The sequence below is a fragment of the Periplaneta americana genome, chromosome 7 (genome assembly GCF_040183065.1).
Source record: "Periplaneta americana isolate PAMFEO1 chromosome 7, P.americana_PAMFEO1_priV1, whole genome shotgun sequence".
NCBI classification, from domain to species: domain Eukaryota; kingdom Metazoa; phylum Arthropoda; class Insecta; order Blattodea; family Blattidae; genus Periplaneta; species Periplaneta americana.
The window spans coordinates 80,316,746-80,579,033 of record NC_091123.1 but is presented as its reverse complement, the minus strand read 5'-3'; the positions used below and the strand labels follow the sequence as shown (position 1 = coordinate 80,579,033).

The 262,288-nt window shown below is 34.9% G+C and overlaps 3 protein-coding genes across 6 annotated transcripts; 2 read left to right on the top strand and 1 right to left on the bottom strand.

Annotated features, from left to right (window-relative positions):
* The first annotated feature begins 29,792 nt into the window (after positions 1–29,792).
* On the top strand, positions 29,793–90,657 carry LOC138703224 (lymphocyte-specific helicase-like). The gene is made up of 15 exons (XM_069830936.1): positions 29,793–29,948; positions 30,077–30,216; positions 37,493–37,626; positions 39,829–40,039; positions 45,459–45,644; positions 48,624–48,806; positions 49,693–49,910; positions 56,568–56,796; positions 61,745–61,909; positions 66,061–66,185; positions 71,914–72,148; positions 72,444–72,680; positions 73,017–73,176; positions 76,198–76,308; positions 90,366–90,657. Exons 1-15 carry the CDS (start codon positions 29,912–29,914, stop codon positions 90,509–90,511), a joined length of 2,517 nt encoding a protein of 838 aa, XP_069687037.1. The 5' UTR covers positions 29,793–29,911; the 3' UTR covers positions 90,512–90,657.
* A 6,659-nt stretch (positions 90,658–97,316) lies between these two features.
* Positions 97,317–132,171, bottom strand: LOC138703223 (post-GPI attachment to proteins factor 2-like). Its single transcript, XM_069830935.1, has 4 exons — positions 131,707–132,171; positions 131,371–131,617; positions 122,473–122,688; positions 97,317–120,574 (listed from the first exon to the last, which is right to left on the bottom strand). Exons 1-4 carry the CDS (start codon positions 131,893–131,895, stop codon positions 120,447–120,449), a joined length of 780 nt encoding a protein of 259 aa, XP_069687036.1. The 5' UTR covers positions 131,896–132,171; the 3' UTR covers positions 97,317–120,446.
* Positions 132,172–132,249: 78 nt separating this feature from the next.
* Positions 132,250–261,840, top strand: LOC138703222 (WW domain-binding protein 4). Of its 4 annotated transcripts, none has more exons than XM_069830930.1 (7): positions 132,255–132,407; positions 216,491–216,672; positions 243,888–243,960; positions 251,323–251,457; positions 253,236–253,479; positions 259,880–260,156; positions 261,574–261,840. In XM_069830930.1, exons 2-7 carry the CDS (start codon positions 216,560–216,562, stop codon positions 261,782–261,784), a joined length of 1,053 nt encoding a protein of 350 aa, XP_069687031.1. In that variant the 5' UTR covers positions 132,255–132,407; positions 216,491–216,559; the 3' UTR covers positions 261,785–261,840. The 4 variants fall into 4 exon arrangements, with proteins under 4 accessions (XP_069687035.1, XP_069687031.1, XP_069687033.1 ...); XM_069830932.1 differs by lacking the exon at positions 216,491–216,672 and adding an exon at positions 222,876–222,907 and having other exon boundaries at positions 132,258–132,407; XM_069830934.1 differs by lacking the exon at positions 216,491–216,672 and having other exon boundaries at positions 132,250–132,407.
* Positions 261,841–262,288: the final 448 nt, after the last annotated feature.

The following is a 262,288-nucleotide window of genomic DNA, read 5'->3' as shown; positions in this document are numbered from 1 at the left end:
TTAAACCGTCCAAATATTCAACCCGGTCATCCAACCCGCATTACTTTCATTCCCCTACCTGCGCTACCAGGGAAGTATGTACCTCCTACTCCTCATTGCGTATATTATATCAGATTGGCCATTCCCATGTTATGAAATGGCAACATAAAAAAGAGAATAACTATTAGAATCTCCACTGTTGAAAATGAATTTTTGGTAACGACCGCTAGATAAAGTAACTCACCCTGCAAGCTATTTAATTATTTCATGCAATTCCATCTGGGTTATAACCAGTGCTGTCATGGAGGCCATACGGGGCCATACATCGTATGGGAACCTACAATTTTTTTTATTAATCGTATGGGGAAAAGAAAATTTTGTCTGTACGGAGCCATACGGCATATGGGTGCATAAGTTTTGTATACGGAGATCTGTACAGATCTTAGATCATCTCTTGTTGTATAACTAAAATGTAAAGCAAAACAATTTCTTTACTTCTTTATTATTAAAAAATAATTCTCTCTATTCCTCTGCACAGAACATCCTTCTACTCATCTTTCAACGACTCTGGAATTCTCTCCCTGACCATGTTAGAGACTGTCGGACAGTATCAAAATTCAAATTAAAATTAAAAAATCACATTCATGGAATTGCCTGTTGAACACCTGCCAGGTTGCGCAACTTCGTCTTAACCCATGACATTGGAACTATGCTGTTGTAAAATTGACAATTTATATGTAATGTATTTATTATTATTATTATTATTATTATCGTTATCATCATTATCATCATCAGTTATCATCATTGCTCTCTGTTTTACTTTCTTTTTTTTTTTCTTGTGTTAGCTCGAAGAGAGCTCTGTAGTATTCTTTTGACCCTGTTGACCCTCTATAGGGCTTTAATTTAATTTGTATTTTTATCAGTGTTTATATTTCTTTTTGTATTTATATGTGCTATCTGGTAAATGGGAGTATAAGGGTACAGTGCATCAGTTATTCATAGATTTCAAAAAGGCATATGACTCGTTAAGAGAGAAGTTTTATATGATATCCTTATTGAATCTGGTATTCCCAAGGAACTAGTTCGATTAATTAAAATGTGTCTCAGTGAAACGTACAGCAGAGTCCGTATAGGTCAGTTTCTGTCAGATGCGTTTCCAATTCACTGTGGGCTAAAGCAAGGAGATGCACCATCACCATTACTTTTTAACTTTGCTCTAGAGTATGCCATTAGGAAAGTCCAGGATAACAGAGAGGGTTTGGAATTGAACGGATTACATCAGCTGCTTGTCTATGCAGATACGTGAATATGTTAGGAGAAAATCCACAAACGATTAGGGAAAATACGGGAATTTTACTTGAAGCAAGTAAAGAAATAGGTTTGGAAGTAAATCCCGAAAAGACAAAGTATATGATTATGTCTCGTAACGAGAATATTGTACGAAATGGAAATATAAAAATTGGAAATTTATCCTTTGAAGAGGTGCAATAATTCGAATACCTTGGAGCAACAGTAGCAAATATAAATGATACTCGGGAGGAAATTAAACACAGAATAAATATGGGAAATGCGTGTTATTATTCGGTTGAGAAGCTTTTATCATCCAGTCTGCCGTCAAAAACTCTGAAAGTTAGAATTTATAAAATAGTTATATTACCGGTTGTTCTTTATGGTTGTGAAACTTGGGCTCTCACTTTGAGAGAGGAACATAGGTTAAGGATGTTTGAGAATAAGGTGCTTAGAAAAATATTTGGGGCTAAGAGGGATGAAGTTACAGGAGAATGGAGAAAGTTACATAACACAGAACTGCACGCATTATATCCTTCACCTGACATAATTAGGAACATTAAATCCAGGATAGGGACCGATGGCGGGCTTATGTGAGGGCAGCAATGAACCTCCGGGTTCCTTAAAAGCCAGTAAGTAAGTAAACCCAGACGTTTGAGAGGACAGGGTATGTAGCACGTATGGGCGAATCTAGAAATGCAGATAGAGTGTTAGTTGGGAGGCCTGAGGGAAAAAGACCTTTGGGGAGGCCGAGACGTAGATGGGAAGATAATATTAAAATGGATTTGAGGGAGGTGGGAAATGATGATAGAGACTGGATTAATCTTGCTCAGGATAGGGACCAATGGCGGGCTTATGTGAGGGCGGTAATGAACGTCCGGGTTCCTTAAAAGCCAGTAAATAAGTAATGTGCTATCTGGTAGGATGGAAGAGAAGGCCTTATGGCCTTAATCCTGTCAGATTAAATAAATAAATAAATGATAGTCGGAGAGATACAGAGAGCAGAGTAAAATAAGTTATATTTCAAGGGAGAAAGCAAGGGGTGTGGTGTATGGCCAAGACTGGTTATAACGTTAGGCCTACTTCTTTTGCAGTCGCTAGATGGCAGCATAGTGAAATATCACAGGAACTGTAAAATTATGTTCTAATTAAATGACTTAATTTAAGGGTACTTAGTTTAGCGTCGTTTTGATCTTTATCACTAGACCACGGAACTTTATGTACTAAAAAAACCTGGAAATACGCATACAGCTATACCAGTGGTCGTCAGCACTCGCTGAAATGGATGGAGTGCATGGAGGGTAAGGAAATATGCTCCGTCGTGCACAAGGGATAGAGAGAAAGCACACCCGCCAGAAGCCACGAATACACGCTAGGGCAGTGTCTTGTCCGCGGGTAAGAGACGTTACCCCGAGAGTGCAGTATTCTGATGACCGCTGAACTATACAGTAGAAACTGTTGAAATAGCGTTAAAATTTTAAATATATGCTGTAAAAAATACAGTTTAGAAGTTTATTTGGTTTAATAATCTGATGTGAATGATAATAATTTAAAGTAATAATTGCCATCATTTTCATTATATATATTTATATAAATATGTTATTCAATTTACATACATATTTGTATTGATACATTTCTAGCTTTCTAATTTTCTTTGCTTTTCGTGTAATTATTATGACAGTAAACAACCAATGATTTCTTCAGGTTCTCTGGAAGAATGCTCAAAAAAATTAAATGAAGAAGAATACTTCTGAAATAATAAATAGGATTATACCTCATCGTAAACCTTTTGTGGAACTTCTCTTATGTGTCAGAATTAGTTTAAGTGCCGAAAACTGTCTCTCGGCATAACGTGATATGACTGTGCACATTTTTAAGCAGAAATGTTCCGAATTTCAGTGACAGTTTTACATTTCCCGCTGAGAATTCAACAATTTGAAGAATTTATTTACAACCAGGTTATTCTCTAACACACTCTTAAATTTTGCAGGCACTGCTTCTCCTTTCATCGAGAACTGCTTCAAGTGAGTCTTTTACCTTTCGCAGCAGTTTTATGACATCAACAATAGTAACTTTATTGTTGCACTTATCTAAATACGAAATCAGAGTTAAAGTCTAAATTACATCTAAACGGCGCGTATTTTCGCCCTGGCTTCTGAAAAATTACACTTACACGATTATAGTAGTCATGTGTAGCCTACACATAGCTACCGTATGTTCAAGTGGCAAACGACCCACCTTATAAACTAAGGACAAGTATCCACTGTCGTCGCAGCAATGTCCTCAACAGTAATTAACTTATTATTGGTTTTATTTATCATATAATTTTTATATTTATCTTGAATTTTTCTTATTTTTAATAAAGAGAAATTTCTAAATTAGATATTAAATCGGAGAAAACAAAGAAAGATGTGTATATATGCTTTTAAATATACAAAATAAAAATAAATAAAAGGGAAAACCCTCGAAATACATTAGAGCGTCTCGTTTAGGCATAGTGAAAACGTAAACAAAGTGCAGGTAATGTGTGGGGGGGAGAACGAGCAGTACGATAAACACCAGGGATGCACAAGGATTGAGTTATAACATTTATGGCGGAGCATTAATTGAAATTATATTTTCCAAGAACACAAAACAAAAGAACACAAATTGCATAACGTTATCATAATACACATTTTAACAGACAAGCAATTGTAACGTTGAAATAATTCAATATAACAAATCACATTTTGCTACTTATATGATTGTTGCTTTCAAGCAGCATTTTTACGGTCATGAATTTCATTCTCTGTATGACTAACATAATATCACCGTCTTCTTTGGCCGAATTAACAAAACTACAGTATGTTGGTCTGAAGTGACAACACTGTTTCCTAAACATAAAGTTCAATTTTTAGGTACTCGTACTTTAACTTTACGGAGGAGAATGCCGGAGAAGTGTTGTGGCGCCGTGAATTCGCGGAAGGAAATGCCGACGTTTGCGAGGGTGTCGCGCCGTTAGCTGCAGGCTTGAGAGCCAATAGTTTAAAAGATTCTCACTGCATTAAGGATAATGAAATTAACTATTATTATAACTACTAATTACACATTTACGATTTAAATAATTAATATGAAGGTGATATATACTTACTTATACGTTTTAAGGAGGAATATCCAGCTTAATTAGTAGACAAATATGTAAATATACATTTTAATTTTTTCAAGTCCCCATTACTGAATTATACTCGTATTGAAAATTTACTAAGTTATTGTTCACAGCTTCATTTATAAAAACCGCTACTTGGATTTAAAAAAAGAATGTTTTGTCATATTTTAAATTTTCAAATGTTAGCAACTTTTTTTTTTTTTGTGCAATCAGTAACCATTTCCTTCCTAGCTCCCACAATTTAAAAGATTTTTTAAATCTCTTTTCTCTAACCTATTCCAGAAGCTTGTGGTAACAGCGTGAATCAATATCATTAAATTATTTACAGTGGAAGTCGTAATTACGATTGCTTTTTTATTTTTATGAAAATATTCATTCAAAATATGTGCATGCTTGTTTCTACTAATTAGCCAAAGATATCAATCAATTCACATTGTAGATCAAGACATACACAATAACAATGTAAAATTTAATGCAATTATATTTAATATGTATTTAGTTATTAGAGAAAAATGGCTTGAAAATTTTAAGTTTCGGAGAACGAGCGACAAATTTACCAACAGGCGGTGCTGTTTAGAAACTCTCCTGGTGCATATTTTTGGTCATAAATCGCAAACTAATATAGATATTTAGAAAATTCTTTGACAGACAAAAAGAGAAATTCTATACTCCAGATTTCGGACAAAATATAAAAAATCGATTTTAGGTCAGTTAAGCTGGATTTTCCATCGTAAGCTTTTCGGAACAATTCAGATTCTTTATTCATGCTACAAATACATTAGCTACTTTTACGGTTAAGTTTTTTAACTACAGTAGAGCGTTTCGTTTAGGCACAGTGAAAACGTAAACAAAGTGCAGGTAAAGTGTGGGGGAGAGGGAGGACGAGCCGTACGATAAACACGAGGGATGCACAAGGTTTTAGCACAGTCTACTATATACAGTCACGAAGCTTGAGTTTTGAGGGTGCTAGAAACAATAGACTGTGACGGTACTATTTTGCATTGCCTGTAATGAGGCAATATTAGCGATCCTAGTGGTGAGCAACTATCTAATGTTTTCGTATTTACTACGTATTGAGCTTCGCGACTATATATACTAGACTGTGGTTTTAGTTACAATATTTATGACGGAGCATTAATTGAAATTATATTGTATTTTCAGAAAACACACAAAACAAAAGAACACAAATTGCATAACGTTATCATATACACATTTTAACAAACAAGCAATTGTAACGTTGAAATAATTTAATATAACACATCAAATTTCGCTACTTATATGATGTTGCTTTCAAGCAGTATTTTTTACGGTCATGAATTTCATTGTCTGTATGACTAACATAATATCACCGTCTTCGGTGGCCGAATTAATAAAACTACAGTATATTGGACTGAAGTGACAACACTATTTCCTAAACATAATTATCCTTGCTCAAAGTTCAATTTATTCAGGTACACTACCTATACCTGTTATGTTGGTCATACAGAGAATGAAATTCATGACCGTAAAAAATGCTGCTTGAAAACATCATCATATTAGTAGCAAAATTTGATTTGTTGTATTGAATTATTTCAACGTTACAATTATTGTTTGTTTGTTAAAATGTGTATATGATAACGTTATGCAATTTGTGTTCATTTATTTTGTGTGTTTTTGGAAAATATAGGCTAATTTCAAGTAATGTTCCGTCATAAATATTGTAACTAAAACCTTGTGCATCCCTCGTGTTTATCGTACGGCTCGTCCTCCCCCACGTTACCTACATTTTGTTTACGTTTTCACTGTGCCTAAACGAGACGCTCTACTGTAATGCAAAATTTAACAATTCGACGCGTCAAGCCAAAGGCGGAGAGAGAACCGTTTTTCCTTTGGGGGGGGGGGAGCGAAATCATAGAATCCCCATATAACGGGGTTATGGAGGACATCATTTACCTCCTCCCCCCGTTATAGCTTTACCGTGGTACAGTATATCGGAATATGATCACTTAATAAAGGTATTTTCGGAGGCATGTTTCTTATTGTGTTACATCCATATTCGCGATGTTACGGACCGAGTTGTAGCCTATAGGGCTTGAAGTGTAGGTCAACCACAAATTATAATAGGGCATAACTTAAAACCATCTCCCTCTTTTTCTCTTTCATACAGAAACACATGCATACATCAATAAAGCTGTGTAACAGTGCCAACAGAATTTTTTTTATATGAAGCTTACCTTCCAGAAGATATCGTATGAAATATAAACTCTAATTTATTTTATTTAATCTCGTCTTTAAGTTTACACATTATACCAGGATCTCTTTTCTTTTTTCTGCATTGTTGTGCAGTATGTTATTCATACATCTCCAAGTGGCGGCCTGAATAGCTGCAGATGTCTAACACATGGGTACAGGCTGTTACAAAAGAAACATTACAGTGCTTCTTATAGCTTACATTCAGAAATTTAAAATAAATATTATTATAGTCCGGACACATGATCTGAAGACATTAATTCATCAATTGTAGCACAGAAACTTAATGATAAACAAAAACAAAATAGATGTTTTGAACTTGATATTTTCTAAGTTAATAGAAAAAAAAGAGTTCAGACAAATTTTGGGGGGGGGCAGTGCCCCCCCCCATAACTCCACCTGTGCGTCAAGCCCAGTGTTGGCACTAAACAAAAATAAAATGTACAGATCTCACAGAAAATTGTACCAAACTGTACTTTTTTTTTGTTAATGTACCAAATTTTCCAATCTCTTGCATCCGTCCCAATTACAAATTCTGGGAAAAGACGATAATATATGGCAGGAAACTAACATTTGTTTTCCCTTTACTATATTTACAGCAATACAAGTTGTATTTTTTATATACCCAATGTTGTTCCATGATGACGTCAGTTAATTATATCATTGCATCAATAATAGAAACCTAGCGGGCTCGGGTTCAGATTCAGGTTGGGACAAGTTAACTGGTTGGAGTTTTTCCGGGGTTTCCCTGAACCATTAATGGGTAACGTTCGGCGTTTGACCTCGGACTCATTTCGAAAATCATTAATTCACATATCATCATCCATATCATGGCCCTGGTTAATTCATGGTGCGACGTGCTATACTTGTATTAGAGCGCTGCCGTTCGGGATTATGAATTTGTGTATTAATAATTATAGCAAGAGAGTCCATTTTTCGTTATAAAACAAATTATTAATATAAAAGTCATTTACTAATAAAGGAATATATAACAAACCAAGAAAATTATAAATATAAAATATACCAACTAATAAAGGCAGGGATTCCAACAAAGTATAAAGTATACTGTAAATATCATTCACAGAACAGGAGTGGTAAGCACAATAAGCCTCAGGCTGCAGTGTAGCCTTCGGGTCCCTTCTCCGTACAAGAGAAAAAAAACAATTCCAGGATATCAGTAAAGGAGAGCATTAAAGGGAAGGAAAATTTTAATTTTAAAATCAATTAATTTATATTCCCAATTAGAGTGGTGTATCCACGGGGTAGGAGCTGAGGAGGCTCAAGTCCCCAAGTTAAAAATAGCGGGAAAGGAAAGGAGAAAGGAAAAAGCTTTTTAATGCCTTATTGTTGAAAATAATGTGATCTTTAAAACATTTATTTTTAAACAGGCCTGTACGAGAATTCGGTTTTTACAACATACTCTTTTTTTTTTTAAACAAGACCGAACTTTTGATACAGGTAGTGTTCGAAGTTCTGTAACTTTTATTCGCAGCTTGTCTGGTGTGATCATTGCTGTAGCAACAAATAATTTAACATTGGTGTCTCATAAAACGTTAGTGAAATTCTCAGTTTTCATATTGTAAAATAAAAAGGTACAAATGGTACCAAATTATATCAAACTGTACCAAAAAGTTAACTGTACCAGCGTACAGACCATTTAAAATTGTACTAAATCCATACAATTGTACCAAAAGTGGCAACACTGGTCAAGCCCGACATTTCTGTAGAGCATAGATGTCCAATTGTAACTCGTAAGAGGTAACCCCTCGCGTGAGCAACCAGGAGCGCATATTCTTTAAGTTCGTTTTTCCTATTTTGTATGGAAAGTTATTGATCTTAGCAGAGCATGCTTGACGTGCAATATCTCCTGATTCTATAGGCGTTTGGACACCCATGCCGTAGAGCATAAAATTAATTTTATTTTCACACAATTACAAAACTAAAGTGTTACATAAATATCCAGTTGAATAGTAGGCCTAACAGGCAATTAAAAAGTGAAATATTAAAATAAAAGCTTCCTTACTGGAGTCTCTTTTGTGTATCGCCTATATGGAAAATACAGCAAGATAATTGCTCTGTTTTATCAAGAGGCGACTCACTCAAAACTTATCTCAGATGCTACGGACCACTGAAACAAGATGCAATATTTTTAAGGTACTCAAATGGAACTACGTCCGATGTACTATACGTGTTCTAATTATTATTATTGCGATTATTTTCTCTAATTAGATTCTATTCTATAATTTGTCATTCCAATAATTAAAATTTGGAAGAAAATTAACATGAGTGTTTCTTTAACCATTGCACCATTGTCAGGAAAGCTGACCTCGTAAAATTTATCAACTGCATATTATAGGGATGCACCGGATTCTTGCACGAACAATCTTCGGTTCCTCTGAGCACAAAAAGCCCTAGTAACAGCCAAAATGAGTAGGAAGTAGATTATATTTATTCAGAGAAGAAAATGTGTCATTATTGTACGTGGCTAAGTATAAAATTAAGGAATACAACTTGTGACGAAAATGGTTAAAAAAAAAACAAACTCTGAACTGACCCATTAGACCTATTCCCATTATGTTTGATTATTAAAATTCATAGAGAATATAAATTTTAAATTACTGGCAATAAAAAGGCATTTGACACTGTTAAGCTCTCAAAGCTCTGGGATATTTTATTATCAAGAGGAATCCCACAACATTAATGGGAGTTACAAAGAGCTTATATATGTGAACACAAAAATCAGAATAAAAAATATAATGGAATAAATATAACGCCGAAAGTATCAAGCGCAGTACAACAGGAGTGTTTTCTATTGCATATACTATTTTATGTGTATTGACTACTGACGATTGTGCTACAGCATGAAAATGACAACAGACTTTAAATGTTATTATTTGCGATATACTGTACCTTTCAATGCTTTACTATACGCTTATGACCGTATTATTTTAACCACAACATAAGATAACTTATAAAAGCTCTTTTTAATTAAACTCAAAATAAACTAACGATAAACTATGAACGTAAAAGACAAATATCATGAGTTTTTGGAGACTTTTCTTTAAGAACAAATATGATCATAAATAATATAATCACTAGAACAAGTGTCCCAATTTAATTACCTTCGATAGAAAATCTCATACCTACAAGCGTATCGACGATGTAGCCTAGATATTAATATTTATTATCCGTATATTGAAACCCTATTTTACCCTCAGGCATATTTGAATACAAATTATTACAAATGAGTACACATTTAAAAACAGTAAAGCAATAGAAAAAGATAGCACTTACAAGAATTGGCTTACAATTGTGGAACTATATTACAGCACAGTTATCTGAGAGGTTGTAGATAGAAACATAATTTAATTTAATATCTCACAGTTCTGAAAATATCTTCTTTAAGGATAGACTCATTCATTCACAGCTTTCTGTCCGAGGCTGCGCCTTTCACTACAAACCCAGAATTCTCCTTTCTTTCCTATTTTCTGCCCTCCTCTTGGTCTCCGAATGAAATGATAAATGACAAACCCTCTAAATTCTAAATTCCAAAAACTAATAAGGAAGGTTAAGGGGAGTCTGTACTGCCATCCCATCAATGTAAAGCAGAGTAATAAAAGATAAAGACCGTAATTTTAGCCTGTTACATACAATAATACTTGAAGAATAACCCCTAAAAATTTCAAGTATGTATCTTATGTAGCCTAAGTCCTGAGAAAAGTGCACCTAAATTAGATGAAATTTACATTGCTGGGATAGACAATACAGACTCCCCTTAAAAGGACACTAATTAAAATAAAAACAGTTGGCACAATTTTAAAATATATAAAGTGGTTCCTGTACCAACAATAATCTATGGACCACAAACATGTAACAGCAAAACAAGAAAAGAGAGAGAGAGAGAGAGAGAGAGAGAAGGGCTCCCAAAATAGATCTTTTGAGCTTTTGAGATCTATAGCGAGCAACGAACGTCTTGAAACTCCAAATATCACTGAAGCAACAGATTAATACAGGTTGTTCGTTAAGACTTGAGGCCTGACTTCTGGTTGCACGTGGTACTCATAACACTGCGAAGGAAGGGGACAAATCTGTCAGTAGCATCTCAGTTAAGATCATATTATATTCGCAATTCAAAACACCTATCAAATGTAATCAAATTTTCACCTCTTCCGCGCAAAGTTCAAATTTAACGGAACAACCTGTACATAATTTCGAGGGAAAAATTGTTCCGGGGTCGGGTATCGAACTCGGGACCTTTGGTTAAACGTACCAACGCTCTACCAACTGAGCTACCCAGAAACTACCAGACATCGATCCAATTTTTCCCTCTATATCCACCAGTGGCGTAGCGTCAATGTAAGCTAAAAAGCTTAACTTCCCCAGTTAATAATAATTTCATAATAAACCTGCAGTTTATGAAGAAAATTATTTATTAATTTTAATAGAATTTATATTTACGCATTAAATATTGTGATGCGGCAGCTCAGGATGATTTGTGATGCAGCAGTAAACAAGAAGCCTGCACACACCAGCTTCCAAGCAGACCGGTTTCTTCTGTGTAATCCACCCCGCAGATTTTCCATCCCTTCCTAAGCTACCCTAGTCGCAAGGCTCGCAAAGAAGCTAGCTTTAACATTTAAAATAAGTAGTTTCCGCGTTTTCCCTTTTCGTCAGTTTTGTTCAGTTGAAGTGTTAGTGTGCATTGTGGCTGATATAATAAATAATTAGCGAAATAACAGTTCCTGACACTAATTTACTTGAATTTTTTTAGGACAATTGTATTATCAAAACTGGCTTACGAACAAAAGTGTGATTTAAAAAACAAATGACCGACTCCCTTGCTGTGAATGAAGGACACAACCAAAAGACAGACGCATACTTACGTAATGATACTAATATTGTGATTTCTCTAAGTATGACAGGGAGTGAGCTAATGTTATACGTATACGTGTCTATTTGTTAAGAGATATGTGTAAACCGTGAAATCATATTTTACTACGTATCATTTGAGGTCATGCCTTATTGGTGTTACTTACGAGGTTCCAACCAATCTTCGACTGCTGACTTGAAATTGACTACTATTTATTTTAAGACTGTATTTTTGTAATACGTTTTCTCATATTGCATGAAAGACAACTTGAGTTAGCTTCCCCTACTCAAAATTTCATGCTACGCCACTGATATCCACAGACCTCAATGTGGGTTGACAACCGTCAAGCAACCACAATTTAGGTCACTCAATGTTGGTTGCTTGACGGTTGTCAGCCCACTTTGAGGTCTGTGGATTTAGAGGAAAAAATTGGAGCGATGTCTGGTAGAGTTCCTGGGTAGCTCAGTTGGTAGAGCGTTGGTACGTTTAACCAAAGGTCCCGGGTTCGATACCCGGCCCCGGAACAATTTTTCCCTCGAAATTATTCAAATCAACTTTACAGAGAGTTATACCTGAAAGCTCGATTTACAACCTGTACATAAATAGACGACGTAACCATGGGCTTGAAATGGAATGGAATGGAATGGAATGGAATGGAATGGAATGGAATGGAATGGAATGGAATTTACGGGAGGGGGGCACCACAGTCTAGTACAGTAAAACCTCTATTATCCGTGGTAATGACGGAGATGGACTGAACGGTTAATCGAAAAAATCGGATAATACATGCCTTAAAAGATTTTCATAAATTAAGTGCATAATACTTTGGCCTACAATTTCGTAATTGGTCGTGGTCTTGTGTTTAACGTGTTATGTAGTCCATCAGGAGTTCACTAAATGTTCGGCTGCCAACGACAGATTCTTGAGGGCAAAGGATTGACGGTTAATGATTGTCTGCGGAAAGATAGGAATAGTAGAAGTCTCATGTTACAGATTTACATATTTTATGCAATTTGTCCTTGTTTTTTTTATTAAATCGTGTACAGTTTCTCCTGTCTCAAACCTCTCAATTATTTGCAATTTTTTTTCGGTAATTAACACAATACGTTTTCTTTTGGCAACTGTGGAAGACATTTTGCATAGAAGTTACACAATACGGCCACTCGAATAGTAAGTATAAGGAAAGAATGGTACACGGGTTTGTGGAAGTTCTTGAGGTAATTTCTGTGAAAGCAGTTAGGGCCGTATTCATAGACATTCTTAGCGCGGGCTTCCGATGGATGATCAGCGAACTAACGTTTTTTGTATTCATAAACCAGTGTTAGCAATATGAAATGATATGATATGAATCCTGTACAAGTAACCAGTCGATAGCCCTAGCTAGTTAGCACGCTCGTAGCGCGGGCTAGCGAAATTTCTATGAATAGCACCCATAGTGACTATTTTACAAGCAGACTAACTATTTCTGTTGCCGACAGCAAAACAACCCTTACTGTGATACTTCTAAGATTAAAGGCTTGTAATAACCCTCTGTAGAAAAACTACGCAGAAACATAACCTATAGTACTTAATTTTTTCTGCACAAAAACAAAGAAAAAAGAAAAGGACCTAGAAAAAAGTCGGATAAACCGACAATCGGTTAATAGGATGACAGATAATCGGGGTTCTACTGTATATACAGTCACGAAGCTCAATACGTAGTAAATATGCATCCATAGATAGTTGCTGACCAGTAGGATCGCTACTATCGTCTCATTACAGACAATGCGAAATAGTATCGGCACAGTCTACTGTTTCTAGCACCCTCACAACTCAAGCTTCGTGACTGTATATACTAGACTGTGGGGGCACTATGCCCCAGCATTGCGACCTGTTACGATCTATTGCACTCTCAAGCTAAACGCATTCCCAACCCACACCGGCTGACTACACTAAGATTCGCTGCGTCCAGATTCCGAGCAAGCAGCCTCCCCCCTCGCACCTAGGCCAGCTCCTCCGTGCGTCACCAGCCGGTGTTTGGGGAATGCCGTGGAATTATGACGAAATGGATAAATGTTGACGGAATGATGTAGATGCCTAATATGGGGGAAAACGGGAGAACCCTGAAAAAAAACCCAACTGCGAACATGTCCGCCACGAGTGTCACTAACTTATGTATTTTATATGAAAAATCCCAGACCTGACCGGGACTCGAACCCGGGCCGCCTGAGTAACAAGCTGAAGGTCTGACAGCCATAGGCTTAGTATGGATTCGACTTCACACATCATTCTGTCAACATTTCTTCATTTCATCATAATCCCATAGCATTCCCGAACACCGGCTGGCGATAGACGGAGGAGGTTTGCTTAGGAACGAGTGGAGTTTACTGTTCGAATCTGTGTACGCAGCGAACCTTAGTATAGTCAGCATCTAACTTTAGGGTTAGTGCAATATATCTTGAAAGATCGCAATGCTGGGTCGTAGTGCTCCCTCTCGAAATTCCGTTCCTTGCAACCGACTCGTTTACCATTCAAAGTAAGTAAATATAGTATTATATATATAAATATAAAAGTAAATATAATACGACATGTTGAATGTTTTAGGAGAAGATAGAGAGATGAATTTTGCAGTGCTTGGGAAAAGTGACACAAGTCAGTTTCCACAAACCTTTTTTGATAATTTATTGACAACTTACGGAACATCTGCTCGCTTGGAAAAAAAAATACATAAACTAAGTATTCCTCCCATTACAATAATTCATACAGAAAAAAATCAAATCGACATAAACCAGTGTAAGTTGTCAATAAATTATCAAAAAAGGTTTGTGGAAACTGACTTATGTCACTTTTCCCAAGCACTGCAGAATTTTAAATACATGAATTATGGAGACAGTATAGATTTGATAGGCATAACTCAAGATAAAGGTACGTTCGTATACAAAATAGTTACGCTTCCTCTGCCCTCTTCCTATAGATGTAGAAAGTAAAAACCGGGACGCAGTCATAGTGAGTAGTCTTATCGATCACTGCTCTTATTAGTCGTATTATCTTTGTCGCTGATTGAAGGCTCATTGCAGAGGTAAAGTGCCTTAGGTACGACGCACAAGCGTGTAATATTGCAGGGCAGAGTTGAGGATATTTGAACTACTATTTTCACTGTTTTTAGTAGGTTATTTTACGACGCTTTATCAACATCTTAGGTTATTTAGCGTCTGAATGAGATGAAGGTGATAATGCCGGTGAAATGAATCCGGGGTCCAGCACCTAAAGTTACCCAGCATTTGCTCATATTTGAGTTGAGGGAAAACTCCGGAAAAACATCAACAAGGTAACTTGCCTCGACCGGGAATCGAACCCGGGCCACCTGGTTTCGTGGCCAGACGCGCTAACCGTTACTCCACAGGTGTGGACATTATTTCACTGTCAATATAGACAACATTATACATAAATTGTGTAAGATGAACGTAAAAGTGACAAAAACAGTGCACTGAAAAGCACTGAATTCCAAAAGACGCAGAAAGTGTGTTGAACATAATCCAAAAGAACCAGTACCATCAAAATCTGAAAATTATGAAGATTTTAACTCGGTGTTTAGCTGGATTTCTGAAGCATACCATGATGTTCAGTGCCAAGATCCCAATTAATAAATTTAGGCCCAATAATCTACATTTTAGGGAATTTCTAGAAAAGTACATAGAAAATTAGTGGGTTACCAGTGATGAGCGACATATGCAATGTACTAATGAAACACGAAAAAATATCAGACATTATAAATATCTTGTACATCATGCAATAATAATATCGTGTGCTACTGAAAGAATTTCTTGCAATATAAAATCGTTTCGAGCGAAATCCACATATGTTCAAGTTCCGTAACTTACGAACGCACGTTATTATTCACTGCAAAGATCACGACGAAACTGAACATCACGGCTCAAGTATCTGTTTACTAGTATAGATTCAGAATGTCGGCGGGAGTTGACTGTACTCCACGAACACGCAGCGACGACCTGTTTGTTTATATCCTTATCCGTTGCATTCGGCGTACTATATACCCAATGTGTCTTTAACTTCAGTCTTTAGCTAGCTGGGATACAGAGCCTAATTAGTATTATTATTATTGATACATGAATCGATGATTGATTGATTGATTGATTGATTGATTGATTGATTGATTGATTGATTGATTGATTGATTGATTGATTGATTGATTGATTGATTGATTGATTGATTGATTGATTGATTGATTGATTGATTGATTGATTGATTGATTGATTGATTGATTGTACTGAGAGAGGAAGAATTATCAATTAAATGGTAGGCCTACACGATGATAAACGCGTCCTTGCAAGGGCTCTTGGAACTCCTGCATGGCTCAATGTGGTCTGCCTTTGCCATCCACCACAAAGAATGAGAAACAACTCGAATATTCGATAAACCGAACCTGAGACACTCTGCGAGATGGGAGAGCTTTGCGCCAAACGCTCAATAGCAATATATAATTTCTATTTTTCGTAACCGGTTGTGCATGACTCCATACACCCTGGAAGAATTAAAAAATATAGCATCTGAAAAAACATCGCTACCTTAAACAGTTCCAAAAAAAAAAAAAAAAAAGTTTGCAACAGGATGGAGATGGTTTCAGCATCCCCTTATTTAATTTTGGTGAGAAAATTAAGTTTCCATTGCTTATAAAATAAAAATCCGTGGCGCGATAACCCATGAAGGACGAAGACCGACTAGCCAAATGCTGACCTCAGTCCACATGCCTCAGCAGAAATGAACGATCATCCAGCCAGAACAGGAATAGCGTGTGGTCAGCGCGATGATTTCCCAGCTGTTATAGCTGGTTTTCGAAACAGAATTTTGCTACGTAGGCTACTTATCGTAGCTCCTAAAATTCATCACGGAGCTAAGTGGACACCGGTCCTATACGCTGTCAGTTTCATGAGAAAATTATTTCCCTATGAGGATTCTAACCACAGCTCATTACCTAACGTGAGTCCATATAATATGATGCCTTAGACCACGACACCACGGCGCGGTGCTTAATTGCTTATAATAATTTAGTATTATTCTACTTTAAAAGTTTGTGGTATGTCGGACTGTCGATATTCTACTCTAGCACACACTATGCGTAACCGGAGCCAACGACGACTCCACCGAGAGTCAGGTTGTCGCGTTGCAGTTTGTCTACAATCTACTATTCACCCAGCACTTTCAAAATACCTCTTTTCTTTAAAATACAAACATCGTTTATAACAATTATTTATTTCAAATTCTATCACGTAAATAATGTTCAGGTGGTTACTTGAACAGTGTTTAATTAATGTATCGTTCATAACAAAATATGGTTGATTTACCAGTTTTAACGTACCGTAAAATTATAAATCCCACTCAGGGCAACAAACTCACGAATGCAAAATTTCAGTTCATAATGTCTACATGTCTAATAGTTGTTGTTACATCAAACAGGTGTCAATAATTGACTTTCCCATTATTATTCACATGACTGTCAATGAACGCATTTGTACAAAGAGTACTGCAACAGGAGGAAATTCTACCTATGTACTGAGATCATACATTTGTTTGGATAACGCTATCTGTTTTTGTTAAACAAATGCGAGGACGAATGTTTAATCGCGTGTTTACCTTCTAGTCTGCTAAGCAGAATGTATACATACGAACTGCAACTGCTAAAATAACTCTTTGTACAGTCTACCAGTGTCTCGAAGCTTTTAGTATTACGAAAAAAAAAAAAAAAACGTTTATTGCCACTGTTACGTCAAGGACAATTCAAGCAAGAAAACTTGTCCCCTTTACAAAGGATATTTGTACATAATTTCCAGTGTCTAGAATTTATATAGGCCTACTCTGTTACTCATTCGGAAATAGTTTTTATAATCTCCTGCATTAATAATCACGGTCTCTGCAGCTCATCTTTGGGAACTCTCTATCACAACATGTCAGAGACTGTCGGACATTGTCTAGTTTCAAAAATAAATTAAAATTGCACTTTTTCAATTCAGATTCCTTTCAGTTATAAGCCCTTTTCTCTGCGATAGTTTTGTAAAATTATAGGCTATATATTTCTTTCCTTCCTTTCCCCTTTTTGTTCTCTTTATCAGCCGATGAATTTATTATCATAGTTATACTAAATGAAATGATTTTACTATATTCCAATGTATTTTACTTTCTTTTTTCTATTATTGTATTATTTTCATGTTGTTTAGTGTCGATTTTGTTATGCTATTATTATTTTTTTGTAATATGTTAGTATTCTGTTCTTTAACTTTTTGTTAAATTTTAACTGCTTGTATACTTTGTGACCTGGTAGAGTGTAAGAGAAGGCCCTATGGCCTTAACTCTGCCAGTACAAGTAAAGAATTATTATTTTTTATTATTATTATTATTATTATTATTATTATTATTATTATTAAGCTACTGTAAATTTCTCGCAACATATTCATGTAAGAATGCATCTTTCGTTTTTGTAGCCAATCTTCAACTATCGCTTCCATTTATCTCTGCGTTTTGTGGCTACTGATAACATGCCTTCCTTTTATTAGGATCTATTATACTTGCGTGTCCGTATTGATCAAGAAACGCATTAATACTTATTAGGAATAGTGGCAGTAAAATTGATCGTGTTATTGACGCATTATTACTGACCATGTAAGTGCTGCATAAAATTACTTATTTTTTTGTATTTTTAAATACCTTTTTTATTATTTTAAGTCACAAATAGGTCAGACATTGTTTAATTTTTTTTTTTGGTGAAGTTTATCACAATTTGTAGTACATTTTCAGTTTCCACACGTAGGCCCAGTTTTAACTTCTTATCTTAATTATATGTCACCTAATTTATATGCACTTGTTGATATGGTGTACGTGCGAACAAATAAACACACACTTTTATTGATAATTAAATTTTAATTTCAATTAATTAACAAAAAAAAGTATTTGTATATTTTACAATAGGTAACAAGCGCTAGTGTAGCAAAGGATAACGTCTTGGTTTCAGTTAAGCATAGTCATTAATCAGCTTCTCTTTTATTTCTTAAACGTTTATAGAAGTGAAATATAATATGAAAAATACAGTTCTACATTGTTATTATTTTTTTATCTTAAACTCACGGCGGAAGGCAATTGTTCTCTCATCCTCCACCAAATGGGACAAAGCCAAGATTGTGAGGGTTTTCTCTGGTTCTCTCATTTTCTCCCCTCATTCCAAAAACACTCTTCACAATTTCCCTTCCATTATCATCTCTGCCTAGAAAAAAAAAGGTACCACTTGTGTTTGCATGACGCCGAATCGATCGTCCGCCAAGGTGTGTGTTCCTCGCTGTTTGTTCAAAGATTATTAAATGGAAGTGATCGGATGGTGGAGCTGGTTTAGCCCGGTAACACAATAGACGTGCAACTCAATTCATCACATATGCAAAAAAAATCGTATTTTGGCTTGAATACTTAGGGATGCTCTATATCCCCCCCCCCGATACACAAAGACACCTCCACATCTACCTTCTGCAACATAAAATCCCGTACCTAGATATTTTGTATAACTTGACACCCATTTTCATCAATTGTTGATAATAAAATTGTGTACCAAGATTTAAAATATATCTAAAAGTGCAATATTATACCTATAGGCTAGTATAATGGAAAGTGTAATGCTGTATCACAAAATGAATCAAATAGTTCGTGCAATATGAAATAAGCATTTTCCTATTCTGTGTACCATATGCCTAATTGGCACACAGTTTAACACTTGGATTTAACCTTCTGAGTCCTGAAACATTTATTTCATTTTTAAAGTTCAGTATAATTCTACACTTCAAAAAAAGTCACTGACATGAGGGAAAATACTGAAAAAAATTCTGCAGGTTATAGTTAGGATACAAATGCAGGTATATTATACTATACTTCGGGTCTCTGCACATACATCTTATATTATAATCATGTATGAATTATAGTATAGTATACTACACTCTCGAGGCTCAGGAGAATAATGCAGCTTATGTTTTACAGTATGATATTTCATAAATATCATAGCCAATGATCATCGCAAAAAACTGAGCTGTTTATCTCGTTCCGTCTCCAATCTTAAGAGAATTTTCAACCAAACTCAGATATTTATATACAGCGAGATTTCCCGGTTAACACGTTGCAAGACTACGGCTTAAAAAAGATAACCACACATTACTGCCGGAGAGAGTCGGGTCGCATAGCATCGCAAAAAGTATAGGAGGTGCTGGCCGCAGCGTATCGCATCCCAACACATGATTTCATTTAAATGTTCGACCAACACCGCCTGCGACCGAAGAGAGTAGTTAATAAAAGACTAATTTGGCCGTATATTCAGTGTTGCCAACTAATAAGTTACTGGATATCACCGAAAAGGGTGCAAAATTACAATGTTATGTACTGTAATAATAATAATAATAATAATAATAGTAATAATAATAATATTAATAATGTTTTGCTTATTTACTTATTTACCACATCTCATACTTATGTTGTGAAGTGTTTCCTAAATGGTGCAATAATTTGTGAAATATTATATTTTCCTCTTAGACGTCTCGCATTAGTATGATCTAATACGTGGTGTGTCTAAAAAGTTCGGTGAATGGTGTCATATGTGAACGGCAACTTGGCGCATGTGCTTGAACATGCGCATGGTTCTTCAGAGACTTGGGGAGAATCGATACGCAGCATGCAATGCATGTGACTGGCAGTGTAAACAGACTGCGACCAGTTGATCGTAGTCAGTGTGAGAGGAAGTGTCACAGCGCAATGGAGCAACGTGTAAACATCAAGTTCTGCTACAAATAGGGGAAGACTGCAACGGAGACACATGGTATGTTGGTGCAGGTGTACGGGAGGAAGGAAACAATTGAGGATGAGCCACGTTCAGGTTGGCCATCGACAAGCAAAACCCCAGAAATGATCAAGAAAGTGCGACAAATGCTGGCACAAGATCGGCGACTGACTCTAAGATTGATTGCGGAGGAATTGGACATTAGCAGCAAGGACACGGTGCACACCATCGTCCGCGATGATTTGGGTAAGCGGAAGATCTGCTCCCGATTTGTGCCGCACAAGCTCACAGACGAGCAGAAAGCAAAACGGATGGAAACTTCTGGTGATTTCATTTCCATGTGTGACCAGGATCCATTGCTTCTGAAAACCATCGTCACGGGAGATGAGACCTGGTGCTCCCAGTTCGATCCGAAATCAAAACGGCAATCGATGTCATGGTGTTCACCGACTTCTCAGCGACCAAAAAAAAGCTGTCTGCAAAAATCCAAGGTGAAAACACTGTTGATCGCCTTCTTCGATAACAACGGCATCATCCACAAGGAATTTGTTCCTGCAGGTCAAACCATTAATGCTGCATTTTACCAGTCCGTTTTGAACCGATTGCTACAGCGTATCCAGCGGGTTCGGCCAGAGTTGCACAGGACTGGAAAATGGATGCTGCTCCATGAAGATGCCCCTGCACACTGTGCGACCCGTGTGCGCCAATTCCTGGCTCAGAAGATGGTAACTGTTCTTGAACACCCTCCGTACTCCCCTGATTTAGACTAAAAAGTTTAGTGAATGCTATCAGAAAACAAACAAAACAAAGATACAAACAAATTTTCTTTATTGCCCTTCAAAATAGTCGCCACCCGCTACAACACACTTTTGACAACGTTCGTACAGCTTCTGGAAACTATCAGCAAAGGCCTCCTGTGGAATCGATCGCAGAACGGCTGTCACACAATCTTTGATGGCATTCACGTCCGCAAAACGTTCACCTTTCATGGCCGCTTTCAAGCGGGGAACCAGGAAGAAGTCCGCAGGAGCCAGATCAGGGGAGTACGGAGGGTGTTCAAGAACAGTTACCATCTTCTGAGCCAGGAATTGACGCACACGGATCGCACAGTGTGCAGGGGCATTGTCGTGGAGCAACATCCATTTTCCAGTCCTGTGCAACTCTGGCCGAACCCGCCGGATACGCTGTAGCAATCGGTTCAAAACGGACTGGTAAAATGCAGCATTAATGGTTTGACCTGCAGGAACAAATTCCTTGTGGATGATGCCGTTGTTGTCGAAGAAGGCGATGAACAGTGTTTTCACCTTGGATTTTTGCAGACAGCTTTTTTTGGTCGCTGAGAAGTCGGTGAACACCATGACATCGATTGCCGTTTTGATTCCGGATCGAACTGGTAGCATCAGGTCTCATCTCCCGTGACGATGGTTTTCAGAAGCAATGGATCCTGGTCACACATGGAAATGAAATAACCAGAAGTTTCCATCCGTTTTGCTTTCTGCTCGTCTGTGAGCTTGTGCGGCACAAATCGGGAGCAGATCTTCCGCTTACCCAAATCATCGCGGACGATAGTGTGCACCGTGTCCTTGCTGCTAATATCCAATTCCTCCGCAATCAATCTTAGAGTCAGTCGCCGATCTTGTGCCAGCATTTGTAGCACTTTCTCGACCATTTCTGGGGTTTTGCTTGTCGATGGCCGACCTGAACGTGGCTCATCCTCAATTGTTTCCTTCCCTTCACGGAAGCGTTTAAACCATTCGTAAACACATTTTCTGCTCACGGCTTCCCTCCCGTACACCTGCACCAACATTCCATGTGTTCCATGTGTCTCCGTTGCAGTCTTCCCCAATTTGTAGCAGAACTTGATGTTTACACGTTGCTCCATTGCGCTGTGACACTTCCTCTCAAACTGACTACGTTCAACTGGTCGCAGTCTGTTTACACTGCCAGTCACATGCATTGCATGCTGCGTATCGATTCTCCCCAAGTCTCTGAAGAACCATGAACATGCGCAAGCACATGCGCCAAGTTGCTGTTCGATATGACACCATTCACCGAACTTTTTAGACACACCACGTATTAGAATATATTTTATCTGTCGATTTCAAATTCATTGCTTTGACTAAACAGTTTACGATTCATAAGATCTAATCTAAAAATGTATTTTGTTTGATCACGTGAAATGATTAGTATGAATTCCGAAAACAGAATAGGCCTGCCACTGTGAAATGTATAGCCTATTTAAAATACTTATTCCTAATGATGTTATTCTCGTTATAATTGCCGTCTCTGTGCGCATTATAGGCCTACAATATACAGAGTGTCTCCGAGGTGGTATTACAAACTTTCAGGGATGATGGGGAAGGGCACATGTATCAATTTGAGATAAGGAACCCTGGTCCGGAAATGACCGAGTCGAAAGTTACAAGCAAAAATAGTTGTGTGGAAATGAAATAATTTTATTCCTCTGTACACCTTATTTATGTGTATTTATCTGTACATCTTACACATACTGTATTTATCTTACGTTGTTTACTTTGTCTACTTACAGTATTCCATTCAGTGCGCTGTCTGAGGGGTGGGGACAGGAAACTACACTAAAGCAATGCAGATAGCGTAATGTGTAACGGACATGGTCGGTCCTGATATGCACGTCTGTAGACAGCAGTGTATGTGTACAAGTTGCACTGTCCAGTCGATCAGTCCTAGTGAAATGGAGGAGTACAAGAGAGCGGAATAAGCAGACCTGATTTTCGAATTCGGATGAGCCAATGGGAACAGTAGTCAAGCTCACAGATTGTATCGGGACAAGTATCCACGTAGGAGACATCCGGCCCATATCATTTTTCCACGACTGTTCCAAAGGTTAAGGGAAGGAGGGCACGTGTTGCCAAATTACAATTCCATTTCCACACAACTATTTTTGCTTATAACTTTCGACTGAGTCATTTCCGGACCATGATTCCTGATCTCAAATTGATACATGTGCTCTTCGCCATCATTCCTGAAAGTTTTTAACACTACCTCGGAAACATTCTGTATATTATAACCACGTGAAATGTAAGTAATTTCTTGGAGAAGTCGCTACCTTGCTATTTTCTCTTTGACATTTTAATAAAAATCTAAACACGAAAGAAATTAATTGTTGTTGTTAGTTAGTCAACTGTCCGAACACAGATTTGAACCTCAGGGTAAATAACACCATAAGACATCATTCATGAGGCAACTAGACCAGGAGATAATGGGGAGGGTGGCCAGATCCTTTCGACCTCCAACGCATACATCGTCGATTAGCTGCATATTCCACTATTACTAATTAATTATTAATTACGTTCAAATTTCGGAAGCTTAGTTACTTTCAAATCATCAGTTTCCTTCTACTGTAAACCGAAATGATTGGTGTCAGATGCATACAAACAATTGTTCTTCCTCTGATACAAGTCGTCAAGTGATATGTACTGCCTGATAATAGATGTACATATCAGCCAGAACCTCAATCAGAGATAAAGAAATTAATTAAAATATGAAATGTAAGTATTATTGCTGTCCATTAGCCACGTGCATGTTTCATACTTCGCACGTATATCTTATTTAATTACACTTACCTGACTGTAGTGTTGAATTAGAATCACAATGCAACATAACTGAACTGTATATTATATATTAATGCTGATATTACTAAATAATTATTAATTACGTTCAAATTTCGGAAGCTTAGTTACTTTCAAAGCATCAGTTTCCTTCTACTGCAAACCGAAATTGTTGGTGTCAACTGAAAATTGCCAGTTGTAAGTGCTGCAGTTGTATTTGTCAGTACCCAAAATTCTAAATAAAGTTAGTAAAAGAAATTCAAACTGACAACTAGAAAATCACTTAAATCCACCAGTATAATGTAGTAAAAGGGGGAAAATGGTTAGGTTTCACCCTTACGGTATCAAGTAGGCTGATCCGGACTATACACTAATCACACTTCAGATGTATACAAACAATAATCCTCTGAAACACACCGTCAAGTGAGATGTACTGACTGATAATAGATATTATGCATATTTATTTTTATTTACTTGGTTATTTAACGACGCTGTACGGGTATCAATTACGAGGTTATTTAGCGTCGATGGAATTGGTGACAGCAAGATGATATTTGGCGAGATGAAGCCGAGGATTCGCCATAGATTACCTGACATTTACCTTACGATTGGGGAAAACCTCGGAAAAAACCTAACCAGGTAATCAGCCCAAGCGGGAATCGAACCCGCAGACAACTACCTTAGCCCACAGAGCTATGCCGGTGGCTGATATGCATATCAGCTAGAACCTCAATCAGAGGGGAGTTTGGATGAAGGCCTTATTTATTTCAACTGCTATTTGGCGAGGAAATGAAACAAAAATTGTAAAAAACCAAAAAGATACGTATATCTGGTAAGGTTTATCTTGTCTCAGTAGCAATAAAACCAAGTCCCTTCAAATGAGGGTGGAGATTATAGGAGGGTTGTAAACTTTCAGGATTCCTTTCAAAACCTTGTTATTGTACAGGCTGCCGGAACTCAGTTTCTTGAAAGACAAGCTCAGTGACGGAACTACACAGTACGAAGAGAGATATTTTGTTATTTTATTTTACGCTACAAAATGTATCAACTAGTCCCTTCCACCAGTGCATGGATGGACGGCACCGCTCCACTCCCCCATCGCCATAATAACACAGATGAAGTAAGACATATCTCCTTTCTCTCTCTTTTCACAGTGAGACAAGATACATCACACAGGCTTTAGTATATCGTGGCATGATAACTGCTTGGAAAAGAAAAATAACACTGAACAACAAGAATTTTGCTCCGACTTAAAACAATGTGTCCCTTATGGTTTGATGTGCGCTGAATCCAAAAATGTATATCTTTCCTTCATATCACGTAAGGTTTTTAAGATATACTATGATTTCACTTTTCGATAAGCTCTCCCCCAGGAAACATCTGGCGCGGGTTGGGGGTAGCCTATAAACCAAAGCAAAACCTAATGTATTGTATGAGTTTATGACATATTTACGGTTTATTAGGGTTGTTGGCATGTGATTTTGAATTTCTAATAAATAAACAGATATTGGTCCCTTCTATTAAGTAAATTTCGCAACAGTTCAAAGTGAGGTCTATGCAATGAACAAACAAGGGTGTGGTTTTCAGTATTTAAAGGAAAAGTTTACCAGTTTGAGTGAAGGAAAATTAAAAGAGAGCATTTTCATCGGTCCAAAAATTCACAAAGTTATGGCTGACCCTTTGTTTGAGGAAAAATTTCCGTTACAGAAAGAATGGCATGGCGCGCTTTCAAAGACGTTTGCTCAAATTTCCTTGGAAATTCTAGGCAGAGAACTACATAGAACTTGTGGAAATCATGTTAAGTGCATACGACAAAATGGAGTGTAATGTCTCTCAAAATACACTTTTTACATTCTCATTTGGATTTCTTTCTTCCTAACTTTGGAGCGGTAAACGACGAGCATGAGGAAAGATTTCATCAAGAAATATCTAAAATGGAAAGGCGATATAAAGGAAGATCATCATCCAGCATGCTTGCAGACTATTGTTGGTTCCTTGTAAAATACAGTCCCGGGTCTAGTTATAAACAGAAGTCATCCAGAAAATTGTTTTAAATGTAAGTTCAAATTCCGAGATTTTTCTCACTATATGTAAGAAATATTGTTATTGTTGTGTTTTAAACTATGTTACATCATTTTTGCATCCAGTACACATTTTTCAAGTATTATGAGAAATTTTGAATGCCTAGTGTGTTGTAATTTTATCAGTAGCATCGAAAAATTAAAGCAAATAAGTTTTGTCATAAAAAAATTCAATTCATTTTCCCCGGAAAATGGTACGTGATGGGGAATTTGGGTTTTAAATTCAGATTTAGAGCACACATATTAGTAATATTCACCTATTTTTATTTGGGAGCAAGACAAAAAGTACAAATTTGTTGTTCAGTGTAATTGGAAAATTCCATAGATACTCTTTTCAAAATTTGCTTAAAGACGAGAAAAAGATTTTCTAACATTTTAGAATGTCATATGATAAAAATTCTTAATTATTCGAAATTCTGCGACATGATACGCAAAAACAAACCACATTTCGTTAACGGATTGGATCGGATGAACGTCCAGAAGCAGCCAGTTGCTTCAGTGACCGCGTTTCCGCCTGCCGTCGCACACTGTGTCGTGGAGGGACGGGCCGCAACGGATCAGGCGCAAAAATTCGCCTGCCATCCAGTGCGGCTATGCGCCCCCTCAGGTCCGTTCCGCCCCGTCAACAATGCACGATAGTTCATATAAAATATGCCAGCGATCCGTGTGCATTTTTTCGATGCGATGTAATATACTGCGTCCCGTTGTAATATGGTTTGCTTTAATAAAACACCACAATATAAAGAAGAAACTGTCACAACACACGATAAATATAATTCAAGGAACAAACATCCTGGAAGGAGTGAGATAAATAATCATTTTCCTGTCGGAAATTGAAGCTAGGCCATCTGGATTTGTAGCTGGAATTACTACCACTTGAGCCACAACGCAGATTGTTATTATTATTATTATTATTATTATTATTATTGTTATTATTATTATTATTATTATTATTATTATTATTATTATTATTATTATTATTATTATTATTATTATTATGGATTCTTAAGCAGACTTAAGTTTTGGATAATGTCCATCAGTGAGGAAAGTGGGGAAAAAACCAGAGGAGGTATGCTTCCTCAAGATTTTCCTCTGGCATACCTCGATTTAAAAAAGAACATACCTCTCCCTTACAACATAGACATAAATTATGTATACAATAAAGTGTTTCGTATAGTCAGTAACACGAATCTTAGAAGCTTACGCAACACATTAAATTTCTTAATAAAATAATTTCAAGTTACTTCAGTTATTTACTAGATAATTTTACAAATCCTTTGAGGCTTATCATTTAAAATAATATTAAAGCTTCAAAGTGCCTTATTTAATTATTAATAAAAAGTGCAACAAAAATGACACAGTCACTAAATTGGCAACAATGGTCACAACAAGCTACAGGCCACAGCCTTCTATACTTGAAATATTACCGTTGTAAACATTCCAGGGGCTGAGCTTATCAAATAAGCGTGTCTAATCACAGCCGACTTGATGCTCCCTTCGCTTCTTTGTGTACGGCCTTGACAATAGTAATCTTATTCTGAAATTGGTTAATTTCTCAATTCCACCACGAGGCGCTGTCTGCCAAGGTTTGGTGTCCACAGAAGAAATACTCAATATGAATTAAAATAAATGATTAAAGAGTAATAATAACATTTATAAATAATAAATAAGAAAATAATAAGTATTATTATGTTTAGTTCTGTTAATTATGGTAAAAGCATCAGTTTAAAAGCAGAGAAGGTAACACATAGTAACCGTTCAGTTTAAGTAACATGATGACAGAGGCGTAATTTTGTAAAGGAGAAGCAAAGCGAGCATCAAGTTGGCCGTGGTGTAACTAAATACACACTGAATACAGTTCCAGAAGGTTGTGGTTTAGATTTAGGGAGCAAACAGATAGTACTCTTTGCTGTGAAGAAATGTATAAACAAACTTTTACGAACACATTTTTTTTTTTTTTTTTCAGTGACGGTATGTCATTTTTCACTAATGGTATGTTTTCTGCCATAGAAACCAGTGGTGGTATTCCATACCGTCGCATGCCGTCTCACTTCCCTCACTGATATCCACTACTTACAAAAGTATTTAATAATAATGTGTAACAGTTCCATATATAATTTATTTCAAGAAATAGTCTGCCCAGGCATCCTGGGTTGCCAAAAACACAGAATAACACACATATAAGAATAGTAATGATTACAGTAAGATAGATGAGCCAAATTTAAATGTGAACTAGGAGCTTAAGTTTAAGAAATAATAAATTTGTACATATATTTGTAACAATCACACACTAACGAATAGAAAAGGGGGGGGGGGGTATTATGATATTCCGTATAAATGATTTTTCAGAATTGCCACAGACCCTTTAATGGTTGAAGTAATTATTTTTGGAATGATGTCATGGATTCCAAATGTTTTGATAGTGTTTACAGTTGATCGTGGGATGGTGCCCCTCGCTCCGATCATTAAACCATGTACTTCCCAGGTGCCTTCCATCTGATATTTTTCTCGAAAATACGGAATAGTAGGCTCATAAATTCGTTGTTTTTCTTTGTTGACCTCGGATGGTTGGGTCTGGCTCATCTCAAATCTAACAGTTGGGTCCAGTATAAAGCCTTTACTATTAGTCTTGTCTAGAGCCACGATGTCCGCTCTTCTAATTCCGCCGCCTTCAGACAATTTACTACAATATTTACGACGTTTCTTCCCTTGCATCACAATTCATCAACTTCCAGCTTAAGAGAAAGGAACAGAGAAGCTTCTCAGCAGGTCTGTTAAGGCAGTGTTTAAATAATCAACTCATCATGTATCAGTTTCCTGAAGTTTAAAACTTATGCAGGTGTATATTGGAGGAGGCAAGACCTGTTCCATGACCTTATCATGTGCGTGGCTATGACTCCGATATCGTACTACAAGTCTGCAACATCAAAGCCGACTCTTTTAGACATTGAATTGACCATTTTTCCATCATTTCTCGTTATGTCATTCACTATAAGGAAAGAACGAGAAAGAAAGCACTTTGGACTTACTGCCCGACTTGGTCAGCGCAGCGCAGAGGATAAAATCGCGATTTAATGGGTACCTATGATTATCATGGATTACTGTAATTGTACAGGTCAGATCTTTTAAATGTACAGGTCAAGTCTAAAAGAATTAAACAACTTTACGTATTTATTATGAATAAACTATTTAAGTGTTCTGCTCGTTCTGCTATGAATATTTAGTCTAGAACAGCGCTCCGAGCGGCGGAATTGGCATTACGAGGGAACCACTTCAGACTCGTATTTCAAGCGCTATGCGCCAGCTTGTATAATCTCGTAAGCAACGCTTATCACTCACCATTAGCCACTAGGCAATATAGCGCGCGCTAAGTACGAATAAAACTATGACAGTTGTGCAGTTTATTGATTTCTTGTACTTTCTCCTGTCTTTAATAATTTATTCATAATAAATACGTAAAATCGTTTTTTTTTTCTTTTAGATTTCCCTGAATTAAGCGGTAATATTAACATTTCGATTACAAAAGCAATTATGTGGTTGATGTGACTGCCATCTACTGCAATCTTTCACAACTTTTTCAATGGCGGATAGAGTGCAGCACTATAGTTACAACATTCAGTATACCAACATCTTTTATCAAAGATTGAATCTTGCGAGTAAATATGCAGTGATACTGAAATTAAATATTAGCCTAATATAACTTTTAATTGTGAGAAATCAATAAAGTAATGTAAAATCCAAGGTCATGTATGTAAAAATATTTTCAAACGTACAATGAATATTTCATGAAAATTTGTCGTTCATATGTTGGTCATAAATTTACGCGCGAACTGTGACAAACTGTGACAAACTGTCTGCTTTATGCAAGTCTGTTCAAGTACAAGGAACTCAAGGAAGTGTCCAAAATTGTGGAAGTGATATTGATGTTCCAGAATGTCAGAAAGTAGTGTAAAGACCCTTAATGGTTTAGGTAAGAAACTATTATTGTTATTTTTCCGTTATTATCTTATTTTAGTTCTAGTATTTAAACAACGTTATGTCTCTTTGTATATATTTTCACGATGCAAAAGAACTATAGGATTGAATTTTTATTTTAAGATGATCCTGTTATAAAAATCAAGGATGATTTTGATGACAGTACATCTTATCCTCTTATAACGAGAGAGATGGAAGAAGTGGAAGAAGAACTTCAAGCAAAAACTGCTGAGGAAGAAGAGAAGCGTAGGGAGGAATTGGAAGTAAGATAATGCTGTAATTTTGTTTTCTTTTGTTTAGTAGGCCTACATAAAACTCATCCGTACATTCCCATAGGTTACTACAATATTTTATTATTAAATAAACTATGATATTGAATTTTGTACGACATTCAATTGTTATTTAGGCCTATTTAATTGACTGAGGTGAGCATATTTTTTTTTTACTTATATGTCATCAATAAGAAACCCATTTAAAGGAACTATTAATAGCATATAGAATATGAACATAATTGATAAAATGGTGGGTTTGTATTTAGTTCTCTCGTATTTTTGGTCCAGGGGAATTACTCGTCTTTTACGAAAATAGGCCTACCACCGTGGCTGACCCGAATAGCACCATAAGTAATAAACTTAATCGTCACAAAAATAATCCCTTATAAATTAGGCCATTTTCACTTCCAGAATCGCCTTAACTTTTTGTGTGCTAATTTCGAGAACTTTACAAGTGCTTCCATATTTATTTTCGGGAGAGGGGAACCTTTGGAAAGTATAATGTGTTGTATTAAAAGTAGGCCTTATTTTTTTCAGGATCATTACACAACAATTTTAAAGCATAAAGTCCCCAATATGGTCGTGTGTAGACCACTTATTTCATGAGCAGGACGTAGTCATGTTCAGAGGGATGTCTAAATATTGCTGATTCTGACTGACGTTCTGGGATTTTGATGAAACTTGCTATGTCAAGTGACTTTACATAATTCAAATCGTAAGAAAAAAATTTGTTTCCTGCGTTCAAAAGTATTGAATATTAATTTTTACATTTGTCATCAAAAATTGCCGCGTCCTGAAGGAGTTAAATTATCGTTTTCCCCAAAACCAGATGAGCTACAGATCTCGACAATGCCTCATTTTTAAAGCTCCTTCAATAGGCATTAATTTTACTTGAAATTATATAGTTGAACCGTTAAAAGTGTTATAATTTAAATAGATTATGTACCTATGACAGACTGGTCCCTTTTCGACACCGGTGTGGTGTCATCTTCAGTGTCCCTTGAACTACTGCTGTTCCAGCTGATCTTGATTTCCGGCATTTGAGCTCGTCAGTTTAATTTTATGTATAATATGACAGGGGTTACAACATATAATTTTTTTCTTAAACACCAGTATTTTAAAGTTAAATCTTATCAGGAAATGGTATTTTTTTTTAAATTTTGTTCATTTATTCATTCATTCATTCATTCGGTGTTCTGCCCAAGGGCAGGTCTTTCACTGCAAACCTGGCTTTCCCCAATCTTTCTTATTTTCTGCCTTCATCTTTGTCTCCTCATATGTCAGAAATATTATGGACAGTAAAAAATTGATCATAAGGGAATAGGTGTTTAAGAGTTAATTCATTAAAAAAAGTGAATCTTGAAAAAAATTACTTTAACTTCATATATTATCACAGTCTAGTATATACAGTCACGAAGCTCAGTAAGTAGGGAATATGCGTCCATAGATAGTTGCTTCCCACTAGGATCCCTACTATCGCCTCATCATCGACAATGCGAAAGAGTAATGGCACAGTCTGTTGTTCCTAGTACCCTCAGGAACTCAAGTTTCGTGACTGTATATACTAGACTATGCTATTATCTTACATCTCCCAAAGTTTCATTTTGGGATCATAATGGATTAGGTAATACAAGGAGTATAAGTTTCACATGTAAGGAGAAATAGCCAGCATATCTGATCTAACCTTTGTCAAAAGTGTAGCGTTAGACAAATCTAGCTGGCTTATTAGCAATGATATTGTTCATGGGTGATTCTATGGTTAACGACATTTTAGAAATAATCGAATGATTGTATTTCAGCGAATATTTAAGCAGGTGAAATGAAAGAATGCCTGGTGCAATGAAGGTGAAGCTCCTAAGATATGTTGTATAGTTTTTCCAAATTAATTAAGACTGGAAAACAATTAAACCTTGTATTACTGTCAGGACTCAGAAAATGGCTATTTTAAAACACTGTGAGATATAATTGTGAATTTTGTTAAAATAATGGATGGAGACATTTTTCCTCCGAAAATCAAATGTTCAACCTATAGAGCAGTGGTTCTCAACGGGTGTGCCATGAGATTAGCTAGGTTTGTCGCGAAAATTCTGAAACTTTGTGATATTGTAGGTAAAAATAATCAGAATAATTTCATTCAACATTTATTTTAAAAAAGAACAGGAGAATAATATTCAAGTAGATACGGTACTTAAACTTATTTTACAGGAAATTTATTGGCTTACGCCTCACAACAAAAGTACTTGAGCTTGTTGCTTCTTACACAAAAGTTCAATTTGTGGTGGAATTGAAGACAAACAAACACGCATTTCTTGTTCAACTCAGGGAAGTCTCTTGCACTTCTTGTTTTTTTGTGTTTGTTAGTGTCTTAAACCCAACCCATTTTGTTCCAAGATGGTAGATTTGAAATTAGACTTATACACATCTGCTCCGATTGACGTTGGTAATTCAATACATGAAAAGAATTGCTTAATAATAATCGAATCCTCATCAAAAAATCTGATGTAACTCAGTAAATGACATTTCATAATTGTATCAGTTGATTTATCGAGCTGTACTGAAAATACTCGACCGTCGCTTAGCTTTTCATGTATATGGCACTGGATATATGAAGACATGTCATCAATCCTCCAGGAAATAGTATCGTTTGACAATGGAACCAAGGATATTTCCTTCTCTGCTCCATCACCTAACATTGATTTCACTATTTCCTTGCAGGCAGGTAAAATTACGTCCTCTGCGATAGTGTGGGGCTGTATTTTTTTTCACTATTATTTCTGAAACTCTATAATAACTGGGTACGTGTGCTTTTTCAGAAATAGTTTCTCTCCATACCATAGCTTTTCCTTGCTTTTCTTCCGATGACAACAATCGGCTAAGATGCATTCTTAGTTCTAATCGTTCCCAGACAAGTTTGGTATTCAAATGTCTTTTCAATTTCATTGTTTAGTTTTTCTCCACACACAACAGATTCTGGTGCAGGACGGTTTTAGGTCCACTGAACGTAAATACAAACTTTCAATAACTATCTTGGTAATTACGGATTGTTCTAGTAGGTCCTACATCCCCCTCTACTGCTTTCACGACACTTGTACTTGGAATTGTTTAGTTCCCATTTTTGTTACTATTAAATTATTGTCACTGACTCATCTTCAATTTTTCTTCTTTTAATAAAAATCTTAACCAGCTGAAGTTAGATTAGCAAAATAATGCAAATAACACACGTGAAACTAAAAATCAATCTCATAATAGGCCTGTATCAGAACACGGACAAAATGGCGTCGTGACTGCAAGCCTACAAACAACTGACTGTTGAAGGCAAGCTATGAGGGCACTATACTTGTTTTTTTGAAAGATGGGACATGACAGTTAAGCAGCCGAGCTTGGAACTACAGTACCATGTTGCCAACGTGGACTACCAGCTTCCAGCTGATGGAAGCTAGCAATTGTCGTTAAGATGGCTGATGTTGAAACATTCATTGACAATTGACGCGAAGGTAAGAAAACAATACAAAAATCGACAGAGAATCAAAGACGAAATGTACCAATGCTAACATTGTGTGCACAATAAATGTTTCCAAGAGAGCTATTAAACACTCGCCATGTGGGACCTGTAAATTTGGCAACTCAACTGTTGTTACCATAGCAACAGGCCTACCACGCTATGTGATATTCAGTTCTTTTTTCCGATCGCAACGCTCCTGTCATGTCCCATCTTTCAAAAAAACAAGTATAGTCTGAAACTCTTGCAATGTTGTCAACTCGCACGTTAGTGTGCCGTGGGAACTCACTATATAGATTAGTGTGTCGTGAACAAAAAAAAAAAAAAGTTTGAAAACCACTGCAATAGAGTCTTGGTCAGTAAAACTTTGTATCAGCTGTCTATGTTGGACAGTAAATTTTAAAATTTTGTTACTGTTGGGACAGGATATATTGTGGTTGGAACAGGTCTGTAGGAATTGGCATTTTAAGTAATGTTACTGATACTCATAATTGATAAAATACTGAAATAATAAGTTATTTAACATAATTACACATACCTTCACAGATAATTATGTAAAATACAAACCACAAAGTTCCCTGTAAACACTAATTATGCCTATATACTACAGACATGGAAAAATTATTAGACTAAAGTGATTACATGTGCAAAATCACTGTACAGTATTTATTGGCAGAAATAATGAACAAAAATGTATTTTACACAGAAATAATGAACAGGAAACTGGTTCTGGATGTTACTAATATTTTGTGAACATTCCCTTATTCTTTATTAACATATTGATTTTGTCAGGGATGCTGGAAACCAAAGTTTGACACTTTCTTTGAATATCAGCATCATTTAGCCAGATATAAGGTAGTGCTTCAATAAGTCCATGTTTTGTTGTAAGCTTTTTTTGTTCAGTTTCCTCTTCAATATAGACCACAGATATTCAATTTGGTTCATATCCGGTCTTTTTGCAGGCCATGGGAGAGCAGACTGTTTGACATCTTCTGCAGTATATAATTAAAACACAAATAGTACACAGACAGACAAAATATATGCAACCTTTGAAAAAATATATCAGAAGATGTGAAGAATCATATTTACAGCAATAGAGACCCTGTGAATTATACTGATAGTTGATATGACGAATTATATTATGTTTCCAAGAAAATCGTTTTAGTCTAATAATTTGTCCACGTCTGTACTTCACAATTAAATTAAATAAAAAAATAATGTTCTTTAATGAACAAGGAACAAAAATATATCAGATGAAAATGAAAATTAGTCTCTTATCAGAAACACACACAAACAAAACAACTTTTTTTTTTTAAGAACACACAAAATTTAGTACTAAGCACAATTACATTAAATTGAGATCATCAAGCCATTGTATTTCTATGCTGAAAGTGCCAGCATCACATTGAAAGGCAAAAAAAAAAAAACACTTGAGATAAAATCATTGAACAGAATTCTATTAAAGTAAAGTGACCTTCACTATTAACCATCACAGATGGTTGAACAAATCGCACTACAACAGACTTGGGCTCAAATGATTCGTCCACATTTTCTGGCCAAATCCACTTGTCTTTACCACTAGGATGCATAAATTTCAAGTATAAATTATTGTAAATTTCATTAATGACTTCCTCATAGTAATGTTTTTCTTTCCATCGCTTTTTAAAGAAACGAGTACAAAGTCTGCTATTTTTGTGTTTGATACTACTGACTCATCAGTGCAGTTTTAGGTGTAATAGATAGACTATTGATCAGATTTTTTGTATTCGACAGATATTGGAGGAAAAAATGGGAGTATAAGGGTACAGTACATCAGTTATTCATAGATTTCAAAAAGGCATATGCCTGTGTTAAGGGAGAAGTTTTATATAATATTCTTATTGAATTCGGTATTCCGAAGAAACTAGTTCGATTAATTAAAATGTGTCTCAGTGAAACTTACAGCACAGTCTGTATAGGTCAGTTTCTATCTGGTGCTTTTCCAATTCACTGCAGGCTAAAGCAAGGAGACGCACTCTCACCTTTACTTTTTAACTTCACTCTAGAGTATGCCATTAGGAAAGTTCAGGATAACACAGATGGTTTGGAATTGAATGGTTTACATCAGCTTTTGTCTATGCGAATGACGTGAATATGTTAGGAGAAAATCCACAAACTATTAGGGAAAACACGGAAATTTTACTTGAAGCAAGTAAAGCGATAGATTTGGAAGTAAATCCCGAAAAGACAAAGTATATGATTGTCTCGTGATCAGAATATTGTACGAAATGGAAATATAAAATTTGGAGATTTATCCTTCGAAGAGGTGGAAAAATTCAAATATCTTGGAGCAACAGTAACAGATATAAATGACACTTGGGAGGAAATTAAACGCAGAATAAATATGGAAAATCCCTGTTATTATTTGGTTGAGAAGCTTTTGTCATCTAGTCTGCTGTCAAAAAATCTGAAAGTTAGAATTTATAAAACAGTTATATTACCGGTTGTTCTGTATGATTGTGAAACTTGGACTCTCACTTTGAGAGAGGGACAGAGATTAAGGGTGTTTGAGAATAAGGTTTTTTAGGAAAATATTTGGGGCTAAGAGGGATGAAGTTACAGGAGAAAGTTACACAACGCAGAATTGCACGCATTGTATTCTTCACCTGACATAATTAGATACATTAAATCCAGACTTTGAGATGGGCAGGGCATGTAGCACATATGGGTGAATCCAGAAATGCATATAGTGTGTTAGTTGGGAGACCGGAGGGAAAAAGACCTTTGGAGAAGTCGAGACGTAGATAGGAGGATAATATTAAAATGGATTTGAGGGAGGTGGGATATGATGATAGAGACTGGATTAATCTTGCACAGGATAGGGATCGATGGCAGGCTTATGTGAGGGTGGCAAGGAACCTCTGGGTTCCTTAAAAGCCATTTGTAAGTAAGTAAGATGCTACTGACTGTGAAGTTACTGATCTTGCATATTCTGGTCTTTCTAATGAAGTCAACCCGATTTCCTTTTTGATGGTTAGAGTGCTGATTAGACCAGTGGTAGTAAACCTGCCCAGCCGGTTTATAATGTAAATTTGAATTCCGAAACTTATGCAGCTGACAACATAATTATATGGATATTTTTCACTGTTTCTTTAGCACATGTTACATAACTCTGGAGTGAATTACAAAACATTTTCACTCTTGACCGCAAGCAATACACTGTGTTTTAATTTTCCGCCCACACAATCGACAGCAGCTTTTCCATGGCTTGAAGTGAAAATATTCCATTCCACTGCCAAATCGAATTCCTCTTCAAAGAATAGAAGGTTAGATAAAGTGAACCTATTTTTATACTGTACAGCAGCACCATCAGAAAATATGTTCACAGATCTTGTCTGAGGACTTTGCTCTTTATTTTGAGCAGTATAGCATGCATGAAGATCCATGCAGCTAATTTCCCATGTTGCATCTATCGCTTACAACTGTAAAGTTTAAAGAGATTCTTGGGCGCGCTTCCAAACAGGGGCAGCGGCATTTCTTCAAGAGATTCTTGGGCGCGCTTCCAAACAGGGGCAGCGGCATTTCCTCTAAGGTTAGAGCCCAGTTTAGGTGTGTGTATATTAATCGAAAATTAGGGGCTAGAAAATATTGAGAATATGACTCATGTTTATATGACATTTTTTCCGACTGGGCTCCAACCTTAGGGGAAATGCCGCTGCCCCTGTTCGGAAGCACGCCCGGATTCTTTACCAGGCAGAGAGCTTATTATGCAATGTTTGCTTTTAACAGGAAAAGGAAGAGAATGAACTGAAAGAACAGCGCTATAAAAGATTGATGCATTTGTTAACTCGAAGTCAGTTTTATACTGATTTTATGATAAAGAAGTTGAATGCCCAGAAGGATGAACAACAAAAGAAGTCACGGTAAGAATACTGTACTCCTTAGATCTATTTGTATGCACACACAAAGGGTGTAATGTTCAATATTGTTTATGTTTGTGGTGCATGTTCCTTAGCTTATGTAGGATCTATACAAAGATGGTAGTTTTAAAGACATTATTATGCCAAAATAGTTTGAGCTTATTCATTTCCGAGTATTATACCTCCTGCCACTTATTTCATGAGTAAAGTTCGAGAATCTATAATAATCTGCACAAAGGGCATACTTCTGATATTTTACTTAGTTGTGGAGAGTTTGAAGTTGCTGAGAAGCATTGTGTATATCACAGCCACTTTTTTTTTACATTTAATGTAGAACATAGCATGGTTTTGAGCTCTAGAAACCTGGTGTACTTTTAAGCAGATTTCAGCGATTAAAAAACCCTAATAATTTCAAACCTCTTATGCACAGTAATGAAATCCATAACTTTGCAACATTGGAATTGGTTTGCTGGGTTACATCAACATAGAATAAGCCAAAGAACTCCTTGAAATACTAAAAATTAATGTTTTAAATATGTTATTCCCTGAAATTAAAAATATACCTTTAACTAACTAAAAGATTATTTACACAAATAAATCATGGTTTAATAATAAGTATTTTATCTATAGGTTTTTTTCTGTTTTCGTCTCTTTTATTTGTTAACTCATGCATTGTGTAAAGTATTATTGTTTGTTTGCTAACATTAAACCCAATGCTCCTAGTCTCTCTCTCTCTCTCTCTCTCTCTCTCTCTCTCTCTCCCTCTCCCCCTTTCTTCCCCTCTCTCTGTCTAACTAGCTACCTAACTGTCTGCTTCCCATTCTATCTGCCTATTTGTCTGTGCCTCTCTCTATCTACATTGAGGTAAAAATCACTCATAACAAGAAGCGAATTATCTCAGAAATGGAGTAATGCAAAAAAATATTAATATTGACACCTACTCCTTACACACAGTAAATGGAATATAACAAATATGAGTAATAATGCAAAAAAGTATTAATATTGACACCTACTCCTTACACACAGTAAATGAATAGAACAAATATGAGTAATACTGCAAAAAAGTATTAATATTGACACCTACTCCTTACACACAGTAAATGGAATATAACAAATATGAGTAATAATGCAAAAAAGTATTAATATTGACACCTACTCCTAACATACAGTAAATGAATATAACAAATATGAGTAATAATGCAAAAAAGTATTAATATTGACACCTACTCCTTACACACAGTAAATGAATATAACAAATATGAGTAATAATGCAAAAAAGTATTAATATTGACACCTACTCCTTACACACAGTAAATGAATATAACAAATATGAGTAATACCCTAATGCAAAAAAGTATTAATATTGACACCTACTCCTTACACACAGTAAATGGAATATAACAAATATGAGTAATAATGCAAAAAAGTATTAATATTGACACCTACTCCTTACACACAGTAAATGGAATATAACAAATATGAGTTATAATTTAAATATCACTAATGATAATATTAAACTTTTTAATAACTGCAAATCTAGTCTTTCAGTTGAGACGGTGTCGGGTGGAGTTCCCGGGTAGCTCAGTTGGTAGAGCGCTGGTACGTTCAACCAGAGGTCCCGGGATCGATACCCGGCCCCGGAACAATTTTTCCCTTGAAATTATTCAAATTTGCTTTACAGGGAGCTTCACCTGAAAGACTAGATTTGCATAATATATACGTCACTGTGTACGTTAACAGAAAACCACAATTCCAAGTCACACAGAGATTGTGTGCATTCGATGTGGGTCTCTGGCGTTTCGTCAGCCCACGCAAGTTGTGGGGATATAAAGGGAAAAGTTGAGACGGTGTCGGGTGGAGTTCCCGGGTAGCTCAGTTGGTAGAGCGCTGGTACGTTCAACCAGAGGTCCCGGGATCTATACCCGGCCCCGGAACAATTTTTCCCTTGAAATTATTTTTAATAACTTTTATAACTCTCTAACATTATTTAACATAGACATGTAATGATAAAGTTCTCATTCTCCTTTGGAAGTGCATGATCTTAAACTGATTTCCTTCCTTCATAAGTTGGGATTCGAACCACAGCTCTTGTGATATCGGTCTGTCTCATATTACGAACATCATAATTTTATATTACATTGCTTTGTGTATAATAATTTCCTATTGTGATTTTCTTCTAGTAATTTTTAATTTTCATCATTACAGCTCTCGTCATCCTAAAGGTCAAACATCAAAGGGGGAAAGCAGTGGTGGAGGAAAAAGTCTTCGTGAAAGAAACGAGAATCCTTCATCGCAATCATCAAGTGACAGCTCACCTATTAGAAAATATGCTCCCAAATCGAGAGGTGTGGAAAATACTGCACGAGCCAAAAGAAAGCGAAATACTTACAAAATATCAGAGATTATTGATAAAGAGGTACGGTATGATATTGTGTTATGAAAGTGGAGTGAAATGCGGAAGAACTATTTTAAAATAGTTACAAGGTAATGCTTTATGTTTCATTTTGACATATAATATGTAAGGATACTTGAATTCTAAATTATGTACTGTCTACACATTGAATTTCTGAAAATACTGGCCATTGTCATGCAGATTTATATCTTTTCTCAAGTCATTATGAAGGATCCTGTAACTACAAAAAACTTTTTAGTTTGAAGATGGACTTTTGAACTTAGGCTTCATAATTATATTTAACTAATTTATTTGGAATGAGAAACACAAATATTGTTCATTCTCACCCTTACAGAATGGTATTCACCAAACATTTTATGTTCTTATAATGTGACAGATACTGGTGCTTCTCATATACAGTACGATTATTTAGTCCTGACAGTCGCCGGCGATGTGCGCCTGGGTCAAGCAAGTCCATTAAGTTATGCCAAGGGATGTTCAGGTTAGTCTGTCACCTGCAGAGCAATAGGATGTCACGCATGTGGTGTAGAGTTACATTTCCAGTACAGTTAAACTGTACTGCATTCCTTTACCAACTGCTCGCCCTTATCTCTACTCCGGAACTCTCCCCACTACTCCTATTATTTCCCCTCTTTCGTGTCGCTGAGCTGTCAAGACTAAATAATCTGTCTGTACCTTGACAAATTGGGAAGAAGAAAAATTAAGTGTTCCAAAAATTCTGAAAAAATTATGATTCATTCGTTTAGTGTTCTGCCCAAGGGCAGATCCTTCACTGCAAACCCAGCTTCCTCCAATCTTCCCTATTTTCTGCCTTCCTCTTTGTCTTCTCATATGATCCCTATATCTTAATGTCGTCTATCAACTGATATCTTCTTCTGCTCCAAACTCTTCTCCCGTTCACCATCCTTTCCAGTGCATCCTTCAGTAGGCAGTTTTTTCTCAGCCAGTGACCCAACCAATTTCTGTTCTTCTTCCTGGTCAGTTTCAGCATCATTCTTTCTTCACTCACTCTTTCCAACATAGCTTCATTTCTTATTCTATTTGTCCACTTCACACATTGCATTCTTCTTCATATCCACATTTCAAATGCTTCTATTCGCTTCTCTTCACTTCGTCGTAAAGTCCATGTTTCTGCCCCATTCAATACCACACTCCATACAAAGCACTTCACTAGTCTCTTCCTTAGTTCTTTTTCCAGAGGTCCGAAGAAGATGCTCCTTTTTGTATTAAACGCTTCCTTGGCCATTGCTATCCTCCTTTTGACTTCCTGGCAGCAGCTCATAGTACATTCCAAGTATTTGAAGCTGTCCACTTGGTCTACTGCCTCATTTAGAATTCGCAAGTTTATCTTCTGTATTTTAAAAACTATCAATAGATTAGTATTTCATCCAATTGAACATATTGTATTGAGCAGAAAACTTTATTATTAAATATGGATGAAAATAAAAGATTAAAAATTGTAATGGAAATAAGAATTTCAGGACAGTAATTGATGGGCCAGGGCAATGATCTTACCTTTTATAATACATGACGAATAAAGTAATATATTTTTGTTTTTAATATAATTGGCTCTAACTCTGATACAACTAACTATATATGGTGTAACCTTGGGTGTGAGAGGTCAGCACCTTAACCTGTAAACCACGTGGTGGGATGACTTCTCTGTAGTAATTCACTGTATTCACTACTGTAGTCATAATGAGCTCTCATTGTTATTAGTTTACATTTAAACACATACCTATAGCAGATCAGTCATTGTCCTATTTGTTCATTGCCAAGGTAATGATACCCAGCTAAATGACAACTCAGTAGTTAAGTTGGCAGAATTTTAATATCCATGATAATGACAGTTTAAAAATATACTCACCATATCTTTTCAATTGATAAAGGAAATAGCATATTCAACAATCATTTCATTTTTTTTTTTTTTTTCCTCATTTATTATATTCCATAGATCTTACATTAGCAATGAAGCTTTAAGATTTGTAACAAGTCAAAATTTTACAAGATGACAATTACAATTTTTACAATTTTCTACAGTTTTTTACAATATTTTGGCGAGATGTAGTGAGATGAGGTGAGGCCCGAGGATTCGCCAAAAGATTACCTGGCATTTGCCTTATGGTTGGAGAACACTTCGGAAAAACTTAACCAAGTAATCAGATCAAAGGGGGTGAAATGAAGTGAGGCCGAGGACTCTCCATAGACCATCCAGCATCAATCCCACGGCTGAGAAAAACCTCGGAAGAAACCAATCAATCAGACCAAATGGGGGATCCAACCAAGCCCGAGCATAGCCCCAGATCAGCAGACCAGCGAGTCTGCCGACTGAGCTACATCGATGGCTCTACTAAAAATATACAATACGTAGCCAATCAGATTATTAAATTTACAAACGCAAACGATTATTGATCAGTTGAGCTATAAAATATAATACATAGCAAGTAAGTTAATTCAATTTAAAGGCATAAACAATTCAATCAGTTGAAATATACAGAAATTGGTAATACATATGATGCAAATTACTTCAAATTACAAACACAAACAATTCACCAATAGAGCTATACAGATTACTATTCAATTTAAAGCATATATAATTCATCAGCAAACTATACAAACATATACAATATAAAGTAAACAGATTAATTCAGTTTACAAGCATACTTTCGTTAAGCTATACAAATTTGTACAATTCATATCAAGTAGATTAATTCAATTTATAATCATAATCAATTCATCACAAATTATGTGTTCATAACAATGCTTTCACAACTTTTCATGCTGGTTTTTTTTTTTTTCTGATGAGGAAATTAACTAACCTCATCTACTATCTATGAGTCTTCTAAAGGACTAAATCAAGTATGCCAAGAAAGTGATACAATTTCCAAATAACAAACATAAATTATCCCTCAAATGAAATGTGGAAGAACTAAATTCGATTATTCATAACAAGTAAGTTTTTAAAACTCGCTTAGTATTTTAAACACAAATTCAAGCTGAATTCCTGTCCCATGTAACTGTAGGTTGTGGTACAGTTTTCGAGAACATGGTTTGGAACATGCCAAGACAATGATTTTCACAGACTTCAAAATAATTTATTTCAAACTTTTCACATGTATAGACAACTTCTGATGAAATATCAATGAGTAATCTTATACAAACATTTATAACATAGAAAAAAATACTAATGCTAAAAAATATTGAGCAGGGACTAAAAGTGTCATGTTTCTGAGATTTACCCATATCCAGGGGCGTATTTTGCGGGCTACCGGGGCTACCGGCGGTAGCCCAAGGAAATTACAAAAGAAAAAGTTTATAATATAACATAATGTAATAATTTTGTATTATTAGTTTTACCATAGTAATTAAAATTAAAGTAATTGTTAGATATATTTTGTGTAATAATAGGGTCAGCGGTAGCCCAAACCCTTTAACCAGTATATGCCCCTGCCCATATCAAGTAATGCTAATCTTTGCAGAATAAATTGAAATCACGTTTTAAATGCAAGAGATAGTGCCTAAAGATAGAATTCGGAAAGACACAGTGTGATGGATTATAATGTACTGTGTTGCCTTTCACATGTTTAATTTCTGTACCAACTTCGGCCTGGCCACTGGCATAGCTCATGCAGTAGCATATTTCCCTGCTGATCCAGAGCTGTGCTTGGGAGTGGGTTCGATTCCAGCTTGCCTGGTTGAATTTTTTCCGAGGATATCCCTAACTGTAAGGCAAATGTCAGGTAATTCATAGCGAGCCTATCTCACTATCACCAATTCCTTGGCTCTACATATTGTAAGTTGGTCATGGCTAACGGGAAAGACAGGCTTCGTCACGAATCGGAGTCACGTGGTTATAATTGTCTAATCATGACCATCTTGACAATAGTCTAATATAAATACCTGTTCAAAGTTGTAAAAAACAAAGGAATTGCCATGTTAAAGTTGTGCTAAATATGCATATATATATGTTCAATGTTGTCCATAAGAATATGACATCACACTGTAGCCTGTCTTTCTCGTTAGCCATGGTAGTTGGTATAGTGTTGTTAAATAACTGACTAAAAATACACATCAGTTTTTGCATATTTGCTGATTTTGTAGCTCTTACTGACTTAAATATGATAGCAGCATCGTCTGTTGTTGTTGTTGTTATTATTATTATTATTGTTGTTGTTGTTGTTGTTGTTGTTGTTATTTCTCCTTTTATTGTAACTATGTAGTAATTGCCTTCTCATTAGCCATTTAAGATGCATTCCATCTTGTCTTACCCTTTCAAAACCTAACACTGTTAAACATTTCTAAAATATTACACATATTATATTCACCTAAGTAAATACAGGGTGGACTGCTCGAATGTACCTAATTTCAATTGTATGTGACTGGTAAACTGTTGAAGATAGAAACCTACAGTAACGTTTATATGAAAGGAAAACTCAACAAGTTTCGATATGCACATACCATATCTCTGCATGAGCTCCAGCTGTCACTGTAACGATATCGAGGCGATGAACGATTTCTTGCCAAGCATGTTGAACATGTCTTCTGGAATGCTCTCAATAGCCTCTATGATGCGCTCCCGAAGATCACGAAGGTCTCTGACTGGGGTGGCATACACTTTATCTTTGACATAGCCCCAGAGAAAGAAATCGAATGGTGTTAAATCCGCAGATCTCGGGGGCCAAGCGATCTGTCCTCCCCTACCAATCCAACGGCCAGGGAACATGTCTAAAGTCGTATGAACGTCATTGAATCAGTGTGGAGGAGCGCCATCTTGCTGGAAAAGCATGTTAGGCTGCAGATGTTCAATTTGTGGAAAGAAGAACTGCTCCAGCATGTCAAGATATGTGGTACCACACACACAGTTTTTCCGCGAAGCTCTTCTTAATGACTTCCGCTGGCTTCGCTCATACGCGGCTGAACATTTGCAACCATTTCGTCGGATGTTCTACGACCACCACCATGCTTCTTCAATACCGATCCTGTAGCTAAAAATGTATCGTGCCACTTCTTAATGCTTTTAGCAGTTGGAGCATCATGGTTAAACACTCGCCGATACTCCCTTTGAACTCTAACAATTGATTTAAACTTCGCATACCACAACACAGTTTTTCGCTTTCATCTGCTGTGTCGCCATTTTGACAATTGATGCAGTCTACAAAAAGAAACTGTGTCTGTGCACCATCTACTGACAGAATTCGAAACTTGTTGAGTTTTCCTTTCATATAAACGTTACCGTAAATTTCTATCTTCAACTGTTCACCAGTCACATACAATTGAAATTAGATACATTCGAGCGGTCCACCCTGTATATTGACATACAATTCGTTCCTTTATCTTGTACATATATTTTAGAAGTCCTACATTCATTTAATCCAATCATGCCTTATTTATAACATAATAAAGTATACAATTGATTTCACAGACTATCACTCACATTGAAAAGAAAGGAAAATTTGATGCTGCCCCAGTGTCTTCAGAGAATGATTCACCCGACCAGGAACAGATGAGGGAAACAGCATATGGATTCATGGTTTCTGAACGCCAGCCCTTGTTGTTTGAAGGAGGAGTATTACGGCCATACCAACTTGATGGACTGGACTGGCTTAAGGTATTGCAAATGTAGATTAAAAATACATTTATGGTTCATTTTTCTCCCATATTATGATTAAACTAGGTAATGTGAGATTTAAATTGAAAATAGATTTCTTAAAAATATATGAAATATGCGAAATTATTATTATTATTATTATTATTATTATTATTATTATATAATACACACAAATACATGCATTCACTCTGCTACAAATAGAACTGGTATTTTTAACCATGCTGTTTAGTAACAAACTTATGCACATTGAACATTACTCAGAATATTTTCATTTTATTCACATTTCTGACATCCTAAAATAGTTTTTCGTCAGTAGTCCAAACTCTTCTTGAATTATGGTAATTTCCAGTAAAATGTTGCCCTTTAGGGTATATAAATTTGGCACCTATTGCCTTTAAAGTCTCTCTCTCAGCACTTCTGGCAAACAAATGAAAGAAGCTTGCATTACACAAGTGGAAGCATATACTGTAGTGATGGAAAGTGGAGGAGATCATGTATTACTCTATGTAGAAAAATGGTTGTTGCATAGTGTACCAAAGGAATGAAAGTATATAAAATTTCGCTTCTGATCAGCAGGTGTAAACTACTGTATTGTCTCCATATAGTGGACTTCTGTTTTATGTACATATTTTAAATCCTCTACTAAAATCCCATACATTATAATGCAAAGATATTTCATTTTTACACTATCATTACTTGTAATCATTTCATTATTAGTACGAAATTTTTTCAAATTGATAAATATATAACTGTCAAGCACCGAATTGAACTGACTATCAGTTCTTCAACATAAATCTATCTCTAGTAGAAGACGTAAAAAAGGGAGAAACATTGGATGCAGAACTGAAATAGATATCTATAAAAACAATAGGAACAAGATGTCACCCCCCAAATGAATGGCTCAGAATATACACCGATGTATCATATGGGTATAGAGATAAAGAAGAAAGAACAGGTGCAGGTATCCATTCCATTCCCTTTTCTTCTCCCACTACATATCAGTTGAAAAAAACAAAACAAATTTTTATGCCGAAGTTAAAGCAGTCAAAATAGCTCTACAACAACTAATATATAGACCCCCAGGCATTTAATAAAGCTGACATTCTAACCCATAACTGCTCAGGCACGGGTTAGATCCCACTTGGGCTTATTACCAGGTTGGGTTTTTCTGAGCTTTTTCCCAACCATAAGGCGAATGTCGAGTAATTTTTGTCGAATCCTCGGTCTCATCTCGCCAAATACTATCTCGCTATTTAGTGATGGGCGAAGTTGTTTCTTTCCCGGAACAGTTCCGACTGATCTAGTTCCAGAAAAATATTATGTTCCAAACAATTCGGAAATAACAGTTACAAGTTGTGATGTGTCAGAATCGTTCACTGATGCGAGCTAGCTCTTTGACTCTCGCTCCATTTGAGGAGTCGTTCAAAAGAGCGGTACAGTACCCTCCCTCTTCCCCAAGCAGCTCGCACATAGCGTTGGAGCACCCATCACTCAGACTCCTCCTAATATGTTATCGGCATGACATCATAGCACACATGCTTCTCAATAGATAATAGATGACATTCCAATGCACATTCGAATCAGTTTGGAAACTTGCTGTGTGCAGACTGAAGCTTCATGTTTATTAGATAAACAGCTGTTGAATACAAGATCAGAATGCAACACTAATTGGTATATAAAGTCATGAAGATACGGTAACCAACTCAAAAATTTAACATGTCATTTAAAACATGTAGCATGTAATTTTTGTTCTCCGTATTACATAGTAAAAAAAACTAAAATCATTAACTTTTATTTTTACTTTTCTTAATGCTTATTTATAATAATAATTACATTATAATTTCATACATAATAAAAATATATACCTACTGTATATATTTATATATTAGCACTAGTGAAACCTGAAACCCCCACACTTAGTAATATGTTAGAAATGCATCTGTACCAAAGTGTAATAATTTAAACTTCGCATCGCACCTCGCTCTGTGTCATTACTTATGATCACACTACAAGGATTTCAATATCCATGCTTCTTTATTCATCCACGTGAGAGTCCTAAGTTCCAACTTGTCCCAAGTACAACATAACGAACGAGAACAGTGTAGCTGAGCTGTCATGGTTCAACTGTCCGACTGTTCTCTGTTGTCTCGGAGTCGGAACATGCCTTGCGCAACGCAGTACTGCGGGCCCGCAACAGCTGGAAAGTGAGCAGCTCGGAGTCGGAACAGTGTTATTTTGGAACAGGAGGTTCCAACCTTCTGTTCATTTTTGCAACAGTCCCGAGACTGGAACAGTTCCAAAATAACTGTTGAGTTATTTTTTACCCATCTCTAAAACCCATTGAGCTAAATAACCTAGTAGTTCATATAGCATCGTTAAATAACCAACTAAAATATAAGGGGATTATTCGAATATATACAATAGTTATGACACTAGAAATATGTAATTTGGTATACAGTGAATCTCAGTATAATGTACATAAAAAAATACATTTATACATTAGTTTGAAAAGTATGTTATAACGGAAAGAAGAAGTTTTATCCAAAGTTGTTTTGATTCTACATTAGATAGTACAGTTATTCTACAACTTATCTTACCTACTACAGCTGTGTTGACAATCCAAGAGTTAACAAACTCAAACCCTCCTCGTGTATACAAAAGTATATAATTGCTCAGTTTTAAAATTATAACAAAGAGAAAGTATTTAGTTTAAGAGAAATGTTACTATCTACAGCAAATATAGAAGTGGTACACAGTACAACCAACAAAATTTGAAGTTCTTAACTTCAGTTTGATTTGTTTTCCTAATAATATATATTCTGCAAATTGATGAAGTTCTTTCAATGACTTGAAAATACTAGACACAAGTAGAATTTTTTTAAATATTGTAAGTCGTATTTCATTATGTAATACTAATATGTTTGTATAATTGCATGTAGCATGTGTTTCTTAAAAGGAATATTGTATTCATTGTTTCAGTTATTATATGAGAATGGTGTAAATGGCATCCTGGCAGACGAAATGGGTCTGGGAAAAACACTTCAAGTTATTGCTCTTCTTTGTCATTTGATAGAAATGCATATAACGGGACCATTTCTTGTTATCGCCCCTCTCTCAACGCTCCCAAATTGGGTGCTTGAATTCGAAAGATTTGCACCTAAGGTATGTGTTCGTTTTACATTAAGTTTAAGTTAAGTTCTAAACTTCTTTCTCGTTCTCCATCAGCCCTAAACGTCACTGTGTAGGATTGGGACAGAAACCCTTTTAATTGGTACTATCCCAGCATTTCCCTGGAGAGACTTGGAAAACCACGAAAAACTCAATTCAAGATAGCTGGCCCCTGGGATTTTCGTAAAGAATATATAGCAATGATTGCAATATAGGTATGCTATTTTAAATTAATTGTTGTAAAATTAATTGAAGACTGGACATAAAGAGGGTGTAAGTGCAAATATCGTTGAAAATAAGCTTTTCCAAAAAAATAGTCTGTCTCTGGCTCAATTCACTAAGAAACATGATAAGTCCAATTGTCATTTTATCTCCCTTAGATGTGCAAAAGTATGATATTACATTATTAGTTGCACAAGAAAGCTCTGTTTTCTACGGTTTGTCTGTTTGGCTCTTACAGTCTTTATTTCCAGTTTTTAATTACATGTATTGAGGGACATAATTGTTGAGTGGGTGAAAATGTTTCAAGATATGTAGTGTGGTTCATAAGGGGCTACAATTTTAATTCCATCTCAGCATAGATATGTAATACTTAAACTGAAAGCGAAGCAAATATCTCTTCAAAATGACAGAAAACTTTCAGCTCAGAGCATGCACAGTATGGCATTCTTTGATTTAGAAAAAACTCGAGTCGCTCGACTATTATGTCCATCATTGTACTTAAAGCAAGCAATTTATAAATAAAGTTGTACATATAGTACAGTATTTTGTGTGCAGTTCAGAAAACGAAAGTTTATATAATGTGGCTGCATAGTAAATAATTTCGACACTCGTGTTTATTCAAGTATACATGTGTAGTGTAGATGAATCTTAATTCCAGGTACCTGTCATTCTATTCCATGGGAATGAAAACAAACGTCATAGTTTGTATTCAAGTCTTTGTAAGAAGAATGAAGTTAATAATGTTTCTGTCTGTCCTGTGGTGCTGACATCATACGAAATTCCATTGAGGGATAAAATACTGCGCAAAATCAAATGGAGCTATATTATTGTGGATGAGGGACACAGACTCAAGAATTACAAGTGTATGCTGGCAAGGTATGCTTATTGAAATATAACTTACTATACAGTGTGAAAGGTCAAATATATCAACATGAATAAAAAGGACACCTTTAACTTGAATCTACTATGCTCTCCTCATAGATTGTACCTTAGATCCATTCCAATCTCTCATTTTTTTCTTGGTTGATTAGCCTTTCTTCTTTCTTTTGAATCCCAAATCTCTCGAATACAAGGCAGACATGTTAAGCACAAAACCACTATGCTCGTAACCAATATTTCATGCTTATTTTATCAGAACTTGGGACCTTACGATTATTTTTTAAGTTTTTAGTATTTTTTTAATTCTTCCATTATTATGGGATCCATATATTCATAATTTGCTGCTATAATAATTGTAGATTTCTTATTTTCATCTGTAATTCATAAATCCTGGTAGTAATTTAGCTAGTTTTCTGCAGAGATTGGATTCAATTGTAGATTATCTCTCTCATTTGTACTAAACTTCTTAAGAAGTTTGTAGGCTTTCTTCTGAGTACCATGGACATCATATTTTACATTTCTTCCAACTCTCTCTTTTCATTTTTTCATTTCTCTTTTCATTACTGCTGTTTCTTTATTACAGTACAAAATATAGTCTCCCTTCTGATTTAAAGTTCAAATGATGTAAATAGTTGTTTATTCTTTAGACTTATATTTTCAGTTCCTCGTTCCAGCAGTTTAAATATCTTTTAGTTCTTCTCTTATTCCTCTTTCCGTATCTCTGAAGCAATTGTTTTATAATAGTGGTTAGTTTTGCCATTCATTATTTATATTGTTATTTGAATATACAAGACGTTCTGAAAAAAAGATTCCAATATTTAGAGAGGAGATAGTATGCATCAAAACAAGAAATAACAGTGCACTACAAACAAGGACTCTAAAATTAGTATCTTTTGAGAAATGAACAAATGTTTACCATCAGTGTAAGAGCAGCACATCTATTGTAAGCACTTTGGCAAGAAACAAATGAGGAAGCAGACTGTAACCGTTTGTGACTATGTATTACACAGCATACCTTTGTTTGTATCAAGAGAATGATTAAGCAGACAGCAGTATGTTAAAGTTGTAATCGTACTACTGCAGTAGTATTATTGTACCAGTCAGGTAAGTTAGTTTCGTATCTTTTGAATAGGAGTGTCATCGTCACTGTAAGAGTAGCATATACTACATTGTATGAGCTCGTGGGCAAGAAATAAAACATGCTCCTATTCTTACCTGACTGATAACTTGATAAATATATGTTCATTTCTCAGATTAATTTTAGGACCCATGTTTGCAAGGCTTATTTCTTGTTGTGATGTACACTACCTCCTCTCTAAATATTGGTACCTTTTTTTCAGGAAACACTATATTTCAGTGACTGATTAATTATTCTTCCCTGGTATAAATATTATATAGATCTACTTATATCTTCCAATAAATTTACTTTAAATTACTTCTACATATAATGGGTTTATATCTCAATTTTTGTCATTTGTTACGAAAAATTATGTTTAATACTTGCAGAAAGTGATATGTGTTTACATAATATTCCATCTATACTCTTGTGTCTCGTACATGTGGTGAGACTTTCTTAACAGTGATTACATAGCCAGTTACAGATTTATATTCACATGCACAGCAAGTATATTTATGAATATTTCTATGTTTGAAAAATATGATTTCGAAATAATTAAAGATTGTGAGGGGGAAAGGAACTGGCCACAATACTGCATTATCTCTTGGCTTTATAAGTGATGCCATGTTGATATCACTTGTGAGGTTCAGACCTGTCTTCGGACAGTTGTCTGAACAACAACAGAGATTGCGAAATGTACTTTATTAATCGTTTTCCATTATGGTTTAAAGTTAATTCTCCATTTGAACCTACTGTGTTACTGACTTTTTTATTGCCAACTCCGGCATTTAAATCTCCAGCAACAATTAAGGTAACTTATTCACCTTTATCTACTTTGGAGTTCTTTGTAGAAATTTATCAGTTCTTAAGTCGACTGTTCTGTGGTGATTATGCCCCTAATATTGTTAGAAGCCCTTATCCTGTTTTATACAGTAACTGCAGTAGTCCATTTATATATGTGTACTGTTCAGGATAATGAACTAACAAGGGAAGTATCACATCCTGAATATCGAAACTTGCCTCGAAACTTTAGTGACATAACCGATGTGCTACGACAAGACCACGTGTAAAATATTAGCACCTGTTTTCACTGCAAGGCCCTGAAATCTAAGCCCCTGTCATTGAATGACTGATGTCAACAACTTTAATACAGTTTTTTGGGCTTAGATGATTGTTATGACAGACAGGAGAAGAGTCAGTTTCTGAGCAGCACAGGCCTATAATTTATAAGTACCATTTGAAAGGAGGGAAACATAAACTTGTGGAGGTTTTTTTCCCCTTTTTGATGCGATTATTTTATCTCAGCCGGATTTTTATGGATGTTGTATGAAATACAGAACTATTTTTCGAGATACTATGTAGCATATTAACAAAGTGACGTTACACTGCAGGACTCTTCTAAATAAGTTAGTAACAAACAAATTGACTGATGTTACCTGCCCACCTAGAATTCAATTTGTACTTCAGTGCTTTCAGAATCTTTTGGGTACTATAAATTAAAGTACAGTAAAACTTTGGATTACAAGTAACTTGGTTTGCGAGTGTTTTGCAAAAAGAGCAAACAGTGAGGAAACATCTCTATTTGATAAACGAGCGATGTCTTGCAATACGATCAGCACAATTTGTACATAACTTGCTTCGCTTTCCTTCAACAGCACAGCATAGTGGGTCCATGGAATATCGTCGCATTCTCCGTCTTGGTGTGTAAAAAGTGGGAAGCAATACAACATTTTGTTCAAATTCACCACTCTGATAAGGTTGTGGCAGTGCTTGCAATAAATCTGTTTAAAGACAATGCAATGTCACATTTCCGCAAAATCCTCAAAAAGAGGCTAAAGCAGGTGTCATTGAATAGGTTCTTAGTCTAAACAAAAGATTCCAGTCAGTCTAGCAGTCAGAAATGATTCTGTTAGTGATAGTGAAAATATTTTCTTTAAATGCTCAAAAAGTTTATTAAGCTGTAGAACAGGTGAAAAGCACTCAAAAACAAAATACAGTAAAGTAATTTGTGTTGCACTATAGTATTGGATTTTACCTAAATTGCTTATTTGAAATATGAAATGCGCACAAACTGTGCAGGAGTGTGTTAGTGGATTCCACTTTAGTTCTTGCTGTATTCGATTATTGGTTTGTCAAGCTTCTTGCACTGGGTGATGTGATATCGATCGCAAGTTAGGTCGCACAGTTTACTTATACACTCTGGATTGGGGTCGTGGTAAATGTTTGATTTGCAGAGCTTGTGGTGGTAGCCATGTATTGCCATGGAGGTTACAAAGTGACGAAGTTCTTGATCCGTGTCCGTCCATGATCGGTTTACTATTTCTTCTGTTGAGTAAAACTCTAGCCATATCTCATTTCGTTTCTCTTCCCTTTCTTCCAATAATTTTGTCCAACAGTTTGTGGCAGGCAGGAGAACTTTAGACGCAGGTCTTCTATCAGAAACGTCTCCTTTGCGAGCTCGTAGACTAGTCTGGAGCGTGTGTATTTAGACACGCCCAGTGCGGTTTTTAGGAAGCGTGCTTTCACCGCTTCTAAGGTACGAAGTTCGGTCCCATATTAACTCGATCCCGTAGGTGAGGTGGGGATTATTTTCGTTCTGAAGAGTGACATAGCAGATCTAAGGGAGAGTCTACTCAGTGACTTGATATCGTATATAGCTTTTGTAGCTGCTGCCGCTCTGGATTTGACGTGGATTCTGAAAGACGTCATTGTTGTCTGTAGGGTCATGCCGAGGTATTTAAATTAATTTGTCATGTGTATTGGTTTGTTCTTCAGCAGTATTCTGTCATTAGTTGATATTCGTCTGCCTTTTCGGAAAGTCATCTGCACGGTTTTCTCTAGGTTGATCTGTAGTTCGTTTTCCTCGGCCCATTTCTCCAGTGCCTTAATTGCTTTTTGCAGCTCGTTAGCGTCACGTGATCCGATGACCATATCGTCGGCATAGATGTATATTTTCACTTCCTCTGCTTCCTGTCGTATTCTGCTGACTGACTCATATGTGGCAATGTTGAACAACAGGGGACTGAGTGGATCTCCCTGTAACACTCTGTTGGTCTGGGTAATTTCTTCTGATATGCTAGTGTTGTCAGAGACTGGGACCGTGTTATTGCTTAGTGTATTCTGAATCAGTGTTGTTAGTTCTTTATTCTCTCCTGTCATTGACTCGAGTTTTGATGAGATGACGTTCCTATTGAGTGTGTCAAAGGCTTTGGTATAGTCAATAAAGACTGTGTGGAATTTGACACGGGGAAATCGTATAGCATCTTCTATGTCTCCGATCAGGTTTCGAACTGCTTGTAGTGTGTTTCGTCCTGCTCTGAAACCAAATTGTTCGTCAGGAATTTTGTGGTCTGTTTCTCTTATGAGACGTTTTGTTACTAGTTTGGTCAGGATTTTGAAGATGTTGTTTTCCAAGGCTATTCCTCTGTATTGGTTCGGGTCACCTGGATCGCCTTTACCTTTGTGTAGCACCTTCAAGGTCGACGATCTCCATCCAGTTGGTATGTTGCTCATTCTTAGGCAGAGGTTTAGAAGATCTGCGAGGGCTTGGAGAAGTAGATTGGCTGAGGTTTTGATGTGCTCATTGAAAATCCCGTCCGGGCCGGCCGCCTTGTTGTTCTTTAGGTTCCTTATGGTGTCCTGTACTTCGTCTGTTGTAAAAGGGTGTGTGTTAGTACGGTCTCTGTCTATAGTCTTCGGTGTGTATGCAGCTGTATTCTTCCCTTGATTAAGTATGTTAGCGAAGTGCTCCTCCCAGGTGGTCATGTCTATTTGTCCTATGGTTTGAGATTTTCTGGGCTTCAAAGCCACATAGGGGTCTCTCTTGGCTTCCTCCACCATTCTAACTGCTTCGGATTCGATAAAGTCATTCCGTTTCTGTTTCAGTAGGGTTTTGTATTTTCTTCTGGATCCACAGTAGGTTCTTAGGTCCACTTGGTTATCTGTAGTTTTTGCGATGTGCAACTTCTCTAAAACTTTTCTTCTCTCATGGTAGGATTCACCGTCAAACCATTTTTGGGCTCTTCTTTTTGATCTGGGCACGGTGGCATCTTTGATGAGCTCTTCTAGGGTTATTGCGGCAGCATCTAGGTTATGTTCTTATATCAGTTTATTAATTTCGTCCAGCTTATCCATGTTTCTATTAAGTGCATTCTCATCTAGTTTCCTTGAAGGGGGTGTCTCCGATATGGAATGGTTTGTGGGCTTTGTCTGACTGTGGAGAGAGAAGCTTGCTATTATTGGGCAGTGCTTTTTTAGTGGTGTTTCTGCTGTGTTGTAACACATCCTGTGTTCTGTAAGGTTGCTTATTTACAAATGGCTTTTAAGGAACCTGGAGGTTCATTGCTGCCCTCACATAAGCCTACCATTGGTCCCTATTCTGTGCAAGATTAATACAGTCTCTATCATCATATCCCACCTCCCTCAAATCCATTTTAATATTATCCTCTCATCTACGTCTCAGCCTTCCCAAAGGTCTTTTTCCCTCCGGCCTCCCAACTAACACTCTATAAGAATTTCTGGATTTGCCCATACGTGCTACATGCCCTGCCCATCTCAAACTTCTGAATTTAATGTTCCTAATTATGTCTGGTGAAGAGTACAAAGTGTACAGTTCTGCATTGTGTAACTTTCTCCATTCTCCTGTAACTTCATCCCTCTTAGCCCCAAATATTTTCCTAAGAACCTTATTCTCAAACACTCTTAATCTCTATTCCTCTCTCAAAGTGAGAGTCCAAGTTTCACAACCATACAGAACAACCAGTAATATAACTATTTTATAAATTCTAACTTTAAGATTTTTTGACAGCAGACTGGATGAGAAAAGCTTCTCAACTGAATAATAACAGGCATTTCCCATATTTATTCTGCATTTAAATTCCTCCCGAGTGTCATGTTACTGTTGCTCCAAGATATCTGAATTCCTCCATCTCTTCAAAGGATATTTATATTATATTTCGATTTCGTACAATATTCTGGTCACGAAATATAATCATATACTTTGTCTTTTCAGGATTTGACCCATCACTTAACTTGCTTAAAGTAAAATTTCTGTGTTTTCTCTAATCTGTGGATGTTCTCCTAACATATTCATGCCATTCGCATAGACAAGAAGCTGAATAATCCATTCAATTCCAAACCCTCTGTGTTATCCTGTACTTTCCTAATGGCATATTCTAGAGCTAAGTTAAAAAGTGAAGGTGATAGTGCATCTCCTTGCTTTAGCCTGCAGTGAATTGGAGAAGTATTTTATGTGAATAAAAGGTTGTAAAACGAATTAATCAGAGTTTGCACTGTTTTTTTATGGAGAAAGTCCCTTTAATATGAGTGTGTTTTGGAATAAGAGCACGTTTTCGAAACTAATTATGCTCGTACTGTAATTGAAATGGTTTTTAAGTTATATGTTCTGAGTCCTTCTCTTGAAGTAACTAATTTAGATTTGCCTTGCATATTTGAATTTAAATTATTAATTTCAAATTTCCTGGAAATCAATTGATTGTGTAAAAAAACTCTAACCTCTTTATTTGGTTTTTAAACAGAGAACTGAAGGAATATCGAACTGGTAACAGACTGCTATTGACAGGCACTCCTCTTCAGAATAACCTCTCGGAACTCTGGTCTTTGCTGAACTTTTTGTTACCAGAAATCTTTGATGATTTGGCAGTATTTGAGGCGTGGTTTGATGTATCAGAACTGCAGCATTCTGAGAGCAACGAAAAGATAATTGAGCAAGAGAAACAGAAAAGTGTATTGTCAGTGATGCATCAGGTAGGAATAATTTAATTTTTTTCTGTCCTTTTTTTGTTTCTAAATTATAATGAAATTGCTGTACTTACATTATATTTACACTTCATATATTATGTGCTAATCTGGCCATTGGGCACAGAAGGATGCCGGATTACTGAAAGTGCATAAAAATGTCGTTAAATATAATGTCGTAAGCTGTGTCAACTACTACACTGCACTTCTAAATCAGAACTAGAATGTTCCACAGATGTATGTAAAAGTAATAGAATATAACACGTGCCACCAGTGCAAATTTCCCACGAAACTATTACAGTGTAAGTGATAGGAAGTACACTAATCTCCGTCCATCGTAAGAAAAAAAAGCAACTTAAATAGAAGCACATGGTTAGAAGGGTATTATGATTGGTGCCTGACCGCATCACCAACAATGCTCTCGAAGAAAATAGTTCCCTTTTGTTTAGCATTTTTCGTTTCTGTTCTCATACAGATATATACATTTAAAACATATGTGACACGAATATAAATATCTTAAACAATGGTTGATTCACTGATATAATTGTAACCAATAATATTGTAACTTTAATACAAAACAAGAATGTAACTTTTATTCAAAACAACAATAATCACTTTCTATAATTGAATGTAAACACTCCCGTCAACAATGGGATTTCCACTCCACACAGTAACACAATATTCGTTATTGCACTCCACAGACAACAGTGACAATTCACTTGGATTATTGAGAACAACAATATACTGCTAATCTTAACTAATGTTCACAAAGTACTATTTACAAAACAGAACTGTCAGTTCTCAGTTCACAGTTCGTTTGCCTTGCCTAGTTCTTCTAGTTCAGTCACTCAAGTTCACAATATCTCGAACCCAAGACCTTCAGAGACAGTCCACTGAACTTCGAACTCAGGTCCCCCAACTGCGGTCCACTGCACTCGAACTCAAGTCTTCCAACTGTGTTGCTTCCACCTGGACCCTCGGACAGTTGCGGACACACACTCAAGTCGAACTCCAGTCTCGAAGCTGGCTTCACTGCTACACAAGACTGGCTGGCTTGCTGACCAAAAACTAGCAATGACTGCAACTGCAACTAACTTTCTTCGAAGACTGCTCGCTTTTATAAGTTAAGCCATACTTTCCAGAAACTACGATTCGCGATCATTCTCGTTACAATAATCAGTTCGCCTGGCTTCCAGCTCCCCCCTCTTCCTCGCACAGCACATGCCCTAGGAAGTAGATGCGTGCGCAACTTCATTTGCCGCGTCGCCGATCCTTCCACGCGTGCCCTGCCCTCTGTGGGACGCGTGATCGAGTCTTGACGGGGCTGTCACAATATGAATTCTGAGTATTTGCATCCTCAACACATTTGTAACGGATAGTCAGTTTGCACGACAGTTTGCAGTCGTACCGGTAGTGTACCACATGTTATATCGCTTGCTTGGAATACTGTGTGATTATGACTGATCCAGTGACAGTGGCAGGACCGAGTGATAATATCAAACATTCTGAAGGTAAACTGCTCAGAAGGTGGGAAAAGAGAGTAGTTGGACGTTCAAATTACGCGAGGTGCAGCAGCTTGACCACACTGCCTTATGAGAGGTCACGGCTGAGGTGTGGCAACATGATATCAGCCATGTGATTTCAGAAGAGGAGCGGGATAAAAAAGTGGACCATGTGGTGGACAGTTTAATTATTATTAACATCGGAAACTACTTCTTCCAGTGATTCCGATAGTGATTCTGATTTGGGAATAAGCCTTCTACATGAAAGTAGCAGCGACTATAACATCGGTAAGTTTTGAATTTGTGACAAGCTTTCATTATACAGTATATTGATATCAGCAGAAGATTTAAACAACAGGCAATGGCATGTGGATGCAGGAGTGCATGAGGCGAAGATATTGTTATAGGAATAAAACATTTCTTGTTACGTGTTAAATATCAAATTGAATTTCCTATAATTTAATGTACTGAAATATTTTTCAAATGGAAGCGGAATGCATAAGGTCCAATACAAAGTAATAATTAGACTTGCGTTGTAATGACTGTACCGCAAATAGTACCACTGCATCAGTCTACCAATCACAACAGACTATCTCGGAACGATACTTACTAGCTTTGTTTACGTTGCTTTTTTCCTTATGATGGATGGAGATTAGGAGGAGGTCGGATTAGCATGAGTCTAGTGTACTCCTTTTAGATTTAGATTTTATTTAATAATAACATATACATAAAAACGTTACATTAAGATGAAAGCTGTGTTATAAAAATTGTTTGAAATTCTTTTTCAGCGGCTTTTTTAAACATAATGTTAAAATACTCTTGTTTTATTTATTTAACCAATTGTTTTGATTTACCCCAAATCACATTTTTATCTATGAAAATAATGATTTACTTCCACCCAGTAAAAAAAAGGCATTTTGCCGAACATCCAAGCTGTAATAATGATAATACCGATGAAGTAAATTTTTCATGATCAAAGAAATAAACAGAAATAAATAACAGAAATTCACAGAAACATTACAATATTACGAATCTATGCTGTATATTAACCTACCTTAAAATACTATATTATGATTAAGGAATCAAAATAACACTGCTCTACAAAATTTGACTGACTTTTTGTTTATCTGACTTTTTCAATGTTATATTATCAATTTGATAGTGCTGATCACGAATATAATATTCATTTTCCTGAAATGTCGATATTTTGCAAGAAAAATAAAAATCATACATTTTAGCATTTCTGCAATATACTAGTATCAGTATTCATAAAACAGATATTAAACAAAAAATAATACAAAATAATAAGAAAATACATACCTATGCATGACACAGGATATATTTATCCTTAGTATTTCGCTAACAGTCATTCAAAAATGAACAGAACTTGTGCATTTCCGTTTATGAGGATCTGAAGTGCTGCGAATTAGGCCCCAAATGTAGTCTCCCATAATAGCAGCATCACATTGACCCTGGTATCTTTTTTCCATTGTTTCTATATCCTGATGGAAGTGTTCACCGTGTTCTTCGCTAACGTCTCACAAATTAGATCGAAAAAATTCTAGGTGGGAATGCAAGTAATGCAATTTTATTGACATTCTGCATCAACTAGTGTAATTTATCTTCTCTAGCAGGAACCTTACATTTTCATAGTCCTCCTTCAAATGAATGGAGTAACCAACAGGAATTGAAGGATACATATTTCCATTGTGAAGTAGGACAGCCTTAAGGCTTCTCGAACTATCTATGAACAGACGCCAATCTTCTGCAATATGGGGGACTCCAATAGCTTCAAACAACTCATTGATCTTTAAACAATAGCACATTTTTTCTACTGTATGGAAAAAGGATGAGAACTCCTTATTCCGAGTTCTGTATGATGTTATTTTACATGAAGGAAGGAGAAACCTCCATTCTTTGGAGAGTGAAGCAACTAGCTCAGCTTTACATTTTGGTAGCTCTAATTCTCTGATAAAATCATCAAGCTCTGATTGACTAAGAAAGTGGGGTCCTTTTTCTTCATCCTCACTAAGAAACGTTTCATCTGAATCACTTCTTATCGCACTTTCTTCATCGGTTGAGTACTGCTCAGGTGGTTTAGGAACTGGCAGGTCATTACTGTGTGGAACTGGGGCAATGGAAGAAGGTATACTAGGGTAATCTAAGTTTCTTCTGTTCTTGACACTTTTGTATTTCGATATGTCTACAATACAAAAGTAACAGTCATTGTGGTGGTTTGAAGGTTCTCTCCAGATCCGAGGTATGGCAAAAGGCATACTTTTTCTAGACCCACGCAGCCATCCTTCTAAGTTTGAACAACAACTACCACAGGAGACTTGGGGAGCCCATATTTTATCAAAATCTCCAACCGGCACTCCGAAGTAATGTTTGTACTCTGTGCAGAACTTTGTTCCAGGTAAAATGGCATGTTGTACTTGTTTAGGGCTTATATAGAAACCACAAACATAACAAAAAGAGTCTGTTGGAAGCCTACAGCTTCTTGTAGACGACATTTTTCTACAATAAGATGCAAAAGTTAGAAACTGCACACTACAGTTCACATATAATGAAGAAACAGACTTATTTGTCTTAAAATATTGATGACTGGGAGTAAATTCTATTCACTGATGTCTGCCAATCCTGAAAAAAAAGGAGAGGTCTGCAATTAGTTCGCACCTAGTGGCTCGTAATAAAACTAAATAGAGAATGTGTTTGGTTATGTTGTTTTTTTCGAAAACATAAATTACAAAATATTTTTCCAAAATATTATCATTTCAGAAAACCAATGCCATATTCGTGTTCAGCAGGCAAATTTCATTCAGGAACGATGAAAAAATTAATATAAACAATTTCTTGTCGAGTAGTGATAATCTAAGTTGAATGAAATATGAAGATAAACAACTGTTTCGTGTTATGATGTAGGATGTTTATTATCACTTGTAGCAATTCATTGGTAATGTACTACACACTTCAATTTTTTCATGAAACAGAAAGATACAACTCCATACTTTACAACTTTCATGAGTAATTTGTAATGTAGAGGACCATACCTTTGTGGAGTAGGGTTCAGATTCAGTGATGAACTATGAAACACGACAAAACTCTATTGAAATTCAAGACAAATACAAAGCTAGTGTTGTCGGAATAAAATACCTATATATATATATATATACACCAATATTTTAATTCAGTAATCTACAACAACGTTTGAAAACAAGATTAGAGATCATATTATACGGTAACTGGAAGCCCAATGGTTTTATTGTTCTAATAAGAAAGACAATAGGCCTAGTTGGATAAAGTAAAGTTTGTATCTTCTATCCACATTATTTGATAAATTCACTCTATATTGTACTATAGTTAGTATTTGTAAACAGAGAACATTTAGTGAACATATGCTCTAGCTTGATGCTTTTTTGTACATTTTTAACATTGTAATTACTTACTTTTTGCAGATTCTTACACCTTTTCTGTTGCGTCGTGTGAAAGCTGATGTTGCCCTCAACATTCCTCCAAAGAAAGAACTACTTGTGTATGCTCCTATGTCTCCAGTTCAGCTGGACCTGTATCGGGCCACAGTTGAACACAATTACAGTAAATTGTTCAGGAAATCTGAAGAGGTACGGTAACAATGAACACAGCTGTTTTCTGCTCTCGGTATTGTCTTACTACTATAATATTAAATGAGGGACATTCAGTAAATAATGGAACTTTTTTTTTTTCGAGGTTTGTTTTGTTACATATACACCATAGTGTTCTTTAATTCTTTGGCTACCAAAACCTTTTTTTTCCCTCCACTTAGTCCCCTCTCAAATCTATGGCCTAATACCACCTAGATGTGACCGTATGCCCTCATGGTATCACTCTCTGCTGGTTTGCCTCTTGGCCATTTTCTTACCATGGCTATAATCTCCTTGTCATTGTTATGTTGCTTCCTGTGGATTGCAGCTTTAAGAGGGCCAAAGAGACGAAAATTGTACAGTGAAAGATCTGGACCATAAGCTGAATAGAATAAGGAACGATAGTTCACTGAATTTTCTTAATTTCCTCTTGAGTTTGCATTCTTATATGAGTCATTCCATGTCAAATCGAACACCTACGAAACATGACAACTTAATATTTGCTCCAATTTTTTTTTATATATTCTATTGATGAAATTAAATAACCCATGTGTAATTTTTTCGGGCTGACACAATTATTTAGTCATTTATTAAATGTTACATTTTCCGTAAATTTTGATGCAACGTATTATGAAAATGGTTATACTGAAGATTCTATAAATCGTAGAAATTTCGTATTTATATCATTTTAAAGTGCAATAATTGCAGTATTATATACTAATTTTTAGCGTTCAATCAAAATATAAAATGGGCCCCTTTTAGGGGGTTATATTTTTTAAATATGTTTTCATATATCAGGGACTTACTTCTAAAAAGGGGAAAAAATATCATTATATTCTTTGAAATGTTTTACGTAGAACTGCGTTGGTTTTAGAACTCTATTTGAATCAGAAGTCGCTGTGCAAATAATTTACTGATGGTGTGTTCGGGTTGAATTGAGTGAGACCGCGCGTCGGAGCATACAGCTGCGACAGCAGCAGCGAGAGTGACTAATACATTATCAGTGGTGCGGTGTTACTTTACATAAATAAACAGATAACCTCTAGTTCTAAAAGTACGTAATGTCCCTTCAACACTTAGCAGTTTCCCTTTAATTTATCTAACAATAATTCTTAAGTCTTTCGAAGTAGGTATCGTGTTGTGTTGTGTGCATGTCAAATCAAACACCTGTATACGAAACGTGACCATTTAGTATTTGCTTAAATCTTCTAAAATATGTTGTGCAGATCAAAACAAGAGGTCTGTAATTTTTTCTGGGATCATACTTTAAAATTTTACTATTTATACTCTTTTAATTATATGACAAATTCATCCATGACGCAGTATGAAAATGCTCGTTGTTAAGATTCTATGCATCATAGACGTTGAGTGTTGGTGCCATCTGAAATGGGAAGAAATGAACTATTATATTAATTCTTTTAAGTATAAATTGAAATACAAATGGGGTTGTTTTAGAGGGTCACTTTTTAAACATAACTTAATATTTTTTTTAACAGCTTACTTTAAAAACGCAAAAAAATATACGTACAATCTATTATATTTTACATAGAACTACCTTGGTTTCAGATTGATTTCGAGTAAGAAATAACTTTAAAAATAAATGTCACCACGAAGATGAGTTTGGGATTTGTGCTGAGTGGCATTTTTTTTGCTACATCACATGGAAAAGGGCCTTGTGATGGCATTGGCGGTACCGTTAAGCGGCTTGCTATGAAAGCTAGTCTTCAACCTGGTGTAGATCCTATTGTAACACCAAGGAAACTGTATAACTGGGCTGAGAAAAACATTTCTAATATTGCTTTTAAATTTTTTACCATTAGTGAACACAAAAAACATGGCAATGTTTTCTACTCAAGGTACCAACAAGCAAAAGTGGTGCGGGTACCTTACAACTTCATTCTTTTGTTCCACTGACAAAATCTCAGGCCATGATAAAGAACTATTCCCTTCAAAGTGAGAGCAAAGTGGTGGACATTAAATAGAATTGATATTGGTTGTAATTGATTAGTTTTAAAAGTCCAGTGTTGTGTAAACTGTAGTTATTTTCACAAGTGTATATTTTACAAAAACAATATTTAAATACAGTACTGTGTTATGTAAATTACGTAAAAGAGTGATATTCTGACCGTGGAACAGTGTAAAGTGGTCACACGACTCTCATCCGGAGCTGCACATCATCTTGCAACAGTACTTATGCAGCCCGCAACCTCAAGACGCGCAGCTTGGTGAATCATTTAATTATTCTTCAACGGCTCGAAGTAGAGTTCTGATTTCTTTTAAGAGCGGTTAAAATAATTTCAAGGTATTTAAGGATTTTTTTCTGTAATTTTAAAGTAAGTCCTTCCATTAAAACATATTTTTATACATTTAAATGTTTTTTTAAAACAAAGTTAACAAACTTATATTTTTATATTATTATGCGAAGAATAAAGTGTGTACTGTCACCTTCAAATTGAGACAAAGAGCAAATCTCTGTGATGATTATTAGTGGAGATAATCACGTTTAACAATAATGATGCGCGAACTATTTCAGAATCTTTGATAACACATATCTACTACAATAATCGATATAGACAACAATAATAAAACCCGTATTTATTTTTTCAATCCATAGAATGTGTAGAATTTGTTTTATCTAAATCGGAGACATGAAAGTCAATTCCAGGCTAAATTTGTGCGATTTGACGTGGAATGACTCATATGTGATCTTGCTTTGCCACAGTGAAGAAGTCTGTTGACATCTTTGTGCAGATGAACGTGCCAGAATCGTCTCTTCATCTTCCTAAGAGTGTTTACATAGACCTCTGAGTAGATCATTTCACCATGAGTCAATTTATTGATCAGAATCATAATCCCACAGGACTTTGCCAACTGAGACTACTATCTTGAACTATTTCTTCCAAGTAGAATTTTTGTTGTGTCACTCCATGGATTTCCTTTTTGTCTCAGACTCTTAAGTAATCCATCCATATTTCATTCCCTTTGTCAGTGTTGGATAAGAAATCATCACAATCAGCTTCATAATGAACAATAGATAATTCTTCATTCTCTGTGGTCCTCTGTTAGACTTTGAAAAACCCATTTAGCACATATTTTGAAATACCCTTACTGATAAATATAGTACATCTTGATTACACAACTTTAACACTATATCACTTCGGAATATGTATTATATGTCTTTCTCGTGTTAAATTTTACCATACCTGGTTAATATGTTTCAGCCTGATATGGGCCATCTTCAGAACTGGTTGGTGCTGGTCTTGGTGCCTTTTGTTAGCATTTCCTATGGGGGTGTTTTTGTGTAGTGTAATGTAGAGTCAAAGAGTGTGTGTTCTGAAATTGAGTTGTGTGTTAGAATTTCATTTGGATGTTTTTATGTGTGTTTAGTTTCTGGCTTTTTGGTTGAATATGTAGAATTTGACTCTACAGTACACTAGACAAACACACCCCCACAGGAAACACAAACAAAAGGTGCCAAGACCAGCACCAACCAGTTCTGAAGATGGCCCATATCAGGCTGAAACATGTTAACCAGGTACTGTAAAATTTAACACGAGAAAGACATATAATACATATCCCGAAGTGATAAATATAGTAATTGAGATACCAATTTGAACAGCGAATTCTATCATTTTGGTTTGCTAGTTGTTTTGAATAAAGGAATCAGTGCATTCCATCACTACAGGTGTCACTGCTGTATGTGATGGCCTGGAGCGTGAAAGATCAGGCATTGTCATGCTCTGTTTCTGATGAGGGCAGTCGGTTTGTCCAACAACTGAAGACGCTTCTATCCATTACCATACTCTGTAAAGTGCCATTATTCATGATGGTCTCCTTCCTGCCAAAATAAATTCAATCACTGCTCTCTCTTTTGCACACACCTCACTCACATGTTGTAGTTTGAAATAACGAAACTACATGAGGTAATGCATAAAGGCTGAAGTATGATTCACTTAAGGTATATATCAACTGTTAGGTCTTACAATAAAAATTCACATTTTTCCCTTAATGTCTTTCAAACTTTGGTAACATGATTCTTGGGAGTAAGTTAAGCAATTTATATCTGTTAGATGTGCCTGAACATTATTATTGTACAGTAGAAGTGCATAGTATGTTAAACGTATTGCATTTAATATTGTTTGTTCTTACAGAGCCTTATCATTCCTGATCAACCAGATGGCAAACGTGCTAAACGCAAAATTGCCTCAAAGCGTAAAAGTTATGCATATGATATAGTCAACAGTGATGACGAATTTGATGAAGATTCGAACCCTGGGTAAGTAAATATCATTTGGATATGTCTGAATCAGTCTACATAATGATGCAACTTCTTACATTAAAAGTCCAAATGCAAACAAACTCATGCGGGCCTATCGCAATGCACAATGAATATTGGAGCACTGTTTAAAATGTATATTATTTCCCTTGCAGTTGAAAGAAAATTATAGATATGATGGTGACAAATATTTTCCCACTGCTCTTCGCTTACCAACTTGAGAGTTGGTGAACTGGAAGGTGGTTGCGACATGAATTCGAGCAACTGCCTTTCATTAGTAGTTAGGTTTGAGTTTACTGTACAGTTCATTGCGAAAATACGCATGTCATGCAGTCATTAGTGTGTTGTACAATTGTCACAGTGAGCATTGAGATAAGTTATATGTTCTGAATACGTGGTAGTGGATAATGGAATGGATGTTTTCGACCAAACAGTTCTCTCCTCGTCATACTTGAAGACTGTCAACCACATTCCATGCAGAAATGGAGAGCTGCTGCACGAAAACAATACATTCTATGCATTTTGTAAAAATTAGTTCTTGTCATGTCAGCTCTATTTTGTTTATATTTAATTTCTTAAACTTTTATTCAGAAAATATGTAGAGATTACATTACATACAGTTACGAGTACATAAAGTTATTGTAGTTACTGTGAAGAAAATGCTACTTTTCTACTGATAATATTACCATATTTACTCACGTAATAGATGCCATTGCATAATGTATGCACCCCAATTTTTGACAGTAATATGTAGCAAAAAAAATTCCCGCATAACTTAATGTACGCTTTATATTTGCTACCTGTGGTAATATACAAGTTTAATGTTGGATGCTCTTCTCATATTTACATTTTTAAAACAAAGAGTTAATTTATTACGATTGGTTCTTTTTAAAATGCAAAAATGGATTGTGATTGGTTCTTTTTAATAATTTAAAACTTTCAACTTGCTATGAGCAGCATTAATGTCGATTGTTGTCTCTGTTGCTTGTTGTTGGTTGTTATTGTGTTACTTTATAGTTAACCCCAATGAGTGTAAATATACAAATTACTCGACAAGTTTCAAACTAAAGGTAATAATTTACAGAAGTTCACGGAAATAGGGTCGCTGGTCGATAGTTTACAGTTTCTGAATGCAATGTGCGTAACTGTCAAAGTCATACAGTTGATCATTTTCAATATTACTTGAATGTTTGATGTCGAAACGAGCTGTGATTATCATGTGAGATGTTAGGTAGTTATGATTTTTCCACATATAATACGCACTCTGGATTTTTAATCCAAACATTATGGGGGAGGGGGGAGGTCTATAACGCAAGTAAATACGGCAATTTCGCAGCTCTCTACACTTAGTATTTATTGTGGCTCTACAATTTGTAATTTATAATTACAGATATAAAAACGTATTACAGTATATAAAGATGGAAAACATAACATGGGGTTTAAAGAAATCCCAGTGATTGCGTGAAATATCTATACTTGAATTGAAGTAATAAAACATAATACTGTATGCACTTTCTTTAACAGTGTACTGTAGTATATTTTATTTGATATTTATATATATACATAACTAGACCTCTGGATTTTTAGGTTCTAAAAATCTTATTTTAGGTACCTAAAATAGGTTCTACTCCAATGCAAAATAGGATAGTTTCTTACTTATTTACATATAGCTTTTAAGGAACCCGCAGGTTCATTGCCGCCCTCACATAAACCCGCCATCGGTCCCTATCCTGTGCAAGATTAATCCAGTCTCTATCATCATATCGCACCTCCCTCAAATCCATTTTAATATTATCCTTCCCAAAGGTCTTTTTCCCTCTGGTCTCCCAACAATAGTTTAGTTTCTAAAATGACAAAATGGTTTTTTTTTTTTTTTTTTTTTTTTTTTGTAATCTTGATTGCTTTTAAAAATTATAAATAAATGAAATAATGTGGAATGTAATATAGGAAAGTATAATACAGTATAGAAGTCATGGTATTCTTTCAGATTTGAATTAGGGTTATACCATTCTTGCTTGTATATTTTACACGCACACAGACAAACAGTAAATAATATACACTGTATATAAAGAAATGGGGTGTTTGGTGGCATTGCGGTTAAGGCATAACTCTGGAAAGCCACAAGGTCGTGGTCCATCGCTATGGAGTAATGGTTAGCATGCCTGACTGTGAAACAAACTGGCCCGGGTTCAAATCCTGGTTGAGACAATTTATCTGGTTGAGGTTTTTCCGGAGTTTTCCCTCAATCCATTAAGAGTAAATGCTGGGTAACTTTCGATACTGGATCCTGGACTCATTTCGTCGTCATCACCTTCACCTCATTCAGACGCCAAGTAACCATAGCTGTTGATAAAGCGTTGTAAATATCCAGAAGGTGCTGTGCTTCAGTGGCTGACCATGATAATATCTTTGAAAAATATTGGGGTGCAAGAGGTCAGATGACTTTATTGTCAAATGCCTGGCATTAGAAAACAACAACATATCCAGAAGGTCGTGGATTCGATTCCCAGTGAAGTGATAGATTTTTTCCTATTGATTTCATTTTTCCAGCCGCACAGTGGTCCTGGGGCTTACTCAGCCTCTAACAGGAATGAGTACCTGGGATATTTTTCCTTGCGGTAAAAGTGGGAGCACGAAGGACTAACATCCCCACTGTCATTAATGCCAATTGTTTGTAAAGGTGGAAGCCTTAACCTCTCGCCACCCTCTGAGCCAATTTGGCCTGTAATGGGGTTGACTTCACTTTAGCTTAATATAAAGAGATAAACACGAAAAAAATAATCATATTTACTTCATTTTCCATCAGTACTTCAACTAAACTAACAAGTACAGCATAGATAGTCACTTGTTGTCCTTCATCTCACACGACTTCCCATTTTATAACGAACTTCACTAAATCCAGAGTTCACAGCATGTGTATATTTTTATATTGCAGCTACGACGTATTTTAAAACACCTTTTTTATATACTTTATATTTGGTATCAATTTTCACAAAGAAAAAGTATTGTTATTCATAATCATACGTAATTTCATAAAATCAGCAGTGAGTGAGAGAGATAGGTAGATAGGTAGGTAGGAAGATAGATAGGTAGGTAGATAGATACATAGGTAGGTAGGTGGATGGATGGATAGATAGGTAGATAGATGGATATAGAAATAGATAGATAGATAGATAGATAGATAGATAGATAGATAATGTGAGTATATATAGTAGTCACTAGTAGTCAGAAAGTACCGGAACTTCAGGGCAACGCCATGCTCGATAGGCAATTTTTGTTTTGTCCTTGTGGTATGTGACCTACTCTCCAGGCATATAGATTCAGTGCGGCTGCGCATGAGACTTGGGAAGACTAACGTAGCTGGAAACCAATCGAAATACAGTGCAGCTCTCAGCTTCATTTAGTGGAGACGTGTAATACAGCTTTCTGCTTTGTTTAGTGAAGACGTGTAATACAGTGCAGCTTTCCGCTTCATTTAGTGAAGACATATAGGTATATGTGGTAAAATGAGCTTGAAAGGGCAGAGAGGTAACATTAAATTTTGTGTTGAACTCTTTAAAACATTAACTGAGACTTTGACACTCATGCGCCAAGCGTACGGAGAAGAAACAATGTCTCAGATCTGAGTGTATGAGTGGCACAAGCATTTCACAAGTGGCCATCTTTCAACGGATGATGATCCACGTTCAGGAAGACCCAGATAGGCAAGAATGGAAGAAATGATAGCTCGAGTTCCACAAGAAATCAGACGAGACTCCAGCCAGTCACTAGATGATCTGGCTACTTTGTTAGGTATTTCGCATGGTTCTGTGCAGTCCATTCTCCACAATGATTTGAAAATGCAACATGTGTGTGAGCACTTTGTTCCAAGAAGCCTAGCAGATGAGCAGCGGGAACTGGTTTGTGGAGACCTGATTGACAGGGTGGACCAGGATCCAACTCTCTTGCACAGAGTGATCACAGGTGACGAGATTTGGTGTTTCCTTTATGACCTGCAGCTAAAGTGGCAGTCTTCAACATGAAAATCTCCTGGCTCACCAAAGCAAAAGAGATTCCTTACCGACCGATCCAAGGGGAAAGTAATGCTTGAAGTGTTGTTCAATATCTATGGTCTCGTACGTTTCGAGTTTATTCCTGAGGGTCGAACTGTCAGTAAGGAGGCGTATGTTGCAATTCTTCGGCATCTTCGTAATGCAGTTCGACGAAGAAGACCCAACTTGTGGCAAGGACAGAATTGGGTTCTCCATTATGGCAATGTCCCAGCACATTGGTCGCTCTTGGTGAGCGAATTCCTCGCACAACACAAAATACCTGTCCTTCCACAGCCACCATATTCTCCAGATCTTGCTCCAGTAAGTTTCTACTTATTTCCAAAGGTCAAATTCCTGCTCAAGGGATGGCAGTTTGTGTCAGCTGAAGAGGTGAAAATTCATGCAACAAGCGCTCGGCGAGAAGTGACCAAAGATGAGCTGCAGGAATGTTTCGAGAAGTGGTATGGATGCTGGCAGAAGTGTGTCACTGCCCAGGGGACATACTTTGAAGGCGGTGTTGTGTAAATGGTTATATGCCATCTGTAACAAAGGTATCTACACATGTTTGCATTGTCTATACACCTGGAGAGTAGGTCACATACACACGGACAAAGCAGAGAAGTTGCCTATAGAGCATGGTGTTGCCACCCGAAGTTCCGATATTTTCTGATTCTACTAATATATGTATATACATATAGATACATACACACATATATATATGTATATGTATACTTACTTACTGGCTTTTAAGGAACCCGAAGGTTCATTGCCGCCCTCACATAAGCCCGCCATTGGTCGCTATCCTGAGCAAGATTAATCCAGTCTCTATCATCGTATCCCACCTCCCTCAAATCCATTTTAATATTATCCTCCCATCTACGTCTCGGCCTCCCCAAAGGTCTTTTTCCCTCCAGCCTCCCAACTAACACTCTATATGCATTTCTGGATTCACCTGTACATGCTACATGTCCTGCCCATCTCAAACGTCTGGATTTTATGTTCCTAATTGTGTCGGGTGAAGAATACAATGCGTGCAGTACTGTATTGTGTAACTTTCTCCATTCTCCTATAACTTCATCCCTCTTAGCCCCAAATATTTTCCTAAGCACCTTATTCTCAAACACCCTTAACCTATGTTCCTCTCTCAAAGTGAGAGTCCAAGTTTCACAACCATAAAGAACAACCGGTAATATAACTGTTTTATAAATTCTAACTTTAAGATTTTTTGACAGCAGACTGGATGATAAAAGCTTCTCAACCGAATAATAACAGACATTTCCCATATTTATTCTGTGTTTAATTTCCTCCCAAGTATCATTTATATTTGTTACTGTTGCTCCCAGGTATTTGAATTTTTCCACTTCTTCAAAAGATAAATTTCCAATTTTTATATTTCCATTTCGTACAATATTCTCGTAACTAGACATAATCATATACTCCGTCTTTTCGGGATTAACTTATAAAATGTATCTCTTTACTTGCTTCAAGTAAAATTCCCGTGTTTTCCCTAATCGTTTCTGGATTTTCTCCTAACATAGTCACGTCATCCACATAGACAAGCAGCTGATGTAACCTGTATATATCCTATATGTGTGTATATATATATATATATATATATATATATAGACACACATTATTAGATTACCTTATATTGAATTGTTATATTTTAATTCATTAATTTTTAATTATCTTCGTAGCTCCAAATATGATATTATAATAAATGACAAAGAAGACAAAGACTACAAAATCTTACTGAAGATGCTACATCCCATGATGCAGTTGCGTAAGATAGTTAATCATCCATATCTGGTACATTTCCCACTTGTACCTGGAAAGAAAGAGCTGAGAGTAGATGAGGAACTGATCAACAAATCTGGAAAACTGCTCGTCCTTGATGCCATGTTGGTCAAATTGAAAGAGAGAGGTCATAAGGTATGTAAATTGTTCATTACTTATCTATTCTTCTTCAGTAGGCATATCTTATATGAAGTTTTCCCATTGCATGACAGGAGCGTTCTCTGTGGTACAACATGTGGTAGAGATATATATCACATGCTACAGTTACTTGAGTTCTTTTGCTTGTTGGTTTTCTGTGCATGTCAAAATTATAGGCTGTTTATAACAACTTAGTATAATTTAATATAATTTAGTATTTTCTTACCTCATAGTTTAATTTAGAATAAGTAATGGCATAAAAGTATATAATATTGATAGTGTTATTTTACAGATTCTGTTGTTCTCAACATTTACAACTCTACTTGATTTGTTGGAGGAATATGTACAAATGCGAGATTACCGGTATGTTCGTTTGGATGGTAATGTGAAATTAGAGGACCGACAGGAACGTATCAAGTTATTCAATACTGATCCAGACCTATTCATATTCCTCATTTCCACTCGTGCTGGTGGTCTTGGAATCAACCTCACTTCTGCTGACACCGTCATCATCTACGACAGTGATTGGGTATGCTTTCCATTGTCATACAATGAAACTGAAACTTAAAAGAATAAAAGCATTTGAAATAAAATAGAGACTGCAATACTGCGAGTGATTTAAAACATAACAAACACTATTGTAGTTCTATACTTGTTTCCAGTATTTCTGGCCAAGAATACATTATTGTACATGTTAAAAAAAATGTTCATGATTTCGTTCTCTGACTTATCACTTTGTTTGGTTGAAGGTTTCATATTTTTATATTGATATGCTTTATAAAATCGTTGTAAAAGTAAATTAAACTATAATTCTCCTTTCCTATGTTCCCTATTTTATTTCATTTTTCGTCTTTAATGTTCGTAGAATCCACAAGTTGATTTACAAGCTCAAGATCGGTGTCATCGTATTGGACAAACTCGACCTGTTGTTGTATATAGATTTGTCACAGCTGGAACTGTTGATGAGCAAATTGTAGAACGAGCTGCTGCCAAAAGAAAATTGGAAAAAATGGTAATCCAAAGAGGTATGTTTTAACTTCTGATGGGAATTATTTGTTTCTGTTCTTTCTTGTTGAACTTAAAAGGCATTTTATTGCATTTGTATCGATGCTATAGTGTTTATGTTATGTGAAGTCTTATCTTACGACCAAGCCAATGTTGTAAAACAATTTTCTGTTTTCCAAAACATTGTTGACTGGTTGTTGGACTAAAAACATTAGAATCTTTAGGTGATAACCAGGGGACCGGATTTTTATGTAATTACATATTATATTCATTTCAACCTAACTGTATATAAATAACAAATCTTTGCGAATCTTGTAATTACCATTAATGTATTAAAATTTGATACTACATATTTTTACATATTTACCCCACATTACATATTATGGCTTGGTATTACATAAATCTACATATTTAGAGGTTTTATTCATTTCTACTTCACTAAAAGGGAAAAAAAAAAAACTTCTGCTGGGGAAGTTTACAATTTGAAATACACAGATTTAAAAAAACCTTTTTACTTACCCAAGAAGGGATATAATTGTTCTACATACATCTTAACAAGCCATTCCCATGCAGTTTGCAACCTTACCAACCCTCTTCCTAATCCTTCCAGGGAAAACCCGTGTCAAGTCTAACATGAGCCGCAATAAAGTAGCCAAATTTTGACAAGAAGCTGGAGTAAAGGAACAAACTGGAAATATGTTGAAAGATTAAAATAAATAGCTTTTCAGGTTGTTGTTTACCTCTTTACTTTAAATCTAGAGACCTATACGGAAATGGGATTTTCTGAGGAATTAGAAAGTATGGTTCTTGGCTGGAATTTCTGAATGAGACGGGAATGTCACTTTTCAAACAACAGTTTGTAAATGCCTGTAGTTTGAAGTTTTAGTAGGTACGTTGTTTCTTAAAGGGAGCAGCTAAAATGCATGTGTCCTACATCTCTTATTTTCTCCTAATCCAGTAAAGCGAAACAGTGCTTGCAGTACTGTGTGTCATTCATTTCACTCAGTTCTCTAGTTTTAGTACTTTCAGTATAAAGTGCAAGTGAGTTTATCTACTGCTTTTAACTAACTAAAATAACTCCTGTATCTTCAACCCTAACAACAAAAATAAAATCATGGATTGCAATGGACGAAGCTTTCACTACAGATGGAAAAATAGTAATGTGTCAAGCGTGCGGTAAAAAATTGGGTGCTCTGTGAAATCACAACTGGAGAGTCTTACCTAGCCTATATCTGCCATATATTGATATTAAATATTTTCATGATTTTACATATTTTTGTACATATTCAGCTTATTTTTCTTACATAAATAAGTACATATTTCACACCTTGATATTACATAAAAATCCGGTCCCTAGTGATAACCCCTTTTCTTAAGATATATGTTTCATGTATTGTAAAAAGTTTAATTAATATGCAAGTTTTTATGTTATAATACTCGAAATTTCTAAACATGAATATTGCCTTTTAATTCATTTAGTATATGAGAGTAGCTCATGTACACTCTTATCTTTCAGTTTCTCCTAATTCACATCACAATGGTCTAAATTTGTGTATCAGGGTTCCCATATTTCTTCATTAATCATACAATCCTTCAATATCTTCTACTATTGTTCATTGAGAAATTTTAAGTGTGCAAGATTGCATTGCAATGAAATAGCTGTAAGTTTTCTCTTGTGTATCAGTTCACTGAAGAATGGAGTCCATGTATCATTAACAGTCTTCGAATTTCATACCCTCGTTAATTTTTTCAATCTTTTGTTTAACAGTGCTGTATAAACTGCGTGGTTAGCTAGTGTTGATGGAATTTGTTATGGTAGGTTTAGTCCGAAGATTTTTTGTCATCAGATTACATGATATTAAATATGTCCTACAGTTGGGGAAAATCTCTGAAAAAACCAAACCAGGTCACAAGGCCAAGTGAGATTCGAACTCAGTGCAACTACCAGCTAAGCGCTACCAGCTGATGTTCAATTCAGGCGGCCCAGGTTCGATCCCTGGCCAGGTCGTGGTAGAATTTGTGGTGGACAAAATAGTCACTGCAGAGGGTTTTTCTTGGTGTGCTCCTATTTCCTTCTATCATTCCACCAACACACTCCACCTTTCCCCCATTTTATCTATCTGCACTAGTTAAAAATAGACGGGGTGAAGTCTTGGGTGTACTACGGATTTTCAAAATTCAAGAATTCAGACAGTCATCGCATATATAGGACACACATTGGGATAAAGGCGAAGTGCAAGGCTCGAAAATTCAACCCAGAGCCAAGGGATTCGAACTGACACCTTCAGCTCCAGAGCAAGTTCTACTCACTACCCCTAGACCATATCGGTGATTGATTCCTACCTCTTTAAACATCTACATGTTTACTTTGTGTGCAGTAATTGCACATCAAGCTACCATTTTCACATTGTGTAAGAGAACTCCTTGTCGCTAATTGGCTTCTTGTTATTTAAGCTATGGCTCGTCATTGTTGTCCTTTCCTTCCTCTGCCCCCTCACTGGTAGGAACCAGGATGATCCACACTCATTGATAATGTCACTGATTAAAAATACTCCAATTCGAAGAAGAATTATAGTAAGTCTAGGGGTAGAAAAATCCAGTAGATCTAATCTTCATGATGTCCAAAATAATTCACCTTGTGCTTGGGGTTTTCCTAGGTTAATCAGCAGTTTTCTTGCTGTTTGTCTTAAAAATTATATTGGTTTCTGAAAATATTGGAGTTTTTTTCTAACCCTGAATGTATATAATAAAATAGAGCTGTATATATTAAGTAATAAGGCAGTAGAGAAAGCTATTAAAGAAGATTAGATTGCAAACACAAAAATATGTAATAGAAGAAATAAAATATTTCGGTGATTTTATAAATCGTTTGGAGGTTATGTACTATTAAAGCAAAGTTTTATTAGGGAAGTACAGTGTCATTTTAAAATTAATACATGCAAATTCTTTAGATTTTCTTAAACATTTTCTGATAAAAAAACAGTGAAGCAAATGAATATTTTGAGTATTTAGAAGTGTACTTGTATCTTTTCACTTTGTAGGTAAATTCAAGCTTAACCAGAAAGGTGAGCAGGACCATATCAATCTCCGAGAACTTCTAGACCTTCTCAACTCTCGAGATCATCAAAAAGTAATTCATTCCAATGGCTATGGTGAGTAAACCTATAAGTAAATACTTCTGAAATACTTTCTACTCCCTCCATTCCAAAATATGGTATAGTAACAAAAAAAACAAGTTTCATTATTGTGCATGCGTGCACAAAATGTTTCGCTGTGTGGTATTCTTTTCAGCATTGAAGGGACTATCAGACAGTGCAGTTGTGAATGTTTCTGGTCTTTTGTAGTGCATCAAACTATAATATTTAAATAGTTCATTATGGACAGAAATCAAATGGGCACCTGCTGTGGTGTTCCTTTTGCAGAAAATGGAACACCAACCCAATCAATTTTGAATAGGACATCTAAGGCACAATAGTCGTATAAAAATGTGTTGTAATTTATTGCAGTTTTTATGTTAATTTGTTTATTTGTTGTTTTTTTTTCTTTTATTAATTTGACATCATACAGAATGAAATGTACTTTATTTATTAGTTTTCCTTATGTTAATTTATCATACAAATAAGTATCTAGAAGATGGATTAAACTTACATTATATTACTAAGAACTTTAACAAATGTATATCGTATTTTGGAACAGAGGGAGTACTTTCTTTCTCAAAGAGTTTATCTGCTGTATGACTGACATACAGTTCTGGCCTAATTAAATGATTATAATGTTTGGTATATAACACACATGTTAGTACTAGTTATTTTAGCCTTTCCTTCCCATTTTATGTAAACCCCCTTTTAAGGAAAATCCCTATTTAAGGGGAAGAAAAAGTACTGTAATCCCTCAGAGATTCGTTTAAAAGGGGTTCTACTGTACTATTTTTTTATTGGTTTTTTTTTTAAATTAAAGGTTCATATTATATTGCCCAAATGTTTGTATTGACTAATCTAGCTATACCATGTTTTTATTTTAATGTCAAAATATTAATTTTATTTGTATCAATAAATATAAGTTTATTTTATAGATAATTTACAGTATTAATAATAATGATGATAATAATAATAATAATAATAATAATAATAATAATAATAATAATAATGGTTTATTTCAATGGGAAGATGGTGTGAGAAAGGACATACAAATACTGGGAATAAGGAACTGGAGAAGAACGACTCTGTTGAGAGAGGAATGGAGAAAGCTTCTACAGAAGGCCAGGGTTCACACAGGGCTGTCGTGCCATTGTTGATTGATTGGTTTATTTCACCTGGCAGAATTAAGGCCATATGGCCTTCTATAACACTCAACCAGGAGTAAAACTGCGTTACAAAAAAACACTACAAATTTACAAAGTAAAGTACACTACAATTTTACACACAAAACTGAAGAAGATAATCATAATATAATGTAAACAATAAGTCAGTAGAAATCAGACATAATATATAACATATAGAAAGAAAGGAAAATGCATAATAAAATGTGAACAGTAGTTCAAAATAAATGAGACAAAGTATAAAAACATAAGACAATAATAATATTGATGATCATAATAATAATAATAATAATAATAATAATAATAATAATAATAATAATAGTAGTAGTAGTAGTAGTAGTAGTAGTAGTAGTAGTAGTAATAGTAGTAGTAGTAATAGTAGTAAAATAGTGAAGTACAAAGCATATAATAAACACAATATTTTTAGGTATACACAGTAAGGAAAATTATGATTATATATAGTTCAAGTTATCACATTATAGATATAACATTATCGGGAAATATGAAAACAAAAACAGATAAAATAAAATAAATATCACTAGAATAAAAAAAATGTGAATACGTGGAAACATGCAATACACAATACTTGTCATAATAGTAAGTCAGTTTGGCAACTCGTCATGAGATAATTTTCTAACTTGGATTTGAAAGATTTCAATGTTCGGCAGCCCTTGACTTCAGGTGTCAGAGAGTTCCAGTGACGAGAGGTAGCAACAATGAAAGATGAGGAATACAGAGATGATGTGTGAAGTGGAATTTCTAGCGTGTTATCGCGTTTTGATCGAGTATTAATATTATGATAACGGGAGAGAGTATGGAAACAGGTGATTAAATAAGAGGGGGTTGAAGTGTGCATAATTTGATATGAGAGAAAGTGAGTACAGATTTCTCCTCTCATGTAACCCAGAGCAGTGTATATTGGAGAGTACCGCATTCTTTTGATCCAATAAATGCCGCCGCTGCGGCCATATTTACTCCTGCGGAGAGACTGTACAACGCAAGACTTGCATAGGAACAAAGGTTTCTAGTGTGATATTTCATTGCTATCTTGAAGAATGCCATGTTGTTGTGCAGTTAATCAATGTGTAATCAATTGTCGATGTACAAAATTTGCATTTAGTCACAAACAAGAGGAGGAATGTAGTTCAGTGATTAATTTCTCGACATAATATTTTCACTGCGGGCTAAAGCAAGGAGATGCACTATCACCTTTACATTTTAACCTCGCTCTAGAATATGCCATTAGGAAAGTTCAGGATAGCAGAGAGGGTTTGGAATTGAACGGGTTACTGCTTCTTGTATATGCGGATGACATGAACATGTTAGAGAAAATCCACAAACTATTAGGGAAAACACAGGAATTGAAGCAAGTAAAGCGATAGGTTTGGAAGTAAATCCCGAAAAGACAAAGTATAGATTTTTTTTTTTAGATTTATTTATTTAACCTGGTAGAGATAAGGCCGTCAGGCCTTCTCTGCCCCTCTACCAGGGGATTACAACTATAACATGAACAATAAGATTACAATTAATATTAAATTTACAATTACAATTAGAATAAAAATTAAAGTACGACAAGAATACCTGATTAATGAAAGCTAGACATTTTATCATAGAAGTTAAGAACAAAGAATATTTTTGTATTTACTAAATTACAAATTAAACCTACAATAACAAAATTCTATAGTGATGAAATTACCGGATATTGAGATATTTTGTGGTAGATTAAAAGAACTATTTACAAGAAACCATGTCTGAACGAGTCTCAATTACTGACCAAGTGCCTAGTAAGTTTGCGTTTGAATTGAATTTTATTTCGACAGTCCCTGATGCTAGCAGGTAACGAATTCCAGAGTCTTGGCAGGGCTATTGTGAAAGAGGATGAGTATGAGGAGGTGCGATGGGATGGTATTGTTAGTATTGTTTCATGGCGAGAGCGTGTGTTCAGATTGTGGTGGGAAGAAAGGTAAGTGAAGCGAGACGACAGGTACGAAGGAATAGAAGAGTTCAAGATTTCGAAGAGAAAGAGAAGTGAATGTAAATTTCTTTTCTTATCTAGTTTAAGCCAACCTATTGCTTCCAGGGATGGGGTAATATGATCATATTTACGAACATTGCTTACAAAACGTACACACAAATTATGAGCACGTTGAAGTTTCATTTTGTTGTCGCTGGAAAGGTCAGTCAGTAAAATGTCAGCATAGTCAAAATGGGGAAATACAAGGGTCTGCACAAGGGACTTTTTTAAGCAAGAGGGAAGATGAACATTTATCCTTTTTAGCACATGAATAATAGAATATACTTTTCTGCAGGTTTCTGTGATTTGCATGTCCCAGTTGAGATTATTATCCATGTGAATGCCAAGATTTTTTACCGAAGAACTGAAAGGGATATGCACTGTACTTACTTTAACGGGGGAAATGTCGAGGTGCTTTACAGCGTCGGTTTGCCGTTTGTGTCCTAATATGATTGCTTGTGTCTTTCCAGGATTGATATTAAGATGGAATTTCTTTGTCCATGTCACAATCGAGTCAATGTCTTTGTTCAATTTATCTATAGCGTCATTTATTCGATCTAAGCGGGAAGAGATGTAGCATTGAAGGTCGTCAGCATACAAGTGATAGTTACAATGCCTTACATGAGATGTAATATCACTGACATATATCGTGAACAACAATGGTCCGAGTACCGAATCCTGTGGTATACCTGATGTTATGTTAAACCAGGAAGAGCTTCGATTCCCGGATACAACACATTGTTGTCTTTCCCGTAAGTAGGATTCGAACCAACTCACAGCAGTCTTTGACAAATGCAGATTTCTCAATTTATGGGTGAGCAGGTCGAAATTTACAGAGTTGAAAGCTTTGCTAAGGTCAAGAAGTGTTAGTATTGTTACTTTATTAGAGTCGATTGCTTCACGAATGTCTTCTGTCACTTTAAGTAGAGCAGTGGTTGTGTTGTGTCCAGCTCTGAAACCTGACTGATACTTGTCGAATAGTTTGTGTTCGTTCATGTAGTTAGTAATTTGTCTGTGTACGATTCTTTCCAGTGCTTTTGATATGGCTGGCAGGATACTGATTGGTCTATAGTCGTTCGGGTCGGTGGGAACTTTGACTTTTGGAAGAGGAAGAACGAAAGCTTGCTTCCATATTTTAGGGAAAGTTGAAGTGATTAAGGAACTATTGAATATGTGTGCAATTGTAGGTATTACTATGTCTTGTATTTTCTGTATGAGTAATATGCTAATGTTGTCTGGCCCTTGAGCTTTCGTCTTGATGCGTCGGATGGCTTTCATTACGTCAATAGGAGTGACGTCAGTAAAATAGAATTTGTCTCGAGTTGGGGGAGCTGAGTCAGGCAAAACTGTGTCTTGTTTCGTTGTGTTGTTTAAGGTCGGGTCCTTTACAAAGTGTTCGTTCAATCGGTCAAGTGGGATGGGTATGTCTGCTTGTTCACTAGCCCTTCCAAGTCCAATGACCTTCAGATTTTTCCATAACTCGGAAGGGGTTGTGTTGGGCTCTATAAGTTTGTAGGAGTATTTGAGTTTAGCGTTTCTTATTAGTTGAGTCGTTCTGTTTCTTAGGTGTTTATATAAGTTAAAATATTCGTCGTTTTTATTGCGGGTGTATTTCCTATAGGCTAAGTCGCGTTCGGACATCAGGCTACGTATTTCAGTCGTCATCCAAGGGGCTGGGGTCTTTCTGGTACGTTTGGTCTTTAATGGTGCGTGTTTGTCATAAAGTTGAAGTATTAACGTATTGAATAAGTCTACTTTCTCGTCTACAGTTCGTAATGTCCAGATCATGTGCCATGGAAGTTGCGCAGCGTCTTCTTTCAGTGCAATATCATCTATTCTTTTGATATCCCTGTAAGTAATTACTCTAGGAGTCGATTTAGGACACTGCAGATTAAACGATAGATAAATGATATCATGCCCTGATAGTCCTGGTGCAGGCAACTGTCCATGCGTCAGTATTTTGTCGGCATTGTTAGTAATTATCAAGTCCAGTAATGTGTCTGTACCTTCCGTATGATGTGTGGGAGCTAGGGGTAGGATTACCATATCAAGGCACTGAAAGAATGATTTAAGTCTTTTAGTCGTACTAGAATGTAAGTCAAGTAAGTTTGAATTGAAGTCACCCATGATTATAACGTTCTCATATTGCGGCGTTACGTTTAGTAAGGCGGTTTCGAAATCATCTACGTCATATATATGTGGGGGTTTATATACGACACACACTAGACATTTTGTAAATAAGGTGCAAATTTCAATGAACATGAACTCGGGTTTGGCAGAGTACTGGCTTGGAGAATGATGAATAATTTTAGGTCGCAAATCGGATCTAATATAACCAGCCACCCCTCCGCCTCTCTTGCCCTCTCTGTCATTACGGCAAAGCGTATAGCCAGGAAGGTTTACGAGAGTGGAAGGAAGATTAGGATGTAACCAAGATTCGGAGATAAGAATAACGTGAATGTCTAAAGGTGAGAAGATAGAAGAAAATTCGTCAAAATGACACAACAGACTTTGAGCATTCACGTGAACAACATTAAGTGACAAAGGAGAGAAAGAAAGCGCAGCCTTGAGTATGTCTGCGGTACAGGGCAGTGGGCAGGTAGGATTGCTATTGTTCGTGTTAATAGAGGGGACCGGTCTCTGTACACTGACCTCAGGGACTGTCGGGTGAACATGCTGCTTTTTGTTCTCAATTGTACCAACTTATATGCAATTCAAGTTTTTAAATTATTTTCTAGCAATAATAACTTAAAATTACAGTACTAAATGATAAAGAATGTGAAGAAGAAAAATAATTAATTAATAAATAACGTTATTATATGGTAAAAGTTAAAGTGACTTACAGTACTAAATGATAAAAATAAGAATGAAAAAGAATTAATTATTACGTAAAGTTACTGATAGAGTAAAATTTAATATAGATTGAATATTGCAGTATATTAAAATTAGTTGCCTTACTAGTTTTACGCAGCCGACTCGTTCAGATCATGTCTTCTGGGCATTTAATTCTGTGTTTGTGCTCGCCTACTTTGACAATAAGGTCTCCGTCTTGTGTCCACACGTTTTTCAAGCTGTATTTAGTTATGCATTCTTTTAACAGATTATGCCTGGCTTTAGTTAGATCTTCACGGACGGTAACAGTTTTTTGTTTCTGAATACCTCAGCTCTCTTTCTATAGCTGACGAATTTGACAATGATAGGCCGAGGCCTATCACTGTTTCTTCGCCCCACTCAGTGACTTCTGTCGATATCACTTTCAGTTAATTGTACTCCTATTTTAGAAGCCACGTCAATGGCGATAGTGTCCGTGTTCTCAGACTCACTTTCACTCACACCGAAAATCCGTAAACACTGTCGCCTCTGATATTGCTCCAGATCGTCCACCTTCATCTGGAGCTGCCTAATGTGCCTGTCCTTCTCCTCTAGAGCTGTTTTCAGGCTTTCTATCACAGCACTGTTTTCAGCAATAGTTTGTTTCAAGTCCTCCACAATGGCGATCCTGATGGCCTGCGTCAGTACCTGCAGCATGCCGGGATCTTTCAACGCTTCCACCATGACGCGTCGAACAGCTTCTTCGGAGAACTCGCTGGGAGATGACTTCTTATTATTGCTATTTCCACCCATTTTGTCGTAGAAATCGAATGCGAAATAACACAAAATTATATACCACGACACTTTTAAACACTTTCAAATAGTAATGCACTCTAAAACCGCTGCTAATAATCACCTAAGTCGGAGCGTAATAACACGTGTCTAGCAGCTATCCGCCATGACAGTACCAGTATGATTATATCTCGTGACCAGAATATTATTCGAAATGGAAATACAATATAAAAATTAGAAATTTATCCTTCGAAGAGGTAGAAAAATCCAAATAACTTTGGAGTACCAGTAACAAATATAAATTACATTCGGGAGGAAATTAAACACAGAATAAATATGGAAAATGCCTCTTATTATTCGATTGAGAAGATTTTGTCATCTAGTCTGCTGTCAAAAAATCTTAAAGTTAGAATTTATAAAATAGTTATATTACCGGTTGTTCTGTATGGTTGTGATACTTGGGCTCTCACTTTGAGAGAGGAACAGATAAGGTTGTTTGAGAATAAGGTAATTAGGAAAATATTTGGGGCTAAGAGGCATGAAGTTACAAAAGAATGGAGAAAGTTACACAACGGAGAACTTCACGCTTTGTATTCTTCACCTGACATAATTAGGAACATTAAATCCAGACGTTTGAGATGGGCAGGACATGTAGCACGTATGGGCGAATCCAGAAATGGATATAAAGTGTTAGTTGGGAAGCCGGAGGGAAATGGATTTGAGGGAGGTGGGATATGATGATAGAGACTGGATTAATCTTGCACAGGATAGGGACCGATGTTGAGCTTATGTGAGGGCGGCGATGAACCTCTGAGTTCCTTAAAAGCCGTAAGTAAGTAATGACATAATATTTATAATTGAAAATATCGAGGTGGGCAAAAGCGGACGTTGGAAACCATTCCAAACTGGTATAATACTGGTAACAAAAACAATTCTTGATTCTCAAGAAAGTTGTCATAATAAAGCGAACTTCAAATATCTTATGCTAGATAGATCCACACAGGATGCGTTAGGAAATTTATTTTCTATTCTCCGTTCCATAAATTCAATCCCGGATGCAAAAGAATTTAAAAGTGCATTACGATTTCTCAGTTTTTCTCATAAACAGAGCATGGAAATTACGCAGTTTGCGATTCTGAACAATTAGTTGAGTTTCTAGGTACAGATGTAAGTAATCCCGAAACAGAAAGGTCTAGTGAAGATGTGAGCTAAAGGAAATTGATATAGGCTAAATTGTAATTTAACTGAAAACAGAAATATTAACTGAGTGAACAACAAGCTCTTTACTACTTGTTGGGATCAGTTTTGTTCAAAATAAAACAAAATAAGTTATAGGCATATAGTGTTTGTGAAAACTGTTTTTAATCTATAATAGTAATAACTGATAACAGGGATGAATCTATAAATTTTATTAGCAATTAGTGACTCTCAAGTTGTAAAAGGATATGTCACTTGTATACCCTTGTAAATCTGTGATTGATATAATTCTAAATGTAGAAAAATGTTTAACATTTATAGCAAATGAGTTGACACTAAAGGATTTAAAGTCTTTAATTATTAACACTTCAACTCATACGTTCCCAACTTGTCATAATATTTTTGAAAAAGTCTTATCACTGTATTTTAGAACTAAATGTATTTATTGTTAAGAAAATTGTCTGTTATAGCAAATGCACTACAACAATCTGCTAAATGGTGGCAGTGCAAGTGTTGGTACGAGAACTGCATAGAAAATTGCTGATGTTATCCCTGTTGAAATGGATATAACGTAAATAATAAAGTGTTATCTCTAATCAGTCATTTCACTATGTCAATAATGTTTATTAATCCTCGTCTCCCATATTCAATAAACCACAACAACATGTATGATATCGCCTTTAATGACCTTCCTTCTAGCATTACTGCTTACGCTTCTGAGCCGAGCCAGGAGTAAATATGACTGCCGCCGCCGAGAATGCGGTACTCTCTAATATACACTGCTCTGATGTAACCTAGGTCATGATAACTTCTGGAAAGAAGATGAGATATGATCATAGTATCGAACATTATAAATGAAGCGGACGCATGCATTATGAACACGCTGTAGTTTTTGAGAGGAATCAATCCTGAGATCACTGAACAAAAGTCGCAGTTTTACTCCTGTGAGTAGTTGTGTAGGCAAGGCCCAGTGCACTGCTTTGCCCGAGGGCCTATAATGCTGTTAAGACGGCCCAGATGAAATAGTCTCTCTCTTCTAACATTCGCTGTTACATGGCTGGTTTTCTTCCTCCTTTCTTTAATATTATCATGCTGCTCTCCTAATTTTATATGTTGTCTGTTGTGATAATATTGTGTTATTTCTTGAACAGTACATGAGAAATTAATGTAAAATTAAAGCAGTTAACCAGAATGAGAAAATGAAAGGGAAACTTGAATGGTTCCACAATAAGGATAGAAACGAAATGCCCAAATTGGCATAAAAACAATGTACAAGTAATAAAACATACCTTTTTCTAATGAGAGGAAAGGACAAATAATTGAAAAGGCAAGTAAACATTATAACAGTGCTCATAAAAACATTATCTTAAAAAACAAGATGTTACTAAAAAGTTAAGTGTTAATAAAGGCCCAAAATATTAATACTAACATATACGTAGCTGTCTATGACATTCTCTACAGCACTCGGCAGCAAGCAGGCCTGGCATCAGAGAAGAACATAAACCATGAGCGATTATTAAAATATATGATCCACAAAATCCCCAATAATTTAAAGTCATTCCCAGTGAACGGGGTCCTCTAGGGTCATCTATTAAAATTACAGTATTCACATTGTTTACTAACCTTGACTACAGAAGATGTTGAAAATGATGTCCCTTTGCTGCGACACATTCCTGACATCTCCGAAGAAAATTGATATTTACATGTGCAAGTTCGTCTTCTGTAATTCTCCTGATTTCTCGTACAATACTGTCTTTTAACTCACGGATTATGTGCAGATTGTCTTTGTATACCAGTGATGTCAAAGCAAGCGCATTTTTCTGACTTTGACGTCGTGCGCGGGCATCAAGCGCTAGGTATGCTAGGAGGAATAAGCAGCCTGTTGGATTAAGAAAACAGTTGTGCACAAACTTCAAACAGAACATGAAATTTTAGGTCGTTATTTTATATGGCTTCTTTCTGTTTGTTATTTTCTATGCTGTCTGCAAAACAAAAGTACTAACATCTATTTTTAGCCTAATATTGCACTTGTGTTTTAAACGTTAATAACATAATAAAGAGTAAAGAAGGAATATTCACACAAATTCCGTAATAACTACAACTATATTGTACTAAGTGAATTAAACACATTATTCATAAAGGAAGTCTTATCCCAAATAAAGACACTGAATATGACATAAGTTGAAATTGATATTGATGGTATCTTTAGCCTTATAAAAGTAATCAAAACAATATTATAGTACAAAGCAAAGTAGTCTAGGTATATGTTTTAACTGTAACTAATATTACATAATAAAACTCTTATCACATTATGCTTTTAGGTGATATTGGTGCGCAACTTTCTGTTATCAGAATATTAAATTATCTAGAAATCTGCTGAAGCTATAGAGCTGACGTTTTACCAACACATAGGCACATATCTTTTGTTTGTGATGTAACAGTATTTGCTTTATTAATTCATTTCCTTACAAAGATTTTTCATGCGAATATTTTCAAACATTTTAATACACTATCTTCAGTAATACGTATTTACGATATATTAGATTTACGAAAACATTGTTTTAGTACCTGTAAGACTACTAAACAAACATATCTGCAAATTTCACTTTTCTGTAAAACAGTTGAGAAAATATTCCTTTTGAATAAAAAAGCAAACTTGTGAAAAATGAACATTAAAATTAAAACTTACATTCTTATAATGCACTTATACTTCTCAGACAAATCTAAAAATTAACATGGATACAGTTTTAATATGTTCTCTTCCCTTTATTCATTGAATCAGTGCTGGCCATCCCTGTATATAGCTTGACCAAGCGGCATATACTAACTCTTTCGTCTGTCTCTTTCCTTTCCGCTGTAAAGCGCTCAGGCTCTCCTGGGCTCAATAGCGTGCACTTACTCCTATGGGCATCAGTTGACATCATTGTTGTATACTTTATTTTTTAGATTTCCCCATAAATAAAAATCGCAGGCTGAAAAATCGGGGACCTAGAGGGCCATAATCCTCTACTAATAATCTTGTCCTTGAATATTTTGCTTATCAAATTCAGTATTTCAATAATTTTTAGTAGTTTGTATATATTATATCAGTGTTTTCAGTGTGCAGTACCTGCATGTATATGTATAAGAATTTCCATGAAACTAGATATGCTAAGGTGTTCATTTAGTGTTTACCGCCTAACAAAGGACCTGAAGATACCATTTGTGGCAAAAACGTTCGTCCTCACCCCCACCGGGGTCCTATTATGAGTTTGTGTAACTAGGTCATGTGTTGACTTATTTATACAGAGTGATTCACGAGGAAAGGTAGAAAATTTAGGATACGATATCTTAAGGCCGTTTTGAGTGAAAAAGTGTATATGAACATAGGTCCGTTTTCAAACAGTGGTGGAGCTAGATTAATTTTTTTGGTAAAACATCTAGCCCCAATGTGAATCAGACGTTACCATATGCTGCTGACATGAGACAAGATCACCAATTGCAATGAATGATGTAACATTGGAATCTGCATTGTGAGCAGTGTAGATAAGAGAAGAGAAACAAACCGGGTGGTGGGACATTACAAATGTCACAACAAATACACTATCACTTATCAGTTCATAGCAGTTCAGTCAGCTACCTAATAGCACAGTAGCTATACAGGTACAGTTATCGGAAGTGTTAAGTTGTGTTTTTCAAGGTGCCTTATAAATTTTCGACTACAGAATACACCGATATTGTGTATGTTTATGGTTTGTGCGCTGGAAGTACCTTGCATGCCGTCTCTGAATATGAACGACGCTTTCCGAACAGAAGGGTACCATATTGCTGAGTATTTACTATCTATGGGGTTGGATGAAAGACTTGGTATAGCAAAGGAACGGGGAAACGAGAGAGGCGCTAATCGACCGTATTTTGGATGCGGCATAAGAACAGCCACGAGCAACTCTCCCGAGCGATGAGCGCGATTCACGCCCGAGCACAACAATGCATTGAAGCAGAAGGAGGTACCTTTGAAAATGTACGAAAACATCGACCCCCAACATCTAGAATATTAGGTAATATGAATATAAACTTTAAATTTGTCTGTTATCTGTCTCTAAATGCGAGTTAGTACAATGGAATCTCAGACGTTTTTGTGAAATCAAAGAGCTATATCTCCGTAACTGTTCGAAAACGGACCTATATTGATAATCAATTCTCCCTTGATAATCAATTCTCCCAATGGCGATGCACAAAGGCGGGAGTGCCGCAGGGATCCGTATTAGGACCACTACTCTTCTCTATCTACATTAATGACGTATCAAAGAACTTACAGTATTGCCGATATCACCTCTATGCCGACAACCTACAACTTTACATACATTCCAGACCCAATACGATCAATGAATCGATTGACAAGTTAAATTGTGACCTAGCCACTGTCTCCACTTGGGCGGCCAATTTCGGACTCGCACTTAACCCAAGTAAGACTCAAGCTATAATTATTGGACATAAGCGTTTAGTTAACTCCCTTAATAACAGTAATCTTTCAGTTGTTACCCTTAACAACATGCTAATCCCTTATTCATCTGTCGTAAAAAATCTTGGCTTCTTTTTTTGATAATAATCTAAGTTGGAATTTTCAAGTTAAAGAAACGATAAAAAAAATCTGTTCCTCCATTCACTGTTTGAGTTGCTTGAGAAACTTCTTGCCCCAGCAACTAAAACTTACCCTAGTACAAACCCTAGTAATGCCGCACTTCGATTATTGTGACTTTTGTTAAGTGACCTGAGTTCTGAATTGTCAGTCAAGTTACAGCGAGCTCAGAATGTGCGCGTCAGATACGTGTGCAACATCTGACGATATGATCACATATCACTGTCCTTCGCAAGTCTTTCGTGGCTCCGACTTAAAGAACGCAGAACTTTACACTCTTTGTCTTTACTCTATCGAATTCTGCACATCTCAACACCAAATTACCTTTCGTCTCGTTTCTCTTATCTATACTCTAATCACGACATAAATACCAGATCACTTATCTGTGGCACGCTAAGTATACCTCTTCATAGAACATCTTATTATTCATCATCTTTTACAGTATCCACCTCACGTCAATGGAATTCCTTGTCACAAAGTATTAGGGGCTGCAAGACAATAAACACCTTTAAAAACAGCTTAAAAGATAACCTTATTAGCATTTCACTCCAATCTTACTGATTTAAACTATCACTGACTACATTGTTACTTCATTCTTTAGACATCATCCTGATAGTGCTGTATTTTCAAAACTGTCTCATAATAATCTCTTTCTGTTATCTAATATTATTTGAAATATATTAACATTCTATGTATTTTAGCTTAATTCTGCTACACAGTTTATTTCAGTGTCTAATTAATAGTTCATAGTATTTTGTTGTTTAATTCGTATATAACTGTATACATGTAACTCTCACTTAATCAAATTGTTGAATTCTTTGTAAGTTCATGCATATGTATATACACTTTTTGCTGGTTGAGTGGAAGAGAAGGCCTTACGGCCTTAACTCTGCCAGCTAAAATAAATTATTATTATTATTATTATTATTATTATTATTATTATATTCATATGAACTTTTTGACTCAGAATGACTTCAGAATTCACATCCTAAATTTTTTACCTTTCCTCGTGAATCACCCTGTATATTAAAGATAAATGATTGACCGAACCATATACAAATATATGTTATTTTATTGTACCTGCATATCAGATCACTGTGCCAATGAAAACACATATAAATGATAATTTACAGTGATTCTATGCAGAAATAAGAGGCTTAAAAATTTGTGGGTTAGGCAGCTCTGGTACTGAGCCACTCAAATTGAAACAGGAAGGAAAAATGAAAAGAGAAAAGAAGAAATAGAATAGTCAAGAAATCAAAAAAGAAAGGAAACATCAAGAAAGGAAAAAAGAAATGGAGAAAGAAGGGAACCACATAATAGAACAGATTTATACGTATATTTATAAACTTGACACTCCTGTAAGAGAAAAGGTCTATGTTCAGTACTTGTTTAATATTACACACAAAAAAAAGTATGATTATATAATATGTAAACACACGTTTTATTTTACTTACAGTATTTACTGATGAAGAATTGGATGCACTCCTAGATCGCAGTGATTTGCTGGCTGAACATGCAGAAAATCAAATGCAGGCTAAGTCTAAGACAGATAATAAGATCTATAAAGTAGTAGATCAGCAAAGTGGAAGTCAGCCTAGCTGAAAAAAGTCGACATTTTGCAGAGCTCATGTCGTTAGCAGCTTATCATTTAAGCCTGCTTATCTACCTTATAAATCATCAATTCATGAGTGTATATATATCTCAGGCAATATTTTTCGTCAGATGAGGTAACTTAAGGCATTTGCGTAAGTTTGTATAGAAATAAGTTAAAATTTTCTGTGAAACAAACAGAAACATTTGTACATTGTTATTGAAAATGTTATACCTGGAACCTTGAAATTAGGCTATATACGAAATCTCATTTGTTAGCTAGAGACGTGTATTTTATGATTTATTATGAAATTCCAGTCCATTTTCAGTTGTCAGAAAGTATTAATAAATAAACATTACTTTTTAACTGCAGTTATCCTTGCACATTTCATAGAATTGATGAGGAAATAGGCAGGAACATGTATCATTTGTATATTTTATTTAGTGCTAACACCGAAGCTGATGCAAAATATTGATTTTTTTTTAGTTTAACATCACAATTTTTTATGTTAGTGTCATATTGAACACATACTTAATGCAACTTAAATTGCTATTAAATTTTGAATACACATTGGAGAACATGTACATTTTTGTGATAAAACTTGAAATTATTAAAGGGTAGAATAAACAGAATGTTTATTTATATTTCAGTAGAGTATTACTTCTCTGAAGTGAAGTTTCTTCTATTTTGAACAAATATTCTTACATATTCTTGCCATTTGCATTTTCTGCAGGACCCTTCATATGTATCAGCTTCCAGTGTCTTTTGTTCTTTGTAAAATAACAGTGATAAAGTACATACCATATATTTCACACTTCCAACCTAGTGCTTTATTCTGGAGGGTCTTGTTGAAATTGGTAAAAAATAATTATAATTTTATCAGTTTTAACATTAAATTTCACCTTTGTTGTTGCAGGTTTTTACAGTATCTCTTCCTTTTCTTTCCTTTCATTAACAAGTGTCACTGGCATTTGTCACATTGTCATGATTCTTTTCACATAATAAAGTGTAACTGCATACTGTAAGAGTCGCACTAGTTCATTTCCTGTGATACACTTTGAAGCAGTTGTTTACTTATCTACTTTGCGTTTTCTGCAGTGAATTGTGGTTGCTTTCATGTGACTGCAAGTGGAGGCTTTCGTCCATTTACACACTAACTTTAACTGTATGTTAGGTTCATAACAATATGAATCATAAAGGAATTTGATAATTTCTGTACAGTTAATGTAGTTAAGATATTCGGTCCTGAAATATTATAATCCTACAAAATTTAACTTATCTTTCGGAAAATTTTACTAGACCCTAGTATTGGTGTTAATGTATTAATTACCAAACTTCAGCTTTCTGCCATAATTGAAGAGTCCACTGCAAGAATGATGGATGTCACTTTCTTGTCGAAAATGAACCAAGATTGTCAATGCATGGCTTAAGACTTATAGAATGTACATACAGAGTTATATGGCATTAACACTGGTAGTCATTGTCCAGTAATGATCGGAAAATCACAGTTAAGCTTTGAGCGCTAAGCATTTCAAACTTTCAATTGCTTCTCCTGCAAAATGTATTCCAAATGACATCCATCATTCTTGCAGTGGACTCTTCAATTATTACCCAGATTATTGAAGTTTTAGTATTATTTTAACAGCAGATTAAAAATACACCAATTGTCATAAATTTTGAACATTGAAATTATTATGAAAGTTACCTTACTAATATGTGTGTACAACTTACTAATTGTTTTCGTTTTATGGAGAATATCTCAGACATAAAATAAATGTAAAATCTACTCATTTTATGTGTAAATTTTTCCATATTTGAATATTTAAAAAAAATATGTCATTCTTTTTTTTTATCCAATGCCACCAGGTTGTCTTTTCGACATTTCTGGTCTTCTCTCCTGGCAGTGGCTTAGTTGTAACCCACTTCTGAGGTTGGGGTGCCTGGAAGGTGGAGTTACATTACCCCGATGATATAATGATTATGATTATGTGGTGCCAGGAGAGGTCTTTAATCTGATCTTATCCTAAACTCAAGACCATGGAAAAATTCCTGTGCTCTAACCAGGAATCGAACCCAGGACCTCATGAACTATAGCCAGAAGCTCTGACCACTAGACCATGAGGCTTGTCGATGTAATATATCAAAAAAGAAATTTTAGTACCTTGGTAAGTTTTTCTTATTAATTTATTCCTGACACACAGTAAAAAATGTTGTGTAAATCAAAATTTGTAGACACTGGAGCATTTTTCATACTGCAAAATGTTGAAAGAAAAAGAGTGCCAACAGTGGGCATGCCAGTATGGTGTGATAATTTAAAAGTCAGCATCCTGCAGATAAGATATGGCCGCTGAGTGATGTAAAAAGAGCGACAATGCTAAAAAGTTATGTTTTTCTGGTAAAATAAATTTCAAATATTTTTTTGGTAGATTTAAAAAAAATGTATTTTTCAACAATCTTGATCATGAATAATTTCTAGGAAAAATTGTTCTGGGGCCAGGTATCGATCCTGGGACCTCTGGCTGAACACACCAGTGCTCTACCGACAAGCTACCCAGGATCTTCACCCTACACAGACTCAATTTTTCCTCTTATATCCACACACCTTGAGTGGGCTGACAAGACGCCAGAACCAACATCGAGTGCACACAAATTCTGTGTGACTTGAAATTGTGGTTTTCTGTTAACGTACCTACAGTAACGTACATATTGTGCAAATCTAGCTTTTAGGCAGAGCTCCTGTGAAGCAGACTTGAATAATTTATAGGGAAAAATTGTAGCTCAGTCAGAGTGCTGATGCATTCAGCCAGAGGTCCCAGGATCGATACCCAGCTCTGGAATAATTTTTCTCTAGAAATCATTCAAGTCTGCTTCACAGGGAGCTTTACCTGAAAGCTAGATTTGCAGTCTTGATCACATTTAAGGGCCAGGTCCTCTTAACAGCACAAACTTCGCATTTGTATTTGGCATAGCTCTATATTTTACTCCAACCATGCTGTTATATGTAATAATTTTAAATAATCTTTGAGTATGGAACATATCCATACTCTTGTGCTGTGTTTCGTCTAGATTTATACCAGTAAAGGTTTACGCATTTATTTGCTTTTATTTGTTATGGAATATAATACCACATGAGAAATGAAAATAGATTCAAGCACAAGCCAGGAATTCAGAAGGACACTAACTTATATGTGTTACAGGTTAGCTGTTTTATAAATCTAGTACAGATACAGTGAAGTTATCGAAAGGTTAGTGAAGATTCAGCATTTGTTCTTGAGTTATTCTCTTGTCATTTTTGCAGGTATATTCCACAATGATTTCACAGTGAAGTATCTTTACAAACCTAGGTACTACATGGGAAACTTTGCAGCTCTCTCTTATAAATTCTGTTTTAATATGCAGGTTACTGGTATTTATACTGCATATATAAGGAAAAACCTTTTGTATTTCTTAGTTGTCATAGATAAATGTATGTATGAGAAGATTAATTTGAATTTAAACAGCAATACAACAAAAGTACAACTAGTGAAGTGCCTATCCACTTCACTTGCGCGATTCGAGTTCGCATATTGCGGATAGGTGGCAGGACTCTGACCCATTTTCTAATTGCACAGCACTTATGCAGGACACACTATGCGTGATGTGTATCTGTGGAGAGTAATGTCGTGTACTAGGGTGAGTGTATAAGGTCATCATCAGTAGCTCTACAACTCATTGCTGAGTCTTGGCTTCCTCAAGGACTCGTCTCCAGCCATCGCGATCCAAAGCTACCATCCTCCAATTTCTCACCCCAAGAGCTCTCGCATCACCATCCACTCCATTAATCCTTCTCGATCTCGGCCTTCCTTTCCTTCTCGTCCCATCCGGCTGTGTTAGCATTACTCTCTTTGGGATCTCTGCCTCTTCCTTCCTTATCAGGTGTCCTGCCCATCTTAGCCTAGTTAACATTATGTATTTAGAGACTTCGAGTGTATAAGGTAAAAACACATTATTGACACGGCACGGCACAGAATGTGATTTCCTGTGCTGTCACGTTCTGTATTCAATGTGTGGTATTCGTTTTCTCCATTTATTTACGTTGCTTAGAATCACACTGTTCCCACGCCACAGACGCCACATTCTCTCCAGTGTAGCACTCGTGCCATCACGTTTCGATTTTGTGTTGCACCAGACATGGTGGATGGTAGAGAGCACATGCAGTTTCATTATGGAGGAATACATCTTTGAAAAGGTAAGGCAACATGAATTTTTGTATAATTTTAAGTCCTTTAATTACAGAGACTTAAACATGAGAAATGAAGCTTTGGAGGAAATGGAGATTTTAAAATGAGCGTGAATACTGTATATCAATTTATTTCCTGTATAAGTAACTAACCTCATTATTTCCATTATTATTATCTTTATATTTAATTTGAAATGTGGCGGAAAATTTTATGAAAACTATACATCCTGTGAGGTTGTGTGATGTCTCAATCAAAAGCTAATAATATTAATATTGCGGTAAAATCTAAATGGCTTGTAGTGAAGTTCATAAAAATTTTTAAATTAAAAAAATAAAATGTGCATCCATCACAGCAAAGCATATACTGTAGGACATCTTGAAGTTAATTTTGTAGTGTTGTGCAGAGGGTCGTGGTTCACGTACTGGCTTTAAATGTACTTTATCTTAATTTGAGTTATGTGTTAGGTTTTTTAAGGTCCTGAATGGTGTCAGTAATGTGGGGCTTTGTGTATAGGGAAAGCTATTGTTCAAGTAATGAAATTTGAAACAATAAAACATCGAGTTTCCTTAAAACGATCAGAAATGTAGTTAACGAAGCCTTTTGTACATGCGAGATGTTGACATCACAATATCATGCTTTTCGAGACTTAATAATAATGGTTTGCTCATTCACAACCGTGGTTCATCTTTCAACTTTCACGTATTTTTTTCGTGTTGCAATGTGTATTTTTTTTATCTGGTGTTACTAAAAAGTAGTAAGTGTTGTTACGTTGTGAATTTAGTTCATTAGTTCATTATTATGAGTGTAGCCGGGCTACCAAGAAAACGTGGTAGAACGTTCAGAAATGTAACTGCATCAAGAACTCATAAACAACTACGTAGGAATAATGTTGTTTGTAACTCGGAGAAGTTAGAGACTATTGTAACTTCGTATTCAAGGTGTATGTGTCATTTATTACCATCATCATCATCATCATCATCTTCATTATAAGTAGCAGCATTTTATTGTGGCATTCAATCTCCATCAAGCAGCAGTTGCTGCTTGCAAGCCACATTATTTTATTATTATTGCTACTACATACTATTGTAGTAGGTACACCGGTGTAGATGGTGACCATACATATTAAAATGCATATTACCGAACTGTTATCAGAGTTCGCTCAGTTGTACAACAATGGACATTATTCAAGAAGCCACTTCACATAGGCCCCGTAGTATGAAACTTCATTGATATATTAAAATCAAGAGTATTATGTATTTAAATTTGTATCACGTACTCACCTTAAACATACGACTAATTTTTCTCGAGTGTTAACTGCTGTTCGAAATTGAGTGTTCTAGTTCTGTATTTTCTCCTTTATTAGATTGTGAATATATTAATTTTTCTTTATGCATTCTAAAGTACATATGGAAACGTTGTGGGTCTTGTTCCAGTTGTTTAAACAAGGTATGAAATTCACCAAATTCCTCCTGTTCCAAGTTTATGTCATGCACCCACTTCCAACACTTTTTTTTTTATGTTCCTTCCAATTATTTTCGTATTTTGTATTGAACATTTTTGGGTGTGACTTCCTCCAATGGCTGTTAAAAGTATAGGTTTATTTGGCAGTTGTTACTGACTGGTTATCTCGCACAATATCACGTGTGCAGTAATGTTCAATGCGCGATTTCTGAGATTTTGTAATGCACTTCGCAAACATGTATTGTACAATATACTTTGCATTGAAAATTTAGAGCAATATTATTCCAAAGCCTTCGCAAAACTATACTGTAATGGTAACTAAGTAACAATAAGTGTACTGTAATGGGTCTATTTCAGTATAGTTTTGTGTTATGAAGAATGGTTTCCCTAGCAACAAGTTTCTATGTGAGAATTCTAACTTTCAAGGTCTAACAACAATAGCTGTAAATACAAGAAAACACGAATGTGCAAAAAATTAAAATTCAATTTACGTTGCTTATATCTTTGTTAATTTGTATGCAATTGTAGAAGTCAAGGTACTGTCAGTTCCTGTCAAGAAATGGGTTTTTATTATGTACGCATTCATTTAGTAGTGAGTTTGTTTAAAACACCTGAGTTTGTCAGTTGAGGCATCCTAATGAACTGGCATGTCTAAAATTTTATTTTTAAATAGTGACTGCTATTTGATGGTTCTCTTTGCCATTTATATGAAGACCTCGACTTTCATTGACAAGGAAATTAATAATTCACTTTTAATTTAGATAAAGTTCAATTAAAAATATTCAAAGATAATTTTGAACTCTGTTTCTCCTCATACTGAAAAAATTTCTTTAGAAGGAATTTTTCAGTGGTCTTTTGATAGTCTGATATTTGTAATCTTAACATTACAAAAATCCCACCTCTTCTATAGATAAACTGTGTCCGAATTTTCAAGATTTCATAAAAATAAGAAAATATGTGAGCAATTTAAATTATCCCAGATTTTTAAAAATCCTACATCACTCTTACGAGAACTGCTTTAAACAAAAGTCCAATCTTAGTATGAAATGTTCATAAATCATTATTGCAGTGTTTGTACTCATATAGTTGATTTTTTTATACAACTCAACATTACGCTAAAAATCAAACAAGTGTAGTAATTATTTATTTTTTATTTTATTCATACAAAGATATAATGACAACAATTAATAACAAAATATATGCATAAATATTAGAGAAAACATAAAATTTAAAAAATGTTTCCTGAAAATTTTTGCTTCTTCCAGAGGATGAGTTTATGAAACTTTTTCTCATTCAGAACTACAGAACAATACATATTATACGATTATTATTAAAAAAATGGTCTTATAAGTAATTTTGTATCTTACAACAATCATAGAGGGGGGGAAAAAGAAATATATCACAGAAATCACAATAAGATTAAATTTAAAACATTCTCAACATTTATATTGACAAACAATAAAATAAATTTCACACATCTCACCATATCCATTCTGTATGTCTATAAAATAGTAACTCTTCACATGCGCATGTTTATATTGAAAAAAAAAAAAAAAAACTTATTTTCACTGGCTGAAGTGAATGTAATTTTTCATTACAATTATATTATAAATTTATGGACGAGTGTATAAAGAGTGAACCATAAGTAATGTCATTCATTTCAGGAGGTTATTCTTTGTGATATTCCAAACAAAAAAGTTTAATACAATTTTGCTTCCTTTTCGAGGTAAAAACTGTTTTATATATGAAACATTTCATAGTGTGTTTAAGGTAAAGCCATTGATTTAATTCCCTATGTGCTCAGTCAATTTAAGAGAGCAGTGTATTATGATAATAAATGATTGGAAGAATTTTAGCTTTGCCCTTACAGAAATTTCATCTGAACAAATGTAACTTTTCGTTCTGAAAAGAAATTTTAAAATGTTACATTTCTTCGGATCAAATTTCTGCATATTTAACAAACAAAACTAAAATTCTTTCAATCATTTATTATCATAATACACTGCTCTTTTAAGTTGACTGAGCACATTAGGAATTAAATAAACAGTTTTGCGAAAACATGCTATGAAATGTTTCATATAAAACAATGTTTATCTCGGAAAGGAAGCAAAAACGAGCAAAATTGTATTAAACTTTTTTGTTTGAAATATCTCAAAGAATAACCCCTGAAATTAATTACATTACTTACGATTCACCCGGTATATGTATGTATGTGTGTGTGTACAGAGCAAGTGAAAATTCACTGTGAACTATAATTCAAATGGCAAAATTACCCTTTCTTGTTAAAGATATTGATATTGACCTGCATAACTTCAGACACGTGATACTCTTCACATTCATTACATTTCCATCAGTTTTTAACGAAATCAATACAGACGTGCATTTGCACATAATACACAGTGACCCTTCACATACTGCCTATGTGTGTATGCATGCAGTATACATACACATGCATGTACACCCTCATATTTAAATTTATAGTTACGAAGTATATGAGGAAGAGGATATTGATTTCATTTTAAAGCATTTTTGTAGGGGGGCATTTCACGTCATGAGTTGTTTGGCACCTTCAGCAGTAAAAGTATGGAACTCGAAGAAAAGTAAGTTACAAGACATAGGCAGTAAAAATTACACTTTCAAAATAGTTTACATTCTTAACAAAATAAAAGGCAGATTATAAAAACAGTTCCTAACAACTCGACTTTCATTAAAATTGACTGAATATAGGAGATGATAAGTTGGTCACTTGCATAAAATGTCATGGGCATGTTTATTGGAACATGATATAGTCATAAACTTAAATAGTTTTGTTTATATTTTATTAACATAATCTTAGCAACACTACTGTGCTGTAAACTTTAAACGATAAAATTTGTCATCACTGACTGAAAACTGAAAATGACGTGGACTTATTTCTTTCCTAAATAATTTCTATAAAACATTCTGAAAATTTTAGTTGAACTGAAAATAATAACGCCTTGTAATTCCAGCCATTATGGTTGTACAAAGTTACACTTATAATAGTTTCTCTCAGAAACATTTATTAGATGTAAGGAAAGATTTTTATACCATTACAGCCATTCATTGAAATGTTTGACAACACTCAAGTTTGAAACTGCTTTGCACACAAGAATGACTGTCAGATATTGTTTTCTTTCTTTTTTTCAAAACCTATTACAGAAATATAAAATAAGTTCTTATATCATGGTATCTTTCAGTAATACTCATTCTAGAATACTATTTTTTGGAATCGGTGAAGGTTACGGACTTAACATTTACAGCACACACGATTATGATTTTGTTTCTACTAAAAGAACTTTATGAGCTTTGGTCTCCTCCCCACCCCAAGCCTCTCAATAGAGAAGAGCACACTCAACCAGTTTTGATGTTTCCTGGATAGATGGCAAGTATGTTGCACATTGCCTTTTAGATCTTTTATGCTGATCACTTTCGAAATTAATTTTTGTTTGTAAAGAATTTACATCCGTTTTATTATTCATAATAAAATTTTCCATTCACTGCTATTATTATACAGTAGTAATGAATAATCATCGTCTGTGTAAACTTGCAGTCTGAATTGAATTAATTATTAGTTGTTCATTTGCTGTTAACATTATGGTCATTTCATAATCAGACATGATAACCAATTGCTCCACAGTACTGGACTAGAATCTCAGTTAATCAGACGAATTAAAAAGAACCCTTCTTGTGCCATACAAATAGACGAGACTACTGATGTTACAAATGATATGCAGTTAGTATATTATATAAGGTATGTGCATAACATTCACAATGATATTGTTTTGTAAAACTTTGTCAACCAGAACAACTGAAGAAATATTTCACACTCTCAGTAACATAAGAGGCAGAGGGATCAAGTAGGAAAAATGTGTAGGCTTCTGTTCAGATGAAGCTCTCGCCCATACAGGCAGGCATAGTGGGGCTATTTCGAAAGTCAAGGAAGTAGCTCTGGATGTGAATTGGGTACACTGTTTCGTACATAGAGAAGTGTTTTCTTCCAAAAATGTGCCAACAGAATTTAAAACTGTGCTAAACAATGCCATAAAGCTAATTAACTTTATTAAGCCTCGACAGCTTATTTTCAATACTCTGTAATGAAATGGACAGTGAATATATACAACTTATGCTTCACTCTGAAATTTACTGGCTTTCCAGGGGAAAAGTACTAGGGTTATTTCAGTTAAGGCACGAAGTCTTATTGTTTGTAAATGAACGCAATTCTGATTTTGCATCACTTCTTATTGTTGTATCTTTCTAACATTTTTCTAAATTAAATGAACTAAATTTCTCCCTTTAGGAAAATTCTTTAACTGTTCATGATGCCTGTGAAAAAATAAACGCATTTAAGAAAAAAAATGTTATGTATTATATAAATAACAAACCGTTTGTACCATTTCCAACACTGGTATCCTTTTTAGTGGAAAATAATATTTTGTTGATGAGTTTCTGGAAAGGGTTTGTAATTCTGAAACAGAAATTGGAAACATATTTTTCGAATTTTTTTAACGAGAAATTTCTGTGGATTTGTGGTCCATTTCAGGCCTACTATCATGAGAACAGTTAATTGAGCTTTTACGTGGCAGTGGCTTAAAATGCAATTCCGAGATCTTGGTTTGGCTCGATTCTGGATCTCGTCTTCAGTGAGAAGTGAATTTCCCAAATTATCTGAAGGAGTATTGGAAATTGTGATAGCAGTTTTCTGCAACCTATCTTTGTGAGAAAGGACTTTCATCACTCATTGAAATAAAACGAAAATACAGAAACTGTCTTAATGTGTGTGTGTGTGTGTGTGTGTGTGTGTGTGTGTGTGTGTGTGTGTGTGTGTGTGCGTGCAAATCTTTGGCTAAAATTGACCAATAACTATGCAAAGGCCGACAAGCTCATCCATCTCATTAAAAGTAGTAACATAATTATATCATACTATTTTTCTAATAACAATTAAAACTTCGTTCAATAGTGGTAAACTTTTATAGTTCACTTACACTTTAACCATGTATTCATATATATTCAAAACATGATTTTAGATTTATTATTTTGTAAATGGCACAATGTGTCTCAATTGTTGGTAATAACTGCATAAGTTTTTAAAATTTTCATAATTGAGTGGTCTGTAAAATTGTTTTAGGCATTACTGGTCCTGGAACTTATGAAGTTTGAGAAACTCTGTTAGAGCATATTGGTCAGGAAATTAAAAAAAAAAAAAAAAACAAATAAATAAATAAAATCCTCTCACTCTAAATTGGCCGTCAGTCATCATTATTGATGAAGCAATCACAATAAACAATAAAGCACTCTAATTCTTTTTCTCTGCATGTATATTCCAAATTGTGCGAATGCCAACATTAAAACTACAGACATAATTGATAACATTTATACTTTATAGAGTTCATAAAACTGACAGATCAAAAAGCGAAAATATTTTCAATTCGCTTCTTGACTATGAATCAAAATGATTTCAATGAAGAATATCTTAGTAAATATTTAGTAGCTCTTGCAAGCAATATGCGGCAAAAAGTCAGGAGTGGCAGTGCATTTGCAAAAACTATTTCCAAAACGTTTGTTGTGGCATTGTCTTAACCACAGATTGGAACTTGCTAAAAATAATACCTTAGAGTATGTGGAAGGTGGGGTAAATTATTTTAGTGTATTGCTAAATACGCTACATAAAATGTATACTCAATCTCCAAAGAATTTTGCTCAGATTAGAAGCTGTGCAATCTTATCATGTGACATTGAACAGGTGTAAGATTAGGTTAGGTTACAGAGATATGTGCAATACAAGGCTACACGAAAGAGAACAGTTACACAAAATTTAAGAAAAGTGTTTGTACCTAACTATGCTATAGCAATTAGTAGTGATTACTGCGAACATAGATTTAGCATAATGTTCTCATGGCATAAATTCGAAACTTTCTAACAGCTTATGCTGCTTCAATTCTGATGTTTGTTATCATTGCTGGAACCTCAGATTCATAAATTCAGTGCAGAAGTATATGTTCGAATGTGGTTACACAAGGGAAGATGACTACAAAGACATTCACGGGAACAGCAGAAGAAGGGATCCTACAAGAAGTTGTTTGATCTCAGGATGCTACCATCTGGTGAGTTTGTAATTAATCATGTTATTATACCTAATCATTTTAAAGTGGTTAAGATTATGTAATATTGGCAAGTCCAGTGTTATTCTTAGAGTCATAATTAAAATAGTAATATTCATCAATAATATAATAATTGTAATGTTAATAAATATTATGGTCTTCCTATCATAGTAGTCACAAGATATTAATAATAGTTCAGTATTATCTGCAGTTTGTTTTGCTTTCTATTCAGTGTGCTTGTTTGCTTTGACTGGATATTAAGTATATTTTAAACATACTGGCACCTTTCTGAAACCACTTCAAGTACTGCCTCTGACTTATGTCGCCAAATATCTCGCTTTTTATATTTGTATGGGTATATAGGGCTCTATTTAGGTAGCAGTAGGTTTATATTCTTTCTTGGATTCTTTGCTTGAAATTTTATGGCCAATCGACAAAGTCGCTGTCTGTCTCGAGCACCATCTTTTCACTCGGCATTCCCAAAAGTTCCATAATTCACAGCAGCAAGGAACTGTGGATAGACGAGAGAGGGGGGAAAGTAGTTTTCTTGGACAGGCAGATAATCATACATCGTTACTTGAAAATTCGACCTCGCATCATACATCGTCACTCGGAGATTTGCTCCCACCTGGTATGGGCGAGAGGGTTGGAAACTTGATCCCGCACAGTATAAACTAGAACGTGGAAGATTGCTGCCATCAAAGATAGAGATTGAAGTTTCGAGATCGCGGCAGATGCAGGCTAGGAATGACTTGCTATTCTAGAAGGATTTGGATTACAGATAACTGTATTGATTCATGCAAATCTAGTTTTTCAGGTAAAGCTCCCTGTAAAGCAGATTTGAATAATTTCAAGGGAAAAATTGTTCCGGGGCCGGGTATCGATCATGGGACCTCTGGTTGAATGTACCAGCACTCTACCAACTGAGCCGCCCTGGAACTCCACCTAATACTGTCTCAATTTTTTCCTTTATATCCACACAACTCACGTGGGCTGACGAGACACCAGAGAGGTACGTTTAACAGAAAACCACAGTTCCAAGTCGCATAATGTTGTGTGCACTCAAAGTGGGTCTCTGGCATCTCATTAGCCCATGCGAGTTGTGTGGATATAAAGGGAAAAATTGAAACAGTATCAGGTGGAGTTCCTGGGTAGTTCAGTTGGTAGAGCCCTGATACATTCAACCAGAGGTCCCGGGATCGATACGTGGCCCCGGAACAATTTTTCCTTTGAAATTATTCAAACTGTATTGATTATTTTGAGATTCGCCTAGTGGTAAAGTATTGGCTTTGTATTCGGTAAATTCATTAACATTCCTCCTCGTAAGTCTGTCCTATATTCCAAGTCATGTAATATTGTACAGATGTTTGTATATTTCTTTTTAATGAGCCGAGTTAACTTTAAATATTGTATTGGCTACTGGTTAATGTAATTCAGACTTTAGCCCTGACTATCGGCTTTTCTATTCTCATTCTTAATTACTTTATATTACATTTATTATTCTTATTCTTATTACTATTATTATTATTATTATTATTATTATTATTTGTTCTTACTTCAGTTAATTATAGTATGTACTGTATTTGTATTCCTTCATTTATTTATATTTAATTTTATATAATCCCTTGAAGAAATGAACCACGGAGTTTGGGATTGATTCTCTAGCACTAATCATAAGATTCGCCACATTCATAGTTTCAACCTTGTAGGTTTTGAAAATAGCCAATTGTGGGCTCTTAGATTTTACACTTTTCTGAACTTACTTCACTGGGTTGATCTGTGCCAGTTTCACAATCATCTTTGTGAGAGTGAACATTAACTATTCCAAGCTTATCCTCTCTTTAGAACACAGTAGTGTTGACTTAATGAACATAATGTAATTACCACAAGGGTAAATCTAAATTAGTACTACAAAACCTTTATCATTACAACACTTCATTTGATCATTAACATCATCAAATTAGACTTTTCATCATGAAGACGCACATTGCTAATGCTGCAATCAGCATATTATGGATATAACAATCTGGAACATTTATTATTGTAACACTAAAAACAAACAAACAAGAATACTGTTCGTTATGTTAGTCACAAGCAGAAATCATTAATATTAAATGAGAAACATTTTAATAAAGCCCATACCAAATTAATAGGAGTTGGAGTACATTCCAATATATAGGCGTAGACAGTGAACTTCAAAAAGTGACATTAGGTTTCTTGATTGCATACCGGTACCAGCTGCAGCATGTACTCCATCAAAGAATAGTTTCCACAAATCAAGTCTCCTACTTTTACTCGTTTAGTTTCTTTTTATTATTCAACACATTTATTTATGTCTGTTTATTGATTCATAAGTGTTTGAACCTATTTCTCGCATGTAGAAACTATGACAAAGTATTTTTTTTTTAATTGTTAATGGAGAAAAATTTGCTCCACCACCGGGGATCAAACCTGGGCTCTTGGTTCTATGCACCGAGCGCTCTAACCACTGAGGTACGCCAAGGCTTAATCCACAGCACCGGATATCTCTCTCCTTTGGTATTTTCCCTTAGTGGCCTTACTCCATGTTCGACATAATTATATGTTGTCACATATTAAGTCAACTGTCATCACACAAGGAGTGCATTCATTTGAGTGACTTGGTGGCCGGGACTCCACATCTGGTGCTGCAAATTGAGCCTCGGCGTAGCTCAGTGGTTAGAGTGCTTGGTATATAGAACAGAGGACCCGGATTTGATTCCTGGCGCCGGAGCGAATTTTTCTCCATTAACAACCAATGGTAACCATAACAGACAATTCTGTAGGACCAAAAATGAATTTTTACGTGTATTTTTATTTTAATTAAATAAACAAATAAAAACGAACGTAGGAGATTAGACTTAAGTTTTCATGCATTCTATCTAGTCTCTGATACAAGCCATTTGACTGCCTGGTTGAGGGGCGGGGGGGGGGGAGTATAGGTTGCAACTAATGCATAGTCAAGAAGCCTTGCACAGGCACTATTTTAAAACGTTGTTTTTCAACAGCTGGCACGTTATCTATAATGTGTATGTGTTGGAATCTATTCTTCAAACCCTATTAACATTTGTATGGACTTCATTTTGTCACACTTTCTATTCACGACCTCTACTTGCTCATAATACTGAATTTAGAAAACCAGGTAGATCTGGATTTTCGCTGAGATTATATAAAGTTATGTATAACAATGAACAGTTCTGTAGGGCCAGATACCTCACTGAGTTCGGAATTACTACATAAGAATAATTAAATTATATATGTACATGCTACTAAAAACTGAAGTAATTTTGTAATTTTAAGTACAAACTTCGTTATACCACATTACCAGGGTTTTCTATGTTTAATAACCCTTTATAATTACTTCAAACAATTATAAATCTTTGTTCCTGCGCAATGATTCGAGAATAATAATTAGTAGGGCCAGCAAGTTCATGAATTTACATATATTTTTCCATTGGCTGTAATTAATTGCTGATTAATTATCTTCACGAATCATCAACATTTAAGCTTATCAAACTAAATTTTATGTAGCATATATTTGCATATTTTAGCTATTTTTTTATAAATGCATAATATTTCATATTTATATTATTGTGGCAATTTTCGCATTTAACTCATTAAACTTGATTTTATGTTGCAAAAAAAAATTCAAAACTTGCATTTTTTTTAAATAAAAGCATCATATTCTATTTTTTAAAACTGGTATTGAGTGGAATTATTATAATAATTTTACCAGAAAAGTATAGAAAGTTTTGTGGCACACCTAGTTAATCTCACAGCACAGTAATATGCCAAAAGCAATAACATCCTTGGAAAGGGTAGGCATATCTTTAAACGTGGCATTGCAAGTGTTAGAAGAAATAATATCTGTTCCTGGTAGTGTAGGGGTAAAGCTTAAGGATAAAATAAGTTACATGATATCAAAAATACTAGATACGAACAAATGTGCAAAATTAGAGATTTTTTTTTAAAGGAAAATCCACCATTAATCCCAGTGAATTATCTTTTGCTGTGGAACAGTTAGAAGCATTTAAGTATGCCCCAATAACGTCTTGCGACGTTAAGAGAAGCTTTTTAAGATACAAATCAATGTTTAGAGACAATAGATAGCCTACTCTATCTTTTGAAAACCTACACCATATAATTATCGTAAACTGCAACCCATCACTTCCTTTGGACAGTGATTCACATGTTTCAACTTCTCAACAGTAAGTTTAATCTCACCTAATTTGACTTATAATATTATTACAATTATTATTATTATTATTTATTAAATATATAATTTTATGCTCGACCATGCCGAAATGTAGTAATTATACACCTGGTAGTAGCCCTGTAATGCACCTCATTAAAGTACACCTATTCATTATAATTCAGTTGTTCAGCCAATGAGAAATTACCATTGTACCATTATAAAACCGCAAGTATCGATTATTCTTGGATATGCAATCGAAAGACAATTAGTGAAAAGTCACGGAGGCTGGAAATCCAATACTGTCGCAGAAGGTTATGTTCTGTTACTATAATAATTAGTGTTCATTGTAAATAATATTCAAATAAATTCAATTTGTCATCTTTTTTCAATTCTAAATCAATTTCCAGGTTATATCAAGACTAATCTTCATGTTATTCTCTAGATTATATCAAGGTCAATGACATTCGTGCCTCGGAAAAAATCAATACTTTCACGTCTGCGCACATCTCACAATTCAGGTCAGTTCCACTCCTCACTTACATAACCATAACATGAATACTTATGAATAATTTCAAGTTAGAAATATGGTCGGGCATAAAAAGTCGTATGAAACTTGCCTATAATGGTAATTAAGATGCTCGTATGAAAATTATGAAACGAGCTTGCGCTCGTTTCATAAACAAACGTACTCGCGTCTTAATCACTACCATTATAGGCTCGTTGCATAATGTACTATTATTAGTGCATATTTAATGGCATATTTTAAGGTTTTTAAATGCATACTTGCATGCATATTTAGTACGTTTTTTTTTTAGAGCATGAACTTCCTGGCCATAATAATTAACATAATGGTTAATACTTCTCGAGTACAAGGCAAAAGTAAGCAATACCAATAACCAACATTTCAGTCATATTATTCTCTACTTTCAACTTTTAAGTCACATAACAATTATAAGTTATTAGTGTTATTACAAACGTGATATACCACAACATTATCCTAATGAATGCAATTCTCAGACATCAGTAATTAAATTACCTGCCAAACTAACATTTGTGGATGATTTTACTCTTTAGTAAAATACTTCAGAAATTGCATAGCCATTTAACAATGCTTTGCAGTGAACTCACATATACTTGAAATTTGTCAGGAAATGCATAATGTTACTGCATAATTACTTTCTAAAAGTCATCATAGAGTGTAGCACAGCAGAGACAACAGTTGTCCTTTGCTATTCTTGAACAGTCGCAGTTTTGTCGTATGTATTCAAACCAATTATGTAAATGACAATCAGACATGATTATTTCTTATATTATTTACTTACACTGTTGTTCACAATTACTCATTTTGTGTGCCACATACTCTGGAAAACACAATATATAGTATCTGAAAATTAAATAAATGAAAACTTTGAACAAATACTATTTTGCTATTAAATATAAAATACGTTTCTGATTAAACATACTGATGGTAAAGTACTGTTAATAAACGAATACAATTTAATAAATGATACCGTGAATGAGCATTTTTAACAACAGGATATGAAACAGTTAAAATAGAATTGAAAAATAAGACAATTGGTCTCTGAATTGATCCGAAAATTCGAAGACCAATTATTCTTTTTATTAGTTCAACTTGTAAATTCGTCATAAGGTTAAAAAGAAACTTTTCATTCCACTTATCTTGCTTAAATTATATTCCTTCAATTAGTTGAACGAAACTGTGATTTTCATAGAAGTTCAATTTTCAATAGAAAAAGAGTAACTGAATGACAACATTGATTTCCTGAGTTCATAATTTTTAATGCCATTCACATTTATATTTATGTCTGGTCAGTGCAGTCTGAATTTCGTTAACTTCGTTCTTATTACTGCACATATTGTTGTTCTTCTCTTAATGAGTTCCCCCTCCACTTTCCCCAGTTCGACATCCTTTCCCTGGCAACTTCTTACTCACAGGCATTATGGTGTATTATGTGTGGAAAATCAGACAGGAAAGCATTAAAAACTAGAATTCGCTTTATTAATGCCAACAAAAAGAATTAATTTCATCTTAGTTGTTAATCCAGTTAAAAATATACTGAAATACGGCACAATGTTTTCCAGGTAAGAAGTTCAACAGACTAGCCAAAAAAATAACCTTTCGTCTGGAAAAACTTCATTATTGGGAAATTATGGTATTACATAATTATAATTATTTCAACTTTGTTGTGGTTGTAACATTCTTATAGATGCTGTTCACTGGATAATATGCAATAGGATATATCAAATAGCATGTAGCTTGCATAAATGTTCCTTTCAAGAAAAAATTAAAATGATAAATTATCTACATCTATATCTAATTGTGTGCAATTAATAATGAATAAGGATATACATAAATCTCCATTAGTGACAGAAATTACTGAAAACAAGTTTCGAAATGACTGCAACTATTAATGTTGACTATTGCTTCTCATGCACTTGGGTTCTACATTTAATCAACATCGTCCATATAAGTAGAAAGATTCAAATTGATGTACATATAGTAGTCTAAAGTAGCACACTTGTAAGATTAACTAGTTATTATTAATACATGTGTAATTATCAGTGGGAAGATATATGTGTGATAATGACTGCTGAGTGTAAATATATATATTTTTAATAACCGAACATAAAGTCAAGCTTTTGCTTTGTACACTTAATAAATCATAAATTACAATGTCTATTTCCAGGAATACTTATGCAATTTTGTAGCATATGCTATTAGCACTCTTAAGTTGTGTAGGGTCAGATTTAAGATCGCAATTGTTAGACACAGACAGAGGCAGAACCGAAACTTTGTAAGTGCGAAATTTTTGAAGCGAGATTAATATTTCTTAAAACATTCGAGACAATTTTATTAATATTAAAAACAATAATGTGAAGAAATTTTAAGTTTCTTGTTACGAATGTCTTGGCAAGCACTGTGAACTCTAAACTTCTTAAAAGGAAAACTTTATAATAATGTCTGGGAAGCATTTTAACATTGCATCATACATTTAAAAAATCAACAATATAAACATAGGTAAAATATTACAATAAATAGTACACTTAACTTAAATATATTTTAAATACTCATACAGACAAGGCTAACAGAAATGTAAACTTTATTTTCATCACTGTCTCAGTATATTACTGTATCACCTGACAGAAATAGAAATTCATCTACTTTTATATCATTTATTTGTGCAAAGTACAACATTTATATATATTCTCTTATAAATAACATGTTGAATACAATAGAAACTGGTGTGTAATTTATGTTGCCATACATTCTCTATCGCTCATATCTCACAGGTGAATCACATTTCACATCGGTAACTTGCTACAATATATTAAAGCTGTGAGATCATATTTTAAGTTACTTCTCTTAAAAATACTGACTGCTGTATTTCAAGCTTGCAGCAATGTGAAAAAATATTATAGTGCAATACAGTATACAGTCTGAATCTACAGCTCATTTGCCTTTCAGGCACAGGACTGATATCCAAAAGTATTTACAAATTGAAATAGAGTAAAGATTTCTTTACACTTATGAAAAATATTACATATAATTACATCGTGGGAGAAAAAAACAACATAAAATGTAAGACTCATATATTATGGGCATGACAAAGCTTGCATCACCTAATTTTAATTTTTCATGGGGACTTTGAAAAATTCTTACCTTCCCATTCTGCAGTTTTATCAACTAGTATGCATTCCAAAAGGAACCAGTTTTTAAGAAAGACAATATCACAACAACTACTCATACTTCTCTACTATAATTATAATACTTTTTACTGCTATTAAAATAATGCGGCATCTTCGCGGTATATATAACACAGTGTACATTAAATTGCTTCATTGTGAGGGTATATGCCATCTACATGTAGACTTTCTTTGAATCTTGAACATTATTTTTTTTAGATAGGTATTGCATATGAAAATCTGATATTTAGTTCTTGAATTCACTAGTCCCCTTCTGCAACGTTTTATATATAATCATTGTTTTCTTTCATGTCTTAACTAACAGTTCATATACAATAAAAAAATTCTTATTACGTACTGATTGCATAGTACGACTCTTCAAGTTCACAATATATTACAACATTGGTACATGTTATTAATGGTTTTGAACGTACAATATATTTAATTGTATTTACATCGTAGCTGTCGTTTAATAATTTCTTAATAGGATTTTATATTTCCATTCCAGCCTTGGGAAGAGAAGAAGAAAACCTTATGGAGAGAAAGCAAACACTAGTGCAATAAAAAAACATGTACGTACTTTACTTGTAAGGATTGATTCTTTACAAATTTTATTTTAATTTTGTGTGCAGCCAATCTAAAGTTAAAATATACAGAAAATACGTTGTGTCGTCAAGAATTACAGAAATATTGTTGAAAGGTTGTAATGTAGCATTTTCATAGGAACATGGTCATATCACAAGTAGATACAAAGTAGAATCGATAATTTCGTGGAATAAGGCTATTGTGAACACTGATGACATAGTTATGCCACTTTCAAAGTAATCTTCTCCACCTGTGATGCACTTCTACCAGCTTTGGTAAACTCACTAGGAACAGTAATGATTTTGCCTGTACCCTTTCCAGAATCAACCAAAGTACCTATTTGAATTTGTAATTACTTCCTGTATTGAAGAGAATCTACGCCTGTGAATCTGGTATTTTACCCAGGAAAATGGAGAAAAAATTATTACAAGTTTTAAGTGAGGGGAGTATGGAGAATGTGGCAAGACAAATGCTTTTCACAGTCATGTACATAGACCAGTTACTTGGTATCTATGAATAATACATGTGTGTATACCAGTGCTGCATGGCCATTGATTCACGTAATTATTGACTCCACTGTGCATTATCAATAGTGAAACTAACAGTTACTATTTGCTTGTGCTAATAATATAGAAACCAGATATTAAGCAAGGATTAATTTCAGTATGAAGAACTTCAAAGAAATACTGTCCTATAAGTGAATAAGTATAAAGAGAGAAATCTGAAATTGCTAACTGTACAATTATGCAAGGCTGATTTATTCATTCTACGCACCTTTCTGTATTTGTAAACATTTTAATAACGTCAGTGTGCATTCTGTAACTTCGATTCTTATCTAAGTTTCAAACAGAACAATACACACATATTTACGTTCGCCAATTCGTACTGTTACACTGGTTGAAAGATTCACAGTCCCCATGGATTAGGTGCCCATTTTTATTCTGCTCATGAACAGCTAGGGTTTGACAAGTATAAGGAATTGAACAAATATTGTTCATATTTATGCCACATTTTACTCAATTAATGGACATTACAAAGACAGCAGCTTTTTGAACGTATAACATACTATTTCACTGTGCTAGGAGTAAGGTGTAGAAGGAATGTTTGCCTTTTTTTATATATATATTTTTTTATTTTTAAAGATATAAGTAGCCTAAAGTTGATTTCACCACTGCCGTTTTAAAATGCTACCTTAATTGCTTCTATATTAAAGCTTTAGCTTAGCCAAAATTTATACATATATATCTCTATCAAACTTCCCAACACAGACTGCCCATTCTGATAATTCCAACATTTGTCTTATTTGGAAACTGAATCCTGGAATTGTAATGTGTTTTTTCTCCTATTTTTCTTTCAATCTCTTTTCAAGCCAGTCCTCAACTAGAGCACATAACTCAGTCCCATTTCCAATGTAAACAAAATTAGTCCCACAGTTTTAAAGGTACACATTAACTTAGTCCAGAGTCGTACATCAAACTCAGTTCCAGGTGTGTAGACATCAACTCATAATTTAAAAATTGTTAAGGAGACATTTAAAAGAAATATATTTTACATACTGAATGCAAGATAATTGTTCATTATAATACTTGTTGATTTGTGCTCTAATAAAGTTCTGTTTTGCTAATGTTTTCTTTTTCTTAAGGACATCACTGCGGATTTTAATTTAAGTACCACTTTATATGTTCTTTAGTAAGTTCGTAAACACAAAAATATTTGTCTTTGGAGAATAAATCATGCTGTTGAATGGAATGACTCACACTTATTGACGAAGACCATTTGTCAACCTATGTATTTGGAGGAAATTTTATATTGTATGTTATGTATGTCTTTTTAATATAAAACCACAAAATTGTTCAGTCCTTGCATCATTTGGCAGCAGTGTCATAAGTTTCCTGAGAAACAGTCATCCACTTGGTGTTAAAAGGGGCAGTAAAAAAAATACTTACGAAATTTTTCTTTTTGGAAGTCATTATGTTGGCAAGTGAAACTCTATAATTTTTTCATCAGTTTTTGTGTCGGATGGCAACAGCAATCTTTAAGCTGTATACACAGAGAAATATTAATCACAGGCGAATGAATGACTTTCTCACAGTTGCCAAATATTACTATAGCTGTCATATTTACATTTAATTTAAGACATTAAGAAATAAATTGTTCAAATGCATTAATACAAGTCTGAGTTACTTTAGTGAGAAGCAAAATAAAAACCAGTGGTATATATGCTTGTATGTATCACGATTAAGCATCCTTCACAACCTGAAGATAAAGAATTACCCAAGAAATATCTAATAGCTTGAGCAAAGTTAGTTTACTATATCTCTGCAACACTGTTATTAGAGAAGTTAAGCAGGGCTGCCCCAAGGATCAACATGCAGTCCTGAATTTTGAATCATCCTTCATGATGACGTAGTATGGCTTTCTTTGCCTGAAAGCTGTAACGTGTTGGTATACACAGATTGTGCTTTGCTACTGTTAAGGCAGATTTCACTCTGAAACTAATTATTATCGATGCAAACTCAGCTCTTAGTATTCTTTTTGACTGGGGTCGTGACAGTAAGTTCCAATTCAATCTAGCAAAAGCCAAAGCCATGTATGTAACTGTAAGATAAAAGGTAGTTACGTCAAGAATTTAAATGAATAGTAAGAAATCCAAATTGTTAATCAGCTTCAATACTTATATATTGTTCTGAACAAATAACTAACATTTAGAACCCATGTCGATCACTTCGCAAATTACGTCCCAGCAAGCTATTACCTGGATCCACTTGGGACTTAAACTCTGACATACTTCATACCATATACAGAGGGGCAGTCGAAACTCTCATTTTATACTGTGTACTTGTCTTCCAGGACACTTACATAAAATATGAGCCATAACTAAACTATCAAAAATCCAAAGAGACTTTCTATCAATGATTAATCGGGTATGTACGTTACGACAAAGTGAATAAAAACGACTAGAAGCATTTTAAATGTGGATATGGACAGATAGAATAAATGAAGCTGTGCTAGAAAGAGTGGGTGAAGAAAGAATAATGCTGAAACTGATTAGGAAGAGGAAAAGAAATTGGCTGGGAGACTGGTTGAGAAGAAAACATTGGAAGGAATGGGGAATGGAAAAAAAGTTCGGGACAGAAGAAGATATCAGATGACAGAACATTAAGATATATGGATCATATGCAGAGACTAAGAGGATGACCGGAAAGAGGGAAGATTTGAGAATCCTAAGTTTTGAGTGAAAGACCTGCCCTTGGGCAGAAAACTATGAATAATAATGATGGTGATGATGATAATAATAATAATAATAATAATGCGATTAAGTTCGTGAATTATAAGTAACTGATAGAACAATTTTAGTAAAGTGTCAGAAGTGCCATTACTGTTGTAGATGACGAGGTGCTAGTAATGAACTCAGATTCAGATCTTTAATACTTGGTACTGGTACATAATTTAAATATAGCTACTACAAAATACAGTATAAATACAAAAAATATATTCAATAGAGGATAAAACTTGTATTAATTACAATACAATTAAATATGTAAATACTTTGGACTATTTATAATATCAACTCTTTTATGCTAAAGAATATAAAAATTACACAATTCTTAAAAAAAAACGAGTATCATAAAACAAATTTTACACGCATACTAAAATGAAAAGTTGTAGGACCTTTGCAAGACCCACCCTTACTTATGGCACGTATCATGGACTATATCCAGGATGGACAAAATTGATTGATTGATGCTGAAATATAAGTCATAAGGAGAATTTAAGTTAACATTTTTAATCATAAACGAAATGAGTCATTAATGAATATAGTGAAAAGGCAATTAAAAACAACCTCAGTCGTAATAAATGGTTATAGTTCAATATCAAACAAAACTGAAACATTCAGTTCTGGAAGTAGCTATACCAAACTAATTTTAAAATATTAACCAAAAGAGATACTATAATACCTGGAATGAAGCAAAGATTTAATGAACAAATTATAAACAGAAATGGCGTATTATTAATAAAGTTTTGCATACAGAATAAACTGAGAATAACAATACTTTGATCTACCTCAATACAAATACGTGTGGCAAAACACAAGCGGTAACTGTTCAGCTATTGATTCTATATTTTATATAATAGACAAATAACTACAGTACAAATGTTGAACTCCAGACATAGGTGCGACCGTTCCCTTTTATTAAGGGAATTAAGACTAATAAAATTTATCATTTTATAATATGGCATATCTCAAGATAAAGAAAGAAAAATGCAAATAAAAGCTTTAGAAGATAGCACTACTAGAATATTATATGAGAAAAATAGTAACTGAAAAAAATAACCATATTCTTTGCAGAAAATGACAAAATAAATGAAGCAAGGGAAAATTAGAAACAATATGTTAAAAAATGCTAGATAAGCACTTTGTACAGATAACAAGAAAGTTACTATGAGAACAAACTATAGTTTATAGATTGTCAAAGATCTAGCAAAAGAAAAAAATACTTATCTATAACAAAAATAGAAGTAATAAGATACAAGAAACATACAAAGAATATAAATTAATCAGAAATAGAATAAATTCCAAAATAAAAAGACTGAATGAAGAATATTGGCATGGATTTACCAAAGGTCTAGACATAGATTTTTACAGAATGCAGAAGCTAATGTGAATATTGATTACAATGAGAATGAGAAACAAACGAGTTCATTAGAATCAATAAGATAATATCAATCAAATGGATAAAATATTTTATATATTAACTTCCAAGGAAAACAAATACAGATGAAAATAGCACGAATAATCCGAAAATCAGAAAATGTGTTGTTATAACAAAGAAGAAATAGACAAAACTATTAAAGTCCTGTAAAGTAGAAAATCCTCAGGTTTAAATTAGTTAACAAATCTGCTCCTGAAATATGATGGTAAATATGTTAGAGTTGACTAAATTAATTCAAAAAATCTTTTTGCTCCAGAAGAAAGAAAAAAATGGAAAAGTGGCATATTTATACCAATATTCAGGGTGGGGGGGGGGGGAAGGTATAAAATTATAAAGGGATCTCCTTAGTAGACTCGACATTAAAATTATTAACAAAAATTATAACCAATAGATTAAAATGCTATAATGTTACCTCATGAACAATCAGTTTCTTAACCCTTGAGAGCTCGCGCACGGTCTTTTCGACCGGGTGTGATAAAAGTTTAGCTTCTGCTTCAAGGTCACTTGAGTTCTGCCGCTCACCCCTTCAGTACCTTCCATTCGACTCTTCCAGAATAAGATGTGATTGTTGTCATGCACTTTGCTATTGGTCAATTTGATTTGAAACTGTTGTTATACAGACCTGGTCGTTTCAACAGTGTGCGAGTCATTACGCAACTTCGTATTGTTTCACTTGGTGTATAAGTATAATGTAATTTTTTCTTGTATTTATAACTTTTCACATATACGTACGTTTTTGTCAGTGTAATACTTTATTTTCACTACTGATCCCCGTACATTGCCGTGTAGAAATATGGATGAAGAGGGAGAAAAGCTAAGGAACCTTATTGATAGTGTAGAAAAGGAAATGGCCCGGGAAGAAGAAACAAGAAGGGAAGCTGGTGCAGTCAGAAGACAATTGTTCCGTGAAGAAGAAATTATCAGACCAATTGATAGCATTGAATCGGATGTTGAAGAAGAAGATATGGTTGAAGAAATCGATCATAACACAGACTCTGCTCAATCAGCAGATGAGGAAGTAGACCTTGTTCCAGGTCCAATTTATACAGGGAAAGATGGAGTAACAGCATGGGAAATGCACTGTCCACCACGTAACAGACGTGTTGGCGAACATAATATAGTAAGGTTTATACCTGGTGTAAAACAGGTAGCAAGGAGCGCATCGACTCCATTCCAGTGTTGGAAGTTATTTTTACTGACACTATCATTGATGAAATTGTTAGACTTACAAATGAAAAAATTGAAAAAGTGCGTCCAAATTACAGCCGCCCAAGAGATGCACACAATACAACGAGAACTGAAATGGAAGCTTTTATAGGACTTCTTTATATGGCTGGAGTTTTGAGAGCATCTCATCTGAATCTGTTCGACCTTTGGTCTGCTGATGGGACAGGTGTTCCTCATTTCAGAACTTGTATGAACCGGATACAATTCAAGTTCCTGGTGACAGTTTTAAGATTTGATGATTCAAATACTCGACAAGAGCGCAATTCGATCTCTTTTTGAGCAAATTGTTCAAAAATGCTCCGAGAATTTTACTGTTAGCGAATATGTCACTATCGACGAGATGTTGGAATCTTTTAGGGGAAGGTGCAGTTTCAGACAATTCATAAAAACAAAACCGGCAAGATATGGAATAAAGGTGTTCTCTCTGGCATGTGCAAAAACCTTTTATACACTGAATATGGAAGTCTACGCTGGTAAGCAGCCTGAAGGGCCCTACCAAATTGATAACTCTGATAAGTTAAATGTGTTGTGAACAGGATGGTGCAGCCAATCAGTGGATCCAGGAGAAACGTCACCACTGACAACTGGTTCACTTCAGTGTCGCTTGCTGATGAACTTCTAACAACTCACAAGTTAACATTAGTTGGAAAGCTGAGAAAAAATATGAGGGAGGTGCCCCCTTTATTTTTGCAAAGTCGTTCAATGGAAAATAGCAGTGTTTTCGGGTTCACCAAGGACAAGACCCTTCTGTCCTACTGTCCGAAAAAGAAGAAGGTGGTGGTGTTGTTATCCACCATGCATCATACCGATGAAATTGATCCAGACTCTGAAGAATCTAGAAAACCTTACATGTTGACATTTTATAATTCAATGAAAGGAGGGGTGGACATGGTGGACGTGTACAAGGCTAGGTATTCAGTTGCAAGAACCAGTAACCGCTGGCCTCTAACTCTGTTCTTTACACTACTGAACATAGCAGGCATCAATAGTTTCATTATACTGAAACACAATATTCGCCAATTTGACATGTTTCGAAGAAAATTCCTACAAACACTCAGCAAGGAGTTGTCTAGAAATTATCTACTTGAAAGATTGCAACTAGAAAATCTGCTGCGTCAACTGAAGAGAAACATCAGAGAAATTACTGGAACTGCCGAAGAAAGAAATCCACCTCCATCTGGAGAAGATGAGGGTCCAGGAAGGTGCCATCTCTGCGATTGGAAGAAAAATCGTAAGTCTAAGACGAGATGTAATGTATGCCGCCACTTCATCTGCAAAGAACATACACAGCCAACTTGCACTTTTTGTGCTAATCCTGAAGAAAGTGCCGATGGTGATAGTGATGAAGATATGTAATACGTGTGAGGTCATGTGACTAAGTGAGTTTATCTTCTAATATTATTTTCTTCCGTGTTTGTTGAATTTAGGCCTATTTCACACCGATAATAACTATAATGAATAGGACAAGTGGAAATACCATCATATTTTTGTGTTACTCCTATACCAGGCCATGACGTTGATGAAAATATTTAACATATAATGTGATTTATATATTTTTTACAGTATAAAGAACACTCAAGGTTACTTGGATATTGGCATGTTCATCTTCCTTTTAATACATAATAACAGTGATGTTAATGAATAAAATACAGTTAAATAATGTTTTTGTAACTTTTGTGCTAACAGATATTAGCAAAAAATATAGATTCCGCTTCATTTCCACGCACGGTCGAATTGACCGTGCGCGAGCCATGACATAAAGTTTACAGGCGTGAGCTCTCAAGGGTTAAATTATAAGAAAGCACCTTCTTTTCCACAATATGACACAAAAACAACTCAATATTTTGCTTCAAGATAGTAAAGTTTCATACTGTTCACTAAATGCCATGCATACAGGCAGTGTAAAAAGTGGTTTCTGATCGTGAGATGTATTACAAAGACAGCAAGCAGTTCCTGAGTTTTGTCACTAAATACACTGTATTGCTGCCTTTTAGACTTGTATTGAAACAGCTGTAACATTTTGAAGTTCGCTGAAATTTATCTCCTGGGTTACAAATTATTGAACGATTTCAGAAGACTTTATTTTCACCAAATATTAAACATAAATACATGATCTTGCCACCATTTGGAAGCAGGAAGTTTGAAGTTTTATACTGACTTAGATGCACTCGATGTGAGCCACAGTGTAATCGGTAGACGTCCAGGAGATGATCCCATTCTTGCCAAACCCTAACAAGCATGTCTTATGTGATTGCTATCTTAATGCACCTTCTCAATTCGTCCAACATTGCTGGAAGTGGAGATATGTAAACATCGTCCTTGACAAAATCCCACAGAAAGAAATCACACTGTGAAATCTGGTGAACGGGGTGACCATGTGCAGAAGGTGTTGTCTGCGTCCATTGCACGACCAATCCATCACTCTGATAGGTATTGATTTAGGTACCTCCGTACGCCAATATGGAAGAGCTCCATCTTGTTGGAAAATGAACCCCTGTTCCCCCTCATCCGTGAGTTGTAGCATTAGCCAATTTTTTTAAATCAACACCTACCAGGTCGATGGATTGGTTGTGCAATGGACGCAGACAGCACATTCTGCAAATGACCACCCCATTCACCAGATTTCACAATGTGTGATTTCTTTCTGTGGGGTTTCGTCAAGAACAATGTTTACATACCTCCATTTCCAGCGACGTTGGCCGAATTGAGAAGGCACATTAACACAGCAATCAGGAATGTCACCCAAGACATGCTTGAGACGGTTTGGCAAGAATGGGATCACTGCCTGGAAGTGCACTGTATTACACGTGGGGTTCACATTGAGTGCATCTAAGGTGAGTATAAAACTTCAAACTTTCCTCTTTCAAAGGTGGTAAGATCATGTATTTGTGTTCAATATTGGTGAAAATAAAGTTTTCTGAAATCATCCAATAATTTGTAATCACGGTGTATTTCTCAATAAATATTGCACATTATTAATAATCTCATAGTCATCCTTCATGTAAATCTACATGCAAACCGTAGTGGTGAAATTTTTCTATGGAACACTACATAAAAAAGAAGCCTACTTGTCAAAGAGCTGCAGCCTTTTATGCCTGCTTCTTTACTTGTCTTTCTGTTATAAGAAATTGTTCATTTTAAATATCACACCAGTCACATCACAGATTCCACACTACTGTTGTAGACTTTTTGTTGTTGTTTTTTTTTTACAATCAATTCCTCCAGGCTTAAACCCTTGTTCCCATAATTCTATGGTCAATTCTCATATAAATATACTGTTGGTAGGAAGGTAACAAGTCTTGTGATGGAGGATGGCCTTCATTATCTAATCGTGGCTGTGGTAGAAACTCAGGTTGTAGCTGTCGTGAATGCCTTGGGCTGATTGTTGCTGAGAAAAACAGAGGACAGATGCTGCAAGGAATTTGCCTTGTAGTGGAATGAAGTGTATTTTCCACGAATCTCGCATCTGTCTCGGTACAGCAACGCCGAAGTGTGAGTTCTGGCTGCAGCTGAGACATTTGTTCTACAGTAGGTGTAGCAGAAGTTGCAATTTCGCTACACACATTGGCTTCCTCCAAAGACTCGAAACTATCTGGGGTGGCTATGCAAGGTTGCCGGGGAAGTTGCGTAGTAGGTGGATTTGTATCTGTGGTGGACTGGCCCTCTTGTTATTGGGCTTCTTTGCCCGGTAGTTTATTTTGTCAGCTAAACTGCACACCTCTTGGACCAACCAATAACTCCCGTCCGTGGAAGTCCCAGAATGCAGTCATATGGAAAGCCATGTTAGTTAATACGACAACATATTCACATAATGCAAATATGGAATATACTGTGGAAGAAAACAAATATCTGTTAGGAACATATTAAATAAGCCCTGAATTCTTGGGTTCAAATGTTAATTTTTCTATTGTTAATTTTGAAATGTTTATTATTTTGTTCACTTCAAGATCCGCGAACAAAATAAGAGAATTTACCAGCATTTAAGAAGATCTAATTTGAAGTTAGAGCATAAACAAATTCTATCTCATTGCTAATCCTAATTTGTTCGTTTAATAGCTGATTTTTTTTTATTGTCAATGTTCGGCAACGAAATATTGCTCACTATTAAACGAACAAATTACAAATCTCCAGAACCCACTTTGCCAAATATCACATAAAACCCACTTATCGAGTACTTCTGCCAGTCAAGCAAGAACTCCCTCCCCTCTTCACCATCTGGCACATCAACTTACTGTAAAATCGCGACATACTAGTCAGTCAGTGCCTGTTCCATAGTCTCGGCAAATTGTAAGTAAACTTTATTCCACATAATGTTAACATTTAAATTCTAATCTCAAAAATTTTTAAGTCACAAAATTTTATCCTCATTTCAGACACTCATACTGTCTAGTCTTCTGCCTAATATGTATTGGACAAGACTATACTACATATATAGATATTGCATTAAAATTAGTTGTAAAAAAATAAAAGTTCAGAGAGAAAGACAAACTCACAATGCATGTTTGTTTTGTGTATATTATCAGTGACAGGGGCGGCTTCTCCTAATATGCTATTGTGCTATAGCACACTCGTAATTTTGTTAAAATAAATGTTGTTGTTGTTCATGATGATGTGAACACAAGTAATATTATTCTGTAAAAACATTACGAATTGGCTCATTTTTTCAGATGGCATTAGGTTACAAACAATTATAGTGTGTGCTGAATCTCTCTGTAGCGAGAGCTGTGCGCGCATTGAATGTTGACGGAGGTTAAAATACACTTAGGTGAATGACATTCTCCCAGCATTGGCACAAGAAACCTGTCAACAGTGCGCTATTTTCCCAGTAGAACCCTGAAAATGGGGTTGGTTGGAAGTATTGGTAGCAGTGAGTGAAATATTCTTGATCTGTCAGCAATTCTACGAGCTGATGGCGAATTTGAAATAAAGATTGTTTAAAAGTGACTACATTGTATATAATTTGTAGATATATTTTTTACCCTTTGAGAATTCAAGTTGAATGGCATTAATATCTTACATTAAAACGTTGTTGTTATTATTATTATTATTATTATTATTATTATTATTATTATTAATAATAATAATAATACAGCAGACGATGCAATGAATTCATTGTGATTATTAAGGCTAACAAATATATCATATTATCTTTCTTATCTTTTTTGCATTTTACTATTAGTGTTATTCTGTGGACTGAAATAAATTCAGTCAAGAGTTTGTCAATTAATCCATTCTCATGAAAAATATGGAAGAAAAAATTGAAGTGGAACAGTTGAAAAGGCCTACACTTCATTTGACTATAAATCAGAAAACAAAAGGCAGTAAAATTGTGGGTACAACAGAAAATTTCACAGGATAGAGTATGACAACATCCAAATAATGCTGTAAACCAACAGAAATTCTGCAGTAGGAAGGAACTTCATTTTCGACATGAGATTAGTTGCATGTTACATTTTATGTATGTGTATGACCAAGGCTGTAGCACACTCAATATTTTTGTGACTGGCCGCCCCTGGTCAATGACACTTCTGATCTGTAGAAATGTGACACCATTCAGAGGTTCCCATGTTTGTTGCATAAACAAAACCATGCAACAGATTAGGAAGATCCAAATTCAGGAATTTTCTCTAATCTTCTTAAGAATTATTATAGTTTCTGAGTGGCCCAAATTTAGGAAATTTTTAGAACTTCAAATTAATCTAAAGAAATTATTTTCTTTATAATTACCACCAGGTTCACAATATGAGTTGTGTCTGATGAAGAAATAAGCTGCCATTGCAAATGATATAACATTCACTGCCAGTAGCTGGTATTTTATCCGAAGTGAACGGGCTTCTATATTGTCAGGTGGACTTCGCCTCATACTTCTAAGAAGATAACAGGTCAGCATCATGTATAATTCTGATGTAATCATGAATGTCACAAAGCACTTCTCATGGACAGCTGAAAAATAAAAACATAAATAATTTTAAGATTACTAGATATATACATTACTACTTTCTGTTAACTATTTATTTCCTACTATTACATTTAGAGATGTGTTTTTTATGGTATTATATGAAAAAGCATAGCAATTATATAAAAATTTGTTTTTAGATTTCGTTGAAATACACTTTTCGATATACAGGGTGAACAATAAGTATGGAATGTTGTTAATAACTTCTTAAATTTTAATTTTACGAAAAAAAGTTTTATTTAAAAACTGTTGGAGATAAACCATATAATATTATGCCAGTGTTCGAAAACAGTTATTCAGACATACAGAATGTGACAGTAAACTATTTTTTTAATGACACCCTATATTAAAATTTAGGGGAGACTGTTATACCTTCAGCATAATGTACCTTTGAACATTTTTTGTTTTTTAATTTTTGCTGCTACCTAGAGGACTCAAACTGAAGTAGATAGTAGAGAAAGTCGCTAAGTTGCTCTGGTCGTAGTTTCAGTTTGATTTACTACAAAGCGTGAGTTCTGTGGACAAAATAAGTTTTTCTAGTACTAAAAGTAAACATTTCGTTCATTCACAGCCTATATGTTTCCTAACACAAAACCAGATTGTATTTGTTAATATCTTTCAAGTATGGTGTGTTCCCTATCATGTGGTGAGTAATAACATATTTTAATTTCCATGACTTATTCGAATCTCTAGTTTTGGAAGCGATATTTGTTTAAACGTGCACCTTCTTGTATCTTTGAATACAGAACATCTTGTACCATGGAACATGTTCCAAGGTACACAATACTATCGGTTTTTGTTTTTCTTTTATTTTAAGATCATGTCACAAAGTAAGTCTGGAGTTAAAAGGCCCCAATTGATCTGGATGCTTTGAAGAAAGCTGTTGAACCAGTTATTACTCCTCCAGGAAATAAAATCTCAATCAGAGAACCCTGCTCTGGTTTATGATTGCAAATACATTTTAAATATGATTGTCAGTTTTTACAGTTATATTCCCACCTATATTCCATGTGTTCCAACTTACAAGAGGGTATGTTCCAAGGTACATGAACCTGTTGCACCTTTGAACACATTACATATCCCTTCATTTTATTTTTTCCATCCTTATTAGATCTCTAAAACAGGAAAATACATACAGGAAGTTGTAAAGGAATCTTCAATAATTATTTCGAGCATTTTTTCTTTTAAAAAAATTTAATTTCCCAAAATAAAAAGAAATAAAACGTGAAAAGTGATGAAAGGTATAACAGTCTCCCCTACATATTCCGAATCTCCATTAAATTTTACGTATGAATGCATAGAAACTTTACCCTTCATCTGTTTCATGTCTTTTAACAATTTATTAAACTAGTTTCGCGGACTTAAAACCTTGAGACAAATAAGTATGTAAAATCATGTTGAGTAAGCCTAAAACTAAACAAAACATTTATTAACCATGGTGGTGGTAGTAGTAGTAGTTTTATTTTCCCTGGCAGAGTTAAGGCCATAAGGTCTTCTCTTCCACTCAACCAGATTTGAACAATGAACATAATACATAATTATGATAGTGTCCTAACTGAAGAAAAGTTAAGACGAAATTGGTGCTTAATTAGACACTAGTCCTTCAGTCATTGCTATATCTAGCATAACCAACAGAATGACGAAAAGTTCAGCATATTGGGCCACAAAAACTGCTTAAAATAAAACAAAGTACTAACATTCCAAGTGAAGAACTCCCATCATATTTCACGAAACGTATTTCAAGCCATGTGTATGTATGCAGATAGGACACCTACTATAAATAATAGGTACATACAGTGAGGGACATAATTGTGAGCGGACGAAAAAGTTTCAAGATCTGTAGTGCGGTTCATAAGTGGCTTCAGTTTTAATTCCATCTTAGCATAGATCTGCAATATTTAAACAGAAAAGCGAATCAAATATGTCCTCAACATATGACAGAAAACTTTTGCCTCTGAGCATGTGCAATGTAGCATTCTTTGACTTACAAAAAAACTCGAGTCACTCAACTATTATGTCCCTCATTGTACACTTTGAGTTTTTAAATTGTGACAAAACATTACAATTTGCCGAAAGATAGCTCATCACTACAGCCCGGATGTTTAGGTATTTACAACAGTTAAAATAGGCAGGCAAAAAAAAAAAAAAAAGCACAATAATCTTTGAAAAAGGTATTATAAATTTTAAAAAGGCATAATATATTTTAGCAATAAATTTAAATTATATCAACATAACTCACATATTTACTTCGTAGGTAACCCATGTTGACTCATAAAAGACTTTTTTTCGTGATTAACAGTTTTTTCACAAACATTACATAACAAAACTGTTCCATTAGATGAAAACACATGGACACCAAATTCACTAACATAAGCATGAAGTTTACTTTTCAATGGTTTACTGAATTTAGGCATTCTAGCTAACCGATCTTATACTTTCTGTCGCCTGACAATAACTGAATGTTCCTCACTCAAATTTCTTTCTCCTACAATAATAAACACGTGCAGCACAAAATTGTAACAGTAAGGTTTGAAAATATGAAAGCAAACAATTGAAAATGCTGCGTGACAACTTCTATGAGAACGAACTTAATATTTAAAATTATTATAAAGCTGATTGTTGGTACCACGAAGACATGACAATATTATATTTGTAACTCTGGATTGTCGATCATTATTCATATTACACCAATAGTATTAAAGCACGATTATTAGCAGATTAAGCACCGAAATAAATTACTTTTATTTATTATTGTTAGTAAAGTTAGTCGTTGTTTCAAATATTTAAATTTCATACACATTACATTACAATTAATTAGAAAATTGCAAATAAACAAGAAATATTGCTGCAAAATAGGTAAAATAAAAATTGGCCCTATCACTTTGACTTACTCCAAATCACATTTATATCTATGCATATAATGATTTACTTCCACCCAGTAAAAAAAAAGGCATTTTTCCAAACATTCAGGCTCTACTCATCACTATAGAAGACAATGACAGTGCAAAATGTGGTGGTGGATATCTGCAAAGAGCTTTTAATAACGTTTATCAGTAGATATTATGGAACCTCTTGTCACAATTCAAATATTAATTCAACAAAATTCTTCTATTTCAATATCTGAAGATTGATCATCTGGAAAAGTAATATGTATGTTGAATCTGTTACCAAAGCTATTTTCCATTCCTGGACCAAACATCGTGTCATTCTTGCTTGTCCTGACAATAGAATCAATACATAGCACAAAAATCCCGTACCACATTGAATATTGTAAAAGTTTTAAATCGTAAGACCCACGGTATTACAAGCTACATTTTACATAGCCATAAATACAGACACAACTATTCTTTAAAATAAACCATTATTCTACACAACCTATCAGTAAGAACTCTATGCATTCCCTTTCAATTGAATATGAAGATGTATGTAGTCTTATATCAGGAATTCATCTCTATAATCATACCATTTTAAACTCAAGGAACATATTAGTTTTTAGGCCTTCATGGTAAATATGTTCAGAAGAAGACGTTTGGAGAATTCCACTATACCATAGAACTTAACATTCCACATATTTCATAGCTATTTGCCTAGATGATGAGAGCTGTATGTAGTTCCAAAACGTTGGAAATATTAAGTTCTAGGAATACCCAGAAGTTTACTTCTACACTTAAAGGAGTAATAGAAAAATTTGATCTTGAATTCAATGTATTTATCCTGAAACTATAGACATTATGTATATATACTAGGGCATTCGAAAAGTAATGGCAAAATAGTTATTGTTTCACACTAAATTTATTTAGGTTACTTTTGACATTACATACTTCAAATATAATCTCCTGCCATGTCAACAATATGTTGCCAAATTCTTGGAAGATGGCGGACTCCATCTGCAGCAGCATTTCTGGATATCTCTCTCGCTGATCAATCTAAAGCTCTTTGGTTGTCAACTCTTAATTAAAGTGAATGTCTCGCTTCCACCCAACTTGCAATAGTTCAGTATGGTAGGACTTCTCTCCCACAGGCTTCTTGTAATGCTCTAAAGCACTGAGTTGCAGAGTTGCATGGTTTTCTCTTGCAACTTGAATTTTTATGAAGCATCTTTATTGGTACCTTCAGGACTGTATTGTTTATTACAAATCAGAAACAGCCACTGTATTTACAAAATGTGGCTACTTCGAGACTTTCAATATTGCAAATTTATGAAACAATCGGTGTTCTATTACGTAGTACAAGATTTCAATGGTCCCTGCTAGGAGCAGTGATTGTTCCTATTATTAATCGAATGCCCTAGTACAGAAAAAAAAAACTTGCAGAATTGTTTCTATCGTTATACGAGTTTTTAGGCTTTCACACGATGACTGTGATTAGAATTAGGCTTTTGGGTAATCCGTGTCCTGGAACTTGACATTTCCAACATTTCAGAACTGAGTCACCGGATTTGCCTGGTACAATGAACCCAACAGAGTAGGCAACCTCTCTAGTCTTATCCTGATGATGGAACCGGTTTCGAAACGTTGAAAAAGTTGAAGTCCAGGACACAGTGGATTTGTTCCATTGTTTAATATAAACAACTGGAATGAAGTATTCCCAAGAAAACATGATATATTCATAGTGTTAATGGTAACAATAATAATGTTATTATTATTATTATTATTATTATTATTATTATTATTATTATTATTATTATTATTATTATTATTAGGCAGCACTATCAGGGTCACTACAAGAATTCGAGGAAGAAGCGAGAAAGCTTGGTTTGGAAATAAATGAAAGAAAAACCAAGTATATGAAAACATCCAGAAGAGAAGTACAGAAGCAGGACAATGTGGTCTTTCATCACCATAATTTTGAAAATTGTACAAGTTTTAAATATTTAGGTGCAATGATTACAAACAATAATGATATATCCTCAGAAATAAAGACAAGAATAATGGCCGGTAATAGGTGCCTGTTTGGGCTTGGAAAACTATTTAAACTCGGTTCATTATCCAGATCTGCAAAGAAAATAATTTATAAAACTATTCTAAGACCAGTGGTTACATATGCTAGCGAAGCTTGGGTTTTAACAATAAATAATGAAAATATGCTAGCAGTTTGGGAAATAAAAGTCCTGAGAAAGATATATGGTCCCCACTTTGAAAATGGTCAGTTTAGAAGTAGAACAAATAAAGAACTAATGGAACTGTACGGAGAACCGAGTATAGTTTCCTTCATTAAGAAAGGCAGACTTAGATGGTTGGGACATCTTGAACGTATGCCAGAAGGCCGATTATCTAAATGGGCATTATATGGACACCCAGGAGGATTAAGGAAGAGCGGAAGACCAAGGTTGAGGTGGCTTCAGGATGTGGAGGATGATCTGCGGAGAGTTGGATGCAAGAGATGGAGACAACAGGCTCAAGATAGAGATGAATGGTTTCTACTGATTAAGGAAGCCCAGGCCCTTCATGGGCTGTAGTGCTAATAATGAATGAATTATTATTATTATTATTATTATTATTATTATTATTATTATTATTATTATTATTATTATTATTAAGATTTCAAAAAATTTTTTATAACCGAAATTCAAAATCACTTTCTCCAGTCTGTAGATGCATAAAATATGCCAATTTGCATGGGCACAATTTAGATCCTTTTAAGGTTTAGTTTCGTTTTGATTATTAGTTTTTACTGTTTGTACTCAATTGTATTCATGTATGTTTTTGTTATTTAAGATATTATTTATTTTTGTTTTGCACCTTTGTATCTTCTGTTTGTGTATTGTGCTGAACTATAATTGGCCTCTGGCTGTTGTTCAGCACACAAATATTAATAATATTAATAATAAATAAATAAATAATAAATAAATAAATTATTATTATTATTATTATTATTATTATTATTATTGCTGCTGCTGCTATGGTATGTATATACAATGCATTTATTTAGCTCGGGCTTGTTGATAAACAGAGTATGAAGGTGACAGTCACATAAGCACAAGCTGATTAAGCAGGCAGCAATAAAGTGGCATGATGCATGATTCAGTTGTTTCGAGAGACACGTGCAGTGTGGTTTCATTTCTTTGTGTCTACTATTTACGACATGATTCTAAGATTTACTACCAAATAAAGAATTTTCATTTGTTGTAACTTTTTAAGAAATGAATCATTTGGGAGGAGAACAGTTCATATAATAGTCAACAAATTCAAAACTATGGAATCAGTATTGGACAAAGAATCAAATCGCAAAGATGTCACAAAACAACATACGAAAAGGAATTGGCAACACTTCGGAAGCAAAGCTGCAACATATGAATCAAAATGTGTTCAGACACAACAATGCCTCCCTCACAGCAAATTGAGAACACTTTCTACATCGTTTTTTCAATTGCAAAAAACTGTCTGTTCTACAGTTTATCTCACGTGTTCTTAACTCGACTGCTCTGCAGGCTACATGTGGGCAGCTATACTGTTCATTGTCACATATACTGAGTTTCTGCAAGTGGGCCTCAGCAAAATAAATGCACTGTAAGTACGTATGTACAGGAGTGGCAAAAAAACTGGACCGACCCTTGTAGCTGATTTCAGAGCCTTGTTCACTCCAGAGCACGATAGACTGGTAACTAAGACTTTCGTGGTTCGAATCCTGCCTGGGAAGGAAACTTTTTTTGTTCCTTATTCAAATTTATTCCCAATACTCTTCGATTGCAGCGATATTTTACTACTTAATTAACTTATCATTCTCAGAACATGAATTTTACCAGTAATCGAAAAGTATTGGAAATAAATTTCAATAAGGGACAAAAAAAAAAAAGTTTCCTTCCCAGGCAGGATTCGAACCAGGAGTCTTAGTTTCCAGTCTATCATGTTCTAGAGTGAACAGGCTCTGAAATAGCTACAAGGGTCAGTCCGGTTTTTTTGCCACTACTGTACATGTTTGTTTAGTATACAAAATTACTATTTATATAAAATTCCACCCTAGTTTTCAAATCACGGTTGAAGAAGGCAATTTAAATTTGCATCATAAACAGTAGTGCCGGTTGTAGGGTTTTATTTACTGACACTTTCAACTCTAGAAGTATTCACCATCGAAATTCAACATGCGAGAGAAATAGCTAATAAATTTTGCCTGGACTCTTCTGTCAGGAATAGAGTACTTTCATGTAGTACTGTAAATTTAAGACTTGAGCATCCAAACCTTACTTCCCTTCTGGATAAAGCCATGCTAAGAAATTTTATAGCACCACATTCTCTATTTGCATGATTTTGGCTGACATCACTCTCACCAACTGGCCTAAGACACTTCCGACATCAAGCCTTATTTTTATTTGTAATCACATTACTGTGCATACTTGTAGCAGGATCTAATAATCCAATCGGATTAAATAGGAATATTGATGAAACTACATTCCATCCATATTTGTTGCCTTGTTCACTCTCACATCTTCTGTATTCTCTACAAGGAAATCTAAAGTTGAAAAATCTGACTACACATATTGTTGCCTTGTTCACTCTCACATCTTCTGTATTCTCTACAAGGAAATCTAGGGTGCTATTCATAGACATTTCGCTAGCCCGCACTACGAGCGTGCTAAACTAGTGCCGGCTATCGACTGGTTACTTGTACGGGATTCATATCATATATCGTTAACAATGGTTTATGAATACAAAAAACGTTAGTTCGCTGATCATCCATCAGAAGCCCACGCTAAGAATGTCTATGAATATGGCCCTTAAAGTTTAAAAATCTTGCTACACATATAAGGAACAAAACTGCAATACTAGAAGTCTATTATGTTCCTAATAGTGTCACTAAACACATTAAAACTTCGATGCGTTTGAAGTAGTTAGCATCAATTATTTGTTTCAGTAGCCACATGAAAAAATAGTAAGAATAAACATATTCTAATCTTGCAGTAAATGGGATAAGTTGGCCCAGTCTTAAAACAGTTTTAGGAATATGAAAAGATAGTGATGAAATTGTTTCTACAGAACAGTGAATATATGTTATATTCAGAAGGATTTTTTTTTAAACTAGGCTATCTTCGGTGCTATAGATAAGTCTGAAAAACATTTAAAAAAAATCATGTTTTTTTCACGTGTTTGAAAATCATTTTAAAAAAAATCATGGTTTTCACGTGTTTGAAAAAGATTTTTAAAAAGTCATCTCTTTCACGTGTTTATAATAACGGAAATATTTCAATTGTTTTCATATGTTAATCATAATTGTTTCTAACATTTAAAATAAAATGTCAGATTATTTATACATTTTTCACTAAAGTACTTTTATCAATTTTACACATTTCCATGATACCAAAAGAAAGCTATTTCTTCCGCTTCCTCAGAGCATTTCAAATCTTTTCACGCTTCGTGTAGGTCCTAAATTTAGAGAATGATATTCAAACGTGTTCATATGCAATTTAAAGGCAAAACCAAAAATGTGGTGTTGGTGGTGGCTGTATTAGCAGTAGATTATTTATTTATAAAATGTATTCAGCGTTACTGATTTTGGCTAAATAAACTTCGGCACTATCTGTACATACAGCGAAAATTTAAATGAATTTTTTCTTTATAATGTGAAACAGAGAAACCAAACGAAGAGTTACAAACCTATAATGTAATGTTCAGTAAATGTACACATAAAATTTACATTATAGACCTATAATGACTTTAATAAAAATTACACACCATAATTTTCTGCAGAAGAAATAAATGAGAGACCAATGAGAGCCAAGTTTTCTATTACATTCAGCCAACAGGCTATTGCTGCCATAAAGTGAATCCATTGATATAATACACCTTGATAATATCTGTAGTACATTCTGGCAACAAGCAGTCTTGGTCCGGCATGAATTGCTATTGCTATTCTCCAAACATGTCTTTGCGGTGAAAATAATCCAATTGCGGCAGATATTGATGGTAAAAAGTTTGGAACCTGAAAATAGAAAGTATGTCATTAGATTTTTTTCAGCTTAAATATGGCTAGCTACGAAAGAGCACAGGGGAACATAGAATAACACTTACCTCACAATGTGTATATGTAGCTCTGTCAAAATGGAATAATATAGACCATATAACACAGAAGATGAAACTAAGCAAAGGAAGAGAGACTGTCACCCATGCCAATTTTCCAAAGGGAACTTTGAGTATGAATCCCTTACTCTTGTGATGGAGAGGCAAATATTCAGAACCAATCATCACTGTTGTGGACATTTTAACAGAACAACCGTTCTTAAGAAATTTCAATTCACAATGACAACAGCAGTGTCAGCTCAAATAATAACTGCTATGGCATTTCTAACCTATTTTTCCTTGTTTATTTTTTACATAGCTTAGAATTATTTGCATATTACAACTATTTCATGTAGTTTTATTACTGAAATATGTAATGAATACATTTTCAAATCCATTCTCCACTCCTACTATTGTTCTCTCAAATTGGTCTAGTTTACTGCCCTACAAAATCCAAAACAGATACCAATCGATAAATATCAGGACAGTTGGCACCTCTGATTCCTGTATATTTGTTATAATAAATGCGCATCGTCAAATGAGGCTGCGGATTTATTCTACGCATGCGTCGAACATTACGCTAATGCAGCGCTAAAGTTGCCTTCATTGAGAATGTTGTCTTTGGTGTGGTATATAATAAGCATTCCGAAAAATACGATTTAGAAAACCTCCTTTACAGATTCCGAATAAAGTGACTGCAGACGACTAAAAATGTAAGTCAGTTTTAAATATTCATTCTATTTAATTCGTATATTGTTGTTTCATTACTAATGCATTGCTATGCATGTCAGCCCATTTCACCCTGGAAATTTGCTTGTTAGCACTGAACTAAGAATAGTGACAGTGTAAACAATCTATCCCCAGACCATTTGAAATGTTTAAGATAAAAGACTAGTAGGACTGAGAGGTGGTACAATTAGAGATGCCGCCTTAAACGTACGAAACGAAACATGCAGTCCGGGATGGCTTCATTTTGGTTCAGTTACTGTAGGTACAGTCTGTTAAAAATCATTTGTGTCAGTGTTGCATCTGAATAAACAATCATTACATATCTTCTGTGTTATCTTATTTCTGGCTTTTTTTTTATATAATTGCAGAAGTTAAGCTTCATGCGTTGTTACTTCTTTTGGATTGTTTTCTGAAATAATTTTATGAACTTTTTTGTATTTTTTCATCAACATTGTAGGCCTACATCATCGTTTTTACTTGTAATCATTTTTATCTGAATTTGATAGGCCTACATTAATCCTGACGATGGAACAGTATTTGAATTTGATATTCTTCACAGCAGATATACATGCACATTTTACATTGTAACAAAAATGAGTTAGCTAATTGTTATAACAATCCCATATGACAATAGGCCTATATTGTCAGCCAGCAGATAATTCAAGGTGACAAATATAGATAGTTCATAAATGTTAGAAAATGTTTGAAACATAATGTAATATTTGAACTTAAAACCATTTCTGATTATAGTTCATTAATTGTGAATTCATTCATTCAAGGCATTAATTGCAGCCATGAATAATTTATCAGATTTTCTGTAATTTACATTATTTTGGTTTCCTCTAGAATAATGGAATTAAATGCACGAACTAGTGTAGTCTTGATAGTACTGTAGGCTTTAATATATTCCTGGTTTTGATTTAAATTTATGTTTGAAATGTGTTGATTTTGCTAGTGATTAGCTATTTATCATTTGCTGTTCACTTTTTATTTGTTAAGCAATGAAAGAGAAAACGTTTTAGAATAATTTTCTGTAAATCGCGAAGCAAATGCTCGTTACGTAAGTAGGATACTTCATCCTTATTACAGAGTTATGATTGATATATTTCAACGTTCTAGAGAAATTGCGTACATTGTGATGGATTGCTTCCAGTAGACATAGCCCGAAATTCTTCTGCTGTTATTACAGTGGCTGTATGAATGTCACTGTAGCTGTTAGTACAGTGACTGTTCACTGTAGCTGTTAGGAACAATGTACGCCATCTGTTGTCACAATATGGAACGAGTATGATATTTTTCGCTGTTTGCTGTCACATGAACTGCAATAATTATTTTTACATTAAGCTTACCTGGGAACTAATTTTCCAGAGTTGGGTAAGATTAGGTTAGGTAAGATACGGTATTTTAAAGTCTGCGAATCCAGTATAAATCTTAACAGCATTAACATAACGAAATAGTATAAGTAAAAATATTAAATTATTGTTGTATTGTCATTCCTAATTAATTTTAGTCCAAATAAAAAAAATATACTGTATAAAGGCATAAGTTAGTTTAGAGTTATATTTAGAGCTAACCGATCTTTTATTTCGTATTTGCATATTGTAACCTTGTATAATATTACGGATAATAGATTGATCAGTCTTATGAACCAGTCTTATGGAATTTGAAGGACTTTTTATCAATTTCATTATGCTGCCATCTAGCGACTGCATAAGAAGTCACTTTATAACTCTCATTTGAATTGCATGGTGCAACTGTACTTCCATCTAGCGGTTGTTACCAATCGACAGTGGCGATCCTGATGTTGTTCTCTTCCACATGTTACCGGTTTTTACCTGGGGATGGCCAGTCTGTTTTATATATATGTGATCAGGGATAATATTAATGTGGAGATTGTCATACTACAGTAGCGTTTTAATATATAGGCCTATTCTAAGTATTGCCACATTTCGGGCAAGACCTGGTCCTGTTGCATAACAACTTACAAACTAATAATGTTAGTACATTTAAATTTACGTGTGATTTGTCATTTGTAGAATATTTCTGTTGCATAATACCACAGTCATTGATTATCTCAGCCTCTTCACTACAGGTTGAACGCTAGTTGAAAGCTGGTCTCTCCACCACTTTCTTGGTCGTCTAAGGTCTCTTTCCACAAGGATTGTAGTGAAATAGCCTCTCAAGTAGCCTGTTGTTGGGCTTCCGTGATACATGTTCATACCAGTTGTTTCGGTACATTGATATGGTATCAGTGATAGTGGTTATGTTTAATTCCTTCCTGATGTCGACATTCCTTTTGTTATCATACTTACTTAGAAATGGCTTTTCAAGAACCCAGAGTTTCATTGCTGTCCTCATATAAGCCATTGGTGCCTATCCTGAGCACGATTAATTCAGTCCCTAGCATCATATCCCACCTCCCTGAAATCCATTTTAATATTATCTTCCCATCTATGTCTCGTCCTCCCCAAGTCTTTTTCCCCTCAGGTCTTCGAACTAACACTCCTGGATTTAATGTTCCTAATTAGGCCTATGTTAAGTGAAGAATGTAATGTGTGTAGTTCTGCAGTGTGTAACTTTCTCCAGTCTTCTTTAAACTATTAAACTTCATCTCACTTAGCCTCAAATATTTTCCTAAGCACCTTATTCTCTAATGCTCTTAACCTCTGTTCCTCTCTTAAAGTGAGAGATCAAGTTTCACAACCATACAGAACAACCGGTATATAAATGTTTTATAAATTCTAACTTTCAGTTTTTTGAAAGCAGACTGGATGACAAAAGCTTCTCAACCAAATAATAGCAGGCATTTGCCATATTTATTCTGTGTTTAATTTCCTCTCGAATGTAATTTATATTTGTTACTGTTGCTCCAAAGTATTTGAATTTTTTCATCTTTTCAAAGGATAAATTTACAATTTTTATATTTCCATTCCGCACTATGTTCTGAACCTCTGATTCAGATTCTGGCTGATATGTACATCTATTATCAGACAGTAGCCCTACATTTCACTTGATGATATGTGTCAGAGAAAGAATAATTGTCTGTATATATCTGAAGTCTGATTAGTGTAATATATAGCTAGTTGGCAATGTATGCAAAGGAGGGGAAAAGGAACTGGCCATCCTACTCCATTATCTCCTGGTCTAGGTGCCTCATAAGTGGTGCCTTGTTGGTATCACTTGTGAGGTTCATACCTGTCTTTGGACAGTTGACTAAATAAGAACAACTATGTTCTGATCACGAGACATAATCATATACTTTGTCTTTTCGGGATTTACTTCCAAACCTATCTCATTATTTGCTTCAAATAAAATGTCTGTTTTTTCCCTAAGAATAGTTTGTGGATTTTCTCCTAACATATTCACTTCATCTGCATAAACAAGCATCTGTTTAATTCCAACCCTCTCTGTTTTTCTGGACTTTCCTAATGGCATATTCTAGAGCAGGGTTAGTCAACTTAATACCTCACAGGCGCCAAATTTAATTTAGGCAATTTCATTAGGGGCCAAATCATGCCTAATGATCAAGTTTTATTCATGAGGAAAGAAGAATACAAGTTATAATTAACATACTTTAATAAACAAGATCATGTCCTAGAAATTTGTCATTACTCACCACAAAGTAATAGAAAAAAAATTATTCCTCTTGAGCAAAAATGAGCACAGCGATCTTCTGGGAATATAGTTTTTATGATGATTCCTTAAATAACTGAAATGTTTTTAAACCTAAATCCTTGTACACATGCTGTTTTTCAGATTTCTGAATATAGAAAACCAATGATTTAAAATTCACTTCTGATTGTGAGATTTATCACTCGAAGAATATGTGATAATATGGAGTAGGTCAGGTAATCTATTGCGAATCCTGGGTTTCGCCTCATCTTTCCAAATAAAATTTAGCTATCATCAATTTCATCGGCACTAAATAACACAGTAGTATAAGCTATACAGTATTGTTAAACAACCAATTACAAAAACTGCTAGCACTTGAAGCCGTACTAAGCATTTTGGTTTGTATAGTCTCTATTCCATATAAAAAATCCTTTACAGAAGCTAAGATATTAAGAAACAGCGAATACTCATACCCCGCGAGCCAGCTTTCCAGCAGTGATCACTATTATTTTGATGTTGTTATAAATCCTTCCTTCTTAAACACTTAGGTCTTTCGTTTAGTTTCATCAACAAATCACCCTTTGAGTAGAGGTGTAGGGGGCTTATTTTGCTCTTTTTTTATAACTTCAAGACAAGTCAAATATTGTCATGATTTTGAAGAGAAAACCTCAGACTCACTGGGGCCAGAATAAATCAGGTTGCGGGCTGCTGCCATTTGGCCACCACTGTTCTAGGGCAAAGTTAAAAAGTAAAGGTGATAGTGTATCTCCTTGCTTTAGCCCACAATGAATTGGAAAAGCATCAGACAGAAACTACCATATAAAGAGACTACTATACAGTTCTCTGAGACACATTTTAATTAATCAAACTAGTTTCTTAGGAATACAAAATTCAATAAGAATTCTCTCTGAACCAAGTCATATGCCAGTTTGAAATCTATGAATAACTGATGTACTGTGCCCTTATACTTCCATTTTTTCCTCCAGTATCTGTCAAACAAAAAATCTTATCAATAGTCGATCTGTTATGCCTAAAACAACATTGATGATCCCCAATAATATTCTAATAAGAAGTTATTCTTCTCAAAAGAATATTGGGCAACATTTTGTATGACGCCAATAAAAGTGATATTCCTCGAAAGTTACTACAGTTAGTCTTTTCACCCTTCTTAAAAAATCGGTACAATTATGGACTCTTTGCATTGTTCTGGTACAATTTCATTTTCCAAAATAGGAAGTACAGACCCAGAAACAAAATTTGGGCCACCTGAATTTTCCAAGTTCCAGTTATAATATACTGCGCATGTTCGGTGCTTGAAAAATTCAGGTGGCCAAATTTTGTTTCTGGGTCTGTACAAGCTTATAAATTTCACTAGATAATGTGTTTCCACTCTCTTGTATTAATTCTGCTGGAATTTGATCGATACCTGGAGACTTGTACTTTTTCAGCTTTCAATCACAATTTCGACTTCAGAACGTGTGGGTTCGGGTATAAATGGCTCAGCAATTTGTATTTGAATATCGCCCCAATAATTTCTATTTGACCTATATACATTTAGTAGTTGCTCAAAATATTTTCCATCTGTTCAGAATGAAATGAGTGTCTGCAGGCAAGTTACCATTCTCATCCTTCTTGCATTTACCCTTATCTGATATCCTTTCTTAAATTCCTTTATGCCCTACTTAAACCTCTGTTTTTATTCTTGCTATTTGTTTCTACCTCATTCAGTTTTTCCTTCAAGTAATCTCTCTTTTTGTTCCTAAATGTATGACTTGCTTCTCGTCTTTCATTGAAATAATTATCTCTATTCGCCTAGAATGGATCCTGTAAGAATTTCAATTTCGCCTGTTTTCTTCTTTCTACTACCATGGAACAATCTTCATCAAACCACCGTTTCTTTTTTTCTTAGCTTGATAATAGCCTATGCTCTGCTCAGCTGGAAATTTTGATATTATCTCTTATATTTTCCCACATGCTATTAATATCTAACTCCTCCTCAACTTCATCGGAACTTCCTAAAGTAGCAAACCTATTTGAAATTTCGACTTGATAATGTTGATTAGTTTCCTCGTCTTTTAATTTCGGAATATTGAATCTCCTAATAGGCCTAATAACTTGCTGTTCTACTCGCTTGGCTACTGAGAATCTTTCTCTTAATTCAATTAGTTTCCCTTCTGAAAGCTCGAATGTGTACTGCATTAGTATGTCTTCGTTTATCTATCAAGATGTGATCTATTTTGTTGTGTGTCAACCCATCTGGAGTAATCCAAGTATATTTATATATATCCTTACGCCGGAATATTATACTATTCACAGTTAAATTTTTGATGTGGCACAGTTGACTAACTTAACTCCACTATCATTACTAGTTATGTGTAAGCTCTCTTCCAATAGTCAATTTAAAAATATCTCCCCGTTCTGTTCTTAGCATTTAAATCTCTCAATAAAATTTTCGTGTGATAACTAAAAAAGTGATCAAAAGTGTGTTCCAATATTTTCAGTAAAGTTAGTTTAGTTGAACTCTGTTATAGCATCATTGAAAGGACTAGCGAAATTATATCACTGTAGACAAGTCTTGATGTATATGTATTTTGTACACCAATATAATTTAATTTGTAATTTTATATAGTCCTTCAATACGACAACTTTTTTAAAATACTTTGTCGGTTTTTATTATTATATTTTGAAAAAAATACTTTACTGGATTGTAGAAAATATTGGAATACATAGTAAATTCTATAATGTACACAATTGAGAACATAGGTTGAAGAAATGTGTAATTTTTTTCTGCTTAAGTTTTGCAAAATACTGTATATGTAAATCATTCTAATTTTTTATCTTCCATAGTTAGAAATTTTCTTTATGCTTTGCTGGATTATCCTGTATATAATGTCTCTTTGCAAAGTGGGTATCTGAAGTTACAGTATGAACTGAATTTCTGGATTACAGTCTGGTACAAAACTTGGTCTGCTATTGTTTTTAAAGGGTTGTTACCATGGCAAAAGGAAGCATGTGACCTATTCCATACTCCATCTTCTTTTTTTAGAATTCCAGTTTTTGGCTTGTAAAATCCTTTTGTCGCAGTAATTGAAAACTGTATTTGTCACTAAGGACATTACTGCCAACCTGCAAATTCTTCTCAACGGCATTTTCTGTTCAATCCCACATAGAACATGAATTCTTAGAGAGTTTACAGTGTTGCTAAATGTCGCTATCAGTGCACCACTGTGGAGTAATAGTGAGCATATTCGACCTGAAATGAGGAGGCCCAGGTTCAAATCCTGATAGGGTTTTTTTTTTCCGAGGTTCCCACCTCAACCAATTGAAGCAGAATTGCTGGGTAACTTTCGGCATTGGACCTTGGACTCATTTCATCTTCATCTATCATCTTTCAATAGTTTTAGGTCGACCGAAAATGCAGCAGATGTAGTATGGTGATTTACATACAGATAGCATGTCTCAGGGAGCTGCATAAGTCCCATGGGTAGGGGACAGAGAGACTTTCGTAGTGGACTGCATTGGATTTGGGTACTGTGTAGCTGAATCAACAGATGACACCAAATACTGAATCACTATCCCTATAGTAATGTGATCTTCAGATCAATATAGGATGCAGTAGGATGTAGTAGTGTGATTTACAATCATATGGCATCCACTTGGACTCCATCTGACCTTGGTATTGTAACTGAATCGATAGATGCTACCAGCAGTGAATCACAATACTTACAGAATGCGGTCCTCAGACTTCAGCAATCATCCCCATAATGAGGAGGAGCCTCAGACTGTGGTGCAAGCCTTCGGGCCCTCCTCAGAAAGGAGAAATAAAAGCATTTGTCATTATAAATACAAGGGTTGTAAATAAACTAACAACAATATAGACAGTACGGACATATTATTGAACTTACATGGAAAATATATTTACATCTCTTCAATATAATCATTAGCGTGTTCCTGTATCTTTTTCCAAATCCGTGGTAACCGTTGAATGCCATTAGCGAGATTGTTTCTGTTGATCTCTCTGATGGACTGCTCTGCTGCATGAAGCACTGATGCAATATCTGGAAAACTCTTGCCTCTAAGTGGTTATTTCAACCATGGAAACAAGTCGTAGTCACAAGAACTCATGTCAGGGGAATATGGAGGATGTTCCAATACTTTGCAATCCTATCTCTGTAGCTATTCAGCCACTGCTCCTGCGACATGGCAACAAGCATTTATCATGCAAGATGAAAGGTGGATTGTCTCTCAGAAAATGTGATGTTTGTGCCACATAGCTGGACATAGGTTGTGGTCGAGAAAATGTTGGTAATATGCTGCATTGACATTTTGATCTTGAGGTATGATATGGCTAATGATAACACTTTCACTGTCGTATACCACTATCAGCCACTTTCATCCTAGAGGGTTCATATCGCACTTTTTTGGACGTGGTGCTCCTTTGTAGTGCCATTCATTAGACTGATACTTTAGTTCAGGCTCGTACCCACATCTCGTAAATGGCAACAATACATTGCAGGAATATGTCCCCTTCGTTGTGGTATCTCTGTAGGTGGAGTTGAGCTATTGTGTATAGGTGCCACTTCTGTGCTTCTGTCAGGTTATTAGGAACCCAGCGTGCTGCAATTGTTCTCATGTTGAGGTTTTTCTTCAGGATGTGCCACACAGTTTGATGACTGAGTCCATCCTCAATGGATAATTCTCACACAGTCCAGTCATGGTCAACAGCAAGGAGACCTCGCACTAACTCTACTTGTTCATCACAAATGGACGGGTGATCTGTGCGAGCCACATGTGCTGTCTCATTCTGACCCGTACGAAATGCAGAGACTCATCTTGCAACTGTCCAGTATGGTAGTGCATCATTGCCACAAGCTTCAAGTAACCCTTGATGACCTTGGCGTGCATTTCTACCACGAGCTACCTCAATTTTTATTCACGATCGCTGCTTAAGTTTAGTAAACATGCTTTAGTGCTCTACATTTAACCACACACAATAACAACATCCGTTTTCATAGAAACCGATTTTATCATTCAATATACATTGACAATATCTCCAACTACGATCACCAGTTGTCTCGTATCACATGCAATTGCACATGACCCATGCCTGGCAATGTTGCCACTATTTTATTTACAACCCGTGTATAACACATCACATTTAATACAAATAAAACCTGTACTTCTTAAGAACCATCACTATAGCCGAGTTTTCACAAAAACTGTGGTCACTGTAACCAAGTTTGACTTTAATTTGAAACAAAAGACATTCCAATGCATCATGTTTAGAAAGACCAACCATTGATGACTTAAATTTGGCTTATAGCCTTAGTAAGTAGTCATTCATTTCCTTTACTAAAATTTATGTGTCTAAGGAATCTTAAATTTGATTAACTGTTCTGAAAACATGTGCTTTTTTTTCTTTTATACTTTTAACTTCGGAATTTAAAAAAAAAGTTTATTGTTCATTAAATTTTTCTGTTGAGGAACATGATCTCTATTACATGTCAAATTTTTAGTACTTCTACTGTTTACACTCTACATCATAAACCAGAGTCGGCCTGGTTGGCGCAGTTGGTATAGCACTGGCCTTCTGTGCTCGAGGTTGCTGGTTCGATCCTGGCCAGGTCGATGGCATTTAAGTGTGTGACAGGCTCATGTCAATATATTTACTGGCATGTAAAAGAACTCCTGCGGAACAAAATTCCAGCACACCGGTGACACTGATATAACCTCGGCAGCTGCGAACATTGTTAAATAAAACGTAACATTTCAATTTCGTGAACCAGAGTAATAGCTCATATTGTAACTTAGAAACAAGACATTTTCAGACTGGAGTATTGTAGTGCGTTTTAGTTTATTGTGGCTTCTATATTATACATCTAATATTTTCTTTATGTTATTTCTGAAACATAGTGTGTATTTATATGCTTCCTCTGAAATAATCTGGTTTAATGGTGAGTGGCCCTTCTTAATTTATTTAATTCTTCTGTAATCCTTACCTTCAATTATAGGTAAAAAATGCATTGTTAGTGTATACAGGAGCCTATTTTGAAATCTGTCTGATAGTAAATTTCTGCATTGATTGTGGTGTCCTGTTCCATGAAAACTATGAACTGCAGTCCTCGTTAATACATGCTGTAGTGCAAAACAAGGCTACTTTCATTCTTTCGTGTTCATGGCAGGTGTTGCGTAAAAGTCTGGTTTAACATCTGCTGCTTTGTTGTCTTTCTCTGATGAATGCCTTGTAAGCTTGTGTGTGTGCTAAGTTGGAGTTCAGAACTGATTCTTTAACAAAGAAGTTCGTGTCTGCCAGCAGGTACACTAGTCTGGTTCTTGCTGTCCTGGCAGCTGAAGGGCTCTTCTTACTATGTGGCTTTCACCGAGTTTAGTCTTGTAACCTATTAATGGAGAAAAATTCGTTCCGACACCCGGACCTCTCAGCTCTGCATGCTCTTTCTATCTGAGCTATACTGGGACCTGATTCATGGTGCCGCCCGAACTCTCTTTTGTATCATCAATGGCTGACTACCTGCATTTAAGACATACAGGCCATGTATGCAGGAGCACATATTTAAATAACTTTTTGGCCATTTTCGACAACAGTTTATGAGTTACTGTTAACATTGATATATACTTATATTCATATATGAAGCCTTGCTGTCCTTATTGGATAATCAATGTATGTAAGTAGTCATACTGTAGTCTTTTAAGATTTGCGAGGGTGATATGTGTTCATATTTCAGTAATTGCATAACAAGCTAATGGGGCTATCTTGATGTGGAAGAGCATAGGGCTGTTCTTAGGGATAATTGTTTTTTATTCTTTATCGTAAATGGCCTTAGTCACTGCCATGCATCTTTCTTCTATGTGTTCAGAGAAGGCATTCTTTGGTACCTGGAGAGTCAGTCCAAGATATTTGTAGGAATTGACAAGTTCCAAATTGTTGTTGCTGCAAGTAAAGTTGTCCAGCTTGGATTCATATCCTCCTTGCTTCGCATATGAGTAGGTGATATTGCTGGCAGGGTTTCTGGTGTTTATGTCAAGTCCATTTTTCCATGACCAATTGTGCAGTCTATCCAGTTCTTTGTGAAGTGCCTGTTTGCTTTTTGTCAGCATGACCATATCTTCGACATACAGAGTCATTGTAATTTCTCCCTTGGCTACCTCTTGAATAACGTCTTGGGTTAGCAGGTTGAATAGCATTGGGCTGAAGGGATCACCCTGTAGGACCCCATTTGTCTAGGTCTATATTCACTACTAATATTGCAGTAATGGGTTCTCCTGGCCTAAGATGCCAATGAGTTTTCCTGTTAGGATGATTCTACATACTCCATCGAAAGCCTTGATGTCTATGAAGACAGTGAAGACAGCATACACATATCCCCTTACAGAAGCTGTGGCATCCCATATGATGGTCAGTACTCTGGTGATTGCCTGTGTAGTGGATCTTCCCACAGTGAAGTCATATTGCTCTTCAGACATGTACTCCATGACTTGAAGGAGAATCCCGCAGTAGGCATCTGGTACTTCTTTTAGTTCTTTTCCTTTGCAGAGAAATTGGATGATGGACTCTCTCCATTTATTAGGTATTTTCCTCTCCTGGATGCAAGTGTCGAAGATTGCTGTCCATATCTCTACTGTCACTGGTAGAGATTCCTTTAGAACCTCGTTAGTGAGTTTATCAGTCCTGCAACTTTGCGTGGATTACATTCTGGAAGGCGAGCCATACTTTCTCTGTTGTAATAGGTGGTACAGAATTCTCTTCCATGTTTGGAGTGAGTACTTTCGAGAGTTGACTGGTTCTCCTACGTTCTAGAATTATGTGTTGAGTTGTTTTGGCTGCTAATATGGTTACAAGTTCTTCTTTTATGCCTAAAGTAGGCTTTTCTCTCTCAGAATTTCTTTACACCTATTTTCTTCTCTCTTCCCAGTATTCTTCTAATGCAGCTTCTGAATTGAGCCTTCTCCATCTGCAGATCTTTTCCAGAGTCATCTTCCTGTAGTGAAGCATTTTGCATCAAACCAAGGCTTACTCCTTCTTGTGGTGGTTTTTCCCCAGCAGAATCGAGCAGGACGGTTTCAATGAGCTGTATTGCTCCGTTTGTGTTCCCATTATCTATCAATCAATCTTCTTAATGTATCCAGCTGTTTGCTGACAACATAAAGTCCACTATAGTCCACTGTAGTCTATTCAGTTGTTGTTTTTCACGAGAAATGAGGGATATTTTGATCAATGTTTATTATAGATGCCTGTTGCTAGTAGCCAGAGTTGGGGTGTAGTCAATAATGAGACACATTATTTCCTTCTCCAGAGTCATTGAGTCCCTCGAAGTTGATATGTCAAGGGATCCAGGATTTATTCTTTCTAAGTTTCGTTTCATCTATAGTGAAACACATCTGTACTGGTACATGTTTTCTTATGAGTTTATGCTGAGTTATGTAAATTTCACTCTCTCTGTAGAAAACAAAGTCAGTTACTCTTGAGCCAATGTATGAGATGTATGTTGGTGTGGATTCCCTTTTGACCACTGAGAATTCTTCTTCTAGAGTTCCGAAGACTATTATAGCCTTTCTGTCGGGTTTGGCCCTAATATACTTGAAATTGCAAGCTAGGATGAGGGCATTCTGGCATCCATGTGCTGTGAAACCTACAGGATAGTTCCTACTAATGTGTCCGATGTGATAAGGACTTACATAGCCTACCAATAACAGTGAGTTACTTGAAAACAATGACCACGCCATTGACCTGTGTGGATACTGATTGGCTTGATTCATTGTAAGCTTGTAGAAGCAGGATACACCTCCTGAGGGTCTGCCTTGCCTTGTTTCTGCGAGTGTGTGGATGCCATAGAAGCCTTTGATATTTATAAGTAGGAAGGTTTCCATAAATAATATGAGAACTTGGTTTAGTAAGGATGCCTTGTGAGTTCAGCAAAGACTTCAATCAACATTTCAGAGAAGAGATTTGATTTCATCTTTAGCAGATCCAAAAGGGCCGAAAGGCGACATCCTCGAGCCAACAGTCGGACTTGAATTTTCTGTCCCTGTATCTAAAGGAATTGCTATTTTAAATGCTTTGTTGGATCTTCTTGTATTTAACATTTCGCACTTGGTGATTTTATCCATACCATTTTACGACATGCACTCGATATTTTCAGCTGTGGTTTCATTGGACAGCCGACAAATGTAGATACAATATCTTCTCTGTGGCTTTAACATACCTGAGGTTGCGATGCCTCTTTAAGTGGGTAGTCTTCTTGAACATTGTAGCAGCTGGTCATCTAGGGGATTGCCTACCAGTCAGTGGCGTGTGGTGATAAATAATCCTGGTGGTGCACAAATATTTATTATGATTATCATATTATTATTACACCCTATTATTATCATTATTATTATTATTATTATTATTATTATCATTATTTGCACTAACTACTCCATAACTATTAACATATATTATATAGGTATAGATTTACATAATTTTGTTAGTCAAGAAATTGCAGTTAATCAGTTTCTATGTAGGTCCAGTAATAGCAAAGTAAAATGTTCAATTTCTATTGCAACACACCGTAAATAATATTGTTTTAGCTATATTGCGTTTTATAACAAAGTTCACACTTTCACAAGCATTCGATACTTCTGTCGTCTCATCAGCCTTAACTGCTAAAAAGTCAACAGAATTCTTTATTTCTTTGAAATCTCATCATGGCATACATTCAAAATGGCTTGAAGGATTTCGTTCTGTATAGTGTTTGATGTGCTCTTAAACACTGTTGCTCTTTTCAAATGTTCCTTAAGAGTGCGTCTAATTCAGAACTTTTAAATTGATGAGGCCAAGAAAAATACTAGCGTTTAAAGATGAGTCTCCGTCATCGTGACCTCTTAAAGCCAACTCAAAAGCTCCACAAAACCGCACGCACATATCTGTTCTTGGTAACTTTAAGTTATCATTGCGAAGTTCAACAATCCAATATTACATCCAATTGTGTCTGTATGTTTGTTTGACCCAATACTGCTACTTTAACATTATTGTTGATGTGTGCAGCTGAAGAATCGTGTTTTTTAATTCTTTCATTCATGTGATTCAAATCAATCATATCTGCAGAACGATAATCAAAATTATTTAGTTACTACGTACAATTCTAAATTCAAACAGAAAAATAAATAAAATTCATAAAACGTACTTGTTTTTGTCAATAAATTATCGCCGTCGAACAATTGGCAAGCAAAACAAAATACAGCGTCTTTTATATTGTAGCCGCATATTGCTTTTTCGTAAGTCCGAATGTTCAATTTTCTTTTCTCTTCTCTATGCTTCGCCACTTGTAATTTTAATTCATGTGCAGGTGTACCCATCTTCTTTATTTTGATCTTTTTGTGTAAAGGTCTTACAGAAAATTACATATTTAAAAGATTTTGCACACTATTCATTGTAACATTTGTGATGTAACGATCTAACGACTACTGCAGACAGCTTGAGAACAGATCTGAAAGTGCTCCTAACCCCTCTTATGCACATTGTATTGCCTCCCTACCATGCTCCAAAGCCTGCCAGTGAAACAGCACTACTGCGCATGCTCCAATGGAACAGTGTGCCCCAAGTGTCGAGCGGTAAACATAATTCCCAGGCGTCAACAAGACCAGTATACGTGCAGTGTTATTTTTACATAGCATTATAATAAATAATTATGTCGCTCACATAGTCTACTGCACCTCATTGATATAACTTTAAAAACATGTGTTATTTGAAGAGGTGGTGCACTGCTCCTGTGCTCCTTAAGAGAAATCGCCACTGCTACCAGTCTTTGTTTTCTGTCCAGGGTGGTGATCCATGAGCTTTGCTCTCAGTCTGGTTCTGCTTCTGGGTAATTCCACAGTAACTCACGTTACATTCAGCCACATTTATGAGCTTATTAGATATACTAAAACAAAAAATAAAAAAGTTTATTTGGCTTATTTATTGCACATAGTAAAATTCTTCATGGCAGTAACCAGTACTTGGAAATATTTGTGATTTATTGATGAAATAGTTGTAACTCATGTTACAGAAAAAAAAAATACATTCTAAGCAAAAGCAGTAATCTTACTTCAAATCTCTCTGAAAATAAAAGCCTTTACATGTTTTGATTTTTATCATTAATACAGTTTAATATATTTAAAACATAGTCACTTTCTTGAACCATGAATAACAAAAACAGGAATAAAAGAAAATAATTTCATTAGGAAGTGCTAGTAACTCACGTTACATTTTCTCCAAAAGCGTAAATTTGTGACCATTATGTTTTGTTACACAGTGATTCATAAATCTTAGTGGAAAATATAGAAAACTTTTTTTTTTTAACAATTATAATATTACCATCCAAGACGATTTCCTTACTTCATTACATGGTGTAAGATGCCCATATCATTTTTAATTTTCACTGTATACACAATGATAAATGAACATGTTATTTCAAAAGAACTTTAAATTCAAAGGTGTTACATATAGTATAAACCGAATTACACTTCTTTGACATCAAGTCTGTTACCAATTTTGTAAATCATTGTCCCCTTTCATTTCAATTTACAAGCCTAGCTTGCATAAAATCTGGCTTAGTTACACATAATAATGATGTGTCTTTATTGATTTTATAAAGCAATCCATAACTGTCAGGACTCTTGAGACATCATTTTAACATCTTAATGTATAGAACTTTGCAACATACGATATCTGAATCTTAGATTATACTATCATCAAATTTGACTAATAATACAAAAGTTCCTACTTCAATATCCATAGACATTAATTCACCTCTTTTCTTGAAGCAAACTCATCAGTGTCTGTGTACCATGAACAACTGTCAAAAAAAAAGTGGCCGCACTTATGAACAGCGAATATTTTTAAATCTGCTTCGGATTATGGTGATGTTACATGATGCATGCACTTACAGAAGCAGTTTCGGAACTATGATGTTTAAGCAGGAGTCATTCGACATCTGTGCCTCGTAAAGCAGTGGTAGAGTGTTCGCTTAATGATTTGAAGGTTGTGAGTTCAAGCTTGTTTAAGTTATAATTTTATTTTATTGTCGTTTGTTAGCGATATAAATAATGTTCAAGCTATCATTTGTATTCTGTTATCGTTTTTTAGCGATGTAAATAATATTCAAGTTATCATTTATATTCTGTTATTGTTCTTTAGTGATATAAATAATATTCAAGTTATCATTTATATTCTATTATCGTTCTTTAGCGATGTGAATAATATTCCAGTTATCATTTGTGTTCTGTTATCGTTCTTTAGCGATGTAAATAATATCCAAGTTATTATTTATAGGCCTATTCTGTTATAAGGGAGCACATCATGAATTTAATTACAGGTGCTTTATTGTGTCAGAAGAGCTACCATATTTGCATAGTGGGTTTAGAAAAAAAATGAAGGAACATGTAGGCTATAGGCCACACAATTAATATATTAGTATGTGGACATATAAGTTAATTGCTAGTTTTTTGTGTTTTTGTTTTGCAGTGTTGGTGAGAAGTAATACATGAGATTTTTGTCAATGTGATGTAAATTGTGTAATTTGAAATAATAATAGCCTACTGAAAAGATAGTTTTCATTAAAATATTCATCATGTAGAAGAAACTGATACCATGTATTGTGGGTCCCTATCACCACGGCATGGCACGTCCTCAGGTTGCGGATAGAGGAGACGGCCTCCAGATATGGAGGGTAGCCGTGAATATATTGAATAAGCAGTCGTGGACAGCCGATAAGGGGTGGCCCTCCAGCTTGGGGGTTGGGCGAAGGGCTAACAACCCATCACCGTAAAAAAAAACAGGTTGTTACGAAACCAAACTATAAGCCTCGGAATGGGACTGATTCTCCGGCACGACCACAGCAAAGGAAAAAAAATGTGAAAGTTAGAATTTATAAAACAGTTATATTACTGGTTGTTCTTTATGGTTGTGAAACTTGGACTGTCACTTTGAGAGAGGAACAGAGATTAAGAGTGTTTGAGAATAAGGTTCTTAGGAAAATATTTGGGGTTAAGAGAGATGAAGTTACAGGAGAATGGAGAAAGTTACAGAATGCAGAACTGCACGCATTGTATTCTTCACCTGACATAATTAGGAACATTAAATCCCGACGTTTGAGATGGGCAGGGCATGTAGCACGTACGGGCGAATCCACAAATACATATAGAATGTTAGTTGGGAGACCGGAAGGAATAAGACTTTTGGAGAGGCCGAGACGTAGATGGGAGGATAATATGAAAATGTATTTGAGGGAGATGGGATAGGGACTGGATTAATCTTGCTCGGGATAGGGACTGATGGCGGACTTATGTGAGGGGACAATGAACCTCCGGGTTCCTTAAAAGCCTAAGTAAGTAAGTAAGTAAGAAGAAACTGATATTAATTCGAGGTACTAAAATTAAATTCCTTAAAACCATATGTAGTGAGAAGTTACTTACATAGGAGCCAATTTTCAAAGAGGAATATAAAAGAATTTAAGCAGTAAAGGTGCGATTTTTTTTATAATATGCAAGAAAGACAACACAGAACTCAGTGGTGGGACCACATACAATAAATGGACAAAAGTAGGTTACTAGGAAGAATACTGCGGTAATATTCGCCAGGAATGAAAAACATATAAAAACTAGGAAGCAATGGTTTAACATAAAAGTCATAAACTCATAATAAATCAAAGTTTCTTATAGGCCTACTTGTAAGAAGAAGAAGAAGAATTACGAAACTACTATTTTATATAAAATTGTCAAATTGCTCGTACGTTTTTTGCGAAATTGTTTCTGTTCACAAATTCGCCACTTTTCTATAATATTATCCAAAATGGAATCATAATGAGGAAGTCAACTAATGTACGATTCTCTGTCTGCTTTTCGATTCGTGACAGGTTGGATAAGAGCCACTTCCAGCCTTGAAACAAACTATTCACTACGTTAACAAGGAGTGAGGAAGAAGTCAACAAATGTACGATTCTCTGTCTGTTTTTAGATTCGTGTGATAGGTTGGACAAGAGCCACTTTTAGCCTTCAGACAGACTAGAATTCACTAATTTAACAGGTTCGTCCACAATTTCTGCGCTTAAAATTTCGTTGTCTGAAGAACGAAGTTCTGGAAACAGAGTATTTTTTTCTTTAAAGAAGAAAATGGAGAAGAAATCATTAAAATCAACTTATATAAATCTTCATTTGGTTATATTTTTCGCATGAGAAGTTGATATGAATTATGCAGGCCATTCAGTAATAGATAAATGGCTGTAATATAAAATACTGTTGACTACGTACCATATTTTCTTGACATACTGGCAACTATGATCATTGTTGCACGATATTTATCAGGGTAAATAATACATTAAATATCCTAAATCAATTATATTTTAATTTTTTTCTTCTACAAGAATAAGTTCCATGAAGACAAAGAATGAAACGAAACGGGAATTAAAGTGAATACCTTAACCTGGCTTAAATGCTAAGCAAGCATTAATTAACACCAAAAAAGCAATAGAGTATCGTGCAAAACACTATAACAAAAAGTTGAAATAAAATATATATATATTTGGCTGTATAGATGATGTCTAAAAATAGATATAGTGCCTTTATGAGTCTTGAGGCTTTTATTATGTAACAATGCATTATCAAGGGCAGTTTTTTTTTCAAAAACTGGTCCGTCAATTTTAGTATTGTGCCCTGAACTCCGACAGGAAGGCCTCTAATTTCTATATATATATATATATATATATATATATATATATATATAGTTGGTACTGTTCTTTATAGAAATCCACAATAGGGAGATAGGCCTATATTGATCTTTTCTCGTTGTCTACTTCCTGCGGTTATGTGAGCTGACTCTCTAACCTAATTGTGGGATCCAAGTGAAGTTCTACCTGATGGATCCACCACAGAGAAATATTGGAGAGCAAGAACGCTAATGGCTTCGTTGCCAAAGCCCGGCATTAGATAACAACAACAACAACAACAAATATACCCCTTCTTAGCAGGAGGTTTCATGACGATCATGTCTATACTATATATGTGTAATGCTCCCATTGCTGGCAAGAGCGTGGACTTCTTCAAATACTGTATACTCCTTTTTTGTGCCACGCAAAGGCAATCGATGACAATGTAGAATTATGGTGGCTGTTACAGAGGACTTCACCAAACAGACAGGAGCGCAAGACATGAGACGAGATTTCTGTCTCACTACATCTTCTGCAGCAGTTATTGTCTGAACTCCTACCTGGGACAGCTTGTACCAGTGTCACATTTGCTGTCATTTCAGGCCATCTCTCCATTCAGCAGATGATAAACCATTGTGTCTTCTTATCCAGGTGTTAGCTGGTGTAATTTCTCGATACAGGCAGACACTTTTTCTTTTTTGCCTTAATTTGCACCAATTATCAAATTCTTCGTTTTTCAGTATGTTCCCTGGCTTTTTTTTTTTTTTTAATAATACTCGATTCTGAAAATGACCCAACATTTTCGGAAGAGATATTAATATTTAATTCATGGAAAACCTATCGAGTTCCTGGCGTAATTAACATGCTCAATTTGCGACTTCATTAAAATGTGAATTCCATTAACTTGTTACAAGATTGCTTCCCATGAACTTCTAAATAGACCTAGTCCCTTGCATTTTTATCTGAGTAGAGCATGGCATCTGGAATATCTGCAGAAAGGAAAATAATCTTTCTTAGAGTAGACTTAATCTTTATCTGCATCATGAAGGGATTTTTCTGGAATTTTTTCCAGGATAGGGCCTACTATTAAAAATTCGTAGATCTAGATAGAAGGATTAAGTATATTACCTTTTTTATCTTTCTGTAACCACGGACTAGACGTCAATATATCAAGCTTTTGTTTAAGATCTCTTAGTACTTTCACTGAATCAAGAACAATGTCATTGTCGAAATTGACTCCCAAGTATTTAATGCATTCACCAGATGAAATACATTTAATTTCAGGTCTGAAAGAATTTCAAGGTTTCCTTCAGTCAAACGTCCTCCAGCAACACTGATTGAAATATGTTTTTCCATATTAATGTGGAGGCCTTACTTACAAATGGCCTTTAATAAACCCGAAGGTTCATTGCCGCCCTCACATAAGCCCGCTATCAGTTCCTATCCTGACCAAGATTAATCCAATCCCTAGCATCATATCCCACCTCCCTCAAATCCATTTTAATATTATTCTCCCATTTACGTCTCGGCCTCTCCAAAGGTATTTTTCCTTCAGGTCTTCCAACTAACACTCCACATACATTTCTGGATTCACGCATACGTGCTACATGTCCTGCCCATCTCAAACGTCGGGATTTAAAGTTCCTAATTATGTTAGATGCAGAATACAATTCGTACAGTTCTGCATTGTGTAACTTTCTCCATTCTCCTGTAACTTTATCCTCTTAGCCCCAAATATTTTCGTAAGCACCTTATTCTCGAACACCCATAACCTCTGTTTCCTTCTCAAAGTGAGAATCCAAGTTTCACTACCATACAGAACAACTATTAATGTAACTGTTTTATAAATTCTAACTTTCAGCTTTTTTGAACGCTGACTGGATGAGAAAAGCTTCTCAACCGAATAATAACAGGCATTTCCCATATTTATTCTATTTAATTTCCTCTCTAGTGTCATTTATATTTGTTACTGTTGTTCCAAGATACTTGAATTTTTCCTCCTTTTCAAAGGATAAATTTCAAATTTTTATATTTCCATTTTATACTATGTTCTAGTCATGAGACATAATCACTTGCTTTGTTTTTTTTTTTTCGGGGTTTACTTCCAAACCTATCTCTTTACTTGCTTCAAGTAAAGTTCCCATGTTCTCGCTAATTGTTTGTGGATTTTCTCCTAACTTATTCACATCATCCACATAAACAAGCAGCTGATATAACCCATTCAATTCCAGACCCTCTCTGTTTTCCTGGACTTTCTTAATACCATATTCTAGAGCAGTGGTCGTCAGCACAGAGCACGCTCGGGCTAGCGTCTCTGACCCGCGGATAAGAGACTGCACTATGGTGCACCGTAGCTGCTGGCGGGTATGCTCTATTCCTCTCTGCCTGCTGCACGACGGTGCATTTGATGTTGCTCCGAATACCCTTTACCCATTTCACCGAGTGCTGACGACCACTGTTCTAGAGCAAAGTAAAAAGTAAAGGTAATAATAGTGCATCTCCTTGCTTTAGCCCGCAGTGAATTGGAAAAGTATCAAACAGAAATTGGCATAGGTCTATACCGACTCTGTCGAATACAAAAAATCTTATCAATAGTCAATCTGTTATGCCTAAAACGACATTGAGATCCCCAATAATTTCATATACATAAACAGTTAATCTCCTCAAAAGAATATTGGACAAAATTTTGTATGACGTCAATAAAAGTGATATTCCTGGAAAGTTACTTCAGTTAGTTTTTTCCCCCTTCTTAAAAATAGGTACAGTTATGGACTCCTTCCATTGTTTGGGTACAATTTCCTTTTCCCAAATAGCAAGTACAAGTTTATAAATTTCACCAGATAATGCGTTTCTACCCTCTTGTATTAATTCTGCTGGAATTTGTTCGATACCTGGAGACTTGTACTTCTTCGGATGTACTATCGCAATTTATATTTTAGAAAGTGTGGGTTCGGGTATAAATGGTTCAGCAGTTTGTATTTGAATATCGTCCCAATCATTTCTATTTGGTCTATACACAAAATAGTTTTTTTCCATCTGTTCAGGATGGAATGAGAGTCTGCAAGAAAGTTACCATTGTCATTCTTGACCATGTTCACCCTTGTCTCCTGTCCTTTTTTAAATTCCTTTATGCCTTTATATAAATCTTAATGTTTTTATATTCAAACTATTTGTTTCTACCTCATTTAGTTTTTCCTTCAAGTAATCTGTTTTTTTATTTCTTTCCTCAAATACTTGGATCGCCACCTTTATTAGTTCAACTGCTGTTTCTTCGGATTTCCTATTAAGACTGTAACTTCGGCGAATCCCACGACTGAAAGCAGAGTCAGGTGCTTGGAAGCAGTATATCCGCACTGACTGCAGATGATAGCTCTTTAAACAAGTGATCAGTACAAGAATTATGTAATGTGGGAGATAGTGGAGAGCCCTGCATCACATCATGGAGGAGATTAGTAGGTTTTTGGTGATTAAATTGTTAGATTGGATCTGTGTAGTACTTTCTTTTTGTAGAATGTTAGATTTGATAATTTCATTGGTACAGGAGAGGCCTGTATTTTCTTCTTTTTTTTTTTTTTTTAATGTTCATAATTGGTATTGTCATACACTTTCCTTATATCCAGACACAATGTAGTAGCCTACAATCCTTTTTAAACGTTTTTGATTATTGCAAGGCCGATCTAAGGAGAGCAGTATTAATCCATGTAACTGGTCCTTTTGTTGGTTTTCATTGAATTCAATAAAAGTTGTCAGCCAATGCCCATTCTATTACCCTTCTGATGGTCGAGCATGTACTGGTAATGTGTTCACCTGAAGTTGGACATTGATTGAATAATCAGTGATATAGTTTCTTGTAGCAGAAAGTGTAAACCTTCAGAAAACTGTTCAGAAATGTGCAAATAATATAGTAATTGTATTAACCATTTTAGTTTTTATAAGTGAATTGATATGTTTAAAAATGGTGGAGCAAATGTTGTTGATGAAGAATGCCCAGGAAGACCAGTCAGCGCAAATGTTTGAAAAAAAAAATAAGATTCTGGAAAATGGAAGGGGAAACTATTGTAGTTACGGCATTAAAATGTCATGTAAGTGCGGGAATTGTGTACTCAATTGTCTGTAACAACTATGTTAAAGTCCACACCTGTGGAGTAACGGTTAGCCCGTCTGGTGGCCCGGTTCGATTCCCGGTCGGGGCAAGTTACCTGGTTGAGGTTTTTTCCGGGGTTGTCCCTCAACCCAATATGAGCAAATGCTGGGTAACTTCGGTGCTGGACCTCGGACTCATTTCACCGGCATTATCACTTTCATCTCATTCAGACGCTAAATAACCTAAGATGTTGATAAAGCGTCGTAAAATAACCTACTAAAATAAAAAAAAAACTATTTTAAAATTATTCAAGATGATGTCAAAGGAGATTACAGATGAAACAAAAGAAACAAGGCTTAGGCTATACAGTGATTGAAGAATCTTTATTTGGTTGATGGAAATTAATTTTCATTCATTCATTTAGTGTTCTGCCCAAGGGCAGGTCTTTCACTGCAAACCCAGCTTTCTCCAATTCTATTTTCTGCCTTCCTCTTTGTTTCCTCACATGATCCTTATATCTTAATGTCGTCTATCATCTGATATCTTTTACTCCGAACTCTTTTCCCGTTCACCCTTCCTTCCAGTGCATCGTTCAGTAGGCAGTTTCTTCTCAGCCAGTGACCCAACTAATTCCTCTTCCTCTTCCTTATCAGTTTCAGCATCATTCTTTCTTCATCCACTCTTTTCAACACAGCTTCATTTCTTATTCTGTCTGTCCACTTCACAGTTTCATTCTTCTCCATATCCACATTTCAAATGCTTCTATTCGCTTCTCTGCACTTCATCGTAATGTCCATGTTTCTGCCCCATACAATGCCACACTTCATACAAAACACTTCACTAGTCTCTTCCTTAGTTCTTTCTCCAAAGGTCCTCAGAAGATGCTTCTTTTTCTGTTAAACGCTTCCTTGGCCATTGCTATCCTTTTGATTTCTTGGCTGCAGCTTATGTTACGCCTATAGTACACCTTCAAGTATTTGAAGCTGTCCACTTGCTCTACTGCCTCATTTAGAATTCGCAAATTTATCTTCTGTATTTTTCTTCCTATGACCATGCTCTTCGTCTTATTTTCATTTATCTTCATCCCATACTGCTCACAGCTGTCATTAGCATATGCTTTAGTATCTGGAAAGAATTAATTATGCGTGATGAAATGCAAATACATCATTTCGAGCTGTAATCTAAGCGACAGAGAATACAGCAGAGGCATTCATTATCAACCATCTGCACTGGAATGTTGACTCTGTTTTGGGATATGAAAGGTGTGATTTACTGTTACTTGTTGGAAGATAGTTGTACTGTTAATAGCGTGTATTATACAGACTTTTGCTGAGAAACAAAGTAAACCCAGCATTGCTGCAAAGATGTCATGTAATGCAAAGAAAGAAGCGTCTTCTTCTTCTGGATGAAGCTCGTTCTCACTGTGCCCATATCACCATTGAATGCATTGGACAACTAGGCTTGGAGATTTTGCCACATTCCCTTTATAGCCCGGATTTCACACTATCGTGTTTTGTTTTATGAAAGACACCCTCAGAAAATTCAATTTTATAATAATTATGGAGTGAAAACAAGTACAAAACTGACTACGACATCAGAATAATATTTTTTTCTGACAGGAATGAAAATTGTGTAACCTTAGATACAAAAAATGACCGCTCTGCTGTAGCGCGAATTTGTCTGAAGTCCACTTCGGGCAGCGCCTGGTTCACATGACTAGGGAAGGGATGTTTATTTTGCACCTAATTTACTCCTTGAATATATCTTCGTTATATATTATTCATAACACTTGACCTATAAACAGACAGAAGAAGCAACAAACAAATAAAACAAAGGAAAAACAGAGCAGAGTCTTGCATAAGAAATTCCTTCACGTGTAAACCTAAGCTCCCACGGAATCAACTGAAGTCTTTAGAAGGGAACTTAGCGTATGAAGCGTATGACAGCCGGTCATTTTTTTTTTCTAAGACTTTGCAATTGGAGAGGGAAGAAGTAACTTATTAGTTATAACAGTTGCCTGTTTCTGAAATAAAGACATACCACAGTCTAGTATATACAGTCACGAAGCTCAATACGTAGTAAATATGCATCCATAGATAGTTGCTAACCACTATGATCGCTACTATCGCCTTATCACAGACAATGCGAAATAGTACCTGCACAGTCTATTGTTTGTAGTACCCTCACAACTCAAGGTTCGTGACTGTATATACTAGACTGTTGGCATACCCTAATTTATTGTTTTTTATTTATTTATTTTGTTTTTTCTTTTCTTTTTTTTTTTTATTTATTCATTAATCTAATACCATAATGTTTTACTAATTATTTGTATTTATTTTCTAAATATATTTACTTATAAAGTTATAAGTATTGAATATGAGCAAATCTTCGAAATAGACCTACAATATTTTGGTTTCTTTCTTCCTGGATTTATTGAGTTTCAATCTATTCGAATTCCCAACGATTAGGTGTTCAAATATTGTGTTTGGCAAGCATGACACGAACTTAGTGCCTTTGAGCTCTGTCTCCAACAGGCAGAAGCTACTTTCTGCCCTTCATATTGTTAAAGGACATAGTTAACTGTTAGGTCTTAGTTTTACTTCCTAGTGCCGGTTATCTTTAAAAAGAGTAAAAATTAATTGTTCTTAACAAACATATTGTGTGCAATAAGGATTTTTTGTACGATAAACGCAGAAGAAAGCTACTTCGTTTTAATTACGATTATGATTCTACCATTGTTGTTGGTTTATCAAATTCAATTTGTAAAGAAAGTTTCAATGTCCTTCGTCATTTGAAAATATGCACGCATTATATTACGATTCAAACGAGATTAATTTAATCATGTAACATAGCAGTTCATTACATACTGTATGCCAACATATTTAGATCCGATAATGTTTACAAATATGAGGCCACGATCATCATCTAAAAAATTACGAAAAACAAAATAGTGTTTTGTAATGTGTTGAATTACGTGGATTAAAAGCTTGTCTAGTGAAGTTGACGGGTCCCATTTTGATGATTTAGTTCCGTTTCAACTAAATGTGTGAAAGATATGTTTTAATGTCTGTAGATACAGTTTCTTTTGCAAGAAGCGTAGGTACCATATTCAGTTCTCAGTATTAAATCTACAGGTAGTTATTAATATCTATATTTTTTTTTACGTTGTCATTGTATTGATTTCCGCTAGGGCTGATTACCCGGTTGGGTTTTTTCCGAGGTTTTCCCCACCATAAGGCAAATGTCAGATAATCTATGGCGAATCTTTGGCCTCATCTCACGAAATACCATCTCCCTATCACCAAATCCATCGACTCTAAATAACCTCGTAGTTGATACATCGTCGTTAAATAACCAAGTAAAAAAAGTGACTTTCAACTATTGGACGGATTTTGTTCATATTCAGTACCTACATGTTAATTTCTTCAGGTATGGTATACATGAAATGCGATATTTTTAGTAAAAGAAATTGTAATTTCAAATAAAAACACAATAACACTAAACTTAAAGAATTGCCACATGATTTTCGTTACTTTTTATTACATAGAATTAATTGAAAAATTGAGACGAATCACTTACTACTATCAAAGAAAAAACGTTTGGCCAAGAGAATGAATTATAATATGTATCCAGAATTATTTCTACTTTGTTGAAGATTCAGCCTAGTTTTCAAAGACAGACCTCAGAGCAGAATAGGTGGACTTATTTTCCAAGAATTTACCATTCCTAATAAACATACTAGTATTTATTATGCATAGATGGACCACTGAAAGAAGGGCTTAAAGAGGTTTAGAATTAAAAGGAAGGCATCTAAATATAATACTAATATTTATTTATTTAATGCAAAGGTAATTGGCAAATGTCATTAACCTTAAAATGACCAAAAGCAAATGAAACAGAGAATATACAAGAGTACAATTCAAAAGTAAATAGATATAATACTAATATATTTTAACATATATACTATATAAGTTATATCTTTAAAGGTCGATTTTCGTAAATAGAAAAATACGAGTATTATAAACTTTTACAAGGTGTAAATGTATGTTTATGCTCGACCATGCCGAAATGTACTAATTATATATCTGGTAGCAGTCCTTTAATGCATGTCATTAAAGTACATCTACTCATTAAAGTACAGGTCTTCAGCCAATGACAAGTCAGCTTTGTACCGTTATAAAACCGCAAGTATCGATTATTCTCGGATATGCAATCGAAAGAGAATTAGCGAAAAGTCACGGAGGCTGGAAATCCAATACTGTCGCAGAAGGTTATGTTCTATAATAATTAGCGTTAATTGTAAATAATATTCAAATAAATTCAATTTGTCATCTCGTTTTTCAATGTCGAATTCAATAATCAAGGTTATAATATTATAATATTATCAAGTTTAACGGGAATACGTCAAGGTCAATGACATTATTGTTCCTCGGAAAAAATCAATACTTTCGCGTCTGCGCACATCTCACAATTCACGACCTAGAACAAGGTCACTTCCGATCTTTTCAGATACAAATAAAATGTATACATCTGAATACCGGTAATTTCAAGTTAGAAATTTGGTCGAGCATAAAAAGTCGTATGAAACTCGCCTATAATGATAATTAAGAAGCTCGTATGAAAATTATGAAACTCGCTTGCGCTCGTTTCATAAATATCCATACTCGATTCTTAATTACTATCATTATAGGCTCGTTGCATAATGTACTATTTTGTGACTGCATATTCCATTATAATACTGCGTGCTCTAATCACCATATTGTAGTGAAAGAGTAATTGAGGGGCTGGGTGCAAGAAAGGCATTTTAGAGGATGTGCTCTTTTTGAGTAAAACGCTTTATTGTGTTCTCTGATCTGTTATGCATGTGATCACCAAGTTGTAGTTCAATACTGTGATTATAGAGGTTAGGAGTACCCAAAATTTAAAGGCGTGCATAGCTAACATTATTACGGTTTGAATTTTCAACATCAATTTTCTCAAAACTTGCATTTCAGAGAAGTGCCTTTCTTGCATCCAACCCCTCAATTACAATAGAGTTTATACATTTTGAAAACATGACTTAATTTCTATGCCATGTATTGTGGGTCCATATCACCACGGCATGACACGTCCTCAGGTTGCGGATAGAGGAAACGGTCTCCAGATATGGAGGGTAGCTGCGAATATATTGAATAAGCAGTCGTGGACAGCCGATAAGGGGTGGTCCTCCAGCTTGGGGGTTGGGCGAAGGGCTAACAACCCATCACCGCTTGTTACGAAACTTAACAATAAGCCTCGGAATAGGATTCTGTATGGATGTGAAACTTGGACTCTTACTTTGAGAGGAACATAGGTTAAGGGTGTTTGAGAATAAGGTTCTTAGGAAAATATTTGGGGCTAAGAGGGATGAAGTTACAGGAGAATGGAGAAAATTACACAACGCAGAACTGCATGCATTGTATTCTTCACCTGACATAATTAGGAATATTAAATCCAGACGTTTGAGATGGGCAGGGCATGTGGCACGTATGGGCGAATCCAGAAATGCATATAGAGTGTTAGTTGGAAGGCCGGAGGGAATAAGTCCTTTGGGGAGGCCGAGACGTAGATGGGAGGATAATATTAAAATGGATTTGAGGGAGGTGGGATATGATGGTAGGGACTGGATTAATCTTGCTTAGGATAGGGACCGATGGTGGGCTTATGTGAGGGCGGCAATGAACCTCCGGGTTCCTTAAAAGCCATTTGTAAGTAAGTAAGCAAGTACAAAGAGTAGTCAATAAGTTACCGGCCTGCCCTGAATATAGGCAACACACAACACAGGAAATATGTTATAAACCAGGGAAACGCCTAGAATCTATACTAAATGCATCACTTGAGAGGCAGAGAGGAATAATAACCATAAGGCGTATATGGAGAGATTCCAGGAAAAATTGACATTTTTGCACAAAATCACGTATAGAAGCTCAGTTCTTAAATAAAATCTGAAGCTATGCAAATCTGGCTTTCAGGTAGAAGCTCCCTGTAAATCAGATTTGAATAATTTCAAGGAAAAATTGTTCCGGGCCGGGTATCGATCCCGGGACCCTTCGCTTAGCGCCATATGGTTCCTGGGGTAGCTCAGTCGGTAGAGCGTTCGCGCGCTAAGCGAAAGGTCCCGGGATCAATACCCGGCCCCCGAACAATTTTTTCTTGAAATTATTCAAAATCTGACGCTGTTTGATAGACTCAACAGGCATGGAAGTAATGATCTTGTGTGCGTGCGTGTGCGTGTGTTTTTTTAATAGCACAATAAATACAAGCACAGTTCGAAAATACATTGGTTGCACCTTGTATTTAAAATATCCTCAGATCTATTTTAAGTGACTATTACACTCTTATTACGTCATACTACTTTTGACCAATAAAACTGTACGAAAGGACGTATTTCAACCAATCATGGCTGCTTATCGCACAATTTTATCGCGTCCCTAGCATTTGTTTAATTTTATCGCGTCCCAGCATTTGTTTCTTTGTTTGCGAACATTTGAAACTGCGCTGGTCTGGACGTCAAAAAAAAAAAAATATATATATATATACACACACACACACAGTATATAATTACAAACCACTCCAGTCAATGCACAGCAGTTTCAAATATGACTCGCATTGGCATTCAAGAACAAGAATTAATAAAAATCACTGATCATACCTATGCATCTTCTGAAATCCGATTTACAAATAAATGAAGAGCACCATTCGGAAATCCTGAATAAGTTGAATACACCATGTAGGCCTAAATCAACGAGTTCCACTTCTATTACGCACACGTCCAATATAACATCAATTTAACCACCAACCACATTCAAATTTGAAAATTGTACATTCAATAATTATTCCTTTTAAAATTATTCATGTGTATTTTTATGTCATCGTCGTTAATTAAAACTTTTCTAACACTTGTGTACAGTATATTAGTTAGGTTATGTTATAGCTTCTGCTGTATGATATTATGGATAGTCACGTATCAGAGATTGTTTAATATTAAGATTTATTGAAAATCATCTGTCAAGTGACGTTGATTACTGGGATTCGGGTAATTGAAGTGGAATGTTGCATTTTAATAAAAATGAAACTGAATCAACAAAGCCTTCTTGACTAGTAACATTACCATCGTGTATAATAGATCGAGAACTTCTCGACGAGAAGGCATTGCTCACTACTGCCATCTAGCATGCATCTAGCGTAATATTTGTAATATTGAGATGGTACAATAATACATTTGAAGACAGTTGTATTTTCGTAAGTCAATTAATATTTTATTGTATTGGAGTACATCGTTACTTCTAATCTTTATATACTTTCTTCTAATCGTGTAATAGTCAATTAAATCCCACTCGAGTTTTGATTTTCTCTAGATAAATCAAAACGTCTAGTGAGATTGCTGTTGATAATTTAATCTCTCCTATTCTGAATTATTATAATGTGTAAATAACATTTATATTACTGCTATTTACAAGGTTTGTTCTTCACTATAATGTAAATCCTACTTAAATTTTACGATTTTTTTTGTACTGTTATCAGTACTTCGAATTTTTTTATTCTCTAGGTAGGCTTACATATTTCTTTTAATTTATTTTTGTGTTGTGAAATGTGTAGGCTACATTTATTTTTAAATTCTTTGACCAAATCTTGCATCTCCTGTTATAAATAATTACAGGCTATCTATGTGTAAGAACATTTCTAATTGCTATTCTTAATTATTTACAAGATTTGTTATTTACTGTAATATACATTGTATTTACCTTTTTACCACATGTTTACCATTATTAGTGTTTTAAAAACTTACAGTCGGTCAGGTTGGTGTAGCGCTGGCCTTTTATGCCTGAGTTTGCGGGTTCGATCCCGTGTCAAGTCGATGGTATTTAAGTGTGCTTAAATGCGACAGGCTCATGTCAGTAGATTTACTGGCATGTAAAAGAACTACTGCGGGACAAAATTCCGGCACACCGGCGACGCTGATATAGCCTCGGCAGTTGCGAGCGTCGTTAAATAAAACATAACATTTTTTTTTTTTACAAAAAACTTATACATCTTTTCAGTTCTACTTCTAGTTACAGATTTCTGTTAACCTTATTGATTTGTTTCAGAATAAATTTGTATTCTAAAGTTTATAAATTCATTATTTTTTTTTATCAAATCAGATTTTGTGATAGCCTCATTTATCCCTTTTTCATACTATGCAGTTTACTTACTATAGTCCGTTGTTTATTAAATTTGGAATAAGTATATAGCTCATGGTGTGCAGTCTGTTCACCTATTCTGCATGGACAAATGGGATTGTCAGTATGGTTATCTTTCTCAATTGATAGATAGATAGATAGATAGATAGATAGATAGATAGATAGATAGATAGATAGATAGATAGATAGATAGATAGATAGATAGATAGATAGATAGATAGGTAGGTAGGTAGGTAGGTAGGTAGGTAGGTAGGTAGATAGGTAGATAGATAGATAGATAGATAGATAGATAGATAGATAGATAGATAGATAGATAGATAGATAGATAGATAGATAGATAGATAGATAGATAGATAGATAGATAGATAGATAGATAGATAGATAGATAGATAGATAGATAGAATCGTTCCATAATATTCTTACATTTGCTTTATAGCATAGAATGAACATGTCAAATTCTTACATTTAACATATAAAAATGCAAATATGAAATATGTACAGACTTAATACCTTAATAACAAAACATATTATAGGCTATAATGCAATAATTTTTACCATTTAATAGTATTAAAATATTTACACAGTACTGTGAAATGTCAAGACTTCATCTACAGAATAGAAAGTGTGAGATATTAAGTAATTTTTTAGTTTTACCTTAAATAATGCAGGGTTTTGGTTATGACTCTTAATGTCTTCAGGAAGACTATTGAAAATTTTTATCGCCTTGTAACATACTCCCCTTTGATAACATGATAAATTTGATGATGACATATGAAAATCATTCTTTTTGCGGGTATTTATACTATGTATTTTTCTATAGCCAGAGTCTTCAAAACTAGTTTACATGTTTCAGAACTTTTTAACATCGTCCATGAAGGCCAAACTGTTTTCTATATGAATGGTATTGAACGGGTTGTCTTTCATTAATAAATGTTCTTTCCTCTGAGGAATACCTAATTAATTTCTCATACTATATTAACTTAGTTATTGTTCTTTCAATTCCTCAATTATATTCCGAGTATTTGTAAGAATCCGCATACCAACATTATTGTAAGTTCATCACTTTTCAAGCCCCAGTTTACTTTTGCAGACTTGGACAAAGAATGTGTAAGTTAGTAGCGACACATGCTATTTTCCAAAGTGTTTCCGCTCGGTAAAAAAAAAAAAAAACAAACAACAAAAATGTGTATGTCCTACCTCAGGATTCTTTAATAAGAAAGTTAAGAATTACACATAGGGTTATGCTGTTTAGTGATGCACAGCATTTATTATATTATTCTCTCTCTCTCCCCGCGCTCTCTCTCTCTCTCTCGTCCTCCCCCTGCCCCTGCATGATTCTACGAACTTAACAAATACAATATTACAATTTATGAAACTATTAAAGATATATAAATTTATGACCATTATTTTAAAGTGTTGCTTCTGGTAGAAGCTTAGTACATTTTTGAGTTACATATTCGATATGATCAACAGCAAGGAGACATCGCGCTAATTCCACTTGTTCCTCACAAATGGACGGACGATCTGTGCGATCCGTCTCATTCCGACCCGTACGAAATGCAGAGACCCATCTTGCAACCGTCCGATACGGTAGTGCATCGTTGCCACAAGCTTCAAGTAACCCTTGATGACATTGGTGTGCATTTCTACCACGGGCTACCTCGATTTTTATCCACGATCGTTGCTCAAGTTTAGTAAACAAGCTTTAGAGCAGTTAAAAATAGTGCTCTACCTACATTTAACCACGCACAATAACAACATCTGTTGCCATAGCAACCAGTTTTATCATCCAATACATCGACAATATCTCCAACTACGATCACCAGTTGTCTCGTATTGCATGCGAATGCGCATGATCCATTCCCGGCAGTGTTGCCTTTACTTTGTTTGCAACCCATGTAGATCCAGTGCTGTGGAGTAATAGTTAGGATGTCTGACCGTGAAATGAGTGGGCTGAAGTTCAAATTCTGGTTGGGACAAGTTGCCTGGTTGAGATTTTCCTTGACCCATCTAGAGCAGATGTTGAGTAACTTTCGGTGCTGGACCTTGGACTGATTTTGCTGGCACTATTACCTTCATTTCACTCAGATGCTAGATAACCATCACAGTTGATAAGGCATCATAAAATAAACCAATTTAAAAGTGTCGCTTAAAATAGATCTAATTCATCGTCATTTACTTCATAGGTTTACAACTTGAGTGAATTCAATGTGCCGTCTAGTCGAAGGGCGTCCAATGTCTTGGTGTCCCCTGGGTTTATAATATAGTGATTGTAACAGGACTACCATTAACGGATGATATACAAATTGTACATAATTTTGATGACAATAAATATACACACATACATATAATATATGAGTAGTAGCCTACCGATAATTGCTGTTTTGTGAGTTAAAGAAATGAGAATGAGATAGTCCAAAGCCACAGTTTTAACAAAAATGTTTTTTGTGCGAGTTCACATTTTACACATATGAGGAAGCTGCTAGTAAAATACAGAGTGATTTATATAGAACTAATCTAACACATTTCTCTCTTTCTTTATTTAAAAACTAATAATTCTAGCCACAATTTGTTATACCTCAAATGTAGAGTATCTTTCGGAGATTACTAACCTCTATAGCAATTGTTGAAAATTATTTATTCGGCTGGAAATTCACTTAATGGCCAGTTTTTAACGTCAAATTAAGCAGAAGTTTTGATTCCCTGTCATGAGATGCGCAGATGTTTATTCTTTATTCTGTATAGCCTCTTCAGTCGTGTTGTAGAGTATGCTATACATAATTTTCTTTTAATTTTTCTGCAGTGTCTTGGATACTTTTGAAAATTTTGAAAAATTAAATTTGATAGAAATGAAGAGTATCACTTTTGCAACATTTCTATACCAGAATTATAAATTAAAATTTAAAATTTGGAGGCACAAAGAGTTAAAATTGCCCCAAAGTTTGATTTGCTGTGAAGATTTGATTCGGGACTTTTGGAACCCCAGAATGATTATGTTACCAATTTTTTTTTCTTTTTTCAATTTTAAAAAAATATAAATTTGGAACTGAAGAGGATATTTATTGTCATTAAATTCTTTTATAGATCCAGTTGTTTCCAGTTTGTTTACCAGTTCCAATATTGTGTTTCTTTGAGGGTGATTACGAACACCAAATTCTCTCTGGTATGTCCTTTGAGTAGCTGTAACTGAATTCGTAATCCAGTATTGCTTCACAAGGAAGAGCCGTTGATTTAATGAGTACTACATTTTCAGTGACTAGTGACTAAAACAAAATGTCGAAAACAGCTGCCAACAATAAGGAATAAAGAATAGACATCTCTACATCTCGTGACAGAATCAAAACTCCTGCTTAATTTGACGTTAAAAACAGGTCATTAAGTGAATTTCCAGCTGAATAAATAATTTTCACGTTTGCTATAGAGGTTAGTAATCTCCCAAATATACTCTACATTTGAGGCATAACAAATTGTGGCTAACATTATTCGTTTCGAAATAAAGAAAGAGAGAAATGTATTAGTTCTATACAAATCACTCTGTATTATAAAAATTACTCAACAAATGACGTAAGTATACGCTAAAGAAATTATTACACCTCACCTAATAGCATTGTACCACAGTCTAGTATACAGGGTGAGTTTTAAGTCCACCGACAAACTTCAGGGGGTGATTCCTGACTGAAAATGGAGCACAGAAGTTCATATCACCTTGTGTCCGGAAATGCATAGTTTCTACGGTAGATGACACTGACGACATTCTCTCATAACTTGCAGTGTGCAGTTTGGGTGTTGCAGATAGTGTGATTTTGAGCAACGTAGAAGCACAATGGACCGGTATTCATTCCAGGAACAAGCGGGCATCAAGGGCTTGGTATGGAAGAAGGAATAAGCAGCCTGTTGGCTTAAGAAAACAGTGGAGTACAAACTTCAAAGGGAACGTGAAATTTTATGTCGTTACTTTTATATGGCTTCTTTCTGTTTGATGTTATCTATATTGTCTGCAAAACAAAAATACTAACACCAATTTCTTAATATTGCAGTTGTGTTTTAAACGGTAATAACATAATAAAGAGTTAAGAAGGACTATTCACATTAATTCCATAGCAGTATAACTATACTGTACTAAATGGATGAAACACATCATTCATAAAGAAAGTGATATCCCCCCCCCCCAAAAAAGAGAGAGAGAGAGAGATTGAGTATGATATTATAAGTTGGAATTGATATTGATGCTACCTTTATGGCCGGTTTGTCCAAGTATTGTTAGAAGACTTAACGACTGTTAAACCTTCAACAGTTTGTTAAATACAGTTTTTCCATTTGTTCAACACCAGTTTGGCTTAACGGATTCTTAACCGTTTGTTAACTTTAAGTGTAGGATTTCAGGCCGTTAACTCATTTAACAAACAGTTAAACATGGCGGATAACACCACAGCTGTTCAGACAAAAGTTGTGAAAGTAACATGTTATGTTTCTCTTTGAGGAATGTTTAGAGTAAGGGACGGTTTCACCAAGCTTCAGTAAATCAGTCCAAATGAAACATTAACTAGTACTGAACATTGAAATATTTACACGATTACGTTTGTATGTGAGCTGTGTCCGTAGACTTCAAGCCTAGCAGCTATATGTGCCTCGTCGCGCTGGTTACGTCATGGTACCCGGATGGAGTAGTCAGTAGCGTGTTGGCTTGCTATCCCAGGGGCCCGTGCTCGGTTCTCGGCGATAACTTTTTTTTTTAACGTAACTAATTTTTATACATGTTACCTTTCTTCTTTTTTATAATTTTGTGTAGTGGAACTTATTATTTCGCAACTCTGGCTCCACTAGGAGAATTTAAAAAACTCTTGGGAGATCAATTTTCTTCCCGAAATAAAACAAAGATAAACAAACAAATTAAAGAAAAATAAAAGAAATACACATGTGGATCTAATACATTGTCCACATGTCATCGGCGTCTATCACTGCCTGGCATTTTCGGGGCATTGAGTCCACCAGATCGCGGAAATAGTTCTGGTCCTTAGCGAAATCTTCCCAGGTAACCAGAAGTTGATCCCAGAACTGATCTGGATTTTGAGGTGGGATGTCTCGATATTTGTCAATCCTCTTTTTCATGCTTTTCCGTGAACCGTCTTTGAACGTTTATGGCGGTGTGCGCGGGGTGATTATCCTGCTGGAAAATTAAATTTCCATCGGAAAGAAAACAATTATAAATTCCAAGAATCCAGCTCTTTCGCTTCTGTTTTAAAGCCAGTGCAAACATATCTTATCGCTAGCTATAATATAATTCTAATAAATGAAAGTTAATATACCAATTAAGTTTTGTTATGTTTGAATGCACATTATGTATTAATTTACTAACATTTCTTAGATACCGGTATGTAGTTATAATAATCACTTTCATGTCTTAAAATAAAACTCAGTTGTATGTTAACTAGTTGAAATAGGCCACTTGTTTCAATTCACTAGCTACTATTAACTCTAGATTCTATGTTACTAGCTCTTCAACTATAGCCGATGTCAATAGTGCTTCAAAATACGCAGTGAGTAAATAATAAAATGTTTCAGCAGCAATTGCTTCTTTAGGACGAAATTACATATAATTTATACATGAACCTAAATTAGAGAATTTTATATGATACGGAATTCTCCTCGGGGTTTTCTGTACAGTTGACTACACACACATTCGTGTAATTATTGTCACCTGGTGGTCATAATGCTGAGATTTTTCTAAACAGAAATTCATATTTAGCATTATAAAATGTAACCATACATAATAATTATTATTATTCAATAGCAGTCAATGCAACTTTCATTTATCAATTCTCTGTACTATATGAATCATGGCTACTGTAATAGGTTACGATTTTACACATGTTTCATGACTTACTCCATAGTACAGAATTTAAATAATAATATCAGCCAATAAGAAGTTGTCTTATATATGCAAAATCATTACCAACTGCTGTTGAGTAGTTAGAATAGTATTAACGACAGTTAAAGTTAAGTGTTGGTTATTTTAAACAAAATTATGTTGGAAAAATGGAAAATATCTTAACAAAACGTTAAAAATAAACCAGCTGTTAATTTAACATTTGTTAAGCCAAATTAAACATTACTTGGAAAAACTGGCCATTAGCCTTATAAAAGTAATCAATGAACTAACCAAAACAATATTACAGTACAAATCAAAGTTACCTAGGTATATGTTTTAACTGTAACTAATATTACATAACAAAACTCTTATCGCATTATGCTTTTAAGGTGATGTTGGTGCGCAAATTCCTATCATCAGAATATTAAATTATTTTCTCGAAACCTGTTGAAGCTATAGAGCTGACATTTTTACAACATCTGGGCACATATCTTTTGCTTTTGATGTAACAGTAGTTGCTTTGTTAATTCATTTCCTTACAAACATTATTTTACCATACGATTATTTTCAAAATTTGTAATATACTATCTTCAGTAATACGTATTTACGGTATATTAGATTTACGAAAACATTGTTTCAATATCTGTAAGGCTACTAAAAACAAACTTGTGAGAAATGTGCATTAAAATTAAAACTTACATTCTTGTAATGCACTTATACTTCTCAGACAAAATTAAAAATTAACATGGATACAGTTTTAATAAGTTATCTTCCCTTTATCCATCGAATCAGTGCTGGCCATCCCTGTATGTAGCTCAACAAAGCGGCATATACTACCTCTTTCGTCTGTCTCTTTCCTTTCCGCTGTAAAGCGCTCAGGCTCTCCTGAACTCTAAAGCGCGCGCTGGCGCCTATGGGCATCAATTGACATGACTGCTCTAGACGGACCTAGACTCAACACGGCACACCAAAATGTTAATCCCCTCAAAACCTATGAGATGGCTCTCTTAATATAATTATGCAGTGGAATTAAGTTAATAATAATATTATTTTTATTTTTTATTTTATTTTATTTTATCATTATTATTATTATTATTATTATTATTATTATTATTATTATTATTATTATTATTATTATGAAAAGAAATCGACTCTTGCATTTATTAACAATTTATTTTATTTTTCTCTGTAGAAAATGCACATTTCTACTAGTAATATTAAAGTAAATAATTCTACTCATACCGTCAATGTGATACTTGGGCCTGCTTAGCTGCACACAGGTGTGAAATATGTCCATCTTAGGACATATTTCACATTTATTTTGGTGAGATATTCCATGACTGCATTTGCAATGTGGGGCCATGCATTATCGTATTATTGTGTCGACCATTTTATATTAAGATGTAGTCATTTTCGCCTGACATTATTCAAGGTCTTAGTACACTTTTATAGTATTGTCCTGTCACAGCGGTGTGGTACATGCTAATAAACCATTCCTTGAATGTGAAAAAAAGAATATGAGCATTATCTTCCTGCAGATGCCACTACTTCGGCTTTCTTCGATGTTGGTGATACAGATTTCCGCACAGAGCTTTGTGGCTTGCTTTCAATGTGAAAATAATCCAAGTAGAGCTCATTTTCAGTTATGATCTCCGAAAGAAACTTTCTTTAAAGTCCATAGAAACCTGTACAGCCTAAAGTCCCGTCGCTCTAATTTCCGGCAGCCAATCGCGTTGCAGGTCGGCTACATTTAAACGTGTGCGTCTTGTGATTCGCTTATGAAGACGTTATTCATTTCTTAAGGCTCGATAAATACTTAATATAATCGCCCGTCATTTTGGCTCTTTCGTTGGCGTTCGCAGAAAGCACACGAAGACGTTATTTGCCGCTCAATTATTTGCTGAATTACAGTGCGTTTGATTTATTATCATAGGAGCTACGACATGATAATGTTTAACGGTGTGGCAAATAGATTCCTCGTATGGTAGCTCGGGAACGAAAGAACAAAAATGGCGAACGATACTACCTACTTAGACTTTATAGAGCCTTCACTTCCTAAGACGTAAGCAAAGAGGCGGAGTCACGCCGGAAATAACAGCGTCGCGACTTTTTTTTTATAGGCTGACCAGATTTTTTATGGTCCAGCAGGGGACATCGGCAATTAAAAAAAAAACCACAAATTCTTACTAGTCACTCTCCATTGAAATGTTGCATAAAATACATGTAACAGTAGATAAAATCATAGAACTTTGCACACTAAATTTGTAGAATATCTTAATTTTTTTTAATTAAATGCATAAACACACGTAATCCCTATACATAATTATAGCCACTAAGAATTCAATTTCAGTACTGACGCATGCATGAAGTCTTTCACATACTATTGTACACACTGAACTCTAATACACATTTTACAAGTACTTGTCTGAAGAATGTATGTATCTTTTTAAGGATATGTTCATCCCATACAGCTTCACACTAAGTTCTTCATATGAGAAATGAAAAATTTTCACTTGTAACAAAACTTTTAACTGTTTCAAATTTCATTCTTGACTTTTGATCAGTCAAGATTGAATTCATTGTGGGGAAAAAAGTCTTTCAACTAATGAATTAACTTACTCCATGTAAGACACATGATCAATGATACTATTTTTAAATAATTTTCAAATGTAATGTATTTTTTTTGAAATGTTGAAAAAGATCATACTACTTTACACCTGTTGGTTTGTCACAAAATTCCTCATTTTTTGAAGTACTTAAGAATGAGCGCTGCTGCAGTTCTAACGCTTCCGTGCAACGCGAATGCTAAGATGACCAAAGACAAAGGTGCTATGTTCTTCTCAAAGATTGTAGAAGATCTCATACTGTGCTCACTGGTTCTTCTTTCCAATATTGTGAACTGTTCGAAAATATGCATGAATCGCAGCAGTTCCAGTAAAATATTATTGAAACAAAATCAAAGCTTCTGGGGACAAAAACGGGGACATTTGCTCCCCGGGAACAGCAACTCAAAACCGGGGACTGTCCCCGGAAATCAGGGACGTCTGGGCAGCCTACTGTACGCGAACCTTCAGTTGTTTAGGAGTAGGCAGTCTTGAAACCCACCTCGCACTAATATGTGTCATGTGCAGTTTTTCTGTTACCAGTGTATGGGTTGCACCTAATGAAAATTTCGGGATCTTTGACAGCTTCCTTAATGTTACTCGCCTATCTTCCCTTACAATTGATACGTGTTAATGTTTACTTCTATAAGAGCTGTGGTTGAAGCGTGTTTCTATATTTATTTTACTACTTGGGTAATATGTTTCATAATATTGACTTACAATAAACTGTGCATTATTCTGCAGTATTATTGAAGTCTGTCGCTGTGAAGTAATGGTTAGCATGTCTGTTCGTGAAACGAGCGGGCCCGGGTTCAAATTCTGATTATGACAAGTTACCTGGTTGAGGTTTTTTCCGGGGTTTTCCCTCAACCCATTAAGAGCAAATGCTGACATTATCACCTTCATATCATTCAGACGCTAAATAATCACAGCAGTTGATAAAGCGTCATAAAATAACCCATTAAAAGAAATATTACTGAAACTAACTACATTTACTCTACGTCATAGATTCACAGGTAATATGAGTAACAATAAATTTTGAAGGTGGTTAAGATATTTGTAATTTTAGTATTGTAGTAATTTATAATATTGTTGTTCTACTTACAAAATAGACCTTTATAAGTGATGTAATTTTTAAAATACTGTATGTTAGTGGTTTAAAATTATATTCTGAGCACACTTTTCTCCTCAGAATCAGCATTGCTGTCATTCAAACTTTTCAAGACCTGTTCATGTGAAAACTTATTCCATATGCAGTAAAGGGAGTTTACAACTAGTGACTGATAATACAATTTAAGAAACGATCTCTTTACTACCTGTACAGTTATCTGGCCTGGGGAAGTAAGAACACAGACTAAAATCGCAGCGAAATGTGTAAATAATTCTGTAAGCTTACATAATACAGTAGAGCATCGATTATCCGAAACAATTGGGGAGGGGTGTTCGAATAATTGATTTTTCGGATAACCGATCATTTACGAAAACAAATTGTACCGGTGTCATAGGGGCAGTATGAAACAAAGAAATTCTGATATTAAACACAAAACTGTACATACAGTACATATATGCTCTTTTTTTTTTTTTTTTTTTTTTTTTTTTTTTTTTTTTTTTTTTGCCGCTATATCTCGGAAACAGCGCTAGCGGAACTTTTACATGACGCGCTCGCAAATTCAAATTTGCCGACTGGAACGCTTTCGGTTAACCGATGTTTCGGTTGATCGGTATTCGGATAATCCAGCGTTGTCAGACACAACCTAAACGGAGCGGAGCGCTCCACTATAACTCGTTGCGTGCTCCGGTGCTTCCACAGACATAAGCAAGTTCACGCTCCGATTGGACGTCTCTAGCACCACAACCGGTTTTGGAGCTTACAACTCTGACACTACTGGGATAATCGATGCTCTACTGTAATCAGTGGCGGCTGGTAGTTGAAAAATCTGATAGTTTACTTTCATAAAATCTGTATATTATAACTTATTATATATACCTTCCGGCCAGAATTAGGCTATACAGTTACTGCATGAATATGTCATGGGCACAACATAACATAGAACGTTCGGAAGTAAAAATATGTTATAAGAATAATATCCAAGCTAAACCAAACCATTCTTAAAACGAGAAAATATTTAAAATAATATAACAGACCAGTATTGCAGTACTTTAAAAAAATCGCAATAACTTACTTGTAGAGAAAATCTTTGTCTCCCCTTGTTCCTTACGAACAACAAACAAAACAAATATTTTTGTATTTTTTTTTTTTCACATCCGCACACAATCACTGAAAATTGTCATATATTGTACGTCTGGAATAAATTTCTATTAAGCGACCTGGTCTTTTTTAACACATTCTGAAATTTCAAAGAATAGAGTTGGTCTGCCAAGTCAATTAATCAAAGATTTTTCTTTCAAAGTACGCGCTGAAAACGTCCGTTCTAATAAACAGATTTGCGATATTCATCTTTGTCAACTAAAATACGGAAGCCACCTTCAAGCATTATCTCGCACAACACAATAGTTAGAACTAGGCCTAATTAAATATTGACACGTGCTAGTTGTAAGTGAATGCTCAAACAAACGAACCTGAAAGCACTTACAATCATAAAGAATCTGAACCGGAAATAAAATATTTGAAGTAAGACGGAAGATGTTTACACCACAGTCTAGTATATACAGTCACGAAGCTCAGCACGTAGTAAATATGCATCCATAAATAGTTGTTAACCACTAGGATCGCTAGTTTGCCTGATTACAGACAATGCGAAAAAGTACCAGCACAGTCTATTGTTCCTAGCAGCCTCACAACTCAAGCTTCATGATTGTATATACTAGACTGTGATTACACCACCAAATAAAGTGAAAGAAAACCTATTTTTCCACCAGAACAAGAGCGAGCGAGATTGTAGTTTCTGTCTCTTTCATTCACTGCCAACCCTCAGCCCCTAACCTGGCTGACTGCCTCTTGTCTTGTATGTTAAGAACTTAGCATTTCGTTTACCAACAACTATCAAGCTGTGCTAGAAAAACCCCCGCTCATTCCTTCACCCCGAAAAGGTTCCTAAGCTCCACCCTGTTCCCATAAGAAGTACGTGCGTTCACTCCGGCGAGTCAACGATGAGGCTCCTACAAACGATTCGCGCGATTTTCCGAAGCAAACTAGTCATGCTCCTATGATATAGTAGACAAAACTAAATCAATCCAGCTCTTATTTTAATCAGCTTATGGCTTCTAAAATTCTTGGTTGTAGCACAAACTTACTACAACCTTAAGGAGCCGCTCCTGAATGTAATTAGTTTCTCTTAGGGAAATGCTTTTTCGTGATTTGAACCACAGCTTTCTCAGTCGTCAGTTAATACTGCGTGATGGAAGAAATCGAGAAGAAAATTATTGCCTTGATTTGGACTGGCTCACCATTTTGTATTTTTATTTAAAATTAAGACATTAATATTTTACTAATATATTCATTCTCAGATAAATTTACTCATAGGTACTGTCATTTCCCATAACTATGGTCCCGGAACACAACTGTGGTCCACGATACAACTATTCAAAGAACGTTGTAGAAGTAACATAGACCGTTCGTAGATAGCTCCAGTGACTTTACTTCAAACTACAGTACAGTAAAAATATAGATAAACGAGGTACTACGTTATGGAGTACAAAATTTGAATGGACCATTGTTATGGGAAATGACGGTACTGAATATGAGCAAAATTCAGCCAATCGTTTAGGAGTAATCCCTATACACAGACAGACGGTGTGACCACAATCACTTTTTTTTTAATATCGGAAATGCTGAAAGTGAATATTTCAATGAAAACCTCAATCGATTTTTTTGCAATATAAGAACACTTTCTCATGGGTACTTCCTATACTGTTAAAGTAAAACTGAACAATATTTTAGCAAAATAATAATACACTGAACAATGTTGAAGGAAAAAAAAAACTCACTGATCTCTTCAGTGGTTGGTTGAAGAGGGCTTCAAATACAAATGTGAGAATGATAATAACGTACATCTTATAGAGAATTTGTTGCTATGATTTCACCACCAGCTTTTCCTCTTTCTCCACTATTCCACAATGCATATTATCAATTCTAGTATTTATCTTATCTCGGGATTTTTGTACGCTTTGATTCAATTGGAACAACTTACAGATTAACTCAGAAGTGGCTTTAAAGTGCCTGCTGACGGCTTATACTTTGTTGAACTTGTATAAAGAGATCTTCGTAATTAGTATTTAGATAGGTTTGTATTGAAAGTGCCGTAAAGTCTGTACATCTTCAAGTAGAGTACTCAACTTATGCTTTCTCTGGTATAAATTATACAGCATTGAATTTTAATTTTAACACAGTGAAGAAAGTTGTGTAGGATATTTTTTTTAATTACAATTTTCGCTGTTTATGTAGTCCTAATAGGGTTATGCTATAGGACGTAATTTTTTATGTTAATTGTAAAATGGTGCAATGTCTCTAAGTGTTTTTTTTTTATTTCTCAGAATTTCTTTATTAGAATCGTTTTATGTGTTGAATAAATATCAAATTTTCATGTCAATTTCGGAATAGCATAGTTCTTTTAAGGGGTCATCGCAGGTATTTGTTGGAACCTATTAATATTGTGCAGTTTTACGTTACTTAAATGTTTGCATTTGAAAACTAATTTCAGTATGTATGCGTACGTGCTTGCATGTGAAGGTAGTGTATTTATTAATAAATTTTACTGAGCTTCAAATTATTTCTGCAATATCCGTGTTGAACTTTAATTTGTTAGTTTAAGAACTTTCTAATTCCTGTTGCTAATTGCTTGTGTGGTGTTTTATGTATTGCCTTTTCCAAATGTTTTGCCCATAATTTGTTTTTCGCATTAATCTCGTTTTCATATTACATATAATGACTGCAATATTCCATCATACGAGAAAACGAAAAATTCCATATGGTTCACAGCCTTTCGCTACCACTTCACAACATGCTATTTTCATTTCGTAACGAACCAGAAGCAACAAGCAAAATATGAAGCATCAACCGTGTTCGTTAGGAGTGACGACGAAAATTAAATACGTTCCGTTAATGCTTATTAATAAAAAAAACATATACCGTATTTTGCCATTTGTTTGCAGTTGTCGCTGAAATGATAATCAATTCGCGTAATAGTTAAAATTTGCGGTACAATTTTCTTATGTCCATAGATCATTTATATAATTCACATGAAACATCTCGGTTCTTGTCGTATCTGTGAATAACGAATAACTTTCGTATTTTTATTAATACCGGTAACAAAAACTAATGCTCTGAGTACAATATTCAAGTGTTATTTCTCAACGTATCGGTATAGCTTATTTCGTCTAGTAGGCAGTATTTGTTTGCTTGCGCGATCATAGAGTACAGGCACAGTCTAGTATATACAGTCACGAAGCTTGAGTTGTGAGGGTACTAGGAACAGTAGACAGTGCCGTTACTATTTCGCATTGTCTGTAATGAGGCTATAGTAGCGATCCTAGTGGTTAGCAACTATCTATAAATGCATATTCCCTACTTATTGAGCTTCGTGACTGTATATACTAGACTGTGATATTATCTTCTTTGCAAAGTAAACAATTAGAAGTAGGAAAAATATGTATTTTATATAGTTGGGCAGCCAAACAGTCATGTCCCGTACACAATCCAAAAAAGTGCGACAGCTTTCATTCGTGGACATTCTGGAATTACATTTTTATTAGTGGCTTGTGCAGCAAATGCTGCAAACTAAGTTCATTAGAAGTTCAAATCAAAAGTTTTCAAATTTATTTCCAATAAAGAATACCAGACATTTGGAAGTTATCTGCTTCCATAATAATGAAACATACCCCTCTGAATGATTTTCTTTATGCTAAATACTTTTTATTGAACCTATACATTTTCAGTTCTTGAGTTTCAATGCGAAAACGCAAGTAACAATGTCAGGACGATCACTCAGTTTTTCATGTGGAAGTGAAGCAGTAGCTATTTCAGGTCATTGCGGATTGTAGGTGAGAGTTAAGAAAATATCAGGTTTGCCATGCTTTTCAACAATAGACATCGCGTGTTGGTATAGCTGCTGCATGTTTCGTGAACTACCTTGAAATGTAGAGGGTAGAATCATTTTATCCTGCTAAAGTGATCGGGGCACTACAATATTTTGTAGTCTTATTTTATCCGTAAGTAATACTTTTGTTCTTTCCTTACTTACTTACTTACTTACAAATGGCTTTTAAGGAACCCGAAGGTTCATTGCCGCCCTCACATAAGCCCGCCATTGGTCCCTATCCTGTGCAAGATTAATCCAGTCTCTATCATCATATCCCACCTCCCTCAAATCCATTTTAATATTATCTTCCCATCTACGTCTCGGCCTCTTCAAAGGTCTTTTTCCCTCCGGCCTCCCAACTAACACTCTATATATATGCATTTCTGGATTCGCCCATACGTGCCACATGCCCTGCCCAGCTCAAACGTCTTAATTTAATGTTCCTAATTATGTCAGGTGAAGAATACAATGCGTGCAGTTCTGCGTTGTGTAACTTCCTCCATTCTCCTGTAACTTCATCCCACTTAGCCCCAAATGTTTTCCTAAGCACCTTATTCTCAAACACCCTTAACCTATGTTCCTCTCTCAGAGTGAGAGTCCAAGTTTCACAACCATACAGAACAACCGGTAATATAACTGTTTTATAAATTCTAACTTTCAGATTTTTTGACAGCAGACTGGATGATAAAAGCTTCTCAACCGAATAATAACACGCATTTCCCATATTTATTCTGCGTTTAATTTCCTCCCGAGTGTCATTTATATTTGTTACTGTTGTTCCAAGATATTTGAATTTTTCCACCTCTTCGAAGGATAAATCTCCAATTTTTATATTTCCATTTCGTACAATATTCTGGTCACGAGACATAATCATATACTTTGTCTTTTCGGGATTTACTTCCAAACCGATCGCTTTACTTGCTTCAAGTAAAATTTCCGTGTTTTCCCTAATCGTTTGTGTATTTTCTCCTAACATATTCAGGTCATCCGCATAGACAAGAAGCTGATGTAACCCGTTCAATTCCAAACCCTGCCTGTTATCCTGAACATTCCTAATGGCATATTCTAAAGCGAAGTTAAAAAGTAAAGGTGATAGTGCATCTCCCTGCTTTAGCCCGCAGTGAATTGGAAAAGCATCAGATAGAAACTGACCTATACGGACTCTGCTCTATGTTTCACTGAGACACATTTTAATTAATCGAACTAGTTTCTTGGGAATACCAAATTCAATAAGAATATCATATAGTACTTCCCTCTTAACCGAGTCATATGCCTTTTTGAAATCTATGAATAACTGATGTACTGTACCCTTATACTCCTATTTTTTTTCTCCATTATCTGTCGAATACAAAAAATCTGATCAATAGTCGATCTATTACGCCTAAAACCGCACTGATGATCCCCAATAATTTCATCTACGTACGAAGTTAATCTTCTCAAAAGAATATTGGACAAATTTTTGTAAGACGTCAACAAAAGTGATATTCCTCGAAAGTTACCGCAGTTGGTTTTGTCCCCCTTTTTAAAAATGGGTACAATTATGGACTCCTTCCAGTGTTCTGGTACAATTTCCTTTTCCCAAATAGCAAGTACAAGTTTATAAATTTCGCTATATAATGCACTTCCACCCTCTTGTATTAATTCTGCTGGAATTTGATCGATACCTGGAGACTTGTACTTTTTCAGATTTTCTATCGTAATTTCGACTTCTGAAAGCGTGGGTTCGGGTATAAATGGGTCAGCAGTTTGTATTTCAATTTCGTTCCGATCATTTCTATTTGGCCTATGTACATTTAGTAGTTGCGCAAAATAGTTTTTCCATCTGTTTTCTGGTCTTTCCTTAGGCATTATAATTTTTGCGCTTCCTCCAGACAATATGAAGAGAATCACACATATAACTATCTATATCACTTACTTATAAATGGCTTTTAAGGGACCCGGAGGTTCATTGCCGCCCTCACAGAAGCCCACTGTCAGTCCCTATCCTGAGCAAGATTAATCCAGTCTCTACCATCATATCCCTCCTCTCTCAAATCCATTTTAATATTATCCTCCCATCTACATCTGCCTCCCTCAAGGTATTTTCCCTTCAGGTCTCTCAACTAACACTCCATATCCATTTCTAGATTAACCCATACCGTACGTGCTACACGCGCTGCCATTCAAACGTCTGAATTTAATGTTTCTAATTATGTTAGGTGAAGAATACAATGCGTGTAGTTCTGCGTTGTGTAACTTTCTCCATTCTCCTATAACTTCATCCCTCTTAGCCCCAAATATTTTCCTAAGCATGTTATTTTCGAACACCCTTAATCTCTCTTCCTCTCTCAAAGTGAGAGTCCAAGTTTCACAACTATGAAGAACAACCGGTAGTATAACTTTTATAAATTCTAACTTTCAGCTTTAAATATCTACACCACACCACCATTAAATATATGGAAAAGATCCATATCACTTGATTAATAACTATAAAAATATTTCATTTTTAATAACAATATTGTTATCTTACGTAAGTTTTTATAGACTACTAGGATATAGCCGTCACTCAGTAAATATTATAGAAATGAAGATCTAACTTCAGATATTCTCTACGCCTACTTATATAACCCCAAAAGGTTTCACTTTCATTTCATTAATAAAGCATTAATCTGTATAATTAGTGACAAGTACATCATGGCATTTACTATAATAATATTTCATTTTTAATGGTAATAATGTCATCAAACATTCTTAAGTTTTGTATTTTTTAATATCCAATACATAGACAGCTGTAAGTCTTGAAGTTTTTAATAACCAATATTACAGAAACGTTCTGAAAAAGTTACACAAATGAAGATCGACATATTAGCATTATGATGTCAGAGAATCTGAGCCATTTGAACTCTAAATATGTCAGCAATCCTGCAGGTCGTAGCCTTCGTATGATATTGTTTATTGTAGTGTGTTTGTGTTTTGTTTTATTCTGAAAAACCATTATTTCTCAAAACTGACGACAGATGGATTTTGGAAAATAGAAAAATGATGTAGGAAAATTGACATTTCACTGAAAACTACTATTTTTCATTTATTAAAATCCGTTCAGCCGTCTTCCCGTAATTTCCATTACCAGTTCAAATTATATTTTTATTTTATTGAGCTTCCTCAAATTAGAGGCTGCCATTATACAAAGCATACAAAACAATACAAGAACAAATAGATGATGAAAGATAACAGAGTAAGAAAAAAAAGTAAACAAGTACACAAACAAACAAACAAACAATGGCAGTTTACAGAATTAAAAAAAGTTACAAGTAAAGAAGCAATGAAAGCTAATAAGAAAAAGAAAAATGATAATGGTGCGTCAATTTTTTCAGTACACTGAATTAGAGTCCATACAGGTGGTTCCGTAAACGTTTGACTGACTCTCTAATTATGAGGAGGGCCAGTTCATTCAGAAAAGATTTGTGCAGTCCTAGAGTCTTACAGAATTGAGAAGAGAAGTTAGATATCGTTCCTCTTGCTCCAGACATCAATCCCATAACACTAATATCGTGAAGTTGGTATTTATCTTTATAATACGGGATGGTTGGAACGTAGATTGCTCGTTTCTCCTCATGTACGTCTTCAGGCTGTCCTTTATACGTTTCAAACTTGATGGTGGGGTCGATTGTCATACCCTGAGACAGGGATTCGCTAATGGCGATTATGTCAATTCGTCTGTTACTGCCATTGTCGGCAGTTCCGTGGACTTCTTCATAGACGGTGTATTATAGTTTTCTAAGGGCATCGGCCAGTTTAGTTCTAATTGCATAGTGCCTATGTATACGCAATGTTTCATCGTAAGGGCAGGCTCCCAGGACATGTCCAAGGGTTTCTATCTCACTGAGACATCGCCTGCAGTGGTTGTCCTGAGACCTACCGGGTATGGCTCTTACAGCACTTACGTTGGCAGTCATCTTGATAGCCTCCTTCCATTTAGTTATCCATTTGTTAGAGGGAGTGAATTCACTGTACAGAATAACGCCTTTTCCCTTTTTAGATTTTTCAATAAAATATTTCATTTCTTATTTACACTCTCGTGTATTAATTTTTCATGTATTTCTTTTTTAATGATTTTCTTAATTATTAGTTTTGAGCACTGAAATAATAAACATGAATTTGTAATTTGTTGCATCATTGTGCCCCTTTTTTGCTAAGGATTCTGCTATCTCGCTACCAAGAATTCCACAGTGTGAAGGAATCCATTGCAAAACTATTGTTTTGTGAAGAGATTGTAAGTGTGTTATACTTCGGTGAATTTCAGTAATTCTTTTTGTTGTATAGATGTTTTCATTCATGGCTTGTATAGTTGATTTAGAATCGCTAAATATAACAGTTTTATTAAAGAGGTTAATATGATAGAAAAGTTGTTTTAATGTTGAATTGACTGCCTCAAGTTCTCCATGAAAGTGAGTTTAATTTTAACTGTGTGATATATAAGAACAAATTGAATAATTTAGATACAGTAGGCTTATATTTGATATGTATTCATATTCATAGGGTGATTTGAAGCTTTGGCTGCTCTAATCTACAAAGTGAAAGCCGCCATTTTCCTGAAGTAATCATATAATCTAAATTGAGTTCTATTCTCGAGAGCTAAGACAATTATTTTAAAATGATTCATTGATAACTATGTTTACTACTTTAATGTACTGGTTTAATAGCAAATGGACAGATAACATAAACGTGTTTTTGACGTCATTCTTAAAGTGGGAAAAAAATAAGGAATTTGATCGTTGCAATATGCTTTGAATTCTTATCTCTGTATGGCATAATGGGAAAACACGGCAATAATAAAATTACATTTGAAAACTAACCTTATAAGCAGGGAAAGGATTTATATGTAAATACATATTTACTTATAAAGCTAATATAATTTATATTTTGCATTATCTTTATGTTTCACAATGTGTAGGGTTGAAAAATCCTACTTTTATTTTCCATATTTTTCCATATTTTAGAGTTTAGTACATATTTTCGTTAATTTCCATATATTTTCCATATTTCATATAAAACAGTCCATATTATATTAGGTTTAACAATAAAACAAAACAAAATTCCATTAACTTTTAAAAATACATTTCAACAATAGAGATTTAAACACATGTTCAGTAATCCCTTTAACATCAGAGTTATTTGAAAATTAGCAGTCCTATCAACAATGGGAAAGTAAGTTACAAAACTGTATTAATTTAATTTAAAATTTTTAACAGACTTCAGTTGTGCAGCTCAACAGTTAAATGCCAGTCAGAGTACACATAGGTTCAGTTTTGTAAATCATACTATAAAGACGGTAAATATGCCAAAAGTACGTCATTCAGTCAATTTAAAATCAAAACTAACAAGTTACATTTCAGAATTTAAAGAAGATGGTTTATCAACTGACAATAAAATATTATTTTGTAATTTGTGTCAGTGTGCAGTATCATCTACACAAAAGTTCCTGGTGCAACAACACATTACAACTAGTAAACATCAGGCCAACAAACAACTAAATTCCAAGCAGAGACAATTGTTTTTAACACAACCAACAACATCGAATGTAAGATCTGAGTTTAACATCGACCTGTGCCGTTCTCTCATCTCTGCTGATATTCCTCTCTACAAACTAAAGAATAAGGTCTTCAGGGAATTCCTTGAAAAATATACTCAACATACAATCCCGGATGAGTCAACACTTAGGAAGACGTATGCTCCATCCATCTACGATGGGACAATACAGAAGATAAGAGATGAAATTAAAGATAGTTCAATTTGGGTTTCCATTGATGAGACTCCCGACAAAGAAGGTAGACTTGTTGGTAATGTAGTTATCGGTTTGTTAAGTGAACAATATTCTGAACGAATTCTTTTACATTGTGATGTTCTAGAAAAGTGCAATAACAAAACTATAGTTAAACTGTTCAACGAAGCTATGGGTATCCTGTGGCCAAAGGGTATTATGTACGATAATGTGTTATTCTTTATTAGCGATGCTGCCCCTTATATGGTCAAAGCTGGACAAGCATTATCTGTTGTATATCCTAAATTGACTCATTTTACTTGTGTGGCGCATGCATTTCATCGTGTGGCAGAAGTGGTCAGAGACAATTTCCCTAAAGTAGATTTGTTGATTTCATCAGTGAAAAAAGTATTTCTCAAAGCTCCCAGTAGAGTTAACGTGTTGAAAGAAATGTACCCTGAAATTCCATTGCCACCAAAGCCAATTTTAACTAGATGGGGTACATGGCTAGAAGCAGTTGAATATTATGCCGAACATATAGACTCTATTAACAATGTTCTCCTTGCATTGGACTCTGAAGATGCAGTCTCAATTGATACTGCGAAAACAGTTACCTGTGACATAAGTGTGAAGAATGACTTAGCTCACATTCAGCATACATTTTCATGCATCATAAAAACGCTCAAAAGTCTCCAAAATAGGCACCTTTCACTATCTGAAAGTTTTGAAATTATAAATAGTACTGTGGAACAACTGAATCGTGGTAGAGGTAAAGTTGCAGATGCAGTAAGAGCTAAGGTGGACACTGTACTTTCAAAAAACCCTGGATATGAAGAACTACAAAAGGTTGTTGCTGTGATGAGTGGTGAATCAACAGTGAAGATTAACTTGGACTTATCCCCAGCAGACATTGTGAAATTGAATTATGTACCAGTTACTTCTTGTGACGTCGAACGCTCTTTTAGTCAGTATAAATCTATCCTCAGAGACAATAGAAGAAGATTCACTTTTCAGCACTTGAAAGAAATGTTTGTAACCTATTGTTATGGTAACAGACAATAAAAATTGTGTTTTGTTGAAACTACATTGGAAGATAAGGTACGTCCATTATATTTTTTGTTTAGTTTGATTAAAATGTACCAATATTTAACGTACATAGTCATTTTTTTATAATTTTAAGTCCATATTTAATTCCATATTTTGGTAAAAATCCATATTTAATTCCATATTTTGGTAAAAATAACTACATATATATTTACATATTTCATATATTTTTAGTCCATATAAATCCGTTCCCTGCTTATAAGCCACCGAGACGAGTGGCGACACAAGTGTTTATCCAGCCGTTTGATCTCACCGCAGACAGGTGCCACTCCAAAATACTGAAAAACATTGCTATATCGCTACAAGGACCAAGACAGCAATCATGAAAGGGACCACAACAAGGACAACGATAAAGACGACGACAAGACAATGGTGCTTGTTGTGGTTCATGTTGTGATCCTTGTCTTGCATCATGCCTTGGTCATTGTCGTGATTCTTGTTGTGAGCCTTATCGTGGTTCTTTTCGTTGAGCTCATCGTGGTTATTTTCGCTGAGCTCATCGTGGTTCTTCTCTTTGAACTCATCGTGATGTTTACCGTAGTCCTTGTCTTTATCATGGTCCTTACTTTATCTTTGTTGTATTTGTCGTGCTCTTTATCGTGATCCTTGTCTTTGTCATGATTCTTATTGCGATTTTTGTTGTCTTTATTGTGGTCCTTATCATGGTACTTTTTGAGTCACTGTCCTTGTCTTTGTCATGGTTCTTATCGTGGTCTTGGTCCTAGTCGTGATTATTATCGTGGTGCTTGTGGTCCATATCACGGTCCTTATCGTGGCACTTGCCATTGTCCTTGTTTTTGTCCATGCCGTGGTCCTTATAGAGTTCGTGACCCATATCGTGGTTCTTATCGTGTTCATTATTGTGCCGCTTATCGTAGCCAATGTCTTGGTTTTTATTATTCCGTTGTACTTGCCTTTGTTTTGTTCTTTTGATCCTTATCATGGTCCTTATTGTCTTTGTTGTGGTCCTTGTCTTAGTTCTTATCGTTGTCCTTTCGTCGTCGATGTTGTAAACCTTATCGTGATCTTTGTCGTACTGCTTGTCGTCGTCCATGTCGTCAGACTTACCGTGGTCCTCATCTTTGTTACTGTCGTGGTCCTTATAGTAGCTTCTTGTTTTTTATGTTCCTTATCGTGGCTTTTATTGCCTTTTCATGTCCTTATCGTGGTCCTTGTTTTTGTCATGCTCCTTGTCGTGATCTTTGATGTCTTTCTCGTTTAACTTATTGTCTTTTAATGCTCCTTATAGTTCTCCTCATTGTCTTTGTCATGTGCCTTATTGTAGTATTTGTTGTACTTGCCATGGTCCTTATCATGGTCCTTGTAATCCCTATTGTGGTTCATGTCGTGGTCCTCGTAATTCTTCTCGTACTGCTTTTCGTGGTCCATGTGATCCTAATCATGGTCCTTGTCATTTTCCTTGTCATGGTCGATATAGTGGTCCTTGTCCTTACCGTGGTCCTTGTCTTTGTTATGGTGCTTATCGTGATCCTTGTCTTCGTCATGTTCCTTATTATGATTCTCGTTGTGTTTGTTCAGATCCTTATTATGGTCCTTGTCTTTGTTATGGTCCTTATCCTCGCCTTGGTACTGTCCTTATCGCGGTACTTGTCGTTTACCTTGTCTGTATCCTTGTCCTTGTAGTTCCTATAATGGTTTTTATCTTTGGCATGGTCATTAGCGTGATTCTTGTTGTTTCCTCATAGTCCTTATTGTAATCCTGGTAAATGTTGTCTTTGTTATGTTCCTTATCGTGATCTTTGTTCTCTTTGTCGTGGTCCTTATCACGGTCCTGTTTATTGTAATGGTCCTCATTGTTCTTATTGTCTTTGTCATGGTCCTTATCGTGGTATTTGTTGTCTTTGTTATGGTCCTTATCGTGGTATTTGTTGTCTTTGTCATGATCCTTATCGTGGTATTTGTTGTCTTTGTTATTATCCTTATCGTGGTATTTGTTGTCTTTGTTATGGTCCTTATCGTGGTATTTGTTGTCTTTGTTATGGTCCTTATCGTGGTATTTGTTGTCTTTGTTATGGTCCTTATCGTGGTATTTGTTGTCTTTGTCATGGTCCTTATCGTGGTATTTGTTGTCTTTGTTATGGTCCTTATCGTGGTATTTGTTGTCTTTGTTATGGTCCTTATCGTGGTATTTGTTGTCTTTGTCATGGTCCTTATCGTGGTATTTGTTGTCTTTGTCATGGTCCTTATCGTGGTATTTGTTGTCTTTGTTATGGTCTTTATCGTGGTATTTGTTGTCTTTGTCATGGTCTTTATCGTGGTATTTGTTGTCTTTGTCATGGTTCTTATCGTGGTCCTTCATGGCGCTTGTGATTCTTGTCGTGACCCTTGTTTTCGTCTTTGTCCTTGTTGCGATCTTTATAATAGCAATCGTTTCTTTGCCGTGGTCCTTGTCATAGTTCTTGTTGTCTTTCTCATAGTCCATATCATGGTCCTGGTTCTCGTCGTAGTCTTTATCGTGGTCGTTGTTGTCTTTGTCGTGGTTTTTGTGATCTTTGTCATTGCTCTACATTTATCATTTCATATTAACATTGTTCTTTCCCCTGCGATAAGTGTCTTTTTGCCACACGATTCCTTCCATACTTTCATAAAAGATAAAAGATCATGGGACGTAATCAGCGACCTGTACCAGAAATGGACAGATAACTGATAATATTTTGACTGATGTGTACTTTGGAATAGGATGAAAATACGCATGCACTGCCAGATGTCGTCCTCCATAGTTACGTCGATATCGAGTGAACCGCGCAATAGAACTTAGAATTTCGCATCACCAAGAGTAGTCTCATTCCTTTTTTGAGGAACTATACATCTGTTATCAGCCAGTAGGCTTATATCTCACTGCACAATATATGTCAGAGGAAGAATAAAATTTGTTTGTTAGTGTAATATATTACTAGTCAGCGATGTATGCAATGGAGGGGGAAAGGAACTGGCCAGTCTACTCCATTCTCTTCTGGCTTAGTTACCTCATTAGTGAATCCTTATTGGTGTTATTTGTGAGGTTTTAACCTGTCTTTGGACAGTTGACTAAACTACTACCAGCTGCTGCTGCTTTCTCGGAAACATAGGGATGAGAAAACAAACTAGACATCATTTATTTTTCTTATTTTTTTAAATAAACAAAATAAAGATAAATTATTTGAGCCGATTTAAATTTCACTGTGTTTATATTTAAAATAAAAACCTCTTAATATTCTACTAAAATTACTCTATTTCGTGTGCATCCTACAGATAGTGAATATTTTCTTCTTCTTCCACCTAAACAAGATTTGGGTTTGTTCCCGTTTCGAGGTCAATGGAATTGCTGTTTCCATCTAGTCTTAGGACGTCATACTGTATGTCCCGTCTCTCCGTTGGATTGTATATACTACGAGGGGGAGTGAAAAAGTAACCTTAATAATTTGTTTTATTAATTGAATATGTACAATAAAACTACAAACACTTAATCGCTTTTCAATATAGTCCCCAATACGTTCAATGCAAATGTTCCTGTTATACTATGTTGAAAAGTGACTTTTTTTTTACTTGGTTATTTAACGACGCTGTAATAACTATGAGGTTATTTAGCGTCGATGGATTTGGTGATAGCGAGATGAGGCCGAGGATTCGCCATAGATTACCTGACATTTGCCTTACCTGATTTGGGGAAAACCTCAGAAAAAACCCAACCAGGTAATCAGCCCAAGCGGGAATCGAACCCGCGCCCGAGCGCAACGCCGGTTCGGCAGGCAGGCGGCTTAACCGACTGAGCTACGCCGGTGGCTTTGAAAAGTGATTAAGGTTTGTAGTCTTATTGTATATATTCAATTAATAAAACAATAATTATTAAGGTTACTTTTTTTACTCTTCCTCGTATATGCTTGGTGTGAAATTTGTGTATTGGGCATCCTCAAAATATGTTACCTCCATTCATACTTACTGTTGCTAATATTATTATGTCCAAATAGTTTCAAGACCATCTAACAAAAGTCACTATTCTTCGTGGTTTATTTAACGACGCTTTTACTTGCAGAGATCATTCAGCGTCGAAATTCAACTTGGGCGAAAATGGCCGACAAATCTGCCTTGGAGCCTTCCACCAGGGACAGGATTCTTTTGCGTATCATGGGCAAAATCTGCAGCACAGATCTCCCAGTTAAAGATTTTATCGCATTTTAAATCTATTACCCCAGTCAGATTTGAAATCTGGGAACCAGAGGCTAACATAATATCTATGAGACCATAAAGGCGACACTATTCATAGTGAAGATTATCTCATTTTAATAGGATTAACATTTCTTGCCATAAACTCATTTATTATGTATGGGTGAACACCGTGAATGCCACCGGCATAACTCAGGCGGTAGCGCGTTTGCCTGCTGATCCGGAGTTGCGCTCGGGCGTGGGTTCGATTCCCACTTGGGCTGAATACCTGGTTTTTTTCCCGAGGTTTTACCCAACCGTAAGGTGAATGTCAGGTAATTTACTGCGAATCCTCGGCCTCATCTCGCCAAATACCACCTTTCTATCACCAATTCAATCGACGCTAAATAACTTAGTAGTTGATACAGCGTCATCAAATTAACTAAAACAACATAGTCAAAGTCTAATATATTTTAATATTATTATTTATAAGTGCCGATTTCAGTAAATAATAGTTGCGCTCGGGCGTGGGTTCGATTCCCACTTGGGCTGAATACCTGGTTGTTTTCTTCCCGAGGTTTTACCCAACCGTAAGGTGAATGTCAGGTAATTTACTGCGAATCCTCGGCCTCATCTCGCCAAATACCATCTTGCTATCACCAATTCAATCGACGCTAAATAACTTAGTAGTTGATACAGCGTCATCAAATTAACTAAAACAACATAGTGAAAGTCTAATATATTTTAACATTCTTGTTTTTCTAAGTGCCGATTTCAGTAAATAATAAAATAATATTAGAAATGATTACTATGTACGGTGTGTGTCATAACGTCGTAAGCCACTGTATCACTACATACCTATTGATCTAACGATTCTTTGTGAGCGCCAGCGTTTCGCCATTAGTTTCGTAGCGATTTGTAGTCTATCTCCTTCATGTTATTTATCTACATAGATTGTTGTCAGGTCAAATCGGGAACATCGTGGAAGTCATGGTAATGGTGGTTAATGTTGAAGATCCATGGCCAGTCCATGTTTATGGGAAGTTTTCGTTTATAGGGAACAGTTAGCGCAAAATGGGCCAGTAGATCGTCGTTCTGCAGCCATACGCAATCCATAACTCAATTGCAGTCAGTTTGGGTATTAATCAAGACCGAAGCATTCCTAGATACGTAGGTTGTTCCGTTAGTAGACCCCTAAGAAATATGATTTGATCACATAATTTGCAGCAACACTTGCCCACAACATAACATGTGGTGAATTGTGTTTCAACTCCAAGGTGTAGTGTGGATTTCCATTTGGCCAGAAAACGACATTGCGTTTGCGCATGCTGCGATAAACTGCACACTCATTTTATGAAGAGAATATTTTCTCGAGATAAAGATGTAGGAAACTGCTGAAACAAAATGAAGCACATGCTTCGCTACGGTTGTTCATATTAGCATAACTAAGTTTATTAACGAAAACAGGTCGAAATGGTTTCACCATTAACTTCATGTGACGACGCATTGTTGAATGTGTTGCTCCAAGTTTCGCTTCCGTGTCGATTTACGAAATGGTCGTTCGATGAATACAGCCACTTCAGTACAAGAACTGAATCTCTTGACTGGCCGACCATTTCGAGTACTGTCTTTGAGACTGACAGAACCAAACGTTCGTTTTCCCCCAAGCTAATGGTGCTGCTTTTCTTGGAGGTGGCTTTCGAAATCTCAGTTGGAACTGCGTCACAATAAATTTGTCGCATTGCCTGCTCAGTATACGTTCTTTCATGAATCCAGACACTCACAATAGTAAGTGCTCTTGAATTAAAAAGCTATTCGTATCTGCAATGTTACGATCGCTTAAGTCAAAAATCCCTTGCAACTGAGCTTGCCTTATATTGGCGCGATGTTTATCTCACCAGCCCCTGTTACTGATCTTCATCCGATACAAGAATACTCCGTCTGTCAACAAACAACGCAAAATCCTTTCGCGTCCTGACCTGTGATTGGTCCTGTGTTCTCGCCGGAAAATGAGACATGTATCGTCAAGTTTTTGAGCAGTGACAGATGACGTTTCATGACAAATGCAAGGTGTGCCTAATAATTTTAAACATCCTGACATAAAGCCTCGATTGAAGGCGGAATTTTTACAAGAATGTGCAAGTACTTACCTACATTATGAAGCGTCAACGTCAAGGAATGCAGTTTGAGTACTGAATTACCGGCAACTGGTTCAGTCATTATGGCTTACATTATTACGTATGTATATATCGCTAGACGTTAACAATAGAGAGTTTTAACATAGCATAGCACTGACACCGTATTCTATACAGCAAAACATTGACTGATCACCATACCATATTCGTGTTTGGGTCTGTGTTGTGAATAGTTACGCAGCCATAGATAAATTACACAACCTCCTTGTTATGTTATCACGCTTCATTGTTAATTATCCGTGTTCATCCCCGCCTCCAAATCACATTCTTTCTTGACAGCCTCTATTGGTTTTTTTAGCTACTTTATGTATCGTACATATTTCTTTCTCGTGTTTATAAGAACAATTTCCCATTAATACTTCAAATATACAGTAGCCTATATAGCAGGTTATATTTCAGACAGGAAACTAAATAATGTTACGTAGGTGCAACCAATACGAAGGATGTCAGGCGAAGTCTTCTTGTATGGAATGGAAATTGACTTTTATTTTGAGTCTATTGTTGCCACAACAAGCTAAATACGTTATCACGAAATGGTATTCCAAGTATTTATATGTTACACCTACCTATTAATGAAATCTGTGCATTTCATGCGGTAACTTATAAGTAGGCTTCGGCCTAGGGACACAGAGTAACCAGTATGTGGTTTAGAGTACACGGAGTATAAATGACGTCATGACCCGTGTGGAAGGGTGACTGCAACAGCACAGGTAGGTCCGTAATGTGCATTACCGTTGTGTGTATTGCTGCTTGGCTGTGGTACGTGTAACAGGCTTCGGCGTAGAGACACCTGATTGAAGGTTACAACTCACGTTAATACTTTAATGATAGACATTTACTGTCTACACTAGGAATGTACTGTATATACTGCATCTGTACAGGGTGAAATAGGTTTTGTGCCGTACTGTTTACATGTTGAGACACGAAGTAACGGCGCGCTCCATCTCCCACACCACTCGACCAACACAACACTATTGTCCGTGCGTTCTGAACTTCATGCGTTTCTATATCCAGGACCGAAACCTGCTTATAAGCATAGGTAGGAAGTTCATACCGAACCAGTAGATTTTAGTTGAGTACAGCGAGGAGTATAGACGTCACTCGCGCCTCGCTCGCTACAGACGATACACAGTATGATCACAAAAACAAAGCATAGTGGCATTCTGTGGAGCTGTGTAGAGTCGTGAATAGTTTGAAGAATATTGCTAATTAAAATTTTAGGTTCTGAACAAAGTTAACCATTCTGTTATTATTGTATTTATTTGCGTAATGTTAATATTATGCATGATACCGAAAGTAAACATCTGTTATTAAATAATTATGCAAACAGGAGTGTGTAACACGTTTATTTTCCCCAGATTATTCTTCGTTAAATGTCATGCTGCTATGCATTCGGTTGCGTTACAGTCCAAGTTCAACATCGGAATTACGATACGAACTTACTTACTAGCTGTCATTACAATAGAAATGAAAAATTTTCGTGAAAACAATGATGGATTTAATATTAAGTGCCACATACGAGATACACTATTAGATTCACAAAATAGTTGTTCACTTGATGATATTAAGATATACTGTATCATATTTCAGATTTGCTCCAGTAACATCTTATGAGTCTTATGACTAATGATGAAACCTCTCCTTCCTTGGACACGAGGTTGACTACGCTTCAACCATACAGTGTGGGTGTTTCTGAACTCTGCACAGTGGTCAGATGTAAACAAGAGCAGATTTCAGACATACAGACAGAGTATACTTCGGTGGAACATAAACGTTGCGCACTACCTGTTCGGAACATTTGGAGTGAAATATAACCAGTGTAAAGCTGTTACTCTTGGTAGCCCTCTATGGAGTGTACAACTCAACTAAAGCCTACATATATTAGAAAGACTTAATATATAAAGCAGTGACACTGCACTACATGTTAGAAATCGACTCGCTCACTTACTACCGCACTGGACACGTAGCACCACACTTCAGCACTGTTGCTGTAACCAGACGGTACAGAAAACAATTCTGCTCCCTTCTCTCTGACGTCATGTGCAATACTCGAGTCACATATACCTGGTATCGTGTTTACGAAGGAATTGTTTCATCTCTACTTATGACATAGAACGAATATTTTCAGAATACAAATTGTTCTTTGTTTTAATGAGACTAGAATCATAATATTCTATACTTTGTATGTTATTGTTATATGATGGGTAAATTATTTTAGTTTGGGAGTTACGAAGTTTATAATTACAATTCCCCCCCCCCACCCCATATTATCCGCTTATTATTTTTTTGTTCTAAGGCTGTGGAAGATTGGAGCACATGTTTGGCTGTACATGTTTGTCGTTCTGGTTCACTGGCATTGGGAGATGCGCTATTACTTTTCATTCGGTAGAGATATAGACCAAGCTCACACAACTTAACAGTTTTGGTACCAACTTCGTAGCTCTGCTTATGAGTCCACCAAGTAAAGAAACTGAATTGTTGCGAAACGTATAATAAGAAAGCATGTGTCCGTGACACTTGTTTTTACTAGAAAATTAATGGGTCTTTATTTAAAAAAAAAGCATACAAAATGGCGATTCACTTGAAATAAAAAAATTCATTAGTGGGTACTAGACTGCGTCATTCACTCATTTAGGAGAGATGCACCTAAGCTGTAGTTATTTTTGTCGCCTATATGATGATGATGATGATGATGATGATGATGATGATGATTATACTGCGTTAACCTGCTGGAGGAGGATGTGATTATTTGTTCATTGGGTAAATTGACAAATTGGAGGGTAAGTTCCTGTTCTGATTTTACATGTACACTGCTCCGCCGATTCAATAAAATGCATTTGAGTCTAAAGAAAGTAGCAGAACAGTACAAGATGACCTGTTGTGACGAGAATTCAAGCCCCCGCATACTGGTAAAGCACCCTTGCGGTGGCTGAGTGGTCAGACTTCTGGCCTGTCACGCAGGCGGCCCAGGTTCGAGTCTCGGTGAAAATCCATAGTGACATTTTTGGTGGACAAGATCGCACTTGGGATTTTTCTCGGGGTTCTCCCATTTTTTTCCCATATTAAGCATCTACATCATTCCGTCATCATTTCTTCATTTCGTCATCATTCCATAGCATTCCTCGAACACCAGCAGATGGCGCACAGAGAGGCTGGCCTAGGGATGAGGGGGGGTTTCCTGCTCGAAACCTGAGTATGCAGCGAACCTTAGTGTAGTCAGCCAGTGTGGGTTTGGGAATGCGCCTAGCTTGAGGGTTAGCATAAAAGATCATAACAGGTTGCAGTGCTGGGCCAGAATGCTCTCCTCTCGTAAATTCCATTACAGTCCATACTGGTAAAGCATCATGTCACAAACAATTTCACGTCTGAGCATTTCTGACAAAGTAACTATTATTCAACGCCTTAAAACCAGCGCGAATATAAAGGATATTGCTGGAATGTTTAAGGTAATATTTATTTACTTATTTATGTATTTATTTTTCTTCATTTATTCATTATATTTTATTTATTTATTTATTTATTCATTCATACATTTATTTTATAGATAGATATATTCTATAAAATGAAATGAATTTGTATTAACGTTGTGTCAGATTCACTTTTATAATGAATTAACAACTCTTAAATACCCATTCCCGTATGATCGATTTTTTACTGTCCATAATATTTCTAGACTTTAATACTCTACCTAAACATGATGCTAGCCAATTGCAGGGGACTTACTCCGCGTGTTACATCTAACAAAGTAGGTAAACATTGGCTTTCTCCTATATAGACGGAGCAGTGTACAAGTATTCATCCCTCAGTCACGTCTTACATGCATCCCATATTCTTGTTTTTGACTTAATAAAAAGACTGCTTGCTTACCCATAGTGCAGTAGAGGAGGCAAGACTTGTGCTGTGACCTTATGTGCCGTTGTTATATTACCATTGAATATGGTGATTTTAGTCTGAGAAGAACTTCCGTGTCAGTAGACTCTTATAATATTAACCATCATGAAACAAACTCTCTTTCTGATGACTCATTCTTTCTCCTCTCGCATAGGTCACATGCCAGGTCTCACCTCCTCATCTGTACCCGAGGCTAAAGACTGGATGAATAATACCCACTACAAGGTTTAGATTTTTTGCCATGCCCATTTCGCTTAAAAGAACACAGTATAATAGCAGTAATGTTTGAATTTGGAACCACTGTTGCCTTTATAATGAGACATATCGGGTTTGTTTCCTTGACAGATTGAAATGAAAATAAATTATGATTTACTGTATGATACCTGTATAGACCTGCTTTATTTACAGTGGTAGCAACAATATCAGGACAATTTTATACACAGTGTGTGTAATATAAAAAACATATTTATGTTATATTTGTATATCCCTTGATTATGAAGCTTAAATTAGATGTTTCCATAAATATTTAGATATGATATATAACTAGAATTAATGTGTGATGGAAAATCATTTTGTGTTTTGGTTTATTGTTCCAAATGACGTGAATATCTAGTAGCTTCAGATAATTGTTTTAAGAATTAAAATTACGTTTTTCTTCTCAATTAGAAATCTCGTCATCGTCCCCATGTTCACCAACATTGATCTTTAAATAATAGGATGTATGTATGTATGTTTTTTTTTTTTCTTTTTGCATTATGTAATATTACAGTTTTATTTTTTTTTATGTCATCACAAACATATAATAGTGTGAAACAAATTTATATGTCTTCAAACATTTTCTGCATAATGACTTACAGAAAAATGTCTTAAAATTCGATTTTCTCAGTGTAAGTTAAATAAAAGAGGCAAATTTCGAAAATTTCACAGAAATACGTGTTTCTTTTTCCTTCCCTATTCATACCAAAAAGTAGCTTTTGCCATATTGTCTCTCTCTCTGGCACATCTTTCCTGCCTCATGTTTTGTACAGCAGTTTCTCTTAAGCTGTTACCACAGATTTACCATATTGTACCAAATGTACCATATTTGTTATGTACAGATTTGAGGCCTATACAAAATTCCGACTTACTGAAAGTTGCTTCTTAACGATTTTCTTTTCGAGATATATATAATATTTCCGCATAATATAAATTGTCAAATGAAACAATATTATTATCTATAGAAATTTGCAGTGGTTGGTCATGGAGTCAGTCACAATAGGATTCAGTTATTAAACATCAAAATATCGAATAAAATTTTAGAATGGCAAATCATGATAACTTGAACATGCACTTACCTTATTTATTTTAATTTAAATATACGAATGAAAACAAAGTTATTTTTAAATTATTCTATATGGAAGGCGATAACCAAAAGGCCACACTGGGTATTTATCCATTTGCAGTGTGAATAAATACATACATACATACAATTTGCTACCACTGAAATGATGCCTACAATCGAAAACTATAAACAAAAATGTTAGCCCTTAAAAATTGCTTTCAAATTTATTGGAGATGAACAAGAAGTGGTATATTTGGTCACTTTGTCTCGCAGGGTGTATGCTGTTTAGTCTTAGCTGCCAGTCACATTAGCAAGCTTATAATAATTAGGGTAGAAAGTACTTTTCACTGTTTGTGTGTTGTATGTTCCTAAGGTAGGAGTTTGAGCATGTAGAGTACTCCTTCACTGAAAATAGTGTGACTTTGTAAAATAAAAGGATGTACAAAAATATGATCGTGGATAATTTCACATACTTGCACTCGATATAGTAGTTAATTTTTTTAATATTGGTAATTTATCGACATTCACTTTAAATTTAATTTTCGCAGTTTATTTTAACTTACCAAATTGCTAAAGATTATAAAAATATCGTTTAATTGAATAACTAGAAATTGTGAAGTAGAAATTAATTTTCCATAAACTGGAAAACTTTGAGTTTTCATCTTCGTAAGCATCATTTGAAAATGAAATCATTAAGATACATAAGAGAGAATTTCAGTTAACCATTTGCTGGGACTTATAGTTTGCAATGCTACAGAATGCAAACACTGGATGGAGTAGACTAGAAACAAGTATAGCAATTTTAATGTAAAGTGAGCTTTTTGTAGGATGAACAGAAAATTACGAAGTAGGCACTTAGATCCATTTAAAGTATTCCAGGCATGAGTGTAATGGGTAGTGAAATTTGTATGCTGCAATATAGATGATGATAATAAGTGAAAAGTTCTGCCAACATAGAACTTCGGGTAAAATATTACATGAAATATACATTCATAACAAACAGCTTAGATTTCGAAAGTCAGGCTATGCCACTGATATATAGTACATACCAAATAATAGAGATTCATCTTTCAAGTAAATATTTGCTTTGCTTTTGTATCTTATTGATAATAATTTTATTATTTGAGGTGATGAAAATAATACGAAGTTCATTAGATAAATCAAATTCAACATTCTCTTTCAAAATAAATCTTATTGTAAAAAATGTTTCTAGTTTTGACGGAAATACCTATGTGCTTTTCTTAATAATAATTTTTTTAAATCTATAATACAGGACTATTCAGAATGATGGAGCAGATTTCAAATTTTTGTTTCAAACAAACTGTAAAAAATAGAAACACATTTCGCACATCACACATTTTATATACTGTATGTATTACAACCTAAATAATGTTTCACATTTACCTTATTGTATGTTGTATCCTGCATGAAGATACAGTAAGAGGGCCTTTTAAGAACTGTCATATTGCCTTGAAACTGGAGTATGATTTTTCGGTATGTGGTCATGTTTAGAATTATAATTGTATTGTCTTACAACTATTGGTTATAAATTAACATAGCATGAAATAAAAAATAGTGAAGTATGAACTGAAGATATGATTTTTCTTGTCATGGCTCTTCCATTGCAGTATGAAGTTAAGATACATTATTTTTCCTTGTACTGAGGAGTATATTGTTAAGTGTTGTAGAATTTTATATACATACTTTAAGAGGAAATCAGACGTCACAATTTATGAATCCGTGTGAACTCCAGTACTTTTCTGTGTGTGGGGGGAAAAAAATAAATAAAAGGAATGAAATTTAAAAAAATCAGGCGTTTTGTTGATATGTTACTGATTATGTTTTTACTTATCTGTTTCCTCTTAAATGCAATAATTTTATAAAGAAGGAGTAACCATAGGTTTTTCTCCTTCCTTCCAGGCCAAAAGTAATCATCCTCTTGCTTCATTTGCTTCGTATGGTAAAGTACAAAAATGTGTAAACATCTGGAAAATGGGTGCTAATTTTGGTACAGAGGGAGACCAGGATATAAATGAACGTTGAGCAATGTCTGCAGTTTGTAATGGCTCTCAGCAACAGCAGCAGCAGCAACAACAGCTGTGTCTGCAACATTGCAAGAACAGAAATGAAGTTGCTCGACGTCGTTGGAAGATCTTGGCACGAGCATTGCAAAAGAATGGAGAAGTTGAAACCAGTCCTTCAAATGTTGATGACATCATATCAGTTCGACGTTTTACCACTTTCAATCTTGTTACATCCCGACCAATAATGCTGAATGCCGATTCCATCGATCCAGCTGCATCCTGGTTTGAATATTCTGCAGTAATATCACAGAATATATATAACTTAAATATTAGACACCCAACACGTAGTTTCACCGCTACAGAGCTTATGGGATTTAACAATACTGGGAATATCTGTGTCTGGCCATCAGAAGAGGTTTTGGCTTACCATATTCTTTGCAACTTAGGGTATTTTTCTGGTAAAACAGTCCTGGAATTAGGAGGAGGAATGACGTGCCTTGCAGGACTCATGGTCGCCAAATATTCCACAGCAACCAAAATTCATGTCACTGATGGAAATAAGTCTGCAGTTGATAATGTACGGTATATTGTGAAACAGAATGGTTTCAAGGATCCGGAACGGGTAACTTGCTCAGTCTTGCAATGGGGAGATTTTCATGGTAAGCATGTGTTAACATATGATATTATTTTGTCTGCCGACTGCCTATTCTTTGATGAAGCTCGTCAGGATCTGGTTGAAACTATTTGGGCCATGTTAAGTGAACATGGCGTTGCACTTGTAATGGCACCAAGAAGGGGAACAACATACGATAAATTTTCAGAAGAAGCCAAATTGAGAGGGTTTCATTGTAAGAGTAAGCAGTATTTTAATGAGCACGTTTGGAATAGACATTTAAAATTGAAACAAAATTGTGATTATGATGAAAATATTCATTATCCTATGCTCCTGCAGCTTAGAAAAACATATACTGAAAATTCCCTTGATTTTATCTAAAATACTGTTCATTGCCTTTAATATGTGCTAAACATGTTTACCGGAGTCATATTTTAAGACAAAATCAAAGTTACGTGTAATGTGATGTTGTACCATAGGGATTGCAAGATTGTTTTTCATTATTTGTGATAAAGTATTTGGTGTTGGAATGTCGGAAGTACAGTCTTGGCTTTCTTTTGTCACAGTCAGTCAAGGACAGATTGAAATAATTGGGAACTTTGTTCTGTAGCCAGGTGCTGGAGCTAGATTGGCATGGTTTTCCATGACCCCTATAAAAAGTTAGCTGGTTTTGCCAAAATATCCTGGGGATTTGCCAGTGCCATCATCCATTACCTGCATACCTATTAAATCATTGCTATTGGTAGGCTTATTCCTTATATTGCTGCTTAGTACATCTGTAACATCCACGATTTTCGTCTTCATTAACGTAAATTATTTCTGGGTAAGCTCATAGTGCTGTTAGTCAAATATGAAGTTCTTGGCCTTTAAACTTGAAATACCAAGACTAAACATTCTAGGGTGTTGGTATTCGCTTTGTGTATTTGTCAGAGTAAAAATATTTAGAACTATTTTCACTATTTGCGTAATTTACAATAACCCTGTATGTCTGTTTAAATTTAGTATATTTTGTTCATTTATTACTCTTTATTGGCCATTTTCGTACACAATAGGTGTAGAATATTGTTTATTTCGCACATTACATTAACATAAAAATTATAATATATTATGTTTATTTTTGAACATACATTTGATTGTAATTAATTTCACTTCGATGCATAGACAATGTAATAGTATGATATGTTACAAGTTTGGGAAGTGCTTTTTACAAAATAGAGGAAAAGTTTGAAAAACGAGCAGAGCAAGTTTTTCAATTTCTGAGATTTTGTAATGCATTTCACAAACGTGTATTGTACAATATTTTTTGCACGATCATATTTTTAAAATTTCAAATACAATAATTATATTTTGCATTGAAAATTTAGAGCAATATTATTCCAAAGCCTTCGCAAAACTGCACTGTATTGGTAACTAAGTAACAATAAGTGCACTGTAATGGATCTATTTCAGTATAATTTTATGTTATGAAGAATGGTTTCCCTAGCAACAAGTTTCTGTGTGGGAATTCTAACTTTCAAGGCCTAACAACAATAATTGTAAATACAACAAAAAACACGATCGTGCAAAAATTAAATTTGCATATTGTGCGTTAAGTGACATAAAACTTGGCAAACGTTAAGTTACTGGTAATGGAACAATAATAATTTTTAGTTTAATACATGTAAACTCTCTGTATAGTAGAAAATCATGGTGAATACCTCTGCCCTAGGTCTTTCAAATTTCCAACACCAATTACTTGATTCGCTTATTTTCTTTCATCAGTCTAGTCATAACATAGTCTTTAACATCTGTATACATGGCTTATGCATTCCTTGTATAAGACCATTTGTAATGTACGTGCCATTGTAAAAGACTGAAAGAATTTCTGAAGACCGATTTACTATGATCAAAAGTAGTTTACAGTTCATATGCTGCTGGTCAGCTATATTAAGAAAAGAATGAGGAGATATCTTAGATCATATCCTTGTACAGCATCCATATTAACTACTGTACTCTGATTATATTATAGCATATCTTGAAACATATTTTTACCACAGTATTGTACAAAAGAGGCCATTGTAAAAACCAAAATCCCTCCTGTGTTCTTAGTTAATAGCATTGTGGTCAGAATCTGTATAGATGTCATTGTTTAGTTCTGTCCATATTTACTAATTATTATTTATTTGAAGTGGGATTGTTGATATTTTGTTCATTTTGTTCACCATATTATTTGTTTACCCCTACATTATTTTTAATCGTAGTTTCAGAATTGTTATTTGGTCTCTATTGTACTTGGGGAATGCTTGATGTTCCATTGTTTCATTCCTGTCCTACATTTATTTACCTTTTAAGCTTTAATTATTGCACTTATTGCAAGTATGTTACCTTTTTATACCTTTTATTAATTGTATTACTTGTCTTTAATAATGTCATATGTTTGATAGACAATGGATTGCGAAGGAAAGTACCGGTATTTTGATGTGTTCACCCTAGCAAAAGAAATGACAGAGGTAATAGTAAATAAAAAGTGGACCATACAAATTTAAACCATTTAAGTTAATGAAGCCTAGTTTAGATTATTATACTTTGAAAGAAGGAAATGACTGTTACTGTGAAACTGTGCTTGTAATTGTTACAATTCACGTTGAATATCCTTACAAGTGTTAACGTTACGTAATCTAGCACTACATCAGTGTTCATTTGTTGCTGAAGGAATGTGTTTACACGACTACTCCGTTTTTCCCCCTCTATCAGATGAAAACTGAAATATCTTCTCAAAGTAATTGAACTCACAAATCATAATGATGAACTTTCAACTTCGTCCAGCCAAAATCATACTACAGAATGTCGTTGAGAAACATATCCTACCAGTCCACACCTGTGGAGTAACCGTTAGTGCATCTGGCAGCGAAACCAGGTGGCCCGGGTTCGATTCCCAGTTAGGGTAAGGTATCTGGTTGAGGTTTTTTCCGGGGTTTTCCCTCCACTCAATATGAGCAAATGTTGGGTAACTGTCAGTGCTGGACCCCGGACTCATTTCACTGGCATTTCATCTCATTCAGATGCTAAATAACCTAAGATGTTGATAAAGCATCGCAAAATAACCTACTAAAAAATCATATTCTACCAGTTGAAGGTGAGTTAAATTTAAAATTTAAGTACATTAATAATGTAAATTTAAACCACAATTCATTTACATTCGTAATGAGAAAGTTTTTTTGTGGTACACACATGTATGACACACTGGCCAGTGGCGGAGCTTGGTTTCGTTGCGCCCCTCCTCCCCCGCTTAAACTTTACGCCCCCTTTAGTTCCCCCCTCCACTTAGCCTTCAAGTTATCATGGCACTTCATTGTTAAGAAACTTACACTTGTTTAATGTAGAGGGTTGTATTATTTATTTTATAGATAAGTTGGAAGGTCCGGGGTTCGATCCCAGGTGGTGACAGGATTTTTTCTCGTTGCCAAACTTTCAGAACGGCCCCGAGGTTCACTCAGCCTCCTATAAAATTGAGTACCGGGTCTTTCCCGGGGGTAAAAGGCGGTCAGAGCGTGGTGCCGACCACACCACCTCATTCTAGTGCCGAGGTCATGGAAAGCATGGGGCTCTACCTCCATGCCCCCCAAGTGCCTTCATGGCATATTACGGGGATACCTTTACCTTTTTTATTTTTTAATACAAAAGATTAAATGTGTAATGCATCTATAAATAGTATAACATAATTACACAACTTTTTACAAAAGTCAAAGAAATGCTTAAAAATGTGTTGTTTTTTATGAAAGATTCCAGAATTTCTTTACATGGGACTTTGATGCTGCAAATGAATTGATAATCAGATTAAAATCTGTCTTCCTAGCTGTGTCGCTTTCAGTGCTCAAAATAGAAAGTCTATTGAGTCTCTCCTGTGTCATGGTACTTTTAAGATAGCTTTTAATTACCTTGAATGATCTCTCAGCCATTGTACTCATCACGGGCAATGTGGTAAATAAAATGTAAGCTGTACAAACGACAGGGAAGCTGGCAGACAAGGTTGAATTTTGACATATAATAGCTTTAGCCAGTTGTCTGATATTTATGTTTTATTTTTTTTTTTTCTCAGAATGGAATGGAAGCTAACCATTTCTTGAGGGAAAGAATCCATCAGATCCCTATTATATTGGCCACTTAAATATTTTGATAAGCAGTAAAGTTCGCTGTCAGTAATTCTGTCTAAAATTTTGCAATCCTGAAACGTATTTTAAAAGATAAAATAACATTTTTGAATAACTTAAATAAACAGTTTGAAATTAAAAATTTATAATATTAAGTTTTTGTGTTTTCAAAATTGTTATTGCACTTACGAATCTCCTTAGCCATTCCACAGTCACGGAGGCTGTGGTTCCGTATCTCCACCACTGAAACTGGCACCTTTTTTTAGGTAAAAAAAATTCAATTATAAATATTCTGTAATTGTGGAAGGCACATGATGAAATTATACATCTGCAATGAATATTGCATTCTGCAGCGTACATACACTTAATGATGATAATATAACGACATTTTAATTACTTTAAGTAGTGTTTCTTCTTCTTTTTCTTTTCTTTTTTTTTTTTTTCGATGCTTTCAAGCATAGATTTTATTAAGTTAAATTTACTTATTTCAACAGAATTTTCGCAGTGGGTGCATTTTTCTGCTGATCAGAAGCACGCTCGGGTGTGAGTTCGATTCCCACTTGGACTAATTATCTGGTTAGATTTGTTCAGAGGTTTTTCTCAACTGCATGACGAATCCTGAGCCACATTTTGCCAGGAACTTTATTTTACTTATTTTAAGAAATTGTTTTCTGTATCAGTTTATGATTTACTTCTTTGATGAATTTTTATTTGTATTTCGCTATCACTAGTTACATTAATGTTAAATAACCAACAAGAAAAAGTTTCGAAAGTTCGATTGCATTTTTAAATAGCTTTATTTAAAGATTAGTGTAAATAGTAAACCTATATGATGAACATAAAAACACAAATTAATAATAATAATAATAATAATAATAATAATAATAATAACAACAACAACAACAAACGAATCTCGTGTTAACAACATATGAAATATTTTGATATTAAAAAAGTGAAGGAAGTTTCACTGCAATATTTGGCCTCATATTTCCTGAAGATTGGTACAATCTCTTCAAGTGAATAATTATGATCACTCTGAATGATATTTTTTAAAATTATTTATGCATTCCAAGCAAGCGCAGCCACATCACAATCTACAACTTTCGTCACAAGAACAAGGTGGGCACTATATTCTTGTTCTTTTACAAAATATTTATACAATTTATATAAAAGTTCACGAGACTGGCCATTTACTGTTTTTTTATGGTGTCGGGATCGTACATTTTTAACAAAGATTACACAACTTAGCCTATAAATTCTATCCATTAATACACGAAACGTATCATCTATATCCAGTGAATCTTACTTGATTTCTCTGAAGGTAGGAACCATTTGCAGCATTGTATACAGAGAGAAGGCAGAAACACGCCCAACCCTACAATGCTGGAGAATTGGTTTAAATTCGACAATGATGGTCGTGAATGACTTTTGCAGTTTGACAATGGCAGAAAATTGGCCGTGTTTCCAACAGGGGACCATTTACGAAGATTAGAACGCTGTTTGTACTAGATATGTGATGACGCTTTCAGATTTGCACCTAGAATAACGCTCTAAATTGATACCATACATGACAATTTTGGAGGTTAGTGGTTCTCTTCGACCATGACTGATGAAAAGATAAGACACAGGAGTTATATATTTCCAGTGTACCAGTTATTAATTCCAAAGTGTGATATAAAGACACTTGAAATGAAAAATTTGTGACAACTTGATGATGGGATGAAACAATTTTGGACGAAAGTAAGTGATCGAAAAATCGATAGAGGAGAATTGGGAGGACAAATTTAAAAGGTACGCAAACGCGTCCTTGCAAGGGGTTGGGGGCTGTACAAAACTAAATATGTGAGCTCCAAGCCTGTTGGCCACTAGTCTCACTCCGGGTTACGCTGCTCCACTGAAGGAGCTCTAGAAAATTTTGAAGGGGAAAACTGAAAATGGACGTAACCTCTTAGGTACCACATACGCGAGGGGGACGGAAATGTGATCAAGTGATCACGGGACAGGACGAGGAGGAGATGGCTGGTGTAAATCTGCACATTGAAATGAACTGTGTCATTTCGCAGTGCAGGAGGAGTCGAGAAGACTCTGTCGTCTGTTGTTCGATGACAAGGCAAGTGATATGAACCATCTGGGATGAAAAGTCGTACATCACAACAATTTACTATATGTTCTAAAACTTGGTACGCACTTGAAAAAAAAAATGTAAGTAAATACTGTAGCACAACCTGTTATGAATTATTGCAACAGTTTCAGTACAGTGTTTCTCATCAGTTTTGATCAGGTGTGGGCACTATTAACTCAATTGATGCACTGCAGATTTCCCCTTAACTCCCCACTCCATCTTCCTCGGCTGAGACGAGTACATAGGAAGTAAGTATTGTTTAGTGACGGATTGTGTAAGGCTTTTACGAACTTTTGGCTCTCGCTGGTCATCTGAAAGGACATGGACGAGGGTTTCTGAGTTCCTTTTTGCTTTGCTGGTTTCGATAGTACCTCAGCTATTTCATTACAAAAATAGCTGTTTATTGTTTTTCCACTGGAATGTGAAACATGCTGCAACAATTAAAAATGGACCTGTTGAGTTGATAATGATTAGAAGAGTTGTGCACTAGCTTCACATATCGATCATCACATTGCACTTGTGAAAGCTTCACACACTTGTGGAACGATCTGACATGTGGATATCTCGAATGTATACATCATACTGACAAGAATTCCTATTGGCAAGAAAACAAAGCATCATTTTTAATATAATTGATCTGCTAATAGGCGTGATTGAGATATTCTTCAAAAATCTGTTTCTGGCCAATATTTTTAATGTTTTCTTTAAACAATTTATGAGTGAACCTGTGGTACCAAGAACAATTGCCTGATCTGAACATGCAACATTGTTTCATTGCAGTCACAATATAGTTGTTTCTAAACTTTGTTTTTCTAAGTACATACTAAATTTAATATTGCTATATTTCTCATTTAATTGCAAGTAAAAATCACGAATATTTCAAAAAGACTTTTACGAAAAATAAACTAATGAATAAACCTATATGATCTAGATACCATTTATATAAAATTGCTAACAACACTTTTCATAAACGAGTAATGTGCAAATAATGTATGTATTTATTTTTAAATTAAACATAAATAACTTTAATTATAGCATGGGCAGCTCATGCAATATCACCTTTTCGAGAAAAAATTGTGCATAGGAAAAAAAAGGATCTGTGTAAATGTTGAAATGTTAAATTAAATGGGCCACAGATTTAGAACATACTACTCAACAAGTGTCAGAAATCAAGTGTGACTAGCCTCATTTTATCTGACAACGTGTCCATTTGATAATAATTGATATGTTGAAAGAATAAAGGAGGTTGTCATTCAGTGAATTGAGGATGGTATCTAATATTTTAGAGTAATGTAATTTATGTAATCAGTTTACTATCCATTTTCCTGCAGTCACAAACAATGTGGAACACTGATGTAATGTAATAGCTACAATTTATTTATTGGTTTAATTTAGAAAAAATACATTTATGTTTTAAATCTACTGTATTCAAATTTATGGCGTACTATTCTAAACTGGGCTTACACGAGAGAGGGAGAGAATTATTGAGCTCTCATTAATATAAACATAATACCGTTTGTTAAAACTGGTGCTCAACCCAATCAGTATGTAACCCAGGACCTTCTAAATACTACTATTATAAGTACGGTAGTATTTAGAAGATCCTGTATACACTCACTTACTCAGTTATCTTCTATCTCCAAGCATTCGAAACTTTATTTGATTATCCAGTGAATTGCTGTGTATTAAGAAATCTATTTGAGTTTATTTCCACTCTACAGTATTGTGATCAATTTTTTCTCATCTTAATTTCCGTGATTTTTTATATGTAATTATATTTATTTCCTGAGTTTCTCTGAGCATCTTTGTTTTAATACATTTTAACGTAATGCATATAATATTCCATGTAAAAGTGAAATTAAAACATAAATTTTTGCACTCATTCTGCTCAGGTTTTTTTTTTTTTTTGCAGTAGTTGGGTTACGATGAAGACCGAGTTGTACAATCATATGTTGAAATTTAATTTATTTGACATTTCGGAACTACTCACAGGATTCATCCTTAGTGCATCTGGGTAATATCACTTGCGATCTGAACGGATTGTCTGTCCTGTGTTGGCTGTTACTCTTGATCCCCTAAACAATTGGACAAATGAAAACCGCACCAAAAATACTGTTTGTACATGTAATGAGCCTGACATGAATAATAGTGTCATTTGTCTCGAAGAAAATCAGATTTATTTCTATTTTTGCCTCCTATAAATATCCTGTCAGTTTTTTCTGTTCACTTTTGAATCCAAATGCTTGTCTTCCAGCTTAAGATCAAATTAAATATCTCTATAACAAACAGTTACTAGTGTTTCAAAATTAAACGACATTTTCTCTGCCAAAATGTGTGCCTATGAACTCTAGAATTAGGCTTACATATTTTGGATGGGGTATTTAGAACTATTTAAATTTAGTGTTCAAGTATACAAGAGATGCAGTTATTAATGCACGTACGTACCATTAAATAGACTTTAATAAAACCTCATTGCTCCTTTTTAATAGCTGTTAACTGCTAAATGTAGATTATTATCAAAGTCATTGCATCCTTTCCTTTTATTTGTCCACAGTGAACTAAATGTATTGTATTGTGATCTGATTCAGTATGAGAAAACTTGATATGTACAATCAAGAACATTTTGACGTTTAGCACAATAGTAATGAATTAAACATGTACAGTTCTGAAAACCAGCCTTTGTATAATTGATAATATATATGGAATTATCTTATAATTATAAGTGTGAACTTTATTGTGATAAAATGGTCAGTAAATTGGAAAACTGTAATGAAATAGAACAATAGATATGGGCAATTATCCATATTGCCATTTACCATACCTATATTTACAACACTTCTGGCGCGGCTTTTCTTTGTCCAGTTTAGGGTAGACAAGGTCTTGAATGACAATGAACTGAGATTGAAACCTCGAAACATTGGAGAAATTCAATCTCAGTTGACGATTGGAAAGCTCAAGAATTTCATTACATTTAATTATTTTGTAGCATAAATGATACTGATAATGTCTTGCTATTGATACTTGCACACGTTCCATTCCCTCCCTCATATAGATGTAATCTTTACATAACAAATAGAATTATTCTATTCGTCTTGGTTTTTACTTGATTTGAGAAATTTATTATACTGTATTTAGTGTTCAATACTGATATTATTTTTTTGTTTACACATTTTAAATGTTGTAATTAGTTTAATGTAAATTTTTATTTTTACCCCTTTTTTTAATAAATTTGGCCACATAAGACTGATTTTTTCCTCAATTTCCAGATAGTCTTGAACAAGATTATCGCAATACAAATACATAACTGATTATTTTAACTGCTGAGAGTTAAGAACGTTTTTATTTCAGTGCCTCCATTTGTAGAGATTTCTCAAGAACATCTCCTATATTAAAAAGACACAGTTAATCCTCGTTTTAATTTTGTATTGATAAAATGGCCGAAGGCCAAGTCTTGATTTGAATCTGTCAAATAGTATTATACATCACTGATGTTTTCAGCTGTCGCAAAATGATAGAGTTGGGCACCTTGGCTTCTAATTCATAAGTACAGTTCTCTTTAATTGCTTAAAATAGCAAAAGTGCCTTGATTCTGATCTCTCTCAAACTGTGTACTTGGTTTGTAAGTGGCATGAAGGTAGTAGCTAGTTACCTTGTGTGGTCAGTGGACACTGCCCTTCACATAAACATATTCGAAATTAAATTAAGTTACACTTTGTATATATATCATATGCCAATATTGTGGTTCTTGAATAATGAATTATATTTTATTGTCAATGAGACATTTGCTGCTGTCATGTTTTGCACATGGTCGTTCTTTCACTCTATTATTGTTTCTTAAAATTTAATTTAAATTAATATACTGTAGTAATTTTATTTTAAAATATAAGAATCTCCTATTATTGTTCATTAGCGGATGTGGTGGGTTAGTGAGAGATGGGTTTGATGAAAGACTGTTACTTTAGAATACATTTTCTAACTGAGATTTTATCTGTATCTTATTTTTAGAAGTGTTGCTGTCATTTTTATTGTAATGGGATCAATGATATCACCAGGAGGACAGTACTCCTTGGCATTGCTTACAAGCACCAACCAGTACCACTATCAGAAACTTACTCATGTTTGGTCTTATGCCTGATACCCTTACACGAATTAAGACTACATTATACATAAATTTTATGTTACTTAAAATTAACTATTGATTCTAGTTCACGTTAACACTTTGTTGAAAAACTTAAAATTGTTTGGTCTATACGTTAAAAGTGTTAAAATTTTAAAAAAAGGTTATGTACCTTAGACAGATGGCCCGTTTTGTACAATGACACACAGAAAATTAACATACCAATGGACAAAGACAATTACACTGAAGAACTAAACACAAAATATATAGCACAAGACAATGGATATAACCCCAACATGATAGACACACTAATAAAAAAGGCAAAACAAAAACAGAACAAATCACAAACACCACGTGAGAATAAATACATAATATTAACATATCACAATACCAATACTTACAAAATTGCAACTAAAACTAAAATACAAGATAGCATATAAAACGAATAACACAACACAGAAATATCTAAATAGTCACATCAAACAATCAAATAAATATAATTCAGCTGGCGTTTACAAACAAAAATGCAATAGTTGCCCACATTTTTATAGAGGACAGACAGGAAGATCCTCTCAAACAAGATATAATAAATACATTAAAGCTATAACCAAACCCTACATCACATCAAATTACGCAGAACATATTATCAACAATAATCATGACTACAATACTATAGAAACAGATATGGAAATTCTACACATCATACCAAAAAGTCCACAGTTAAACATCTTAGAACAATACGAAATATACAAACATACAATAACACACTCACAACATATACTTAATACACAATTACAGTTCAATACCCACACATTGTTCGATATCATGATACATAACACACAAACAATCACCCCTTGATGGACTGAAAATTCTAGTTTGAGACCGTAACAGGCCACTCGGCCTAATACTAGTTAGGAAGACGACAATCACCCCCCACCATAAGAGCAACACATTCCCACCCCTACAACTGACGAATGCAAATGGCAGAATTCAAGATCAACAGGAACAACAGTAGTTCATACGACACTGAAGATGACGCAGCACTGGCGTCAAAACGGGCCGTCTGTCTAAGGTACATAACCTTTTTTAAAATTTTAACACTTTTAACATGTCGACCAAACAATTTTAAGTTTTTAAAATGAACCGTCATAAAAATTCAAATCCAAAGGAGGCAAAGATAGCAAACAAGACAGACTTGCTTTGTGTACTTTCTATAGAAATTAGATGACACCAAGAGAGTGGGATTTGTTATGATGATTTAAAGAAAATCCTGTAACTGAGTAGGCAGGTGAAGTTACGGATTTTTCTCTTACCCACCTTCACAGAAATTATTAAAGACATACTTTTAATAACATAAGTATGCCATTGTCATCAATGCATAATTAGTTATTTTTCATTGGTTAGCATAGACCTATATTATTCTGACATCTTTCATCTTAATAATGCTAAAAAAAAATTCGTTAATGAGAGAGTCTAAAGCCCTGTTTCTTTCCTTTAGAGGCAAACTTAAAGTCGCATGAGTACCAATATTTAAAAAAAACAACCTCAGAATTGGGTTACAACTAAGCCACGGCCAGGAGAGAAGACCAGAAATGTCGAAAAGACAACCTGGTGGCATTGGATAAAAAAAAAAAATATGAGAGAAAAATAATGCAAGAATTCTAACTTATTTTTTCTAAGGAGATTTTCGTTTATCCAGAGAAATTGTTTTGATACAATTTCGAGTATTTCTGTCCAGTTGTATTAACTTTTTCTTTTCTTATGTACAGTTAATCTTTCAATTCTTCATAATGGAAATTTTAAGATACGAGTAGAAGTGTAAGTTACAGCGATGTTGAAATTATAATATGAAACAAACAATTTTATTTTAAGTTAATAACAGTGGAATATTGTTATTCCCATTTTCCATAATGGTTCAAGCAGTGCTTCTTCTTCTTCTTATTCTTCTTTGTCTTCTTCTTATTCTTCATCTTCTTCTGCAGATCAGTATGCAATGCGTATTCTGCAACTTCAGAAATTCATCAGCAATGTGGCCTTCCTAAATTTATTGTTCCTTGTGGTCTGTAATTTAATAATTTCCTAAGTAAACGGTTATCTCGCATTCTCAGAATGCTTTGACTCTAGTTTGATTGGTACTTTTGAATTGCTTTCACTCTTTTTTTCGACATTCCATTTATTTTTTAGTTCATCACGTCTGAGTTTGTCTTTTAAGGTTACTTCACTTAATACAGGAATCTCATTTGTGAACAGTTTATTCTGGTTTTATAATTTTGGTGAATGCTGGGTTTGCAGTGAAGGACCTACCCTTGAGCAGAAAACAATGAATGAAGCCTATCGAGTTAACTTAAAAAATATGAAGACTAAGAAAATGTCTTTACATGCTCATTCACATGTTTATATATACAGTATATCCAGAATATTGTTTTTTTTTTTTTTTTTTTTTTTTTTTTTTTTTTTTTTTTTTTTTTTGCTATCAAAATCAGCATAGGTGGGACAAAAGTGTGTTTTCTCGGAGTCTGGGACACGTTTCAAATTCCAGGACAATCCTGCCGAAAGCTGGATAGATGACAACTCTATGTTCGTGTATAAACTAACCATAATTTGAGTATGTCGCTGCGTCAGTGGCTCAAGTCTTAACACACTGCAAGTGGCCCAAGTTCAGTATCCAGTCAGGTCGTGACGGAATTCCTGGTAGACAAAGCACACATTGTGAAGAGTTTCTGTCAGATTACTCCCATTTCCCTCTTATTCCATCAACACTTTCCACCATCCTTCATTTCATCTCTCATCTGCAATAGTTAAAAATAAACTGGTGTAAAGTCTTGGTGGTAATACATGCCCCAATACTGATATAGGAAGAACTTGGGTCCTGGCTCTGATTATAAGGTACTTGTCTGGGCACTGTCATGGCTGGGACAGGATGGCTCACCTGTCAGCATAGGATTCACGAATTCCACCCATCGGACTTGGACAATTATCGCATATATACATTATAGAGAGCACAATTGACCAATATTAGTGTAAAGCTGATGCTACACACTGCCCTAATGCTAGATCTAACATTGGATTATTTGTGAACATCTTTGAAGCATCCAAACATTGAGGCCAACCCTTACTATGTTTAGAGTAGAGCCAACCTGAGGTGATCAAGAGATCGCTGTTGATGCTTTGAGTGCATACAATCATATTGGTGTATAGCCTAATTACTAATGATATTAGCGTTCGACTGTGGCTCAGTCTTGTTACATTAAGCATTTGAGTTTCTGCCATGTTTCGTTTCACCACGAATCCTGGAACAGATGCCCATACTAGGTGACGGGAAAGATGTATTCTACACCAAAACTGAAACAGAGGAGAAACGAGCAATCTACGTTCCAACCATCCCGTATTATAAAGATAAATACCAACTTCACGATATCAGTGTTACGGGATTGATGTTTGGAGCAAGAGGAACGATACCCAACTTCTCTTCTCAATTCTGTACGACCCTAGGACTGCACAAATCTTTTCTGAATGAACTGGCCCTCCTCATAATTAGAGAGTCAGTCAAACTTTTACGGAACCACATATATGGACTCTAATTCAGTGTATGGAAAAAATTGACGCACCATTATCATTTTTCTTTTTCATTCTTAGCTTTCATTGATTCTTTACTTGAATTTTTTTTTCTTCTGTAAACTGCCGTAAACTGCCATTGTTTCTTTGTGTATTTGTTTGCCTTTTTTCTTATTCTTTTAGCTCTCATCTTCTATTTGTTCCTGTATTGTTCTGTATGCTTTGTCTAATGGCAGCCTCTAATTTGAGGAAGCTTTGATAAATAAAAAATTTTGAGTATAGAACTATTACGATAATCTGTGATGTTACAACTGTCAGGAGTCTACCTGGCCAAATTTAATTGTGAGAAATAACTCAGGCTTCCAATAATTTCACACAATGTGCGCATACTTTTAATAAAGCAGACACCAGAGTCAACTCATTTTCTCTAAGAAAGCAGATGATCAGTTTTAATACTGGGGTACTCATATATTATTATTTCCGTTACAAAAAATATAATTTATGCCATATTTTCTGTCTATCATACCTGTTTATTCAATTCTTAATAACTGAACACTAAATAGATGATGTATTATCTAATAGACCATCTAAAATACTGTAGTTTCTAGAAGGGAGGCCACTGAAATGATTTTAATGGAGGTAACAAGAGGGGCTTCTTTTCCGAGGTTTCGGGTTTGAAACTCGCCTGGGGAGAATATCTGGTTAGGTTTTTCTCTCTTATTCAATTTTAAAGCAAACTGATCAGACTCTTCTTACCAAATGCTATTTTGTTACCACCAGTTCCATAGATACTAGATAACATCGAGTTGATACAACTGCATAAAATTCCGATTAACAATAGAAGGTGAGAAGCTGATTTCTTTATGTTTTATATAGACATTTTATAATGCTTAAGCATTGATGGTTAAAATAAATTATATAGAACTTCTCTACAGAAAAGGAATAAGAATTATACAGAATATTTCGGGTTTCATTCATTTTAGTTTCTGTCCAAGGGCAGGTCCTAAACTGCAAATCCAGCATTCTCCAATTTTCCCTCTTTTCCACCTTCTTTTTTGTCTCGGCATATGATCCATATATCTTAATGTTGTCTATCCTTTCCTTCCAGTGCATTCTCCAGTAGGCAGTTTCTTTTTAGCTAGTGATTCAGCCAATTTCTTTTTCTCTTTCTGATCAGTTTCAGCAGGGACCAGTTTTCTGTAGGGATCCCAATAGTAGCTGCCAACACGAATGAAGAACTTTCATTGACCTCTGTTCTTGCCCTAGTCTTTGTGGGGTTCAATTTTCCAGCCCTGTCAGTTATGTGTAAATGCTTATCAATAACATCCTTAAAAATGTTGATATTGCCAAGGTCGTTGTTTATGGTCATTGCAGCGTTATAAATCCTGCATTAAATACGTCTCCATTAAATAATGATTCTGTATTTTTTTTTTAATCCTGGCGATGATAGCAAAAACCATTAAAAGGAAATAGAGATGGTATTATTTCTGTGATTACACAGTCAATTGTAAGCCATTTTTAAATTCGGAGCATAATCTTATTCACATAGAAATATAACTACACCAATAAGCAATTGTTAAACAGTTTTATGGACTACATTACTCAGTGGACATTTAAGGCATGAAAATTGTTTCATAAGGACATTGCAACATATCACCTTCAAACTAGATTTGTTTCTAAAGTGTTGTATTGTGGCTTCATAGATCTTTTTCACACTACCTACCTCTTGAGGCTGTTCAGAATCTGTTTCAAAGCAGACAATGGGATCAGTTCTGAAACCAGAATTCTTTTTCCGGTCAAGCACAATGATGTCCACTCTTCTTGTGCTCCTGTTATCAGCAATACAGTGAACTTCTTGGAATACTTCAAAATCCTTTTGAGAGAGGGATTCCTCAGTTTTGCTCCTAACTGGTGGTGATGGTTATTTCGCGAGAGTTCACCTTGGGACAGCCTAAAATGTGTGCCAGTGTTCCTAGTTTCCATCTACAGGAGCTACATTTCCTTGGAGTTTAATGGCATTTCTTCATTCGGAACTACCAAGGCCTTTCCTAGTTTCAAGCCATCTGTTAGCCGAAGAACATTTCACCATCAAGAATAACGCTTTTTGACAATGTGGAAAATATACTTAGTTTATATTTTGGTGATGCTGATATGTGATGTGTATAAAAAAAAATATCAAAGTTTTACATTAAACATAACATTATATATTTTAATTGACAACTTATTTCACAAAATAACAACCAAATTGACAACTTATTTTGCGAAATACTCACCGAAATAATGGCAGGTTTAAAACCGAAGTGATCCATATTATTTCACAAAATAACCACCGAATTGACAACTTATTTTGCGAAATACCCACCGAAATAATGGCAGGTTTGAAACCGAAATCATCCATTTTATTTCACCAAAAAATACGGTCCCTAGATATTTCTATTCTATTGGCTTTTCTATTTTTCATGTATCGTATCCATAACTTCATTACTAGAAAATGCGTTACATTCTGTTACATAAATTGTAATAGCTTGTCTACTTCATCCTCCTTATGTAAAAGTTGTGAAAATAAAACTGTTTCCAATTCGCAGCTGCAATTCCAGTTAAACAAACTTGCTTGCGCAATTTTCGTGTAAATATTTGAACACTTTGAAACCCTCCTGTTGGATTTCTGTGACATTCCTTTCTAAATTTTTAACAAAGCTTTCCCAACTTTCGTGTTGAATTTTCTTGACAATTTCCTGACTATTATCCTTCTCTACTTACATTTAGTTCTGTGATCCATATCTCTAGAATTTAACCATTTCAAGTATGCAGCTTTTTTGTCATTAACAGCATATTTTTAGGCATTTGCAGTGTCTAATTTTCTGTGTACCAAGATTTTCATGTGCAGTTCTCTTTATTGATTAGTGAATTAATCCAGTCGATTTCAACATGTAGGCCTACACTTATTTTCATTTGTATTTTTAACTTGTTTTCATATAATTTCCTTATGCTGTCTTGTTTTATAAGCTTATTGTAGGCCTATTTTCTTGTATTCTATGTTTAGTTTTCTTTAAAAGATATGGCTTGGTGAATGAATTTTACTTAATAAAAGGAAATAGTCAGTGTCTAATTCTGCTCCCCTGTATGCCTTTGTATCTGTTAGTTGAGGCCAAATTTTCTTTTTGCAACTGTATAATCAGTTTTGGATTTTGATCCTCAAGAATCCAAGTGAATTTATGTATTTCTATATATTTAAAAGAAATTGATTAATTATGATTGTATGTGCAAAATTCTCGTAGGTAAATTCCATTTTCATTTTTTATTGCTTCATCATAGGGTCTTATAAGTTCTCCAGTGGTTACTCTTCTAATCCAATTGTTATATTTAATTCCGCAAAAATTATTTGATCATTTTTATTTTATCTGTTATATATTTTACATGGTTGTGGAATTCTTCTGTTTCCTTTTTGTTCCTGACCATTGATGCATAGACTCCTAGTACTGTTAATTTATTTCTTTCCAATTTTAGGCTTAATTTTACTATTCTGTAATTTATCCAGCAATAAGAGATTTTCTTTTTCCCGTTATCTATAATATACCAATTCCTAAGCTATCCTTTGCGATTTAAAACTCCAGAATATGTATCACCAAATACTTTCCTATTTCTAAAGAGCCTTTTTCTTTCTTTTTGTTAATAAAATGATGGCAAATCTATTTGGCCTTTTACTAATTCTTGTACTATTTGTTCAGATTTTCTACAGAGTCCTTTCACATTCCGAGTAGCCAGGTTCTGGTAATCAATCACCCTTTTCCTCTTGCCATGATTCGTCATATTAATATCTGTCAGGTTTCTTTGTCTGTAGTCTTTTGACTATATTAAAGTGTCCCCATAACTGCGTAAGTCCAGTTGGTGGGGCTGTCACCACAATGTTCCATGGACCTGTACGGGTATGCTCCCTTAGCCAATAATTGAGTCCAGTTATGGTTCGGGATTCTCGCCCTTACTCTCTCCAATTTGCTAAAACCATATGGTTGCATTGTTCAAGGACCACGTGGACTCAGCCTTTGTGGATATGGGAGTAGGATTTATTGATAGAGCAGCTAATTTATAAGCTATGGCTTTACTCAGAGACCTGTCAACCTGCGTCTCCCAGCAGCAGCATTTCAAACTACAAATACAGCAGACACAGATTCCTAACAGGGAGTGGAGATTAATTTCTTCCTTTGGGTATGTGTATGTGTTGTGTATTTCATGCTTGTCCTAGTTAAATTTCTGATCAACTGACATGATGTATTGTATGGCCAATGAGGATTATTAAATTCCTTTTATTATGTAATTTAATACAGGGTTGTTTCCGATCTCTGATAACGAATTTGAATGACGTCATGTGCGTCAGGAATCACACAACAGTTGAACTGTGGCGAGAGATGACAGACCAGTGGTGAGTGATCTCATATCAGAGTGCACGGTGACTCACAGCAGAAATTACCAAGAAAATCGAGCCTTTTTGGGAGGGGTACATTACGACCCTTTCCAATGCCAAGTACAGTTAAGTGAAGATAAAAGAAGCCTGCAATAAACGAGGTTTCGTTATTTCCAAGAAAGGCATCTTCTGTGCACTTAATAAGATTGGTAAAGTTCGAATAGAATTAATTTGTATCATCTCGTGGGGTGCGGCGACTTGTGATGGGGGTGAATTTGATTGCTTTCTCCAATCTGGAATTAATCCCATCCGAGCTTTGCCAGTTTTTTTAGGTACACCCAAGATGTCTTTCTTGGAAATAACGAAACCACGTGTTTTGTAGGCTCCTATGATTTTCACGTAACTGTACTTGGCATTGGAAAGAGTTGTTATGTACCCCTCCCAAAAAGGTTCGATTTTCTTGGGCATTGCTACTGTGATACACCGTATACAGTACTTTGATTATGAAATCACTCACTATTGGTCTGTCACCTCTCGCCACAATTCAGCTTTGGTGTAATTCCTGACACACACGGCGTCATTAAAATTCGTTATCAGAGATTGGAAACAGTCCTGTAGTTGCTTCATGCTTTGTTCACCACATGACCACAGAGTTTAACTACTTGTGATTGTGTGATGTTGATTAAAAATTTTAACAAGTGTATGAAAAAACAGGTCGTTAGACTCTATACCTGAAAGTAGATGATGATGATGATGATGATGACGATGACGATGATGATGACGATGACGATGATGATTTGTGATAGTGATGGTAGGGATGTTTCTGATGTTGAGAATGACGATTATGATAATGAAGAAGAAGAAGAAGAAGAAATTGTACTGATGAAATTTAATCCATACACTATTCTTATTTTGTTTGCCAACAGTAACAACCTGGTTGACGTTTTTCTATTGAAAGTTCATCCTTTGCAGCCTAGTTTTACCATACTTCTCTGTAGGTCCAATTAGTACAAGTTCACATCCAACCAAGATAATATAGGGTTTTTCAAAAGTGATGGTAAAAAATTTAGGGATGAGAATTAAAAACAAAGAGAAGCAAAAAAATTTCAATAAACATGGGTTCACAAATTAACCATTTACGAGATTATGCCATTTTGTGCTGTACTAATTCCAACAAAAGCAGTGACAATTGTATTTAATTTATCAATCACGAGACAGTAAAACTCATAATTTTGACTTCAACGCCACAGAAATGTGATTGAACATATAAAAAAAAAAAAAACTTTTTTGTTTGAACAGCAGTAAAGTTTGTGGATAAACAAGGTACAGTACTGTATGAACATGTTAACTGAATGCATCTGTCTAGTCTTCTCCGCAAAGACCCACAAATGTGCTCGAGTAATCCTGAGTCATTCTTCATTTACTGGAGGACATCTGCAATTTGATACTGCAATTCTTCAGGTGTGGTGATGTCTGTTTATAAACTGTGCTTTTTGCATAACCCCATACACAAAATCCAAAGGATTTAAACCCAGTGACCTAGGTACAGATTCTCTTCTATCTATCCACCGTTCACCATATCATCTGTTTAGATATCATCTCACACTTAGAAGGAAATGGAACAGTGAGAGTGTGGCATATGTACGAAGCATGAATGTTGCCACTTTACCATATCCAGGCACTCGGTTCACTGGTGGCCTCAACCAGCAAAAAAATGGCATTATCTTGTAAACAGTTAATTTGTGGACCCATGTTTACTGGAACTTTTTTGCTTCTCTTCGTTTTTACTTCTCATCTCTAAATTTTTGACAATTTTTCCAAACATCCTGTATATATACAAGTAGAAACAGTCCCAAGATTGGAAGTAAAGGCAGATTTTTTGTGCAACCCTAAGTTCATGACATATGAAGGGATCTTTCGATCAACCATAGTAAACAAAATTCTCAAAACCATTTTATCATTCCATGGCTGTATTCCTTGATATCTTAAATTATCTGATATTTAAAAGTATGTAGCGACAATAGAAATATTACCTATAAGTTAGATGCTGTGAATAAGATCATGATCCTACAGATATTTTTGAGGCTTTCGTTTAATCTGTCAACAATTGGCACAGAGAGTAAGGAGAAATTACTAAATGGTGTAAGTGATGTTTTCATTTAATGCAAATACTGAAATGTACTGATATGCGTCAGAACAGTATAACTATATCCAAGTGTATACTCCAACTGATTTCGCAATGTATGGTGCTAATTTCTGGTTAATGGTTGTAAGCTATGAAAGACTGACAGCTCACTTCAATAAGAAATAATTCAGGGATATTTAATCCAAATTCTCTCGTGGAATCTCAAATGAATATTTATATTCATTCTATTGCACCTGTGCAAATATATATATTTTTATTTTATACCCGATTATTTATAAGAGCTGATTTTAAGAACCACTATATTAATTTCATACAAGACTGAATGAAAAGTATACAAACTTATTGGTGTCCTTATCATGCAATCTCATAAGGAAAAATTGAATTTATGACTGTATGTCTTTTACTAGGGTAGCCAGTGAAGACATTTTTAATGAAATGTATTTTCCTTTTAACAATTTCCTAACATTCCTTGTTTGCTCAGCTGAGACTTCATTATATTTCACATATTTCTTTCCATGTATCTTTAGATTTCCTACTCATTTACCTTTTAGTATTAATACATATTGTGTTATTTTAATGTTGCATTCACAAAGCATACAAGAGTTATTCTATAAATTTCACTTAAATTATAAAACGAAATGGAGGTTAAAATGTATTCATTAGCATTTCTCTTTTATTACGAAATTATAGTTTGAATGTTTTGTTGTTAAGATACTAATATGCAGTATTCATACATGTATATACGCACATAAATACACATACTTGTTTTATGTGTGAAATAAAAGTTTAAATTTGACATCTTAAAACTGAACTTCTTATAAAAGATCTGATATCTGGATTATATTATTGAAGATTCTGTTGAATTTTAAAACTTAACGGCTTCCTGAATCTCATCTCTTTTGTTTATATGCAATATAATGTATATTTTTTCCTTCTTAAGATTATCAAATAACGTGAATAATTTTAAAAAAAATCGAAGAACCAAAATCCATTGTTGCTTAATGATGACATCTTTAAATAAAAATTATCTGTATTTTCGATTAATGAATGTGGGAGAGAGAATAAGCTACATTTGTGAATGCAACAGATATGTTTTCCATATCCACATTGCAAATGCCATCCAGCCATTTTGCAGGGATTGTAAGTGTTCCTAACGTGCATCAGTATAGGTGCACAAATGTGTAACAGTCAGTATTAGTGCTACCTTTTCCTAATCTTAGTGTTCAATGTAAGATGATGGAGCAAGTGGAGAGGAAGATATAAGCTTGCTATAGAAATATGGTTCACCTTTCATTCTTACTTTGTAATATTCCCCATGTGCTCAATTCAGGAGGTTTGGGTCCCCTCCTTTCAGTAGTTATTTTGTATAATTTCATTATACACTTTGTTAGTCTTATATTTTAAGAACTTGAGAATAATGTTTAAAAATTACATTTGTTTAAAAAAATTACTGTATGTGTTTATCTTTGACAAGTGGCAAAAATATGGCTGACAAGTTAAAATGATGATAATTACGATAATAATTAAATTGTAATAATAACAAAGAGCTTGAAAATTACATGACAAATAATATTCTTTAACAGCTAGTCAATTGAGCTTACATTTCTTGACCCTTGGGAATATTCTCAGTTACTTGTTTTGTATCAAAGCTTCCAGTCAAATGAACACAAAACTAGAATTAGTCCTGCTTCCTTCACTGTGATTGTGTATAAGTCCGTAACCTGAATTTTATTCAGGAAAACTCTCCACTTCCACACAGTTATCTCCACGTTATAATTATAATCGTCTATTCCCGTTTGTAGTAATTAGTCATGTGTTCTCTGTGTTCCATCAAGTATAAAGAAATCTCTCATATTGCAAAGAAAAGTTCGGTTATTTATTTTGACATACTGTATGGCAGACTTTCGATTTAAAGTGTCAGTTCTGTTTTCTTTACCATACTTTTCTCAAAGGAATCCGTATATACATTTATTAAATGCAGTTTTCTTTCTAATAATAATAATAATAATAATAATAATGAGATATTGTCTGAAGATCTATTTCCTTATCTAATTTCTTTCTAAATTGTTAAGACAGTTTTCACATTCAGATTGGTGTGTATACACCATGAAGAAATTTCTTCCACTTACAAAATATCAATGTTTTAATCCACACTTTGATAATTCCTTTCATAAAATCTGCTTAGAGCTCATGGTTCAGATAAAAACATCTCTGAAATTTGTATAATATACATGTAATACATTAATATTAAAAAGAACAGTAGTATGAGACAACGTTGGTAATATTATTTTACTCTGTATTGCATATTTTATGGAAGTGCTGTTTTGTAATGTACCAATAATGTATAAGAATGTTACAATTCAACTCATCTCATAAAATCCGTTCCTGTCAAGACCGTTTTTTATTTTAATGAATGGGAAACGCACACGGATTTTTGGGGCCATAGTTCAGTAAACTTCCATACAACAAATAATACACAAATGTTTGTTTCAGAGACGAAAGTTGAAATTATACATTTTAAACTCTGCTTTCTACCACTGCTGGTAAACTGAACAAAATACTTGCTCAATTAGCCTTTTTATTATATTTATTTTTATTATATTTAAATGGTGTCATTTTGTTCTTTCATACACAAATTTATATTTTCTTAATTTGCTCATATACATGTGTAAATGTGTGGCTCGGTATATAAAAAATAATAAGAATGCTACTGTTTTGTAGAGTTGACCTCTTCAAATGTGATCCTGTCTTATTTTGTCCATTATTTTCACCTTCATAGTTAAAAATTGGTAATTCCATCATGCAGAATAATATTTGTATTTTCCCTATAACTTAAACTTATTGGTTCTTTTATAAATAAATAATATCAAATCTAAGTAATTGAATATAATTTAAAATACATTTGTACTTGCAGAAATTCAAGATTTTGAATAGAAACCACATTTACATAATTTTTATTTCTACCCTATTATAACAGGACAGCCGGGTAGCTCAGTTGGTAGAGCAGCTGGCTATGGACTGGAAGGTCCGGGGTTCGATCCCAGGTGGTGACAGGATTTTTTCTCGTTGCCAAACTTTCAGAACGGCCCCAAGGTTCACTCAGCCTTCTATAAAATTGAGTACCGGGTCTTTCCCGGGGGTAAAAGGCGGTGAGAGCGTGGTGCCGACCACACCACCTCATTCTAGTGCCGAGGTCATGGAAAGCATGGGGCTCTACCTCCATGCCCGCCAAGTGCCTTCATGGCATATTACGGGGATACCTTTTTACCTTTTACCCTATTATAACATTATTGCACAAAAACAAATATATGTGATGTCTCTTTCATTACAAATTATATATTCTTCTGCAGTCCATGTTAGATATAATTTTGTGCTATACAAGTCCAAATATATATGTAATACGAAATAATATGTGCTGAAACTTACCTCATAGATGATAGAAATTATTTCCTTACTGTACCACACAAAGTTCGTAACACAAAACGCACCAATATTTTAAATTCTAAAAGCAGAATATTTTCTGTCTTTGCGCACATTTTCTTTGAGATTTTCTAATGTGTGAGGTTTACTTTTATACACTTCACTTGTAGAACTTTCCCCAAATAAAAATCACACTGTATTAGATCTGAGGAGTAAGAGGACGATAAACCATCAATAATCATCCTTCCTTCAACATTTCACTTATTGAAACATTTGAATTGCACAAATTGGCAGATGCTGTCATATTTCAGGACCTCTGACTTTGGGCAGACAGCAGTAACAGTACCATCATTCAATCTTTGAACAGCTTTCATAGAAACACTTGAGAGTACCATATTAAACATGTATTAGATAAATAAAATTATTCACTTTCTTTTATAGAGGGATGGGAACAGTTCATAATGCAGGATGCCGTAAGTACTGTTCCATTCACTATATGTATTCATCAGTGTGTTGTTGAGTCTTTTTGTATTTTATTGAAAAATATTTCGCGGTTACATATTTTTGCAAGCACTAGTATCATTTAACTATTGTTAACTGTAGTAATTTTTGTTTTCCAATTTTCTGAAAGTATGACAGAATTAAGATTTACAGTTGCAGCCTTTAAATTATTCGCACGTTAAAATCATTGAAATCTAGGAAATATGAAAATCGAATTATTTTCAAATAAAAATATTAATTTTCATTGATTAACTTATAATATTTCCACCAATTATGATATAATGATGTTGAAAATTGAAATCGACCTTTTCACGTATATTTAAGTATGTCAGATATCAAAACTCTTCGTTTTTATCTGGTTTTATTTTCCACGAATTGACACTTTATAACAATAGCAGATGACAGTGTTATTGTTCAATTATGCCTTTTATGAGTAAGCTCCAAATTCTAATTCTTCTTTTCACACCCCCCCAAGCCACCAGAAATGTATTAGCCTATTCTTCTTGTTCGTAAATATACTTGATGGTTCATAATAAACAGTTTTCATGTTTTCCAGGGATTTGTATGTGAAGTAATTTGAAGTGTGGTGGGACAAAGTGATCTAATTGCCAAAACTTCGGAAAATAGCTTCTTTCGCCCAAAGTATTCTAAATGTCATTGCCAATGTCAAGCTATATGATCTGTGTCCATTTCAGTGAACCTTGCAGTTGACAAATGCATCGCTGGATCATGCTGGATGTATGTTCCAACAGTGTTCAAGAGACATTGCTTTCCTTTTTCCCGACAAACAACTTTTAGGCGCTTAGATCACTTTGCTCCACCACGCTTCATTTCTGTTCTTTTCCATATTAAAATTACCATATCAAAGTATTGAAATTATATTATTTGTGAACATTTTTCTCGTTTATTTTCCTCATATCTTGTACCAGATTAAAATAACTCCAATCTTGTTTTACATAAGAATAAAGGTATGTCATCACCAGAAGTTTTTGTTAACATTGTTAGAAATATAAAAATTAATTATAACCAATTGAAGTAGGCCTAAGTGGATGCGTAGGTATTTCATTACTCATAAATATTAGTTGAAATGTGGAATTTAAAAAATTCATTTTCAAATTTGTTTACAAGTGATAAGATACTTTCCGTTAAGAGACTAATGTGGTGGTCCTATGTTATTTTTTTTAATTTCTGACAATATAATTTTATTTTGTTACAATATATTGGAGTGGTCTGTTTGAAGTATGTTTTTAGTTTGTGTAGCTGCTGGTAAATAAGGTGTTTTAGTTATATTTCTCAAATTTTGTATTTCGTTGATAGAATGAATAAGTATTCAACTTAACAAGGGCTTCCAAGTTTGATTGGTGTGTGATCCAAATGTAAAAGTGCTTAAGATTCCAATAATGATGGTGATTACAGTGGTGGTGATGGCAGCAGTAGTAGTGGTGGTGATATGGTCATCATAATAAATGATGAGATATGACGAGCATGTAACAATTCTGTTGATGATGATGATGATGATGATAATAATAATAATAATAATAATAATATGATGATGATGATGATGATGATGATGATGATGATGATGATGATGATGATGATGATGATGATGTACATGCTTGAATGTAAAATTCTTGATCAAGAAAATTTTGCTAAAATTGAAAGTGCGAGTACGGACATAGGTAGACTTGGTAAAATGATATCCATTGCTTTTAAAAATATTTTTGAATTTCTTCTCCCCCACATTAGTCATTGCCAGTTAGATAATTCTTTATATTTAACAAAAAATTCTGAGAGAATTCGAAAGTCCATCAATATTTTTGTTATATACACAGTTTTGCTCTTCATACTAGTTTGTTAACAGTGTTAACAAGTTCAAGTGTGGCTATACCTTTACTGAAGTGATGCCTAGAAGCTCAAAATATCTAAGTCATGAACTAAAGTATGTAATTATGTAAAATGATAGTACGGTATTGAATATTTGCCTATAATGTAAACTTGAGTAGAATAGCCTTGTTAAGTAGTGAAAACAAAAGTTACATTTCTTTGTACAGAATCTTAAATCTCGAGTGCTGGCAGATTTAAATAGGCTTCCCAACCAGCAAAATAAATACTTAAAACAACTGTCTCTCATTCGAGTATGGACAACATTTTACGTATCAGTGAAGGTGGGAAGCCTGAATGCACCAAACAGTAATAGAGTGTGCTTTGCATCAAGTCTAATTTACTTGTGATTTTTTTTCTTGACGGTATGTATTGACATCTAGAGGGACTGATATATACTGGAAATGTGCACTTTTAAAATTTTGAACCTAGTATTAGTAAAATGGGTAAGATTTCAGAGTGATCAGGGTGTAACAAATACTCTGTTTTAGAAACTTTTGCATGTTATACGTTGATATCTGCCATGCCTGTGATCTGGTTTAAACGTGGCAGACAGTTTGTTATAAATAGATCAGTGCATTTTTTAAGGATTGAAAACACCATTGTGCCAATGGATTGCCCAAATATTCAAAATAAAATGTGTATAATTTTTAAAAATTGAAATGTATTTGTAATATAAATTGAAAACAAGGGTGCCAAGGTTCTTGAACATTTGAGAGTTTATATGATGAGGTTGGTGTGAAATATGGTATGAACTCTATTATGAAAGATATTTTAAGAGGATTTGTCATTTGAAATAAAACTCTATGAAGATTTTGTCAGTAAAATGTTAAAGAACCTTAATTAATCCCGATTTATGTTTTAGCATTTAATTGGCAAAATCTTCATAGACTCTATTGAATCTTGATTATCTGACTGAGTTTTTTTTTATTTACCTTAGTAGTTGTAATAACTGTCAGTAATTCTGATTCTATTGTTTTGGATCATTTTGTGTACATTCATTGAATTCAGTTTTTTAGTATTTTTAAGTGAACAAAATCAACAGCACGAATAGTTGTAAAGCCTCACGATTAAACTTCTATAGATGTCTTCCTCCTGCTCAGAGCGAAATAGTTTCTTTCTGTATAATATTTATTTTTAACTTCACATTTCAGAGTATCGCAATTTTTGTTATTATCTGAGCACAAACTGTCAGGCACAAAGAAGCAGAAGTGGAAAATAAAATAATATTGTTTATTACATCAGCTGCATGTAAAGTACTTCAATCTAGTTAATGTTACACTATAACAACTTGCATTCATTATATATATATATATATATATTTTTTTTTTGTATTTAACTGTAATTGCAAAGTAAAATTCATACATGAAACAATAGTATGCCGTAAATAAAAAATTAATTAAATTGCGAAATTGTTTAAATTTATCTCGAGATTAGTATTATTATTTATAATGTTTGTCTACTTTCAACGATTACTCTCCAACAAATAGCATGAGAGAATTTACTTTTTCTGTAGTGAGAAGGTTTCAAAATATTTCTTCACAAAAATCTTACGGATAGATATGGCAGTAGTAAAATTGTGAATAATTTTGGAACATGTTCTAAAAGACTTCATGTAACAAATGAAACAGAAATTCACGACAAAGGCAAAAGGGAGAAAAAAGGTGATAGAAAGTACCGAAGTAGTAGTACAGTTTAATTCTGTAATTCCACCATCTGAATATATATATAATTTTCTTACAATACTTATTTTACTGGAAATTTAGTTACAAGAAAAATCTTCCTCGATCTAACAGTTACAATGCTAGCCATTAGATCCAATGTTCAAAGGTTCAAACCCATCCAAAGACAACAGATTTTAAAGGGCGATAAAATCGTAAGCATGGTGCCCTTTGGGAAAGAAATAAAGCAAGCAAGGTCCATGTCTAGATTTACAGACTGCAGAAGAACCTTGTCCTTGATAGAGTACTCCAGATAACTTTTTTTGGCCTGTTGTCTTCGTCGAAATTAGAAGGTAGCACAATGGGTCCATATCAGAGGCCTAAATGCGGTGGGCTAGTCCCACTCTTTATCAATAATCCATCCATAGTTACAAGTGATTGTGTTTTGTAACTTATTTTCAGTTAATGTGAAATAAATAAATGGTAGCTAAACTGTTACTTCATTTCATTTAGCCAGTTGCCATTGATGCATACAGTTTATCATGTCAATATAAGAAACGTTGAACTCTAGCAATGAATGTAATTCATCTCTGTGTTTATTCAGCTGTCAGATAATCAAGTGTTTACATTAATTCTTTTGTAGCTCAAATGTTTTTTTTTCTGTCTATTTCCTTATTATCTTAGTCCATTTTATAACTTCTGAAATGTAATTGTTAAATTTATGGGATTTTATGAAATTATTTGATTTTTCTGTACAATCCATTTTAGATATCTTTTAAAACGAATTACATTTTGGTGTGTTACAATTTTGGAAGGAGTAAAGCATTGTCCATAATTGTTTAAAGAATGTCATGTGCTATGTGAACATATTTTCCCTGAAATGAATGTTTATTAAAATGAAATTATTATTGATTATGTGTTGTGTAATATATTCAATTATTCCTCCAAAATTCGATATTTCCTACATTAATACTCAATATGCAGGATGATTCAGTTACGCCGTTCATATTTTCAGGGTATAGAAAGAATGAAAATACTCGTGGATTCGTTAATAATGAAAAAACACATTGATCCATCAATAATGAAAATACACATTGATCCGTCAATAATGAAAATACACATTGATCTGTCAATATAATGAAAATACACGTTGATCCGTCAATAATCAATAATGAAAATACACATTGATTCGTTAATAATGAAAATACACATTGATGCATCAATAATGAAAATACACATTGATCCATCAATAATGAAAATATACATTGATTCGTTAATAATGAAAATACACATTATTCTTCAGTAATTAAAATACACATTGATCAGTTAATATTTCAATTCTTATATACAGAAATATTGTTTCCAAAACACGTTCACCTCCCCCCAACACATTGTATACTTCCTGTCTTCTTTCTCATTTCCTTATCCTTTTAGGATTAGACTCACAACATAAGTTACAACACAATTTGCTATCAGAAGAATTGGATACATCACATAACACTTTCGAACCAATGAAAGGGAATATTGTAAAGTAATAATTGAGCTGCAAGACAGAAAATGACCCCATTGTCAAGAGCATGGGATACTAACTTTACTAACCAAATACAGTATAATTAGATAAATCTTGATTTGTTCTGTATATTAAGCTCAAGTAAATCATTCTTCTATATCCATGATTGTTAAATTTAGAAGATTACAGTGGGTAGGGCATGTTCAACGAATGTAAGATTCTAGCATTCCTAGCATGGTCATGAAAGCAAAGATGTTTGGAAAGAGACGTGTTAGGAAACCCCAGAAAAGATGGACCGATGCAGTAAAGGAAAATAGTCTTCTGCTACTTCACTGTAGGAACTGGGAAGAGACGGCAATGGATAGAAGTGAATGGAGGTCTGGAATTGTGAGGGCCAAGGCTCGTGTTGGGCCATATAAACGATGATGATGATGATGACGATGATGATTCTAAAATCATTCTTGTGCTGGAAAGTAATAGGATTACTAGCGTAAGCCAATATTAGATGTTCATTTTCTAAGCACTGTTGGAAATCAGTGGAAAGAGTATGATGTTTTGTGTATACTGGCTGTGAAATGCATCATTGGTGAGGCAAAACTGATCAGCAGATGTCCACATTTAAGTTGGACGTGTAGGGCCTATGTATTATACTCGTATAACTATCCAGCTACAATTGCTGATGACGAAACTAAAAAGTAAACATAGTCGTAGGCGAGCGACTCTGACTCTTCGAGGACAGTCGATGCAGTATGCATAATGGCACAGTGAATGTATCATAACCATTTCAATTCTATCTGAAGTGAAGTACTACGACATGGATATTGCAGAACCTAAACTACCACTCTGTTCTATAAGAGTCTGGTCAGATGGAAAAGAAATAATAAATAACTCGGTGTAATTCTGCAAGAAAGAACAGGTACTAGTAATTCCACTGAAAATAGCCATGGAAAGAGCAGCTGCAACTGCAGGGAAAAAGTGTAAGAACAGCACAAAATGTAGTGAACGACTGTAGGAAAGCATCAGAGAGCTGTAACATCCATGAAAGAGACACTTACCAAAGAAAAAGGGTTTGGACGAGTTCGATCAATATGTAGTGTGACAAAAATTTCTTGAATATTATAAAGTTAAGTGAGAAATTCCCACACCTCGCAAACTTACAACACTGTGAATAGACAGTACTGTACATTTCATCGGCAAAATAAACACTTTTCAGAAGATTATAATAGACATGGGATTCATTTTTTTTAATTTAAAAACAAAAGATTGTTTTTGGTGGAGTGTAATGATATTACAGTATGTCGTGTAAAATTTCTCAGGACTGTAAGGTAGAATGAAAAGGTGTACATCCACTACACTCATAGTAACGGGTGTGCAGAAAAATGAAAATTCTGAACATATAGCAATAGTTGTACGTGTGTAAGTGGAATGGGTATATTGAAGGAATGGATAATAATGTTGTCAGTGTTAATCTCCAAGTGTTAAAAAGAAGTGGCACACAGTAATATAAGGAGCATCACAGAGGAAGGCAGGAAGAAGATCTGTGATAAAGTATACGTGAAATAAGAAATGAATATTGGAGAAGAGTTGGTATAATGGAACAAATTGTTGAAAGTGTAATAATAAATATAGGTCTGGACAGCAATGATTTGGAGAATGAATATTTATCTCGTAAAATGGATGAAAATGCGCGAGATTCAACTCAAACTATCTGGCATCATCAATGGATGTTGCTGAAGAGGCAGATATCGCTGAGGAAGGAGTGCAAGCCATTCGACACGATTAATGTACAATACAGATTAATAATGTGAATGGATGTTTTTTAGTCTCCCTCATGCATGGAGTTAATTCAGCACATTGTTACATTTATCATAGAACTGAAACATATAATACTTCCTGTCCCATCTCCTAGACCAGCCAATAGGTGCACACAAAAACATACATAAGCATCTCCCACTTGATTGACAATTGTAGTTGAATCGAATAATACATAAACACAATTGACTAAATTATTGCTTTTCATGAAATTACTTTATACATACACACATTATAATATTGCCAAGTTGATCTGTATTCTCTTATCAAAACTATATAAAAAAGTATCCACATTACAGAGCCTTTGACTCTCATTCTTCAGCCCCTAGCTGCTACCCATCCTAAAAATGACAAATAATAGCTGGCTCACAGACATTTGTCGTGAAAACAACATATGATCATTGAAAAATAACAGTAAGTCAATCTTAAAAAACATTTTCGATAAAAATGTGCATGTTTTGCTTTTCTAAAATCACACATGTATGGTACTTCCGAAATTCTTAAATAAAATCTAAAATACTTATTAGATTAGACATTTGGCCTTGAAGAGAAGGAAATCGTGTAAAATCAGTACTTTTCTTCGTGGCACTACAACCACACAAGAGGCTAGGGTCGAGCTGAACACCTGCCATCTAATAATTGTCTATGGAACTACCAGATGGGATAGGGGCACTATGGTTAGTGCTGCAAATCCCCTTTATTGTACTTTCGGAAGATTAAGAATATTTTCACTTTATTTATTTTTTGAAGGTAGATTAATTCCTACACTATTTTTGATTTTAGACTGAGATTATCAACCTGAACGACTTCAGGCTGGTATTCATAGGTGTATCAGTAGGATTTTTTTTTTGACCAGAATTCCCCATCTACAAGGGTTGTTTGAAAAGTTCGTGACCTGACATAGAAATTAAACTAGGATTATTGTGAAACAATCTTTATTTCTCAACATAATCCTCCCTGAGATTCACACACTTGGTCTGCCGTGCTGCAATACTCCTATACCTCATAACAGATTCCTCGAGATCTGCAAAAAAAGCATTCTGCTGTTGTGATAACCTCTTCACCTGACGAAAATTTCTCCAAAGGCAAGTGAGTTTTGAACTTTGGGAAAAGAAAGAAGTCTGAGAGTGCGAGATCTGGTGAGTAGGGAGATTGTAGCAGCAATTTGAACTGTAGTTCTTGTAGTTTAGCAACAGCGATTGCAAATGTGTGAGCAGGTGCACTGTCGTGATGAAACAATACTTTCTTCTTAACCATATCCAGCTTCTCGCGAATTTTCCCTTTCAGTTGCTGCAGATGATTTGAATAATATTTTCAGATTATTGTTCTCCCCTTTCCTAGATAGTCGATCATGATTAAGGCTAGGAAGTTTATACCAAAGCATAGTTTTCAGGTTGAGTACTGTTATGCATATAGATCACACTGCTACTTTCTGTGTATTCTCTACTCTGTTTACATAACAACTCAAAAGTATATCCGCAAGTATGAATGGATGACTTTCGTAACTACATTAGAGCAATATGCACAGTAGAGAAGCAGTTTTGTTATGTGCTAACATTCACAGTGGAGCTGTGCAGTTTAGTGAGCGATTTTTAACATTACATAATTTAAATCTTCTAGTCACACGAAGTTGAATGCAATACTTCAAGATTTGCTGGTAATCATATACCAAGAAATGGAGAAAAATTTTACTGTAAATTATGTAATGTGGAAATATAATCTACAAAACGAATGTTAGTTCAGGGATACGTGCTTACATATATACATATGGACTACCTGTCTATTCAAATTTGCTGAACTTTCGCCACAGTTAATGGGACTTCCCAAAACAAAGCATATAAAACCACTTATCTATCCTGTATGAATGAATGCAAATGACTACAGCAATTACATTGCACAAATCATGTCATGAGTGAATGACCATGTCCATATGACAGTTTCATCACCATCACATGACGAATTAATAGTGGTATTGGTATTTTACTGACACACACATTCCTTGACCTTTAGTTTACAACACCATGTTTTTTTTTTTTACCTTGTATGGAGGAGGGACCCGAAGGCTTGTACTGCAGCCTGAAGCTTATTGTGCTTACCACTCCTATCCTATTCTGTGAATGATTGGGTAGCCGAATGGCTGCGCCCTTGTACAAGTACAGTACACCGCACTGTGAACTTTACCTGAGCTATTGTATGAATGATGATGATGTTGTGAATTAATGATGGCGAAACGAGTCCGAGGTCCAATGCCAGAAGTTATCCAGCAATTCTGCTTCATTTGGTTGAGGGAAAATCCCGGAAAAAACCCCAACCAGAATTTGAACTCTGGGTCCACTGATTTCACGGCCAGACGCTCTAATCTTTACTCCACAGTGGTTTACATGTTACTGTTACATTCTCAAACATATACAGACTAGATAGCGTAGTCTGTATAGCGCTGGTCTTCTATGCTCGAGGTTGCGGGTTCGATCCTGGCCCAGGTCGATGGCATTTAAGTATGTTTAAATGCAACAGGCTCATGTTAGTAGATTTACTGGCATGTAAAAAAAACTCCTGCAGAACAAAATTCCGGCACACCAGCAACGCTGATATAACTTCTGCAGTTGTAAGCATTGTTAAATAAACCATAATTTAATCAAAAATAAACAGACTAGATTAATTAAAATATTATGCATTTACAAAATGTTAAAATATGAACTTAAATACAACATAAAATCAAGATTAATAACTTAAAATACTCTTGGTTCATACAGATAACAATTCATTAGCATCTAAGTATAATCAGTGAAAATATGCATGAACTTCTGGGCGCTATTCATAAGCAAAATAAGTTTAGACGTACTAATATATAATACGTTGAATTTTCAGTTCAAAATTTGGAAGAATGCTGATTACATTTAAAGCAATTAACTGCATTCTCAAATTCCAGTATAAAGTGAAATCCCTCATAACCGGCATCCAATTAATTGGCAATACAGTACCAAAACAACGGTACTTTTGGCGGGGCCAAGAAAAAAAAATGTATGAATCTGCCACATTACCACACCCTGGGCCGTCAGTGTTGCCACATTAAAAAGTTTGCACAAACTTTCATGTTCAGTGAATATTCGAACCTAAAATTAGTGTATTATTTGTGTTGTTTGATGTGTTTTAATAAGGAAAATGCACACAGTTGTTATGTTTAATTTGAGAAATAAGTGTCACATGGATGCAGCTTCAACAGTTTGCCTGTTAAAATACGAAGAGGTCATTTTTTCTAAATATTTATTCAATTATCCAGCAAAATCACGTATCCGAAACTATAATAGTCTGGTCCTTTTTGGTACTGGTTAAGAGGGATTCTACTGCACTTCTTGTGTAAGCTGTATCACAAAAAGATGGTCCCTTACAATCTAGAAGAAGTCCTTGAGTCACGTTATTTCGCCAAATTGTGATATAAGGTCGGGAAAAAATAGATCTATTAGAGATGAAAATAAAGAATCTGGTGAGAAATATGTTTATGTATATATTTTGGCCTTATTAAAATAGTTATTAATAACACTTTTTTTTCGAGACTATTTAATAATAGGAAGTCGAAATTACATATCAATAAAAAATGAAAACGAATCATTTCTCCACATAATCTCTAACATCATTGATGTACCTGTTTCATCTTTGACAAGTTCATTAATACCAGTACTGAAGTCCATGCCCAAACCCATTAAACAGCATTGCACCACATGATGACCTTCCATCTACAGTGAAATGCTTTCTAGAAAAGCATTTCTTAAGATCACTAAATAAGTGGTAACTTGAAGGTGATAAATCTGGACTGTAGGAACATATGGCAGAGTTTTCCAATAATCCACTCAGAAGTGGATTAAATAGTGTTTAGTATAGCATCATTATGCTGCTTGTCACCAGTTCTGGTTTCTTTTTGCACAGATATTGGTTTTCAATTTTTCCAAAGTTGCACAGTAATGTTCTGCACTGATTGTGAATTACTGAATTTTGATATGGATCCTTTGAGTACTGGTATTGATAAAATAAAAAGTCGTGTAAATTTATTTATGTAAATACATTTGTGGATTACTTAGATAGTAGTTACTGTTTTGTTTTTCCTCTCTTGTAATTAGTCGTATAGTGGTTACCATTGGATCCGAGGTTCATGGGCTTAAACCTGGCTGAGGTTGATGGATTTTAAAAGATGACAGAATCATTAGCATAATTTTCTCTGAAAGAGAAATAAACAAGTGAGTCTTATGTCTAGGATTTTCTGCACGAAAACAACCCTCACCCCCATTTGTAACAGAAACTACTTGCTGTAACATAATAGTGCTGCACTCAAGAAAACTTCTTATAGTACTGTCTTTTCATTTATCTAGAGTTGACAGCAGTTCGGAAGGCGGTCGTCTGCTAGCATTTGCGTCGAGAGAGAGAGAGCAAGACAGCATATAACATCATACTTCACATGTGTGCGCAATACAAATAGTGCAGGAGAGAATGTAAATTCTCAAAAGACAATAATGACCCTAGCCATTGATTACTGTAAGCATGATATCAAACAAATCCTGTTTCTTTCAATAACAGTAATTCTTTGCACAGTTCTCAAACCCACACCACATGCTTCTGCAGTCATTTCCTGTGCATTGGCAACATTGTAGCCAGTACCATGATGGCCGGCAGCATTCTGCTCGTCAACATTTTTAAAATAATTATACACCTTAAACACTATTTCCAGTGCCTGCTTGTGCATTACTTGTCTTTTTACAGTCTCCCCTTCCATTTATTTATCTTACACACACACTCTATGTCAGTCTTACTTATTCAGTATATTGAAACACTCACACGTGAACAAACGAACTTGGGAAGCACTTGTTACTGACTGATTCCAATTGGTTCTACAGTACAACCTTCTGACGTCACATGCCAGAAATGCTATGATGCATATTAGCGTCTTGCATTACAGGCACTATGTTCGGTTCAAGTTTGTCGAGTATGGTAAAGTTCGATATTTGCTGATGTTCGCTCTGCATAAGAAGGCCTGTCGTGTTTGTTCCATCTTGTTATAAATATTCGCTGTCCTCCACTCCCATTCCTTCATGTTTTAACCATTTATGGATTTTAGCACAGATCTTGTGATTAATTTTTTATATGAAATAAGACCAAGTTTGTGATGCCTTGGTTGCCGCTGTCATGTTCGAACATTGCAGGACACTAGTGCATATAGCAGACGACCACATTCTGAGCTGCCATCACTCTAGAATTTGCAAATTCATTGTGGTACAACATGACTTACTCCTCTTTCACCTATTGAACAGTTTTCCCCTCCCCCCTCCCATGGGAGAATAATGACAATTTTAAAGTGTTCATTTAGCTTACTTACCCATATATTGTAACACTCCATCTTCTGTTTCCATGAAGGTCTTTAAGTAGTGAAATATATTTAAGTACCGGTACCCTCAAAAACTGCTTTCATTGAAATACAAATGAATTTTGTCTACAGTGTCTAAATAGATGGGAGAAGTGGATGTATTTTTTGGAAGTTTGAATCATCTTGTCCAATTGTCAAAATTTGCTTTTTCACATTACCCATATTTTCTGTTCCACATTAATTGTTGCACGCTATCCACCAAAATCCCATCTTAACAAAGACTTGACATTGCAAATGGAATTAGAATTTCCTGATAAAAAAATATATAAAAAATTTGTAGGATGTCTCTCCATGTTATCTGTGTAAATTGGCGCAGAGTGCAGTGGACAGTTTGTGAACTGCAGTCTTTATTAATTCATAATTGAGTACTTTACAGTAGAAAGGTACAAAGTGCCAAATTTATGAACAGTATTTTATTAATGTAATCTTCATCTTACGATGTTTGGTGACGTATACACGTCCGTTGATGTGACATATTAATGAATTTAAATACTATTATAGTCACAATCATGCCATGGTATGAAAGAAAAATTTCACAACCTCAAGCGGGAATCGAACAGGAAGTCGCAGGTTCGATTCCCGCTCGAGGTTGTGAAATTTTTTTTTCATACCATGGCATGATTGTGACTATAATAGTATTTAAATTCGTCCAGTATTTTATTAATAAATAACTTTCGCTATTGAACAATTTTGAGAATATATTTTTTAGGATTGAATTGATGGTACTTACGACAACTTTCCAACAAATTTTATCAATAGTTTGATGATACTACTACTGAGAGACAAACAAACTTCACAGTTTATGAAAGGTGTTAAGTCCCATAAACATTTCGTAAGTACTATGATTCGTTTATTATCCACAGGTTTGTTAATTTCTGCAAATACTTCCATTAAAGTGGTTTTGCAGATGAAGCAAATCATTCTCACCACTTGGAACTGAATATGATCGACTTTCATCATAATTATCATATGTTCTGTGTTGACGTCATTGCACTGGTATGACAGTAAAGAGACCCAACAGAAATGTTGGTAGAGTTGAATAATTTTGGTCATATAACTTAGAAAATAAAGCTGATTTAACGATATTTCCCCCATTTTTTGGATTTTTAACACTAAGAATTGAAAAGTGTTATCTAGAGGTAATACATTGTTTATATGTGATTCATTGCCCTACATTACCTATGTATCATGTTGTATATAAGATTTACCTTCGTTGATCTTCCTGTTTGTAGAAAACACCATGGTATATAATCAATAATGCCTTTTGCCATAACTTCACTATTAACACGACAAATAAACAATGGAGGGAAATCAAAACGAATGGCACATTGCATCTTTTTATGAGAGAGCCCTGCCACCACTATCATCTTTTGGTGGTCTTAATAACACTCTATAATCTTCTGTGAACTTAGCCCTGTGTTGATATTTAATGCCCATTGGCAAATTGCAACATTCTAGTGAAATATCTCTTTTTTTTTTTTTTTAATGTTGGCACCTTTCTACTGTTAAAGTATCCAATTACATTACCATGTCATTAATGTTGATTGTGCAGTTGAAAGTACTCTTAAAACAACGAACAAAATTACTGAACATTGGAGATTACACTTCATTATAAAATAACTGGGATTCTGTGATACAGGCACACAGAGAATTAAAATATAAATTTAAATTCGAATGATAGAACACGTTTCTGTGATTAATTACTTGGGAAATTGGATATATTATAATTTGATGGAAATTATGTTAAGTTAAATAAGAAAATGACACCAGTATTAATGGAATAATTAAAACATGATTTTGGGAAAAATACGTCAACATAATAAAATAATTTCAAAGGAGATGCCAGAATATTATAAAAATTAAATCTCTGAAAATTATGACCCAGAAGAATGTACACCAAAGTCATATCATGCGACCAAACTAAAATTATAAAACGTAGTAGAAAATATGAAATATTAGCAAAAGAAACGAGAACAACTCATACAATGAATGGACAATTACATAGATTCTCAAAATTGGCATTCCATTATCGACACAGATGTAGAAGAAACCCTGAATGACTTACACACAGTTGATATGACCAACAACATCTTAAGCTCTTACAGAAAATGTGTTAAGAGATAATTTTCTATTTCCTATAGGAACAATGATGATGACGATAACGATGATAAAAAATGTGTTATTAATAAATAATAACAATAATGAATTATGCACAGTGTACAAAACTGGTATAACAACTCAAGGTTCACAGTTAATGATACTACTTTCACTTTTCACTTCCGTATGTGACATTCCTCCACACAGACTCTCGCACACAGAGTCTGTCTGGTTAATGGCAGTTGTTGATGTTACAGATTTGATAATGAATTCTGTGTATGAAAAAACGTTTCATATGTCTTAACCCGTAGTTGGCCCTCTTCCATTTTATATTCATCAATGCATCCTTAGAGTAGAACTCTGGCCAACTGATGATAAATGTAAATCCACAAAGTTATGACAAGTCAAATAGTGAATTGCAAAACTGGGGTTATGAAAGTGCTGAATGTACCTATTCTGAATTATAACGTTGCCAAATGATGACATTCCAGATAAGAAAAGTCTGGCCACATATTTATAATCTGCTTTATGACATCTTCAGTTAGTAATTGCTTGTAGTCTACACCTGTGGAGTAACGGCCAGCGCATCTAGCCACGAAATCAGGTGGCCCGGGTTCGATTTCCGGTCAGGGCAAGTTACTGGTTGAGGTTTTTTCCGGGGTTTTCCCTCAACCCAATACGAGCAAATGCTGGGTAACTTTCGGTCTGCACCCCGGACTCATTTCACCGGCATTATCACTTTCATCTCATTCACATGCTAAATAACCTAAGATGTTGATAAAGCGTCGTAAAATAACCTACTAAAATAAAATTAAAAAAAATTCCTTGTAGACTAAAACCACAGTCTAGTACATACAGTCACGAAGCTCAATACGTAGGGAATATGCATCCAATGACAGTTGGACTTTAGTTGCTAGCCATTAGGATCCTACTATCACCTCATCACAGACAATGCGAAATAGTACGGACACAGTCTATTGTTCCTAGTGCTTTCAGTATGCTTGGAGCGTTATATCGCGAGACATGCAAAAAATCACCTCATGCTTCGTGATTGTATGATTTTAGACTGTGCTAAAACTTTTCTCCAAAACTTTTTTTGTCTTGACATGTACTAAATTCATTACTTTATTTTACGAAACTAAAAAGTGAATAGGCCTATCTGTTGCTGATTGAATTTACATTCCTGTTTCCTTCATTTCCAGATCATTATAAAATATTAATTATGCTCTGTGCTACATAATAACTCTGAAAATTACATATTATGATTTATTGTCTCGTAAAAAGATATAATTTTGACACATTGGTAAAGAATGCATTGACATCCAAGGTAGGGTTGTATGTTTGTATGACCTTCCAGTGTTGGAAATTTTAGATATATTTCATTTTCTTTGTGGAATTTACAATTGCAAGATTGTATTATACTAATACATAATCACAATCATCATCATCAACAACAACTTATTATTGTGATGTACCGAAGTACGTATGATATTTCTGTGCAGGAATTCTGCTTTACCATATGATGAAGGATGGGTGGAGCAGAGAAAAATTCTCTCCGGCACCAGGACTCGAACCCGGGTTTTCAGCTCTATGTGCTGATACTTTATCCACTAAGCCACATCGGATTCCAGTTCCGATGCCAGATTGAATCCTTTCAGTTTAAGTTCCACCTCTTAGTTTTCCTTTAGTGGCCAACCCTCATGCACTGTGTCACAGATGTGTGACCATGGCACAATGTCCAACACATTATGTGCAGAGGTGCACTCATTATGTGTGACTAAGTGGCCAGGATCCGACAGAATGAGCACCGTCTTAAATCACTAAGTGATTATTTACGCATATAATGGTGGCTTAGTGGATAAAGTATCAGCACATAAAGCTGAAAACCTGGGTTCGAGTCCCAATGCCTGAGAGAATTTTTCTCCGCTCCACTCATCCTTCAACAACAACGTCTTCACAGATTGGCCCTGAGGCCTATTATGGTTTCGAAAGAATCAGCTCAGCATTTCTTCAGACATTCAATTTTTCTTTTTCCTGATGATTTTTATTAAACAGCTTGTGTGCCAATCTGTGGTTCTCTATTTGATAATATGTAATCCTTCCGTATGTTCTGGTAGTATTATGTTGTGAGTTTAAGCTTGTTACTTGTAATTAATTTCGGTTGTCTTCACTATATATATTTTAAGTAGGTTATTCTATGACACTTTATCAACATCTTAGGTTATTTAGTGTCTGAATGAGATGAAGGTGATAATGCTGGTGAAATGAGTCCGGGGTCCAGCACCAAAAGTTACTCAGCATTTGCTCATATTGGGTTGAAGGAAAACCCCGGAAAAAACCTCAACCTAGCACCTTGCACCTACCGAGAATCGAATCTAGGCCACTTGGTTTCGTGCCCAGACGCGCTAACTGTTATTTCACAGGTGTGGTCTCTTCACTATATTTATGATACAGTAGCCCACTATTGGCCTAAACAATTTCATTATTTAATTTCTGCTGTTTCAATTCTATACGTATGGATGCAACAATTAAAGCAGCAAAGTGCAGAATGGCCTTCCCAGAAACCATGCAAGAATATTACAAGATGCAGTCAAGGTGTGCGTTAGCCCAGTGGCAAGTACTTGACTCTGAGTCATTCACACAAGCTTCTCCATTTAGGAGTGATGTGCCAAAGCTGTACTGGTAGTTCTTTTTGCTGCTGTTGACAGTGCTTTCAGTGCACCATGAGAGGCAAACTGTTTAGCACTGCATGATGAGGATATGGTGGTTAATTGAGAGATGGTGGAATGTTGGTAGGGGAAACGGGAGTATCTTAAGAAAACCTGCCAGCAAGCACCCATCTTTGTTTACCACAAATTCCACTTGAACCCACCAAAATCCGAATCCAGGTTACTAGTGTCGAAGCCAACATTCTAGCCCAGACATGGACAAGGGTGACTGAAATAAGCCACAGTGCTTTGCGACCTCCAATACGATAATGTAAGCATAATACAATCCCTGTTATCAACATTCTTGCCAAGCCTATCAATCAGCATCATTATGGTATCAGTGGCATATGAAACATATATCTTTTGAAGCAAGTTCGAAAAGATACAAAACATTAATTTCATGATGAGTGGGAACAACAGTTTTTTCTGTTGTCAGGAAAGAGAAAATATAAAGTTTCTTACGTTTTTGATCAAAAACTTCGTTAACCCCTTCAGGCCTGATGTACATTATAGTGTACATTGTTTCTTTTTTTCTTTTTTGGAATGTCTTCGATACTTTTAATATTTTGAAAAATTCATTGTGATAGAAGAAATGGAGAATATTATTTTTGAAACATTTCTATATCTGAATTAAAAATAAAATTTAAAATTTTGAGGTCCCAGGGGTCAAAATTGTCTCCAAATTTTGATTTCCTATGAAGAATTGATTTGGGAATTTTGGATCCCGAGAATGATTATGTAACCAGTCTTTTTTTTCAATTGCTTTTAATATAAATTCAGGTCTGAAGGGGTTAAACAATTTTCAGGAGAGCTAAAAAGCAAATTATTTATTTTATTCTTTTTTTATGAGTAATCCACATGACTTCATAGTGTGAACTCATTGACATAATTAATAAAAAGCAAGATTCGGTGAAATGCTAACCCAATAACGAGAGGGATACAGTGTTTTACCAAGCAAGGATCACAAATTCTAAGAATTGTTAATTATACCATAAATAATTGTCTGAGGGTTAAATCCTTACACATACACGTAGAATGGCCATAAACAAATAATATGGTGTGAAAATCTCAATTTTTCAATTATTGAGAGTTATGACCAGTGCCGGATTTAGGCCTAGGGTGGCAATTTCCAGGAGGGGGGGGGCATTTTCTTTCTCTCTCTTTTCCTTTTCTCCTTTCCTTATCTTCCATTTTCATTTTATAGTGAAATTTGTTTTTAAAACACTTGTTGGTAAATATTTTCTGGTGTTTGTTCTTGAACACCTTGAGGAAGTCAGAAGTTTCATTGTCACGGTCACGGCGAGAGTAAAAGGAAAATGTGCAGCTGCATAATTATATTATAATGCCGGTATCACGTTATTATACTATGAAACTGCTTAAATTTAACTGCTTGTATAAACAAGAATGCAATGTTGAAAATAAAATTGGGTGTGTATTTATTATAATTATCGCTATGAATAGTAATCATAACTCAGGTACATTTCCAATATACAGGGTTTTCATTTCAAAACTTCCCAATCTAAATAACTAATTATTTAAATATAATTCAATTTAAACAAAAAACAGGTCGATTTAGATATTGAGGGGGAAGTCCAGGCTTAATTGCATTTTAGATTTCACCCCCACCCCCACATTGAAAATTCAAATGACATCCCTATATTTTTATACTTAAATATGAAAAGCATTCAATTGTTTATACACCTCATTAATTTGTTTTCGCATCTTTTGTTCTCTATCGTCGCCTGGCAACCTGAATTGTTATTGTTGATTAAAGATGGAGAGAATAAAGCTACAAAAACATATGAACATTTCATGTAATAGTTATGTTTGTGTATTTAATTATTTTAAAATGGTGTATACCCTTCAAGAGAGAACATAAATCATCATTATTGATTAAATTTAGGAAATTACACAAAATAATCTGTGTTTTCATCCTACAATTAACTGATAATAACAAAAATACAGGTTGCCAGGTGACGATAGAAAAGAAAAGATGCGAAAACAAATGAACGAGGTATATAAACAATTGAATGCTCTTTTATATTTAACCATAAAAATATAGGGGTGCTATTTGAAATTTCAAAGAGGGGGCGGCTGGATGTGGGGGGGTAAAATGTAAAATGCAATTAAGCCTGGTTTCAGACTTTCCCCTCAATATCTAAATTGACGCGTTTTTTGTTTAAATTGAATTCAATTTAAATACTGTAATTAGTTATTTAGACTGGGAAATTTTGAAACAAAAGCTCTGTATATCGTTAACAATACTATTTAATCACTTTCCATCATGTGCACTATATAATTCGATTCATTCATTCATTTCTGCCCAAGGGCAGATCTTTCACTGCAAACTCATCATTCTCCAGTCTTTCCTATTTTCTGCTTTCCCCTTACTTAGTCTCCGCATATGCTCCATTTATCTTATCTCAATATTTCGATATGAAATATTTATTCTGCAAAAAGTTGTAGTTTATTTTTCAAGTTACTTTATACTTCCTATCGAAGTAATAAATACTCGTAATAATTATACCACCAACAAAACCAACGCTTAAAAATAAACCACAGCCTGTCTTTCACAAATCAATTTTTTTTCAACAGTAAATAAATTTGAATATGTTTCTTTGTCATGGACAATACGACGTAGTGAAGAAAAGCGACTAGAAGCATTTGAAATGTGGATATGGAGAAGGATGAAGCATGTGAAGTGGACAGACAATAAGAAACATAGCTGTGTTGGAAAGACTGGATGAAGAAAGAATGATGCTGAAACTGATCAGAAAGAGGGAAAGGAATTGTCTGGGTCACTGGTTGAGAAGAAACTGCCTTCTGAAGAATGTACTGGAAGAAATGGTGAATGGGAGAAGAGTTCGGGGAAGAAGAAGATATCAAATGATAGACGACATTAAGATATATGGATCATATGAGGAGCAAAGAGAAAGGCAGAAAATAGGAAAAACTGGAGAATGCTGGGTTTGCAGTGAAAGACCTGCCCTTGGACAGAACACTATGAATGAATGAATGAATGTTTATTTGCATCGAGTCTGATGTGCTTCGTCAGATCAACTTTGATGCCATCATCCATGCTCTCTCTATGAAGAAAGTGCGAAGGAAATCTTTATAATTCACAAATAAGATGTATGTATTTTAATCCAAGTAATTTATTGTTTTCTGAATTGTAACATTTCATTTAAAACTAACTTAAACTAAAGATGACCTGTATAATAACTGCTTATAAATTGTTTGTGGAAGTTGAGGGGCAGCTAATTTTAGCACTGCCTACCTAAATTCGGCCCTGGTTACGACCTTTTACCTTACCATCGTCGAATTATCTTTCTGAGTACGGAACTCCATGTAGACCTACTCGTATTTGTTAATGTACTATTAAAAGAAATAATGGATACAAGATTAATTAAAACCATTATATCGAGAAATGTCCCGGGCTGTGGCATCATGGTCTAAGGCATTCCGCCTAGGACTCGCATTACGGAATGCGCGCTGGTTCGAGTCCTCATGGGGGAAGAAATTTTCTCATGAAATTTCGGCCAGTGTATGGGACCAGTGCCCACCCAGCATCGTGATGCACTTGGAGAGCTGCGATAGGTAGTGAAATCCGGTTGTGAATACCAGCTATAACGGCTGGGGGGATCATCGTGATAACCACACGATATCTCCATTCTGGTTGTATGATCGTCCACCTCTGCTTCGGCATGTGGGCGTGAGGCCAGCAGCCGGCTGGTCAGTCTAGGCCCTTCATGGGCTGTAGTGCCACAGATATCGAGAAATAGTATTATGTGTTATATAAATCTAGCTTTTTTTCTTTTTATTACAGTTTTTATGCATTTCTAAATGTTTTTATAGTATATTTACTTTCAGGGCTGACTACTGGAAATCGCAAGCCAAGAAGTTTTGTGACTTTTGTAAATGCTGGATTGCAGACAACAAACCTGTAAGTTTGAAGAAATTTTAATTTGTTTTTTGTTAACTTGAAGGCATCATTACATTAATGTAGAAACTGACCCTTGTATGCTCTGTCTAAAATAACGCTTGAACTGTATTTAATAACCAGGGAAAGGATTTATATGTAAATACATATTTACTTATAAAGCTAATATAATTTATATTTTGCATTATCTTTATGTTTCACAATGTGTAGGGTTGAAAAATCCTACTTTTATTTTCCATATTTTTCCATATTTTAGAGTTTAGTACATATTTTCGTTAATTTCCATATATTTTCCATATTTCATATAAAACAGTCCATATTATATTAGGTTTAACAATAAAACAAAACAAAATTCCATTAACTTTTAAAAATACATTTCAACAATAGAGATTTAAACACATGTTCAGTAATCCCTTTAACATCAGAGTTATTTGAAAATTAGCAGTCCTATCAACAATGGGAAAGTAAGTTACAAAACTGTATTAATTTAATTTAAAATTTTTAACAGACTTCAGTTGTGCAGCTCAACAGTTAAATGCCAGTCAGAGTACACATAGGTTCAGTTTTGTAAATCATACTATAAAGACGGTAAATATGCCAAAAGTACGTCATTCAGTCAATTTAAAATCAAAACTAACAAGTTACATTTCAGAATTTAAAGAAGATGGTTTATCAACTGACAATAAAATATTATTTTGTAATTTGTGTCAGTGTGCAGTATCATCTACACAAAAGTTCCTGGTGCAACGACACATTACAACTAGTAAACATCAGGCCAACAAACAACTAAATTCCAAGCAGAGACAATTGTTTTTAACACAACCAACAACATCGAATGTAAGATCTGAGTTTAACATCGACCTGTGCCGTTCTCTCATCTCTGCTGATATTCCTCTCTACAAACTAAAGAATAAGGTCTTCAGGGAATTCCTTGAAAAATATACTCAACATACAATCCCGGATGAGTCAACACTTAGGAAGACGTATGCTCCATCCATCTACGATGAGACAATACAGAAGATAAGAGATGAAATTAAAGATAGTTCAATTTGGGTTTCCATTGATGAGACTCCCGACAAAGAAGGTAGACTTGTTGGTAATGTAGTTATCGGTTTGTTAAGTGAACAATATTCTGAACGAATTCTTTTACATTGTGATGTTCTAGAAAAGTGCAATAACAAAACTATAGTTAAACTGTTCAACGAAGCTATGGGTATCCTGTGGCCAAAGGGTATTATGTACGATAATGTGTTATTCTTTATTAGCGATGCTGCCCCTTATATGGTCAAAGCTGGACAAGCATTATCTGTTGTATATCCTAAATTGACTCATTTTACTTGTGTGGCGCATGCATTTCATCGTGTGGCAGAAGTGGTCAGAGACAATTTCCCTAAAGTAGATTTGTTGATTTCATCAGTGAAAAAAGTATTTCTCAAAGCTCCCAGTAGAGTTAACGTGTTGAAAGAAATGTACCCTGAAATTCCATTGCCACCAAAGCCAATTTTAACTAGATGGGGTACATGGCTAGAAGCAGTTGAATATTATGCCGAACATATAGACTCTATTAACAATGTTCTCCTTGCATTGGACTCTGAAGATGCAGTCTCAATTGATACTGCGAAAACAGTTACCTGTGACATAAGTGTGAAGAATGACTTAGCTCACATTCAGCATACATTTTCATGCATCATAAAAACGCTCAAAAGTCTCCAAAATAGGCACCTTTCACTATCTGAAAGTTTTGAAATTATAAATAGTACTGTGGAACAACTGAATCGTGGTAGAGGTAAAGTTGCAGATGCAGTAAGAGCTAAGGTGGACACTGTACTTTCAAAAAACCCTGGATATGAAGAACTACAAAAGGTTGTTGCTGTGATGAGTGGTGAATCAACAGTGAAGATTAACTTGGACTTATCCCCAGCAGACATTGTGAAATTGAATTATGTACCAGTTACTTCTTGTGACGTCGAACGCTCTTTTAGTCAGTATAAATCTATCCTCAGAGACAATAGAAGAAGATTCACTTTTCAGCACTTGAAAGAAATGTTTGTAACCTATTGTTATGGTAACAGACAATAAAAATTGTGTTTTGTTGAAACTACATTGGAAGATAAGGTACGTCCATTATATTTTTTGTTTAGTTTGATTAAAATGTACCAATATTTAACGTACATAGTCATTTTTTTATAATTTTAAGTCCATATTTAATTCCATATTTTGGTAAAAATCCATATTTAATTCCATATTTTGGTAAAAATAACTACATATATATTTACATATTTCATATATTTTTAGTCCATATAAATCCGTTCCCTGTTAATAACGTTCAGACTTGTTGCTTCACTGCAAGTCCCTACTTGTGAGCTACTGCTGATGTTCGTGTAAATAATAGAAGCAATGGAAATGTTAGGAAGTCACGAAATTACATAAATTCTTTGATGTGAGAATTAGACCAAATGCTAACCATATAGAAGTCATAACAGTAAAACTGTTGTAAGTATTGGATTAATTGCTGTGAATTATATTCCATATTGATTGTTATTCTAAAACTGTAAAATAATTAATGTAATTATGTTAGGAAATTGATTTTCTTTCGATTGTTCAAGAGAGGTTGGTCTTTATTTTGCACATTTTAACAAAATGTTGTCTTTGAAAACTGTGTAGGCCTACCTATCATAGTAGGCTATTATTATTACTTCATAGGCTATAGGCCACCAGCATAACGCAAGGGTAAAGAGTTGGTCTCCTACTCCGACATTGCATGGGTTCGAATACTGCTTTGGCTGATTACCTGGTTGGATTTTTCCCAGCTTTTCCTCTGCTCTAAGGAAAATGGCGAATCCTCAGTCTCATTTCGCCATGCCAGTTCCACTGATGTTGAATAACCTCTCAGTTTATACAACTTCGTTATGGCGTAATTGAAGGGCTCAGGGGGGAAAAGGAGTTAACCTACAGTAAGTTAGTTTCGGGAAAAAGCTATTTGAAAGTTTAAAAAATCCTACAATTTAGGATTATGTGTGAATGTGCATGGAACTCTGCTGAAGTATTATGTGGAATATATAATTTTGTTGAGGGGAGAGTTTCTATATAAGGCAAGTAAAATAATACCTAAAGGGAGAAGGAATTACAAAATTGGGTTAACTCCTTTTTTCCTCAGACTTTTTAAACATAAAGCATGGGTTAACAGTTGTTATGAACGAATTGTATGCACTGTGTTATGCATATTTTATAGCTTTTAGTTCACGTATTATGTGTTCTACTTCATGTGATTATTCATCCTGCTGTCATTGACCATTTCAGGTTCATTATGAGGAATAGCTTTTCCTGATGGGAGTAACTTTTCATAGAATGGGTTATATTCTGGAGAAATCAATCGCAGAAGTGTCAGTAAATCAGCGTTTTCCTACTGTCGATGAAATTGTCTCTAAGTATCTTTGTGGCAAATCAGAAGTTGAATAACTTTATTCACGAACAAGAACTGCCTACTTTCCTAGGTGCTATAATCTTCTTCTGAAATAGGCCTATAACTTATTGCTGGTCTTTATTTTTTTTCTGTTTTGCTTATTCTTTTTTTTTTTTTAAATCGAGCAGTATTAGGCCTACATATAAATATTTCCGTTCAGATTATTGTAACGACATCTGATGTTACACTTATGAAGAATCCTAAGACTTGGTGTCAAAGCTGATTCAACACCAGGTCGACTAAATCAAATTAGATTCCTAATTGACCACCAGTTTTCAACATTACGCTTCCTATTTCTACTTACTGAACCTTCCACGGGGTTTTGCTCTGTATTTCGTGAAATATCCATTTCTGGCTACAAAAAGGAAAATAAAATTAATATCTCGACAACAGATCAAGTTAGGATGGATTTACTACCTAAATAATTAACATACAATTCTGAGGAAATCTATAGGCCTTAAATGATTAATCAAACAATAGTGACATCTATGAGCCATACTCTTAGAGTAGTAGGCCCGAATATTGGAAAATTGAGGCTTCCTCCCAAAAAAAAAAGTGATCATGCTTTGATAAGTCGGTATTAATTACAAAACTGGAAGACTATGAGACTTTGCTCTTTTTAAAGGATTATAATTTTATATTCGAAATTACGCAGGTTTTGCTTCTGGCCTACTTTTTTTTAGTGAATATTTTACATTCTTAATGTGTTAAATAAAGAAAGAGTTTTGTGATGCTGAAGAATATTTTATTTTGTATTTCCATTTTTTATTTTTATTTATATTCTTATGAGAAGATTATTGCAGAAAAAATGAGAGTATAAGGCCACAGTACATCAGTTAGTTATTCGTAGATTTCAAAAAGGCATATGACTCGGTAAAGAGAGAAGTTTTATATAACATTCTTATTGAATTTGATATTCCCAAGAAACAGTTGGATTAATTAAAATGTGTCTCTGTGAAACATACAGCAGAGTCTGTATAGGCCAGTTCTGGCTGATGCTTTTCCAATTCACTGCGGGCTAAAACAAGGAGATGGACTATCACCTTGACTTTTTAACTTTGCTCTAGAATATGCCATTGGGAAAGTCCAGAAAAACAGAGAGGATTTGGAATTGAATGGGTTATATCAGCTGCTTGTTTATGCGGATGACATGAATATGTTAGGAGAAAATGCACAAACTATTAGGGAAAACACTGGAATTTTACTTGAAGCAAGTAAGGAGATAGGTTTGGAAGTAAACCACGAAAAAACAAAGTATATGATTATGTCTCGTGATCAGAACATAGTACGAAATGGAAATATATCCTTTGAAAAGGTGAAAAAATTCAAGTAAGTTACCTTGGAGCAACAGTACTACTGACAAATATAAATGACACTCGAGAGCAAATTAAATGCAGATTAAATATGGGACATTCATGTTATTATTCAGTTGAGAAGCTTTTATCATCCAATCTGCTGTCGAAAATACTGAAAGTTAGAATTTATAAAACGGTTATATTACCATTTGTTCTGTATGGTTGTGAAACTTGGACTCTTTCTTTGAGAGAGGAACAGAGGTTAAGGGTATTCGAGAATAAGGTGCTTAGGAAAATATTTGGAACTAAGAGGGACGAAGTTACAGGAGAATAGGGAAAGTTACACAATGCAGAACTACACACATTATGTTCTTCACCTAACATAATTAGGAACATTAAATTCAGACCTATAGATGGGAAAGGCATGTAGCACGTATGGATGAATCTATAAATGCATATAGAGTGTTAGTTGGGAGGCCGAGAGGATAATATTAAAATATATTTGAGGGAGGTGGAATATGATTATATAGTCTGGATTATTCTTGCTCAGGATAGGGACCGATCGTGGACTGATGTGTGGCAATGAACCTCCGGGTTCTTTAAAAACCATAAGTAAGTAAGTATATTTGTAGTTGTCTTGTATTTTGTGTCATGTTTTTCTATATACAAGGTGCTCATAAAGTCACTGTACATTTCATGGAAAGCATAACTGTGGCTCATTTCTGTTTTAGGTCCAATGAAGACACGTCCAAATATTAACTACTGTTGAACGAATCACAGTGGTGGAATGCTGCTTAGATGGCAAAAGCTATGCTGAGCTTCAATTCATATCAGTATGCCTCTCTTGTGAGTCATTCACCATGGTGTTGTAAACAGTTCTCAAATGTTATAATGATATCTAAAACGTAAGTCCAATATAATTCACTGTGATAAACATAACAATAAATTAAACTAATTAAATTAATTAAAATCATGAATTATATGTAATGAGAGTCACAGAAAATCCACGAGAACACATCATCACACACTTTAGTGCACACATACACATAATATAATCACGTCAAACTTTTAAATCTCTTCAAATACTAACATGAGTAGACTTTCACATAAGTTCATCGCATACACACACTGATTATGAATCCAAAACGACCAACATCAAATTGGCATACTTTAAAAACGCATCAACATGAATGAACACTGCACTCATCTCACACGTACATATTACAAGTCAAGAATCATCTGATAAACAATAATACATAGAAGATTCCAACAAAACAAATTGTATCACATACAAAACAAACATTATTACAACATTGTAACCATTAATTACAACATCAGCAATACTTGCATAAAATTCACGTGTATCACATATACACAAGTACAAACTTTTTATATTTTATCAATTTTATATATTAATAGTGCTATGCAATAAACACAAAATATGTAACATGAGTTCTATGTATTTTATATTTATATTTTATTTATTACATTTTCGGCAAGTCAGCAAAAAAACCATATACGAATTAGTCAAATTGAACACATTTCTTACAATGATATTAGACTCTCATTACATATAACTCATAATTTTAATTAATTTAATTATTTTAATTTATTGTTATGTTTATCACAGTGAATTGGACTTACGCTTTAGATATCATTGTAACATTTGAATATCTGATGATGCTGTATAGGCGAAAACGTTCATATATTTTCTTTAGTAAGATGTATTAGCAAATATTAATTTGCAACAAATGATAAGTCATATGATTGAGAAACTTTACATAAATTTATAATCTTGAACTGATTTATCTGAAAAATCAAAATGAATTGTAACAATGACAGAGGGCTCATTCCATGCTTATCTTGAAGTTGGGCGGGGGTAGAATGCTTCAGACTGCCAACTTCAAGATAATTATGGAATGAGACCTCTCTCATTGGCTGAATAGCAATTATACTTCTGTCCTCCTCTGCCGGCAATGTTTACATCTCCTGTCAGACATTATGAAACGAAATATAGCACAATATATGCAGAGTGGGATGGTGTCCCATCTTGTTGAAAGATGCCCGAGTCGAAAATACCATCCTGCTGCAACTGTAGACTTGGAAATGATCAGTTCACGACTCAGTCTGTGAGTGTGTGCCTTTGGACTAGTGGTTATGCTATCCTTCATCCTCTGTATGTGTTGTGGGCTGACTGGAGGCCATCCATCGGCTACAGACCCTGTTCGCCTGAATTTGTTCACTGATTGTTTGTGGTACTTTCTCTGAAAGTCCCTCTGAAGCTCAGCATGGCTTTTGCCACCTAACCGGCATTCCACCTCTGAGATTCGTTCAGCAGTGGTTAATACTTGGACGTGTCTTCACTGAACCTACAACAGAAATGGGCCACAGTATGTTTTTCGTGAAATGTATATTGACTTTATGAGCACCTTGTATAACTCTAAAAATTACGTGTAAATATAATAATTGGTGCTTGGTTTGCTTGCAATTACTTATGTTTGAAGAAATTGCTGAAACTGATATGTATGCGTAATTTTTGCGTCTCTTTTTAAGGAATCGAGTTTCTTTAATACCTTTGTTGTGTGATTTTCGTAACTTTATTTGCAGAGTATTGAATTCCATGAAAAGGGAAAGCGTCACAAAGAGAATGTTGCAAAACGCCTCTCAGAAATTAGCAAGAAAAGTCGTCAGGAACATCAGAAGAGTCTTAAAGTGGATGATGAAATGAAAAAAATGGAAGAGGTAAGAAGTGAAGAAGTGACAAGTTTCAGTAGCTTTTATACGTCTTGGTTGTTCATTTATATATTATGAAGGGTCCAGGGGAATAACAATTTAAGTCCATTTTTTTAAATGAGCTAATGGTGCCACCTGTTATAGGAGGTCAAGCAGGTACTATCTTCTAAATGTCATTTCATTGAAGAAAAGTGATCAGAGTCGAGAATATTAAAGATAGTAATTTGAATCCAAATGGAAGAATGATCAAAGTCCTTAAATTTTTATGAGACAAAATAAGAACACGATTTATTGGCATGTTTGAAGGGACCTAATATGTTATTAGGTTGACGAAACTGTATTGGTGTTGAATTAAATTTTGTTACCATTGTTGTTAGTGTTTAATCAATGCCAAATTTCAAGACCTGCAAGTACTAAAAACATTCTGCAATGGATGATGATGATGATGATGATGATGATGATGCATTTTCACCACCAAATTGAGATGTAAGATGAAAACTCTGAAAACTTTAACTAATGTCAAATCACTACAAAACATTGATCATTTTTCCATACCAGAGTGTAGTTACAATATGTTCTTGTGAAAAACAGTATGTAAGACTCAGTCTCATATCATTTATACTATCCCTAAGCGTATTTATTAATCTGTATTAAATTTCAGTGTTTCTCAGTTATTGTGTGAATGAGTTTTTAACATTCAACATTGAATAACTTTTTTTTAAGAAAGTGTGACATTGATCGTTATTCCCCTGGACCCTTGGTATAATTTAACATAGTAATGTCAAATTTCATAAGTATTTAAACTGATTTCAAATTGCACATGGCTGTGATACTGTCAATGATACATGAATGATATTGCCACTGCATAATGTCCAAAGAGTCTTAGAAATTCATTTCACTTTACAGATAGCTCATGTCGTAAATGGAATGACAACACTGCAAGATGAACAGAGCTCAGAATAGTCTTGATAGATCATATTTGGAGACAGTGAAAATCAACCATTCATTTTGTCTCCAGATTCTATTATTTTTAGTGCTGTCGATCGATCAAAATATTTAATGAATTGACTATTTGAATTTAATGGATTAATCAATAGATTAATCGAGCTTTGATCGATTTGAAAATAATTTAATATACTGTAATACACAATTATTATTAAATTTAATATGTGTTTGGTGATAAGCATAAGTAAAAAATGTATTATATACGAGTATCTAGGCCTATATACTGTATCGTTGTATTACAAAACAATACTATTTAATTATTTACTAACATATTTACTAGGTAGGCTTATAATTTATTGTGTCAATCCTCTGGGCATTTTTGAGACAAGCACAAATAAAAAAAAAAATATGAAAACTCTCCTAGTTAATATTGCTTCATACATGATTTTAAACATGTGAGTGCATTCACATGTTCCAAATTAAATGCTGCTCTATGTTTAGTAACAATGTTTCCTGCATCACTAAACACGATTTTTTTTATGTTAAGCATTTCTCCACGAGCATTCAATTTAAATCCAAACGTTTCACTGAGTTTACTTCTCAAATTCTCATAGGCCTATGACAATGGACTTTTTACTTTTTTCACAGACCACAGAAATCTGATTTTTTTTTCTTTATCAAACTAAACACACAAGTTTCATCTAGGAACTCAGTAAAGAAACTGCAACAGAACAGCAGACTGGCCCCTATTGTAATCGGGTTACACCATTAAGGCTAACAGTTTGAAGTAAAAAAACATAGCATTGCATAATTCTAAATAAATTATTTTAAATGTTATTCAGGCGGCTATGAAGGCTTACATGAAAGACATGGAAGAAAATGCTGATCTTACCTCGCAACTTCTCAAAGAAACACTTTCTGAAAAATCACAGAAGTGTGACTCAGACACACCTAGTTCCAGCATCAAGACAGAACCAAGCACAGAAGAAGCAGCACCAGAAGTACCTGCACCAGAAGTACCTAAACTTTGGTATGAGGCGAAGTCTGAGCAAGGATATATATATTTCTGGCACATAGAAACTGGAGGCAAGTGCGAGAGATAATTAAAGTTCTTAATTTCATTCTTTCTCTCTCGAATATTATTCACACTCGAAGCCTTTATTTTACTGAAGTATATGAAAGTTTGAATTTTTCAGTATTTTATGTTTTTTTTTTCATAAAAGTGTTTTTATGAGAGAATTTAATAGTACTTTTCTTCGGTGTCTGAGATTTATGTTTTTAAAATTTGCCCTCTGGTATCCCAATATAAAGCTGTCTGGTCTTTCCCATCTTTAGTTAAGCTTTATTAGTTGATTGCTGGCGTAGGCTTCTGTGGCCGATATACATGGTCTGTGGAAAAACTTCCGGGTTTATATCATGTCTTGGTGCTAGTGGCTGACATTTCGACTGCTGTGTTGTGGTCATCCTCAGAGCAGTGGATAAGGAAATAGTGTGTGAGCTTGTGTATATACAGGGTATTTCAAAAATACGGGGCATAATTTCAGGTATGTATTTCCCACATGTAGACAATTAAAATAGTTCATTACAACATATGTCCGGAAATGCTTTATTTCCGAGTTATAGCCTTCACAACATTGAAATTCACCGGAACGTTTTTCTTTCCGCAGGTCGTTGCCGTCAAAGGAGACATTAAGAGGGCACTCTGACAGTTCATTCCGAGGCTAAGGTTACATTCAGTGTTGTGTAGGCGTTAGACTGTGCGACATGTATTCAAATCAAGAGCTGGCAGAGATACACTTCATGTACGGTAAGGCGGACGGCAATGCTGCGCTGGCTCGTCATTTGTACCAGGAGAGCTACCCACAGCGACAATGTCCAGATCGGAAGACATTTGTACGTCTCCATTACCGTCTGTGCGAGTATGGAAAATTTAACTCTCCTGGTTTGGGAAGGGGACGACCAAGATCTACAACTCCAGAAGTACAGGAGGAGATTCTGGAGGCTGTGAACATGACTCCTTCTATCAGCACACAAAGGGTAGCGTTGCAAGTCAATGTTCCTCATACGACTGTCTGATGCCTGATTTGGAATCTCTTCAGAATCGAATTGTGGCATGTTCTGAGGACATACGCAATACTCCTGGAGTTTGGGATCGTGTTCGCAGGTCAATGAGACATCGATGTGAGGTCTGTATTCAAGCAGGAGGTGGACATTTTGAACATCTTCTGTAATGACAACGACCTGCGGAAAGAAAAACATTCCGGTGAATTTCAATGTTGTGAAGGCCATAACTCGGAAATGAAGCATTTCCGGACACATGTTGTAATGAACTATTTTGATTGTCTACATGTGGGAAATACATACCTGAAATTATGCCCCGTATTTTTTAAACACCCTGTATATATATATATATATATATATATATATATATATATATATATATATATATATATATAGGGGTCTCTATGGGAAAGAACTTCCAATGATAGGTCGTAGGTTCTCCTTTAGGGCCAGTCTTTAATATGAATACTTCCCTCCATGCAGACCTCAACCGGATTGGACAACGAAGAACCAATCATATACCAGAAGGAGAACTACGACCTATCATTGAAGTCCTCTGCAATTCATTATACTGTGAACAGATCTGAATCTACTGGTTGGGTGCAAAACAAAAAAATACATGCAAAAACATACAAATTAGACCAAATTGGCGCATATTTTGAATGGTTGCCAACAAAATCTCTCCCGAAATTAGCACAACAAATGGGAGTTTCAGTGTCCTCTGCACATAAAGCAGCAAAACTGAAGCCTTACAGGTGTACACGTGTCCATTGTTTACAACAAGGCGCTTCAGTAGCACGAGTGCATTATTGTGAGTGGTTTTTTCATCAGTGGCTGAAGGTTTAATCAATCCACAGCTCACTCGTGTTCTTTTCAGATGAGGCATGGTTCCATCTGACTAGTCGTGTAAACAATAAAAACACTCGCTACTGGCATATTGAAAATCCACATCATGTACAAGAAATCCCTCTTCATGATAGGAAAGTTGGAGTTTGGTGTGCTGTTAGCTCAAGACGAATAAATAATCGGTCCGATTTTTTATGACACACTTTGTCATTGTTCTTAAATTGAGCATTTTAATTATTGAGAGATTAAATATCATATATATCAGTAGAACAAATGAGATCAGAAGCATTGTAGTAGCCGAATGTGTTTTCCTTATACAACACCTGTTTAGCCTAGGGAGGACGACATGTCCAACATCTTCTGTGAGGTACCATTAGGGTGACCAGATTCACATCGATCAAAAAAAGAGGACACAAAGCTTAAAAAAGGAGGACATTGTTCGAAAAAAGAGGACAGAAAATATGTACTTAGATTTAGGCTTAGGCCTATATCATACCTTGAATTATGTCAATACCTATTTTATTACAAAATAATATTATAAAAAACTTACAATAATGATTTTTCAGTTAGCTAGGCTACATATGAAAGTCAAGAGAACTATAATTATTATTATTAAAGAGGACAGAAAATATCTATTCAGATTTACAATCGCACCTAGATTTCTCGATTTACTAGCTACCTCTGAGCCCAGATCACATATATAACAGATTGGCCATCCCAATGTTAAAAACAGTAACTTGTAGAAGAGAACAACCACCAGGATCACCACTGTCGATTAGTAACAACCGCTAGATGGAAGTACAGTTGCTCCATGCAATTCAAATGGGAGTTACAACGTGATTTCTTATGCAATAGCTAGAAGGCAGCATAGTGAAACTGATAAAAGTTGTTGCCATCAAAGTGTATAAGAATGAGCAATCTGTTATATATGTGATCAGGATTTTGAGCAACGACCATAACAAAGAGGAGCAAAGAGAGTTTTGATCGTTGGCAAAGAGTATATTCCGTCAAAACTGCTGCCACCTACAGGAAAATTACTTGAAAAAGGCGTACAAGTTACGAAAAGGAGAACATTTCGTGATTTTTTTTTAAATCCGCCCGGACCCTGGACAAAGGTCTAAAAAGGAGGACATGTGCGGACAAAAAAGGACGTCTAGTCACCCTAAGTACAATAATTGTATACATGTTTTATGTAGCATGGTTAACTTAAAAGTGTGGCTGATTGCAACATATCCAGCTGCCGAGAAGCAAAACACCATGCCAGCGATCAGTACATATAATAGAAGCCTTGTATTATGACTCTCTGTCTCTTCTCCCTCCTAAAGAATTATCTAGTATTTGTTTGTTACATTTTATGTCTGATGCTATAAACCGCCATGGTGGCTCAGTGCTAGTGCACTGGACTTATAAACCAGGAACCTGGATTCGATCTACCCTGATCTACTTGTGTGGACAAGCCTCTTGTCCAGGCAACACAGGGGTTTCTCTGGGTACTTCGGTTTCCCTGTGACATCCAAATAATTTTTCACTATCATCATCATCATCATCATCATCATCATCATCAGTGTAATGTAGATCCACTGCCTGTGGTGTCCTCTGGATAACTTCTGTCAACTAAGTGGCCTACACTTCTTGGCACTGACATCTATGGGCATGCTTGTAGAGTCGGGATAAACAATGACAAGTTAAAGGCTCTAATATTGGACAAAATAAAAGTCTCATGTTATTCCTATGAGGCACTTGGTAGATGTTACTTTTTTCCTCCAAGGATTTTTTTATGTACATCTGCAGCTAAAAGTAGTTAACTATAGGTGGATGATGCAATGGATAGTTTGAGATTTCTTCTCATGATATTACTCAGATGAATGCTGCAAAGTTCTTTTATATGCCTCCAGGGTGCGAATTAAGATTTCTGATGGGGGGTGGGGGGGATAGAATCCTAGATAGAGAATACCATACATAAAATTATTATTATTATCCTCATTCAATACGGTTCAATGCTTGGTCGCACTGAGTTGCTTGTCTTGCATCTTGATCATAATAATAATAATAATTTATTATATCCGTGAACAGGCTTAAGCTAAGATGTGTAATTCTTAAGTTACTGATTGTTGTCAGCTTGCCGGTGATGATAATACATCAATATTATTTTCTACGCTTATTTTGTACTTTATAAAGTACATATACTCGTATTAAAACAATTATATTTTGTGTGTGTGTGTGTGTGTGTGTGTGGGGGGGGGGGGATAGAAGTTATCCCTGCCAGGGATGTTAATATGAATTTATGAGGGGGGATAACTTTTCAATAGGGGGGAAATCCCCCCATCCCTCCTTTAATTCTCACACTGCCACAAATTTTAATATGGCATAGGACCTCTAGTTTTACTACTCTACAATTCTTATAGTGTCATCATACAAATTATAAAGGAAAAACAATAACTGTGACTCTGCAAGAAATAGATTTCCAAAACTTCACGGAAATATATGTTATCAGTATTCCTGATACTGAAAGAGGTGGTAATAGATTGATTGGATCCCTGTAATTGCTCACAGTTGGCATTGCAGTGCTACAGTATTTATTTTATATAATACAGAATCTGCCCAATGTGTATCTTTTACCAGTCTGGTTGTTAATGCCAGTCAGTGAGTTATTATTCAGACAGGTAACTTCGCACAAAACTTAAACAAGGTAGAACATTATTGTATCGAAAGAAGGGCAGTTATTTGCCATGAGTTTTCTCAGAAAATGGTAAATGATTAGGAAACAGGTAGGTACAGTACAAAACCGCAAATTGAGGACTTGGATACAATCACAGTGTAAGTCTATTCACGCTGTTATTGCATAAACATCGTTTTCAAAATCCCTAAACCTTCTGCTATCTGATAAACTTCTTAATTCCGTCTGCAGCTCCTAGAAGTCAGGAGCTTACAGAAATGGTTGCCATGAGCTACGCTCTTATTGCACAGAACAAAATTGATACCTCGGCTACAGTGTGAATAGGACAAAATAGCGCTTACTAGTGAGATATGTGCGAGAACAGTGCATAACAGTGATAATAATAGTTATGGATCTAGTGTATCTAATTATAGTGATTCGGATGTTCAGGTTGAAAACATAGAAACTGTTGAAGAGTACATCAACATAATGAAAGTGAGCAGAAAAAAATCCAGTACCGGTATCCTTTCTTGCATGTATGTCAGCCAACTTGATAAAAGATTGGGCCTCAGCACTCAAACTATTGTTCCTAAGAGTACCTACTGCGAAAGGGTACAAATTTTCAATTCAGAAATATGTGAAACTTCATTATCACAATGGCAATGTATCTAGGTCTCAAACATACACTGCCAACTTCTAACCATTCACATTCATAAATAAAAAGGTTAAATTTCTCTCTTACAATGAATTAAAATTAAATAGTGTAAAGAAGCCAAGTGTAAAATCACAAAAAAGAGCTGATGTACTCTCTTTAACAAAGTATTTGAAACCTGAAAATGTATAGTGGTATGAAAGAGTCTTAACTGTGTGCTGTGAGTCAGAAAGTTCTAAAAATGAATCTGATTGTAACAATTCTGCAGTGCTTGGGAAAAGTGACACAAGTCAGTTTCCACAAACCTTTTTTGATAATTTATTGACAACTTACGGAACATCTGCTCGCTTGGAAAAAAATACATAAGTATTTCTCCCATTACAATAATTCATACATAAAAAAATCAAATCAACATAAACCAGTGTAAGTTGTCAATAAATTATCAAAAAAGGTTTGTGGAAACTGACTTATGTTACTTTTCCCGAGCACTGCAGAATTCATGAAGGAAATAAAAACGTTAAACTGAATCATAATCATGTTAATTAATTCAAAGAATCATCCAAACCTGTTTTCCAATCACAGTGCATTCATGTTCATCTGATAAATTAGTCAAAACTTGCATTTAAATAATATTTGTGCATTTTATGCAATAACAGTGTATGTTAAGAAAATTTAATTATTTATATCCTTGAAATTGTGCAAGATATTAAAGTACAAACTTTAGAAATTTCTTAGCTGATTGTTAACAACAATCTGTGTAACATTTAACCTCACAAGTAGTATTCATTGTTCAGTTATTCAAATTTAAAACTTTGACTTACAATTTCTAAAAGTAACTTAAATCTACTTACGCTGTGATTGTATCTAGGTCCTCAATTGTTAGTTAACTACGCATCATTGATTATGCTGAGATTCACTATGCTAATGGTTAACAGAGGAGGAGCCCAAGAGAATGAGAGAGAGAGAGAGAGAGAGAGAGTAGAGACAAAGGGGATAAAAGCTTCCAATTCGTGGAAAAAGTTATTTCTAGTTCAAACTAAAGAGTAAACTCCCACCAGACATCTCGGCAAAATCCTATGTGACATTGCCACGAATGAAAAATATGTACCAGTACTATTTTTGTGCATGGAAATTTGCCCTATCTGCCAGAACTAAAGTGTTCGTGTAGGGCAAGTTTTCGCCTTATTCATCTAGGTATGTATGAATTTTAAAGCAGGGTTTGTATTCATAAATATCCTACTTGAAATATATGTTATGACTTCATTTTTCAGAATCTAGATGGGAACCTCCAGAAGAAGGTTTTATGTCTCTTGATGAACAATCTAAGGAAGAAAAAAAGAAATTGAAAAAAGAAGCTGAGAAAGAAAGACAAAGAAAAGAAGAAGAGGCCAAGAGAAAAGAAGAGACAAGAGCATATATAGAACGTGAAAAAATGAAAAGCAGAAGGTTAAAAGAAGAAGACACAAAACCAGAAGAAGAGTCATTACCAGTTTTGGGGCCAGCTCCACGGGTAGATCCTTATGGTTCTTGGAAAACCATAGAAACTAGGTATGATTCACTACTTAAAAATTTTTGTTTTTTTGCTATCTCCGAAAATGTAGATAGGTATCTAATGCTCTTGATTTAGCAATAGATTTATTTTCACTCTTGCTTTCTAGTATTTAGATGTAAGACTTTAATTTTGTTGAAGTACTTCACAATGTGTTAAATTGTTCACATCCATTTCTTCTTCTTAAGAACACAATAAACAGTTTGGAGTAGACAGGATGCCAATCCTATGTAAATGTTTACCAGTCAATCATGATCAGTAAGGATCCTGGACATGTTAGGTCAGGAATTATATGAGGATTTTCTAGTAGATTTTTCCAATGATAATTTTCTATAGCATTTAAAAATTGGATATTGTAATTATTTTTAATTTTATTTTATCTAACATCTGAAGGAGTGCCAACATAATTCCTGCGCATTTTGCGCTACCAACCCTAAGTCATTTGCCTCCACTGTGACGAAGGTTGTTATTTATGCCAATCTTCCTCTCAATAAACACCCACTTCAGGTCGAACAGAAAGTACAAGACGTGGAGAGAGTATAAAAGATTGCTGTCTTATTCCAAAGATTGTGTTTAAAGTAGGGAAAGTTCATCTATGGATCCGCCAACATAAGAACCAATTAACACCGAGTTCAAGCTCCAAAAATATATAATTCATCATTATAGATATAAAAAAAAAAAGGAAAAATCTAAAAACTTGTATACATAATGAATCTCCTCTGTTAAATCTCAGTCTGTAGTTTGAACCCATTTTACTAGGAATTCCTTCATCATTATTATAAAGAATAATACATTCACTATGCTCGAATCAGGAAATACTGCCCTCTTTCCCCTCTCGAACTCTGGTCAGGCTGTGTCGTCAAAGATTCCATAGATGAAACAGTAAACATTTGCATCATAATTGCCGCCATTTGGTATGTTCAGCTACTGCGAAATGTATGTGCTAAAATGGTGTAAGTACACGACTGTTAGTCATTAGCTTTATCTATGGGATGGTAGCTCCTTTACTTATCTGTATGTTGCACATGCGCAGTATCACATCATTCGACTTAGAAAAATTTCTTGCAGAACACTGTGCAGTTTCTCCAAAATCCCTAATAAATTCAATGATTTTCACTTTCGAAATCACCAGAACTACCTCAGCGCTAGTTTCACCATATTATTAAATAAACAGTGCCATAATGCTCTTTATGAGTCTTGTAATAATTTAGTTATTCATGTGTTATCATTTATAAACAACAATATATTTTATTTTCTTCATTTGCCATTAAAAATGTACATTTAAATGAAATCATTCAATATCCACCCAAATAAGAAGATGCACTTTCATTATAAATTGTGATATGAAAACATACACTCTCTGTGATGTTGTTCTGTAGATTAGTAATGTATGTATGATGTTCAATGTTTGTGCAGACTGCCCGAACCTGTGGATCTGCAACTTCCTGAGCAGGAATATGTGCCAATAAAAGTTCCATCTGTAGCAGAGCCTCAAGTGAAATTCAAAGAGAAGACACTGAGTGGTTTAGGAGAAGATGCCGGAGGAGCAGGTGCTAGTTTTAAGAAAAGAAAATTAAATAATAATCCGAAAAGAAATATGAGACAAAGGTTGAATGAAGATTACTGATACTTTGTCAATTAATTTATGAAATAAATATATTTTTGTTGTTTTTTTACCGTCAATTGAATGTTTTTCGCATCAATCTTCATCCAGAGAGAGATCATCTGCTGTGGAATGAAAGGTAGATCACAGCATTGTAATTGTTTCCTTCTTTTCTGTCTTCCACATCCTTACATCCTTCTACCATTGATGTTGCTCTGCAGTTGTGCATTGTAATTTATTTTGAATAATTTATCGTGAAAAAAGTTTTTTTTTTTCTCCACGAAAATAAGTATACATATAGTTGAAATAATTTGTTGTGTAACAATGACCGTTAACACGACCTCCTTATCTATACCGATGCATTACATTTTGTCAGAAATGAAAAGCCAAGTATACTTGTTGGGTGCACTTTCGTTGTTTGCGATAGAGACTCTGAAATATCCTACAAACAAAATGGTCTCTCACCAGCGTGCACAATATTCCAGGAGGAACTCCTAGCACTGAAGAAAGCAACAGAGTGGAGTGTAA

Bases quoted from the DNA above. Each gene is read 5' to 3' on its own strand.
- LOC138703224 (XM_069830936.1), top strand. From the start codon at position 29,912: ATGTCAGAAAGTAGTGTAAAGACCCTTAATGGTTTAG. The intron at 72,149-72,443 runs GTATGTAAATTG...GTTATTTTACAG, and splicing joins TGAAAGAGAGAGGTCATAAG to ATTCTGTTGTTCTCAACATT. The intron at 72,681-73,016 runs GTATGCTTTCCA...TAATGTTCGTAG, and splicing joins TCATCTACGACAGTGATTGG to AATCCACAAGTTGATTTACA.
- LOC138703222 (XM_069830930.1), top strand. From the start codon at position 216,560: ATGGCTTTACTCAGAGACCTGTCAACCTGCGTCTCCCAGCAGCAGCAT. The intron at 216,673-243,887 runs GTATGTGTATGT...ATTTACTTTCAG, and splicing joins AGATTAATTTCTTCCTTTGG to GGCTGACTACTGGAAATCGC. The intron at 260,157-261,573 runs GTATGATTCACT...ATGTTTGTGCAG, and splicing joins TGGAAAACCATAGAAACTAG to ACTGCCCGAACCTGTGGATC.
- LOC138703223 (XM_069830935.1), bottom strand. From the start codon at position 131,895: ATGTCCACAACAGTGATGATTGGTTCTGAATATTTGCCTCTCCATCAC. The intron at 131,618-131,706 runs GTAAGTGTTATT...TTCTATTTTCAG, and splicing joins CTACATATACACATTGTGAG to GTTCCAAACTTTTTACCATC. The intron at 122,689-131,370 runs GTGTGTAATTTT...TTTATTTTTCAG, and splicing joins TTCTTCTGCAGAAAATTATG to CTGTCCATGAGAAGTGCTTT.